At 34.5% G+C, this 278,430-nt stretch overlaps 15 protein-coding genes across 16 annotated transcripts in view; 6 read left to right on the forward strand and 9 right to left on the reverse strand.

Annotated features, from left to right (window-relative positions):
• Positions 1–675, forward strand: part of LOC131842982 (PBAN-type neuropeptides-like) — a 6,429-nt gene extending 5,754 nt beyond the window's left edge. Inside the window, exons 5-6 of the mRNA XM_059191575.1 lie at positions 1–33; positions 534–675. The exon at positions 1–33 is cut by the window's left edge and continues 65 nt beyond it. Coding sequence (XP_059047558.1) covers positions 1–33; positions 534–592 — 92 coding nt within the window. The 3' untranslated portion in view covers positions 593–675. The remainder of the gene's footprint in view (positions 34–533) is intronic.
• Positions 676–6,632: 5,957 nt separating this feature from the next.
• LOC131843035 (uncharacterized) lies at positions 6,633–13,145 on the reverse strand. Its single transcript, XM_059191624.1, has 5 exons — positions 13,067–13,145; positions 11,722–12,235; positions 9,836–9,981; positions 8,041–8,184; positions 6,633–6,734 (listed from the first exon to the last, which is right to left on the reverse strand). Exons 1-5 carry the CDS (start codon positions 13,143–13,145, stop codon positions 6,682–6,684), a joined length of 936 nt encoding a protein of 311 aa, XP_059047607.1. The 3' UTR covers positions 6,633–6,681.
• Positions 13,146–28,823: 15,678 nt separating this feature from the next.
• LOC131843036 (uncharacterized) lies at positions 28,824–30,710 on the reverse strand. Its single transcript, XM_059191626.1, has 2 exons — positions 30,508–30,710; positions 28,824–29,785 (listed from the first exon to the last, which is right to left on the reverse strand). The coding sequence occupies exons 1-2, from the start codon at positions 30,632–30,634 to the stop codon at positions 28,824–28,826; spliced, it is 1,089 nt and encodes a 362-aa protein (XP_059047609.1). The 5' UTR covers positions 30,635–30,710.
• Positions 30,711–41,752: 11,042 nt separating this feature from the next.
• On the reverse strand, positions 41,753–43,342 carry LOC131843037 (uncharacterized). The gene is made up of 3 exons (XM_059191627.1): positions 42,968–43,342; positions 42,617–42,845; positions 41,753–42,540 (listed from the first exon to the last, which is right to left on the reverse strand). The coding sequence occupies exons 1-3, from the start codon at positions 43,340–43,342 to the stop codon at positions 41,753–41,755; spliced, it is 1,392 nt and encodes a 463-aa protein (XP_059047610.1).
• Positions 43,343–54,540: 11,198 nt separating this feature from the next.
• Positions 54,541–56,506, reverse strand: LOC131843041 (uncharacterized). The gene is made up of 2 exons (XM_059191631.1): positions 56,322–56,506; positions 54,541–55,600 (listed from the first exon to the last, which is right to left on the reverse strand). Exons 1-2 carry the CDS (start codon positions 56,446–56,448, stop codon positions 54,639–54,641), a joined length of 1,089 nt encoding a protein of 362 aa, XP_059047614.1. The 5' UTR covers positions 56,449–56,506; the 3' UTR covers positions 54,541–54,638.
• Positions 56,507–63,920: 7,414 nt separating this feature from the next.
• LOC131843008 (protein artemis-like) lies at positions 63,921–69,437 on the forward strand. Its single transcript, XM_059191599.1, has 3 exons — positions 63,921–64,271; positions 65,921–66,386; positions 68,709–69,437. The coding sequence occupies exons 1-3, from the start codon at positions 63,995–63,997 to the stop codon at positions 69,097–69,099; spliced, it is 1,134 nt and encodes a 377-aa protein (XP_059047582.1). The 5' UTR covers positions 63,921–63,994; the 3' UTR covers positions 69,100–69,437.
• Positions 69,438–72,481: 3,044 nt separating this feature from the next.
• LOC131842996 (RING finger protein PFF0165c-like) lies at positions 72,482–85,170 on the reverse strand. Its single transcript, XM_059191591.1, has 8 exons — positions 85,061–85,170; positions 81,465–81,757; positions 79,677–79,939; positions 78,231–78,836; positions 76,799–77,272; positions 75,032–75,793; positions 74,147–74,656; positions 72,482–73,284 (listed from the first exon to the last, which is right to left on the reverse strand). Exons 1-8 carry the CDS (start codon positions 85,141–85,143, stop codon positions 73,102–73,104), a joined length of 3,174 nt encoding a protein of 1,057 aa, XP_059047574.1. The 5' UTR covers positions 85,144–85,170; the 3' UTR covers positions 72,482–73,101.
• A 746-nt stretch (positions 85,171–85,916) lies between these two features.
• Positions 85,917–91,028, forward strand: LOC131843038 (uncharacterized). Its single transcript, XM_059191628.1, has 2 exons — positions 85,917–89,822; positions 90,414–91,028. Exons 1-2 carry the CDS (start codon positions 85,917–85,919, stop codon positions 91,026–91,028), a joined length of 4,521 nt encoding a protein of 1,506 aa, XP_059047611.1.
• Positions 91,029–111,662: 20,634 nt separating this feature from the next.
• On the reverse strand, positions 111,663–113,510 carry LOC131843039 (uncharacterized). Its single transcript, XM_059191629.1, has 3 exons — positions 113,429–113,510; positions 112,564–112,652; positions 111,663–111,833 (listed from the first exon to the last, which is right to left on the reverse strand). Exons 1-3 carry the CDS (start codon positions 113,508–113,510, stop codon positions 111,663–111,665), a joined length of 342 nt encoding a protein of 113 aa, XP_059047612.1.
• A 3,633-nt stretch (positions 113,511–117,143) lies between these two features.
• LOC131842977 (leishmanolysin-like peptidase) lies at positions 117,144–215,782 on the reverse strand. Of its 2 annotated transcripts, none has more exons than XM_059191571.1 (18): positions 215,537–215,782; positions 165,146–165,246; positions 162,435–162,465; positions 162,064–162,146; positions 135,521–135,632; positions 131,200–131,329; positions 129,373–129,523; positions 128,784–128,921; positions 127,909–127,974; positions 126,899–127,022; positions 126,393–126,494; positions 125,779–125,960; positions 123,041–123,173; positions 121,459–121,618; positions 120,931–121,025; positions 119,816–119,887; positions 118,617–118,748; positions 117,144–117,558 (listed from the first exon to the last, which is right to left on the reverse strand). In XM_059191571.1, exons 1-18 carry the CDS (start codon positions 215,678–215,680, stop codon positions 117,409–117,411), a joined length of 2,106 nt encoding a protein of 701 aa, XP_059047554.1. In that variant the 5' UTR covers positions 215,681–215,782; the 3' UTR covers positions 117,144–117,408. The 2 variants fall into 2 exon arrangements, with proteins under 2 accessions (XP_059047554.1, XP_059047553.1); XM_059191570.1 differs by having other exon boundaries at positions 125,773–125,960.
• On the forward strand, positions 146,467–160,144 carry LOC131842978 (DNA-directed RNA polymerase II subunit RPB1-like). The gene is made up of 8 exons (XM_059191572.1): positions 146,467–146,543; positions 148,485–148,683; positions 151,840–152,004; positions 153,263–153,415; positions 154,707–154,878; positions 155,938–156,168; positions 156,991–157,135; positions 159,717–160,144. The coding sequence occupies exons 2-8, from the start codon at positions 148,489–148,491 to the stop codon at positions 159,847–159,849; spliced, it is 1,194 nt and encodes a 397-aa protein (XP_059047555.1). The 5' UTR covers positions 146,467–146,543; positions 148,485–148,488; the 3' UTR covers positions 159,850–160,144.
• Positions 215,783–219,687: 3,905 nt separating the features above from the next.
• LOC131842999 (ferrochelatase, mitochondrial) lies at positions 219,688–230,778 on the reverse strand. The gene is made up of 11 exons (XM_059191595.1): positions 230,725–230,778; positions 230,366–230,450; positions 229,228–229,355; positions 228,365–228,530; positions 227,483–227,600; positions 227,085–227,186; positions 225,435–225,600; positions 221,923–222,078; positions 221,069–221,185; positions 220,452–220,579; positions 219,688–219,764 (listed from the first exon to the last, which is right to left on the reverse strand). The coding sequence occupies exons 2-11, from the start codon at positions 230,385–230,387 to the stop codon at positions 219,695–219,697; spliced, it is 1,173 nt and encodes a 390-aa protein (XP_059047578.1). The 5' UTR covers positions 230,388–230,450; positions 230,725–230,778; the 3' UTR covers positions 219,688–219,694.
• Positions 230,779–231,110: 332 nt separating this feature from the next.
• On the forward strand, positions 231,111–243,427 carry LOC131842981 (protein MEMO1). The gene is made up of 9 exons (XM_059191574.1): positions 231,111–231,268; positions 235,036–235,117; positions 236,065–236,133; positions 236,521–236,633; positions 237,383–237,494; positions 238,297–238,362; positions 239,580–239,733; positions 240,280–240,384; positions 240,901–243,427. The coding sequence occupies exons 1-9, from the start codon at positions 231,220–231,222 to the stop codon at positions 241,036–241,038; spliced, it is 888 nt and encodes a 295-aa protein (XP_059047557.1). The 5' UTR covers positions 231,111–231,219; the 3' UTR covers positions 241,039–243,427.
• Positions 231,965–233,547, forward strand: LOC131842980 (uncharacterized). Its single transcript, XM_059191573.1, has 2 exons — positions 231,965–232,548; positions 233,085–233,547. The coding sequence occupies exons 1-2, from the start codon at positions 231,980–231,982 to the stop codon at positions 233,488–233,490; spliced, it is 975 nt and encodes a 324-aa protein (XP_059047556.1). The 5' UTR covers positions 231,965–231,979; the 3' UTR covers positions 233,491–233,547.
• A 4,641-nt stretch (positions 243,428–248,068) lies between the features above and the next one.
• Positions 248,069–273,416, reverse strand: LOC131843040 (uncharacterized). The gene is made up of 21 exons (XM_059191630.1): positions 272,875–273,416; positions 264,034–269,255; positions 262,825–262,954; positions 262,015–262,129; positions 261,139–261,214; positions 260,463–260,562; positions 260,277–260,317; positions 260,002–260,136; positions 259,042–259,192; positions 258,055–258,140; positions 257,356–257,514; positions 256,568–256,711; positions 255,642–255,762; positions 254,952–255,060; positions 254,322–254,407; positions 253,437–253,561; positions 252,533–252,607; positions 250,691–250,812; positions 249,855–249,975; positions 248,763–248,790; positions 248,069–248,238 (listed from the first exon to the last, which is right to left on the reverse strand). The coding sequence occupies exons 1-21, from the start codon at positions 273,341–273,343 to the stop codon at positions 248,207–248,209; spliced, it is 7,647 nt and encodes a 2,548-aa protein (XP_059047613.1). The 5' UTR covers positions 273,344–273,416; the 3' UTR covers positions 248,069–248,206.
• Between the last annotated feature and the right edge of the window lie 5,014 nt (positions 273,417–278,430).

The raw sequence follows: 278,430 nt of genomic DNA on the forward strand, positions 1-278,430 counted from the left end.
ACTTGACACCAAGACTTGGCCGTGAACTCTACGGTAAGTTATATAACAGTTTCAGTGGTGTAATGGTGCATCAGTCCATCTTAGTCATCCCGGTGGTCGCGGGTTCGATTCCTTGTACGCTTAAACATTAGTATTCAAGAGTATGATTATTTTTATTGTTCTGGGTGTTTTCTATATATATTATTTCTGTATTTATATAACAAACAAAAGTATTTCTATCAGTAGTTTGGTACCATACATAATACAAACTAAGATTAAAACCGATGGTGATGAGCGATGAGATGATGAGATGGTGGTGTGCAAATAGTCTGGGGTTATTATTATTATTATAATAACTGGTGTTGGAGATAGAAGGTAAGCGAGGTCTTCAGTTAATCTATCAAGCACTACAAGATAAGCGACCTTCAGGTGTGCTTATCTCATCATCCTTCACTGGTGTCTCACTAGCTAACGTACACCGCTAGCGCAGGAGAGTGCTGTACCATATTCAACCATTACAAATAGTATAAATAGAATTTATTTTTTATTTTCAGAAATATACCCACGTCAAATAAGAGTTGTGAGAAGTGCAAACAAAACAACATCATCGTAACTCAAAATGTACCGATTTTAAACTTTAATTAAGTATTTTATAATATTTTGGACGAAGTAAACACTTATGACAACCAAAGTTGTACCAATTCATTAAACTAAATTATAGATAAATAAAGATGTGATACAAGTAGCAAAGGTGTTTAATTTAAGTAATATAATGCTGGCAAGAATGGACAAGGTAAAGAAATAATACATCCGGGGAAGTATGAAAGTAGCGCCAGTATCAGAGAAGTTGAAGAGTAAACGTTTGTTTAAGTTTAGGCACATAATCCGTAGAAATGAAGTGACAATTTTTAAGAAAGTATTAAACAAGATGCACTTAGAGATACACTATTACACTTTTACAAAATTGATGTTAAGAGCAAAAGAATATATTTCTAATTATTTATTAAAACTTTAATGCACAAATATTCAAATAAATGCACATGGCGGAATTAAAACCTTGAGGCATTTTTTCCCAGTCAGCCATACGGCAAACAGAGATACATGTAGGCGATGCATTATCAATTATATATATAAAAAATACATATACATACAATATATATACAAATCAACAATGAAAGTCGTAAAAGTGCAGGGGTATAGGAATAATAGTATTATATTTAAATTTGGGTTAAAAATAATTACTCTACTTTTGGGAAAGGTTTATAATACTGTATAGGCTACTCAGCCTTCATATCTATATAGTAAAATATAATTATAAATACAAATATTAAATAAAGACAAACATATATACACATATATCAACATTATATTTACACTTATATCTATTTATTTTATATTATTATTATACTATGTACATCACACTTTACCATATGAATATAGTTACATCTTATGCTGCGTCTTATATATGTTTGTCTTTATTTAATATTTGTATATATAATTATATTTTACTATATACATATATATGAAGGTTGAGTATCCTATAACTGTTTTAAACTTTTTTCACGGTATTACTATTGATCATATTATTAAAGTGCTCTCGCTATTTTGACGTAGTTACAAACGTCCTACTTACGGGTCGATGGTGAATATCTTATTTAAATAATGTGTAGGAGAATGTAAAGGTCAAGAAAAAGACAATTGTTTTCTAGAAATATGTATTCTGTCAAAGCGTCAATTGAATTCTGCCATTGATACTAGCCAGAGGGTTTCCTATAGGCTTCAAAACCTCTGGTTCTCTATCTTTTTCAGGTATAGGTTCATTGAAATCGTACTTTTCTGCTATCAATGGTAACTTAGCATAATAATTTGGACTACTCATCCTGTAATATTTCTTAGTCGGTATCATGGTTCCAATCTTCTTTGTATTAGCTTTATTAAGAGTAACTTCTTTATCAACAGATGCTTTATAATCATACAACAAATCTTCAGTTTTAGCTTTAGGTTCATCAGGTTTACTAACTTCATCGTAATCGCTTTCTTTATCTTCTTTATCAGTTTCGACCATTGGTAGCCACTCATCATTAACCGTTTTCTTTTTCATATACTGACGGGCTTTTTGTTTCGATTTATAGGTTGTTGTTTCATCACTATCGAAAACGTTATCCTTTTTTGGCGTAACATAATCTTCGTAGCTATCCTTAGATTCTTTACCAGTCATATGAATTTCTTTAAATATCAACCCATCATCATGAGCATCTTTAATCGGTTCTTCATTTGTAGTATTTTTCATAAATTTTTCACCAAATTGTGGCTGCTGTTCATACCAGTTTTTATTAATTTTATGTTGTTGAACTTTGGACGTTGAGCTTTGACTGTTTCGAGTTTGTACTTTTTTTATATCTTTCTTCATATTAGGCCTCTCTATGTGTGTCACTTTATCTTTTTTAGACAATAGACTTTTATTACTGTTATATACTTCTCCTAATTTTTCTTTAACTGTATTAAAAAGTGCTACTAAATCAATTTTTGGCATATTAAATGTGTTTTCACCAGCATGTTCTTCCTGTATCATTGTGTACATTCTTTTATTATCAGCTGTATCTTCTTGTGATTCATATTCTTTATTTCTACTATCTTCTTCTTGTCTATATTTTATAAAAGAAGCAGAAGCCATATCTGCTAGCTGATCAGCTAATTTATCGGGAACAAACTTCTTGGCCATATTGCGGAAGTCTTCTAAATTCGCAGCAAATAGAACATATCCATTTATCGCTGTGATTATTATTGAGAAGTAACCTGTAATATAGTATAAATCATACTCGATGAATGGTTGTTTGTTACTCTTTCACGCTAAAACTGGGCAGATTTTGATGAAACTTTATAGTAACATAGTTTATACACCAGAATAACAATACATCGGCTAAATTTAAAATTATATAATACTTCGGATGCATATAATAAACTTTCTCTTGAATCACTCTATCTATTGCAGAAAACTACTACGTAATCTATCTCACTCAAAGGTGACTGACATAGTGATCTATCAACGCACAGCCCAAATCACTGGTCGGATCGGGCTGAAATTTGGCATGCAGGTAGATGTTATGACGTAGGTATCCGCTAAGAAAGGATTTTCATAAATTCTACCCCCATGGAAATAAAATAGGGGATGAAAGTTTGTATGAAACTTTGTCAATTTTAAACCGATCAGGCTGAGATTTCGCTTGCATAAAGCTACTATGACGTAGGCATCCTCTAAGAAAGGATTTTGATAAATTCCACTTCAAAGGGGATAAATTAACGCGAGCGAAGCCGCGGGCAAAAGCTAGTTTAAAAGATATAACCGAACAGACAGCGTCGGCGACTCTGTTTTATACTACGTAAAAGTAAATAGAAATATTATTAATATACTCACATGTTCTACAAAAATGGAATAACAAAGTCATTTTACTTGTTACAATAAATATTCACATAAAATTGTAAGCGATAACAAAATTTGTGTTTCGACATAAAGTTTTATATTTGTTGTTATGATTTATGTTAAATATATAATCATTCGGAAGAATACGAATGAATGAGTGACTGAAATGAATGATAGACAAACACACGGTACTATGTTTTCGAAATAGAAATTCCAAGAAATGGGCTTATATTAAAACGTTTAAAAGTTGGCGATCAGGTCCGTACTATTTCTTTTTTTATTTCCAATTATTCTATGCTGGCCATAACGACGGCGAACAACGAATCCGAGGTATTTTTTTTGAGGGTTGATAATAGAATGGTGCACCCGCCTGCGCTAACGGTTTACGCTGGCGGGGCACCAGTGGAGGATGACAAGATGAGCATGAGGTCAGGTCAGTTAGCCCGTAGTGCAAATTCACCAGGAATTTAACATTCGAGGTTTGAACCCCTAATGGTGCCCTCACTAAAGTCGTATCCGTCAGGCAGGAGATAGCCTTCAGCTGCACCATAAGTGATTCCTTTGGTTTGGAGTGCCAACTGCACTCGCCCCCTATAGTCCGGTGAAGCTGTACAGGTCAGCTGCGGCCAACAGCATTAGAGTAGTCCGGAAAAGGTCATACTAACTTTCATGTGCTCCTAATTCCTAATTGTTTTATATATATTTTTTTTATTTATTACACGTTTTGACTTGTAAAATGTGAACTTACAAGGATTGTTCAAAAGAGCAACACACAAGTTTCTTGCTTATTCTTCTTGTGATGAGACAGCTTTCCGAATAAGCGGTAGATTTAAAAAAATGTTGACTATTCAAAAGTGCTTAAATTAAGTTTATTTGAATAAATGATTTTCTATTCTATTCTATTCTATTTAAATAACTTTAATGCACGTCATACACAGGTAAAAAGTACATATGGCGGACTTAACACCTAACGGCATTTTCTACCAGGCAACCATGAGTTGTGCAGAGATAACAATTTGGCGGTGCAAACAACATTATAATAATTTGATAAAACGAACACAAGTAAAAATATAAATATGTATACACATAAATATCCCTACAAATATACATATATGTATATATGTTTATAAACTATAATGCGCCGCTAACTAACTTCTCAGTTTGCCTTATGGTTGACTGGTAGAGAACGCCCTTAGGTGTTAAGTTCGCCATATGTACATTTATATATTGTATTTGTGCATTAAAGTTTAAATAAATAAATAAATAAATATACATACAAAAATATACCATACATACAATACTATTAATTATACCCGTATATGTCTGCAATTTACTTCTAATACAAGAAACTACTTATATACAACAATCCTGAACTTAAATACAGCTCCTACTAACATACTAAACATCTATTTCTTTAATTTTTTAAACATTCAACTTTTGTAAATAACCCAAGAATACACATTTATACATAGCACGAGTGGTCTCATCATTTGGCCTCTCTCATCCTGATGCTGCTAGAACAGGTGAACCTACATTTCGGAATAATAGCTGTCCTATCATAGTCGCTAAATGAAGACTACAGCAAGATTTTAAGATCAATTTTATTATAATACTAGCTGTCCAGGCAAACGTTGTTTTGCCTTAAAATAAAAAAAAATTAGGGGTGGACTACCCCTAACATTTAGGGGGTTGAAAAATAGATGTTGGCCGATTCTCAGACCTACACAATACGCTCTCAAAATTTCATGAGAATCGGTTAAGCCGTTTCGGAGGAGTATGGGAACGAAAACTGTGACACGAGAATTTTATATATAAGATATAACCCTGGACAATTAACAAAGCGTCTTTTTGTTCCACGGTAAGCAGAGCTTGTGTTCTGTTTACTAGACAACTGATATAAATACTTACATTTTTTATTATAATATATATAGAAAACACCCAGACTGATACAAACAATCATACTACAAATGTTTGCACCGTGCGAGGAATCGAACCCGCGATCATAGGAAATAAAACGGTGTGTTTTCGTTTAATCACCTCCTGATGCTGCTGGAGCAAGCCGTGGTAATTGCTAAATTACAGCTAGCTTCTAAGATCTTTATTTTTTTTATAAAACTATACAAGTATTAACTTGAAATTCATAGCGCTGATAATATTATCTGATTGAACAGAGATTATTAGCGTAGCGTGATTGTTATTGTCGCATGTTATGTTAATTGTCGCATGCCTAATCTTTGTTAATGTAAATCTACTTAAAACAACATTTATTTAAAAGAGCAACACATAAGTTTCTTTAGTCTTCTTGTGATGAGTCTGCATTCCGGATGAGTGGTAGAATCAATGAAATGTTTATTCAAAAGTGCTTATATTAAGTTTATTTGAATAAAGATTATTTCTATTCTATTCTATTCTATTAAATATTCTAACATGTATAGTATGTCGTAAATGTTTACTCTGTGTTATCCGCCTAGGTCTATGTATGTATGTGTATTATTATTAATTAGTAGTGTATTATTAGTATTATTTATAAATTTTTTTTAGTAATTAAATTAAATTGTTTATTAATGAGTATATTATATCCATAATAATAATAGCTGAGAAAAAATAAAGAATAATAATAATAATCTCAGGACAATTCACACAGCGCCATCTAGACCCAAGTTAAGCTAGCTAAAGCTTGTGTTATGGGTTACTTATCTAGTACTGATACAAATACATACATATATATTTTTTTCGTAAATACATACATATTATACATAGAAAACACCCAGACCGATACAAACAATCATACTCATGAATACAAATGTTTGTGCCGTGCGAGGAATCGAACCCGCGACCATCGGTCGTAAAGCGGTGTGCTAGACCGCTAGACCACCGAGGTCGTCATATAAAATATATAATTAAATAATTTATGTATGTAACTGTAATTCATTTCTTACTAATTTCGATATTAATAAATAAACGATTTAGAATAATAAATTTAACGGCATAATGGTTAAAATTAAGGGTTATATGTATTTTTAACAAGGAATTATTATTATTATTTTATTATATTCATTATATATGATGGTATCCGCAGAATATCAGCGTCGTGGCACCCCGTCACGACATATGCTGAGCGGAGACCTATTTGGTACTGTAAAATTAATATAAACCGATAAAATGTAAAGTAAATTTAAAAATTATTTTCAGTGTACCAAATAAACAATTTTCTTTCTTTTCTTTTTTCTTTCTTAACATCAGTCTAGGCATGGGTCCGAATCCAACTCGGCACATGTCGATTACTGAGGTTTGGGTTTTGTGTATCTTATATATTTAGATGTTCTGGTTGATCCTGAAATATAAATTTTATAATTAATATTTATAACTTACTAGCTGAGCCCGCGGTTTCACTCGCGTGAAGTTTATAGCCTATGTATTATTCTGTATCTGTATCTATATATACATATCCGTTAATTATCCATAAATATCCGTTGAGTAGTTTTCCCGTAAAAGAGTAACAAACATCCATCCATCTATGCATCCATATTCAAAAACATTATGGAAAAGTTTCATTAAAATTTGTTCAGTAGTTTTTGCGTGAAAGAGTAACAAACATCCATACATGTATAGGCGACAGTTACTTTAACAGGTGAACCTGTGGTAGTGTCAACTTGTTGGTATTCCAAATAAAAAAAAACAAATGTTTAAAAATATTTTTTTTCCTCATTTACAAAATATATAATACCTATGTATACTTTAGCCTTACTATCGTTACTAATATTATAAATACGAAAGTAAAGCGAGACAGACAGACAGAGTGTCTGGTTGTCTGTCTCGCTTTCAGACGAAAACTCCTGAACCGATTTAAATAAAATTTGGTATAAAGATAGTCTAGACCATGAGAAAGGACATGGACTACTTCTTAATGCGAAAAAAGGGTTGTAAGGGGTTGAAAGCGATATCATATAGAAGTATTGTCATTTTCAAAGCTAGAATCTTAAAACTTATTTTTAAGCCTATTGATTGACTTGTATGCCGAAAAAGAGATGGATGGACTGTGTGAAAGATGATATGGTAAGAAAGGAGGTAAATAACGCGATGACTGCGAACAGGGATGAATGGAAGCGAAAAACATATTACGCCGACCACAAATAAATGGGATAAGGAAGAAGCAGATGATGAGTATGTAATTTTGTATGGAAATTCATCATTTTTGAAGCTGGAACGATGAAACATTTTTAATTGGCATTTATTAGCTTAGATTTTTCTTTTTCATTATTTGGTCAAGGTCAATATTTTATGCGGACAAAGTCGCGGGTACAGCTAGTACGAATATATAACCAATACTAGATGTACCCGTGACTTCGTCCGCGTGGAAGTCGACTTTATTTTCCAAAATAAAGTAGCCTGTGTTACTCCCCTTAAAAAATACCGTCTAAATCGGTCCAGCCATTTCAGAAATTAGCCGGAACAAACAGACAGACAGATAAAAATTGTAAAAAATATTATTTTGGTATATATGTATCGTATATATGTATCGTATATATATTCATATGCATGTAGTAAAAAACGGTTATTTCAATATTACAAACAGACACTCCAATTTTATTTATATGTATAGATGTATAGATTAAGTTTGTTAAGATGTCTATATTTACCTTCGTGTCCATTCATAGTCACACACGGCGGACGAAATATTCGTGACTGTTTTAAAATATTACTCGAATTTCTTAAATCCAAGTGCCAACTCTTAAAAAGTGCTTTTAGCCCATATTTCAAACTTCTAAAGGAGTGCCTCTTCTCTGGAAATGTAATAATGAATAGCAATTTAATTCGAGGATGTAAATGGAAAAATAATAAAATAAATATAATGGTATATAAATAAAAAAGTACATAGTATAAAACAAAGTCGCTCAAGATGTCTGTCCGTCCTTATGTATAAGGATGGACAGACATCTAGATGGCGCTGTGTGAGTTGTACTGAAAAAAAAAACTTCAATTTGTTTCTCATTTACAAATTCCTTGGTAACCTAATATGATTTTAGAACAGCTTCCAAATATACTAGCAACTTAAACAAGTGAGAGAGGTAACCAAACAAACGATTTTGACGACAACCTTTGTAAAACATCTTTGGAATGTAATGAAAAAATTATATTATTTACAATAGAGATGTGTCAACTTGAGTTGCGGTGAATTCGAGTTAACTCGAGTTGAATTCTGCCAACTCTAGTTGGAAGTATTCAACTGGTAAATGAACGAATCAAGCTAAAGAGCGAGAACATGATTCTGTCGTAGAACCGACAATGACATGAAATTTTCTGATCATTTCATATCATACATATAAAAATTTCACTCAAATGTTTCAATATTGATTTGAGGTCGTTATAATTTTTTTTTCGCATATTCATCCGGTTATATTATCATTAAAATGATTCTATAAGTCCTTCCGCGGCTTTGAAGTGCCATTTCTACTCGCCCCCTATGGTTCGGTGAAGCTTTCAAGGCTAGCTGCTGCCAAAAACATTAGATTTGTTCGAAAAATAAAACAAAACTGTTTATTACAGGTAACCCGAGTCATCATCATCATCATCATCATCGCAGCCCGGAAGACGTCCACTGCTGGACATAGGCCTCCCCCAAAGATCTCCACGACGATCGGTCCTGCGCTGCTCGCATCCAATGCCTTCCCGCGATCTTGACCAGATCGTCGGTCCACTCAACCCGAGTCAACTCAAGTTTTTTTTTAAATTTGAGAAATATTAGTTTGTATGCTTCAGCGTTTGCGCCAGTGGTTTACGCTCGCTTCAGCAGAGTTTGAAAAGGATTGTATACTTATGATTTACTTAGATGTGAAGTTTAAAATAATTCTTGAAATATTATGTTATATTTATATATTATATTATTATAGTGGCATATTGATTTTATAAGTAAAAGAAGACAAAAGAATAACAAGGACTAACAAAACAATATAAAACAAACAACAACAAAAAAATAAAAGTACAGAACAAAACAACGATAAAACGTAAAGCAAAATAAATAACAAATCAATGAAGATGTTGGTGGTTGATGGTGGTATGGATATGTTGCTGATGATGGTATGAGAATGTTGATGATGATGATTATGTCTGATAGTCAACTCGAGTTAACTCGAGTTATGTTTATTACAAGTTAGCACATCTCTAATTTGCAACTAGGTTACTCGCGCAAATTCGTCTGCATTACACTTACGTCACGTAAGTGTAATGCAGACGTATCATTGTACGTCGTCCAGTATACTTTATATCTTTTTAAATTATAAGTTATATGTTATTCTGATGTATAAGCTATATTACTGTACAGTTTGATAAAAATCCGTTCTGTAGTTTTTCCGTGAAAGAGTAACAATCCTCCATGCATTTGTCACAAACTTACGCGTTTATAATAGTATATTAATTAATATTAGTAAGGTTTACCATTTATTATCGTGTTCAACAATGTTTTGATAGCAGTGATGTCCCATTGGAAAAAGCGTAATTGCAAATTACTAATTTGAAACAATATGGAAAAGATATCTTCCTTTGTATGACCAGTTGTATTGACGCTAATCAGTTGTATGAGCCTGAAAATATTGATTTTATACCATACACACACACGTTATCTGTATGATACGCTTTCATGCAAATATTGCTAAAGTAATTAACGAGAAACTTTACAAAAATATATTAAACTAGCTATTGCCCGCTGCTTCGCTTGCGTTAATTTATCCCCTTAGGGGTGGAATTTATCAAAATGCTTTCTTAGGGGATGCCCACGTCATAGCAGCTTTATGCATGCAAAGTCTCAGCCCGATCGGTTTAAAATTGACAAATTTTCATACAAAGTTTCATCCCCTATTTCATCCCCTTGGGGGTAGAATTAATGAAAATCCAAATTTCTGCCCGAACCGTCCAGTGGTTTGGACTGTGCGTTGATAGATCACTATCTCAGTCACCTTTGAGTTTATATATATATATGAGGTGTTTTAACATACAGGTTAAGTCAGTGGTTCCCAAATAGTTTTTGCTTCGTACCACTACAAAAAAGACCTCAAACCTTGCGTACCCCTTATTGTACCAAACACACTAATATTATAATTGTGAAAGTTTGTGAGTGTGTGTGTTTGTTTTACTGATAACCGCACGTACCTCTTGATGCAACTTCACGTACCCCTGGGGGTACCCGTACCACTAATTGGGAAACACCGGGTTAAATAAACAATAGGAAATTAAATAATTACAATACACACAATCTCTATCAATGGGTAGAAAAAGAAGACAGTAGGTGGTAGGTAACGCATGAATACAATTATATATTTATAACTAGCTGTTCCCGCGACTTCGTCCGCGTGGAATTTAACTTCATTTTTCTAAAGTAAAAGTATCCTAAGTTACTTCTTATCACATTTGCTACCTGCCAAAAAAAGTCCCGTCAAAATTGGTCCAGCCATTTCAGAGATTAGCAGGAACAAACAGACAGACAATAAATTGTAAAAAATATTATTTTGGTGTATGTACCGTATTTATATTCATATGCATGTAGTATAAAAAACGGTTATTTCAATATTACAAACAGACACTCCAATTTTATTTATATGTATAAATGTATAGATTATATATTATGTAAAAGCTAATACAGACTAAATAATTGTTTAAAATAGCTCATCTTAGTTTGTTTGCTATTACGAAAAAGGGTCGTAAATTTAACTAAGTGCAAGACGTCTGCGAAGATTCTAAGTATATTGTATGCCTTTAATAGGATAATAGGTCCAGCTCTACATAAATATGTAGACCCTTCTACCGAAATCATCATCATCGCAGCCGGAAGACGTCCACTGCTGGACATAGGCCTCCTCCCAAGATCTCCACGACGATCGGTCCTGCACTGCTCGCATCCAATGCTTTCCAGCGATCTTGACCAGATCGTCGGGTCCACCTTGCTGGAGGTATTACCGTCATACAGCTTATATATTCAGCAAACTGCTTTGCGACAGTGTTAAGTGAGATAGCGTGACCATGACCTTCGCAGTCCACTACAAAACTTGCCATATAGGGAAACAGGATTGTTAATATTGTGGACTGATCATCCCATTGCTAACAATGTACCATTTCAAGTTGATCTCCACGCAGTTCTCCCTGGAAATCATCATGATATATTCCTAAAGATCAGAGGTGTTGCGGGGAACTGTCACAGCGATCCCGCGACTTCGAAATATGGCGTTGGACATTATATCATGGAGTGTTTAGTGTACCCGCTTGTCTCCCGGGATGGGCAATTTTCCATGAGGATTTACTCCAAGTAAAAAAAAGACTTTGAAACTTACCTCATAACCGTCGGATCATCAATTTTGACAGATTTCGGCGAGCCTAACTCCTTCTTATGGCCGACCAAATATGGCGTCACCAGATCTTGACACTGCATCCATTGTATCGGTACATCTCTAATATTGCTCGGTACCTTTCTCCTATAGAATATATCTATTGCTGTCTGCGCTTTATATTTCTTTGTTCGCGTCCTTAAAGGTTTAACTGATTCACTTATCAGATCTGAATTGCTGGGAATCTTGACCGGCATTGCAGTGGTTGTTTTAATTTCCGGAAGTTTAAATTTGCCATTCCTTTTTCGATCGTTGTTGTCCATTATTGGTGTGATCGGTATTGATTCAATATCGACGTATTCGTAATTCTCATCGAATGTCACTTCTTCGTTTATGGGCGAAATTAATTGGGTCCTTTGTTTTTGTTTGATTTTATCCGTTAGTTTTTGTTTCAAGATCTTCACTCGTTCGTGCAGGCCCGGTGTTGTTTTGGCCGTCTTTGTTAAAACTCCACTCTGTACTAGATATGTGACAAATAATCGATTATATATTCTTATATTTTTCTCATAATAATCAATTTTTTACGATCGGGTTTTTTTACGGTGGCGGTATAATAAAAGAGCAATATGAAATATTTACAGCAGAAAAAAACATGTACAGTCTCAACTCTCAAATTAATTTGATTTGTTATTTGTATTTCTATCAATATAAGTAAATCAAAAATTTAATATGATACACAAATTGTGATTTAAAAAATAATGTATCTGTAAAAAATCGATTGCTCTGCTACAAAGAACCCAGTTTTAATAACTTATTTAATAATTGCCATTTTTTACAGGTGCTTCTTTTATTTGAGTTTTTTTTTATACAAATGTCATAAAAAACAAATGAAACAATTTGTTTTGCTTAGTTTGTTTTTTATGACATTTGTAACAAGAGTAGGTACTCACAGACCAAAAATTGAAAAAATTAAATAAATGAAAAAATAATCGATTCTTATTCAATATCAAAATAGATTTTTTTTATACCACGAAGGTGGCAAACAAGCATACGGCCCATCTGATGGTAAATGGTTACCGTAGCGTAAGGACACTGAAACATCAGGAAAATCCTTAATATTTTAATGGATTAAGTATTAAATAATAATAATAAAATAATATTACAATTAGAATTTTTAAGAGTAATATATATTGAATATTATATATATTATAATATTGAATAAGATCATTAAAATAATCATTATTTATTTTATTATTATCATTGAATACTTAAGAATTTAATAAAATTCCATTTTGTCATTAATGGAATGTTATTTATATTATGTTCACATATTAATCTTCTTTTTATATACAGGACATCTGTTCGGATATCGTCGGCTCGCCGGACTGGAGTCCGCGGGCGGTGCTGCGGGATCCGGCTCGAAGGACCATTATTGTAGGGTCCTAAACTAGATTCGACCCCACTACCATGGTTTGTCGAAGTATAAAACAGCTACGTAACAACCGTTTCTTACATAATACTTACCAAACAATACAATATTTAAATATATGAACAACATGTTAGCTACAGTCCTATGTACTTTAGAAACTAATGTAATAATTTTTCATTCTAAGATATTAAATGCATTCGAGCGTTTTCATACACATTACAAATTTCAAAACATGGTATACGTAGGTAACAAAATGTTACCATTTTGAACGTATACAATAACACTAGTAACCCTGGACAATTCACACAGCGCCATCTAGTTTCAAGCTTAGCAGAGCTTGTGTTATTATTGGTGCTAGATAACTGACACAAGTATTTTTTTTTCGAATGCAACATTACAAGGCTCTCTCCAAAGTGGGAAAAAGGATTGTTAGTAATGTGGATTGATGATGAAATAATCTGACTGAATGTTCTTATTGCTAGCAATGTACCATGTCAGGTTGACCTCCACGCGGTTCCACCTTGAAACCATCGTGATAAATTCTTGGTGAATTCGCCACTATGGGCTAACTGACCTGACCTCATGTTCATCTTATCATCCTACACTGGTGCCCTGCCAGTGTATACCGTTAGTGCAGGCGGGTGCTCCACTCCGTTATCATCCATAAAAAAAGGCTCCCTCCAGATTTGTTTGGGCAGGGAGAGAAACACGGGACGTGAAAGCGCCCCTTAAACCTACACCCGTGTCACAAATCCCGGAATATGCTCGGAGTATTCCTTTCTGCCACACGATGGATCCTGCAGTGGCACCGAAATTTATAGAAATGTCATAAAACACGTTTGTTTTTTCTATGACCTGGATATCATAGTGATAAATTCATGGTGAATTTGTCACGAAGTGGAACCAATGGTTTAACCATGATATCCAGGGGGAACCGCGTGAGGGTCAACCGGACATCAAGAAAACAATTTTATAAATTTCTCAGAAATGGTTGGACCGATTTTGACGGGACTTTCACTCGCAGATTGCTATTGTTAATAGGGATTCCCTTAGACTATTTTTTAATAAAAAAAAATAATTTTTATTTTAATTCTATGCTGACGAAGTCGACGGATCAGCTACGATTTAATTCTTGAATCTTAACAACGAACAAAATTCTGTATGAAGACGAATAGTAAATTTTTTTTTTCTAATAGTTTATTTTTGTTTTTTGGGCATAAAGTACACATCGGAGAATCAATTGTCTTTATTCTATGCAAATAAAATATAAAATGACCAAATCTCAGTCGACCCAGTTCACTTTAATCTAAAATTTATTATTAATTATTAAAATCTCTTTAACAATATATAGCCTACAGTAAATGACAGTTTTGTTGGTTGGGCCATTTGTTTTATCTTCCACATATTTAGTTTACTTGACTGATAAGCTTCAAGTACCTACAAGTACAATGTATCGATCACCTATTGGTTGAATATTCCGGTCGAGATACGCACTGGACGAAATACGTTCTGAAATAACTAGCCGCTAGGAAAACAAATATAAAGGAAGTAAAACGCCCGCCATTTTTGTTTAAAAGAATCTTCACTTTATTAGCGGTCAGTTACTTCTCGACCGGAATATCCAGCCAATAGGTGACCTATACATTACTCGAGATACACACTGGAGTTCTGAAATAACTGGCCAGTAAATAGTAACAAACATACACCCATCCATCCATACTCACAAACTTTTGTGTTTATAATATTAGTGAGATAGCGGACATTTTTTTAAACAAAAAAAAAAGAGAAAGAACGGCCGCCATCTTTTTTATTTAAAAGAATGTTCATTTTATTAGCGGCCAATTATTTCAGAACGTATCTCCTCCAATTCGTATCTCGACCAGAATATCCAGCCAACGGAATAATAGATGATCGATAAATTGTAGCCTATCAGGAAAGTAAACTATGAGTAAGTGGCAGATAAAATAACAAACGACCAGCCCACTTGCCGATAGCACTGTTGTTGTTAACTACTCTAGATAACATATACTAAGATAAAAATGACACGGCAAGAAAAATGTATACATTGTCAGTTGTCCATGCTGCCTAATCCACGATCAGCCTGTCCTTGTTGAAGTGGTAATCACATATCGTCATATGTACCTCTTCAAATTCTGTAAAATAATATTTTAATTGTTGGTATTTTTATGTCACTTAAATAGCAAACAATCCTTCATCATTATCATTAGTCCGCTACAGTCCACTGCTGGACCTAGGCCTCTCCTTTATGAAATTTTATATGCATATTCAGTAGGTCTAAGAATCGGCTACTATCTATTTTCCATACACCTAAGTGATAAGGGTTGTCCACCATTTATTAGCATTAAAAAATACATACAACCCTAAATTTTCACCCTTCTATCGTCAACCCCAATTTATAATAGCGATTTTAATTTATAAGGCAAAACAACGTTTGCGGGATCAGGTAGTAAATCAATAAAAATAAAATCTCCCGTGTATTTTATTCGGAGTACTATAATACTGTAAGCCGTAGCTGGCCTTTACAGCTTCACCGGACGATAGGGGGCGAGTGCAGATGGCACTCCAAACCGCGGAAGGAGTTATGGAGCGGCTGAAGACCAACTTCCACCTGACGACTTACGTGCGACTTTAGTCTGATGGCATCGCTAAGGCTGTCGTAATTTCGATCCCCGTTTGAGGGACGGGGGATCGATCGGAAAATTCCGCGTGTAAACGTACCTTGCATAAAATTGCTTTTACAATTTCTACGCTGCAATGAGCAAGCACTCCGGAACAAGGCGAGTTGGCCATCGTTCATATTCATGGCGCATACTGGCTCCCCGTCATCACAATCCTCAGCATATTGAGAACAACCGCTGCGTAGGTGCATCACATAAACATTGCAGAACTTCGGATCTATCATATCATACTCTGTAACATTATGTATTAGCTGTTCCCGCGGTTTCATCCGCGTTAAATTTCAATATAAAATATAACCTATGTGTTATTCTGATACATAAGCTATATTACTGTAAAGTTTCGTTGAAATCCGTTCGCTGTTTTTACGTGAGAGTAATAAACATTTATACTTACAAACTTTAGCGATTATAAAATTATTCAAATTTATTAAAACTTTAATACACAAGTACACAAATATATACATATGACAGACTTAACATCTTGAGATAATTTCTCCCAGTCAATCATTGGGCAAACAGAGATTTTTGTGGGCAGTGCATTTAAAAAAAAGCATATAATTTAAAATAACAATGTAAAAAAAACTATGATTACCAATATCTTGAAAGTACAATCAGACAATGCCTACTGGTAGTTTTTAGTAGTTTTTGGTAGTTAATAAATAAAAATTATTTTTCCGACTACTCCGACGGCCGTACGTGTGCGTATGGTGAAGCTGTACGGCCTTTACAGCTTCACAGGACGATAGGGAACGACACAAAACCGCGGAAGAACTTATGGAGCGGCTGAAGATCAGCTTCCACTTGATGGATACGACTTTAGTCTGAGGGCACCGCTAGGGGCTCGAACCTAGCCTCAGGCCGTCGTTTCGATCCCCTTTTGGATTAGACGGGGGATCGATCGGACGGGCTACTGGTAGTCAGCTTGTTATATATGAAGAAGAAGAAATGAACTTACTCAGACTCCCGCGGTAATTCGAGCACATATTATTCAAAATGATATGACATCCACTCTGGAACCACTTGAATTTCATGTTTTTTCTATTCAAACCGCAAGCGGACTTGTGATAATCGTTGCAATGATAAGGATCGCAGTAATCCATCCACGCGGGATTGAATGGTTTCCGGTGGCGGTTAGAAAAGTACTCCGGCATTTTGGGCTTCAAGATCTCATCTGCGAAATCGATTTATGTAAGAGATGATCCGACATAAAAAATTTAACTCTTTAATGCAATAACGGAATTGATCCAATACAAAATATTTTTATTCATGTAGGTCCATTACAGACTCTTATGTCAAATCTACCATCAGTTCGGAATGATTTGGAGATGATTATTGTAAATTTTACTTTCTTTTGTGATCTGTACGTACGCTGTCTCGTATGTGGTGGCCCCACTAAAATATCTTTATTCATGTATGTCTATTAAAAACTCTTATGATACGATTTGTACTAATAATTTATTCAAATAAACTTAATTTAAGCACTTATGAATAGTAATCATATTTTTTTTTTATCTACCGCTTAATCGAAAAGATGTCTCATCACAAGAAAAACGAGCAAAAAATTTGTGTGTTGCTCTTTTAAATAATCCTTGTAAGTTCATATTTACAAGTCGAAACGTGTGAATACAAACTACCAACCAGCACAAATTTATTAGGGTCAAATATAAATATACAATACTAAAAAATTTAAGCCGGTTTATTTTCTAAGACGTGACATATTTATATAATCAAAATATTTACCCTCATTATCTACATCGCTGTCATCTAATTGGATAGATAGATGGGAATAGAGCTGGGAATCTAGATTTGACAAACTGTGTGAAAGCAGTATGTTTGTTTGATTAAACGACGTAATTTTAGCAAGTCTAGTACTTCTAAATATCTATATATTCTAAATATCTTATTGTGTTGGATAGTCCATTTATCTAGTAACTCTAGGCTAGCTAACTTCAAACTGCGACTAATAGGAGCGGAGCTGCAAAGATAAATGTTGCAAAAACGGGGAATAATATGATGCAAACAAAATTGTAGTATTACTACGTAAAAAATGGTTTGTCATCTAGTATATAAAATAGATATTAACTTACTTTTGTAGCGATCTTTCACGAAATTAGGATTATCAAATCGTGAGTTAGGTCTGAAATAAATTTATATCATCACAAATTTAGTTATAATAAAAAAAACTATTCTTACATACACATTACTTTATATATCACCGCTCGCCATCGTCAGGAAATTCAACCTCACACATTAGAACCTAAATGATCTCGGATAGTGCCGTTTCAGAGAAGTTTCCTGCACGCAAACACTCAGATTGTGTATTGAACTATGTGCTGAGGTTTTCTCTAAAGACTACAGCAAGGAGGGTCCTTGAAAAATTCTAGGCTGTAGTCTTTATGTAAAATCTTAATGGTCGGCATTACATGGGTGTATTCTTTTTTTTTTTGAGGTTCGGGCTATTGTCAAAATTTTCGACCCGTAGCACTGCGACCTATATAGACCTATTGTGCTCGTTCTTTTTCCGAGTTCGCTACCTAAACCCGTCAGGGACAAGAATAGAAGGATATCTTAAGAGCGATGGTTTTTATCTCCTCAAGATAGATTGTAAACTTTCCAAAGGAGATATTTTGTTTAATGCATGAGTGGGCTACAACCACTTAGAGTATGTGATGTTTCCTCTTCAGTTTTATGCAGATTTTTGTTGTGCACAGGCCTAGGTTTGTCCAATTTGCAGTGTCCTGTGAGAACCCTAGTCATGATGCATAGTCGTTTTTACTCCAATAGCAATAGTCTATTGGAGTATTGATTCGAATAGCCCGTTATTAGGGCTTTTGAATGTATTTATGCTTGGTATTTTCCGCCAATGCTATATATAATAATAATCATAATCTTTATTTGTCTCAAACAGAAACTTTTTACACAATACAACTATTGCCCATAGAATAATATAATTTAAAAACTAATGAATGAGACAAAACGGTCTATAACTCAGTGAGGGCAGTGAGTCCACCCTCTCTGCTATTCTGTTATAGCCTTTATCAGTAAAATACAATGTGAGATCGACGACGGCGATAGCATATTAAGTTTTATATATATCCGTTTATAGGCTATGGTAAGTTTTTACCCTTAAATGAGCAATATGCTGGATTGACAAAAAATATAGTTCAAGAATAAATCAGCATTATATTAATATCTATCTGACTATCCCATATGTGATTAATGTCGTAAAGGTTATTAGTAGTATATATTTACATATATTACTTACTTTGTATGGTTGTATGGGATTGGTTTCTTGGCCGAGCAATCTGAAAACCATTATTATATGTATACTGTTTTAAACTTGACGCGGTCATTATTTTTACCCATGGTCATGGTGGTTGAAACACTACCGAAATATCGGGACCTCAGCAAATAAATATAAAACGTGGTAAGATCCCGTGATTTTTACTAATTATACGTATTATTATATGTAATCGGAATTTTACGTACATACGTGTATATGTACCTATATATATAAAATATTTAATCAAAATCAATTTCTACACTGCATTAGTGTAGAAATTCAAAGATTTGTAATGCATCTGTGTGAAGCTGGGATGGGTCGAGTTTAATTCCAATTAATTTTGTGTGTATTATAGAATACATATAATAGGTATAAGCTATATTGTAAAGTTTCATTAAAATCCATTCAGCAATTTTTGCGTGAATGAGTTACAAAACCATGCATCCACAATCATAAATTTTCGCATTAATAATATTGGTGAGATAACATTAAACAATACAATTTAAATATGAAATCATCATTACATAGTATAAAACAAAGTCGCTGTCGCTGTCCATCCGTCCCTATGTATGCTTAAATCTTTAAAATTACGCAACGGATTTTGAAGCGGTTTTTTTAATAGATAGTAGTTCAAGAGGAAGGTTTATATATACAATACATGTATACCCGTGCGATGCCCCTGTGTGTAGCTAGTAATAGAATAAGTTGACAAAACTTACAACATAAATTAATTAACAAGTGAAACCAAATGACGAATAAATGCGTGCGCATGGCTAACAATGTTTATCAAATACCGAGTCTATAAATTAAGTATAACTGCTTACCAATTAACTACGGTAATTACACCTTTATACGCGTAATTTCATCTCTTATTAATCATGTAATTTTTTTTAGGACAATTCACACAGCGCCATCTAGCCCCAAGATAAGCAGAGTTTGTGTTATGGGTACTAGACAACTGATATAAATACTTAGACATTTTTTTGTAAATACATCCATACTATATATAGAAAACACGCAGTTCGATCTAATCTTACTCGTAAATACAAATGTTTGTAGCAGCAAACAATCTAACCCGCGACCATCGAACGTAAAGCGGTGTATTAAACCGCTACACCACAGAGGTCGTCCATTGGACTTTAAATATTGGGATGTATACATTGGTCAGGTGTTCCACAATGATATTGGGTGCTCTTCAATGAATTTTTTATTGTAATAATTATAAAAATCGAGTTTATTAATCAATATTACAGTTTAGCAATAATCCCATGAAGAAAATGTTATATAATACTAGTTGAGTAGTTGACCTCGCCAATGTTTTTTTGCTATATAAATCAAAATCTCTATTAAGAAATAGGTGATAGTAGTAGGTGAAAATTAAGAATTATATGTATTTTAATTATTAAGAAATAAAAATTGGGTGCGCTTATGAGTTCGGGTTACCATTATGTGACATTTATTATTTTATTGTGGTACCTATTATGTTTTAATGAAATTTAATGATATATTGTAATTATGATATCATTTTCAATATTTGCATACATCTACGGGGTGCTGCATGTCGTGTATTACATGTAGCAGGCAAATAAATAAATAATTATTACTAGCATAGTGGCGAGTAGTCCGACGAAGGTAGCGCAGGTTAGGACAGTGGGACCAGGTGGGACCCGTACCGGCCGTTAAGTCGCGTCGGTGGCCCGCTCCTATCGCAACTCCCTTCTAGAAACACGTGCGGATCGATTGTAAAATCTGCCATCCACATAACAGGAGTCGAGATAGGGAGGCGCATCCTGTATTTATGTTTGCCTTCCTCACGGTGGGCAGAGGCGGGGAAGCTGTAGAGTTCTGTCCCTGCGTTGTGGAGAGCCAATTGCGGGCAACCGCCGCTGCGGTCGCGGTTGCCTGCGAACTCGATCCCGCGACCCCGGCATTGCGGCGAGGACGAATGCACTGGGGTTTTTAGTGAATAGGAAGACTCCTATTCACTAAAAACCCCAGTGCACAGTATGCGCCCATCCAACCCCTGAGACGGAAGACCTCCATGAGAGATTTTCCCCACGTTAATAAAAAGGTCATAAATTTTATTCGGTTATTGTAACAGTTACAATCCCCTGTCTAATGGGGATCGAAATTCGGCCAGGTTTGAACCCCTAGCGGTGAGACTAAAATCGTATCAGTCAGGCAGAAGTTAGCCTACAGCCGCTCCATAAGACCATCCTACCTAAGGTTTGGAGTGCCATCTGTACTCGCTTCCTATCATTCGGTAAAATTGTAACGGCCAGCAGCCAACAGCGTTAGAATAGTTCGAATAATGTTCATAGAAAATGTAAGTTAGGGAATTAATAATCACTCATGCATACTTATTTTTTTATTATTTAAAAATATAAAAATTACTATATATTTACATCTTAATTTTAAAATAACTAATTACAATAATTGTAGATAACACTAAAAATATCTAATGTATATTCTTGATAATCAAATAGTTGATGTCATATTGTACAAGCTTTATGATATCTAACAATGGTGACTGTACCAAAGTTAGATGAGTGTTACTTTTCTTTGTTCCTTTAGTGATGCTGGAGCTTGTCGTCGGAGAATCTCACTCGACCCTGAGATGTCGGTGGTTGGCGCCGCCCGATGGATGCATGCGGCTGCCGCTGAGCTGCTTGTGGCGGGAGCGGGGGTGACCCACTTTGATGACCATTTGGTTTGTATTGTTTTCGAGATGAGAGCTCGGATGTATGTACAGACGGAATACGGTCAAACTGATTGGATTCATAAACATCACGAGAATTCAACAAGTCTTCTATATTTGCACTGAACAAGAACTCGCCTCGTTTAATATCTTTTAATTTATCTACATTTTTTTTATCTACCAAACGCAAAAATGGGGTTCTTCGACTTACGGTTTGATAATAGTGAGCATCTGCTAGTAACTTACTAGTGTCAGTCAGAATACTTAAAACAGCGAATATGTTTGGTTCTTTGTGTAACAAAAGTGACATAGCCTTAGTTATTCCACTTAATATGGCGCCTAATTTATTTTGTCTATCGTAAGCAGGATTATCCTTTACACATAGGTCCCTCGGTAACATGGTAGTTATTTCCGCATTTAGAGATGGGGCTTTGGCCAAGGTCAAATTTTTGGGGAATGGAAATTTATTTAGAAGGTCTTCCATGTCCATTCTTCTTAAACCACAAAGTAATACTGGATTGAGGCGCACAGCAATATTCTCGTCTATAGGCTCACCCCAGTCAGTATTCTTTTTCTCCAGACTCCCTAGAGCTTCCAGAAGGTCCGGATTTATGTTTACATTAGCAACGTTATTTTCCATTGCCACTACCTTCGCGAAGCTGGATGTTATCGCCAGATTTGTATTTTCAGCGAACGCAGAAGCTGAAGCTGTGACCGGAGCCGACCTGCCAGCGGGCGCGGTATTAACTACGTTTTGCGAAGCTATAGTACGCGCAGCCTGGATTTCTTCAGTACATGGATACCTCCCTTGCACAGGTTTCGGATCTATTTAAAAAAATAAGTCCTTAAAATAGTAAAATACAGAAAAATAAAAAAAAATACGTATATATTAATAAAATTCCAATTCAAAATCATTTATTCATGTAGAATATTTTGGCCACTTATGAACGTAACTTTTTTTTATATTATAATTTTTTCCCTACTGTCCAGTTCAGTATATAGATCCAATAGACAAAAATCTCAATTGAATATGTTTATTTTATTAGCCACTTTATTTACAATGTATATTTGTATATGTTTCTATGTCTAACATTAAATGAAAATCCCGTACATGAACAATTATGTATGAGTAAATAGGCTTTGCTCAGTAATATGATTTAACAGTTACTTTGAATTTACTTAAGGGTAATTCCAGTATATCCTTTATCTACTGTATTGTAGTGTCTTATTGTAATTTTTTATACCTATTCCCATAAAAGACCTATCTAGTATTAATATTAGTTAAATCTAGTAGTAATAATAATATTAATTAGCAATGGTGAGCATATTTGCCTCTTTGAATTTCTCTCTTAATGAGTCACGATTCCTCATACAGTAGGTCACTCGAATGGCACGTTTTTGTATTATGATTATATTTTTAATATGTGCCTTTCCCCATAATAATATTCCATAAACTATGAAAATAATTAAAATAGACTAATCTAGTAGTATCAGTATCAGTGTACTGTCTAACCTTACGCACGGCAAAAGCTGCTGAACTCAATTTCGCTGCAAGGCTTTGAATTTGTGCACCCCATTGTTTTATTATTTAATTTGATTCCTAGAAAAACAGTACATTCTATACATTCGAGAGATACGTCGTTTAATTTTATCTTGCAATTGGTATTAAAACTTTTAGAAAGTGAAAAATTAACACATTTTTTTTCTGCATTTAATATAAGGTTGTTAGCTGTAAACTAGTGCAAGAGAGCAAAGCACTCTTTACATCGCCATAATTATTACTCATTCTATTAAACTTAAAAATCATTGAAGTATCGTCTGCAAATAACACGGCATAGTGTCTGTCAGGCATCTATCCTGCATGTCATACGGGAGATCATTAATGTAAACTAGGAATAAAAATGGACCGAGAATAGATCCTTGAGGTACACCTATTTGCACAAGTGACCCTTTAGACGTAGCGCTGTAAGTCTTTACTTTCTGTATTGTATTAGATAAATAAGATTTTATTAAATTTAAAGCGTTGTCTTTGACGCCATAAAAAGCAAATTTTTCAGCAGTGTGTCAATCAACGCAATCAAAAGCCTTAGAAAGGTCACAAAAAACATCCATTGGCATCCGTTTTATTTTCTCATGCAGAAAATACGTTTCTGAGCAACTCTGCAGTCTAGTTGAACGACCTTTGGAGAAACAGAATCGACTATTATGGATTAAATTATTTAAATTGAAATAACTGAGAAGTTGGACAGATATTATTTTTTCAAAAATTTTACTAAGCGCTGGGAGTATGGATATAGGTCTATAATTTATTGGGTCACTCCTATTTCCAGATTTAAAGTGCGGTATAGTTCTGTATATAAGTGTATAATATATGTAGATATAGATATGATATAGATATGTTATATATGTATGTACATTATGGGTGTATTTACAATAAAAATGCAAGTATTGTATCAATTATGGCTACTAGAGCCATAACACAAGCTCGGCTTCGCCTTTGGGATGATTGGGACTAGATGGCGCTGTATGAGTTGTCCTGAGATATTATTATTATTAATTTAATAATAAGAACCAGGTACACAATAAATTCTGTTGTCCGTGTATCTAGACGTGGTCATTTTAAATCAAAGAGATGTCAGAGTGTTTGCCATTTTAATTAAATTCGTTAATTTGAACATAGCTTAGAAAATAAGCCGCTTGGCGAAAGAAATAGACTACAATGAGGTACCCAAACAGAAACCTAAGACAATTCCAACGAGGGAGGAAGAGATTATTAGCAATCGGGTAGTAAACCCATTACTACTCCATTACTAATAATCTCTTCCCACCTCTAACAATTTAACATTTTAGGTTGACCACGCGGTCCCCGGAAAAACCCTCGTGGTTAATTCCTGGTGAAATCGTCACGATTCCAGGCAAACTCGTCTAAATTCATACTATCATCTTTCACCAGTGCCCCGCCAAAGTAGACCTAGCGCAGGCGCGTGCACCATTCCATTATCATCCATTAAAAAATATATAAAACCAACTACTGCATTAATAGGCGAAATTATTTGCATTGTTAAAATTTATAATCAACTTTATAAAGATTTGATTAGAATCAATAAATTACATTTTGTTACAAAATTGCAGGCCAACTTGACTTGTGGTAAATAACAACGCTTGTAAACACGAAGAGCATGAAGGGCGCTACGTCATCACGTGACGCCACTACTACTAATCATGATGTCTACATTACACATAATACTATCCACATCAGTTTCCTCTAGAATGGTAAGCATTCCAAAGGATTAAGACTGAAATGGCTCCGTAGCGTACAACACAAATAGGGGTACTGGACTCTGTTCAAAATCCATCTCTGATAAATTTTGCCGGTATTATTGAAAATTATTACCGTATTATCTAAAAATAATCCTCCGGGTCCAAAATATCTAAGATGGTTAAACTTATAACGTGAAGTCTAGTGAAGGTCAGATGCGGTTCTGAGGGGGCTTGAGAAGCAGCGCCCTCACAAAACAGTATATATGTTACAAATGATGATGCAAATAACACTCACACTCCACCCGTTTATCCATGTTGTCTCTTCTGGCATTAAGATTCTTGAGTTTATCTTCAATTTCTTTGCGTTTTTTTAAACACTGTTCTATCTCATCATCAATGTGTCGTTTAGACATTGTATTAGAGGATATAGTAAGCCAAAATTCTCTGTACGTCTTGGGTTGTGTGTGCCTTTACTGCGGTGCTTGTTATAACAATATGAAGTCCGCAGTACCGTTTATATACCTATATACATGGGCAACGCACCGGATGTCATGTACAAAAGTAATACCTTTAATCATAATAATAATGATGATAATAATGACGGTTATTGATGGATTCGTGTTAATAAAGATAAAAAGATTATATTAATGCATTAATTATTAGATACCTACATATATACATGGACGATGAACTGAGTGTCATGTAGAAAGTAATACCTTTGATCATAATAATAATGATAATAATGACGGTTATTGATGGATTCATGTTAATAAAGATAAAAAGATTATATTAATGCATCAATTATTAGATACCTACATATATACATGGACGATTAACTGAGTGTCATGTAGAAAGTAATACCTTTGATCATAATAATAATGATAATAATGATGATGAATTATTGATGTTAATAAAGATAAAAAATTTTCCACTGTGACATAGCGAGTGATAGCGGCAGCGAAGCACTGAAAAATATATATAAATACCAACGAGTTTGAATTTGTATTACTATCGCCATGAACGAGTTTGAAAAATTGCCCGCAGTACATGCAGTCACTGAAGATATCGTGAAAGAAGGTAAATACACATATGTTCTTAGAGTTAACACGTGGGGTTGACCTATAGAATTTTTGTCAACCAGTGGTTGTATATGGCTGTGTCGTTTGATATTTAATAGATTACCATTTATTGTTTTTCTCAAAGTTCTTTTCAAAGAACTCTCCGGGATTGCGCCCGAATACACTTTTCAGAAAAGGGCCCAGATGGGGCCCATTCCGGCTGTTTAGTGTCGCGTTGGTGACCCGCTCCTGCTATGACTCTACTCTTGTAGAGACACGTGCGGAGCGGGCGCGGCTCTATGTGGGCGGCAGTCTCAGGGGTTGAAGTCTGCCGTCCACGTAACAGGAGCCGAGATGGAGGGGAGGCGCATCCCGTATTCCGGTGTGTCTTCCCCACGGTGGGCGGAGGCGGGGGAACTGGGAAGAGTTCCTCCCACACGTTGAGGAGGGCCCGCTTGCGGGTAACCGCCGCTGGGGTCGCGGTTGATTGCCAGCTCGATCCCGCGACCCTGGCACTATGGCGGCGAGTAGGAATATCGTGTGGGTTTGGTGAGTGGGCGTCTACAGTACCCGTGCGTCTAACCCCTGAGACGGGCGGATCTCCATGAGAGATTTTACCCACGTTAAAAAAATGGGAGTGTAAGGAGAATGATCTTTGTTTGGCGGGCGGTGTGCGAGAACATGCATTGTCATATGATATATAGATCATGGTGATACGATGTTTAGAATTATTTTTATACCAGTCAGCGTTAGGTAGGTATACTGTTGACTATAATTAAACCTAGGGTATGCAGGTTGCATTTTGGTGAATTACGAGATAACTTCCCTGCAACATGTTCTTACTGTATAGTTTAATAAATTTAATAATTATAAATAAAAATTTAATAATTATATTTTCAACAGATAAGAAGAAAACATATCGCCGCAACCTACATATTAAGACGCCAGAATTTATAGAAAACATTGAAAGTGATGACAAACCAGAAACTTCACCTGCCTTTTATACTAATCGGAATAAAACCAATAACATTAACGTTAATGAATTAGCAACATCTGAAGAAAAAATGTATAGAACACTCATTCAATCAAACCAGGAACGTGCTGAAAGATGCAAACAAAAAATGAATTCCGAGGAGAACAGACAGAAACGTTGATGGTGGATACCAGTTTTTGTCTTTCTAAAACTATCAAACCTGAAGAGAGTGATTCTGTGAAACCAGAACCATTGAAACTAAAACAATTAAATACTAATATTCCTAGATATTATAAACTAGTTACAAAGCATAGACGTTTGGATAAACCCAAGCCTGTACGGACAAGGATAAGAAGAAAATTGACGAAATTTATTTCAGATCCAAAACAACCAAAGATAACGGAATTTTTCAACAGTTCGAAATCTAAACGTTAATAGAATTTTCTTCGCCGAGAAATGTGCTAGCAGGCCAACACTGCATCTAGTGCTGATGGAATTAAATTAATGTAATTATTGACATCCTAGCACATTACCTCTTCAGAAAGAAAATTATGCTGCACGATTATACTTCTTTAATGTCTTGTTCATACAAAATCACCCGAAGGAAGGAACCCGTTTTAGGAACCATTTTACAAGAATCATTAGAAAGTATCAAAGTAATAACAGAAGTAAATTCTTAGGTAAAATATCCAAAATTAAGTAGAGTAAGTGCCTACGTGTGAAATAAAATATATACATTAATTTGTTGTTTTATTTACTGTCGTTGGAATAAGTTACAATGAAAATATAAATAAAAGAAAATATGTATGCGCTGCTTGACATCAACTACACATAATATATATTTATTTATTTACTATAATATATATCAACATAGATTTTATTTTCACTAATTGTCTTGCAATGTGAAAATCGTTAATTTGTCCAAATAAATGAATATCTTGAACTAGTAAGTAAAACTTATTTTATATACCTAGACAAGAATTTTTATATAAAGATAACATCAATTGACACATACTCACTTGTTTCCATACAAGCATATGTCAAATCTGAATCTAAAATGTGTTTGATTATACACAAAACTTTATTCTTTTAGGTCAGGGAAGTTTGCTTTGGATTAGTAAATTATTAATGCGAAGGAAACTTTGTCTGTCCGTCTGTTACACTTTCTAGTATAAACTACTGAACGAATTCAAATTAAATTTGATAAACAGATTGTCTAGTCTGAGAAAGGATGTAGACTATGATTTAAAAAGATGTTATGTCATTTGGGCCAAATATAATGATACAATTTTATTTAATTTTTTATAATTCTTAGCAATAAATATTGTGTCGAATGTTAAAATACAAAATTATAATCTATAACTTCTTGCAACCTAACACTAACCTGTACTCTAACTGGGTCACCTTGATTATAATCACCGCGGGCAATGTCCAAAGTTCCATTTACGTACATAATCAATTTTGATGTAAATTTAGGCGGAACTTAGGAAAGGAAAATAGGCAAATCTATGTTTTGAAATTAATCACTCATAAGTAATAATTATTTCTTTATTATTTAAACAATCAAAAATACACAATATATGTATATCTTAATTTTAAAAAGATCCAGTACAAACACTTTGGATGTCACTTAAAAAATAAAAATTCATATGTTGTGTTGTCAATTATCAAATACAATGTCGGTACCATTTTGTGATTGTAGCAAAGTTAACGAAGTGTTCCCGGCTTGCGTGCCAGCACTGACGCCGGAGGTCGAGTTGGAGTGGAAGTTGTAGGTGGTGTACGCCGTGGTAAGGGCGCGCGTGGCTGCCGCCGAGCTGGATCTAGCGGAAGCGGGGGCGACTCTTCACCACGATACGGTTTATATTGCTGTTGAGTAGAGGATTCGAGTGGACGGCCGCGGAATGGAATACGGTCAAATTGTAATTTAGAAATGCCACGAGAATTTTTCAAGTTACTTATATTGGTATTGAACAATAATTCGTCTCGTTTATAATCTTTTAATATACCTACCATTTCTTTGTCCACTAACTGCAAAATTAAAGATCTTCGAGTGTAGGTTTCCAAAAAGTGAGAGTCCGCTAACAATTTACTAGCGTCAGTCAAAATACTTAAAATATGAAATATGTTTGGTTCTTTGTGTAATAAAAGTGACATAGCCTTAGTTATTCCACTTAATGCTACACCTAGTTGATCTTGTTTCTCGTAAATGCGTTGATCCCTAACGATTTGGTGTTCGCGTACCTTGATACTTATCTCCGTATTTAATGTTGGGGGCTTAGCCAAAGTTAGATTTTTAGGGAATGAAAATTTCTTCAGAAGAGTTTCTTTATCTTCTTTACTTAAACCATTCTGCAAAATGGGATTGAGACGAATAGCAATATGGTCATCTATAGGTTCACCCCAATCTGTATTCTTTTTATCCAGACTTCCAAGAGCTTTCAAAAGATCCGTATCTATCTTTGCATCATCAGCCTTAGAGCCTACTGCCTCCGCAGAGCCCTTTGTTACCGCCAGCGTTGTAACTTCGGCAGTCGTAGAGGCTACGTAGTCCGTGGCTGAAGCGATGCTGGCGGTGCTGCTACTAGGTTCGGCGTTGACTACGCTTTGCGTAGCGATATTCTGGATTTTTCCTTTAGACGGAAACCGCTCTAGCACCGATGTTGTTTCTGACAACAAATTGTCCTTTAAGTCAATAAAAATAATATACACAGCAAAAATAAAAAAAAAATCAGGGACCAGAGGTCAGAGGAATGTTCCTTGTCAGTTGCGTTTTGGTTGGAAAGTGAGACATGGCTAATGGTAAATTCTCTGCAAAGTCTCCTATGAAATGAGAAGAATTAAATAGTTTAAGAGAATATGAAAAAGTTATAAACTGACCGACACCAAAAAAATTTGTATGTGAAGGAAACACTAATATTGAACCAAAAAGTAGGGCGAAGGAATTGTTAGTAATGTGAAATAATAACCCCATTGCCACCAATATACCATGTCAGGTCAGCCTCCACGCGGTTCCCATTGGAAACCATCATGTTAAATTCCTGGCGAATTTACCACGATGGGCTAACTGTCCTGATCTTAGAGTCATCTTGTCATGCTCCTCTGGAGCTCAGACAGCGTATACAGTTAGCGCAGACAAGAGCACCATTCCGTTATCATCCATTAAAAAAAAACAAAAAAAATCATAAGATATGTCCATCTTAAGAGTGTGAACTTTGCATTTATTAGACAGCGGCTCAAATCATGTGTACACCATCTTTGTACAGACAACAATAAAAATGCTACAGGTCAACATCACGTGTTAACTCCAAGCAAATATATTGAGAATATACACTGAGAATATGCAGGTATAGAACTAGATGTTGTACATAACAATGTAGACGGCACTAACCTTCCACTGATTTTTTCATGTTCGCTTGAACGGCACTAATGGTAAGATCTGCGAGAATTTTATCATATTTTTCGCGTTTTTTTCTGTAGTGTTCCAGTAACGAATCGTCTGAACGTCGTTTAGACATTGTATTGGATAGTGAAATAAACTTCTAAACTAAACCAATATACTTTGTAAGCACTTCTTAGACGTGTGGTACTGAGGGCTGTTCACTAAACAATGATTAGTGAACAGCCGATTCGATCAAATCCTCAAATCAGATTAGATATCATTATTTATGAACCATTAACATTATCATTTGAAACCTTGGGCGCGTCGCTACAAGTACGCGTACCTTGATTCACCTGGCATTGGATAGGATTTATTTATTCTTTATTGCATTATCCTTACTAATGTGGCTGTCTGGCTTGAGTCCTAATTACATGTCATTCACTTAGAAGTTTCTATACACAACAAAGGGCAGTAAAAGTGTCAATACTAAAATGCTTAGGTAACAATAATATAATACTTACTATAATAGAAATAATACATTTTATAGGGCGGATAAGGAATGGACATCCCAATGGGATACGGAAGCAGCAGATAATAAATGAAATAGTTACAATACCTACATCTATACATATAAATAAAATTGGAGTGTCTGTTTGTAATATTGTAATAACCCTTTTTTTTACAAGCATATGAATATAAATACGGTACATACACCAAAATAACATTTTTTACAATTTTTGTCTGTCTGTCTGTCTGTTTGTTCCGGCTAATCTCTGAAATGGCTGGACCGATTTTGATGGGACACTTTTGGCAGGTAGCTGATGTAATGAGGAGTAAGTTAGGCTACTTTTATTTTAAAAAATTAAAATAAATGTATACCGACCACGGCAATGTGCCTGTTCCTCTTACACTACGCCACCAAGGAACAGGACATGGTCGACTATATCCGGACCAAAAGTAACCCGACACTGGGGGTGACACATCTGGAATCGAGTCACAACGCGTGCTTCCAAGCGTTCGTGGCCCGGCTCCCCACCAACATGCTGCTCACCATCATAAAAGGAAGACTACTGGCCGAAGAGGGTGGTGTATCAGCGCTACCGTGGCAGATTACCGTCGTCAGTACCGTGACTATAGAGATAATTTAAATTTGAATTTATATTTTATTATTATTTCTTATGTATGTTAGTCTCTAAGGTATCTATAATATAGACTCTGCAGCCTGAATTAAATAAATAAAAATTAGTCCGCCCTGCATATGGTGTAGGACAGGCCCCGTTGTTAGGGCTCTGTCAGCTATCAGTCAGTCACTTTTATTGGGGTGCTCCCTCCTGGCGAATTGACCTGTACTTGAATGACGAAAATACCTCTATACATCCAAACATTTGCGTTTATAATATTAACGTGACGTACAGATACCTCAAAGTTAAATTTTATTGTATATATATATATTTTATTGCATAATCTTATATTATAAACTTTACGTAGATAATTAACTGAGTAATGTGTTTTTTTTTATCATTTAATACTGATAAAATAGCCCTTGAAGAAATTAGGTGGGCATATCGTTAATAATCAATATTGATAAGAATTATATACTGCGCAGTAACAAAATAACATGATCAATGAATCACTTTGACATTCTAATATTCTATTTGCTCACAAACAAATAAATTATGAAGTAAAATTGTGTAAAACTACAATAATAATAATATCTCAGGACAATTCAAGCAACGCCGTCTAGACCCAAGTAAGACAGAGCATGTGTTACGGGTACTAGACAACTTATGTATCTTTTGTAGATACATACTCAATACACATAGAAAATATCAAAACCGGTATAGACAACCGTACCCATGAACACACTTTGTACCGTGCGAGGAATCGAACCCGCGACCCCAGAAAAAAGGCTGCGTGCTAAACCACTAGACCACCAAGGCCGTCTATAGTTATTAAACATTCTGTAATATCATCGCGCAAAAATGTTTTTGTACTTAATAATAATAATATTAATTTAATAGGATAATAAACAAAGTTAGGGGGAGTTAAACAATAATAAAATAAGTTAGGGGGAGATTTAAGTACTAAAAGATAGATAAATAGTGTCACAAATTTAAATATTATTGGTAGTATAACAAGACTATTGACGAGAATCACGTATATAGCGACATATTACGGAACTTCAGTGTGCACGCGTGCCAGACACTTGCCGTCGGATAGATACGCGAAGATATGAGATGAATTTAGGATTATACAAGAAATGGGAATCTGCAGGTCATCAAAGTGTGAGTGCGCAAGTCCACTACACGTTGTGGCAAGAAAAATGGCAGCTTGAGACCCTTTGGCGACTACAGAGGCCTTAATGATATCACGAAACCTGACCGTTATCCGTTGCCCCGGTTGCAGGACTACACATATCTTTTGGCAGGTAAGAAATGGTACAGTCGTTTAGATATTTCTAGAGTCTACCATAATACCGGTAGCCGAGGAGAATATCGGGAAAACCGCCATCATAACACCTTTTGGTTTTTTCGAGTTTCCACGTATGAGTTTTGGTCTGAGAAATGTCGCTCAAACATTTCAAATATAAATGAATACAACGGTTCTCAAAGATTTAGATTTTCTATTCTGTTACATTGAAAGACGTCATTATCGCAAGCTAAGATGAAATACAACATCGCAAGCATTTACAATTAGTTTTTCAATGTTTTAACAAGTATGGTATTACTATTAATCTTTCGAAATGCGAGTTTGGTAAACAAGAAGTAGAATTTTTAGGGTACAAGGTTTCAAATGAAGGTATCAGACCTCTTGAAGACAAGGTCAATGCCATCACTAAATTTCCTAAACCGGAAACAGTAGATCAACTTAGAAGATTTCTAGATATGGTCATTTTTTAAAGAAGTCATGTACCAAACGCTGTAGAATATCAGTCCGAATTAAATAATTAACTAGACTAATAAGGCGGAACAAGCATTCGATACGTGTAAGCAAAGTTTGAAAACCGCTGCCTTGTTATCGCCTCCACTACTTATCAGACGTTCCATTATCGCTCATGACGGCCGCCTCTAATACATGCGTAGGCGTTGTGTTACAACAGAGGGTAAATGATAGCTGGAAACCTTTAGGATACTTTTCAAAAAAATTAATGCCATCACAGCAAAAGTATATATATGTGCCCAACATCCTGCACAAAGGAAGACTTAAAAAATGCGACAGAATGCGCAAAAGTCGTCGCAACATTCTGAGGAAAATATATTTAAATACATGTCTTTAGTTGTCATTGAAACGAAAGAAGAAGAAGAAGCAAAGGTATAGCATTTACGACCGTAAGTTACTTGATATTTACATGACCGTAAAACATTTTAAGAATATGCACGAAGGTCGCAAACTAATTATACATACAGATCATAAACCGTTAACTTTTGCTAGTCATCAATTAGGGAATAATAACGAAACACTTCTACAAATGATATTAGGCACATAACAGGACACAATAATGTCGTCGCCGATTCATTATCGCGTATAGAAACAATCCATTGTACAACGATTATCGATTTAGCGAATTCGGGGAAAACTGACGATATGTTATTGCAGTTTTTACATGATACTAACACGAGTATAAATTACGAAACTGTTTACAAACCTGATTGTTACTTACCTATTTATGGTCATCAATTGGTATTTGGTGGGAGGTTCATGGGGGTGAATCTTTCTATAAAAACCCACAGAAGTCTAATGACGACGTTGTGACATGGCGACAAAAGATCGCCATCAAAAAGATCTTTCCCTAGTGTCGGGCAGTGGCGGCGCTAGTACTGGCAAGGGGCCGAAGAAATAGTTCTGGAAGGGCCTTTGACCAGGTATCAGCGGGCAGATCCCACTGGCCGCTGAACCACGGTGTGGAAGGCAAATGGGGAAACCACTACACTAAATTCCTTATTAAATGGAGCATGGAATTGGTACTTACGATGTTTATTTATTTGCCAACGACATTTTTTTTAAACACCTAGATATTTTAATGTATACTTCATTAACTTACTTACGTTAAATGAAATGTGAAAATATACGAAGGTTAGTTACTTTATAAAAGAGACAGTAAGTCTATGTTTCTGTGAATTATATATCAATTAAAAAATGTATATATATTATATACTAGCTGTTCCCACGACTTGGTCCACGTTGAAACGGTCCCTAAGAACGTTTATGACCACTGGATCGCTCGTTTCGGTTGCCAATTAAGCTTACCAGTGACCTGGGTCGACAGTTCGAAAGTACATTAGTTACAGAGCTTATGAAATTGTTAGGTTTTATAAGGCCCTTATTATCCACAGAGCAATGGTATAGTAGAGAGATGGCATAGGTCGCTAAAACTTCTCTTACACGCCTCCTCTCTCAGCACGCCTTAGTTCTAAAGGGCATAGCTGGGTCGATGAGTTATCCACGGTAATGGTAGGTTTACGTAACGTATGCAAAAGCGATAGTTCCGTAACACCAGTAGACTGTGTATGGATCCTCACTTAGGTTGCCTGGAGATTTTAACAGGACAGACCAACGCATACATGATAATAATGAAAGTACGTATGTAGATAAGGAATATTATTAGTAGTTGGAAGCCGTAAACGCTTGGATACACACGCGATTCTCGTACAATGTTCGTACACGATGACTTACAAAAATGTAATTAAGTTTTTGTTAGGAATGACGCACTTCGCAAACTTTTGCAACAATTTTACTAAAAAAAACTAGTCAAAGGTACTCCTTATTACATCAGCTACCTACCAAAAAAAAGTCCCGTCAAAATCGGTCCAGCCATTACAGAGATTAGCCGGAACAAACAGACCGACAGACAGACAGACAAAAATTGTAAAAAATGTTATTTTGATGTATGTACCGTATATATATTCATATGCATCTGGTAAAAAACGGTTATTACAATGTTACAAATAGACACTCCAATTTTATTTATATGTGTATACAGCGAAAGTACTACTTTCGCTGTATACACTGTCTATATATATCTATATATATTTCCCTGTTATGAATTACCTATGTATCAGATAAATATAAATATGACTAAATATTATGTTTAATTCTATTAATCGGGTAAATTTTTAATTCGTAACTTTTAAGATTACTTTTTATGAATAGAGAATTTAAAAAGAGTTTTTTTTTCATTGACTTTCTATCAATTGACTTAAATAAACTGATTTCCCGTTTTGAGTCGAAGAATAAATGGTCACATTACGTATGCCTGTTGGCATCCATTACATAGTATAAAACAAATCGCTATCGCTGTCTGTCCGTCCCTATGTAGGCTTAAGTCTATAAAACTACACAACGGATTTTGAAGCGGATTTTTTCAATAGATACAGTGATTCAAGATAAAGAAATAGAAATAGAAATAATCTTTATTCAAATAAACTCATTACAAGCACTTTTGAACAGTCATATTTTGATTCTACCACTCATTCGGAATGCAGATTCATCACAAGAAGAACGAGCAAGAAACTTGTGTGTTGCTCTTTTTAATAGATGTTTTTTTTATATAAATAATTACAGTATAACAAGTAAGAGGCATGCGATAATCAACATAGAAATCGCTACGCACTCATTATTAGTGTAATTAGATAATATTGTCAGTGCTATGGATTTAAAGTTTTTCTCTAAAAACATAATTATCGTTAAGGAATTCATCAATTTTATAGTAAGCTTTTTTGCAAAGGAACTGTTTTATTTGACATTTAAATCTTTTTTCTGGCAGATTTATAACAGACTCTGGTATTTTATTGTAAAACCTTACGCAATTTCCATAAAACGAATTACTAACTTTAGCCAAACGACATTTAGGTAAAATCAGTTTGTTATTGTTACGTAAGCTTTTATTAGTGCAATCACTAACTCTTTTGAAACTGTCTATATTTGTCTTGGTATAGATGATATTTTCATAAATGTATTGAGAAGCAACGGTGAGGATATTAGATTCCTTAAAACACTCTCGCAATGACTCCCTGGAACCCATACCATAAATGGAGCGACAGGCCCTCTTTTGTAAACTAAATATTGTATTTATATCAGCTGCTTTGCCCCATAACAAAATACCATAATACAAAACAAAATACCAACATAATGCTATGGAAATAGCTAAAATAGACAAGATTAGCCGTTGCCACGTCTGTTAATTGTCTAATTCTTCTTACCGCATAAGCGGCAGAACTAAGTCGACTCGCCAATTTAGCAATATGAGCACCCCATTGCAATTTGGTATCTAATGTGATACCTAAAAATACAGTTTCGTCAACAAAATTGATAGGTTTATTGTCCAATACGATTTTTTAATCTACTGGCCTTACATTGGGGAGAGTAAATTTGATACATTTAGTTTTATTTGCATTTAGTAGCATATTATTAGCAGTAAACCATTTCAAAACATAAGAGAGAGCACCATTTACTTCGTCCATATCATCAATATGTCGATTGACTTTTAATACTAATGAAGTATCATCAGCAAACAGAACTATGTCAGCTATCTTTTCTACCATATAAGGAAGATCGTTTATGTAAACTAAAAATAAGAAGGGACCTAGAATAGAGCCCTGAGGAACACCCATTTTAATACTAGTTCCCTCAGACTTTACACCATTTATTTCAACAACTTGCATTCTATTATTTAGATAGGATTTCATCATGCTTAGTGCTTCATATCTAATACCGTAATGTTCTAGTTTGAGCAAGAATGTTTCATGATCAACGCAATCAAATGCTTTTGAAAGGTCACAGAATACACCGATAGCATCCTGAGACTTCTCCCAACAGTCAAAAATGTGTTTCATTAAAGCTACACCAGCGTCAGTAGTTGATTTACCGGCTGTGAAACCAAATTGCTGACTGTGAAGCAGTCTATTTATTTTAAAGTGTTGAAGCATTTGATTGAGCATAATTTTTCAAACACTTTACTTAGTACTGGTAAAATAGAAATGGGCCTATAATTACCTACTTCAGTTTTATCCCCTGACTTATAAAGTGGAGTTACATATTTTACTATGTTTCATTAAATTGGGAAAAACACCGTCAAAAATACATTTATTGAAGATAGTTACTAAATATGGAGCAATAACATCTATAGCGGTGTTAATAACTTTAACAGACATACCCCAATGGTCTTCAGTATTTTTTAAATTTAATTGTTTAAATGTTTTCGTAATTGTAGCAATGTCAATAGATGTAAATTTAAATGTAGCCGGACACGAAGCAACATTGTCAATAAGGAATAATTTAGCTGTACTTGGAGAAGAATCCAAAGGAGACGTAATATCAGTTGGAATATTAGCGAAAAATTTATCAAAAATATTGACTATTTCTTTTGTGGACGTTACTAGTTTATCATTATAACTTAACGTAAAATCAGTATTTGGACTTTTAACTTTGCCAGTTTCTTTGTTAATAATATTCCACACTGTCCTTATCTTATCCTTGGATTCTTTAATTTTTTTATTTAGATAGTTAGACTTTGCTACATTACATACCTTTTTAAAAGTTTTTGAGTATCTTTTTACATAATTTACGAATGTACTATCGAAACGGTATTTTTTTTGATCATATAAATCAAATAAAAAATTTCTACTTTTAAGAATTCCCTTTTTTTAATTTTAACACATTCTGAAAATTTTGTTTTGTTACTAATACTGATAGTTTTTTTGCTAAAAGCCTTATTATATTCGTATGAAACAATATTGAAGAAATCTGTATAAAGTTTGTTAGGTTCATCGGATTGAGGATAAAAATCTAATTTACTACGAACTGACATTTTAAATTTATTTATCTTATAACTAGTCAAGTCTCTTTTTAATAGATTAATTTTCCCAATTTTGTTTACATGATTTGGAAAAATTACTATTTGACCACAGTAATCAGAAGGAAGGTTGTTTATTATTATTTTATCTAGATACTCACTATTGCTAAATATGTTATCCAAACAAGTAGCAGACGTGGCTGTGATACGAGTGGGTTCGTGGAAGACACTACTCAAGTCAAAAGATTGAAATAAACTCATTAATTTAGTTTTTGTGGTGTTATGCGATAAAGATTTATATATATAATACATGTACACTCGTACTATGTCCCCTCCGATCGATCCCCAGGGGTAGGCGCGGTCATCTCTCACGTGACGCCGGCGGGCGAGCGACCTGTCGCGTACGCCTCGCGGTCGCTCACCGCAGCAGGACGCGCTTATGCACAGATAGAGAGATTATTTATGGAATAAGAAAATTTCATCAATATCTTTATGGCAGAAAATTTATATTAAGAACGGATCATAAGCCGCTTACTTATATTTTTGGTAATAAACTCGGTATACCAATAATGGCGGCAACTCGTATTCAGCGATGGGCTATTATTTTGTCTGGGTATAATTATAGAATAGAATATGTTGCCTCAAATAAGAATTGTGCGGATGCGTTCGAGCCATATTAATGAGGTAGCTTATGTTAATTTCTTAGAGAATTTTATGCCTGTTACCAATAAAAAACGACGTTAAAGTGGCATCATATAAAGCTCAGTAGAGTCCTGGGATATATACAATCTGGTTGGCCAGTGACGTGCACTGAAAAAATTATGAAGCCATATTATTTAAGGCGTAACGAATTGTATTTAGACCGTGGCTGCTTTATGTGGGGATATAGGTTACTAATATCGAATAAACTGCGAGAATGTATTTTAAAACAGTTGCATATTAGTCACATAGGGATAGTAAAAACGAAGTCGTATATATTAGCACGTAGTTATGTGTGGTGGCCCAACATCGATAAGGATGTGGAGGTGCTGTGTAGTGCGTGTGAGGTCTGTGCAGCAGAAGCACAAGCGCCTCCACGAGCACCCCCACATCCGTGGCCCTACTTGACACATCCGTGGAGCAGATTGCACATTGATTTTCTGGGACCTTACCACGGCAAAACTTTTTTTGTATTAATAGATTCATCTACTAAGTGGTTAGAAATTTTTGATTTGCCGCGCACGAATGCAGTATCGGTTATTAAAGTGTTACGATCCACCTTCGCGCGTTTCGGGCTACCTGTAGAACTGGTATCGGACCAGGGACCGCCTTTCACGAGTGCGGAATTTAGGGATTTCTTGTGTAGGAATGGTATCCGCCAAACTTTTTCGCCAGCTTACCACCCCGCTTCAACTTACGCAATATAAATAAGCTAATTTTACCTAAATGCCGTCTGCACAAAATTAGTAACTCATTCTATGGTAATTGCGTAAGATTTTATAATAAACTGCCAGAATCTGCATTAAATCTGACAGAGAGGCAATTCAAATCTTATATTAAACAATTTTTATGTAAAAAGGCCTATGACAGGATAGACGAATTCATAGATGACAACATATCAAGTAAATAATTAGTTTATTAGCATACAACGTTATAATTTAATTTTCTCATTGATTTCTTGATTTAATTGATTGTTTTTAGAAATATGAAAGCGTAGCGGTTTTTGTATTGGTTGCCGCATGCATTCTTATGTAAAATGTGAATACTATAACTATCAGATGGCAATTGTAAGTAGCTTTGACGTAGTCTAGTGTTTTGAGTAGTCATGCTCACTAAAATGTCCAGACTTGTGGCGGCGTGGTGGGCTGGGTCATTGGGCTCCCTAAAATATGGTCGAGCGCAGTGATGGCTGGCTCATCCGTCATACTCGTGAACGGGTGCTGCTTATACAAGCAGACCAGTCCCTACGGACTGGTCTGCTCTAATCACTATGACTGATTTCCTCTTATTCATTGTTTAACCAGTTGGTTATATATTCAATATTTTTTCTATTTGAGTATTTAATAGAATTAGTGCTAATTGGTGGTTTGTATTCACACATTTAAACTTAAAAATGTAAAGTAATAATAAAATTATTTAAAAGAGCAACACGCAAGTTTATTGCTCGTTCTTCTTGTGATGAGACAGCTTTCCGAACGAGCGGTAGATTAAAAAATGTACTGACTATTCAAAAGTGCTTCAATGTAAGTTTATTTGAATAAATGATTTTCTATTCTATTCTATTCTTCAAATGGGGCAGCGGAAAATGCTGTTAAGCTGTGCAAACGAGCTATCAAAAATGCCGGTAGGGAGTCTGTAGATTTAGATACTGCCTTACAAATGTTTCTGTTAGTCTACCGAAACAGTGTTCATCCGCTACGAACAAGGCTTGACTGTTTGCGTAGTGATTCAGCACTTAATAACAGTGTACATAACGCTCAAAGTAAACAAGTACAGGCATCGGGGGGTATACTGCGTACTCTCATACCAGGGGATTTAGTTTGGGCAAGGGAATATGGGAAACGAGATAAGTGGATAAAGGGAACTATAACCAAAACAGACGGCACTTGTAGGTATACATTGAGTAGCGGTGACGGTCGATTGCTAAATAGACACATAGATCAAATCAACAACGATGTGGGAAAAGGCGCGATTGATTTACCGGAGAGTTTTAATGGGGAAATCTTAGATAAATATGGGGACCTAGAAGTGGAACGAAGGGGTGAAAGACAAGATAGTTATACACATAGTAATAACAGTTCTACTTCTTCACCTCCGGAAGACTCATGCCGTAGTATGGTCCACAGTCCAACCGTACCGCGGTCACCGCTGAGCCCACCCACGTGCAGTCGTAAGCCACCCAACTGGTACGGCTTTGAAAATGATTAGAATAATGTAATTAGTCTATAACTTGTATTATATTAGTATTTAATTAGGTATTACATACAGTAATACCGTTAATGTTGTTCTTTTTTTATATATATGTTTTGATTAAGTGTGGAGTCATGATATATTAGGAAATATGTAGGTAGATATAGTCGTATTTTTAATTAAACGAAGTAAACTGACGTTTACTGTGTTGTCAGTTTTTGATGAAATAAAAACAGTGTTGTGACAAAGTGAATCATTGAAAAAACTCTTTAATAAATGAAATTGTCTCCATTGTCTAGTGAATAGTTAGTGTGCCAAACTACCGATATCGGGTACGGGATACGAATTTTAGTCGTGCTTGGTACATATCAACGAGTTTTCGACGACTAAGTTCCTATAGTATCTACCTATACTGAATACCGAGTGTTTTAGACAATAAGGAAAACATTGCGAGGAAACTTGTAAGACTGTCCTATTCTCAATGCATCATGTAGTTGAAACTATTGATGTATAAAATATAACATTTATAGGTAGGTAATGAAAATAAAAAATCGCTTATAACATAAATTGTTTTTATTCATCATCAGATAAAAAATCATCACTATCGCTTTCGGTGACATTAATTATAAATCTGTCTGAAACATTGTCGATCATGTGGTCGAGACCATACATTTTGTCTTCTTCTTTAATTATATGAGATACGCAGCTACTCCATTTTTCAGGTGTGATGTGCTGAAGGCCTTCTTCAAAAAGTTTTTTTACTTCTGTCATTTTGAAGGTTTTGTTATTTCTTGCAACATATCCTTTAGCCTGCGCCCATACCAACTCAATGGGATTCAGCTCACAGTGGTATGGGGGCAGACGTAAAACAATTATCCCATGCTGCGCTGCCATCTCGTCCACAACATACTTATCGCAATGTTCTTGTTTGTGCTGCCGTACAATTTCTATAAGAGTAGCTTTAACCATTGTTGCTTCAAATGAAATATATTTGCTCGTTAGCCACTCTTGTATTTTAGGTTTAATCCAAGACATTGTAGGCAGCGATTCTAGTTTCCTGGAGTGGTATGGGGCATTATCCATCACTACCACGGAATTTGGTTTTAGTTTTGGCAAGATCCCCCTAAACCACTTCTCAAAGGAATCGGCATTCATCTCTTGATGATAATCTTCTTTATTTTTTTTTGCTTCAAATATTAATAAGCTGTCTTCTACGAATCCTTCTTCCCCGCCTATATGGCCGATAATTAATCGTTTGCCCTTTCCTGAAGGCTGTTTTAAGCCAGTGGTCAAGCCATCTAGGAAGGCCTGGCGGGACGATAACACTGTCTGGTCAATCCATGCCTTCTTCGGTGCATGACCTTCAATATAGTGAAAAATATTAATTAATTATTGAAAGTACAATTAAATGTAAAGAAAGCTGAAAATTGTAATTACCTTCGTTGATCCAGGTTTCATCTTGGTAATAAATATACCTTCCTTCCCTTCGATACTCTTTAATTTTTTGAAGATATCGCTGGCGCCATAAAATAATGTCCTGTCTGTCAATTAAAATGCTTTGTCTTGATTTTGTGACATATTTGAAATTTAAATGTTTCATAACATTTCTTAATGTACTCCAAGAAAAATTGGGTAAGTCTGGGTCATTATTGACTGCCTTAAGAATCTGTAAAGTAATGTAAAAAGTTTTTAAGTAAGGAAGTCTACGCAATCTTATACTTGGTTTTACAAAGAACATTATGATAGACACAGAATATAATACAGTAGAATGAATAAAGGTTAAGTTACCTTTACAATGGTGGGTGGCTCATTTGCATAAAAAAATTGATGTACTTTTTGCCTTATAGCGGCAAAAGTAAAATCGTCTAGTTTATCTTTGAAACTGTGTTTCGGTCCTCGTTTTTCGGGAGACTTAAATTGTTCATTTTCTTTGTATTCTTTTAATACACTATAAACTGAGGTTACACCAATTCCCAAAATGTCAGCTGTTTTCGAAACACATTCTTTTTTTTCGGGAGTCTCAATAGGTAGTAGTGAAGCTGCTTTCTCCTCAAATACGTGTTTGTAGACGTTTTGTATCATAACTTTTTCGGTTACGTTTAAAGCTATCCGTGGTCTCTTCTTTCTTGGAGACTGGCTTGACGTGCTTGGTTGAGGATCCATATCGTTTATACGAAATAATATAGCAACAAATAAACACAACGTAACTAAAAAACTTAACAAAAATAATAACTAAACAGCGTGAGCGCAGAAACAACATTCGTGCTATCAGACCAGAGGTTGGAAGCCGAATACAAACAAAATGGCGACCGACGCGCGCGGCATTGATCGGTGTTGGCATTTGTCGCCGCGCCGCGAGCCGAGCCTTGTAATAAGCCGTCAAAAAGCTGATTGTTGTTACATACTACTAATAACTTATATCAGTGCGCTTTTATACAATTTTATTGTAAAATAGAAATAATATTCTTTTATAGTTTGAAATGATTAACTATTCACATTCATTCATCTGATTGAACGAGAACTGAACGCATCACTATTACTTTAAATATGGCAACATTATTTTACAAAGTGACATTAGCTACTGTCAGCTAGCTTCGTCTAATTAAAAATACGACTGTAAATTATTAAATTAAGTGTAGGGTAAACTGTTTCATGTGTCTTTAGATGTGTCATATTCTTTTGTCTGCCATTAAACGCCGTTAAGCTAACACATATTTTATTCCTCTCCGCTTATAGAATATTCCAGTATTTCTCAGTTATAAAAGTCCGCAGTGCCGTTTATATACCTATATACGTGGGCGACGCACCGGACGTCACGTACTTTGTGATAATAAAGATAATAAGATTATATTAATGAATTTGTAGCCAACACACTTTGTACACGTGCCGCCGCCCACTTCCTAGAATCCTTATCGCACGGCACGTGTAACATTAATAACGCAGCTGCGCGACCTTCCAGCCGTCGTCGTTACCTGCAGCAACGCTTAAAAGCGACACGTGTAAAGTTGTATATCAGGCCCGAAAATTTTTATAATAAACACGCTTATATTCTGTCTCTCGGCTGTATCATTACAGGCTCCCAGGTGCTTAAGAGGACTATTACAAAATGATGTCGCTCAACTTTACGTTTAAGCGCGTGGGCGTAAATACAATGGGTGTGTAATACACGCACACAGACGCAAAAAAACGTGTAGCGCAATCGGTATGGATTCAGTATGAACCATTTTGATCCTAGTACTATTTTAATTAATAATGTGATAAGTTTTTACTTAAGTGAGTAAGATAAACTACTTACTGGATTTTTTTTAATACCATGGGTTATCTTAATTATTAAAGTGCTAATAATGACCATATTTTTTTATTATATTATTCCTAGAGGGTTGATGTCAGGATGCTGGCCGATTGTACAACTAAAAGCCAAAACCTTAAGTAATATGAATAACAAATAATCGGGATAAGGACAGGAAGATGAAGTTATTATAACATAAATTTACTTATTAATAATTTTTTGTATATTAATTAAATTTATTTACTAATAAAAACAAGATAATTTATTATAAGTTTCGGATACATTATTGCCATTTCATTCACTTGTTCTAAATATTAAACTTAGGCAAATAATTATTTTATTTATATATAATAGTTTTGTTTTCATGACTTGTTTCGATTTAAAGGTCCCATCCTTATATGCATAATAACTGTGCCCACGACTTCGTCCGCGTGGTATAGTGACATTGACCAAATAAAGAAAATATATTTAGTTTAGAACCCAAAACAGTTTCATTGTTTCACTTAAACAATGACGATACTTTTATACAACCTTTCATCTCCGCTTTTAATCCCTTACGGGTTGTAAAAGTTTGTTCGCACTATATAAAGTAGTCTATGTCCTTTCTCAGGGTATAGACTATCTGTGTATATATATATGGCAGTGAATTTACAGGGTATAGAGGAATAACACTTGAGTTTTCAGGGGGGGGGGGGGTTATGGAGGAAACAATATACTGATATATCCATGGTATAGGCTGCTCATGTCTATAGGCGACGGTTACACCTTTCCATCAGGAGAGCCGTCAGCTTGTTTGCCATTATAAGTTGTATAAAAAGAGCTTCAACGGCTATCATTGCTGTATTATATTGGTGGTACACAAATAATGTACTACTGTTTTTCAGCGTACAAATATCAATTAGTTAATACCAGTATTAACATTATCCTGAGTGGTAGAATAAAAAAAAGACTATTTGAAAAGTGTAAAGAATATTTTATACCACGTATATCATTGCTGCTCCGCTTCTATATACACCTATATGTATACATCACTATAAGAACACTGCTTCGACTTCATAGCGCAGGCAGGTGCACCATTCCAATATCATCCAAATAAAACAAACGGTGACGCTGTCATTGTAGTAAAGGTCAGACCACTCAGTGTGCCTTTCTGGTGGATCAGGATCGAATGGGCGATGTAACTTTCAACTGACATACGTAACATAGTTTAGTCAAACCACATCAAACTGCGCTGTTTCAAGGTTCTTTGGTCACATCGCTACAAAAACAAACAGTTGAGATAACCTTCAAACGAACAGTTTGATGTGGTTTGACTTTTAAAAGCTATTGTTTTTAGAATTTGGAGATCCCAAAATTAATACGTTTATTGTAATTTGCAATAATCATTACATTTTGAATGTCACCACTCGTTGATAAGGTAAATAATAGATTAATATTTAAAATTTTGTCGTAAATTGTACGTCAGTTCAAAATTACATCGCCTATTCGATCACGACCTATCCGAAACGCTAATTCTGAGCGGCCGGATGTGTCTTGTTCAAGTCAAGTAGTGGGCGTGTCGGCCGCGTGCTGTTTCACCTCGCCGCCCCATTGTGCAATGGCTACTCCTCGGCCAATGGGGGGAAGGTGCGTCATACATAAAAACAGGCCATACAATCTTACAAATCTTTATATCTTATCTTATTAGACGGATAGATGGATGTTTGTTACTCTTTCAAGCAAAAGCTACTTAATTAATTCTATAGTATGTTTTCTCATTATGATATGATGATATCCCGTCTAAGGAGGATCGAAATTCGACATGATCCAAAGGTTCGAACACCTGGTGAGACTAAAACATATCTATCAGGCAAAAGCTAGCTTCATTAGTCCTTCCGCGAGTTTGGAATGCCCAGTTGGCACTCATTAGAATAGATCGAAAAAATACCACCGTTAATCACAGATTTATAATACTGTGAACGAAGGACTGTATATATATGGGGCTGGTAAATATAATTATGCAAACACGGGTTTTAGGAAGCAATAATATAATATTATGTACAAAAGTATAATCATTAGCAGAACAAGAATGACAATGACAATATATATTTTTCTATATAAAATAATAGACAAAATACATAAATAATATACAAAGAGGTGCGTCGTGCACAAATACCATTGACCACTGACAGACGGACATCAAGTAAATTGTATGCGTTTAATGCATTTGAAAATGAAGATATAACTGTTAAAAAGGCCACAATAATTAACAGCAATACCAATGGAACAAATTATATGTTAATATATATTTGGCAAAAATGTTGATGGGAGGATTAGGGGGCCGGGATTTTTTAGTTTTTGTCCCACCTCGAAGAAAATTAAGATCTGGGGCTGGTTAGGAAAATAATAACTCTTACATGTAGTTATTTCTTTATTATTTTAAACAATTAAAAATATACAATATATCAACATTTTAATTTTAAAATAACTACTTACAATAATTGTTGATGACACTTAAAATGTCTAATTTATGTTCTTGATAATCAAATAGTTGACATCATATTGTACAAGCTTTACGATACCTATGTTGACTGTACCAAAGTTAGAGGAATGTTACCTTTCTTTGTTCCTTTAGTGATGTTGGAGCCCGTCGTTGGAGAATCTCACTCGACCCTGAAATGTCGGGGATGGTAGGTGGTTGGCGCCGCACTATTGATGCATGTGGCTGCCGCTAAGCTGCTTGTGGCGGGAGCGGGGGTGACCCACTTTGATGACCATTTGGTTTGTATTGTTGTCGAGATGAAAGCTTGGATTTACGTACAGACGGAATACGGTCAAACTGATTGGATTTAGAAATATCACGAGAATTCAACAAGTCTTCTATATTTGCACTGAACAAGAACTCGCCTCGTTCAATATCTTTTAATATGTCTACATTTTTTTTATTGACCATATGCAAAACTGTGATTCTTCGAATGACGGTTTGCAGATAATGAGCATCTGCTAGTAACTTACTAGTGTCAGTCAAAATTCTTAGAACATCGAATATGTTTGGTTCTTTGTGTAACAAAAGTGACATAGCCTTAGTAATTCCACTTAATATGGCGCCTAATTTATTTTGTCTATCGTAAGCAGGATTATCCTTTACATGTAGGTCCTCCGATAATATGGTACTTATCTCCGCATTTAGAGTCCCCAAAATTTTTGGGGAATGGAAATTTATTTAGTAGCTTTTCCATGTCCATTTTTCCTAAACCACGAAGTAATACTAGATTGAGGCGCACAGCAATATTCTCGTCTATAGGCTCACCCCAATCAATATTATTTTTCTTCAGACTTCCTAGAGCTTCCAGAAGGTCCGTATTTATGTGTACATTATCAGCGTTATTGTCCACTACCTCCGCGGAGCTGGATGTTATCGCCAGATTTGTACCTTCAGCGGACGTAGAAGCTGAAGGCAGGCAATCTGTGACCGGAGCGCAGCTGCCAGCGGGCGCAACATTAACTACGTTTTGCGAAGCTTGGTACACGCAACCTGGATTTCTTCAGTACATGGACAACGCGCTTGCAAACGTTTCAAAAAATAAGTCATTAAAATAGTAAAACACAGTAAAAATAAAAAAATATATATTCAAATTCAAATTCAAAAATATTATATTCATTTTAGATATTTTAGCCGCTTATGAATGTAAAAATTTTTATGTTTTATTTTTTCCCTAACTAACGAACTGGACGGAGTTCAGTGTATAGATCCAATTGAGAAGAACTAGCAAGAAACCCAATTGAATATTTTATATATATTTTTAAGAGCCAGTTTATTTACAATGTATAATTATTATTAGTTTATATAGGTTTCTATGTCTAACATTAAATGAAAAATCCGTTCATGAACAACTATTGCCATGCACTCTCGTCATTCAAGTAATCGTTTAGTGAATATATTTACTCAGTAAATATGATTTAACAGTTGTTTTGAGTTTAAGGGTAATTCCAGTATATCCTTTGGTACCTTATTGTAAATTTTTATACCTATTCCCATAAACGACCTATTAACTTTTTCCAAACGATGCTTGGGACAGCAAGTTTGTATTAATATTAGTTAAATCTAGTATTAATAATAATATTAATTAGAAACGGTGAGAATATTTGCCTCTCTGAATTTCTCTCTCAATGAGGCACGATTCCTCATACAGTAGGTCACTCGAATGACACGTTTTTGTAATATGAATATATTTTTAATATCTGCAGCATTTCCCCATAATAATATTCCATAAGACAAAATATGAAAATAATTAAAATAGATTAATCTAGCAGTATCAGTATTAGTGTACTGTCTAACTTTACACACGGCAAAAGCTGCTGAAATCAGTTTCGCTGCAAGGCTTTGAATTTGTGCACCTCATTGTTTTATTGTCTAGTGTGATTCCTAGAAAGACTAGTAGATTCTATAAATACGAAAGATTCGTAGTTTAATTTTACCTTGCAATTGGTATTAAAACTTTTAGAGAGCGAAAAATTAACACATTTTTTTTCTGCGTTTAACATAGGTTGTTAGTTGTAAACTTAGAAACTGTATCCTGCTACTAAATGAAGTAGGAAGCAGAAATAATATTATACTGAGATGGGTCCCCGGGCATTCAAATATTGAAGGCAATGAGAATGCCGACCATCTGGCAAAGTTAGGGGCAAAAACCGTCCAACTGGGCCCCGAACCCTTCTGTGGTGTGCCTCGTTGCCTAAAACTGGGACATCTCAAATTAATAACCAAACGAGAAGCACTGAATCACTGGCAAGAAATGCCAGGATTAATACATTCAAAAGACCTTATATCGGGCTTCTCGAACAAATACTCCAATAGATTACTGCAATTGAGTAAAAACAACATATGCATGATGACTAGGGCCCTCACAGGACACTGCAAATTGAACAAGCATATGGCTAAGCTAGGCCTATGCACGACAAGTATCTGCAGATTCTGCCAAACTGAAGAGGAAACGCCGCTTCACATCCTATGTGGTTGTAGCCCACTCATGCATAAACGAAATATCTCCTTTGGAAAGTTTACACTCTTTCCCGAGGAGATAAAAACGATCGCTCCTAAGAATATCCTTCAATTCTTGTCCCTGACGGGTCTAGGTAGCGAACTCTGAAAAGGGCGAGCACAATAGATCTATGTAGGTCGCAGTGCTACAGGTGCTACACATCTGACAATAGCCCAAACAACCCAATAAAAAAAAAATAGTTGTAAACCAGTGAAAAGACGCCGCAAAGCACTATTTACATCGTCATAATTATTAGTCATTCTGTTAGCCTTTAAAATCAATGAAGTATCATCTGCAAATAATACTATGCCACATCTATCCTGCATATCATACGGGAGATCATTAATGTAAACTAGGAATAAAATTGGACCGAGAATAGATCCTTGAGGTACACCAATTTGCACAAGTGACCCTATAGACGTAGCGCTGCAAACCTTTACTTTCTGTATTCTATCAGATAAATAAGATTTTATTAAATTTAAAACGTCTTTGACGCCATAAAAAGCAAGTTTTTTCAGCAATGTGTCATGATCAACGCAATCAAAAGCCTTAGAAAGGTCACAAAAAACACCTATTGCATCCGCTTTATTTTCCCATACAGCAAATACGTTTCTGAGCAACTCTGCACCTGCGTCTGTAATTGAATAACCTTTAGAGAAACTGAATTGACTATTGTGGATTAAATTATTTTAATTTAAATAATTGACAAGTTGCATAAGGATTATTTTTTTTTAATTTTACTAAGCGCTGCGAGTATAGATATAGGTTTATAATTTATTAGGTCACTCCTATTTACAGATTTAAAATGCGGCATAGTTCTGTATATAGGTATATATATAATATATGTAGATATATATAGATAGATAAATTATATAGGTACGTTATATGTGTATTTACAATAAAAATGCAAGTATTGTATCAGTTATAGCTACTATAGCCATAACTCAAGCTCGGCTAAGCTTGGGACTAGATGGCGCTTTGTGCGTTGTCCTGAGATATTATTATTATTAATTTAATAAGAAAAACCAGGGGTACACAAAATATTCTGGTGTCCGTGTGTCTAGACGTGGTCATTTTAAATCAGAGAGATGTCAGAGTGCTTGCCATTGTAATTAAATCAATTTCAATTTGAACATAGCTTAGAAAATAAGCTGCTTGGCGAAAGAAATAGACTCCAATGAGGTACCCAAGCAGAAACCTAAAACAAAGCCAACGAGAGAAGAAGAGATTATTAGTAATCAGGTAGTAAATCCATTTCTACCCCATTACTAATAATCTCTTCCCTCCTCTAACAATTTAACATTTTAGGTTGACCACGTGGTTACCGGAAAAACCCTCGTGGTTAGTCCCAGGCAAACTACTAACTAACGGCCTAAATTCATACCATCATCTTTCACCAGTGCTCCGCTAATGTATACCGTTAGCGCGTACATGGATGGACAATTCCATTATCATCCATTATAGGAAATATAAAGCCAACTACTGCATTCATAGGCGAAATCGTTAGCATTGTTAAAATATATAATCATTTTTTTTAAGTTTTGAATAAATGAATTACATTTTGTTATAAAATTGTAGGGCAAAGAATTTGACTTGTGGTGAATAACAACGCTTATAAACACGGAGAGCATCAAGGGCGTTACGTCATCATGTGACACTACTACGACTAATCATGATGTCTACATTATGCATAATACTATTCACATCGAGTTTCCTCTAGAATGCCAAAGGATTAAGACTGAAATGGCTCCGTAGCGCACAACACAGACAGCGGCACTGGACTGTGTTCAAAGTCCATCTCTTATAAACCTTATAGGTGTTACTGAAAATTTTACCGCGTTATCTGAAAATAATCCTCCCTAACCAAAATATCTAAGATGGTTATGTTTACAACCTGAAGTCTAGTGAAGGTCAGATGCAGTTCTGAGGGTGGCTTGAGGAGCGGCGCCCATGCAAAACTGTACATATGTTACAAATGATGATGCAAATAATACTCACCCTCCACCCGTTTATACATGTTGTCTCTTCTGGCAGTAAGAATCTTGAGAATATCGTCAAATTCTTTGCGTTTTTTGTTAATTGTTCTATCGTATCATCAATGTGTCGTTTAGACATTGTATTGTAGGATATAATAAGCCAAATTTCTCCGTATGTTGTACTTCTTGGATTGTGTGTGCCCTTACTACGATGCCTGTTATAACAATATGAAGTCCGCAGTGCCGTTTATATACCATATACATGGGCAACGCATATGATGTCATGTACATGTCATGACATGTCATGTACCTTTAATCAAAATAATAATCTAGTGACGTAGCGAGTGATAGCGGCGACGAAGCACTGAAAACTATATATAAATACCAACGAGCTTGAATTTGTATTAGTATCGCCATGAACGAGTTTGAAGAATTGCCCGCAGGACCTGCAGTCACTAAAGACATTGTGAAAGGTGTGTGAAAAAAACACATATGTTCTTAGAGTTAACACGTGGAGTTGACCTATAGAATTTTTGTCAACCAGTGGTTGTATATGGCTGTGTCGTTTGATATCTAATAGATTATTACCATTTATTGTTTTTGTCAAAGTTCTGTTCAAAGAACTCTCCGGGATTGCGCGCGAATACACTTATCAGGAAAGGACCTAGATGGGGCCGTTCCGGCCGTTAAGTGTCGCTTTGGTGGCCCGCTCCTGCTATGACTAGTCTTGTAGAGACAAGTGCGGAGCGGGCGCGGCTCTGTGTGGGCGGCAGTCTCAGGAGTTGAAGTCTGCCGTCCACGTAACAGGAGCGGAGATGGAGGGTAGGCACATCCCGTATTCCGGTGCGTTTTCCCCACGGTGGGCGGAGGCGGGGAAACTGGGAAGAGTTCCTCCCACACGTGGAGGAGGGCCCGCTTGCGGGTAACCGCTGCTGGGGTCGCGGTTGATTGCCAGCTCGATTCCGCGACCTATAGCGGCGAGAAGGAATATCATGTGGGTTTGGTGAGTGGGTGTCTACAGTACGCATGCGTCCAACCCCTGAGACGGACGGGTCTCCATGAGGGATTTTCCCTATGTTAAAAAAAAGGGGGTGTAAGGCGAATGATCTTTGTTTGGCGGGCGGTGTGCGAGAACATGCGTTGTTATATGCTATGTACATCATGGTGATACGACGTTTTGAATTATTTTTATACCAGTCAGCGTTAGGTAGGTATACTGTTGACTATAATTAAACCTGGGGTATGCAGGTTGCATTTTGGTGAATTACGAGATAACTTCCCTGCAACATGTTCTTACTGTATAGTTTAATAAATTTAATAATTATAAATAAAAATTTAATAATTATATTTTCAACAGATAAGAAGAAAACATATCGCCGCAACCTACATATTAAGACGCCAGAATTTATAGAAAACATTGAAAGTGATGACGAACCAGAAACTTCACCTGCCTTTTATACTAATCGGAATAAAACCAATAACATTAAAGTTAATGAATTAGCAACATCTGAAGAAGAAATGTATAGAACACTCATTCAATCAAACCAGGAACGTGCTGAAAGATGCAAACAAAATATTAATTTCCAAGGAGAACAGACAGAAACGTTGATGGTGGATTCCAGTTTTTGTCATTCTAAAACTATCAAACCTGAAGAGAGTGATTCTGTGAAACCAGAATCATTGAATCTAAAACAATTAAATACTAATATACCTACATATTATAAACTAGTTACAAAGCATAGACGTTTGGATAAAGCCAAGCCTGTACGGATAAGGATTAAAAGAAAATTGCCGAAATTTATTTCAGATCCAAAACAACCAAAGATAACGGAATTTTTCAACAGTTCGAAATCTAAACGTTAATAGAATTTTCTTCGCCGAGAAATGTGCTAGCAGGCCAACACTGCATCTAGTGCTGATGGAATTAAATTAATGTAATTATTGACATCCTAGCACATTACCTCTTCAGAAAGAAAATTATGCTGCACGATTATACTTCTTTAATGTCTTGTTCGTACAAAATCACCCGAAGGAAGGAACCCGTATTAGGAACCATTTTACAAGAATCATTAGAAAGTATCAAAGTAATAACAGAAGTAAATTCTTAAGTTAAATATTCAAAATGCGAAAATTAAGTAGAGTAAGTGCCTACGTGTGAAATAAAATATATACATTATTTGTTGTTTTATTTACTGTCATTGGAATAAGTTACAATGAAAATATAAATAAAAGAAAATATGTAGCACTGCTTGACATCAACTACACATAATATATATTTATTTATTTACTATAATATATATCAACACAGATTTTATTTTCACTAATTGTGTTACATTTCGCAATATAAGAAAATAATTGTCTTGCAATGTGAAAATCGTTAATTTGTCCAAATAAATGAATATCTTGAACTAGTAAGTAAAACTTATTTTATATACCTAGACAAGAATTTTTATATAAAGATAACATCAATTGACACATACTCACTTGTTTCCATACAAGAATATGTCAAATCTAAATCTAAGATGTGTTTGGTTATATACAAAACTTTATTCTTTTAGGTCAGGGAAGTTTGCTTTGGATTAGTAAATTATTAATGCGAAGGAAACTTTGTCTGTCCGTCTGTTACACTTTGTAGTATAAACTACTGAACGAATTCAAATTAAATTTGATAAACAGATTGTCTAGTCTGAGAAAGGATGTAGACTATGATTTAAAAAGATGTTATGTCATTTGGGCCAAATATAATGATACAATTTTATTTTATTTTTTATAATTCTTAGCAATAAATATTGTGTCGAATGTTAAAATACAAAATTATAATCTATAACTTCTTACAACCTAACACTAACCTGTACTCTAACTGGATCACCTAGATTATAATCACCGCGGGCAATGTCCAAAGTTCCATTTACGTACATAATCAATTTTGATGTAAATTTAGGCGGAACTTAGGAAAGGAAAATAGGCAAATCTATGTTTTGAAATTAATCACTCATAAGTAATAATTATTTCTTTATTATTTTAAACAATCAAAAATATACAATATATGTATATCTTAATTTTAAAAATATCCAGTACAAACACTTTGGATGTCACTTAAAAAATAAAAATTCATATGTTGTGTTGTCAATTATCAAATACAATGTCGGTACCATTTTGTGATTGTAGCAAAGTTAACGAAGTGTTCCCGGCTTGCGTGCCAGCACTGACGCCGGAGGTCGAGTTGGAGTGGAAGTTGTAGGTGGTGTACGCCGTGGTAAGGGCGCGCGTGGCTGCCGCCGAGCTGGATCTAGCGGAAGCGGGGGCGACTCTTCACCACGATACGGTTTATATTGCTGTTGAGTTGAGGATTCGAGTGGACGGCCGCGGAATGGAATACGGTCAAATTGTAATTTAGAAATGCCACGAGAATTTTTCAAGTTACTTATATTGGTATTGAACAATAATTCGTCTCGTTTATAATCTTTTAATATACCTACCATTTCTTTGTCCACTAACTGCAAAATTAAAGATCTTCGAGTGTAGGTTTCCAAAAAGTGAGAGTCCGCTAACAATTTACTAGCGTCAGTCAAAATACTTAAAATATGAAATATGTTTGGTTCTTTGTGTAATAAAAGTGACATAGCCTTAGTTATTCCACTTAATGCTACACCTAGTTGATCTTGTTTCTCGTAAATGCGTTGATCCCTAACGATTTGGTGTTCGCGTACCTTGATACTTATCTCCGTATTTAATGTTGGGGGCTTAGCCAAAGTTAGATTTTTAGGGAATGAAAATTTCTTCAGAAGAGTTTCTTTATCTTCTTTACTTAAACCATTCTGCAAAATGGGATTGAGACGAATAGCAATATGGTCATCTATAGGTTCGCCCCAATCTGTATTCTTTTTATCCAGACTTCCAAGAGCTTTCAAAAGATCCGTATCTATCTTTGCATCATCAGCCTTAGAGCCTACTGCCTCCGCAGAGCCCTTTGTTACCGCCAGCGTTGTAACTTCGGCAGTCGTAGAGGCTACGTAGTCCGTGGCTGAAGCGATGCTGGCGGTGCTGCTACTAGGTTCGGCGTTGACTACGCTTTGCGTAGCGATATTCTGGATTTTTCCTTTAGACGGAAACCGCTCTAGCACCGATGTTGTTTCTGACAACAAATTGTCCTTTAAGTCAATAAAAATAATATAAACAGCAAAAATAAAAAAAAATCAGGGACCAGAGGTCAGAGGAATGTTCCTTGTCAGTTGCGTTTTGGTTGGAAAGTGAGACATGGCTAATGGTAAATTCTCTGCAAAGTCTCCTATGAAATGAGAAGAATTAAATAGTTTAAGAGAATATGAAAAAGTTATAAACTGACCGACACCAAAAAAATTTGTATGTGAAGGAAACACTAATATTGAACCAAAAAGTAGGGCGAAGGAATTGTTAGTAATGTAAAATAATAACCCCATTGCCACCAATATACCATGTCAGGTCAGCCTCCACGCGGTTCCCATTGGAAACCATCATGTTAAATTCCTGGCGAATTTACCACGATGGGCTAACTGTCCTGATCTTAGAGTCATCTTGTCATGCTCCTCTGGAGCTCAGACAGCGTATACAGTTAGCGCAGACAAGAGCACCATTCCGTTATCATCCATTAAAAAAAAACAAAAAAAATCATAAGATATGTCCATCTTAAGAGTGTGAACTTTGCATTTATTAGACAGCGGCTCAAATCATGTGTACACCATCTTTGTACAGACAACAATAAAAATGCTACAGGTCAACATCACGTGTTAACTCCAAGCAAATATATTGAGAATATACACTGAGAATATGCAGGTATAGAACTAGATGTTGTACATAACAATGTAGACGGCACTAACCTTCCACTGATTTTTTCATGTTCGCTTGAACGGCACTAATGGTAAGATCTGCGAGAATTTTATCATATTTTTCGCGTTTTTTTCTGTAGTGTTCCAGTAACGAATCGTCTGAACGTCGTTTAGACATTGTATTGGATAGTGAAATAAACTTCTAAACTAAACCAATATACTTTGTAAGCACTTCTTAGACGTGTGGTTCTGAGGGCTGTTCACTAATCAATGATTAGTGAACAGCCGATTCGATCAAATCCTCAAATCAGATTAGATATCATTATTTATGAACCATTAACATTATCATTTGAAACCTTGGGCGCGTCGCTACAAGTACGCGTACCTTGATTCACCTGGCATTGGATAGGATTTATTTATTCTTTATTGCATTATCCTTACTAATGTGGCTGTCTGGCTTGAGTCCTAATTACATGTCATTCACTTAGAAGTTTCTATACACAACAAAGGGCAGTAAAAGTGTCAATACTAAAATGCTTAGGTAACAATAATATAATACTTACTATAATAGAAATAATACATTTTATAGGGCGGATAAGGAATGGACATCCCAATGGGATACGGAAGCAGCAGATAATAAATGAAATAGTTACAATACCTACATCTATACATATAAATAAAATTGGAGTGTCTGTTTGTAATATTGTAATAACCCTTTTTTTTACAAGCATATGAATATAAATACGGTACATACACCAAAATAACATTTTTTACAATTTTTGTCTGTCTGTCTGTCTGTTTGTTCCGGCTAATCTCTGAAATGGCTGGACCGATTTTGATGGGACACTTTTGGCAGGTAGCTGATGTAATGAGGAGTAAGTTAGGCTACTTTTATTTTAAAAAATTAAAATAAATGTATACCGACCACGGCAATGTGCCTGTTCCTCTTACACTACGCCACCAAGGAACAGGACATGGTCGACTATATCCGGACCAAAAGTAACCCGACACTGGGGGTGACACATCTGGAATCGAGTCACAACGCGTGCTTCCAAGCGTTCGTGGCCCGGCTCCCCACCAACATGCTGCTCACCATCATAAAAGGAAGACTACTGGCCGAAGAGGGTGGTGTATCAGCGCTACCGTGGCAGATTACCGTCGTCAGTACCGTGACTATAGAGATAATTTAAATTTGAATTTATATTTTATTATTATTTCTTATGTATGTTAGTCTCTAAGGTATCTATAATATAGACTCTGCAGCCTGAATTAAATAAATAAAAATTAGTCCGCCCTGCATATGGTGTAGGACAGGCCCCGTTGTTAGGGCTCTGTCAGCTATCAGTCAGTCACTTTTATTGGGGTGCTCCCTCCTGGCGAATTGACCTGTACTTGAATGACGAAAATACCTCTATACATCCAAACATTTGCGTTTATAATATTAACGTGACGTACAGATACCTCAAAGTTAAATTTTATTGTATATATATATATTTTATTGTATAATCTTATATTATAAACTTTACGTAGATAATTAACTGAGTAATGTGTTTTTTTTTATCATTTAATACTGATAAAATAGCCCTTGAAGAAATTAGGTGGGCATATCGTTAATAATCAATATTGATAAGAATTATATACTGCGCAGTAACAAAATAACATGATCAATGAATCACTTTGACATTCTAATATTCTATTTGCTCACAAACAAATAAATTATGAAGTAAAATTGTGTAAAACTACAATAATAATAATATCTCAGGACAATTCAAGCAACGCCGTCTAGACCCAAGTAAGACAGAGCATGTGTTACGGGTACTAGACAACTTATGTATCTTTTGTAGATACATACTCAATACACATAGAAAATATCAAAACCGGTATAGACAACCATACCCATGAACACACTTTGTACCGTGCGAGGAATCGAACCCGCGACCCCAGAAAAAAGGCTGCGTGCTAAACCACTAGACCACCAAGGCCGTCTATAGTTATTAAACATTCTGTAATATCATCGCGCAAAAATGTTTTTGTACTTAATAATAATAATATTAATTTAATAGGGGAAGGGAATCGTTAGTGATGTGGATTAGTAACCCTATTGCTAACAATGTACCACATCAGGTTGACCTCCACGCGGTTCCACCTGGAAACTGACCTGACTTCATGCACATTGTATCATCCTCCACTAGTGCAACATTCCATTATCATGCACAAAAAAACTACCTGCCGAGGTTTTATCGAGAGACTGCAGCATGGTGTCTTTCATAAAAATAAAATAAGTTAGGGGGAGATTTAAGTACTAAAAGATAGATAAATAGTGTCACAAATTTAAATATTATTGGTAGTATAACAAGACTATTGACGAGAATCACGTATATAGCGACATATTACGGAACTTCAGTGTGCACGCGTGCCAGACACTTGCCGTCGGATAGATACGCGAAGATATGAGATGAATTTAGGATTATACAAGAAATGGGAATCTGCAGGTCATCAAAGTGTGAGTGCGCAAGTCCACTACACGTTGTGGCAAGAAAAATGGCAGCTTGAGACCCTTTGGCGACTACAGAGGCCTTAATGATATCACGAAACCTGACCGTTATCCGTTGCCCCGGTTGCAGGACTACACATATCTTTTGGCAGGTAAGAAATGGTACAGTCGTTTAGATATTTCTAGAGTCTACCATAATACCGGTAGCCGAGGAGAATATCGGGAAAACCGCCATCATAACACCTTTTGGTTTTTTCGAGTTTCCACGTATGAGTTTTGGTCTGAGAAATGTCGCTCAAACATTTCAAATATAAATGAATACAACGGTTCTCAAAGATTTAGATTTTCTATTCTGTTACATTGAAAGACGTCATTATCGCAAGCTAAGATGAAATACAACATCGCAAGCATTTACAATTAGTTTTTCAATGTTTTAACAAGTATGGAATTACTATTAATCTTTCGAAATGCGAGTTTGGTAAACAAGAAGTAGAATTTTTAGGGTACAGGGTTTCAAATGAAGGTATCAGACCTCTTGAAGACAAGGTCAATGCCATCACTAAATTTCCTAAACAGTAGATCAACTTAGAAGATTTTTAGGTATGGTTATTTTTTAAAGAAGTCATGTACCAAACGCTGTAGAATATATGTAAGTCCGAATTATTAATTAATAATTAACTAGACTAATAAGGCGGAACAAGCATTCGATACGTGTAAGCAAAGTATGAAAACCGCTGCCTTGTTATCGCCTCCACTACCTACCAGACGTTCCATTATCGCTCATGACGGACGCCTCTAATACATGCGTAGGCGTTGTGTTACAACAGAGGGTAAATGATAGCTGGAAACCTTTAGGATACTTTTCAAAAAAATTAATGCCATCACAGCAAAAGTATATATATGTGCCCAACATCCTGCACAAAGGAAGACTTAAAAAATGCGACAGAATGCGCAAAAGTCGTCGCAACATTCTGACGAAAATGTATTTAAATACATGTCTTTAGTTGTCATTGAAACGAAAGAAGAAGAAGGAGCAGCAAAAGTATAGCACTTACGACCGTAAGTTACTTGCTATTTGCATGACCGTAAAACATTTTAGGAATATGCATGAAGATCGCAAACTAATTATACATACAGATCAAAAACCGTTAACTTTTGCTAGTGATCAATTAGGGAATAATAACGAAACACTTCTACTAATGATATTAGGCACATAACAGGACACAATAATGTCGTCGCCGATTCATTATCGCGTATAGAAACAATCCATTGTACCACGATTATCGATTTAGTGAATTCGGGGAAAACTGATGATATGTTATTGCAGTTTTTACATGATACCACCAACACGAGTATAAATTACGAAACTGTTTACAAACGTGATTGTTACTTACCTATTTATGGTCATCAATTGGTATTTGGTGGGAGGTTCATGGGGGTGAACCTTTCTATAAAAACCCACAGAAGTCTAATGACGACGTTGTGACATGGCGACAAAAGACCGCCATCAAAAAGGTCTTTCCCTAGTGTCGGGCAGTGGCGGCGCTAGTACTGGCAAGGGGCCGAAGAAATAGTTCTGGAAGGGCCTTTGACCAGGTATCAGCGGGCAGATCCCACTGGCCGCTGAACCACGGTGTGGAAGGCAAATGGGGAAACCACTACACTAAATTCCTTATTAAATGGGGCATGGAATTGGTACTTACGATGTTTATTTATTTGCCAACGACATTTTTTTTAAACACCTAGATATTTTAATGTATACTTCATTAACTTACTTACGTTAAATGAAATGTGAAAATATACGAAGGTTAGTTACTTTATAATAGAGACAGTAAGTCTATGTTTCTGTGAATTATATATCAATTAAAAAATGTATATATATTATATACTAGTTGTTCCCACGACTTGGTCCGCGTTGAAACGGTCCCTAAGAACGTTTATGACCACTGGATCGCTCGTTTCGGTTGCCAATTAAGCTTACCAGTGACCTGGGTCGACAGTTCGAAAGTACATTAGTTACAGAGCTTATGAAATTGTTAAGTTTTATAAGGCCCTTATTTATCCACAGAGCAATGGTATAGTAGAGAGATGGCATAGGTCGCTAAAACTTCTCTTACAGCACGCCTTAGTTCTAACGGCCATAGCTGGGTCGATGAGTTATCCACGGTAATGGTAGGTTTACGTAACGTATATAGGAGATGGCCACTGACGTACCGCATGACACAGATACTGTCCGGGCACGGCTGCTTTGGGCGGTATCTGTGTCATGTGGCGAGGAAGGAGCCGACGACCGGCTGCCACGAATGCGGAGGTGGAGGACACGGCGCAACACACGCTGGAAATATGTCCAGCGTTTGAGAGTGAGCGCCGTGTCCTCACACGAATAGTGGGGGACGATCTCTCGCTGCCGAAACAGGATGGTCAGCGAGAGATCGTTTGTGTCTGGATCGCGGAAGGAGGCGGCGGAAAGGGAGCGGGAGTCAGATCGGCTTCCCTCCGCCGCAGAAGAGCCAGGCCTAGAGGTGGGAGGATCCAACTCCGCCCCCCTTTTACTGGGGCCGGGGGACAGCAGTCCCCCAACCCAATACAGGTGTGCGCGTGATAATAATGAAATAGGTCGCCCTAACCACAAAACGAGATGGGGCCTGCCCTACAACATCTACAGGGCGGGCCGTCGCCGTCGGAGCTGGGGTAGAATGCACCTGCGAATCCCCTGGCTCCGGCATAGGCGCTCGTAGGTACACCGTGTGGTTTTTTAGTGGGTACAAGTCCCACACACCACCTCGCCATCCCTCCGGCGGGGTGACGGTCTTTTGAAGATTTTTCCACACGTTAAAAAAAAAAAAAAAAAGGTTTACGTAACGTATGCAAAAGCGATAGTTCCGTAACACCAGTAGACTTTGTGTATGGATCCTCACTTAGGTTGCCTGGAGATTTTAACAGGACAGACCAACGCATACATGATAATAATGAAGGTACGTATGTAGATAAGGAATATTATTAATAGTTGGAAGCCGTAAACGCTTGGATACATACGCGATTCTCGTACAATGTTCGTACACGATGACTTACAAAAATGTAATTAAGTTTTTGTTAGGAATGACGCACAACAATTTTTCTAAAAAAAAACTAGTCAAAGTCCTCCTTATTTTAGGTCCTCCTTACTTAGGTTTTAATTACCTAAAATTCTATTGCCGTTATCATATCGACAGAATAGCATTATTTAACAAGTTAAAGACCGCACGCCCACCGGTGGGACACTCCGCAACGAAAGTAAATTTACACGTGGACCGTGGGATAGGGCGATCAGCAGTGGGCACTTTAATTGAAATAAATCTAGGGTTCAATAATGTCTACCTCAAATTATTGTACTAATATACGTAATCTATATATATAAATTAAATTGGTGTCTGTTTGTAATATTGAAATAACCGTTTTTCATTACATGCATATGAATATAAATACGTTACATACACCAAAATAACATTTTTACATAAATTTTAATATATGTGAATATAACATATATAAAATAAAATATAATCTTATATATAAAATTCTCGTGTTACAGTTTTCGTTCCCATACTCCTCCGAAACGGCTCGACCGATTCTCATGAAATTTTGTGAGCGTATTGAGTAGGTCTGAGAATCCGCCAACATCTAGTTTATATCCCCCTAAATGTTAGTCCACCCCTAATTTTTTATTTATTTTAGGCAAAATAACGTTTGCCGGGACAGCTAGTATAATATAAAATAAATAAGTACTATATGTGATAAGGAGAAACTGAGACCACTTTTATTTTAGAAAAATAAAATTAAATTCCACGCGAAGTCGCGGGTACAGCTAGTTAACAATAAAAATGCCCGTCCCTATGTGAGTAATAAGATTTTTTGATGCGGTCTTCAACATGTTAAATATGACAACGCTACGAAACTCCTTATATTCTCCCGAGCTGATTAATTCTTCTTTAAAACATATATAGACTCTGCCTAAGCGGCAACAGTATAAAATAAAATAGAAAATCATTTATTCAAATAAACTCAATTTTGAATACATAGTTATCATTTTTTTAAATCTACCGCTCATTTGGAAAGATGTCTCATTATAAGAAGAACGAGCAAGAAACTTGCGTGTTGCTCTTTTAAATAATAATTGTACCTTTAAAATACCAATAAATAAATTAACGGTACCCACTGACCTGTAATACTATCCAGAGAACTGCGGAATCTAAAGAAAAATGAGCACACAGAATCCAAGCAAAACGTCGGGATGGCGGGAAAACGGAGACAGTCTATTACGGAATATAATAATACGTCACTCGCGAAATATTTTATACAGCAGAAAACACTAGGGCACTAATTTCCAAAACTGTTCCATATATATATATATATATATATATATGTAGGTACAATTAATTATTTAATTGTAAAAAAACAGAGAACAACATGTCATAACAAAAAACGGCGTACCTTTTGTTTTTACTTTTTTTTATTTAGTAGTAATGTTCGTTTTATCAGTGGCCAGTTATAATATATTCATATCACAACTCCAGCTCATATCCCGATCAGGTGAGTGATAAGATTGTAGGTACTATCTAAATTCTATGGTAAAATTAATATTAATATACGGAATATAAATTAAAATCTAAACAACCCGACCACTATTATGGTAGTTTGTAATATTACCAAAGTTTAGATTTTATAGTCAATTGATGTCCTTTTTATTGGAGTGTGTTCTACAACCGTTTTTTGTTTGTCCTTACCCCGTAGTCTTATGTTCTGACCTCTGTTAGAAGCAAGCTAAAAAAATATAAGAACAACAATAATATTGATTAATAATAATAATACGAAATTATCAATTTATATAATCTATTCAAGTACCACAAATTTTTTAGAGCATATCTCTTTAAAACTTGAATTTTGAGAGATTTTTAACAAAATTTAGGGAGTAAACAATATGTTCATCTTGATACACTAAACATATTTCAGATCTTGTATTTATTTATTAAATAAAAATAGAAGTTATTTAAAAACTTCACATTTGACACTAACACTTAACAGAAAGTTAGCATATGGCTGTATGGGTACAATTCCCTTGCCTTTCCTAAGTCATAAACAGTATAATAAAAAAAGAAACTTAACAGATGTTTATAAATACACTTTATAGTATGTATTATATTTATTTTTTGCTATGAAATAATTATATTTAAGAATACCTAATTTCTCTACTACAATGTGCTCAAAAAATATTACGAACGATAGATCTAGTTTCAGCGGAAAAATAGATGAAATACCAGGAATATATGTGGATAACTTTAATATTATCAATAAAAGAGCTTATTTCCTAAGCCACTGTCATACAGACCACACAGAAGGTTTATACAAGGAGGAATTATTAGATTTTTTGGAGGGAAATAAGAATACATATATTTATATGTCGGATGCATCCGCGCATATAGTGGAACATGAAAATAATAAACTGAAATCTTATTTGAAGGTTCTGTCATTAGGTATGTTGTTTTTTTATAGATTATAATAACAATGATAATAGTAAACTCTGTATAGTGTTCACAGATGAAACATAAGAAAAACAGTAAATGGTAAAGTATTAACAAATGGCGGTCTTATCGCCATTAGCAATTTCCTACAGATAACCATGAAGAGAGGACTTTGTACGTAGAATCGGTAGGCACGCATAAGACACTAACAATAATGGAATGATGCAGCCACCTGCGTTAAAAGTTTACACTGGCGGGACTAGTGGGACATAATAAAGCAAGCATGAAGTCACGTCAGTTAGAATTTACTGTGTGGAGTTTAATAACTACACCTTTGATATAGCCATGACATTCAGCATAGTCTAAGGAACGTAATTTTGGAGTTCCTTTCCTTTTCTTAGTGTGTGAAACGAAACCTGAACTGGTACCTTTACGTTGAGCACGACGACACAGTTTTGTGAGTCCTCAATTGAGGTGAACTTTAAAAAAAATATGACAATGATGTGTTGCTAGCAATGGGTTATTACTCCACATTACTAACAGTTCCCTTCCCCTTTAGTTATGTTGTACTATTGTTGTACTACTATTGTAATACTAATGTCATGCCCAGCTTTGCCCGGATGAACATAACGGTGAGTTTTTTAAGGATAATAATGGACAGGTAAGCCCGCCTCCGTTAACGGTTTAACTGTGGGCAGGGCAGTATAAGGTGAGCACTAAGTCAGGTCAATTACCTAATCATTACAGCATAGGGGGAAGGAATTGTTAGTAATGGGGAAAAGTAGCCCCATAGTAATAATTTATCATATTAGGTCGACCTCCACATCATCCCCCCTGGAAACCAATGTGTTTTTTTTTATATGATAATGAAATGGTGCACCCCCCTGCGCTAATGGTTTACGCTGCTGGGGCACCAATGGAGGATGATAAGATGAGCATGAGGTCGGGTCAGTTAGCCCATCGTGACAAATTCACCAAGAATTTATCACGGTGGTTTCCAGGGGGAACCGTGTGGAGTATCATCAATAAAAAAACTGGTGCCTCGCCAGCATAAACCAATAGCACAGGTGGGTGCATCATTATCATACATAAAAAAAATTATTGTAAAATAGTCAGGAATTTAACATGGTTTCCAGAACCGCTTGGATGTTGGTCATCTGGACATGGTACATTGTTAGCAATGAATTTATTAGCCCACATTGATGATCTCAATGGTCTAGCTGTTTAGCACACCAATTTACTTCTGATGGTAACAGGTTCTTCACACAGTAAAACATTTGTATTCATGCGTTTTCTCAGTATATACTTAATCAATGTATTTACAAAAAAAAATCTGAGTATTTACATCAGGTGTTTAGTAACCATAAAACAAGCTCTGTTATTCTCCGCTTACCATGGAACTAGATGGCGCTGTGTTAATTGTCCAGGGTTATTTATTACAGGGTTATTTTTGTTTCACCCCAATGAAAATCATAACCTATATGTTATTTTGATATATAAGTGATATTACTAACTTATACGAATATAAGTATTTATATATGAAACTTTACATTTCATCAAAATCGTGAATGAAACAGCAACAAACATCCATCCATACTCACAAACTGCTGTGTTTATAAAATTAATAAGATAATAAATACTTGTAAATTCTGCAATTCCAGGTGAACCAACAGTGGTGGAACTCCGTGCAGTGCCTGAGGAAAACTTAGAAGAATGCATCATCACTGTAACCGCTGTACCAGCAGGTCACTGCTTGGGTTCCATCATGTTTCTATTCCAAACTACAAGAAAAACAATTCTATACACAGGGGACTTCAGAATATCGCTAAATGATGTCAAGAAGTACAGAGAATTTCATAAGCCCTCTGATCGTACTGAACCAATAGGAGTTGATGCAATGTATATAGACACAACATTTTATAACAAAAACTATGATGATTTCATGAAAAGAAAAGATGCAATTGATTACCTTATTAAAGAAATAAAAGATTGGTTGAACAAAGATAGGAATAATCAGATTGCTCTAAGTATATCAGCCAAGTATGGATACGAGAAGGTGTTTAATGATATATATAAGAAACTGCAGGTAAAGGTGTATGTAGGTGACAGTATTTGGAAATTGTACAGGTAAGACTTTGAGGATGAAGGGTGATCCCTAAATTATGTCACATGAGTCATATTTATTACCATCTTCATTCTTGTCACAGCTTGTCACATTATCAAGTCCCCTAGTGTGACGAATTTTATATCTAGAATTTAATTATAAGCAAACAATTCTTTTGAATGTGGATGGTTATAAGGGCAGAGGAAGGCCAAAAAACAGATTGTGAAAGATGATATGGCAAGAAGGAGTAAATAACGGTATGACTGCGAACAGGGATAAATGGAAGAGAAAAACATATTATGCCCGAAATAAATGGGATAAGGAAGAAGCAGATGATGAAACAATTATTCTGAAATCTAAACTTTTATACTAATATTATAAATATGTAAGATTTATGAGTTTGTATGTTAAGGTTTAAAAAAAAGAAATACGAAAAAAAATTTTCAAAAACAATACGAGTTTGAAAAGTTTTTTCGTGTTTCTCTTTTAGTGGGTGAAGATAGAACGATTTGCCTGCCTTAGGACCGATGGTTTTTATCTCCTCTCTCCTCCTCGTGTATACTTTCTATAGGAGATTTTTCGTTTATGCATGAGTAGGCTACAACCACACTGACCCCGACGGCCCCATAACGGCAGTCACTCTCCCCACGGGCCCACCCGTTCCACCCCGACCACACTTCTACACATACACACGACACCGTCCTCGCTGGCGAAGACGACGACCCCCAACACACCATATCGCGCAATCAACCGGGCGCCTGCACGCGCCCGGGCGCTCCACACCGGCGCCCCTCCTATCGATCCCCCATCCAATTCAAACGGGGATCGAAATTACGACGGCCTGAGCCGAGGTTCAAACCCCTAGTGGTGGCCTCAGACTAAAGTCGTATTCATCAGGCAGGAGCTGGCCTTCAGCCGCTTCATAAGTCCTTTCGCGGGTTTGGAGTGCCGTCTGCACTTGCCCCTAACATCCGGTGAGACTGTAAGGGCCAGCTGCGGCCAACACCATTAGAGTAGTCCGAAAAAAAAAGCTACAACCACATAGGATGTGTAGTAGCGTTTCCTCTTCAGCTTGCCAAAACTGCAGAATTTGCCTAAGTTTGCCGTGTGTTTTGTTCAATCAGCAGTATCCAGGTCGGTTCTAGTCATGATGTACATATTGTTTTTACTTAATAGCAAGTCTATTAGAATATTGATTTTATAATATTAGTATAGCTTAGGATTAGGTTAAAGCTCAGAATGAACACTGATTAGACCAGTGATTCCCAAAGTGGTCTATATAGACCCCCAAGGGTCTATGACAAACTGCAAGATGTCTACAACAGCGGTCATCTTGTTGTTTTTACTTTATGTTTTTAACACTAAACTTTAATAGAATTAATTATTTACAAATAATCAAAACCAGATAAGAATGGGGGTCTACCCAAAACCGAAGAATATGGCAAGGGGCCTACTACACAAAAAAGTTTGGGAACCTCTGGATTAGACTATTTGCCTTTGACATATTGCTATATCATATTCTGATGGTATCTCTATTCTCCCAAATTTGAATTTAAAAATGAATCTGTATTACTGTAAACATGTACAACCATATTTGAAAAGAATACAAGCTGAGTTTCTTGTCAGTTCTCATCTCGAAAGCATTCCAGACTGACGGTAGATTTGACATATTAGAGTGTAATAGATATATGTAAGAGCGGGTATTGGTACAAGACGAATCATCGTGACGATTGTAAGATCTACTATAATGATGACGACTGAGGCTTTGAAGCCGGCTACCGCAAGGGAAACCCCAAGTAGCGCCCGTGACTTGTGACACGGGTGTAGGTTTAAAAGGCCCTTTTAGAATGCATTAACACTCACCTTCACTACTTGCAGTTTCCCTCCAGGCCCAACTAAGACCGGGATTAACCCATTTCTAATACAATTCACTTCAATATCCAAAACACAACCGGCACGCTCTGCGCTCGTCGACTGAATGCCGCGGCTCACCCAACGAAAGAGGACTATTCAACTACCGACCTCCGTATTTATAGACCGAAGTCCGTGTAGTAGGGAATGAAGCGAGTGTAATAGTCATCGTATGATAAACAACTTAATTCGGTCTATAAGTACTAGATGGCGCTATTTACAATATTTATAATAATCCTTTAATACTTTATTATGTTAAATATTAAATAAGTGATTTGATCAATATAGGCCGAATATAATTAAATTAATCAATTAACAATGAAAATAGTCATTGTATTGAATTTGCGCTATCATATATAATTAGAGTGTATTATACATGAATGAAGATAATTTGATTCAAACATAGTTACTTCTACTTCACCGTTTTCTTTCAGGAAAATGCCAGATAAAGTGATTGGAGTTACAAATGATGCAACAAACACTAGAATACACGTCTGCTACAACAAATGGCCGCGGCATTCCCACGCAAACTGTGTAAAGACAAACACTGAAGCCAATTACTTGTTTGTTCGGCTTTCTGCTATGACATGGAAGAATTACACATCAGAGGATGCACCCTTTGAAATGTGCGAGCGAGATAAAAGACTAAATGTATGTTTTTCAACTCACTGCAGTCGGAATGAGTTAGTGTATTTCATTAGTTATTTTGCCCCAAAGAAAGTTGTTGGTTTCCCGAACCCTTATATGGGATGTGAAAAGGCTTTAGTTATTAAAGAGAATGTAAGTGATTTCACGTTTCCGCCCAGAAAAAGATTTAGAAGGTGATATTCCCTTGATATAAACCAAAATGTTAATTAATATACTAATCTATACTCTATACATATAAATAAAATTGGAGTATCTGTTTGTAATATTGAAATAACCGTCTTTTACTACATGCATATGAATATAAATACGGTACATTTACAATTTTTGTCGGTCTGTTTGTTCCTAATCTTTGAAATGGCTGGACAGATTTTACGGGACGTTTTTTGGTAAGTAGCTAATGTAATAAGGACTAACTAAGGCTGCTTTTATTTTAGAAAATAAAGTTAATTTCCACGCGGAGGAAGTCGCGGGAACAACTAGTAATATATAGAATAGAATAGAATAACATTTATTACATCACAATTATTATATATATGTATATACATATAATAGGTAGATATCAATTGGAAAATATTATGAATCCACTCATCCTAAGTATCCACGGTCTCGTGTCCCGGATCCTCGTAATTTTCATCCACATCATCTATTCATCTGATCCATTACAATAATATATTAAATACGCAAACATTAATACATAATAAATTATATTGTTATTAAAACAAAATAACATAAATTTATATCTATTTAATGATTTTTTATTCTATTCTATTATCAATAGTAGGATTTGTATAAAAAGAGTATAAAAAAGTGAGTCATTATTTAGAATTTACATTTTATATAGGTACATGCATTGTGATATAAAAAGCATTTAAAATGTTAATGAATATATAACTGTTATTACGATTTGTATTATTTTGTTTCATTCCGCTACCATTAGCATGTGTGAGACTACAAATATTTAGTGCGGAAACCTGACCACCGCTACTGGAAGCGTTACGATTACGACCTTCTCTATTAGTGATCAAATTGTTATTGAATCTACACTCATATTGCATCATACGTTTCGCTTCTAAACGAGACATCACCAGGCAAGCAATAGTTTGGATATAGCTAGGAAGTCTAGTGTTGACTATTTGGGACCAGACTATGGCTCATAGTATTCACTGTTCGGCGAAAAGACTTCGACTCGTAGTGTTGACTGTTCGGCGAACATACTCGACTGGTAGTGTGGACTATTCGACGAACAGACATCGACTCGTGTTGACTGTTCGGCGAACATACTCGACTCGTAGTGTGGACTATTCGACGAACAGACATCGACTCGTAGTGTGGACTGTTCGCCGAACACACTTCGACTCGTAGTGTGGACTGTTCGCCGAACAGACTTCGACTAGTAATATTAACTGTTCAGCGACCAAACTACGACATAACATAACCTTATGTATTGTATAAAAATAAATAAAAAAAAAACAAGGTGCATAATGAAAATTCTCTTTTGAATTTTATATAATTTATTAAACTTAATTACATTAGAATTCATATATTTTTTATTCTAAAATAATGAATTTCAAAGATCACACGTTGAAATCACAGTAGTAATACATCAAATCAAATATAAATATTATTCATGTTGGGTATAAAATTTCGCACATTACAAGTGTATTTATATAGAAGAGAGTAGATTATTTTTTTCTTTTTTTTCAAATTATGTTTAAAAAATACATTAAGTCTATAAAAATAAAAAATTGCTAATAATTCTTTTTAAAATTATGTATAACGAATACATTATATCAATAAATCTAAGTCTAGAATTCGGTGGAGCACAAATCACAAATCCTAACAACTGTTGCGAGTATACCTGATTGTCCGCTCCGGAAGGCACTGGATATCGTTGCATTGTGGACCCAGTGCTTCTGGAGGTGGACACAGATATATGAACTAAATGTATCTCTGTATCTATATATTATAAATTACTAACATAGTCTTATAAGTTTTTACTAACACAATATGGATGTAATCCGAATTAAAATGAATAATAATAATGTTAGAAATATAAGGTAAATTTAATTCTCACAATTGTCACTAGATGGCGCTGTCATAAAAGTAAAACGCGCCATCGTTTCGTTTTGTGCAAAATCAGTGAGGTGTTGTCATGTTTTGTATGCAATCGTGCAATGTTCGAGAATGTTTTTTACGGTTCTATCGACTTGTATGCAATCGTGGAATGTTCGAGAATGTTTTTTACGGTTCTATCGACCTAAGTGTACCTGTATTTGAAAACAAGCAATAAACCATATATATAGACACAAGTAAAGTGTTTGGTTTATAGTACCTTTAGGACCTCAAAGTTTTTCAATAATAAAAACACAGAGAGATACAGATTGCTAATATTTATATCAGTTGTCTAGTACCCATAACACAAGCCGTGCTTATCTTGGGACTGGACGGCGCTCTGTATATTATTATTACAATACTACAATATTGGAGCGAAGGTAAGATTTATAATACCACTACTTACCCTTCGCCCCGGCTTCGTCCGGGTCCGTCCGGGTACATGTTATACATGTAAATCTACCTCTTGAATCACTCTACCTATTGCTGAAAACTGCATTAAAATCCGTTGCGTAGTTTAAAAGATCTAGGCAAACAGCCAGTGGAATCGACTTCATTTTATACTACACTAGCTACTCGCCCCGGCCTCGTCTGTGTACATGTATTATACATATAAATCTTCCTCTTGAATCACTCTATCTATTAAAAAAATAGCTTCAAAATCCGTTGTATAGTTTTAAAGATTTAAACAGCACAAGCGACCTTGTTTTATGTAATGATATGTACAGATTCTAACAAATTAAATATATTTATGATAAGAATAATATATGTTTTGGCAAATAGCCAAAAATAATATAATATGTTAAACCTTATGCTAATAAATGCAGCAGATTAATTATTAAATTAATTACAGGTAAAACTGTATATTTCTTTATATGTGTCATAATCTTTGTCATTATACACCATTAAGCAAACATCTGTTTTATACCTCTCCGCTATAGAACATTCCAGTATATGATCAGGAACCTGTCATTAAGTGAGTATTGACAGATTTTAATCTCAACATAATACTGTATTTATAGGTTTACAAATAATAATAATAAAATGTATTCACACGAAAAGTTTGTTAGAGAAAGGGGAGGCCTATCTAGGGTTGCCACCTGTACTTTATAATGAAATATTGTACGTTATTTCAGGTTACTGTTACTCTATACTTTCTGTGAATAAAAATACTTTATTTCGCATGATTTGATATCTTTGGGGTTTTGAAAAGTTTAGTCGTATGTATCTTTTCATTAAACGAAATTTATCGATTGGTGCTGACTGAATATTCATATAAATATAATAATAATATGTGTGTATATTAATGGTATTTGTATGTATGTATATTTAGTATTCATATATTATCTAACTGCCACCTACCTTCCCCTTACTCAATGCTTCTATTTCCCAGGTTGTCTGAATATTCATATAAATATTATTATTATTATTATTATAATATCTCAGGACAATTCGCACAGCGCTATCTAGTCCCAAGCTAAGCAGAGCTTGTGTTATGGGTACTAGACAACTGATATAAATATATGGATACATTTTTTTTAAAATAAATACATATTATACATAGAAAACACCCAGACCGATACAAACAATCATACTCATGAATACAAATTTGTACCGTGCCAGGAATCGAACCCACGACCATCTGTTAGTAAATGACATATTCATTATTTATTTTAATTTAAATATATAATAAATAAAAGTAAAGTGATATAATAAAATATGAGAGATACTAATTTGATACAAACTGCAAAAAGCAATAAAAAATATTATTTTAAGTATAATAATAAAGAAAAATAAATTGTACTTTATTTTGTTACTATGTACTTTTTTCTTACCTATAATAACCAATGTGCTTTAACTGCACAAAAAAAGGTGGCAACACTAGTCCTATCCTAAATATTATGTCACACGTTATACATCCCTCAACAACAAAGTGTGACAAGGGTTTGATAGGTCGTTCTAAATTTCATGATGACACATTTCAAAGTCAAATATATCGAATAATGAAGTTATTTTAAAACTAAATACACTTGTCAAATATGAACCTCATTTTGTAACTTAGTAATTCTAACTTACTAAATTTAAAACATCAATATCACAGTTCTCGTAGGTGTTCACATTTGAACTCTTGTCTAATAATTTCTTATATTTTTTTCCGTGCCTCTTGCTGGTTAAGTGATTTGCAATTGTTTCTTCTTTGTTAACCATTTCATTGTTACAAGTAACACAGTTCAATATTTCATAATTTATCTGTAATAAAAAAATAATTAAAATGCATTAACACGAAAAGTTTGTTAGTAAAAGCTTTTATTAACTCTTTTTATTATTCATATATTAACGTTACACGTTATAGGTCCTCCGCACACAATAAAGTGGGGGGAAGTGACAAAGGGGGGTTGATAAAGATTGACGTGTGACAAAGGGGGGTCGACAAAGTGTGACGGGTGACAAAGGGGGGTCGACAAAGCGTGACGTGTGACAAAGATTGAGAGGTGGTTTCTAAATTCGTGATGTCACATTTAAAAGTAAAATATATAGGTTAAAAAAGGTAAAATATTAAAACATGAAATTTGAACTATTAACAAGAAACATTAAAATATTTCCATAATATATACAAATAACAATCAATGAACGTTTGTTAGTCTTACTAAATATCGCGAATGTTTAGACCGAAATGGCAAAAATTTTTGTTTTAAAATATTTGTAGAAGTCCAAGAAAAAACCTTTCTTGATATTCTTCAAATATTTTAAGGTGATAAAATGTAAAGAAATAATAAAAACACCAATTTTATTTTTCCATACAAACTGTTCGTATCTATCAAATAAGATGCGATAAAAATTCGATATGGGAGTCGACACAATATTTAACTCTGATGCGGTACAAAGTTCGCCGAGTTGGCCAATGTACCTATAACACAAGTTCTGCTTAACTTGGGACTAGATGTCGCTGTATGAGTTGTCCTGAGATATTTTTATTATTATATTTGAACTGCAGTCAAATATATGGTATATGTAATAGCTAACTAATTTGAATCCGCTAGGTCCTTTCTGGTATCGGCTAGAATTAGATAGTAGTTAGTAATTAGTACTAGTAATAATAGTTGTAACCTACCTCTCTAATCAAATTAGGAATATACTTTTCTATTATACTTTTATTAATATTATCCACATGTGTCTGCGTTTCAACATGGGTATCTACGTCTATTTCAATATCCTGACATATTATACATTTGTGACTAGTCGTCCCAGCTACTATACCATTCCAAGCCTCCCACATAACTTCTAAAATATTACCATTCACAATGACCATTTTATTCAACTTAACGGCATATTTTATTCTTCTTAACTCAACATTGTCTACGATAACAGCTGTCAAACGGGTTTTGATTTGTTTTTCTTTAACAATTTTCCTTTCCTTTCTCAGTACATAAACTTGAAACACAGAAAGTGTTTCAAGTTTATGTACTGAGAGGCCAGCTTTAATTTGGTTTTTGCGTTGTTTTCTCGAGATTGCGCTATTTTGTTTTACAAGTTGCTTATGAGGATCCCATTCAAAATGTGCCGATAAATCAGAATGGTATATAATAACATTGCATATAGCACAGTGGTAGGCCAGGTAGGTCTGAAAATATATAAATATAATTAGTTTTCTGTAATCAATTACGGTAGGCGCTAGACTACCAGTAGGAGATGATAGGATGGGCTTAACTACGTCAGTTAGCCCAACGTGAAATTATCAACAATGACTTCAAGAAGGAACCGCGCGAAATACACAGCTTAGCGAGATAAAGTAACATATAGCAGTTAATAATAAGTATATTCGTGAGTATGATTGTTTGCCGATGCTATCTAGGTGTTTTTTAAACATTTTATGTATGCTTGTAAAATAAGTGTATCTATGTATTTATATCAGTTGTCTTATAACACGAGCTCTGCTTAATTTGGAACTAGATGGGGCTGTGAGAATTGTTCTGAGATATATATATCTAATACCTACCTGTCGAATTAAGTTATTCTTATATTTATCCAGAAATTTATATTTCTGCATGTTTTTCTCGTGATCACGTCGAGCTATGTGTTTTTTAAAATCATCGGGCTCAACCTCCACATTACAAATAAAGCAATATCTCGAACCGCTGCCCGTTGCAACCATAGAGTTGTATGATGTCAGAGTGATTTTATAATATTTATCCAATAGTACAAACAATTTCGCTTCGGTATCAAAAGGCGCTACAATGGAGTCGTCACTACCGTTTTTCACGTCAAATTGATCATCCAATCGTATCTCATTTGATACCAATTTAATTTCATCTTCTTCTAATTTAATTTCCTTTTGACTCGATTTTATTTTATTTTCTCCCAATTTAATTTCGTTTTCTACCAATTTAATTTCGTTATCTACTAATTTAATTTTGTTTTCTCCCAATTTCGGTTCGTCTACGTTCAATTTAATTTCGTTTGCTGCAAATTTCGGTTCGCTTCCTCCCAATGCAATTTCATTTACCCTCTCTGTATTGCTATTTGTGCCTGTATTGGCATATTCATCTATTTTCTTATTCACGTCTTGATTTTGAAATTGTACACATGCATTTGTCTGTGCTGGTTGATTGTTAGTTGGTAGTATTTGAAAGGGTGCATTGTATCCTAATGCTAAATATAATTTTGAAATATGATTGGGTTCTAAAATATGGTTATTTACCACTTCAGGGTTCTCTCTCATAGGCATATTACATAGACCGCAGTGGAAAGCGTTTCTAATCTGTAAATCAAAACTAAACTTATCATTTCCCATTCATTATTCAATATATAATATTACTAGCTGTACCCGTAACTTCGTCCGCGCTGAATTTAACTTTATTTTTCTAAAATATAGTAGCCTAAGTTACTCCTTACTACATAGCTAGCTACCTGTCAAAAAAGTTCCTTTAAAATCAGTCCAGCCATTTCAGAGATTAGCGGGAACGAACAGACAGACAAAAATTGTAAAAAAAATGTTATTTTGGTGTATGTAACATATTTATATTCATAGCATGTAGTACAAAAAAAAAAGGGTTATTTCAATATTACAAACAGACACTCCAATATATTAATATATTTATATGCATAGATATAAACCCAGTACCGCTGAGGACTTCAATGCTCGGTCAGTACGCCAACCAATAAATGTTTTTATTTATGTGGGTAGTTGCTATTTAGATTTTGCTACTCCACCGTCTGTATTATATGTACCTTTTTTTAAATCTCCAGAATTATTAAATTTTGCATAAGTTTATATTTTTAGTTCTCATATTTAAGTGAATTATTTGTAATTCTTAATGAGAATAAATATCTAAACCTCATATGGGGCACTAGTGGAGGTTGATAAAATGAGCATGAGGTCAGGTCAGTTAGCCCATCGTGACAAATTCACCAGGAATTTATCACGATGGTTTTCAAGAAGAATCGCGTGGAGGTCAACCTGACATTACACATACATTACATTACATACGGTACATTGCTAGCAATGGGACCGACAGTCCACATTACTAACAATCCATTTCCCCCCTCATAGTAGCAGTTGTCCAACTTTGACTTTATAAACAAGGCAGTCTCTGTGAGCATCTTACTTCACCTATTTCTAAGGCAAGATTGATTTTAAATAAGGCAATTACAGACTAAGAGGTATGTCTCACATGGTATCATGTACGCTACGCTATTGAAGTGTACAGGCCGTCAGCTCGTTTGCTACTCCAAGTATATAAAAAAATCTTTCAAGAATACTTACATTCCTCACCAAGTGATTTCCAAAACAATATAAGAATAGGTGTGTATGAATTAAGTTTATATGTTTTTCAGTCTTGATATGTAGCATTATTCTGCTTTTATCCTCTTTAAAATGGCACAATCCGCAAAAGTAATGGTCTGGATGCTCAAATATGACATTAAAACACATTAAACTGATGTTCATGTTTCGACCTAATACATTTATATACATATTTGAGTATATCTCATTTGTATTACTGAAATTATTATCACTGTTGGTATTGTTATATGTATTAGTTGTAATTCTGTTACTTGTTTGTACAGGACTATTTGTATTTCTTGCATTTATTGCATCATCGCCTTTTCTATTATTGCTTCTACTACTAGTTTCTTTGGTGTATTTATCTGACCCTGAATGACTGTCCAGATGTTCATCAATTAGGTAATTATATTGAAGATTATTACATTGTTCACAGTGAACTTGTTTATCGTCAACCTGAAAATTACAAAAGTTAATATTTTATACTTAAACTACTTAATCCAACCTCAAAGCTGTTCCGTATAGTACTATAATAAAATGTGAATCAAATTTTACCAAACTCATACAACTATATTAGCGTGATTGAGTAAGAGAGATTCAATTTTCTTACCAAAAACAATGAAATAATTGAAATAAATTTGGATGTAGAGACAGATGAGAGCTTAGTAAAAGACGTCGTATGTGGAAAATATAAAACTTGAAGGAACTAATTCCCGTTTCTTCACTTTTGAAAGAAACGTCACAACAATTCCAGTATGTTTTAGACCTCCTTTAAATAACATTACATTCAACGTTTGAAATATTTTTTTCATTTTCAATTCATTCGTAACAATTTACATTGTGTTGAATTTTATTACATATCATAATTTTAATTAAAGCATTATATGTCTAAAATAAATACATGTATAATAAGGAAAAATGTCAATTTCATAATAATAAATTTAAATGTCATGTCCATGTCCACTTATATTATAATTCATTAATTGTATAATAACACTTCTTTAATAAAAAATCCTTTAGTTTGCGTTTAAAATCATTCGTATATAATAAACTTTTTAAATCTATAGGCAACTTATTATATAATTGTATGGACTGGTAGTGTGAACTGCTTCACCACCTTCAGTGTAGGTAACAGCTGACTCACAACATGTTGTCTCCTTGTGCAGAGAGCACTCCTGGTTTGTCTCTCCTCATCAGTTTCATATTCTTGTATATGTTTAGCGTACTGTGTCAATGTTACCAGAATATAGAGAGATGGTACAGTAAGAATGATAATATTACCCTTAAAGTAGAAGATGATGATATCAAGATGAAAACTTGTATGGAAATTCGTCATTCCTCATCCATTTTACATGCGGTCATGGAAACGGAAATCGCAGGCACAATTAGTTGTAAATAAATGACATGTACATACCTGTCTGATAAAATAATCTTTGTATTTTTTTAATATTTCGCATCTGTTTAACCGTTCTATATGATCAACATCAATACAATGACTAGATTTGATTATAATAGAACCTTTAAGTTTGCACACCATACAGTAAAATATATTTCTCTTCAACACCAAAATCATGTGCCAGGTATTTAATGGTATTTTAAACCATTTATGTCCATTGGTTTTGTTCACGAAATCGGTCTTCTTTGCAACCGATGCATACGACATCTCTTTAGATAGATAATTACGAGTATTTTCGTTTTCATTAACATAGTCATTATTATCTTCATATTCTTTCATTGACTCACTGTTACTGTTAATTGTATCACCGTCGCTAACACTAATGCTTTTACAATTCTCATTATCATATTCATAATGATTATTATTTAATGCGTTTGCATCGAAATGATAACGATCATTACTTATGTTTCTATTATTTTCTATATCCAAGCTTTCTAGTGTATCAATAACTTTGTTTATAGCGAACAATCTGTTATCTTCGTGAGTCTTACTTTCAAGGTGGTCATGTATAAATTCATAGTCAAATACTTCATTGCAAACTGCGCAATGATATTTATCTGTCATCTAAAAATAATAATGATAAAATATATAAGAGATATATTCCTACTGATATCCCAGATGGGATAAGCAGAGGCAGGGAGCAAGAGAGCCAATCGGAACCACTAATAAGTGTCATAGTGGTTCAGGGATGTTGGGAGGTCCCAATATGGTATGGTCCCACCCATAGGTATGGGTGCCGTTGCACCTACTGAGTCTACTTCCTGTTGCGTGCTGCTACACCGATCACGGGTCACACCTTACGCCACCAAGGAGCAGAACATTGTCGACTACAAACGGACCAGTACTCACCAGATATTGAGGATGACTCAACTGGAGTCGAGTTACAACACGAGTTTCAAGACATTTGTAACCCGTGTGCAGCCGTCGTCAGTGCCGTGAACACAGAGACTATTTATACTTATTTATATTACAGCTCTCCCGCAGTGCCTAGCGTTTGGCCCCGCGCAGCGGTCAGTGCAAGTTTGATAAAAAACAATATCAAAGTACGGGGCGAAAAGGGTTTGTTACAAGTTATTTTGTGTTTCTTACTGTGATCTATGTTTAATGCATTTAAAATTAATAATAAATGATAGAACGTGTTCACAGAAAGAAAAGAAGTTTTTCATCATCATCATCATCATCGCAGCCCGGAAAACGTCCACTGCTGGACATAGGCCTCCCTCAAAGAAGTTTTTACTTATTTTTAATTACAATTATTTTTTGGTTTTTGTATAAAAAGAGGTTTCATGTGCTAACAGTAATGAATTTGGGTTTATAACGCACGTGTGTTTTATGAGTTGCTTTATATATAAAAAACCGGTGAAATTAAATCCACTTTACGAGTATGTTGAAAAAAAAACATACCTGTCTTATAACGCTTATATCAAATTTCTCCAATGGTTGACACGAATTCAGTCGCTCCTGATGTAAGTCACTTGTAATATGCACGTTGCATACGTCAAGACTGATAGAATCATCACAAACGAAGCAGCGTGTATCGTTCACGTCGTGGAAGACCAAGGTATTCCATTGATAGTCAGTCAGATATACAACTGAATTAATTATAACTCCATGTGGTACCTTCTGTAATGTTATACTTAATAGTCCGTCATCACTCGTAGACATATCTGAAATAAATAACGATTTTTATCAAATAACTAGCTGACCCCGCGACTTCGTCCGCGTAGAAATTAACTTTATTTTTCTAAAATAAAAGATTTTTTTTAAAAATAAAGTATTTAAGTTTCTCCTTATTATCATCAGCTACCTGCCAAAGAAGTCCGGTCGTCGTTCACCACTTATTGAAAGCAGCCAATACGTCTGACTACCACATTAGGAATAATAGTCGTAATTCGCGGTACAAAGGACGGTAATATATATTTATGATACTTACTTCCTTACTAACATTATGCGAAACTAACTGTCCGGCTGTCTGACTAATACGCTTTAATACCAAAACTACCGAACCGATATAAATGAAAATTGATTTTTTTTTTCGGACTACTCTAATGCTGTTGGCCGTAGCTGGCCTTTACCGCTTTACCGGGCGTTAGGGGGCGAGTGCGGATGGCACTCCAAACCCGCGGAATTACTTATGGAGCGGCTGAAGGCCAACTCCTGCCTGACGGATACGACTTTAGTCTGAGGGCACCACTAGGGGTTCGAACCTCGGCTCAGGCCGTCGTAATTTCGATCCCCGTTTGAATTGGACGGGGGATCGATCGGAGGGGCGCCGGTGTGGAGCGCCCGGGGGCGCCGGTTTGGAGCGCCCGGGGGCGCCGGTGTGGAGCGCCCGGGGGCGCCGGTGTGGAGCGCCCGGGGGCGCCGGTGTGGAGCGCCCGGGGGCGCCGGTGTGGAGCGCCCGGGGGCGCCGGTGTGGAGCGCCCGGGGGTGCCGGTGTGGAGCGCCTGGGTGCGTGCAGGCGCCCGGTTGTATGCGCGGTAATGTGTGTTTGAAGTCGTCGTCTTCGCCGGCGAGGACGGTGTCGTGTGTGTGTGTAAAAGTGTGGTTGGGGTGGAACGGGTGAACCCGTGGGGAGGTTACCTGCCGTTATGGGGTCGTCGGGGTCAATGAGAACGTGCCTCGGGCGACGTTGTCGCCTATGTCGGATATTACTCCTCGGTGCGTAGTCGACCGCACTGACTATAAGCGGGTTAGGGTGGGATTGGCCAGAGTCGAAGTAGCGTCGAGACGCTTCCTTCATAAACTGCTTGATGGTGAAATTTGGTACACAGATAGACTTTTAGAAAGGACATATGCTGCTTTTAAATGCGAAAAAAAGTTGTAAGGGGTTGAAAGGGGATATGACAACTTGTATGGAAGTTTAATCATTTTTAATGCTAGTAGTAATAATAATAGATATTTTTATAGGCTGTTATTTGAATATAAATAAATATAACATTCAACATTTGTATAAATTTCACCCTTAATTGTGTAAAATAAAACGGGATGAAAGTTTGTATGGAAATTTGCCATTTTTTAAGCTAGAATGATAAAATATTTTCTTTACTTGGTCAAGGTTACTCCACGTGAACGAAGTCCCAGACAGAGCTAGGATTATTAGTAATAATATAGTCAAACAAAAATCAAATACTCATCGAGATTATACTACCATTATCAAATTTAATTTTAAATGTAAATTATTTAACATACCCTCAGATTCCTCATCGGCAGACACACAGTACTCATCTGTTTCAGCCATCTCGAAACAGTGTGGTACCAATTTTTCGACGTATATATTGACTTCTTGATACTTTTTCGTTTCTTGATGTTTAATTTTAAAGATCTCACCATTAATTGAATAAACATCATCGAGCTGTTCACTTTTAAATCTGCTTTTATTTTCTGTATCGATCATCCTTTTAATATCTTTACTAACATATACTTTTGTATCTGTATTATCTTCTTCAGTTTTAATCTTATTTAGATTCTTTTCTGTCATTTCTCTGCAAGAAAAAAAAAGTCCAAGATATTATCATAAATAAATTGTCGATTTAAACATTGTTTGCCTATGTGGCGAATTTACTAATATTGCGCGACAAAATTCGTAATTTGTAATGTAAAACTTCGAGTTAGTGTACTTGTTAATTTGGGCTAAAAAGGGCTTGTATCCACAGCCGTAAAATATATTAATAAAAAGAAGGATTAAGAAAAATAACAAGCCTGTCATTCAAGGCAGAATGCTCTTGTACATATACCTATTATGTATATAATTATAATAATATCTCAGGACAATTCACACAGTGCCATTTAGTGCCACAAGGTAAGCAGAGCTTGTGTTATGGGTAATAGACAATTATAAATACATAGTTTTTTTCATAAATATATTATCTACATAATATACATAGAAAACAACTAGAGCGATACATATACATATTATTATATATACTTTTGAATACAAATATCCACCAGCTTCAAAGCTGTGACATGGAGTAAATAATAATAATCTTATGAATATTATAAACACAAAAGTTTACGAGTATGGATGGATGTTTGTTACTCTTTCACGCAAAAACTACTGAACGGATTTTGATTAAATTTTACATTAATATAGCTTATGGATCAGAATAACACATCATGGCCTTTACAGCTTCAGCGGACGATAGGGGGCGAGTGCAGATGGCACTCCAAACCAAAGGAAGGACTTATGGCGGCTGAAGGACAACTCCCGCCTGACTTTAACCTGAGGGCACCGCTAGGATTTTTTCAAACTACTCTAATGCTGTTGTCCGCAGCTGGCCTTTACAGCTTCAGCGGACGATAGGGGGTGAGTGCAGATGGCACTCCAAACCAAAGGAAGGACTTATGGAGCGGACTTATGGATACGACTTTAGCCTGAGGGCACCGCTAGAGTTTCGAACCTCGGCTCAGGCCGTCGTAATTTCTATCCCCGTTTGTATTGGACGAGGGGTTTTTTTTTTTTGTGGATGATAATGGAATGGTACACTCGCCTGCGCTAACGGTTTACGCTGGCGGGGCACCAGTGGAGGATGATAAAATGAGCATGAGGTCAGGTCAGTTAGCCCATCGTGACGAATTCACCAGGAATTTAACACGATGGTTTCCAGGGGGAACCGCGTGGAGGTCGACCTGAAATGTTACATTGCTAGCAATGGGGTTATCAATCCACATTACTAACAATCCCTTTCCCCCCCTGGACGAGGGGTTGATCGGAGGGGATGCGTATTATGTATAGAATAAGATAGATAGATAGAATATACTTTATTTGTAACACACAGTAAAGAAAAGGCATAAACCAAAGGAAGGACTTATGGCGGCTGAAGGACAACTCCCGCCTGACCGTCTTCAGTCTTAGATCACCGGTATGGGTTTGAACCTTGGCTTAGGCTTCATAATTCGACCCTAGTTTGAATTGGACAGGGGAGATCATATGTTAATTTCTACTACACTCGCAATGCTGTAGAGCCTATAGCATTGCGAGTGTCGGCTCAGGCTTTCGTAATTTAGTTACCCGTTTGAATTCAACGGGGATTACACACAATAACATATAGGTTATAATTTTCATGCGAAACTGCGGTGCATTTCAAGTGAAACTGTGGGCACATCTAGTATTATATAACAATAAAATTATAGATTGTCTCTATGATCACAGATGACAGACAGCAATCTGCGGCACTACTGTTGGGTCAATTAATAATAATAATAATATAATAATATCTCAGGACAATTCCCACAGTGCCATTTAGTCCTAAGCTAAGCAGAGCTTGTGTTATGGGTACTAGACAACTGATATGAATACATGGATAGATTTTTTATGTAAATAAATACATATTATACACAGAAAACACCCAGACTGATACAAACAATAATGAAAACAAATGTTTGTACCGTGCGAGGAATCGAACCCACAACCATCAGATAGTAAAGTGTACACCACTTTACTATCTGATGGTTGTGGGTTCGATTCCTCGTACTAAACTAAACTAAACCACTAGACCACCGAGGCTGTCAAAATAATATATTATACCATTCTTTGGCCAATAGTATTTGATATTCAGCGCACATAATACAAAATAAGAATATAATAAAACATATGACAATAATGGTGTACAGTAACAAAAATAAATAAAAGTAAGTCTTTAACTTGTTAGTAAATATAAAACCAAACTAGAGAGACATCTGAAGATGCTGTTCAACTGACACTGTCTGATTATATGGCATATCTTAAGAGACGTAAATAACCAGACTTCGACAACCTGGCACAATGTAATGTAAGTTGGACAACATTTTCTGTAAAGACCCTCTTTTGGACTGTTGTATATATAAAGCCGTTAAACATAAAAATTTTTCACCCGCCTGCATTCACTGTTTACACTGGCACTACGTGTAGTAGTAGTATCCGATAAGGGTATGCGAACCCTAAGTATTATTTCAAAATGCCTAGTAATTTCGAAGAAATAAGCTGTGGAATTTCAAATCAAGTTACCAAATGGACGCTCAAGGTTCGATTCCCGCCATCGACTTTTTTTTATTGTTATTTTTTTTTGTTTTGTCTTTATTTTCTATTTTAAATTAACTATTTTAATAATTAAATGAATTTAATCGAACAAAAAGTTGTTAAGTATTAAATTAATTTTAATTTACATTAACTATTATACTTTCTAAATTGTAAAGCAGCTAACAATTATAGTAGACCAGTGGAGGATGATACAATGAGCATGAGGTCATATCAGTTGGCTCATTTTGTCAAATTCACCAGGAATTTGTAATGATAGTTTTCAGGGGGACCTGCTCATATCCATCAGCCTGACATAGGACAATGCTAGCAAATGAGGTCTTCAGTCTACATGACTAGCAATGGGCTTTCTCTCAGACACAACCATTATCATAATAGTATAACCTACAATAACAACTGGCTTAAGCAAGAATATCTGAGGCTTCTCACTGAAGAATCACCTCTCACAAGAGTTATCAATAGTCAACACGTCTGTTTATACTCTGGAAGACTGATTGCATTGTTAAAATGGGTATATCAGAATGGTATTCTAAATGTGAAATTTTGTATGTTTGTTTCTTATCATTTCATAAAACCGTTGAACTAATATTAATAAAAGATTGATGTAAATATACATTTCAAAACGAAAACAGGCATATGCTATCTATTATCTCAAAAAAGCAGACAGAACTGCGACAAACAAGTAGTCTTCTATATCTTTAATATAAAACATATAGTAATCTCAAAATTAACACAAACTATTAAACAAACATAGTGTTATACAGTTACTTACCGCATTATAAGTAAATTAATTAATCTAGTCACATATAACACAAGAAAAGATGTTAATACTTTCCATAAATTTCCAAATAACATCTATAAACACAAAACCTCCGTTAAACCAGTATGGTTGATATAAATCTACTAATTTCTAGCCAACTTGCAATATGTTACTACCCTAAATCCTACTCCTATTTTTATCCACCAAATCTGGGGGTAGCATCAACAAAATGAGTCGTTCGTTGTACGTCGCGTCGAGCACACGCAAATCAACATATTCTCCGCGAATCAACGTTAACGGAACCATCAGCCGCGATCTTCGCGCAATCATCTGATTAGTACATCATCCAGTGAAATTCATCGTAGTGTTGTGCGTTTTTAAAGTGAAACGGCTACGCGTAAAATAAGACCTGCACGCGGGGACGACACGAACCAGGTTGGTCCTTAGTTTCCCTTTTTTACCCAACATTCTTCATGGTCCTTCGTCCAGATCACCATCATTCATCTCAAAACCCATAAATAAATCATATTTCATAATCATCTGATTATCATATTCATCTCATAATTTCATCAAGTATTGCAAGTCATTTTTCATTGTCATATCAACCGCCGTACATATCAGCCATTTTGCTCATATTTCACCTTGTCATTCATTCCATCAAATCAGTATCATTCATTGGCTGTCAATAAAGCTTTAAGCAAAAATCATAACTCATTGTTGGCAACACAGAACAGTAAGTTGTCAATCATAACCCGTCAGTATTAATTCATTCAATCAAATTGTTAGTTTAACTTTTGTTTACATTTTAATTTTCGTATATCATTTAGGAAAATATTACATTATTTTGGTTAAATAACATCAAAATACAATGGCAAATATCAAAGCGTATGCCACAAACTGCGATCTGAGTTACAAAAACATGCGAAATGTGTATGAACTTGCAGGTAAACTTAGCCAAAATCCAAACTTAACTTCACAAGAGCAAGTTGGTTTCATGGTTCGATTTAAGGATATTGAACGGTTTAGGCAACAATTCGAGGAGGCTTTTGCTATTCTTATGTCTAGTACTGAGTCTGTAAGTGACAAATCTCGTGAGGAGTTGGAAAACAGATATTCAACTTTTATGGATATGTTTTATTCTGTTCAAGTTTTGCATAGTTCAATACAAACAAAGAGTGACAATGCCAGTGGTTTTCAACACTCATCATCTAAATCTGAACCTGCCTTTCAGCTTCCCAAGATATCTCTAAATAGGTACTCAGGTGTGAGCATAGAGTGGCCAAACTTCATCTCAATTTTCAACAGTCTAATTCATAATAATGATAGTTTAAGTTCTGTTCAAAAGTTACACTATTTATTGAGTGTTTTGGATAAGGAACCACTCTCTTTGGTAAAGCATTTAGTAATATCTAGTGAGAACTATCAAGTTGCTTACAATTTATTAACAGAACGCTATGAAAACAAGAGAGTTATCGCTGATAAACATGTAGAAGCAATTCTTAATTTGCCAAATTTAACACAATTAAATTTAAAAACTTTAACAAAATTCTTATTCACCATTAAAGAGAGCACTCAAGCTCTTGATGCCTTAAACATGAATACTAAATCATGGAGTTTTCTTTTACTTCATATAATTCTTAGAAAATTGTCACTGGATTTAAGAAGCAAATTTGAATCTCAAGTTGACATTAAAACTATACCTACATTTGAGAATTTAATTAAATTTTTGGAAAATCAATTACATGTTTTAGAAAATGTTAGTGCTTCTATACATAGGGCTTCTACTAGTAGTACATTAACAGTCATTGAATCAAACAATAAAAATAAACTTAGTACAATTATTTGTCCTTGCTGTCAGGATAAACATAGTCTATATTACTGTTCTAAATTTGATACAATGACTCCGGAACAAAGAAAATCCTTTGTTTTTCAACATAAACTCTGCTTTAATTGTTTAAGAACTCATCATATTTCAAAATGCATTTCACAAAGTGTATGCAGAGTATGTCGTGGCCGACACCATACAAAGCTACACATCTCATCCAATCAAGTGAAACCTTACCCAAAGGATAATGAAGTTGCTGTGTCGACAGTGGGTTCCATAGCTCAACTTCAATCTATCCATGGTGTCGAATGTAAATCCACTATGATTTTGGGTACTGCTATTGTCAGTGTACGAGATGTCAATGGATATTACCATTCAGCTCGTGCTCTCATCGACAATGGTTCTCAGGTTTCAATTGTAACCGAAAATCTTGCACAACAACTTAGACTGCCACGTTCACCGTCTAGCAGTGTTCTTGGTTTAGGTGCTTCATCAGCTCAGAATAGTCGAGGAATGATACACTGCAACATAAAATCTTTTATGGATCCTACCAAGACCATATCAACTAATTGTATCATCCTAAAACGCATAACAGGTAATCTCCCATCAGTTATGGTAAATAAATGCATTTTAGATAAATGTAAAAACTTAGTCTTGGCTGATAACAACTTCTCAATGCCGGGAAAAATAGATGTTCTTTTAGGTGTTGACTGTTTTAATAAAATTATTGATGGTGAACAACGTAGCCTGGGTGAAGACATGCCCACTGCGCATTCATCCATCTTAGGTTGGATCATCATGGGCAAGGCTCCCACAGCATCGCAGCAGACTTGTGGTGTGGTCTCCATGGCCTGTACCACAGATATTAATTTTAACCTTTCAAGGTTCTGGGAATCTGAGGAACCTCCCAGTCAACCTATACAAGATCCTGAAAACATTATTTGTGAAAAACACTTCACTAACACTCACACAAGGGATAGCACTGGTCGCTTCATTGTGCGGTTACCTTTCAAAGTGGATCATAAGCCTTTGGGTGAAACACACACCACCGCCTTAAAGCGATTTCATAATTTGGAGCGTCGCATGCTTAAGGATGAGAAGTTGCATGAACTTTATGTTGCCTTTATGAGGGATTACATTGAAGCTGGCCATATGCGTCAAGTGTCAGGTCCAGTATCAAGTGACCGATATTATATTCCCCATCATGGTGTGCTACGCGAACACAGTAGTACCACAAAACTTCGTGCTGTATATGATGCATCAGCCTCTAGCTCTACAGGTGTTTCACTTAATCAGGTACTTATGTCCGGTCCCAAACTTCAAAAAAATATTGAAGATATTATTTTGCGATTTCGACTCCACAAAATTGTCTTCACATGCGACATAAAACAAATGTATCGACAGGTGCGCATGCATGATGACGACTGCAGATACCAAACTATCTTCTGGCGCGCTTCTCCTGCTGAACCCTTGAAGCAGTACGAGTTAACTACCGTAACATACGGCGTCACGAGCTCTGCTTATCAAGCTATTCGCGTCATTCACGAGTTAGCTCATTTAAATACTAGCCAATATGCTGAGGCTTGTAGGGTGTTGCTAGCAGATACATTCGTAGATGATATAGTTAGTGGGTCTCATTGTCTTGATTCTGCTCAGCAATTGCAGCAAAATCTGGTTGCCATTCTCTCTCAAGGCGGTTTCGATTTGCGCAAGTGGTCAAGCAACTCAACGGAGTTCTTGGAATCTTTCACCTCCGATCATTGCGAGCCACCATACCGTTTCGAGGAGCAGGGTGACAACATCTTCAAAATTCTGGGCATCGAATGGAACGCAAAAACGGATAGCTTCTTCTATCATGTCTCAAACATGAGTAATGTCATGACCATGCGTGGCGTTTTGTCTAACATCGCGAGACTTTACGATCCATGTGGATTTTTAGCTCCTGTCACTTTCTACGCCAAGCACCTTATGCAACAGCTGTGGTCAACACAAAAGAGTTGGGACGATCCACTTCCCCCTGCTATACAAAAATCTTGGTCGGAATTAATAGCAGATTTTCCTCATCTTAATAAAGTATCTATATCACGTTACGTTATCACTGATCAACCGTTTGTATGTCAATTGCACGGTTTCAGTGATGCGTCCGAGCGCGGGTATGCCGCTTGCATCTATCTGCGTATTCAAAATACTCATGGTAATTATGTTAAATTATTACTTGCAAAATCACGGGTAGCACCACTCAAACAAAAACTAACTATTCCCAAATTGGAATTAAACGGTGCACTTTTACTCATTCGCTTAACCAAACACGTGTTTGACATTTTAAATGTCAAAATGTCAATCACTACTGTCATTGCTTGGTGTGATTCGAACATAGTCCTATCGTGGCTTAAAACTTCACCTCACAAACTTCAAACTTATGAAGGGAACCGTGTATCCCAAATCCAAAATTTATTTTCCAATGTCACGTGGAAACACGTACCGTCCATGATGAATCCAGCTGATTCAGCCAGTCGAGGCCTTACTCCTACTGAATTAGTTGATCATCCCTTATGGTGGTGTCCATCATGGCTTGAAATGGACGATTCAACATGGCCTAATGAATCATCAGAACTTAGCGAAGCCGACTTGCCTGGTGTACGGTCCTCCTATCCTGCAGCTTATGTCACGCATACTATTACGGAGCCTCCTTTTCTCACCAAGTACAGCTCGTTTACCAAGTTACGATGTATAGTAGCTTGGTGCAAACGTTTCTGTCACAATCTACGCAAGCCTTCACAACGAAGAACTGGACCAATTAGTGTGGCCGAGTTGATTGATAGCACTCACACTATCATTCGATTGGTTCAGTCTTCGGAATTCTCTGGAACAATTAAAAGGCTACAGGAAAACAAATCTATTAAAGGTGGTCTCATGAGACTTAATTTATTTTTCGACAACATCGGTCTCGTAAGAGTAGGTGGAAGGCTTACCAATTCTAATTTGCCGTACCACACAAGGCATCCATTGCTACTTCCTAAGGCACACCACGTGACACGATTGATAATTGACTATTATCATCATGTCTTTTTACATCCTACTCTAAATTCCCTTCTAAATTTATTACAAAAATACTTTTGGATTATATCAGCGCGTCGAATTGTCCGCCAACAAATTTTTCGTTGTCAACGTTGTTATAGATCACGACCTAGATCTCTTGAACCGTTTATGGGAGATCTACCCTCCCACCGAGTAACATCCTGTCGACCTTTTCAAAAGGTTGGGATCGATTTTGCGGGCCCGTTTTTCTTAAAAACTTCTCGTATCCGAAACGCCAAGTCCGTAAAATCGTATCTCTGTATTTTTGTATGTTTTACTACCAAATGTACTCATCTGGAAATTGTTTCAGAGTTGTCTACTGAAGCGTTTCTTGCATGCTTCGATCGGTTTGTTTCTCGTAGGGGACTTCCTAGCGACGTATTTAGCGATTGCGGTACCAATTTTGTTGGTGCTCGGAATTATCTAAAAGATGTTACGCAACATATTATAAATTCTCATGAGGAAATCCATAAATATTTAGCTCATCAACAAATAGTTTGGCATTTGAATCCTCCCGCCAGTCCACACATGGGTGGTTTATGGGAGAGTGCTGTTCGCTCTGCCAAATTAATCATTACTCGTGTAATTGGCGATCGCTCACTGGTTTACGAAGAATTAGCTACCATCTTCACTAAAGTAGAGGCTGCTCTAAATTCACGTCCTTTAGTACCTATGACAAATGATCCAAATGACCTGGACGTTTTAACTCCTGGCCATTTTATCATCGGTAAACCTCTTCAGGCATTACCTGAAGAAGAAATAATAGAATCAAATCTTCTCAAGCGTTGGCAGTTAGTACGGCAAATAACTCAGCATTTTTGGAAGCGTTGGCAATCCGAATATCTTCATACATTACAACAGCGACCCAAATGGCTTGCTAAACTACCTAACGTTCAAGTAGGCGATTTGGTTTTGCTGAAAGATCCCGGTTTGCCACCATTTCGTTGGAAAATTGCTAGGGTAACTAAAATTTGTCCAGGTTCTGACGGTACTGTTAGGGTGGTAGAGTTGAAAACTTCTACTGGTACGTTACTTCGACCAGTAGTCAAGATTTGTCCATTATTACCTTGTGCCTAAAGCCGATCATTATTCTTATGCTATCGAACCTTAGCTTATAGTATTATTAGTTTAGTTACATCTCATTATTATTTTTTTTTTTTATAGTTAACATTATTGGAAACCTTTGCAGTTTCATATCTTACTTTTTTTTTTTTTATTCTCTAAAGAGCTTAGAGGCTCTTTGGGGGGCGGTATGGTTGATATAAATCTACTAATTTCTAGCCAACTTGCAATATGTTACTACCCTAAATCCTACTCCTATTTTTATCCACCAAATCTGGGGGTAGCATCAACAAAATGAGTCGTTCGTTGTACGTCGCGTCGAGCACACGCAAATCAACATATTCTCCGCGAATCAACGTTAACGGAACCATCAGCCGCGATCTTCGCGCAATCATCTGATTAGTACATCATCCAGTGAAATTCATCGTAGTGTTGTGCGTTTTTAAAGTGAAACGGCTACGCGTAAAATAAGACCTGCACGCGGGGACGACACGAACCAGGTTGGTCCTTAGTTTCCCTTTTTTACCCAACACAGTATGTAACCTAACTAAAATGAAATATATATTGTCTTACAATATGAAAACAGGATGCCACAGAAATAGGAGTAATTAAATAAGTTAGTGATTCATTTATTTATATATGTTAGAACCAAAAGTACAATAATATATTGTACTACTAATTTACCAATACTAATTATTGTTTTATCAATATCAAATTTATCAAGCAACGATTTATTAACAGAATGAACCGTATATGTACAAAACAGGTACTAATATATATTACAGAACACAGAAATGATAAAGAAATTGTAATTTACAGATAAAATTAAATATAACGCAATTCGAGTGTTGACAACACTCGAATTCAAGGAATAACACAGAGACATTAAAATACCCCACTGTTAGCCAGTCAGTGTTGCCAACATTGTTAAAGCAATTCGAGCGAGCCTACTGTGGGGGACACCAAAACGAAACGAGTTTTTAAATTAATTAAATTCCCAAAAAACTAAATTATAATTTTGCTAATGATATTTTTGAAATAAATTATTATAATATTGCATAATTGTGACAAAAATAATTCAGTTATATGTTAGCTTTATTAATTAACAATTAAAATACAACAAACATTTTAAAGTTCAATTTCCAACCGAGTTGAATGATTTACAAGATATTTTTCTAAATATTTTTTATATTTAAGTATTTTTTTTATCCGGAACCCGTCTCAATAGGCCAGTTACCAGGGCGTTGATGCCCCCGGGGTTGATGACTGGGCAAAGGGGGCTCGCTCAATCTTTAGTCCTCTAGGGGGGTGCAGATGTGAATCACTTTACATATCAATAAAAAATATTACGTCAATTAAATATATAAAAGACATTTTTCAAAAATTTTCGAAAATTATATTATTACTAAAAAGAGCCCACTGTTAACAATATTTTTATATGGATAAAAGATACTTTAAGAAATTAAATGTGAAGCTCACTGTATAAATTTAAAATTTAAAGGAAAAAATGAATTAAATAAATTTAAAAACCTTGATAAAAAATGTACATTTTGAATACTGACATTTTTCTATTTAACCTATGATTTGTATGGTCACTGTTTTGCCGAAATGACAGCGTGACATTTAAACGGTTCAGAAATTGTTTCTTTTAGTTAGAATCTTTAAAATATGAGTATTACTTCTCTTATTTCGGTAATTTTCAGTGTTATATCATATATTTTTATTTTTTAAATAATTTTAAATTTATTCAATTGGGGAAAACGGACATACCACATCAGTGTTGCCAATTCAATATTAGGTTATTGTCCAAAATTAAAGTGAAACAATATTGGACCTATTTAATAAACTAATGTACTTGACTTTATCATGTGTCACTTGTGATAACACTCATGCGTTACCAATCCGCCCGCTGGTCAATTATGTAATACTATATAAAAATGTATCTATTAAAGCTATGATTAAATACAAAAAGATGATATGAAAATTTAATATTACGTTTGTTATACAAATTATTCCATATTTTTTTTCATATCGACGACCTCGACGCCTTCTGCCTGACTTCATGCTCATCCAGTCATCCTCCACTGCACGAATGCATAATATATAATGTTATATGAGAGAAAGAGATAAAAAATTAAGGAACAGATCTCCGTAGATCTGTTTCTTAATTGATTGACCATTCAATGATATTGTAGGGCAGTGAAATAAAATATATAAGTTCTTATATACATAATTAATTTATTTTTCACCGTAAACGTTTTCTTTCAAACTCCTATAAACAAGGGCTGTTAGCTAATTTTTCAATAAATAGTTCAGAAGATATTTTTTTTTATGCATGATAATGGAATGGTGTACCAGCTGCGCTAACGGTTTACGCTGGCGGGGCACCAGTGGAGGATGGTAAGATGAACATGAGGTCAGGACAGTTAGCCCATCGTGACAAATTAACCAGGAATTTATCACGATGGTTTCCAGGGGGAACCGCGTGGAGGTCAACCTGATATGGTACGTTGCTAGTAATGGGGTCATAAGTACACATTTTTAACAATCCCCTTCCCCCCTGAAGACAATATTTGATTAAACATTTTCATTATACTTTCAGAGTTCACTTTAAAGACGAGGGACGGTTTTTCGTTCCGTAATTTATTATCACTGGATCTGAAATATGTTGATGGTCAATTAAGCTCAGGTGTAGTGTACTTTATTAGATTATGACTATAAACATATGTTATGTAAACCATCTCCGCGCCAATGATTTAAAAAATATTTTATTTAAATTTATGGTCAATCGGCTAAAAATACAAATTAGAAATAAGTGTGTTAAGGGCAAAGGCAGCAGATGCAAACGAAATACGGAGACTATTTATTTCTTCTTTTACTTATATGTGGGTACTTTACACTTCGAGTCTTTAAAACGAACTGGACTGTGCACATTATATTCTTTTTTTTTCAGACTACTCTAATGCTGTTGGCCGCAGGTGGTCTTTACAGCTTCACTGGACGATTATGTACGCACAATATCGTGGTTCTATTTAAAGAAAGTAGGTAGGTAGGACTGTTATGGTTAAATCAGAACTTATAACTTTGAGTACAAGTCTCAATTTTTTTCCCGCCAAATTGTTTTCTGTCGCTTCGTTAGTGTTTACTCCAATTGGATCAGTCTGTACCACTTTATATATCAATGCGTCTACATTAGATTGATTGTTTCTGTCCTTGCGTACTTGTAGTAGTACGTAAGTATTTATATCGGCATACGTTAATAAAAGTGCTATAAAAATATGCAATATATATTGTACTAAGTCTTAATCTGGTAGTTAACTACATAGTATTGGGTAGTGTGTCTAACTATTGTTCAGTTTATAACTAGATATTTGCCCCGACTTCTCACGACTGTACATGTAATTACAAATTTCATTCATATTATGTAAAGAAACCGAGAAAATCGCAGTATGACATTAATTACCCTGAATTATGGGGGATTTTACGGAATATTCGGGGGAAAATCAGATGGTGGCAACACTGGCCGACAGAATGGTGTATTTTGTTTGTGTATCCCATCAAAAACATAAATGTGAAATGATAGCCGAGTTTAATATTATGATATTTGCCTTGATTGTTGACTTCTACGACAAAAAAGATGATGTCTATATATATATTTTATATGGTATATTTTACGATGGTATGTCTTTGTTTACGAGTTCATAATCTTGTTATAGATTTTTTGTCCGTTCATTCGTATCCGCGTATAAACATTAACCTTATTATTATAACTAATATATCTAATATTTTATATATTATATATATTATACTATACTATACCATTTTTGAATTTCATATATTGTACCATCTATTTTTTAAGTATTTGTAATGCAAACCAGTATAATAACCTTTAATCATCATCATCAATCTTCATTCATTCATATCCGCGTATAAACATTAACCTTATTATTATAACTAATATATATAATATTTTATATATTATATGTATTATACTATATTATACCATTTTTAAATTTTATATATTGTACCATCTATTTTTTAAGTATTTGTAATGCAAACCAGTATAATAACCTTTAATCATCATCATCATCAATATCAATATTCATTCTTCATTTTCAGTCATTTTTTATTCTCATTCATCATTCATCATTCATCATTAATCATTCATCATTCATGCATCATTCATTCGTCATTCATTCTTCAGTCATCATTCATTCATCATACATTCTTCATTCAGCATTCATTCATCGTTCATTCATATGATGTATGAACATGAATTAGGAATGAATGATGATGAATGATGAATGAATGATGAATGATGAATGACTTCGTAGAAGTCAACAATCAAGGCATATATCATAATATTAAACTCGGCTATCATTTCACATTTATGTTTTTAATGGGATATATTTTACGATGGTATGTCTTTGTTTACGAGTTCATAATCTTGTTATAGATTTTTTGTCCGTTCATTCATATCCGCGTATAAACATTAACCTTATTATTATAACTAATATATCTAATATATTATATATATTATACTATATTATACCATTTTTGAATTTTATATATTGTACCATCTATTTTTTAAGTATTTGTAATGCAAACCAGTATAATAACCTTTAATCATCATCATCATCAATATCAATATTCATTCTTCATTTTCAGTCATTTTTTATTCTCATTCATCATTCAACCTTCCTTCATCATTCATTCTTCAGTCATCATTCATTAATCATTCATTCATTCATGATGATTGATTAATGATGATTGATGAATGATGAATGATGAGTGATGAATTATGAGTGATGAATGATGATTGATGAATGATGATTGATGAATGATGATTGATGAATGATGAATGATGAATGAATGATGAATGAATGATGAATGAATGATGAATGAATGATTAATGATGAATGAATGATTAATTAATAATGAATGATTAATGAATAATGAATGATTAATGAAGAATGAATGATTAATGAAGAATGAATGATTAATGAAGAATGAATGATTAATGAAGAATGAATGATTAATGAAGAATGAATGATTAATGAAGAATGAATGATTAATGAAGAATGAATGATTAATGAAGAATGATAGATTAATGAAGAATGAATGATTAATGAAGAATGAATGATTAATGAAGAATGAATGATTAATGAAGAATGAATGATTAATGAAGAATGAATGATTAATGAAGAATGAATGATTAATGAAGAATGAATGATTAATGAAGAATGAATGATTAATGAAGAATGAATGATTAATGAAGAATGAATGATTAATGAAATTAATTCATCATTCATCATTCATCATTTATTCAACATTCATCATTCATCATTCATCATTCTTTCATCATTCATTCATCATTCATTCATCATTCATCATTCATTCATCATTCATCATTCATCATTCATCATTCATCATTCATTCATCATTCATCATTCATTAATCATTCATTCATCATTCATTCATCATTCATTCATCATTCATCATTCATTCATCATTCATCATTCATTCATCATTCATTCATCATTCATCATTCATTCATCATTCATCATTCATTCATCATTCATCATTCATTCATCATTCATCATTCATCATTCATTCATCATTCATCATTCATCATTCATCATTCATCATTCATCATTCATTCATTCATCATTCATCATTCATTCATCGTTCTTCATTCATTCATCATTCATCATTCATTCATTATTCATCATTCATCATTCATCATACATCATACATCATTCATCATTCATCATTCATCATTCATCATTCATCATTCATCATTCATCAATCATCATTCATCAATCATCATTCATCACTCATCATTCATCACTCATCATTCATCATTCATCAATCATCATGAATGAATGAATGATTAATGAATGATGACTGAAGAATGAATGATGAAGGAAGGTTGAATGATGAATGAGAATAAAAAATGACTGAAAATGAAGAATGAATGAATCTAAATGGGTGCCAAGTTCAATGGTCTGTCCTGAAATGTATTTATAACAATATAAAATATCATTTCTTCTTATAACTTAGGATAATATACTGTAGCCTAAGGTCTAACTTGGCTAATTTTCATATACGAAATATACTGTAGCCTTCGCAAGTTCTAAACATGTTACTTGTCGGTTCCTATTTTAATATTAGTAGTAACTAGCAATCGAAAGTAATAATTTAGATCTCGTCTCTTTTGTCGTAGAAGTCAACAATCAAGGCATATATCATAATATTAAACTCGGCTATCATTTCACATTTATGTTTTTGATGGGATATATTTTACGATGGTATGTCTTTGTTTACGAGTTCATAATCTTGTTACAGATTTTTTAACCGTTCATTCATATCCGCGTATAAACATTAACCTTATTATTATAACTAATATATCTAATAATATATACTATATTATACCATTTTTGAATTTTATATATTGTACCATCTATTTTTTAAGTATTTGTAATGCAAACCAGTATAATAACCTTTAATCATCATCATCATCAATATCAATATTCATTCTTCATTTTCAGTCATTTTTTATTCTCATTTATCATTCAACCTTCCTTCATCATTCATTCTTCAGTCATCATTCATTAATCATTCATTCATTCATGATGATTGATGATTGATGAATGATGAATGATGAGTGATGAATGATGATTGATGAATGATGATTGATGAATGATGAATGATGAATGAATGATGAATGAATGATGAATGAATGATGAATGAATGATGAATGAATGATGAATGAATGATGAATGAATGATGAATGATGAATGAATGATGAATGAATGATGAATGATGAATGAATGATGAATGAATGATGAATGAATGATGAATGAATGATGAATGAATGATGAATGAATGATGAATGAATGATGAATGAATGATGAATGAATGATGAATGAATGATGAATGAATGATGAATGAATGTTGAATGATGAATGAATGATGAATGTTGAATGAATGATGAATGTTGAATGACGAATGATGAATGATGAATGATGAATGATGAACGAATGAATGAATGATGAATGAATGATGAATAAATGATGAATGAATGATGAATTAATGATGAATAAATGATGAATGAATTATGAATGAATGATGAATGAATGATGAATGATGAATGAATGATGAATGATGAATGAATGATGAATGAATGATGAATGAATGATGAATGAATGATGAATGAATGATGAATGAATGATGAATGAATGATGAATGAATGATGAATGAATGATGAATGAATGATGAATGAATGATGAATGAATGATGAATGATGAATGAATGATGAATGATGAATGAATGATGAATGAATGATGAATGAATGATGAATGATGAATGATGAATGATGAATGATGAATGATGAATGATGAATGATGAATGATGAATGATGAATGATGAATGATGAATGATGAATGATGAATGATGAATGATGAATGATGAATGATGAATGTTGAATGATGAATGAATGATGAATGATGAATGATGAATGATACAGAAAACTTGAATTTAGAAAGCAATTTTTTACATCATTGATGAATAGAACAAATAATAAAGGTCCAAGGATAGAACCTTGTGGAACCCCAGATGATACATTGACTATATCTGACTTAAAACCATTGACGACTACTGTCTGTGTTCTGCCTGATATATAAGATGAGAACCATCTCAGCAGGTCACCTCGAATGCCGTTATAAGCTATTTTATTGAGAAGTAGTTCATGATCTACCTTATCAAAACATTGAATGATGAATGATGAATGAATGATGAATGAATGATGAATAAATGCATGATGAATGATGAATGAATGATGAATGAATGATGAATGAATGATGAATGAATCATGAATGAATTATGAATGAATGATGAATGAATGATGAATGAATGATGAATGACGAATGAATGATGAATGAATGATGAATGAATGATGAATGATGAATGAATGATAAATGATGAATGATAAAAGAATGATTAATGAATGATTAATGAAGAATGAATGATTAATGAAGAATGAATGATTAATGAAGAATGAATGATTAATGAAGAATGAATGATTAATGAAATTAATTCGTCATTCATCATTCATCATTCATCATTCGTCATTTATCATTCGTCATTCAACATTCATCATTCATTCATCATTCATCATTCATCATTCATTCATCATTCATCATTCATTCATCATTCATTCATCATTCATTCATCATTCATTCATCATTCATTCATCATTCATTCATCATTCATTCATCATTCATTCATCATTCATTCATCATTCATTGATCATTCACTCGTCAGGCATTCATCATGCATTCATCATTCATTCATCATTCATCATTCATCATTCATCATTCATTCATCATTCATCATTCATTCATCATTCATCATTCATTCATCATTCATTCATCATTCATTCATCATTCATCATTCATTCATCATTCATCATTCATTCATCATTCATTCATCATTCATCATTTATTCATTCACCATTCATCATTCATACATCATTCATCATCCATCATTCATACATCATTCTGCATTCATCATTCATCATTCATGCATCACTCATCATTCCTCATTCATGCAACATTCATCATTCATCATTCATCATTCATCATTCATCATTCATCATTCATCATTCATCAATCATCATTCATCATTTATCATTCATCATTCATCATTCTTCATTCTTAATTCGTCATTCATTCTTCATTCATCATTCATTCTTCATTCATCATTCATCATTCATTCTTCATTCATCATTCATTAATCAAATTCATCAAAAAATGACTGAAAATGAGGAATGAATAATGGAGAATGAAGAATGAGAATAAAATTGAAGAATGAATATTGATATTGTTGATGATGATTAAAGGTTATTATACTGGTTTGCATTACAAATACTTAAAAAATAAAAAGGTTGTTAGAAATATAAAAATAATTTGTTATGGGTAGACAACCATACCATATAACACAATACATAACCATATTGTACTAAGTCTTAATCTGGTAGTTAACTACATAGTATTGGGTAGTGTGTCTAACTATTGTTCAGTTTATAACTAGATATTTGCCCCGACTTCTCACGGATGTACATGTATTTACAAATTTCATTCATATTATGTAAAGAAACCGAGAAAATCGCAGTATGACACTAATTACCCTGAATTATGGGGGATTTTACGGAATATTCGGGGGAAAATCAGATGGTGGCAACACTGGCCGACAGAATGGTGTATTTTGTTTATGTGTATCCCATCAAAAACATAAATGTGAAATGATAGCCGAGTTTAATATTATGATATATGCCTTGATTGTCTACGACAAAAGTGACGACAAAAAATTTGTCACGATGCGCTAACTGCCTGACCTCACGCTCATCTTATCGTCCTCCACTGGTGCCCCGCCAGCGTAAATATTAACAGCAGTTATTCATTTCATTCACCATTCATTCTTCGTTCATTTATCATTCATTCTTCGTTCCCATTCATTATTCATTCACCATTCATAATTCATTCATAATTCATTCATCATTCATTCATCATTCATCATTCAATTATCATTCATCATTCATTCATTATTCATTCATCAATCATCATTCATTCATCATTCATTCATCAATCATCATTCATCATTCATTTTATTTTTTAAGTATTTGTAATGCAAACCAGTATAATAACCTTTAATCATCATCATCAATATCAATATTCATTCTTCAATTTTATTCTCATTCTTCATTCTCCATTATTCATTCCTCATTTTCAGTCATTTTTTGATGAATTTGATTAATGAATGATGAATGATGAATGAAGAATGAATGATGAATGAAGAATGAATGATGAATGAAGAATGAATGATGAATGAAGAATGAATGATGAATTAAGAATGAAGAATGATGAATGATGAATGATAAATGATAAATGATGAATGACTATTGATGAATGATGAATGATGAATGATGAATGATAAATGATGAATGTTGAATGAATGATGAATGATGAGTGAATGATGAATGAATGATGAATGAATGATGACTGATGAATGAATGATGAATGAATGATGAATGAATGATGAGTGAATGATGACTGATGAATGAAGGATGAATGAATGATGAATGAATGATGAGTGAATGATGAATGAATGATGAATGAATGATGAATGAATGATGACTGATGAATGAATGATGAATGAATGATGAATGAATGATGAATGAACGATGACTGATGAATGATTGATGAATGAATGATGAATGAATGAATGATGAATGAATGATGAATGAATGATGATTGATGAATGAATGATGAATGAATGATGATTGATGAATGAATGATGAATGATGAATTATGAATGATGAATGATGAATGATGATTGATGAATGAATGATGAATGAATGATGAATGATAATTGAATGATGAATGAATTGAATTGAATATGTTTTTGATGGGATACACATAAACAAAATACACCATTCTGTCGGCCAGTGTTGCCACCATCTGATTTTCCCCCGAATATTCCGTAAAATCCCCCATAATTCAGGGTAATTAGTGTCATACTGCGATTTTCTCGGTTTCTTTACATAATATGAATGAAATTTGTAAATACATGTACATCCGTGAGAAGTCGGGGCAAATATCTAGTTATAAACTGAACAATAGTTAGACACACTACCCAATACTATGTAGTTAACTACCAGATTAAGACTTAGTACAATATGGTTATGTATTGTGTTATATGGTATGGTTGTCTACCCATAACAAATTATTTTTATATTTCTAACAACCTTTTTATTTTTTAAGTATTTGTAATGCAAACCAGTATAATAACCTTTAATCATCATCAACAATATCAATATTCATTCTTCATTTTCAGTCGTCGCGGTGAGCCGCATGCTCGTTTGTCCCCTGTGTTATAAAAAAAAAATATAAAAATTCATTAATGAATGATGAATGAAGAATGAATGATGAATGATGAATGAAGAATGAATGATGAATGAAGAATGAATGACGAATTAAGAATGAAGAATGATGAATGATGAATGATAAATGATGAATGATGATTGATGAATGATGAATGATGAATGATGAATGATGAATGATGAATGATGAATGATGAATGATGAATGTTGCATGAATGAGGAATGATGAGTGATGCATGAATGATGAATGATGAATGCAGAATGATGTATGAATGATGGATGATGAATGATGTATGAATGATGAATGGTGAATGAATGAATGATGAATGATGAATGAATGATGAATGAATGATGAATGATGAATGAATGATGAATGATGAATGAATGATGAATGAATGATGAATGATGAATGAATGATGAATGATGAATGATGAATGATGAATGAATGATGAATGAATGATGCATGACGAATGATGAATGATGAATGAATGATGAATTAATGATAAATGAATGATGATTGAATGATGACTGAATGAATGATAAATGAATGAATGACGAATGAATGAATGATAAATGAATGATGATTGAATGATGAATGAATGAATGACGAATGAATGAATGCTGATGAATTATGAAAGAATAATGAATGGTGAATGAATAATGAATGGGAACGAAGAATGAATGATAAATGAACGAAGAATGAATGGTGAATGAAATGAATAACTGCTGTTAATATTTACGCTGGCGGGGCACCAGTGGAGGACGATAAGATGAGCGTGAGGTCAGGCAGTTAGCGCATCGTGACATATTCACCAAGAAATTATCACGATGGTTTCCAGAGGGAACCGCGTGGAGGTCAACCTGATATGGTACATTACTAGCAAGATCATCAGTCCACATTACTAACAGTCTGCTTTTTTACTGGAATAATAGTGTTTGTTACATAAATTTTGTTGTTGACAAAAGGTACAAGGTAGTCTTTGTAAATAGTTGTTTGTGTGGGTGCCTCGGTCTCACCTACTTTGTGTAGGGGAGAGTGGGGTAAGATAGGGTACTCCTCTTACAGAGAAAAACTAGTGAAAATAAAATCTATGTTGATATATATTATGTAATTGATGTCAAGCAGTGCATACGTAGTTCTTTTTATTTGTATTTTCTTTGTAACTTATTCCAATGACAATAAATAAAACAATGAAGAATGAATGATGAATGAATGATGACTGAAGAATGAATGATGAAGGAAGGTTGAATGATAAATGAGAATAAAAAATGACTGAAAATGAAGAATGAATATTGATATTGATGATGATGATGATTAAAGGTTATTATACTGGTTTGCATTACAAATACTTAAAAAATAGATGGTACAATATATAAAATTCAAAACTACTCCTCGGTGCATAGTCGACCGTACTGACTATAAGCGGGTTCGGGTGGGATTGGGCAGAGTCGAAATAGCGTCGAGACGCTTCCTTCATAACTCTGCTTGATGGAGGGCAGATTTAGATCACGGTGGAGATCCGCGCTACGAACGAACCACGACGCACCAGTGGCTAGACGCAAAAACCTATTCTATATGATTTGCAATCTATTGATTAGATAGTAGGGTATGTGGGCGAATACGGGACTGGCGTATGTCATGATGGGACGGATACAAGCCTTGAATTGAATGATGAATGATGAATGGATGATGAATGAATGATGAATGAATGATGAATGAATGATGATCCACATTCATTCATCCATAATAACCTTTAATCGTCATCATCATCAATATCAATATTCATTCTTCATTTTCAGTCATTTTTTATTCTCATTTATCATTCAACCTTCATTCATCATTCATTCATAATTCATGTATGATGAATGAATGACATAAATTTTACCTCTGGAGGTAAATTTTACCCAAAAGCTGGTACGTAAGTCTCTTTTCTCCCTTGACATCCACAAGTCGAGTGGGCACTTGAGTTGGCTCCGATACTAACGCGTCTTTTCCGGTACTGCTACTCTACAGGTGTAGTCCCGAAACTTTGGAAGACGGCTTTGGTTCATCCGATTCCTAAGAAGGGAGATCGCTCAGATCCAGCTAACTATAGGCCCATAGCCATCACCTCCTTATTCTCAAAGACAATGGAGTCGATTGTCAACCGTCAACTCACCATTCATTATTCATTCATTCTTCATTCATCATAAATTAATAATTTATTCATCATTCATTCATCATTCATCATTCATCATTCATTCACCATTCATCACCCGTCACGCATCATTCATCATTCATCACACATCATTCATCATTCATCATTTATCATTCGTCATTCGTCATTCGTCATTCGTCATTCGTCATTCGTCATTCGTCATTCGTCATTCGTCATTCGTCATTCGTCATTCGTCATTCGTCATTCGTCATTCGTCATTCGTCATTCATCATTCATCATTCATCATTCATCATTCATCATTCATCATTCATCATTCATCATTCATCACTCATTCATCATTCATCATTCATTCATCGTACATAATTCATTCAACATTCATTCATCATTCATTCATATGATGTATGAACATTAATGATGAATGAATGATGAATGAATGATGAATGAATGATGAATGAATGATGAATGAATGATGAATGAATGATGAATGAATGATGAATGAATGATGAATGAATGATGAATGAATTATGAATGCATTATGAATGAATGATGAATGAATGATGAATGAATGATGAATGAATGATGAATGAATGATGAATGAATGATGAATGAATGATGAATGAATGAATGATGAATGAATGATGAATGAATGAATGATGAATGAATGATGAATGAATGATGAATGAATGATGAATGAATGATGAATGAATGATGACTGGTGAATTAATGATGAATGAATGATGAATGAATGATGACTGGTGAATTAATGATGAATGAATGATGAATGAATGATGAATGAATGATGACTGAATGATGACTGATGAATGATTGATGAATGAATGATGATTGATGAATGAATGATGATTGATGAATGATTGATGAATGAATGAATAATGAATGATGAATGATGAATGAATGATGAATGAATGATGAATGATGAGTGATGAATGAATGATGAATGAATGATGAATGAATTATGAATGATGAATGATGAATGAATTATGAATGAATTATGAATGAATTCTGAATGGTGAATGAACGAAGAATGAATGGTGAATGAAATGAATAACTGCTGTTAATATTTACGCTGGCGGGGCACCAGTGGAGGACGATAAGATGAGCGTGAGGTCAGGCAGTTAGCGCATCGTGACAAATTCACCAAGAAATTATCACGATGGTTTCCAGAGGGAACCGCGTGGAGGTCAACCTGATATGGTACATTACTAGCAAGATCATCAGTCCACATTACTAACAGTCTGCTTTTTTACTGGAATAATAGTGTTTGTTACATAAATTTTGTTGTTGACAAAAGGTACAAGGTAGTCTTTGTAAATAGTTGTTTGTGTGGGTGCCTCGGTCTCACCTACTTTGTGTAGGGGAGAGTGGGGTAAGATAGGGTACTCCTCTTACAGAGAAAAACTAGTGAAAATAAAATCTATGTTGATATATATATTATGTAATTGATGTCAAGCAGTGCCTACGTAGTTCTTTTTATTTGTATTTTCTTTGTAACTTATTCCAATGACAATAAATAAAACAATGAAGAATGAATGATGAATGAATGATGACTGAAGAATGAATGATGAAGGAAGGTTGAATGATAAATGAGAATAAAAAATGACTGAAAATGAAGAATGAATATTGATATTGATGATGATGATGATTAAAGGTTATTATACTGGTTTGCATTACAAATACTTAAAAAATAGATGGTACAATATATAAAATTCAAAACTACTCCTCGGTGCATAGTCGACCGTACTGACTATAAGCGGGTTCGGGTGGGATTGGGCAGAGTCGAAATAGCGTCGAGACGCTTCCTTCATAACTCTGCTTGATGGAGGGCAGATTTAGATCACGGTGGAGATCCGCGCTACGAACGAACCACGACGCACCAGTGGCTAGACGCAAAAACCTATTCTATATGATTTGCAATCTATTGATTAGATAGTAGGGTATGTGGGCGAATACGGGACTGGCGTATGTCATGATGGGACGGATACAAGCCTTGAATTGAATGATGAATGATGAATGGATGATGAATGAATGATGAATGAATGATGAATGAATGGTGAATGAATGATGAATGAATGATGAATGAATGATGAATGAATGACGAATGAATGATGAATGAATGATGAATGAATGAGGAATGAATGATGAATGAATGATGAATGAATGATGAATGAATGATGAATGAATGATGAATGAATGATGGATGATGAATGATGAATGATGAATGAATGATGATTGAAAGATGAATGAATTATGATTGAAAGATGAATGAATTATGAATGAATAATGAATGGTGAATGAATAATGAATGGGAACGAAGAATGTATGATAAATGAACGAAGAATGAATGGTGAATGAAATGAATAAATGCTGTTAATATTTACGCTGGCGGGGCACCAGTGGAGGACGATAAGATGAGCGTGAGGTCAGGCCAGTTAGCGCATCGTGACAAATTCACCAAGAAATTATCACGATGGTTTCCAGAGGGAACCGTGTGGAGGTCAACCTGATATGGTACATTACTAGAAAGATCATCAGTCCACATTACTAACAGTCTGCTTTTTTACTGGAATAATAGTGTTTGTTACATAAATTTTGTTGTTGACAAAAGGTACAAGGTAGTCTTTGTAAATAGTTGTTTGTGTGGGTGCCTCGGTCTCACCTACTTTGTGTAGGGGAGAGTGGGGTAAGATGGGGTACTCCTCTTACAGAGAAAAACTAGTGAAAATAAAATCTATGTTGATATATATTATGTAATTGATGTCAAGCAGTGCATACGTAGTTCTTTTTATTTGTATTTTCTTTGTAACTTATTCCAATGACAATAAATAAAACAAAAAGGTGGACCGACAATCTGGTAAAGATCGCTGGAAGGCATTGGATGCGAGCAGCGCAGGACCGATCGTCGTGGAAATCTTTGGGGGAGGTCTATGTCCAGCAGTGGACGTCTTCCGGGCTGCGATGATGATGATTATGAGTAAATAAAACAACATAAATATTTATAAAATAACATATATATAAAATAAATATTTATTAAATTGTCAGTAGAGCTATTCTGTAAGCATCACTTACGAATTCGAAAGCGGAATCCGAGATCGATTCGAGAGCGGATCCGTGAGCTCATGCATTGGTGTTTTGTAAAACTCGATAGCGACTGCCGTGTCACTTGTTCGAGAGTGGTACGGAGGTAAAACAGGAACTAGTGATTGTTTTAGTAATATTGGCAAACTCGATAGCTTAATAGGAACTTTGTATTTGGCAAGTGATACGAGTTGATAAAACACTTACAGAATACCAATAGAGGCGCGCGCCCGGTTAATTGTGCGATATGGTGTTTTGGGGATCGTCGTCTTCGCCGGCGAGGACGGTGTCGTGTGTGTGTGTAAAATTGTGGTCGGGGTGGAATAGGTGGGCCCGTGGGAAGGTTTACTGCCGTTATGTAGTCGTTGGGACCAATGAGAACGTGCCTCGGGCGATGTCAGATATTACTCTTCGGTGCATAGTCGACCGTACTGACTATAAGCGGGTTCGGGTGAGATTGGGCAGAGTCGAAATAGCGTCGAGACGCTTCCTTTATAACTCTGCTTGATGGAGGGCAGATTTAGATCGCGGTGGAGATCCACGCTACGAACGAACCACGACGCACCAATGACTCGACGCAAAAACCTATTCTGTATGATTTGCAATCTATTGATTAGATAGTAGGGTATGTGGGCGAATACGGGACTGGCGTATGTCATGATGGGACGGATACAAGCCTTGTATAATGTCAGCTTGTTGCGAAGCGACATTTTACTGTGCTTGTTGATAGAGGGATAGTGTGATGATAGGAGCGGTGGTGAGAGTAAACACACACAGTAGGGTGTAACTTGTATATTTAACTGTTACATCTTGAATACTCTAGCTTAGACTAATTACATAAACTATATATATGAGGTACTGCGTGACCTACGTGTCGTTATACAAAACGTACACTCGCACAATCTTTTACTGAACGTGCTGATTTGCATCACTATACCACACCTCCCCTGAAAAGTAGGGTGTCTATGGTGAGGGTGTCCCCTCCCTCTAAAAGTTTAACATTACAAGGACAATTTTATTATTTAAACATACAAAAAGACAAAAAAAAAACAGCACTAAGGATTAATTTAATTCAACAATTTCTCAAGGTATATCATACCTGAGTACAAATAAATTACAAACTGTTAAAATTACATTGTATTGTTAATACATATTTGTCATCATCTAACAAATCTTGTTTTCTACTAAACAAGTAGTAACCAAAAATTAAAATTAGGCCTTTTACTCTATAACAATTTTAAGAAATTTTATGCTTTACATTATTGGCCAATGTGACAATGCTCACTTCATTATCTGTACTTATTGACTTACTATACTTATCTATACATTTTACAGTATACCTACATAATCGTAAAAACTCATCATACTTCTGTATATACCGACAGAACTTATTAACTTGAGACTTATTGTACATATTTTTAATAATTATAACTTCCATAATATTATGATCCTTGCATATCTCTACAAGTTCTCTTAATGATTCATCTACGCCCACCTTTGTTAATAGAGACGTTTGATTTAAATATATTATAGATCCGGATAGAACTACATTGCACGCATTATCATGCATATTATGCATACCTAACACTTTTCGTAATGTCTCCTTATTACAAATATTTAATTTCACACGAAACTGTGATTTTGTAGTAATTCCTACCATCTTTGATAGACTAGATTTTACTTTAACTTGAGAACATTTATTAACTTTCTTAACTGGACCTTGCTTAATAACGCCTGAACAGCATGAATTTAATTTTTTTAACTCATCGGACGTTACAATTATTTTCGATAATTTGTCCGCTGTTCTATTTTTCAAACAATTTACATTTTTCTTCATATAGTCAGTTTTCCTTTTATTAGGAAAAGTATCATATTTTATACCATTTTCTCTTTTTTGAAAAGGTATACGAACCCTATCAAGAGATCCGTGGGGCTTTACACTTAAATAGCCCAATTCAAAATTTATAATACCTTTAAATTGTATTAAAAAATCTTCTCCTAATATACCATGGGAACTGCACTGTAATTCTTTAAATACATAAAACTTTTGTCTAAATTGCAGTTTCTGAAATTCAAGATTCAGGTAAACAAATCCCATTGCCTCTAGATTACCACAAACGCCTTTTATTATAGAGTTATCTTTATGAATCTTAATTGAAGGCAAATTTTTTAACCAATCGTACTTTAAAACTGACATTGATGCTCCTGAGTCTGCTATCAAAAATATATCATTATTAAAGCAATTAAATTTAACTACATTATTTGTGTTAAAAGCTAAAATTTCGGTATTCTTATTTCCATGAACAAAATCTAACGATGTCTTTCTATCGCTATTCCTACTATCAGCTGACGCTTTGACGTAATTCATATGCTTACTATAACAAACTGCGCGACCTTCTTTACTATGCATTATTGTATTATGCTGACTTCGCGACTTAGTATTATTACGCTTCGCTTGACATTGATTTGTTCTGCGATCAAATTCTCGTGCGTCATAATTTATTTTATTTATTAAACACGTTTGGAAGTTCTTAGGAATGAATTCCTCCTCTTCTATTGCTGTTTTGACAGCTTCTTGTAAATTTGATATTTTTCGACATATTATATACATTGTCAACCTACTATCGTTTAGCCCGTATGCAAATTGCCTAATTGCAATATTCTCATTTATGGGCAATAGAATATCATACGCGGTGTTCAAACCCCCCGCTTGGGCAATTGTTAATTCAACAAACAACCTTTCAATTTCATCCCCAAACTCTAAAATTGTTCTATTACCCTGCCTACATTTTTGTAGTTGCGTTAAAATGAATGTATACGATTTACTTGGTAATAGAATTTTTCTTATATCCTCCGTTAAATTATTAATATTATCGTAGTTTGATTTTAATTTTAATTTGGCACAACCAGAAAGTCTCGTCTTTAATATAAAATTTATTAGTAAGGGGTGGTCATCAGGCCTGAGGATAGTTTTGTAAAATTCAATGCCGTCTAAAAGGCTTTTTATAATTTCCTCATCCCGATTCACTATAGGTAATAGTAATAAAGCTGCTTTTAAATCGAATGCGGCCATTTTTAAAATATACAGACTAATATAAAATTCTTTCAAAAAGTGTGTAAGTGGCCTGTCACAGTTTGCCTACTTCCTGTTCAAAATAAGTAACTTAAATTTAAATACACAATCAAATATTATATACCACTTAATATGTCCCGAAATTATATTTTCACTGCACCAAACACGTATAAAAATGTCTTCAGAAATGACACTAATCACGGCACAATAATCACTACAACATTTGTAGACCGCTAGCACCCTTTTATTCAATCTTTATACTTCCATCTATGGATGCTTCAATCAACTTTAGGCACAGGTATGCGGTGAACCTCAATTTGAGGATATTGGACACCGATTGCCTAGGAACATTAATTTCCACCGTACAATATATTGAGGATAAATAATTTATACACCTTTGCTGCCCGAAGATCTTCAGAGTATAGTCTGATCTTGATCCATTTATGCAGCTTCTCTGTCACGGTCGCCATGTGATGATAGGAGCGGTGGTGAGAGTAAACACACACAGTAGGGTGTAACTTGTATATTTAACTGTTACATCTTGAATACTCTAGCTTAGACTAATTACATAAACTATATATATGAGGTACTGCGTGACCTACGTGTCGTTATACAAAACGTACACTCGCACAATCTTTTACTGGACGTGCTGATTTGCATCACTATACCACAATAGAGTTGCCCTAGTATGAAGGCGGCTCGGTCGCGGACACTTAGCTTAATGTGAGGTCCCCGAGCGCCCGGGCGCTCCACACCGGCGCCCCCGGTCGCCCCTCCGATCGATCCCCCGTCCAATTCAACGGGGATCGATGTTATGACGGCCTGAGCCGAGGTTCGAACCCCTAGCGGTGCCCTTAGACTAAAGTCGTATCAGTCACGCGGGAGTTGGCTTTCAGCCGCTCCACAAGTCCTTCCGCGGGTTTGGAGTGCCATCTGCACTCGCCCCCTATCATCCGGTGAAGCTGTAAAGGCCAGCTGCAGCCAACAGCATTAGAGTAGTCCGAAAACAAAATCGCGCAGGCAGTTGGCGCATAACTGTTTTTCACGAATTATGTGTGCAGCTACATATATTTATACATATACATTTTTTTTTGAGGGTTGATAATGGAATGGTGCACCCGCCTGCGCTAACGGTTTACGCTGGCGGGGCACCAGTGGAGGATGATAGGATAAGCATGAGGTCAGGTCAGTTAGCACATCGTGACAAATTCACCAGGAATTTAACACGATGGTTTCCAGGGGTAACCGCGTGGAGGTCGACCTGACATGGTACATTGCTAGCAATGGAGTTATCAATCCACATTACTAACAATCCCTTTCCTCCCTATATATACATTAGGTTTATATAAATAAAGATTACTTATTTATATATATATAATTATTTAATAACCATGCTGCTTTGCTATTACGTGTACCATCAGATCCCAAACAGCGCGCTCCTTTAACACCACACTCACTCTGTCGAATATTGCAGAGAATGATACATTTGTTGACTTCAAATCTGCATTCGTTATGTTCACGCACACAAAATTCACCATTTTACCGGGAGATTTCTGTAACGTATAGGTACATATTATAAAATCTATAAATTAATCAAATTTTAACGGCCTCGGTGGTCTAGCGGTTTAGCACACCGCTTTCCTTCTCATGGTCGCGGATTCGATTCCTCGGACGGTACTAACATTTTTTAAAATCATTATTACTTTTTTTTCTAAATACATACATAATATAAATAGAAAACGACAAGTCCAATATAAACAATCATATTCTTGAATACAAATGTTTGTACCGTACGAGGAATCGAATCCGCGACCATCAGAAGGAAAGCGTAGCACACCGCTTGCATTCACACTAATATTGTAAAAACAAAAGTCTGTCTGTTACCTTTTCCAGGCTGAACAGATTTTAATGAAATTTAGCGTTTTTTTATTTCACATAAAAAGCTTTATTTCGCATCGCATTCAGGGGATTGTTAGTAATGTGGACTAATGATCTCATTGCTAGCAATGTACCATGATAAGATCAGGTTGACCTCCACGCGGTTGGCCTTGGAACCCATCGTAATAAATTAGTGAATTTATCACGATCTGCTAACTGATCTGACCTCATGCTCATCTTGTCATCCTCCATTAAACCCGCCAGCGTAAACTGTTAGCGCAGGCGGGAGGATCATTCCATTGTCATCCATAAAAAAAAACATGGTTACATGTTTTTTTTTGTGGATGACAATGGAATGGTGTGTAAACAACACACCGGTAACAAACCTACCTGAACTGACCTTACCTTCAAATGAACCGTTAAAGAATCCGATCCCTTAGGTAAGGGGTAGATTTTATTGTGAAATACTTTTGAATAATTCCAAGTTGGATCCCCTGTGAAATAACATCATATCACGTTATCAACATAACATATATATCACGTCCTGATAATGATAACAATGACGCTAGGACGTTAATATAAAGACAACAAATCTTTTGTACAAAATAAAAAAAAGTGCGGTTAAAACAAAATTACGAGGTAGGACAAAACAACAAAAAATAGTAGAGAATTTCCACCGTTTTAAAATTCGGTTAATGAACTAATTGTCAACAATAAATGAGTGATTACATAATTGTATTCATCATTATCTCAGCCCGGAAGACCTCCACTGCTGGATATAGGCCTCCCCCAAAGATCTCCACGACGATCGGTCCTGCTCTGCTCGCATCCAGTGCCTTCCAGCGATCTTGACCAGATCGTCGGTCCTTCCTGGAGGCCTTCCCACGTTGCGTCTTCAGTCCGTGGTCGCCATTCGAGGACTTTATTGCCCCAACGGCCATCTGTCCTACGAGCTATGTGCCCTGCCCATTGCCACTTCAGAGTCACATTTCTTCGGGCTATGTCGGTCACTCTGGTTCTTCTGCGGATCTCATTTCTGATTCGATCACGCAGAGAAACTCCAAGCATAGCCCTCTCCATTACCCTCTGAGTGACTGTGCATTTATATTATAAAACATAATATTTTCTATATGAAATTAAACTTACGCACGAATTGCATTAGCTCAAAAGCAATATATTTTTGGAAAATAGACATTAACCCTGACAAAAAGTTAAAGTAGATTTTCTAATAATTTCGTTTTTAATTAAATTATTTCTTTACCAAACTTACCAAATTGGTAGTCACAGTTAAATTTCTCAGCAAAATTACTAAAAACAAATGTTACTACAATGAAAAATAAATATAATAACATATTGGGGCTTTAGAAGAACGCCAATTTGACCAATACTAGGGCTTTTGCTACACTAATAATGTAGTATTTTAATAAAAAATAAGTTAAATTCTTGACGTTTAGCCTCAAACTGATTTCCTCTGTACCGTAAGATCCCCTATAACACGGTAGATTGGTAACGCGTTGTATAAGTCGATGAGTTCCCGTATAACGCGTTACGTATAAATTATTCACGATTTTTCTGGCAAAAAGAATCGAATATTTAAAAGAACGAAATATGTACGTTTTATTAAAATCAAAACTAAACTTTGAACATTCTAAATTAAAAACTTATGGATATGAACAAAAAAACTAATGAACTGTACAAAACAAATCAACATGAACAAATGATTATAAAGTTTACAGTACAGAAATTTATACGGGTGATTGAAACGCGTGTAATATGAAAAAGCGTTATAAGAGTAGGTACGTGTTATAGGGATATTACTGTAATCACTATACTCTTCGAGTCTTCCGATTCTTAAAAAGGCGCGAAAAATACTTTTTACTCTGCGCGCCGAGTACTTATCTGCGCATGGGCTACTGTATCTCTTCTTCATATACTGTCAATGCGTGTGTGAATTAGGGATACCAGCATATACTTCTTTTAATTTGTAATTTATAATTTGTCTATGGTCATTACTACATTTATTACCATGTAATTTGTAATGGAAAATTGGTTTAGTATACCACGTAATTATGTTGCGTATATAATTAGTTACAATGTTTAAATGATTAAAATTCTCATGTCGCGGCGTTTGACACTGCTTTACCGATTTTTATGAAATTTTGTATACACATCATGTAGGTCTGAGGTCCGTTTCGTTTAAAAGGCGATATGGCAGTTTTTTTTATACCACTATGGTGGCAAACAAACATACGGCCCATCTGATGGTAAATGGTTACCGTAGCCTATGGACGCCTGAAACACCAAAGTAATAGACAGTCAATTATAGCATACGAAGACATTACACCTTAGCCTTCCGGAATGGAAACATGTGTACTACGATAATTTGTGGAAAACGCAAGGCTGAATAGGTGAGACGCGGATGCAGATTTTGTACAAAGTATACCTCGGTAAATGATATACGAAAATAATAAAAACAACAGAAGAATATTTAAAAATATTATTTTTATTTCTCATTTATATATAAATCAGTACATTTTCACTTTTATTTCATTTAAAACTAACACATTTGACAGCATTAAACTCCGGATATCGACTTTCTGCATTGCGCGTCTATTTTTTTCTTTTGGCTCCTAAGATTGTGTTGCCATAACCATTCCTTTAATTTATTTCATCTAAAAATAGTTTATATGGCTAAACAACGTTTGCCAAGTCATACATGTAAAGTAAAAGTATTAGTATCTGCTGACTAATTGTAGTTACTTCGTAATTTGTAAAAAAAACATAGGTCTAAAGATTTGGCTAGCTTTTCTCTAAGTCGAAATATGAGCGCACAAACTAAAATAACAAATTGTTTCGAAGAAGAACTGCGAACTATTGGGGCATTATGGGCAACACAAACACATTGTCAAAAAATGCAGTCTATTTGAACCACATTTGGCGGCAAAGTATCGAACAATATCATAGACAATTTCCGCACAGTGTACGCTTTAATTTTTTTTTTCCCATATTCGTCCATCTCCTTTTCAGTGATGGAACAGGCAAAGATCCATAGACCGTACAGCCTAGTCTACGTTTAAACTTCTTCATATTTTCGTACGCTTTCATATAAATTGTTACTGCGTATGTCAAAGAAAATATTTTTAAGTAGTTTGCCGGCACAGGCCAGTATGTATACAGCTCAATATCATTGTGAGATTAGTCTGTATTACAATAAAAAATATTACAATTTAATTTTTAAATTTCAATCATAAAAATATTAACACCTGTCAACATTGTCGATGTTGTATATTTTGATAAAATAAACTTGTATAATAATTTTGTATAAATAAAACCAAATTTTATTCTTCGAAGCCATAAAAAATAAAAAAATAATTTTCGAGTTCATCAATTACAAAAATAAATATATCAAATATTTCGTCATTATTTAGATTTTATAAAATAACATCTAGGGACATCTATAAATAAACTTAATAATGATTACATAAGTAATAAAACAATAATAATACAGTAAAGCACCAAAAATAAAATCGTTCAAATAATTACCTTAAGTACTACATTATAAATATACAATCTCACTTTCTTTGCGTATATTTTCGAACTTAAAACATAAGTTATATTACATGATTCAATTTAAACGGTCTAACTAATGCTCCGGTGATGGAAAAACATCAAAAAAAACTATTTACAGGAAACTTTTGTCTTATACGATTCATATAAAACTGTAAAACAATAATAATAACCCAAGATTCTGTAATTCACACAGCGCCATCTAGTTCCAAGGTAAGCACAAGCAGAGCTTGCGCTATAGGTACTAGACAACTGATAGAAATACAAAAATACATTGTTTTTAAATTCAAAATTAATACACATATAAAACACCCAGACCAATACAAACAGTCGTACTCATGAATACAAATGTTTGTACCGTACGAGGAATCGAACCCGCGACCATCAGAAATAAGGCGGTATGCTAAACCGCTCGACCGCCGAGGTCGTTAGATAATTTAATATAAATAGAACAGTGCAGTAGTAAAAAAGGGATTTGTAAATTCAGTTTTTTTTATAATGAAGTTTTAACTAAGTACTTAAATAAGTTAAGTATGGCGTAGTAAGTATTGCTTAAGTTTAGATACTTAGAACTATGTGACTAAACATAAAATGACTATATATACATGAAAATATAGATTAAATCAACTTATGTTTTTTTATTTGTAGAAGTGCTATAATGACAGTCCGTAGGGAATACTAGTCCGAATTAGTGGATTAATGTCCCCCAATGTCGGATTAGCCTAGGGGCCCCGCACATTGAGGGGTCTCGCACATTAAGAGGGTCCCATATATTGAAGGGAGACCCGCTCATTGATATGGACACCTTTATTGAAGGGGGGCCCTTCAATAAAGGTGTCCATCTGAATGAGAGGTCACGTACTTTGAGGGGGCCACGCATAATGAGGGGGCCACACACTTTAAAAGGGCCCCGCACATTAAGCGGTGTCCCCACATTGAATGGGCTTCTAACTCAATGTTCGGTAGCCACACATAATGAACATGGACCACACACTTTGAAGGGACCATGCATTTTAAGGGTTTTTCGCACACTGAGCCACGTATAATGGGGAGCCACGTACATTGAGGGGTCTCCGCACATTAGGCCCCCCTCGCCTGCATATTGAGAGGGTCACGTACATTCGAGAGACGCACTAATGGGGCCGGAAAATGTTGGAGTAGGCAGCACAATCTTTTTCTTACTTAAATATATTTTATATCTTACACAAAGTGTAAACCAAATAAGATTTATCATTTGAAAACAAATATATAACAATAATTGTATTTTCAAACCTTAATTAGGTTTACAATTTATTCCAATCTATAATATCTTGAAAGAAAGTGCTACTGGCTCTAGGTAAACCAGCACTAGTGTCCCTTTTGCTTATAAGAAACCGGTCGATTTTCATTTAGTTATGATTAATCTACCATGATAACCTGATATCATGATCATCCTATCATTCTCCATTCTTACCGCGCTAGCATATAACATAAGCGTAGGCGGGTGCACCCATCCATTATCATTTATAAAATAATTAAATTAAAATCCAAATATATAAAAAATTTCCTATGTTTTGAACACAGTCCTGAAAATTCTGAGAGGTCGCAAATACTATATTCCAATATATAAATATCATTCGATCACGACATTACAATAAAAATTGTCGTTAAAACAAACATTTCCCAATATCACACAATATCATATCAGAACACGTGGAGGATCGTCAACAAAATGGCGGAAGAAAACAAGATGGCGGCGGGTGAAAGCGCGGGAACGCCGCACGTGAGCACATCGTTCGGATACAAGTTCGGTGGTAATGCTTCTTCTCCGACCTTGCAGTATTCGTGGCGAGACTGCAAATAGAGATATACATTATTAACTTCCTGAGCCGCGTAATTTCTTTTTATTTTCACAGCGCCATCTTGTGCCAAGCTAAGCAGAACTTGTGTTATGGGTACTAGACAACTGATATAAATATATATATATATAGTTTTTTTTAATAAATACATAATATATGTACATAGAAAACACGCAGAAGCTAAGTCTAGCGATTTAGCACACTGCTTTACTACCAATGATTGCTGGTGACGGTTGTCGATTCTCCGCACGGTGCAAACCTTTGTATTCATGAGTATGATTATTTCTATCGGTCTGAGTGTTTTCTCTATGTATATATTGTGTATATTATTTATGTATTTACAAAAAAAACATATATCTAAGTATTTATATCAGTTGTCTACCGTGCCGTTGCTTACCGTGGGACTAGATGGCACTGTGTTGTAATTGTTCAGGGTTATTATTATTTTAAATATGTAACTTGTTTCTATATTCTGTTAAGCAGGTGCCTAGAGAAACGGTTAAAATGGTGTAAGATTATTAAATTTACAATTCTATTTCTATCCATCGTGGAAGTATCACATAGTCGTAATTAATTATAAAAATATTTAATGTAATAATAATTGACGACCTCGGTGGTCTAGCGGTCAAGCACACCGCTTTACGACCGATGGCCACAGGTTCGATTCCTCGCACGGCACAAACATTTGTATTGATGAGTATGATTGTTTGTATCGGTCTGGGTGTTTTCTATGTATATATAATATGTACATATTTAAAAAAAAAAAAAAATGTATAGGTCTAGATGGCGCTGTGTGAATTGTCCTGAGATTATTATATTAAATTAAAATTAAATAAATTGCATTTTTTGCAACCTCTGGCTGTGGCCTCCGTAACTGGCGGTCATTATATTTTACAATCACAATATATACCTATGTTCATAGCAAAATAAATTTGATTATTAATTATTAAATAAATTGCACACTTATGATTAAGATAATTAAGATGAATTAATATTTCTTTTAATTTGATTTGATTCATGTAAAATTGTATATATTTAAAAAAATCTGCTTACAGCAAATTCCTCGCCACAGAGTTCCTTGCAGGGCGGGCAGACGACGCCGCCCTTGTGCAGCCAACCCTTAGTGATGATCCTCACTTGAAGAACTTGACCGGCGTGATAGCAAGTGTAGGAATAATTACCAACCTGGATATCAAAATTATCTGTATAATTCACAACTCTGGAATTCCCTGAACGCATTCAAACTCTCCAATGGATGTACTTTTAAGATAAATGTTTAGGTTTATTTTTTAAGTCTACGACATAGAATAAAAAATCTTTTATTTAAATAAACTTCTTTTAAGCACTTTTGAATATTCATAACAATTTTCTCAATCTATCGCTCATTCGGAAAGTTGTCTCATCACAAAAAGAACGAGCAAGAAACTTGTGTGTTGCTCTTTTAAATAATGTTTGTAAGTTTACATTTTTCAAGTCGAAACGTGTGAATACAAACTACCAACTAGCACTAATTTATATAGAATAACGTCAGACCATAAATATTATTGGATGTTGGTGCCCTACAAACCGACCCTCAGACAGTGCGGCTTAGGCAATTTTCTCACTGGTGAGGTAATGTAGTAATTAGTTTTACGGTACAATAGACTAATATTGTGAATAAGAATACTGACGTAATCTTCTATTCATTCATTCATAATTTAAGAGCTACGCTCTTGTCGGTGGAGCTCATGCCACTTTCCGCGATCTTCCATCATGCTCTTTAATTCTTGATACGACACGACTCCCATTTTGTCCTCAATTTGTTTGATGTAGCTATTCCTTGGTCTTCCCCTCCCCCTCTTTCCTTCTATTTTCCCCTCAATAATAATTTTCATGCCATCATCTTCTATATATATATATATATATATATATATATATAAAAGAATTGCTATCCGTTATTCTCGCTAAAACTCGAGAACGGCTGCACCTATTTGGCTAATTTTGATCTTAATATATTCGTGAAAATCCAGAAGGTTTAAACAGTGATAAAATATAAAGAAATTGCATAGAAAATAATAAAGACATCAATTTTATTTTCCCATACAAACTGTTAGTACCTGTCAAACAGGGTTCGTTCAAAAATATTTTGCGTAACTAAACTTAAAAAAATTCAAGACATATTATTTAATTCTGAGGCGGAACGGAGTTTGTGAGGTCAACTAGTGCTGAATAAATGTGTTTATTATCATTATTGTTATGGGATGGGACCTTACCACAATGTGCAGTCGACCGCTCACGCATTTATATTTATAACAACCCGAGCCCCAATGCTGCCATTCTCTTATCTGAAACGTACATTTAAAATTAAAGAAAACACAATAACATATCGTCTATTAAATAGAAAACTGACATTTTTCAAAATTAGATGTCAGATTTGCCTCCTTTTATATAAGTCAATTAAATTAACCAGGCCGTCTTAATAATTATCTAAATACTTTTAAAATTATATATAATACTTCGGTGTAAATTTAACGGACAAAAAAATTTAAATAAATTTAAAAACTTTAAATGCTTATCTTGTAAAAAAAATGTACATTTTGAATACTGCCGTTTTTCTATTCAACCGACGATATATTATGTCATTAAATTACCATGCTTTTTTTTTTGTTACGCCCCTTATCATTCTACTAATCAAGAACATCGTTTTTATTGAGTATCATTAACTCAAAATAAAAAGACAAACTGGAATCTTTTGAAATGTGGTGTTGGAGAAGGATGGAAGGAATTAACTGGAAAGATAAAATAGGAAATGAAGAAGTACCGCAAAGCAAAATCGCAGTCCCTATATCCCTATATTTTTCGCCGCCTATTCTCAATATTTATGATCTGTCTCTTTTCTTTAACCCTTTGCGGTACTTCTGGATACGACACGACGAACTAATTAATAAAATTACTGAAGGAAAAAGGGGAATGGGAAGACCAAGTCTCAGCTATATCAAGCAAACAAAGGAAAAAGTCTTTCGCGTTTATAATATCAGAAAGAAATTAAAATATCTTTATTCATGTAGATCTATTACAACTCTTATGATATGTCAAATCTACAGTCAGTTCGATATTATTTAAATATGAGAAGAACTGACAAAAAACTCAGCTCGTATTCTTTTCAAATAAGCTTGTACATGTTTACAATAATGCAGATTAATTTTTATTTTCAAATTTGGGAGCATAGAGTGACCACCAGGATATGCCATTGCAATTTTGTCAAAAGCTTATAGTCTACTCTGTGTTCCTAACCCGAATAGAATACAATACAGAAATCTCCACAAGCATCACGCGTTCACGAGTATGATGGAGGATAAGTATGAAAATATTATAATTATGATATTACCTGACGACAAGATTTCTGCTCCCAAACTTTGTCGCTATGGTCGAAACACTTAGAATGTTGGCCGTAGTTCTCTAATGCGAAATTAACATCAGTCTCTGAAAAAAAAAACAAAGTAAATTTAATAATAAAAAAATCTTATACATTTTGCTATGAGTATGTAATATGTAGTAATAAGGACAATATAAAAAAAAATATTTTATGAAATTATGAAACGTAAATTTAAAAATACATAATGCTTGCAGAACTAATTTGGGTCGTGTTTCACCTGTCACAAATATTAGGACGGCCTAGGTGGTCACATCGTTTTACTTCCGATGATCGCGGGTTCGATTCCATGCACAGTGAAAAAATTTGTATTCATGAGTATGACTTTGTATCGGTCTTTCTATATATATTACGTATGTATTTACAAAAAATAATATCTAAGTATTTATATCAGTTGTCTAGTACCCATAATACAAGTTTTGCTTACCGTGCGACAAGATGGCGCTGTGTTAATTGTACAGGGTATTAAGAAATAAAACATACTTGGTGTATTCTCCTCGTAAACACATCTGCTGCCCCTGACTAGGACGCTCTTGTGTTTCCACGTGAACTCCTGAAGGTACGGGCAGTAGTCGGCCAGCGACACGGAGCCGCCGTAGTGTGCCTCATCTCCCGGTGGCACGCTCGGCAGGACATCGAAGTGCTGCAGGGAATAGCATTGAATAGAATGTTTGTAGTATATCGCGCCTACAAAATTCCATCCAGCAATTTTATATTTATTTAGTTATTGTTTAATTATTCATAAAGGCGCTTATAAATAAAGAGTAGACAAATTATTACATTGAAGTTGAAAAGCAATGTCACTCACACACTTTCTACTAGACAGCCATTACATTCGCATCCATCCATACAGTTATGCGCATTTTTATACATTCTTTAAGTTAACTAAATTGTACATGAAGCAATAAATCTTGTATTCAACAAAAAAGAGTTTCTCTATATAACCATAAGAAGCTCCAGATGTTATCCTAGACAATGTTATTTTTAAATTAAAAAAGCCCTTAAAAATGTTTTGTAAATGTGACCTACATTTACACTAATGGCCTAATTCTGTAATCTTATTTTGTGATAGTAAAATAGGTGTGATGAAATTTAATAAATAATTTGTTATTTATTTTGTGACTACCTGTTAATACTCATAGTATTAACATCGCGCATACTGCCATGATGCGCTCATCATCGTACTGCGGCTGCGCGCCGTCCGTATATTTTGAATCTGTGGCGCGTTGAAATTGCGCGGGAAAGTATCTACAAAAATGACTTCTTCTACAGACATTCTTCAACTATTGTGCCTACTTCTATTTTTTTTTTATAGCGTTTCTATACAACTATATATGTTCGAAATTTACTTTTATTTTAATAAACTACTTATATACAACCTAAACTGGCATATAAATAAAGCCCCTAATCATACCGCTAACACCAGCTATGACAGAGAGAGTGAGAGGGGATGTTGATATTGGTGTGACAGACAATTTGATATGTATTTTGTTATCTCATTTTGTGACCAGCTATGAGAGATGAGGGAGAGGGCTGAAATTAATGTGACAGAATTTATTAAATAATATGTTATCTATTCTGTAATCTTATTTTGTGCCCAACTATTACAAAGAGGGAAATTCGTCCCCACAAGCTGGAAATGGTGGTGAGGAGTTCCCTCCTCCCGCGTACACTTAGTTTGTGGAATGAACTATTACAAAGGAGGATGAAATTGGGGTGGAATTAAAAATTATTAATAGATTATTTCTTGTGTAACCTTATTTTGTGACCAGCTATGACAAACGGGGGGATGGAAGGGGTGGGATACTGAATGTTATAGGCCGTAATTTAATAAATAATATGTTCTTCATTATGTAAACTTATTTTGTGACTGGCTGTTACTAATAGGGAGGGGCATGATATGCAGAAATTAGTTTTTTGAATTAATTTATCTTACTTATTGTTATAATAACGTTATTGGTGTGACTGATTTTGTGACAAGACAATTATGTAGTCTTATTTTGTGACATAACGGGGTGTATACCTAGATGGCGCTGTGTGTATCATCCCGGGTTATTATTATTACCTGATATGCTCTCGGCAGGATAGTGTCATGGCGGACCAAGTTGCACAGCACCACAGCAGACCTGCGCGGGGAGCACTCAGTCCTCAGAGGGTTCCCTTTGATTCTTTCGCAAAACGGCGCTGGATTTTTGCGTCTGAAGAAAGTTACAATATATTATATATAATAATAATAAATACATCATCTTTATTTATATCAAATAATAAACTGTTACAATAAATTTCTGCTCATAATAAAGTTAAGATCAAATATTGATTATTTGATCCTCCTGATCCTGATTAAGACTCAAGATTAAGACGACACTGTCTACAACTCATACTATAACTCTGTATATTTATTACAATATTTATTAATAGTAATATATATATATGTTCGCGCCCTTAAGTTACTACAAAAATGTAACACTTTGTTGTGGGTGGAAAGAATGAAAAATGTCAAATAGAAATAGAAATAATCTTTATTCAAATAAACTTAATATAAGCACTTTTGAATAGTCAAGTTTTTTGATTCTATCGCTTATTCGGAATGCAGATTCATCACAAGAAGAATAAGCAAGAAACTTGTGTGTTGCTCTCAAACCCTTATAACTCGGCCATTTTACACAAGTGATTCTTGCTCTGTACAATTCATTATTATTAAATGTCTTAATAAGTAAAACATTGAGTTTCACTAAAGAAATTCCAATCTTGTACTAAAACTATATATATATATATATATATTGCATTCACCACAACATCGGCAGTTGACAATGACTGACTACCCCATCTAGGATTAGAGTCGTGAAGGTATATACGGTGTTGTATATATAATGTGACCAATATACTGACACAATTGTGAAAAATATATCTATTACAATTAAGAAATATATCCATCTCGTTTATATTTATCGATAAAAATAAAATGTTTTGTTATGAACTTGTAAGTAAATATAATAGATTTATTATCGTTATATTAAATATATTTTTATATTATGCGCAAACACTTATATATATTTAAAATTAATAAATAAAGGTGCATATGAAAGAATAAACACCTTGAGAAATCACCTCCTGTAGAGTATAATTAATTTTTAACATATTGACCGTACTATGTCAAATGTTTGTATTATAATTTTTTCCCTACCAGTTCAGTATACTATTTATATTATTATTACATCTTGAAAATACAAGAAATAATAGAATATTTCGAGTATGTAGGTACAAAAGACGGTATAATCGCTTAAGCGATATCGTCGATCAAACTTTGGTTAGAGGAGAAGAGGCAGAAGGTGATAGATGGAGTGTGTAATGAAATAAATTTCCTAGCAATGTACCATATCAGGTTGGTAAGCATCATGATATGTTCCTGGTGAAAACGTGACCTCATACTCAGCGTAAATCCCTAGACGGGCAGAAGGGTGTATCATTCAAATATATTTGAATCATTTCATCATTCAAATATATAATCACCAATTAAAAAAATATCAAAAATAACAATGTATAAAATATATATATATCTGATTAAAGACACATATATATCTGGTCATACTCATGTATAAGGTCAGTGACCTCGAGAAAAAAATCTTTTAAACTACTCTAACGTTGTTGGCCGCAGCTGGCCTTTTACAGCTTCACCGGACGATAGGAGGCGAGTGCAAATGGCACTCCAAACCAAAGGAAGGGCATATGAAGACCAACTCCTGCCTGACGGGTACGATTTTAGTGTGAGGGCACCGCTAGGGGTTCAAACCTCGGCTCAGGTCGTCTGAATTTCGATCCCCGTTTTAAATAGACGGGGGGGATCGATTGATTGAGCGCCTGGTTGATTTCGCGAAGGAAAATCAGTGTTGTATTAAACTAGACTATTTTAGCACTCAACAAGATGGGATTTATGAATAGAACTTTGAAAAAGGCTAGCACAATAGATCTACGTAGTCCTTAACAATAGCCCAAACGAATAAAATTAATTACTTACTATTTATATACTTCTCTACTTTGTTAGCGTATATGTCATAATTTTCTTTGAATGTCAAAAAAAATTATTCTCTAAATACGAACATATTACTTACTCCATCGTAGAATTATCCTCAGAGCTGCTTGTAAATAAATTGCAATATATAGATCATTTTAATAACCCTGGATAATTCATATAGCGCCATCTAGTTCCAAACTAAGCAGAGATTGTGTTATGGATACTAGACAATTGTTAGAAATACTTAAGTATTTTTATATAAATACACAAAACATTATGAAAATCGATAACATACGTATATAATTAACTTCTAAATAAACCTCCATACGGGACATCTAGGTCCCTATTTCTAATCACTTCTTTTCGTGTGAGCCGAACGTCATAGCTCCATGGATTCACCATGCGAATGCCGGGTCTATCGTGTGGCAGAGAGGGAAACCGAACAGTTCCTGGGACTTGTGACCCGGGTGTAGGTTTAAGGGGGCTATTTGCCGACATACGTCTACACTTCACCGCTCGTTTTTCTCTCCCATATAGATGGGAGAGAAAATGATAGCATGAGAGATGATGATCATCACTAGCCCACTGTAGTCCACTTCTGGACCTTGGCCTTTCCCAAGGCACGAATCTGGGCCCTACTATGTCTAGCTGCGGGGTCCTAAACTACATTTGCAAATTCGCGGTCTCCACTCTAGAACACACACTCCAGCGACTATCGATTCTACGACAGATATGACCAGCAGATGATCTGGAGATGATCTTAAAGTAATGTAGAAGGAGTATACCTCAACCTTTGAGCATTCAGCCACTGCTTGCATGACGTCATCGCGAACTGACAGCCCAGCCCCTTCCCCCAGTCCAAGGGGGTGGCGTGGTCGTAATCAGCTCGATACCAGCCCGTGTCCTCCAGCATTGCGAAGGTTATCCTGCTGAAGACTGAGTTCTGGGTGTGCGTGCCGGTCATAGCTTCGTTCTGTAATATAAAAATAGTATCTATCAATTCGAGACATTCAGAAAACTACTTTAATCTGATAGTAATAAAGTCGACTTTAACATTTTAAGGCAAGATAATATCCGTCAAACCGATACATTTGGAAATACTCTTTTATGCTAATAGGTTAAAGTCGATTTTAAAATATCAAGGCACGAAAGTATCAATTCCATACATTTGGAAATAGACTTTAATGCGAAGAAATTAAAGACGATTTAAAACTTTTCAGGAATGAATGTATCTATCAAATCCATACATTTGGAAAACGACTTTAATGCTAACATGTTAAAGTCGACTTGTTAAGGTAAGATAGCATCCCTCAAATCGATACATTGGAAACATGACTTTAATGTTAACATATTATAGTCGACTTTAAAATTTTATTGTAGGGCGTGTTGATGGGCTGGAACTAACCTCGAAAACTCTTTTTTCCCAGTGAGTGAGCGCGGTTCCGTCGCCACCTTGGTCTTCCAACTCTGCACCTTCCAACTCCGAACAATTGAAATGTTCTCTCACCTGAAATAATCATAGGAGGGAGGGGATAATTAGTAATTAAGGTGTCTAATCTATTCCTGATGGATGGACGAACAAACCTGCTCTTAAATCTGTTTTACCTTGACTAAGTACCTTCGTATCATCAACAAAAAAGATTGATGGAAAATCGTGGAAAATGGCAAGAGCTCCAACGACAAGAACGCGGTTCTTAAATTATGAATGAACTAGCTACTCGCCCCCGCTTTGCCCGGGTGTACATGTATTATATATATATATATATATAAACCGGCCTCTTGAATCACTCTATCTATGAAAAAAAATCCGTTGCGTAGTTTTAAAGATTTAAGAATACATAGGGACGGACAAACAGCGACAGCGACTTTGTTTTATACTACGTAATGATTATGTACCCTGATGATACGTACCTCTTTAACAACCCTAGGCGTGACGACCATGTGGAAGGTCCTGTCCATGTATCCACCACGGATCATCCACCTCTTGCGTGTGACATTCTTAACAACCCTGTCTGACCATTTATGGATTTGCAGTCTGGAAATGTTAAGATTTTTTTATTTGTTTACTAGTGGCATCCCACAGAGCTGTTATATGAGAGCGCATGGAATAGTCTATATATTTTTTTATGTGATGATAATAGAATGGGTCACCCGCTTGCGCTAACGGTTTACGCTGGCGGGGCACCAGTGAGCAATGAAAAGATGAGCATGAGGTCAGGTCAGTTAGCCCACCGTGGCAAATTCGTGGAATATATCATGATGGTTACCAGGGGGACTGTGTGGACATGGTACATTGCTAGCAATGGGATCATATTTTATATATTCTTTATTGCACAGATAATAAAAAGATATTATAATTTAGAGACAATGTGAGCAAAGGTGGACTTTTCCCTAGAAGAAATCTCTTCCAGTCAACCTAAAACAGTGGGATATGTGGTACTGAGTGGGTAATAATTGGTGCAAACAAAAAAAAAAAAAATGTCAAAGGATAGATATAATATATAATATAATATAGATTATATATATTTCCATATTACTAACAATATTCTTTCCCCCGAATAGTCCAGGTTACTATCTGATAATGTAACTATCTATAGATGAGAGAGACGCAATTTTTAGCATTCTATTATAATACTATGATGTACGGGTCCATCGTGTGGCAGAGAGGGAAATTCCGAGCAGCTCCCGGGACTTATGACCCGGCTGTAGTTTTTAGGGCTAACGTACGTTGAGATATATATTTTTTCAACATCATATAAGCGAGTATGCGATTAATTAAATTTGATATTTATTCGTACGACGCTAAGTGTTTTAAGATTGGCAACCTTTTTTTAACATATGGAAAAATTGCCATAAAGATAGTCCTCCCATCGGGTGATGGCCAGGGGTGTATATCAACTATTAACTAATAATTAACTTACTCTTCGTCCAGTGGAGGATTGCCTGTATCTGGTCGTCGCAAAGTAAGAGGTTCACCATCATCATCTCTGAAATTATATATATACTTTGTTTATTATTATCATTATTCTTAAATCCGTGGTCTAGAGGTTTAGAGAGCGAACGAAATATTATCATCATCATTATTATCAGCATCATCATCATCACCGTCATCATTATATGTATGCTCCCTTTTATGGAGAGATAGACCTGCCTTTGCGGGTGAAAATCACCAAACAATGACAATTATAAAAGAAATGATAGTGAATAAACTAATAATTTAAAATCAATGCAAAAAATCAAAATATCTTTATTCATGTAGGTCTATTACAGACTCTTATGATATGTCAAATCTACCGTCACTTCGGAGTGCTTTCGATCTGAGAACTGACAAGAAACTCAGCTCGTATTCTTTTCAAATATGGTTGTACATGTTTACAATAATACAGATTCATTATTAAATTCAAATTTGGAAGCATAGAGTAAATTTGGAAGAATAGATGTAAAATTATTTAAACATAAGACAAAAATTGGTAATTCTACAGGTTTTCTGGTATTACAGCTTATATTATTATTACAATTATTATTTTATATATACTTCAATGCACTTTAAAATACAAGTTTTTAAATACACGTTTCAAATTTAGCAAGGAGGACTTATCTCTAAAAAAGAACTCCTCCAGTCAACCCAAAACAGCGTGACTCAGAAAGTTGTGTATGCCCCATACCCATGTGCAAAAGGAGTGCAAATAATAAACGTAAGATAAGATAAAATTAAAATAAAAACTAAAATTTTTCTTATTACTCAATTAATCTAGTGAGATAAAAAATGTACGAGTAGGTCGTGTCATAAACTTACCTGTAAAAAGCAAATAGCGATACGCTGAAACCCAAAGCGTGTAGCATTTCATGCTTCACCGTGGAGAGCACTGAGGGCATGTCTCTGTACTTTGTGGAGAGCTCCCCGGGACAGAAGTTGGCGTGACCGGCCACGGGTCTGCAATCAAATCAAATCACTTACTCAGATTGTGGAATGAACTACCTACCGAGGTCTTCTCACGAGACTACAGCACGGGGTTTTTCATGAAGGGTATTATATATTTTTTTTATGGATGATAATGGAATAGTGCACCCGTATGTGCTATGGGTTTACACTGGCGGGGCACCAGTGGAGGACGATAAGATGAACATAAGGTCAGATCAGGTAGTCAGGTCAACATGAGGTATACATGTATTATATAATTAAACCTTCCTCTTGAATCACTCTATTTACTAAAAAAATCGCTTCAAAATCTGTTGTGTAGTTTTAAAGATTTAAGCATACATACGGACGGATAGCGACATCGACTTTGTTTTATACTATGTAATGATTTTGAAAACGAATTTCAAAACATAAATGATATTTATAAGAGAAATTAAACGGTTATATTCTTTATACAGTTTCATACCTATCTAAAGCAGACTCTTGCTGGCAATGGGACGCGTATGCCACCGTCAGACCACGGCGACACCGCTCCGTCTCCACAGCACTCACGTACAGCACGAAATCAGTGTCCTCCACACCCTCAGGTTCCTCTTCTTCCTCGATTGCTGAAGAAACTGTAATAATTAAATATTCTTACTATATTGTATTATTACATAGCTGGGCATTAACGAGTTTGTTACGGAACTCGTAAGAATTATTAGAAACATATACTATTTTATATATTTTATATATATACTATGTTGTATATTTATTTTTCCTGTTGTACCATATTATTCCTTGTATAAGAAGCACTAATTAAGATGACCTTAGGCTTTGCCGGCTACCGGAAGAGAAACCCCAAGTAGCGCCCGTGACTTGTGACACGGGTGTAGGTTTGAAAGGCCCTTTTAGAATGCATTACCACTCACCTTCACTACTCGCAGCTTCCCCCAGGCACAACTAAAACCGGGATAAACCTGTCTCCAATATACTTCGGATACTATAGTGGATTGTCCACTATTGTATCCGAAGTACAACCGGCACGTTCTGTGCTTGTCGACTGATTGCCGTCACTTATTCAACGAAAGAGAATTATTCAACTACCAACCTTCGTATTTATAGAAGTCACTGTAGTAAGGAGAGAAACGTGGACTACTTAGTTTGATCTATAAATACTAGATGGCGCTATTTACAATATTTATAATAATCTTTACATTTAACACTTTATTAGTACTAAACACAAACTACTTTCTTTTAATTTTTTTTTAATATAAAATTTTCTACAATTTTGATGTGAACTCTAACAATTGTAACATAAAAATAAATAATTTTCTATTATAATATAGTTTGGTTCGCCATCTTCTACCCAATCCTTCACAGAGTTAATGCCCAGCCCTATAACATTTTCTAGGTTTGCTGGAAGAAGTCTCTTTTTAGAGATAAGCTCGCCTTTGTACATTACATTCATTGTATCACTGTTTCCTATGTGTGTGTACAATAAAGAATATATTGTATAATAAGCTTGCGAAAAACTACTAATAAAAATGTTAACTATGTAACACGAACATCTTTATGGATCCGCACTCTCAGCTCACAAAATACAGATCTAAGTTTATTCGAGGTCTACTGATAACATAAATCAAATTCCAATATCCTTACTGTGAAATTATAAGTAATAAAGTAATAATTACAAATAAAAAAATCCTTTACGTGTGAATGGAATGAAGAACCCGTCTACGCAGGCTGGACATTTGTAGCTTAAAACGACTTGTCAGATCGAACTCCACATGGTCTCATGGCACCATTCTGGTTCATTACTAATGCATTCACCAGGACCTTCTCTTACCATCCTCCACTGCCCCGTCAGCGTATACTGTTTTAGCGGCTATGTTGGAGCCGCCATTATTTATGTTTATTGTGTCTTGTGTTCATGTAGCTGCAGCATCAGGAGTAAGGAGGTGAATGTGAAACCAGTTAGGACTATTTACATATGTATATTAACGAAGTATTTATAATCATAGTGATCTACCAACGCACAGCCCAAACCACTGGACGGATCGGGCTGAAATTTGGCATGCAGGTAGATGTTATGAAGTAGGCACCCGCTAAGAAAGGATTTTGATTAAGTCTACCCCCAAGGGGGATAAAATAGACCTATACTTTTTCTTGTTCCATCGTAACTAAGCAACGGTGTTGCCGCACGTTGATAGTAAATTCGCCAAACTGTTACACAATCCGATGATTCATTATCTGTACCTATAAAATAAAATACTGAACGTACTTAGAAAATAAACGTAATTAGAAAACTTACAAAAAACTTGTGTACTATTGTCCAACGCGTTGCCATTGAGGTCGCTGGTCACCTCGTCTTCGAAGACCTTCGTCTTAAGTCTCGGCAGCGCCCGACAGTTGTGTCCCGTACTATTGCATACGTAGCATGGCTGAAAACGTTGTTTTTAACTTTAATAGCTAATAAATTGACAGACACTTTGATAGTATGTGGCAACAAAAGTCTATATACATCAGTCTATATATATATTAGCAGAACCGGCCACGCATTGTTGGTAAGGTTGGGTAAGGTTCTTAAATAAAATGTTGACTATAAATTGATATGTAAGCTACCCTATCTTTCAAGTTGGATCAAATTGCAAACAATGAGTAAATCAAATTTGCAATCGGTTCAGTAGTTTAGGAGTCCATCGCGGACAAACAACGTGACACGTAATTTTTATATATTAAGATATATATGTGGGTATACATACAGCACCACAGATTTCGTCATGTCTATTATTTTGTTACTCAACTAACTATAGAATAGAATATTAAACATAAACTAAAATTTAAGCACTTTTGACTAGTTATATTATTTTTTATTATATTTATATATTATTATTTTTTTATCTACGGCTCATTACCGGTCTCATCACACGAAGAACGAGTAACAAAATTGCCTGTAAACAATCTTGTCTCCCTGTTCGATTCCCTGTCCAATTCAAACGGGGATCAAAATTACGACGGCCTGAGCCGAGGTTCGAACCCTAACGTGCACTCAGATTAAAGTCGTATCCGTCGGGCGGGAGTTGGCCTTCAGCTCCATAAGTCTTTCCATTGTTTGGAGTGCTATCTGCACTCGTCCTCTATCGTCCGGTGAAGCTGTGAAGGCCAGCTGCGGTCAACAGCATTAGAGTAGTCCGAAGAAAACATCTTGAGTCTTGTTTGCCACCATCGTAATATAAAAAAACCTAATAATCTCTTTAATAAGTATATTTTTATAAATTTAATTAAATTTCAAATCAGTTTTTATGCTCTCTGAATGCGACTACTATAATAAGCAGTAGGTGTTGAGTGAAAAATAAAATCTATAACATTTTTGTGTACACAATTTGTGTTCAAATTTACATAATAACTATTCAGTGTTGAAAGTGTTTTTAATATAATTTCCACAACACTATAATAGGCGAATGTAATAAAATACGAATACAATAAAAATTAAATAAAATGTTTCACCATGTTTACAGCGGCACTGACAATGTATATATTTGCTACAATTTGTGAGTACATTTGCGATATTTCAAGTTATATTTTAAGCATGAATGCTTTCAATTATATACTTATTTATTTACACTAATGGTCGCCCAGTGGAATAAATACAGTGGTAGAAATACGATCATAATTAATTTTACATTCAGTAAATAAATAAATAACCCTGAACAATTAACACAGCGCCATCTAGTCCCACGGTAAGCAGAGCTTTTGTGTACTTGATGGTACTTGACAACAACAACCCGCGACTATTGTAAGTAAAGCTGTGTGCTTAACCGCTAGACCGAGGCCGTCATCTACTTACTTACTATTCAGAAAGACTATAGACAAATAATATTAAAGACAGACAATATCAATCTCTCAATTTATAATAATAATACTAACAATAAACAAAAGATTAGCGTATGTTCAAAATCTACTCGGTATCATCGTAATCACAGATTATTATATTAGAGTCCGTTAGTTTGTGTTTTTCTAAATACATCCCTCAATATACAAACGGACTGTACAGCGGCCTTGACGCGCGCGCGCATTGTGTTGTGAATTAAAATTAGAACTGGGTTAACCTACTGTGAAGCCTACTGTGAAGCTGGAAAGCTAGCGAAGATACCTTCGAGACCCTGAAGCCCAAGAAATCCGCAGAACCATAAAGGTAAATGACTGACGCTTCCCTAACATTTTGGTAGCAGAGTAGTTTCCCAAACAGCGTATGTAATGTAGTTTTATTGATTTAATGTATTTTTTATGTATAATTCAAATAAAATATTAGCATTGTGTTAATATTTTACTCTGTTTCTATACAAACTATAATTGTGCTAAATTTAAAAAAAAGGGTTACATATTTTGTAAAAAGGGCTACAAAGTTTTTGCTTCACGTATATTAAATACGTTAATACATGTATACATCGTTAATAGCCACAATACAAAACGTAATAGTACATTTGGAGAATATGTTAACTTTCCTGATGAAAGTAATCTTAGGACAAGACGTCTCCAATAAATGTTTAGTGTTTTTACTTTAGTTAATTAAGATACATATACCACACACCATTAAACATCTACGTCTAAATGCAATATATAGTACATGTTACAAGAGAACACTGATACCTATAGAACACGTGTAATACCTAGTTTTGGAGATCAGGGTCCTCATTTTGTATTGCGCAATTTTCTCTCTTTCTCTCTTTTTAATATTATAATCTTGTGGTACAAATAAAGCATTATAATTGTTAATTTCTAGTGTAACTATTTTTTTTATTTCGTCTTGCAGGTTTACAATTGCTGCTTCTGACAAATATAGTTCAATCATATCTTATATTAACAGCAAATTTTGAAGATCTAAAGAACTTAGCGGAAAAATTTTTCTCAGAGTCTATGGCTGAGCAGATAGCTGAATTCATCGTTAGGATCGCTAATAACGCTATGTCGGATGAAAACGAACAAAAGGATGATGGTTTCCAACATATATCTACTGTATTCCCAAATAGATATAAAAAAATAACCAGACAAAGGAACGCAGCTAAAGCGCATATAAACAAATCCAAATTTACAGATTATAAAAAAATATTAGCAGATGAAAAGCATACAAAAAAGAAACATACTATCGACCAACAGCATTATGGTATATCTAAAACAAATAAAGTTAATAATTATTATAGTCAACAACGGAAACTAAAAGACCGTCCATATAGTAAATATAGTAAAAATTTTGACGAGCCATACAATAAACCAATAAAAGAGGAATATAATAAAGAAAACAGAATAACGATTGATAAACAAAAACAATTATTATCAGAAATTGACTTTACAACACATAATTCGGAGAAATATGGAATTAATCGAAATAAACATGTAGCTCAGAATAAAATGAAACATGTGAAAACTCCACCATATACCGAAAAATTAAACGAAATGGACGATGGCATTATGAACAAGATTAAACCAGATGCAAATGAAATTAACCCTTATATAGGATTTAAAATAGACAGAAGTCATAATGATGTTACAACTAAAAAAGCAAAAAATGAATTTGATCAATATGATAATCCTAAATATCCTACAGCTAAGTTTATAGCTACTAGTGGGCCACTAAAATTGCCAAGGATCTCCACTGAAGACACTTGGTGGGAGAAAGAATTGCCTAAACAAGAAGATGAAGATTCTAGATCTGAATAAAGCATTTTTTACCTACAATGTTATCTTTCGTGACGTTGTACATGTTTCCCATAGAATATCAGTGTCTTATCTGAGTGCGTCATTATAACATATAAAGCTTAACGAAAATAGTAACGATATATTGAAAAGGACCCTTTTAATTAACGCAAAATGTACAGATATATCTTCTACTGTGTTTAATGATCTTCATAAGTTGACTATTATATAGTACTAGCTACTCGCCCCGGCTTCGCATAGGTGTACATGTATTATATATATAAACCTACATCTTGAATCACTCTATCTACTAAAAGAAACCGCTTCAAAATCCGTTGCGTAGTTTTAAAGATCTAAGCATATATAGGGACGAACAGACAGCGACAACGACTTTGTTTTGTACTATGTAATGAGGATAATGTTTTAGATAGAAGATAGGCAAAGTAGAAACTCGTGATAAAATCTATCTTCACGACAAACTTTATTAAAATCCGTTCAGCCATTTCGTTATTAAGAGATAACAAATAGACAGACATATTGGATTAACATCTGGGTATTCTCTTATTTAGGTCACTGAATATCATTTGTATAGAAGTAACATTTTGGATTAGTGATCTACAGTTCAGACTTGAATTCTTAGTTCTAGAATCTGGCTGACACTAACAAATCTTTCTTTATCTGCTGACTAACCCTCCAGTGATTGAAAGAACTATAGAAAACAGTCTATTTTATGCGCAGAAAACTGCAAGAAATTATATTTATAATTATATATATTTATTTTAGTTATTTTTCTTTTTTAATGTAGTTGGCAATACTTAGCCTTTACTTACAGCTTCACCGGACGGAATATTTATTTGTTTGTTCAGACTGGACTGGGAAGCAAACTGACGGTCCTCGAATCATGGTAATAGATAGGTGGAAAATCTTCAAATGCTTACGTTCAAATGGTACTCCGGTACCCGTACTTCGCCGCACATTGTTTCTGCACTGCATGAGTCTATGCAATGGGACCTGCCACCACGCACGAACACCTGCCTTGTGGGACATTTTCTGTAAAAAACGAAAAAAAAACCGTTATATGACTGCAACGGTAAAACAAAGTTACGGGTTTAAAAATTAGAGTTCTCAGAATCTCCAAATATATAGGTGAGACAGAAGTACCCACGTTAAGAACTGCCGCCATGCACCTTGATTTGTGAAATGTATTTCAGTTATAGGATAAGATAGGGCGATATAAATTAGAGAGTAAAGAAAAAAAACAACGATATTTTATTAGCTACTAATAACTCGCACTCCAATATACATACATAAGTACTAGTTGACTCGGCAAACATTGTTTTGCCGATTATTATTAGTATACCAGCGAAATCTCTCAACAATCTTCTAAAAGAACTTCGGGTGTCTAGGAATACAGTGGGTTTTATACTAGAACCTGTATCTCAAGCTGCACTAGCAAGCCTACAAGATATGTCTGGGTAATAAAAGAGAAAAACACGAGCGGTGAAGGTGAGTGTTGACCTACGTCAGCAAGAAGCCCCTTAAACCTACACTCGGTTCACAAGTCCCGGGAACCGCTTGGAGTTTCTCTCTCTCGTATGTGGGAATGAATTCGCTGTAGATAGCGATACATATTGTTAAGGAAATGGATAAATCATTTGCATTAATCACAGATAAACGCTGAATATTTGGTACATCATAGTAATATTTGTATAAATATATATATTTAGATGACAGCACGTTATCTTAATGGTTCTGATGTATATTAAAGATATCCAGTTATCATTACTGATATAACATTACACATTGTTAAACATTGGCTAGTCGTTAAAAAGTTTTATATAGTTAGGCAGTTTAATTGCCTGGTTTTTATTGTCGTAAAAGTTAGTCTTTGTTGTAATAATATTGGTTACTAGTGAACCGTCCTAGATTCGACCTGACACAAACCGAAAGACCAAACTGAATACCAGTGAGTGTTCATGAAATATTAAACTTTTTACCTAAAATACAAAGCGGAAAATCGAAAATAATTATTACCTGCATACAAAATGCGCGGTGACGTGATCTATTTGGTATGAAAATTTCCAAGACATTACAGAATAAGAGGCATGACATTTTAGTCCTCTCGAATAGCAAATTTGAGTGTTCTTAGTACCGTTAATGTACCTATATAGGTTGCGGTTACCGCTTTTGTTAAAGTGGGTCGTCAGATTGTTTGCTATTTTAAATATGTAAATATAATACAATTTCTACAATTTTGTTTCTTGGTGACAGTGATTTAGTTTCTCGACTGTTCTATTTATAAGAGCGAAGCAGTGTATTCTCAACACGACACGTTTCTCAATTCTTTCAAATTATTATCAGATACTGGAAGGCGATGGATGCGAGCAATTTAGGACCGATCGTCGTGGAGATCTTTGGGGGAGGACCCTTGTTTATGTGTAGGAGGGACCTTTGTTCAGCAGCAGACGTCTTCGGGGCTGAGATGATTGATGATTATCAGATACCCACATAAGTACTTAATGTTAACAGATGGCCTTGAATAAGAGTAGTGTTTCCTGTTAGATCTTGTACTTAAGTTTCTATGTCAGTTTGTTTTTGTTGCCAGTTCTTCTCAACTGTAGTAGTTAACTCAACTGGACGGTGGATTTTTAATACAAAATAAGAGGTACTTATAAAGCATGAAATGTGTTTTGTTAGTTTAAATAATAATGGAAAAAATTTGAAGAGCATATTGATATATTTTTTTTTTACTATGTATAATTGCTTTACGCTTCAACATATCTGATGGCAAGGAGTTGGACCGGCTCACTGCCAGCACCGGCCTGTGGGCCAATATTATAATAGTATTAACGGATATATTGCCAGTCTTCTAATTCCAGTATAATGTCAGCCAGTAACAGAAGCACGTGTAATCAGCAACAGTACAATGGAGACCTGTGCTCAGCTGTAAGAAATTCACATCGAAACGGACAGGAGCGAATGTCAGAAAAGACAGTTTCTATAAACATCATGGCAGATATGGAAGACGGCAGTGGAGGTCAGACTCTGGTAATCAATGCTGCATTATACTGAATTAGCTGTGCCCTCGGTTTCACTCGCGTGAAATTTATAGCCTAGTATATGTTATTCTAATGAAAAAGCTATATTATTGTAAAGTAAAAAAGTAACAAACATCCATCCATACTCACAAATTTCCGCGTTATTAATATTAGTAAGATTTAGATATATTAGAGACACGCACGACACATCCGTGCCGTTCGCGGGCTGCTCGCATAATGACTTTTTTGTCCGAGTCACTGTCCCTAGGCCGCCATCTTATGCACTACAGCTCTCGAAAAACCGGAAGTGATAACAGATATTAATAAATTTAACGCGGGCGTCGAAATATTCGGATAAGTTTTTTTTTATATTACGATGGTGGCAAGTAAGCATACGGCTCATCTAGTGGTAAACGGTTACCATAGCCTATGGACGCCTGAAACACCAGAGGTGTCAATGCTCATTATCGACCGTAAGAAACCTTAATATACCCTTCTTGAAAAACCCTATGCTGTAGTCTTTCGAGAAACCTCGGCAGGTAGTTCATTCCACAATGTAAATGTACACGGGAGGAAGCTCTTTCTTCTTTTTTTAGAAAACTCTCATTGTTGTTTAGTACCTCTTTTTGTTTGTTTCCTAATCAAATATTTTCCTTTTTCAGGGAACACAACTGAGCACAACATCAAAAGCATCATCAAGTCAAGTAGACTCTGATATCGATCCAGTTGTGTACGTAGATCTTCCAGAAATCACAGACAGTAGCTTATGCGAGCCAAGATTTATAGACCAGAGCCCACATGTTATTCAAGTGAGTTCTAAATATTTATCTTACCAAAGGTAGAATGTAAAGAATGGTCCGAATGGGTACATCAGTCGCACCTATTACAGCCGCCAAACAGCCTGCTTTGTAAACCGAGTTTCATTTGTAGGGTGCAGATTAGGCAGTGGAATTACAGGATAAGAGGCATGAAGTCCTAACCCTCTGAAATGGGAACGCATGAGTGGTATCGCATGTGTCACATGATAACGTGATGTTATTAGTGCTATTCATGTATACAAGACCACTTATTTCTGGGGGGAAAGGGGATTGTTAGTAATGTGAAATAATTACCCCATTGCTAGCAATGTACCATGTCAGGTTGACCTCCACGCGGTTCCCTCTGGAAACCATCGTGATAAATTCTTGGTGAATTTGTCACGATGGGCTAACTGACCTGACCTCATGCTCATCTTATCATCCTTCACTGGTGCCCCCCCAGCGTAAACCGTTAGCGGAAGTGGGTGCACCATTCCATTATCCTTAAAAAAATATACCACTTATTTCTAAAGTAGACAATCTACAGATGTCGCAAAATCACGAAATGATTATTAATATATCGACAGTTACCGTTTACCACTAGAAATACTATGAGAAAAACACGCAGTGTGTTAAAAAAATCACGCTCGGTCGGTATATTATATCTATCGTTTCTTTAATACCCATATGGAACAACCCACCAACCATTGGGATATATAGCTAGGAAGAGAGAGAGAGCGAGAGTTGTCTAGTACCCATAACACAAACTCTGCTTAGCTTCAGCAAAGATAGAACTGTTTGAATTCTCCAGGAATTTTATAATTACTATTTTTATTAACATCAATTCTGTTAAACATACATGAGCAGGAATATTTTTCGTTTTTCCAAAACTCTGTCATTACAGGACACGATACTTTACGACCAATTCAAGAATAGGATGATACAAACTACATCTCAGCGATTATCAGATCAGTATCTAACAAATACGAGTACAAATAGCAGTTCATCTTCTGCGATGTCTTGCCATTCTCATATATTTAAAATAGCAGAGCACAATATGAATACGCTTCCAGATAGTTCAGGTAAATCTTCTCTTCTTGTAACTCTTTGTTTCAATTTGGACAACCGTTGATTATTTGTCAGGTAGCTTGCTTTGCAAACTTTGTTATACATTGTAGGACGAAGCAATGAAATTACAGCATACGCAGACATGAGACCTTTATCCTCAGGAATTACAATAGAACTGAGTAATTCAGGAATTGTAATTCCTAAGAATTATGGAGTTACAATTCCCGTGTACTAATTTATATTCCAATCTTTGCAATGTAACACATAAACGTATCATAAATAGCCATTATAGTTTATAGGAGAGACCACGTGTAGTCCTCATTACTAAAACTACCCTATCTCCTTCTACGTAGTGCTATTTCACTTTGCTCTTCCAAGAATTGCAATTCTTGAGTGCAAAGTGGGTTAGAATTCCCGTGAACTAAGTTATACAATCCTCGCAATTTATTTTTTAACGACCTCAATATGTAAAAAAAATATCTATAGCCATAATAACAGGAGAAACCGCGTGTAGTCTGCATTACTAAAATTTCCTATTCCACGGTCTGTAGTGCTGTTTCACTTTGCTCTTCTAAGAATTACAATTCTTAAGTGCAAAAAGGGTTACAATTCCCAACTACTCAGTCACACCGCGATCTTCGCAATGTATTTTATTATGTCCCAAGTACATAAACAAATCATCAATAGTCACTATAGCTTACAGGAGGGACCGCGTGCAGTCCTAATTACTCAAAATCCCCTATCTCGCAGTGCTGTTTCACATTGCTCTTCTAAGAACTACAACTCTTGACTGCAAAAAGAGTTACAATTCCCGTGTACTCGTTATCTCAGTTATCTCCCCCAATCTTTACTAAATATCCCCAATCTCCCAATCCTCCTGTACATAGTGACTTTCACTTTGCTGTTCCAAAAAACATAATCGTCCAAAGTGCTATTTCAGTTTACTGCCATCGCATAAACATGTCTTTTCCAGGATACGATGCATCTACACAAACTTCGCAATCGCCATCGGAATTCAGATCTGTTACGCTTGATGACTTCAATCATCATGATGACTTCCATTTCTCCCCGCTACCTGAGAGACGGTACCCCGATTCTCCACCACCGTACTCCGAGATGAATGTGGCTTCACGTTTGGAAGCTTCACCAGAATCGGTAGCTGGAATACCAGAACTACAACATACCACCATAATTAACAACGGTAAGTAAAAACAAATGTTTGTTGACATCAAAACTAAGAGTGCTTTACAGTTTTCCAACATGCTCACTTAGGAACATTATATACATACAAAAAAAATATGTATATTATATACAATAATTAAAAGAAACATAACATAAAAAAAACATACCACTTAAGTAATCTACTGCAAACAAATTACGTATTAAGGCAAGTCTGTCTAGCTCTGGAATATAGAATAGAATAAAATAGAAAATCATTTATTCAAATAAACTTAATTTAAGCACTTTTGAATAGTCATAACAATTGTTTTTATACCGCTCGTTCGGAAGAGCTGTTTCATCACAAGAAGAACGAGCAAGAAACTTGTTTGTTGTTCTTTTAAATAATCCTTGTAAGTTCACATATATAGAATTGGGTCTACATTCTTGGGATAAAAGAATTTTGGGAGAAAATATTAAAATCTACTTTAATGGATTAGTCGTATCCGTCAGGGGGTAGTTGGCCTCCAGCCGCTCCATAAGTGCCATCTGCACTCACCCCCTATCGTCCGGTGAAGCTGTAAAGGCCAGCTGCGGCCAACAGCATTAGAGTAGTCCGAGAAAATACATATTAGAGTAGTACAAAAAAACTTTTATATACTTATATTCCTCTTGTTTCAGGCGTTCAGTTACAGGCCATAATTATCCCAAAACATATATTCTGCCACCACTGCAGAACCAATGTTCACAGTCTAGTTATAAAACAGAATGGTTTCTTGACGCACTGCTTGGGATGTTTATTTGGGTTATTCGGGTAAGTTTATGAGTACAAAAAAACATTATATTTTTTCAACATTATCGAATAACAAGCTCTTTTTAACAAGTTCTTTTCTTATCTAGTCCATTGGCAATGTCGATAAATATTATATATAATACACTAGCTGTCCCAGCAAACGTTGTTTTGCCTTAAAATAAAAAAAAATAGGGGTGGACTACCCCTAACATTTAGGGGGATGAAAAATAGATGTTATCCAATTCTTAGACCTACTCAATACGCTCACAAAATTTGATCAAATCAAATTGAAAAATGAGAATCGGTTAAGCCGTTTCGGAGGAGTATGGGAACGAAAACTGTGACAAGAGAATTTTATATAAATAAATAATATTATAAATGTGAAAGTTGGGATGCTTGTAACGCTTTTACGCAAAAACTACTGAAGCGATCATTATGAAGTTTTGTACACATGTTTTTGGAGGTATTGGAATGAACATAGGATACTTTTTATTTAAAAAAAAAACAAGTATTTTTTATAAATAACCAAAAACGAAACTATCAACATTTGCTCCTTCAGCACCATCTAGCAACCAGTAACGAAGTTTAGCTAGTTCGTTTAGCTTTAGCTAGTATATAATAAATTACCAGTATATTTGTTGTTTGCTAGGCCTAGTTTAGACGCTACTGCATTGGACTTGATATTAAATAGTTTTAAGAGCTATTGTATATATATATGAATTAATATAGATATAGATATATAACCTTAGTTAAGTCCCTTTTGTATTTGTTTTTTTTGCACAATACAGTTATTATTATTTGTAAACTACACAAAAAAATACTTATAAAAAAGGCAAAAAGGCATATATAAGAGCGGCACTTACTTTACAAAAGCATTCCTATGCTTACTATGTCATCCCAACACTATCATTTGAATCCATTTTTATTTGTAAAAATAATAATAATATAAATATCTGTTAAAAATGTAACGAATCGGTGTCTGTACAAGGAAGTTATATAAGAAAACCCTTAAAAGGAGACTTTATGAGACTACATACTAAATAATTTTGTCTGTGAGTTTGTACATCCTAATCTCGGAAACGGTTCAACAAATTTAGATGTAGTTTACACAAATGTATTGTGTTAATCTTCACATAAAATGTAGTGTTTGCTTTATTCGAATCTGTTTAGAAACAAAAAAATTATACGGGTACGAAGCAGCGAGATCAACTAGAAAAATTAACAAAACGCAATTACTAAACCTATCTTCATCTCTTTCAGACTATTCCCGTTGGTCATCCTTCTGTATTGGAGGAACTGGTGCAAATATAAGTATCACTACTGCCCCAACTGCCACAAGCTGATTGGATACGAAATACCGTTTCATTGTAATAAAATAACTTTAGAAGAATAAATACGGCGCGCATATCACCTCATTAATATACTTGCAAAGCAAATAAGCATACGGCCCAGCCGGTGATAAATGGTAACTGCTTAAATACGGTCTCACTAGTTGTTACACAATCTAGTTGTTTAGACACTGCCTTACTACCGATAGCAAGTTCAATATCACGCACAGTACAAACATTTGAATTCATAATTGATTGTATTGCTCTATGTTTCCTACGTATATATTTTGTATTTACAAAAAAAATGTATTTCTATCAGATTTATATCATTATATATTTATATCACTATAGTAGTTTTTGTTAGATACAAGCTTTGCTTAGCTGGGGAATAGATGGCGCGGAGTTAATTAAATAGAATGAAAAAAAAAACGATGAACTGCAAAGTATGTGTACCGTGGTAGTTTATACTACCACAGTATCTATAAATTTCTCCAAAATAAATAAATAAAAAGAGTAATCCGGGGTATGATCTGACTTGAGTGATCTGTAGAAAAGAGAATATGAGTATAACAATAACTAATTATTTAGGATTTGTATAATAATATATTTATATAGGTACCACCACCATATGAATTGTGACATTTGCAAAATTATTGAAAGTGTTAATGTATATATTAAAGTTATTCAAAAAATTAATTATGAATGGATTTGTATTATTTTCTATTATTCGGCTACCATTGACTTGTGTGTTTGCGAATTGTTCCATATGATTACACTTTTTTTTTATAAAAAAATACTTTTATTTTCCAAAGTATTATTCCAATTTTAAACATTTCCACAGAATTTGTGTAACATGAACGTAGGTGGATGGAAAGGGAGAGGACGCCCAAAAAAAGATGAATGTATGTAAATACGTTTAGAAAATGAATATGATTAATTGTCGAAGTCATTCGTCACTGAAGTCTCTATTTTCAATTAAATAATATATGTTATATGTATTTAAAAATCTATTAAAATCTCATTATCTGACTAATAAACTTTAATGATTTTCTAACCTAGGTATATGTAAATTCCCGGTGTTTCCGTTTCGAGCAGTTTACTCATAAACTCCTGGTGAACTTGCCATGATTATGACTCCAATATGTAGTATAGGGGGGGGGGGGGGGGATTGTTTGTAATGTGGACTGATGACTATTGCTAGCAATGTACCATGTCAGGTTTACCAGTACTTTGACGCCGTTCACCCTGAAAACCGTGATAAATTCTTCGTGAATTTATCACGATGGGCTAACCGACCTGACGTCATGCTCATCTTATCATCCTTCACGTGTGCCCCGCCAGCGTATACCGTTAGCGCACATGGATGCACCATTCCATTATCCATTAAAAAAAGGGGTTTCTTGGAAGTGAACCTGTCATAGTACATTGCTAGCACTGGCGTTAATATTAGTCCATATTACTAACAATTGCCTTTCCCATTCTTGGTATTTCAGGCGTCTATTAGCTACGGTAACCCTATACCATAAGACGAGCTGTATACTAGATTACCACTACTTTTGTTTTTTTTTTCGGACTACTCTAATGCTGTTGGCCGCAGCTGGCCTTTACAGCTCCACTGGACGTTAGGGGGCGAGTGCAGATGGCACTCCAAACCCGTGGAAGGACTTATGGAACGGCTGAAGGCCAACTCCTGCCTGACGGATACGGATTTAGTCTGAGGGCACCACTAGGGGTTCGAACCTCGGCTCAGGCCGTCGTAATTTCGATCCCCGTTTGAATTGGACGGGGGATCGATCGGAGGGGATTACCACTACTGTTGCATAAAATAGGCTATGGGTAAAGTCTAAAATTAATCAACTGGAGCATCTTATTTATAGTTATATTGCAGTGTTATCATACAGATATCTCATCCAAGGTTTTGAGAGGTGAATGATCAATCTAATCACTCCCCCTCCCTCCCTCACTCTGGACCGTATCAGTACGTGTCATTATTGGAGTACTCGCCGTGAAATTACGAAATGAGTTCAAAGATAAACCACTTCACCATAACATATATATCAATACACATGACTAAAAAGAAAATACAATAATATGCAGAGTCCACTACTACAATCCCCCTCCGCCCGATCCCAAGTTTAAACGGAGATCGAACTCTATGACACAAACACACGACATCGTTCTCGCCGGTGAAGTCGGCGACCTCAAACACACCAACGCAACCGACCTGGAGCCTGCGCTCGCCTGAGAACTCCAAACTGGCTGCCCCAGACCTTCCTCCGATCGATCCCCCGTCCTATTTAAACGGGGATCGAAATTACAACGATTTGAGCAGAGGTTCGAACCCCTAGCGGTGCTCTCAGGCTAAAATCGTATCCGTCAGGCGGGAGTTGGTCTTCAGCCGCTCCATAAGTCCTTCCTTTGGTTTGTAGTGCCATCTAGACTCGCCCCCTATCATCCGGTCAAGCTGTAAAGGCCAGCTGCGGCCAACAGCATTAGAGTAGTCCGGAAAAACTACTGCAGTATCTATTTATTCCATATGTATTCAACAACTGTGTCTTGGATCTTCCCCTTTTTCTTTCTTCCCAAGGAACAAGGAAGACCAAGAGACAGCTATACCAAGCAGATTAAGGAAAAAGTTGGAGTGGTGTCGTAACTAAAGAGATTGATGGAAGATCGTGGAAATTGGCAAGAGCTCCACCGACTAGAGCATGGCTCTTAAATTATGAATGAATGTGTTCAATAATAAAATTTAACATAAAAGTGGAAATCGTATTTTTGTTATGTTAACACTTAGATAATAATGATAATGGCAAACTTTCTCTTATTTTTATACCTGTGAAAATAAATTCTATATATTTATAATTATTTTCCCATTTTTGTTGTACAATGTCTGTATTTCAGACAATGACCAGCGGCTCCAAATCAGTGGCCCGCAGACTCCCAATGGCCCCCATAAACAGGGCGAAATATATATCTTCAGAAATATAAATTAATTTTAAATTCAAATTACGTGTAACATGTAATATAACTGTGATAATATTATATTATTAAGATTAAGATTATTGGCTTCATGAAAAGTTTAAAAGTTGTTATTTACCACGAGGTACTCGTGGTAAATAATCCTATCCTTATATAATAATCATATCCTTGCGGCTTTGTGTATCTGCACAAACTTCTAGCTTTAAAAAATGACAATACTTTCATACAAATTTTCCCTTTCAACTTCTTAGAACCTTTTTTCGCAAGAAAAAGTAGCTTATGTCCTTTCTCGGGGTCTATCCGGGACTATCTGTGTACCAAATTTCATTTAAATCGGTTTAATGGTTTTGGCGTCAAAGACAGACAGAGTTACTTATATTCGCATTTATAATATGAATAAGGATGTATGTATATATCTATACTTTATTTATATCTCATTATATATTATCTCTCAATGTTTCGACTAGGTTGCACTAGCTGTAGTCACGAGTTGACTGATATCATTCATTATTTACAATTAATTTATTCGTAACTCATTACATTTTTTTTTCTTAAATATTGTGGCCACAACACAAGTGTCCCCTGGCCAAAAAAAAGTTTGACAGTCACTGGTATGGACGTATGTATAGAATTCAACAATACATAAGCAATATTTGCGAGATAATCTTATCAATACAGGATTAGGTGTTGATATGACACCTAGGCACCGCCATTTTCAGCTCAGCCGATAACGGCAACATTGTTTTCGACTATTTATATTTATGTGTTTTATTTTCTTAGTGCTAAAATTACAAAATAAGGTCAGTAAAGTGTAATAATTTTAAAAATAATTAAGCGCCAAATCTTCCTATACATACAGCTTTATTTTATATCAATTTGAAAAATCTGAATTCCAAATTAGAATGTTTTTCTTATTAGTGCGTTCTGAGTTACGTCCGCCATTTTTAATTATTCGATTAGAATGAAATCAACATTGAATATTTGATAATTTTGTTTTTTTTTTGTTTATGGAATTCTTGAAGTTTTATATATTTATATATATTATTTATATGTATATTACTTATTGTTGTTATTAGTCTGGGTGTTTTCTGTGTATATTATTAATGTTTTACAAACAAAATATGTATTTATATCAGTTGTTTAGTACCCATAACACAAGCTCTGCTTAGCTTGGTATTAGATGGCGCTGTGTGTTGTCCTAGGTTATTTTTTTTCATGTCATTGGAAAAATGTCCTTATAGAAATTAATATTATAAAAATAAAATAAAACAAAACTTTGTAAATCCTAAGTTTTAAAGTACTCCTGTATTCTGTAATAAATAAGTAGTATAGTGTAGTGTATTCAGTTGAGTTTCTTGCCAGTTCTTCCCAATTGAATTTGTATACTGAACTGCACGATAAGGAAAAATTATAATATAAAAAAAAATACGTTTTCAAGCGGCTAAAATGTCCTACACAAATAAATGATTTTTGAATTAGAATTTTATTTTAAACATGCCTGCAATTTACTACCCAAAGATAGTTACTACAAATAAAATATCATATAGTATGTTAAAAATAATCATTACTAGTAATACAATTGGATGTTGATAAAGATTTTACAAGAGCACATTTCTGTTTAATGTTAGAATAGGACAAGATCTGCACGTCAAGATAAGAGGTGGAATGTGTAATGTATATGATAATGGCCTTTAGTATTTATTGATAAAACACGATGACAATCTCGAGAATAGATCACAAGATCCAGATGTCGCCAGATCATAAGTCTACTATTAGAAAACTATTTTTTATTATTATACTAGCTGACCCCGCGGACTGTTCCGTCTCAAAATTAAATATATCAAAGGTTTCTTGAAGTTACGCAATTTCTGAACGCACCCTGTTTGACATATAAGCCGATTGTATGGGCAAATATAATTGTTATTTTTACTATTTTACATGCATTTTTTTATATTTTATCACCGTCTAAACCTTTCATGGACTTGTACGAATATTTCAAGACTAAAATTAGCCAAATCGGTTCAGCTGTTCTCGAGTTTTAGCGAGACTAATGAACAGCTATTCATTTTGCTATACATATAAATAAAATTGGAGTGTCTGTTTGTAATATTGAAATAACCGTTTTTTACTACACGCATATGAATATAAATATGGTACATACACCAAAATAACATTTTTTTACAATTTTTGTCTGTCTGTTTGTTCCGGCTAATCTCCGAAATGGCTGGACCGATTTTGACGGGACTTTTTTTTGTCAGGTAGCTGATGTAATAATGAGTAACTTAGGCTACTTTTATTTTAGAAAAATAAACTTAAATTCCGCACGAAGTCGCGGTGAGAACTAGTTATACGTATAAATAATGACCGCGTCAAATTTAAAACAATAAAGTATCAAAAGAATTTACTGTTGTCAGTCTCCAATAACTATTCATCATAATTTTGACAGCCTCGTGGTCAAGTGGTTTAGCACATCTCTTTACTATCTGATGGTCGCGGGTTCGATTCCTCGCATGGTACAAACGTTTGTATTCATGAGTATGATTGTTTGTATCGGTCTGGGTGTTTTCTATGTATAATATGTATTTATTAAAAAAAAAATGTATCCATGAATTTATATTAGTTGTCAAGTACCAATAACACAAGCTCTGCTTACCTTGGGACTAGATGGCGCTGTGTGAATTGTCCTGAGATATTATTATTATATTATTAATTTTTATCTTCACTCTATCTATCCATTTCAGACTCATGTCAACCAGTAACAACAACACTTGGAGCCGCAACCAGCCCCCCCAGGGCATCTCCTGGAGTCCTCGGCCTGAGCCGTGGGAGTTCATCCCCAAATGGCCAATTCCCACCACCCCACACGGCACACCCGCGACATCTCCCACGAGAAGCGAGATCCATATAGACTTGCCTGAGAATAGTGGACTTCAGACTCAGGTTTCTTTGTTTAATATACTTAGCTGTTCCTATGGTTTCAGCTGCGTGAGATTACACCTATGTATTATTCTGATGTATAAAAAATCTAAATCCGTTCAGTAGTTTTGGCGTGAAAGAGTAACAAACATACATCCACCTGTACTCACAAAATTTCGCGTTTTTAATAACAATAATAATCTCAGGACAATTCACACAGCGCCATCTAGACCCAACTTAAGTTAGCTGAAGCTTGTGTTATGGGTACTAGATAACCGATACATATACATAGATATTTTTTTTGTAAATATACTAATTTTCCGTTACTAACCTTTTCGTTATTTCTTTGAAAAGTCTTATAGCGCTAGGAACCCACGGACCAAGGGTCTCGACACCGAATGGGACGAATTCAAATTCGGAGCCTGTATTTACATATTTTGGCTTTTTCAGCCGCTTCATATATTTATAAATAAATGTAAATATATACATATTATACATAGAAAATACCCAGACCGATACAAACAATCATACTCACGAATACAAATGTTTGTGCCGGTCGAGGAATCGAACCCGCGACCATCGGACGTAAACGTAGACCACCGAAGTCCATTAATACTCATAAACTACTGTAGCGATCTACTGTATGAAGAGTCGTGACTCATTAAGAGAGAAATTCAAAGAGGCAAATATTCTCACCGTTGCTTCTCAATTTATATATTCAAATATCCTATATGTTCATAAAAATCTTGACTTATTTCCAAAAACAGCAATATTCATAATATTAATACAAGATTTAAAGACAAACTTGCTGTCCCCAAGTATCGTTTAGAAAAAGTTAATAGGTCTTTTATGGGAATAGGTATAAAAATTTACAATAAGATACCAAAGGATATGTTGGAATTACCCTTAAATAAATTCAAAACATCTGTTAAATCATATTTACTGAGCAAAGCCTATTACTCAGTAAACGATTACTTGAATGACGAGTGTGCATGGCAATAGTTGTTCATGCACTGAATTTTCATTTAATGTTAGACATAGACACCTATATAAATATACATTGTAAATAAACTGGCTTAAAAAAAAAAAGTAATTCAATTGAGTTTCTTGCCAGTTCTTCTCAATTGGATCTATATACCGAACTGGACGGTAGGGAAAAAAATAAAATTATAATGTAAAAATTTGACGTTCATAAGCGGCTAAAATGTCCTACATGAATAAATGATTTTTGAATTTGAATTTGAAACTTTCGCATATATAATATTAATTAGTGAGACAATAACTAGTGCTCGTCCTATAGCTGAAATTCCGCCATAAGTAAATAAGAAAATCTTCTAAATATATAACTCAAAGGTAACTGACTGACATAGTGATCTATCAACGCTCAGCCCAAACCACTGGACGAATCAGACTGACGGATTTGGCATGCAGGTAGATGTTATGACGTAGGCATCCGCTAAGAAAGGATTTTGATTAATTCTACCCCCAAGGTGATAAAATAGGGGAGGAAAGTTTGTATGAAACTTTGTCAATTTAAACCGATCGGGCTGAGACTTTGCATGCATAAAGCTACAATAACGTAGGCATCCTCTAAGAATGAATTTTGATAAATTCCACCCCTAAGGGGATATAATAGGAGATGAAAGTTTGTATAAATCTTTTTAGATTTTCGACTGATTGAACTGAAATTAAAGATTGGAGATAGTATGATAGTATGATGAAGACGTTCGCTTATAGGATTTTGATAATTTCAACCCCCATGGGGATAAAATAAGGGATGATGCAGGATGTAAATGTATTAGTTAGAACCTATCACTACCTAATGGAAACAATAAATTAAGAACAAAATAATTTTTAGTTCTTTGGGCTACTTTTATTTTAGAAGAATAAAGTTAAATTCCAGGCGAACGAAGTCGCGGGAACAGCCAGTTAACCTATAAGTTCAATATTATTAAGGTTCTATTACCAACGACTATACTTCTATCCATATGTGTCACATACAAGGTAGTGAGTTTAATGTTTTTTTAATGATTAAAAGTATTTTTATGCATAATAAAAAAAAAAATATCATTTTGCACTCCACTACTAAGATTAAGGTCGCAGACGACTCTACAATGTCTACCGCAATAGACTTGTAATAACTCTAACAAACATTCACGTATAAACATAGTACCTATTAGATAAGATAAAATAGTACGCACTCATATTTCAATTTAGAAAGAAAGCAAAGAAAAAAGATAGATACATATAAGATAAAATAGTAAGCGCAATTGTATTTGTATTTCATTTAATTTAGAAAGAAAGAAAAAAATATTTATTCAGTACATTAAAATTACAATATAAACAAAAACAAGATAAAGTAAAATGTAAGTATAATATACATTTAAAATTTTTAATATTTTAGTTTTGGTGATTCAGATCTTCTGTGCTATTTATATTATTCAACCATATTTCTTTCGAAAAAGAAAACTGTCTGGCAATTTAGGAAACTCAGTTTAATAGTTCTCTCAATAATATATATAAAGTTCAGCTTTATTTAAATGACGTAAGTTTATTTATAAAATAGTATAGTTTAGGGGGGTCCGGCGGGGGGTTGGATCCACACTAAGTGTCTGGCAATGAGCAGCGCAAGTTATAAGAATGCTACGAACAATATATGAAAATATGGAGTTTCTTAAAATAACGAATTTGATATGAAATTTTTTACACCTTTGATACCTGGTACCTGCCAAAGGAACCACGATCCAGGTTTCATGTTTGGGGATCGTTCTTACCTGTGTTGGGGACACACATACAAGAACTTTCACGTTTACTAAAATGACGTATGTCTGGCCGTCGTGGGCTCTTGCTCTATTACCTATAATTTAATAGTTTTTTTTATTAATTTATTTATTCATGAACAACGTACATTGTATTTGAATGTTGATGTGATAGTTGATATGTGATAGATTGATATATCATTAATAATAAAATAATTTCAAAAACCGTCAATTGAGTACAGGCATTGCTCCAATAGTAGTGACTCCATTTTTTCTTTTTGTATAACAACTCAATTTAGACTACAATGGTGGTAGTACAGGCATACGGCCCATCTGATGGTAAACAATTACCTTGCTTAAGAACGCCTGAAACACCATCAATCACGTGGTTTTTATTTACGTTTTTTTTTATACCTTCAAGGCAAACCATGGGAGTACCAAAGACAGGGAGAGTCTAACAGAGACAATAAAGTCAGAAGAGGATGAGTATCCTGTACTGTATATAGATCTGCCTGAACGTGGTCACAGTGATGTGAGTCAGAGAATCCAGGAAGGCCCATCATCACCGCCATCACGCCCTATTCGGGTAAGTAATCCAATAAATAAATAATCTCAGGACAATTAACACAGCGCCATCTAGACCCAAATTAAGTTACCTAGAGCTTGTGTTATGGGTACTAGACAACTGATACAAATACATAGACATGTATTTTTTTCGTAAATATACATATTATATATAGAAAATACCCAGACCGATACAAACAATCATACTCATGAATACAAATGTTTGTACCGTGCGAGGAATCGAACCCGCATCCATCGGGAGTAAGGCGGTGTGCTAATCGCTAGACGACAGAGGCCGTCGGTGGTAATGTGTATTATCTTATATATAAAATTCTCGTGTCACAGTTTTCGTTCCCATACTCCTCCGAAACGGCTTGACCGATTCTCATGAAATTTTATGAGCGTATTGAGTAGATCTGAGAATCGGACAACATCTATTTTTCATCCCCCTAAATGTTAGGGGTAGTCCACCCTAATTTTTTTTAAGGCAAAACTACGTTTCCCAGGACAGCTAGTTTTAGATAATATTCATTATTTAAACACTTTTTTAATGTTTAAATAATGAATATTACTCTAATGCTGTTGGCCGCTGCTGGCCTCTACCTCACCTGACGATAGGAAGTGAGTGCAGATGGCACTCCAAACCCAAAAAGGATTTACGCAGCGGCTGAAGGCCAACTCCCGCCTGACGGATACGATTTTAGTCTGAGGGCACCGCTAGAAGTTCGAATCTCGGCTCAGGCCGTTGTAATTTCGATACCCGTTTGAATTGGACGGGGGATCGATCGGAGGGCGTTCGAACTCTCGTGGGTGTTCATAATATAGTAGTTTCCCGTACATCGACGTACTACAGGCTTAGTGATTGCGAAAATTTGGTAATGAACTGTCAGGATCTTACTTAGTTACGCTACTCAGTACTAATGCCCTGCCCTCGATAAGAATTCAGATACTAGACGTCTGTGGCTACCTCTTTCGCCGTATCGACCGTACGTACCATTCATTACCGTTAGATCCAAACGTACACAGGACAGTTCACACAGCGCCATCTAGTCCTAAGCTTACCAGATCTGACAACTGAAGAAATACTTAAATACATGTTTTTAATAGATATATAATATACATAGAAAACACCCAGACCAATACAACAATCATACTCGACAATACAAATGTTTGTACCGTACAAAGAATCGAACCCGCGACCATCCACATAAGACGATGTGCTAAACCACTAGAGCACCGAGGCCACCAAATGAGAAATATATTAATATTTATTTCTTTAGCCAACATATCTGCCTATACGGCCCGCCGGGTCGTCAAGTAAGGTGGATTTAGACGAGAATCCAGTAGTGTACATAGATTTACCAGAAACAAGCAACAGCGATGTCTGTGAACCGAGACGTACAGAAGCTGAAGAAAATCCACCCTTCATTCAGGTAAGTTTAAAAGTTTATAATAAACTAGTTACCATACATACCATAGAGCTCAGGCCCCAGCCATTTTTAAGCATTTACTCAAATCCTACTTTCTCTCTTTATAAATATGTTTCCTTCTTCTACATTGTGTTACCTGTGACATTTTAACTAGTATGATGTTGGTTTATATGTATAATATTTGATTATGTATAATTATTTCATGTATACTATATTATTATGTATGTATATATATATAAATTTGTGTATGTACCATATTTTGTTTACATAAGTGTATATAATTCTTATGTTTCCACTAATGCGCCACCACTCTATTTTTTTTTTTAAATACTCTCTTTCCAAAGGTTGTCTGTAAGAGATTGCATTAGCGATAAGATCGCCTTTTGTAATTAGTTAACTTTTTAAAAAAAAAAATTGTTTATGTCCTTTATATGTTGGTGCAATAAAGTGTTATAATAATATAATAATAATAATAATAGAGGGCAAGGGGTTTTTTAGTAATTTGGACTATTAACCCTATTTTTTTATGGATGTTAATGGTATGGTACACCCGCCTGCGCTAACGGTATACGCTGGCGGGGCACCAGTGGAAGATGATAAGATGAGCAAGAAGCAGGGTCTCATCTGGGTAAATGACAATTTACCACGGCATATTATAAATCTATGTATATACACAACAATTATATAAACATACTATATATATAAATTTCTGATTGACAACATGGCCGTCCCTAATCTAACCTGTAAATTGTCCAAAACCCTGGACAATTTACACAGCGCCATCTAGTTCCAAGGTAAACAGAGCTTGTGTTATGGGTACTAGACAACTGATATAAATACTTATACATATTATTTGTATGTACATAATATACATAAAGAAAACACCCAGTCTAATACAATCATACTCACGAATACAAATGTTTGTATGCACCATAAGAGGAATCGAACTCGCGACCATCGGGAGTTAAGCCGGGTGCGAAATAGCACCATACCTTTATCATCCATTAAAAATAGAATACAATAGAAATTTATTTATTCAAATAATTAAGCGCTTCTGAATAGTCACATTTCTCATTCTTTTAATATACCGCTCATTCGGAAAGCTGTGAATGAATGAATGAAAGCTAGAAATGAGACCATCACAAGAAGAATGAGCAAGAAACTTGCATGTTGCTGTTTTAAATAATCGTTGTAACTTTACATTTTTAGGTTGAAACATAAACCACTGAACGTACTAACTAGAAAAAATCCTTTAAACAAATAACATACTATATATTTATGTTCTATGTTACAGGACACCATACTTTACGACCAATTCAAGGACAGGCGGATACAAATACCAAATACGCCAGTGGATCAGAACACCGCCAGTGCTTACAGCAGTTTATCATCAGGAGAGACCCACTCGTCCAACAGATTGCTAACTCTACACAACTACCACTCCCTACCCTCACCTGAATACACAGGTAATACAGCTAAACTATATTTCTGACTCCCCGGTGATGGAATCGTCGAAAACAAACCTAAATTAATAACAGACTGAAAGCTATAAGCAAGTTTCATGTATATCATGGTAGAATAGCGACATGTGAGCATGACGGCCTTGGTGACCTAGGGGTTCAGCACACCGCTTTATTCCGATGGTCGCGGGTTTGATTCCTCGCGCTGTACAAACACTTGTAAACATGAGTATGATTGTTTATTTCGGCCTCGGCGTTTCCTACGTAAATTATCTATGTACTTACAAAAAATATCAAAGTATTTGTATCAGTTGCCCAGCATCCATAACACAAGCTCTGCTTGGTTTGGGACTGAGTATTATAACATGCCTAAATAAAAGAGCAACACGCAAGTTTCTTGCTCATTCTTCTTGTGATGAGTCTGTGTTCCAAATGAGTGGTAGAGTAGTTCATTTAAATAAATATTATACCTATTTCTAATATAAATCATTTAACTAAAGAATTTACTTCAGTAAAATATTACCCAATTCCATAAAATAAGTCCTATCATTCTCCAGTGGTGCCCCGCCAACATATATTGTTAGTACAGGCGGGTGTACTATTCCATTATCATCCCTAATTCTATAAAATACGTCCTATCATTCTCCAGTGGTGCCCCGCCTGCGTATACCGTTAGCACAGGCGGGTTTACTATTCCATTATCAATCCTAATTCGTTAAAATACGTCCTATCATTCTCCAGTGGCGCCCCGCCAGCGTTACCGTTGCTCAGGCGGGTGTACTATTCCATTATCATCACTATTTTTATAAAATACGTCCTATCATTCCCCACTGGTGCCCCGCCAACATATATTGTTAGTACAGGCGGGTGTACTATTCCATTATCATCACTAATTCTATAAAATACGTCCTATCATTCCCCACTGGTGCCCCGCCAGCGTATACCATTTGCGCAGACGGGTGTAGCTATTCTATTACCAGTTATTCCACAAAAAAATGCTTGCTGGTCAATTAGTATGTCATTATTTATGTTATGTTAATATGTTTGTCACACTTGTCATTCCAGGAAACACCGCCACAACACAGACCGTGCCATCACCTACTGAATTCAGATCCATCACCAGTCACCAAGTCACACCTGATGAGCACCGGTTTCCTCCACATATGCAGATCAATTACCCTGATCCTCCACCCCCATACTCGCCCACTAACAACCCAGTGATTCTACAACAACCAGTGAGTTCACCGACATCAATGGTCCTTCCAGAACATTCGAGAACAATTGTCATTACTGATGGTAAGGAAGAATTCGATATTCTATTATTGTATGCCCTCGGTGGTAAAATGGTTTAGCATAGCGCTTCTTTCGATGGTATGGTTCGATTCCTCGCACTGTACAAACGTTTGTATTCATGAATATGATTGTTTGTATCGATCTGGGTGTATCTACGTGTATTATATACGTATTTAAAAATGTATATCTCTGCATTTATATCAGTTATCTACACTCGCGAGCAAAAGTATGGAATCACTTACTTGGAATTGATTCCGCGCGATCTCAAATATTTAATAACCAGTTAAGAATAATAAAAATGGATTTGAAAGGTTAAATTGTTAACTTTAAACTGATATCAATATTTACCAAATTCATTTAAATCACACTAGTATTTAAGGAGCTAACCTGGATTGAGTGAAGAAGTAAGGAAAAAGATATGTTACAACTAGCTTTTGACCGCGGCTTCGCTCGCGTTAACTCATCCCCTTAGGGGTGGAATTTATCAAAATCCTTTCTTAGGGGATGCCTACGTCATAGTAGCTTTATGCATGCAAAGTCTCAGCCCGATCGGTTTAAAATTGACAAAGTTTCATACAAACTTTCGTTCCCTATTTTATCCCCTTGGGGGTAGAATTAATCAAAACCTACGTCATAACATCTACTTGCATGCCAAATTTCAGCCCGATCCGTCCAGTGGTTTGATATGATAGATCACTATGTCAGTCACCTTTGAGTTATATATATTTAGATTCTTTGATATGTCACGAGTGATTCCATACTTTCCATACTTATGGCGCTGTGTGAATTATCCTGAGATTATTATTATATGTCGTAATATTTCAGGATCGCAGCAGCATATAGTGCCCCAAGTTCCCGGAAGCAGGAAGTATATATTCTGCCACCATTGCAGATTCAATATAAACAGTTTGGTGATACACGAGACTGGGTTTATAACTCATATTTGGGCCATCGTGTTAATGATGTGTGGGTGAGTCAAGTAATTCTTTTAAAATTACTATTCTTGTATATCAAATCAAGTCAAAACAAAATTTATTTGCAGATTACAGTGCTTATAGGTACAAAAAAAATGAAAGAGCCTTTAATTTCCCTAAAAAAGAATATTACATGCCTTTCTCTAATTATATATGTACACTAGCTGTCCAGGCAAACGTTGTTTTGCCTTAAAATAAAAAAAAAATAGGTTTGGATTACCACTAACATTTAGGGGGATGAAAAATAGATGTTGGCCGATTCTCAGAACTATTCAATACGCTCAAAAAATTTCATGAGAATCGGTCAAGCCGTTTCGGAAGAGTATGGGAACGAAAACTGTGACACGAGAATTTTATATATAAGATTAAAGAAACGGATGAATTATATTAATTATCAAAGTGCACCGCCTTATTATCTCTGATCAACGCGACTGTTGACTGGTAGAGAATGCCTTCAGGCATTATGTCCGCCATTATATAATTGTACGTGAAAAAAAAAAACACTTTTATTTATACCAATAACTATATACCATAGAACACCAATATCCTAACGGAATATTAAATAAATCTGTAATTATAATAATAGAAATTCCAAAAATGAAAGATTATAGATATTGGTTTAATCATATTTCAAATTCAAATTCAAAATATCTTTATTCATGTAGGTCTATTACAGACTCATATGATATGTCACATCTACCATCAGTTTGGAATGATTTCGAGATGAGAAGAACTGACAAGAAACTCAGCTCGTTTTTTTTTTAATGTTGTACATATTTACAATAATACTATTTCATTTAAATTCAAATTTGGGAGACTAGAGTGACCACCAACATATGCCATATAAAAAAAAATCAATAAATCTAATCAGTATTCGCAACCTGATATTATATAATTATAATTTTCATTGGTTTACGTGTTTTACATAAATTATTTGACGACCTCGGTGGTCTAGCGGTCTAACACACCGCTTTACGTCCGATGGTCGCGGGTTCGATTCCTCGCACGGCACAAACATTTGTATTCATGAGTATGATTGTTTGTGTAGGTCTGGGAGTTTTCTATGTATATTAAGTATGTATTTACGATATAAAAATATCTATGTATTTGTATCAGTTATCTAGTACCCATAACACAAGCTTTAGCTAGCTTAACTTGGGTCTAGATGGTGCTGTGTGAATTGTCCTGAGATTATTATTATTATTATTTAGTTATACATCTATATAAATAAACATTGTAAATAAACTGGCTTTAAAAAAAAAAGTAATTCAATTCAGTTTCTTGCCAGTTCTTCTCAATTGCATCTATATACCGAACTGGACGGTAGGGAAAAAATAATATAATGTAAAAACTTGACGTTCATAAGCGGCGAAAATAAATGATTTTTGAATTTGAATTGAATTTGAATATATCAGTTGTGTAGTACCCGTAACACAACTCAGCGACTATATGGCACCTTGTAAATTGTCCAGAGATATTTATTTATTTAAACTCTTTATTGCACCAGACAAAGAAAACACACAAAATGATATAATACATAAATAAGATATTATTAAAAACTATTAAAAGTCTAAGGGGCAAGGCCATTGTTACTAATGAAGTGTCCCCATTAGTAACAATCCTAGAGTCCCCATTGCTAGCAATGTACCATGTTACATCGACCTCCACGCGTTTCCCCCTGGAAACCATCGTGGTTAATACCTGGTTATTTAATCACGATGAGCTAACTGACCTGACCTCATGTTCATCTTATCAACCTTCACTGGTGCCCCGCCAGCGTATACCGTTAGCGCAGGTACGTCATTCCATTATCATCCATGAAAAAATATTTACCCTACAACCTAAACACAGCTTACAAAGCAAGCTGTTTACTGGCTGAAACATATGAGACGCAGAGGTATCCTACCTCTGACCAACGCAGACAGCTTTTTACAGTCTACGCTCTATCTTTCTAAGTACATAAAAGATATAAACTAGCGGTTGTTAGGTATAACCTATAAATGTTACGGCAAAGTAGTTGTATCTATATGTTTAATATTTATATTTATTCATGTTATTTTATTCTATTCTTACCAATTACATATACTAGTACAGTTACATATACTACATTACATATACGAAAAAATAAAATAAAATATTCTATTTTTTCTTTCTAGTATATGTAATTGGTTTGTATTTATTTATTGTAATTTTGTTTTTATTATTACCATTAATATTTTGAATAGTGCCCCCTCTCTCCCCCCCCCCCCTTTGTATATATATTTCTTCCCCGTTTTGGTGCCACTGAAAACCAGCTGTATGTTCACATAGGACATACAATAAAGCTGAGTGGAATCAGTTCAGTGCCTTCATATATAATATGGATGTAAAAAAATATTATGTTTTTTTTTAATTATCTACACGGTAAATTAAGTTTAATTATATATACATTTTATTTAATTTTTTTTTTCGTTTATTTGTTTTTTATATTGTAACATTGTTGAAAAGCACTGAATAAAATTTTTTTTTTCTTTCTTTCTTTTCTTTCTTGTTAGCCATTAACATCTTTTGTGGTAATATAATTTGTTATTTTTTCAGAATGTTCCCATTCATTCTACTGATATACTGGGGCAACTGCTGCAAATACAAAAACCACTACTGCCCTCACTGCCACAAGAAGATAGCATACGTCAGGCCTTGTGGCTGTGACAGAATTACTGTAATCAAATGACGTCCTTGTATTAATTGCTACATTAATATAGGTTGACGTCACTACTACGTCTGATATTTTTTTACAATGGTTTTTATTTTTTTACAATCCTTACTAATGTTATAAACGCGAAAGTGACTGTCTGTCTGTCTATATCGCTTTCACGCCAAAACTACTGAACCAATTTAAATTAAATTTGGTACACAGATAGTCTAGACCCTGAGGTAGGACATAGGTTACTTGTTAATGCGAAAAAAAGGTTGTAAAGGGTTGACAGGGGAGATGGAAGTTTGTATAGAAGTATTGTCATTTTGAAGCTAGAGTCTTGGAACTTATTTTTAGGCTGTTGTTGTAAATTTAAATAAATATGACATTAACAAGTTTGTAAAAATGTTATCCTTAAGGGGTAAAATAAAATAGGAGATGAAAGTTTATATATAAATCCGCCGTTTTTGTCATCCGTCAAACTAAAACGATGAAACTTTTTTAACTATAACACGGACAAATTCGCGGGCACAGCTAGTGTTTTTTATAATAATACGAGTACGATACTGAATACAATATTATATATACGCTTTAAACAATGCAAATAAAGATTTTATAGAATATTTGTTTTTATTTTCTGACATATCATTACGATTATAATACCAGGTGGGGTAGACAGAAGCATTGACAATTATCGAAATGTTTCCAGTTCACTAGATTTACTTTTGAATCCAACGCAGCATAAGGCGAGCCTTGTTACCATTTTTTTTATATAGTTATCAATACTCTCTTCCCCGGAGTCAGTCAGAAATGCAAATTGAGAATCAATCTTAAGAATATGACAATTAAAGTCTAATTTTGACTGACAACCTTATGAGGGTAAGTCGGAATAGTCAACCACTAAGCAATGACTATCCCGTGAAAATTCCCCTATATAAAACAATCTTAATAACAATTATCAATCTTAAAAATATAAGAATTAAAGTATCATTTTGACTCACGACCTTTTGAAGGTAAGTCAGAGTAGTCAACCACTAAGCAATGACTATCCCGTGAAAGATACTTCCTATATAAAACGATCTTAATAATAATTATCAATCTTAAGAATATAAGAATTAAAGTGTAATTTTCACTGACAACCTTAAGAGGGTAAGTCAGGGTAGTCAACCACTAAGCGACGACTATCCTATGAAAGATATTTCCTATATAAAACGATCTTAATAATAATTATCTATCTTAAGAATATAAGAATTAAAGTGTAATTTTCACTGACAACCTTATGAGGGTAAGTCAGGGTAGTCAACCACTAAGCGACGACTATCCTATGAAAGATATTTCCTATATAAAACGATCTTAATAATAATTATCTATCTTAAGAATATAAGAATTAAAGTGTAATTTTCACTGACAACCTTATGAGGGTAAGTCGGAATAGTCAACCACTAAGCGACGACTACCCCATGAAAGATATTTCCTATATAAAACGATCTTAATAATAATTATCTATCTTAAGAATATAACAATTAAAGTGTAATTTTCACTGACAACCTTATGAGGGTAAGTCGGAATAGTCAACCACTAAGCGACGACTACCCCATGAAAGGATTCTATATAAACAATCTTAAGAATCATTTTCAATCTTAAAAATATATGTTTAAAGTCTGATTTTGACCACTTGACACGCTTGATATGTCATGCTCATATTTCTTATATATCTGTTTGTTATCAGTATTTCCTTCACCGGAAAGTCAGTTAGGAATATAAATTGAGACAGAGTTTAGTTTGTTGGTAAGATTTGAACTCACGACCGGTAAGTCGGGATACTCAACCACTAAGCGACGACTATCCCGCGAAAAATACTCCTATATAAAACAAATTACACAATAATAATAATTTTCAATCTTCAGTATATAAGAATTAAAGTCTAATTTTGATCAATTGGCGATCATTTATAAACGAATAGATCAGTGATTCCCAAAGTGGTCTATATCGACCCCCAGGGGTCTATGACAAACTGCAAGGGATCTACAACAGCGGTCATCTTGTTGTTTTTACTTTATGTTTTTAACACTAATCTTTACTACAGTTTATTTAACTTTACAAAAAATTAATGCCAGGTAAGAATCCCCATTCTTACCTGGCATTTTAGGTAGACCCCCCGGTCTACCTAAAACCGAAAAATATGGTAAGGAGTCTACGACACAAAAAGGTTTGGGAACCTCTGGAATATATCAATAGAGTTGAACTCACCTATTTAATCTGATAGGTCCACCTGTCTTCCTCACTTTCAAAGCTTTCTCCCAAAACTTGACAGCTTCAGGCAGAATTGTATTCTGTGAATGAACAGAAATGATAAACAATCTTTATAAAATAAAGTCGCTTCCGGTGTCTGTGCGCTTAGATCTATTAAACTATGCAACTTTTAATGCAGTTTTTAGCAATAAATAGAGTGATTCAAGAGGAAAGCCGGGGCGGGTAGCTATTATAAAATAAACTTCTATAAACGTCATATTTATCTATCTCTACTCCAAATTGCATTAACAACCAGCCGTTTAGTCGTAAACTAATAGACATATGTAACTATAATGATTAACAGGCAGTCAATAAAAAAAAATACTTACATTGATCATATCAAACTTCTCTGGTTCTAACCTGAAATGAAAGGAAAAAATATTTTTTTAAACAGTAGTAGTACAATTTCGGTTAATTATTAGTACCTAGCTATCGCGCGCTACTTCGCCTGCGTTTCATTTTCTCACCTTTTGCAATATTTTTAATTACATCTCCGCTCCTATTAATCGTAGCGTAATGTTATATAGCTTAAAGATTTCCTCGATAAATGGACTATTTCAGGACAACACAAACAACCATCCATCCATCCATTTATCCATCCATCCATTTATCCATCCATCCATCCATCCATCCATCCATCCATCCATCCATCCATCCATCCATCCATCCATCCATCCATCCATCCATCCATCCAACACAAAAAGAATTTTCCAATTCGGACCAGAAGTTCCTGAGATTGTCCATTTGTCGAAGAAGGAGCAGAGCTGCAATGAAAAATATTGAAAAAGATGGTGAAATACAACGTAGACGATGTTGCGCGGATCAGCTAGTTTGTGTGATTAATGTTAAATATTAATATAATTGATTAAAATACATTATTTATTTCCAATGAAATACTAAAGTTATATCACATATGGAGAAAATTCACACGTCGATAAATTATTTATTTAAATCCGTTATAATAACTACAATATATCTACGATTAAATAATCTCTCACAAGATATGCAAATTGTGAATTTCTATTCTGCGAAGAAACCTGCTGGTTTCCTATTAGTTCTAATGTCATAATTTCAACTGATTTTACTATAATTATAGTAGAGACCTTGCAAAAACTCGTCTGCGTATGTACCACAGTCTCACCTATCCCAGCAGCCAAGCACGCGGTTATCCCTGGAGACCATCGTGATAAATTCATAGTAAATTTACCACAATGGGCTAATTGACCTGAACTCATGCTCATCTTATAATCCTCCACTGGTGCCCCGCCAGCGTAAACCGTTAGCGCAGGCAGGTGCGCCATTCCATTATCATCCCTAAGAAAATCCGTCATACTCGTGAACGAGTGCTGCTTGTAGGGGCTGGTCTGCTCTTATCACTACAACTGATATAATATTATTGTGTATTTATATTTGACACTAATAAATTAGTGCTGGTTGGTAGTTTGTATTCACACGTTTCTATTTGTAAAATGTGAACTTACAAGGATTGTTTAAAAGAGCAACACACAAGTTTCTTGCTCGTTCTTCTTGTGATAAGAGCTTTCCGAAGGAGCGGTAGATTAAAAAAAATGTTATGACTATTCAAATAAATTAAGATCTTAAATTAAGTTTATTTGAATAAATATTTTTCAATTCAATTCATTCCATAACATTTATTCTAAAAAAAAGGACGTCCCGTCAACGTATACTGTTAGTGCAAACGGATCCACGAAACCTAATAAAAGACTACCGTACGTTGGCAGGTCGAGGTTTTTTAGTACAAACTGGTCAACCATTCTGTTAACTATCGTGTGACGCACCATTAATTAAAAATGGTAAAGTCAATAATTATGTAACCTGAAACGGAACGTCAGAGGCCAGACCCAAAGTAATCTATGTGACATTGACAGATAGATTGATAAATGATTGATCGTAGGCAGCGGGAGTTTTGGAGCGAAAAAGTTGAGAGGGTATATTTTATTATAAAAACAAATAAGAAATAGGTAATTGTGAATATTGTAGGCATTGAGGTGTTTCTCACCCTGACCAACCGGCATTACGCCTAAGTCATCAGGATACTAGTGATTTTAATAATTCATATATCAGCCATTAACACAAAATCTATTTTATATTTTATAAAAGCTGAAACAAATTAAACAGCCCATCTGATGTTAAGGGATAACAGTTACCTAAATAAATGAATTGTGTCACAGATAATGTATAGAGACTGAGTAACCCTAATTCCTTATCTTAAGGGCCTTAGCCCTTAGGGTTACTCTCTTTATTAAAAGAAAACTTAATAAAAGCGCTTTTGAATAGTTATATTTTTTATTCCACCACTCTTTCGCAGACTTATAACAAGAACATTGCTATTTTATTTTATAACAATTACACTTTAACAAGTAGAGGGCACACGATAATCCCTACTCCCGCGATAAGCCGACCTTGTGTTATGGGTACTAGACAACTGATATAAACTCTTATATATTTTTATGTAAATACATCATTACATAGTATAAAACAAATTCGCTGTCGCTGTCTGTCCGTCCCTATGTATGCTTGAATCTTTAAAACTACGCAACGGATTTTGAAGCGGTTTTTTTAATAGATAGAGTGATTCAAGAGGAAGATTTATATATATAATACATGTACACCCGGGCGAATAGGTAGTAGATAATATACATAGAAACGGCTCAAACCGATACAAACAATCATACTCAAGTATACAAATGTTTGTATTGCGCGAGGAATCTAACTCGTGCCCATCGGTATTAAGCGGTGTCCTAAACCACTGGGCCACCGAGGCCGTCATGCTCACATGTCACTTAATATATCTATCCCAAAACAAGCTTACAACAAGAGGAACAATTACAAAACTTACTTGTTGCTCTTTTAAATATATGTTGTTCAGGTGTTACATATATTTGTGCTATCAACACAAAACATATATGTATCTTAACAAAGCAAGCTGTTTGGAGGCGGAAATAGGCAAAACAGTGGGTTAACGATTTTGTACACGGTCATCTCTGGAAATAAGTTGTTAAGTAAAGATATATCTTACCTATAAACTGAATGGTCATACACTATACTTATTCTTAAGGGTTGGTCTATACTCCTCTTCTTCACTAAATGCGGTGGCTCTATATGTACACCACGGATTACCTGCAACAACAAATTAAAAGTATATTAAAAAATAAATAAACACCATAAACAAACACGCACTTTTTTTATTTACTTTTAATGGTAAACATACTCATTTGCTATATATATTAATATCGCCGTTAAAACTAGGGGTTGATAGTTGAAGGATGAAAATTGAGGAACGTAAGTATTTTTTAATGTCAAATCATGAAATATAAAAAATTTGTCAAAAATGTGGTAGCCAACACTTATCACTAGAAAAATTGATTACTACCTTAGTCTCAGATCTACCGAGTATACATACAAAATTTCAACTAAATCGGTTAAGTTCAAATTCAATTCAAAAATCATTTATTCATCATGTAGGACATTTTAGCCGCTTATGTACGTCAAGTTTTTTACATTATAATTTGTTTTTCCTACCGTCCAGTTATATAGATCCAATAAGATAAAAAAAGATACTACAAAAGACTACAGCATGGGGTTTTTCAATAAGGATATATTAAGGTTTCTTAAGAGTCGGCAACACGCACGTGACATCCCTGGTGTTACAGACGTCCATAGCCTACGGTAACTGTTTACAATCAGTTAGGCCGTATGCTTGGATGCCACAAACCAAAATACCATCCCGATCATCCTGGATGAAAGGCAGCCCTCCACCGTGCGTTTTTCCTGAAACTTTTTGTCACGCAAAAGTACATTGTGGAATCACCTTTTAGCAAATGTATTTCTGGACTGATAAGATATTTAAACCTTCGAGTAAAGAGCTTATTCCTACTTGTAAGGCTGGCAACCCACTTGCAATTCCCCTGGTATTGCGGGTGCTCCTGGGTGGCGGTAATCACTTACCAACAGGTAAGCCGCAAGCTCGATTGTTCCCTATCGTCAAGATGAGCTACCGGACCTGACTTCATGCTCATCTTATTATCCTCCACTGGTGCCCCGCCAGCCTAAACCATTAGCGCAATCGGGTGCACCATGCATCCGCCTACGCTAACGGTTTACGCTGGCGGGGCACCAGTGGAGAATGATAGGACGTATTTTATGGAATTAGGTATGATAATATGTACACCCGCCTGCGCCAACTGTATATGCTGATCCATAATCATTCATATCCATGATCATTCATAAAAAAAACTAAACTCATCATCTGCTTCTTCCTTATCCCATTTATTTGTGGTCAGCGTAATATGTTTTTCTCTTCCATTCATCCCTGTTCGCAGTCATCTCGTTATTAACTTCCTTTCTTACCAAAAAAAACTATGCTAATAAAAAAAACGTATTATAAAATCTACACCAAGCTTCGAAGACTAAAGATTGTTTATGAAATTAACCTTCAATAACCATAAAAAGGCTACCATTGACTCCATCGAACATCATATATCACTAAGAGGTTATTACATTATCAAATGTATGGGTTCCTGACCATTAGCTACGAAATGGTATGGAATTAGGAAAGTTTATGGGGTAATAGTGAACTTTTAATACAATTGGTTTTTTTATGTATATAATGGCAATCAAGTAGTATAATGCAGACGAAATTACACGAGTTAGCTAGTATTTAATAATGTAACCTCTAAGAAGTTAATGTCCATGAATTTACTTAACATTTTAAAATGTCAGCTGTATAATCTTAAATTACATATTACGTTCATATGTTAATTGCTAACTGGTTTGTATGATAATGATAACAATAATGTATTGAAATTCAAATGTCTGTTTTAAATAAAAATGAGGCAGTGATCTCAACGGTGTTGGCGAAAATAACATCAAAACTACATCTTATTTATATTATATTGAATATGAAAAAATATGCTAAAAAATTTACCTCCCCAATACAAAAATCTATACAGTCAGTTTCGTCTCTTAAAAAAATATTTACTCCAAAGTACAAAAATCTTTAACATGGTAGATAAATGCAGTAGTTATATATATGTTACGTGTATTGTATTCAAGCTATATTATATTGCACAATTAAGTCTTTTATCCAACACATTTAGAAATTTTATCCTTATATATTTTTCTTCCATTTTACACATACTTCTAATTCATCCATTTAACCTAGGTACTCTTCATTTTATATATTTAAAGTCAATATATCATCATCAAGAATGCTGATATTATTGACTTCTGTGAAGAATTTTTTGAAGGGAGGGCATAGCAAGATGTATCTTGATACATTTTGCTCGACTTGAGGCGGCCCGAACTTGAGGTACTACGCTCCACCAAGCATAATACCACAGCCAAATAGTGCTGTACTTGCACTACACAACAGCACTGTGTTTCTTTGGTGAGTAAGGTGACCAGAGCCCCATGGGGATTGGTTGTGCCGCGGGATTGCACACTACAGGCGCGACGTTCAGGGAGACCCGGTGAAACGGCTAACCGCTGGCCGCCCGCAGGTTGTAAGGTATCAAAAAAAATTTTTTTAATTAAAAGTACATATTCATTCGAATATCTCCAAGAACACGTGTACAAAATTTCATGATGATCTGTTCAGTAGTTTTTGCGTGAAAGCGTAACAAAACATCCCTACTTTCATATTTATTATATTATGTTAAGGATTTTATTTACTGCTAAAGTCTCTTATGTACAAAAAAAAAAATATTATTCCAGTTACATTTTTTTTTTTTTGAGACAAATATTAAATCTGTCGTGTACAACAATGGTTCTTAGCCATTGATCTATGAAGAACTTTATAAAAGTTATATATATATATGTATACAGTAAATATAATATCAGGGTTTGCTCTAACATTTATATGTATTCCTCATTAAAATCATTGGGCTATCTAAAACATAGCCTAGCGCAGTTATATCTGGCTTATCTGTCACACTCGTGAGTGCTGCTTGTAGGGACTGGTCTGCTCTTATCATTACTACTGATACGCTTATATAATTACTCAACCAGTTGGTTGTGTTTTAAATATTATGACTCTAATTAATTTGTGCTATTTGGTAGTTTGTATTTACACAGTTTAACTTAAAAATTACAACAAATTTATTTTAAAGAGCAACACGCAAGTTTATTGCTCGTTGTTCTTGTGATGAGAGAGCTTTATGAATGAGCGGTAGATTAAAAAAAATTGGTATAACTATGCAAAAGTGATTTTAAAAATTTAAACTCTTTTGAATTAAACCAGTTACAATTTATAACAGAATTTTGGTATTAGAAATATAAAGCTTATAAAATAGGTCATAGACTAAATAAGTGGCCTGTATTCCACAATACTTTTTATATAAAAAAACAAATATTTTTGATTCAAATCGAGCCGCGGGTAAAAGCTCAGACAATCACCACATTATGTACAAACTATTGTAAAATCTATTTATATTTCAATCCCACTCTTTGATAAAGCCATTCGTTGCAATATTCGATATGTATTGTAATAATCAATTGATACACAGTGGAACGAAATACCAAATTGTTTTCGATAACAAATAATTCTCCAGAACGTTCTGTGACGAATAGAATGCAGAAACAATGTTAGGTATAGCCCGTGACTTGGTCTGGTTTTTGCAGCTGTTGCTAAATGGAATGATATATTATATTTATTTAACTTCAATGCACACTATATACAAAATACAGTAAAGTACATTTGGCGGACTTAACACCATGCGACATTTTCTGCCAGTCAACCATAGGTGGTGCAGAGAATAACTGTTGGCGGTGCAAATATAATTAATGATGAACAAAATGCAATAAAATATAAACAAAACGATAAATACAATATATATCTAAAAAATACAATAATAAATTACATAAATATATACAAACATTATATTATACATTCATTCATTCATAATTTAAGAGCTACGCTCTTGTCGGTGGAGCTCTTGCCACTTTCCGCGATCTTCCATCATGCTCTTTAATTCTTGATACGTATACATATATACAAATAAATATATACATACCTATATATAAAATAAACATACACAATAGTCTGACAGTCACAGAACTAAAGAGGTAGAATTGAAAAAATAATGAATGAGAGAGAACTGGAAGAGAGCAGAAAAAGTTACAAATTGAGATAATATTCCCATAGTTTACGATTAAAAGAAAATTATAGATATACAAATGAACAGAGTCAAGGTCTAGATACATGGTTCGAATTGAAAGTTGTGTCCGTCAGGTGGGAGCTGGTCTTCAGCCGCTCCATAAGTCCATCCTTTGGTTTGGAGTGCCATCTGCACTCGCCTCCTATCGTCCGGTGAAGCTGTAAAGGCCATCTGCGGCCAACATTAGAGTAGTCCGGAAAAAAGGCCCAGATGCATGGATCGAATTGAAAGTTGTATCCGTCAGGGGAGCTGGTCTTTAAATAATCAGTTGTAGTGGAATTAAACAAAATAATATAAATTCATTAAGTAGTAAATATTAATATTTGTAGATGTATATAATTTATAAAGAAATCGATAGATAATCATGGAACCATGGCAAGTACTACACCGACATGGGAGCGGTTCTTAAATTAAAAAATAAAGAATAAAATATATACGCTTGATAATTTCTAACATGCAATAATAATACATTCAAGTTTTATAGTCATAATAATAAAACTAACATTTTATTATTATGATTGTATATTTCTGTTTGCTGTTACCAAATGTGTTATGTAAGTTAAAAACAGTTCATATTTATATATTCTTTATTGCACTTTTAAATACAGTTATAAACTATATACAATCAAAATGTTCTAATCTATATACAAAGTGAGCATTTATATTACGTTTAAAAAATATGTTTTTGACACGTTAATGACCGCACGCCCACCGGTGCGTCACTCCGCAACGAAAGTAAATTTACACGTTGGACCCAGGGATCATCCGCGGGCACTTTAATTGAAATAAATTTAGGGTTAAATAATGTCTACCTCATTATTGTACAATAAAACATATTAAAAAAATAATATACGTAATTAACAATAAAAAAATGCCGGTCCCTATGTGAGAGACATGATTTTTCAATGAAAATTAACTACCGCACTTAACCTATTTAGGTTCGTTATGTCTTAGACAATATGAAGTGAAGTTTAGTGTAAATATAAAAACTACCCCACGCTCGACACACGGCGAACACACGTGTTATCAGCATTATCAAAAAAATATACAAGGAAAAAAAAACAATATACAATTTGATTTGTACTTCCTAAATTTACCTGATCTTTATTCTGTTGCTACCGTGTTATGTCTCTGAAAATCTAGAAATATTGAAATATACTGGATTGGAAGCTGATTTTCTAATAAAAAAAGAACTTAAATAAAAATAGAATATTAATCAACCAATAAATGTATTGACTTTAACAATATATCAATAAAAACAAAATAAAACAATATTCTTTTCTTAATTATAATTTTTATCACAGCGAGAAACAGCGATCATCCTGGTTCGTATTCTTGGAAATTTAATCAAGAAATTGGCGGCAATCAAACTTCGGTCGCATCCGCAATTTGTGGAAAACAGGAAAATCCAGATATTACGACAAAGGTCAGGACAAATGATAACAAAAATAACGTTTTACATTTAAATGTGAACCGTGCTTACATTCCATATTTGTATAAATCAGAAAACAATGATTTGATTATAAAGAAAATGAATGATTTTGTTATGACTCGAAGGAAAACTCATTTTAATTTACCCACTTTTAATGACCAGAATTATTCAACGCAAAACCTAGACTCAGTAGAAAGATTAAAAAAAGACAATTTAAAAAAGGAACAAAACAATGATTATTACATAGAGAGTTACGAAACCATAGACTTACTGAACGATCCACAGATACAAAAGGTATTGAGAAAACAAAAAGAATTAATAGACAAGATAGAGGAACAAATAAATAATGAACCGATTAACAAAAATCTTCTAAGGACAGACTTCGAAGATCTTTTACATGAGTTAGAAAATAAGCCTAAGAATGAAAAAATTGGAGACACAAAAACATCAAACAATTTAGAGAAGGGAGACACAAATACTTTAAACGGTACAAATTTAGAAAAGGACAGCAATAGTAATCAAATGGAGATTACAATTGGAGGGAATGTGACAACAGAAAGGTTATCAACTGTCATGACTTTGATCGATGAAACGAAAGTGAGGGACGCTTTAAAAAGAGATCAATACGTGAAAAGAATATTAAAAATGGCAAAAAAGAAGCAAATGGAATACTTGATAAATGCTAAAATGTATTACAACAAACGTTTGATATTGTAATTCAAATTTAAATAGGACATCTGCAATTTCACTTTAATAATAATATCTCAGTATATCGACAGATATAACATAACGACTTTAATATTAGTATATGATAGATTCTACAGATTCTACTAACTCATCTGCGTAGGTGGGACTGAGTTACCCACCTCAGTCTCACCTATTTCAGCCACCAAACAGTTTCTTTTTTTTTTTGCGGACTACTCTAATGCTGTTGTCTGCAGCTGGCCTTTACAGCTTCATCGAACGATAGGGGGCGAGTGCAGATGACACTCCAAACCAAAGGAATGACTCATGGAGTGGCTGAAGGCCAACTCCCGGCTGATGGATAGGACTTTAGTTTAAGGGCACCGCTAGGGGGTTTGAACCTCGGATCAGACCGTCGTAATTTCGATCCCCGTTTAAATTGGATGGTAGATCGATTGGAGGGTGCTAGGCAGCTTGCTTTGTAAGTGTTTCGGGTGTAGGGTACCATTAAGGTAGTGAAGATATGGAGGCATAACAACTTAATCCTCCATGAAATGAATGTACTGATAATCGGCGTCACATGATAACGTGATGGCTATAATGCTATTATTGTACATATATAGGCGACGGTTGCACCTTACCGCCAGAAGGGCCGAGAGAGCTTATTTGCCAATTCCGTATTTATTTTAGATTAGCTGTTCCCGCGATTTCGTCTGCTTGGACTTTATTTTAACTTTATTTTTCCAAAAGTAGCCTAGGTTACTCCTTATTATATCAGCTACCTGCCAAAAAAAGTCCCGTCAAAATCGGTTCAGCCATTTCAGAGATTAGCCGGAACAAACAGACAGACATATAGATAGACAGACAAAAATAAAGTAAAAAAATATTTTGGTGTATTTACTTATATTCATGTAGTAAAAAACGGTTATTTCAATATTACAAACAAACACTCCAATTTTATTTATATGTATGTAAAGATTGCATCAGAATCAAACCCACGACCGTGTGAAAATAAAACAGTGTGCTAAACCACTAGACCATCGCGATTAGGTATAAAATGAACGAACAAAGATCATTGCTAAAGTGCAGAACACTCATAAAAGGTCAGGTAAGACACGCCCGCGATTTCCCAATCCCAACACAATAACAAAAGATATACAAACATAGAGGTATTGTGATATAAAAAAATCATAGTATATCAGCAGATGTACGATATTAGCACACGGAAGGAAATTGTATAGATTAAAAAATGAATCATCAATAAGTTTGTTTAGTAGGGTCTTCTTTTGGAAATATGAAATATATTTCATTTATGTTATTTAAATAACTTTAATGCACGTTATACATAAGTAAAAATGCATATGGCGGACTTAACACGTAGTGGCATTTTCTACGAGTCAAAAATGAGTTAAGCATATATCAGTGTAGTAATAAAATGATTTCCTTTTGCTTTTCCCTGAAAAGGGAAAAACAACCAAAAAATGAAATGATTTAATACTTTTTAATTTACAGAGAATTATTGATTTAATTTTATTTATATATTTCTCTCTTGTTCTCTTAAATCTCTGAATCATTATAAAATATTATTTCTTTTATATTTTTTATCAGCATTTTGGCGCGAAAATTATTCTACATTTTTAATATGCACTAAAAGCAACGGAACGACATCAAAGAGTTATATTTATATTATTAAAATTAATAAATTGATACAAATTAATATATTATTTCTGTTTTATTTTTTGACAGCATTTTGGCGCGAAAGTTATTTTGCATTTTTAATATGGACTAAAGGCAACGGAACGACATCAAAGAGTTATATTTACATTATTAAAATTAACAAATTACAATATGTAGATAATATTAAAAGTGGGATATTTATAATTTTCTATTTCTAATATAAATCTCGCATACAATAAGTCACAACTAAAACCGGTTCTGTACAAACTACATGTATAAATTTAATCCGCTTACGGAAGTAATAAGTATATTTCAATGATTATGTTGATATTGCAACGTTATATATAAATATCATATGTATGATGTTAGCTATACTAATATTAGTTGCTTTCCGCAAGTTCATTTCCTTTTATTTATATACTTTATTACTTAGGCCGCCGCTTATATATATCTATATATATAAATAAAATTGGAGTGTCTGTTTGTAATATTGAAATAACAGTTTTTTACTACCTATATATGAATATAAATACGGTACATACACCTAAATCACATTTTTTACAATTTTTGACTGTCTGTTTGTTCCGGCTAATTTCTGAAATGGCTGGACCGATTATGACGGGCCTTTTTTTGGCAGGTAGCTGATGTAATAAGGAGCAACTTAGGCTACTTTTATTAAAAAAAATAAAGACTAATTCCGCGAGGACGAAGTCGCGGACAAAAAAATCTATGTATTCGTATCAGTTATCTAGTACCCATAACGCTCGCGCTAGCTTTAGCTAACTTAACATGGGGCTAGATGGCGCAGTGTGAATTGTTCTGATATTATTATTATATATATATATATATATATATATATATATATCACTCTTTTGGTATAACTCCGCCATTGTACATGTAGTGTGTAGTCTTTAAGTCAATTGTGTTCTTTCATTTATAATTTTATTGTACAATAAAATATTAACAACAAACTGTATAAAAAAAGTCATCGAAATTGATGCACAAACCATCGCTATATTTTTAAACTCGATAAACTAGATTCCTTTGTCCGACAACGAATAGAAAAAAAATAGCGATAGCGTACTATCGCTATTTTTTTATTCTCGTAAGAATTGGCGCGAACTGACGAGTGTGTAAACGAAACGGTTACATCATGGTAGTGAAAGTTTTTTTTTTAATTTAATAAGCATAGTTGACCTGCGCGGTAAAGTTCAAATCGATACATTGGCGGACGGTCAAATTTTATTACGTAAACTTGTATTAGATATACCAAATATGTAATAGTATAATAGTTGTACAATCTTAATAATATAAATGCGAAAGTATCTCTGTCTGTCTGTCTCTTTAAAATTATATTTAAAAATTGACATATCACCCGTTATCAGTAATCATACAGTATTCTTAATATATACATTCTTACTAATAATAAATGCGAAAATAACTCTGTTTGTCTGTCTCGCTTTCACGCCAAAACTAGGTAATGATTTTTGGTACACAAATAGTCTAGAATTTGAGAAAGGATGCTTTATACTTTTTAATGCGAAAAAGGGGTAATAAGGGGTTGAAAGGCGAGATGAAGGGTTGTATGGAAGTATCGGCACTTTTAAAGCTAGGACTAGCTACAATAGCTTGAAACTTATTAATTAAGCTATAAGTTAAGCTATATTTATTAAGATTAAGTATAAAGAAATATAACATTCATAGTTTGTAAAACAATTACGCTTAAAATATAGTTGTTTTTAAATCTATAAGCTTAAAACTTAGCTTTTTTAAATGTGACTTATTTTTTAAAAATATGACATATGACAAAGATTTTAAAAATATGGCAATGATTTTAAATATGGTAGTTACAGTATTCGCACTTTACATGAGGATGCATGCGGCAATCAATACAAAAGCCGCTACGCTATCATATATCAAGAAAGCAGTATGAAAAATAAATTATAACGTTGTCCGCAAATAAACTTATGTTAGGTTCTCCTAAGTGGGTAAAATAAAATAAATCCCAAAAAAACTTTTTATGCAGTTTGCTTTTACATAAAAATTACTGGAAAATAGATCTTCTCAGTATCAATGTCATTTTATTCATTTATTAAGGGTCATTCAGATAATTACACGATATTCCAACCCTCAAGAAAAGCGGTTCCGTCTTAAAAGGCCGGAAGCGTACTTGCAATTCCCCTGGTGTTGCGGGTGCTCATGGGCGACGGTAATCACTTACCATCAGGTGAGCCGCAAGCTCTTGTCGCCTATGCTATAAAAAAACAAATTCTCACCGTGTTTTATAACCATTGTCCTAATGAACAGCCTGTATTCTCATTCGTTAGATTTTAAATAAATAATCCATTAGTGAGGCAGCGAAAGTGAATTTAACCTTTCAATAGACAGACAAACCAGCGCCTCAGGTTAACTTCTAAATTATGATTAAATATATCACTAGTGATGTAGCTATATAGAGGTTTTACACGTCGTTTCGCCACTAGTGTCTGTAATAATGAAATAACCGTTTTTTACTACATGCATATGAATATAAATACGGTACATACACCAAAATAACATTCTTTTTAATTTTTGTCTGTCTGTTTGTTCCGGCTAATCTCTGAAATGGCAGGACCGATTTTGACGAGACTTTTTTTGGTGCTGATGATGATTACTGATGAAATGAAATTAATGTTTATTTACAAAATACTGCATAAAGCAGATCTTACACAACAATTAACAAGGTGTTCAGCAATATTTACCATTCAAAATGTGTAAATTATTTAAAACCATAAAATTGTCTAAACTACTACCAATATAAATAAATTTTTAAATTATCATTTAATTAAATTAATAGATATTAGATAAATATATTAAATTCTCATAAATTACAGTTAGATATAAGATCTTCTACAGAATAAAAACAATTTCGCTTTAAATTGAGCGTATGGTAATATTTTTACGCCATCAGACAATTTATTGTATAATTTAATGGCCATGCAATAACCATTTCTTTGAAACATGTGAAGTCTCTGCATCGGTACTATCAATTTATTTTGTATTCTTAGTCTTCGATTTTTAGAATTAATTTCGAACATACCAATATTTCTTTTTACAAATAAAGTAACAAGGAGTAATAATAATAATAATAATAATAATCTCAGGACAATTCACACAGCGCCATCTAGACCAATGTTAAGCTAGCTAAAGCTTGTGTTATGGGTACTAAATAACTGATACAAATACATAGATATTTTTTTTTTGCAAATACATACATATTATACATAGAAAACACCCAGACCGATACAAACAATCATACTCATGAATACAAATGTTTGTGCCGTGCGAGGAATCGAACCCGCGACCATCGGTCGTAAAGCGGTGTGCTAGACCACTAGACCACCGAGGTCGTCAAAATAAGGTCAAAGTAATGATGAATACTAATGTAATAAGGAGTAAATAAGCTACAGTTATTTTAGAAAAATTCTTTTATTTTAGAAAAATAAAATAAAATTCCACGCGGACGAAGTCGTGGATACAAATAGTAATACGAATCCTCGAAAACCACATCCTGATCCTGAAGTCCTTCAAATTAAAAACACAATTTTTTAGTTAAAAGAATCGTTAGTTGTATGTTTTTTATAGACATTTTCCTTATTATGCTAATTAATCAAATAAAATTACTATAGTGTCATATTCAAGACGTAAATACAGAGAAACTGGCAACATTAAATCTCTAAGTCTAGGTATACATATAAATAAAATTGGAGTGTCTGTTTGTAATATTGAAATAACCGTTTTTTACTACATGCATATGAATATAAATATGGTACTTACAACAAAATATTTTTTTTATTATTTTTTTCTATCTGTCTCTTTGTTTGTTCCGGCTAATCTCAGAAATGGCTGGACCGATTTTGGCGGGACTTATTGGCTGCTGACGAGCTGATGTAATAAGGAGTAACTTAGGTTACTTTTATTTTAGAAAAATAATGTTAAATTCCACGCGGACAAAGTCGCGGATACAGCTAGTATAGTAATATATGTATTTTGTAAGAATATGTAATACATGAAGCATACGTGACTGGAAATCACGACAAATTCATTATATGCCACTATAACAATAGTATGGCTCACTATAATGGAAATTAACTGCACGGTGTATTTAATGATACATATTATAAAAAACTAGCTAATCACTCAAACGTTGTTTTGTCATATAAATTAAAATCACAACTAAAAAATAGGGGTTGGTGATAGAAGGGTGAAAATTTGTATGTATTTTTTAATGTCACATTATATCTAAATATATATAACTAAAAGGTGACTGACATAGTGATCTATCAACGCACAGCCCAAACCACTGGACGGATCGGGCTAAAATTTGGCATGCAGGTAGATGTTATGACGTAGGCATCCGCTAAGAATGGATTTTGATTAATTCTACCCCTAAGGGGATAAAATAGGGGATGAAAGTTTGTATGAAACTTTGTCAATTTTAAATCGATCGGGCTGAGACTTTGTATTCATAAACCTACTATGACGTAGGCATTTCCTAAGAAAGGATTTTGATAAATTTCACCCCTACGGGAATAAATTAACGCGAGCGAAGCCGCGGGCAAAAGCTAGTAAAAGTAAAAAATATTGTCCAAAAAATAAAAAAAATGTTAAGGTTGAACTAACCTTGATACTTAGGGGTATGAAAAATAGATAGTAGCCGACTCTCAGACCTATTGAATATGCATATAAAATTCATCAAAATTGGTCATGCCGTTTCGGAGGAGTATGGTAACTAATATTGTGACACGAGAATTTTATATATAACTAGCTGTCCCGGAAAACGTTTTGCCTTATAAATTAAAATCGTTATTGAAAAATAGGGATTGGTGATAGAAGGGTGAAAATTTAGGGTTGTATGTATTATTAATGTCACAAAATAAAAAATAAGTTAGGGATGACAACCCTTATCACTAAAATAGATAGTAGCCGATGCTCAAACCTATTGAATATGGCTAAAAATTTTTTAGAATTTTATATATAAGTTAACAGTATAAAATTTTGTCCAAAAATAACAACCGATTCTCAGAACTACTCATATAAAATTTCATACAAATCGATCAAGCCGTTTGGGAGGAGTATGGTGAGCCGCATGCTCGTTTGTCCCCTGTGTTATAAAAAAAAAAACTATCATTGTGACACGAGAATTTTATATACATCTAGTTAAGATATACTAGTTTAGTCGAGTTTCTTGCCAGTTCTTCTCAAGAGAAGTAGCTAGCCGAACTGGACGGAGTGCAGAATAGGCCCAAAGGACTTTTGTTAATGAATAATTATGAGTTTCAATTTGATTAATTTATGCAGCTCTACTTGTATAATAATAACCAGCAAAAGTTGGACAACAATGAGCATAATCATAATAATCTCAGGACAATTCACACAGCGCCATCTAGACCAAAGTTAATCTAGCTAAAGCTTGTATTATGGATACTGTATCAGTTATACAGTATCCATAATACAAGCTTTAGCAAATTTACAAATACATAGATTTTTTTCGTTAATACATAACACCTAAACCGATACAAATAATCATACTCTTAAATACAAATGTTGGCGCCGTGGGAGGAATCGAAACAGCGGAAGTAAGTGTGCTAAACCACTAGACCACCGAGACTGTCAGAGTACAACATAATTTATACATATATATAAAATTGGAGTGTCTGTTTGTAATATTGAAATTACCGTTTTTACTACATACGTATGAATATAAATATGTTACATACACCAAAATATCATTTTTTACAATTTTTGTCTGTTTGTTCCGGCTAATCTCTGAAATGGCCGGGCCGATTTTGACGGGACTTTTTTTGGCAGATAGCTGATGTAATAAGGAGTAACTTAGGCTACTTTTATTTTAGAAAAATATAGTTAAATTATACGCGGACGAAGTCGCGGGAACTGCTAGTAACAAATATAAATAGGTACAGCTTTAATATTACAGTTGATCCAATAATTACACTGAAAATTAAACATAACAGATTGAAAAAGCAATCGGGTTATAGAAATTCAAAATGGCGCCTGTTTATTTTAGAGAATATATATTGTAACGGGCAAATTGTTCGGTGTTTGGTTAGTTTTAAATTTGTTTAATTTGTATTATTGTAAACTCTATTAATACTGTTTGGAATAAATACTTTTAAATGTTTCTAAACCCGTGTCTAATCTACAATATACCTACATATCGTAGATTAAATAGAAAAATGTCATTTGTCTAAATTAGAAACTGACATATATATTTACATACATATATATATATTTGACTTATATAAAGAGGTAATTCTACCTCCTTTTATATAAGTCAATTAAATTAACCACGCCGTCTTAATCATAACTTAATTACTTTTATAATGATATATAATACTTCTATGTAAATTTAAAACTTTAAAGGAAAAAATAATTAAATAGATTTAAAAACTTGTGTTGTAAAGGCTTGTCTTGAAAAATTTTACACTTTTTTTTTTATAACACAGGTGACAAACGAGAATGCGGTTGTGATGGTAAGTGATTACCGCCGCCCATGAGCACCCGCAACACCAGGGGAATTGCAAGTACGTTGTCGGCCTTTTAAAAAGGAATAAGCTCTTTTCTTGAAGGTTTCAATATCGTATCGGTTCGGAAATACCATTGCTGGAAGGTGATTCCACAATGTGGTTGTGCGAGGCAAACATTTTGAACACTGCCATTTTTCTATTTAACCGACGATATATGTTTCTTTTATAGTGGTGGCTAACAAGCCACGTAGTATTTCGGTGGATCTCTGATGAATCCAGGTTCGCAACTGTGAGAAGGGGGGGGGGGGAGGGGATTGTTAGTAATGTGGACTGATGATCTCATTGCTGGCAATGTACCAAGTCAGGTTGACCTCCACGCGGTTCCCCCTGGAAACCATCGTGATAAATTACTCATGAATTTGTCATGATGTGCTAACTGACCTGACCTCATGCTCATCTTATCATCCTCCACTGGTCCCCGCCAGCGTAAACCGTTAGCGCAGGCAGGTGCACCATTCCATTATAATAAAAAAAAAACTGTGAGAAGGAGGAGGGGGGGGGAGGGGATTCCTAGTAATGTGGACTAATGATTCCATTGCTAACAATGTACCATGTCAGATCGACGTCCACGCGGTTCCCCCTGGAAACCATCGTGATAAATTCTTGGTGAATTTGTCACGTTGGGCTAACTGTATTGTGGGACTAGATGGCGCTGTGTAAATAATTCAGTGTTATTTATTTATTGTTTAGATTATATATAGTCTAAATTCTGGAGCAAAAGGAATTGTAAGAAATGTGAAATAATTACTCCATCACCAGCAATGTGACGGGATGGGACGAGTTGACTTCCACACGTATCCCCCTGGAAATCATCGTGATAAATTCTTGGTGAATTTGTCACGTTGGGCTAACTGACCTGACCTCATGTTCATCTTATCATCATTCACTGGTGCCCCGCCAGCGTATGCAATGAACCGACCAATGAACATCCATAAAAAAAACTGTGAGAAAGGTAATGTTTAATCATATTAGGTGTTATTTTGCGGAAGTCCATTTCACTACTTGATAGATTTTTTTATTTTGTTTAATTCCGCTACATTTAGCATGTGTGAGACTACAAATATTCAGTGTGGTAACTTGACTACCGTTACGACCTAGCTAACAACGACGGCTTCAGTTGCGGCTTGGTCGCTGATGAGTCAACACTAGGCTTCCGAGCTGTACCGGAACTCTATTCAACGCCTGTGGATGCCTCGTTCAGAGGCGAAACACGTGTCGCGATATGGGTGTAGACTCAATAACGGTCGGAATTTGATCACCATTTAATTGAAGAATTCGTTAACGATAATAATGTTTTTGTAGAAAAATTTTAAATACATAGCACTGACAATAATATCGGATTACACTAAATATGAGTGCGTAGCGATTTCTATGTTGATTATCGCATGCCTCTTACTTGTTATACTGTAATTATTTATATAAAAAAACATCTATTAAAAAGAGCAAAACACAAGTTTCTTGCTCATTCTTCTTGTGATGAATCTGTATTCCGAATGAGTGGTAGAATCAAAATATGACTATTCAAAAGTGCTTGTAATGAGTTTATTTGAATTTATTATTTCTATTAAGATTATTTCTATTTCTATTAGAGAAGGTCGTAACGGTAGTCAAGTTTCTAAACTGAATATTTGTGGTCTCAAACATGCTAATTGTAGCGGAATTAAACAGAATAATAAAAATCTATCAAGTAGAGAAGGATAATAGTAAAAGCAGGAGGGGTCTGCTACACACATACTAGATCCTCTTCTCGGCAGCTCGTCCATCGTTACCATATGATCCTTGGCCTTTTATCCACTTTATCATCAGATTAAACTCAACTTTAATCATTTCCTTAATATCTATTTATAAAATATACAGAAACATTCTTTAGAAATGCGGCGTTGTGCAAATATTTCAAGGTAATAACAGGATAATTATCGAGTTATGTTTTACACAAATATACGGAAGTCTATAATCTAAATATATATAACTCAAAGGTGATTGACGTAGTGATCTATCAACGTACAGGCAAAACCACTGGTCGGATCGGGCTGAAATTTGGCATGCAGGTAGATGTTATGACATAGGCATCCGCTAAGAAAGGATTTTGATTAATTCTACCCCCAAGGGGATAGGGGATGAAAGTTTGTATGAAACTTTATCAATCTTAAACCGAGGCATCCCTTAACCGTAACAATTAACCGGAACAAATAAACCGACAAACAGATAGACGAATTGTAAAATCATACTCATGATACAAATGTTTGTACCGTGCGAGGCATCAAACCCGCGACCATCGGAAGCAAAACGCTAAACAGACCTTGACATTTGATATTAAAATTGTATCACTATATCACATCTCATCACAAAGAGACAGATGAAGACATGTGCGTGTATTTTTTTATTTCAATTTGTTGGAATTGTTTTTATACAATAATGGTGATAATCAAGCATACGGCCCGTCTGATGGTAAACGTTTACCATAGCCTATGGACGCCTGAAACACCAGTCACGTGCGCCTCGCCGGCCCTGACTTTATTAAATTATTGTCATTCATACACTGTATGGCATCTGTACAGCAGCACAGTTGTAGAATATTTAACTCTATTTGTTATGCACTACTCTGTGCGCTTTTAATTGAACTTGTGACAGATTATTATATTTGTTTTGTACAAGTTTCTGAAATAGAATAGAATATAATTTTATTGACTCGTCTTGACACAAGGGCAATGACAAAACAAATATAATATATAATATAAACAACATTTTACAGATATTATACAAAACAGAGTCAACTCATCATCATCATCACTACTTATCATCACCTCATAATGCTGGAAACATAGTGTCCAGCGCTGATTTTCAGTTAGTGTAGTTTCCGTTTGCAACTTAATATCTTATATATAATATTCTCGTATCACAAAGTTAGTTACCATACGCCTCCGAAATGGCTTGACCGATTTCTATGAAAATTTATATACATATACAGTAGATCTAACAATCAGCTACTATCTATAACATTATGTAGGTAGCAAACAAGCTTACGGCCCATTTGATGGTAAATGGTTACCACAGATTATGGACGCCTGAAACACAATGTGTAAAATAGTCTACATATTTCGCCATTGATTTGGCATGTAAAATGTTAGTGAACTGTAATAGAATAAACAATGAACATATGCACAAATATAACATTATATGTCGAATTTAAGTAGATACATAACACTTATTTCCGTTACGTGACTAGCTATTCCGGCGATTTCGTGCGCGTGGAAAATAACTTTATTTTTCTAAAATAAAAGTAGAGTAAGTTACTCCTTATTACATTAGCTACCTGCCAATTAAAATCCCGTCAAAATCACAACAACAAACAGACCGACAGACAAATAAAAATTATAAAAAATGTTATTTTGGTATATATATTCATATGCATGTAGTAAAAAACGGTTATTTCATTATTACAAACAGACACTCCAATTTTATTTATATGTATAGATAAATTCATATATAACTTAAAGGGAATAATTCATATATAAACATTTTTTTTACCATGTCGGTAGCAAACAAGCATACGGCCCATCTGATGGCAAACAGTCACCGTAGCCTATTGACGTACGAGCCTATTCAAGAAGGGTGTAAGGCACCCCTCCTGAATAACCAAAAAATTTATTACGCTTAAATGTGATCCTGGATTAGAACATCATCTGCTTCTTCCTTATCCCATTTATTTGTGGTCGACGTAATATGTTTTTCTCTTCCATTCAGCCCTGTTCGCAGTCATCTCGTTATTTACTTCTTTCTTCTTTCTTACCATATCATCTTTCACACAGTCCATCCATCTCTTTTTCGGCCTTCCTCTGCCCTTATAACCATCCACATTCATATGTAACACCTTCCTTAAAATATTATCCTCATTCCTACGCATTACATGCCCATACCACGATAGACGATTACTCTTTAACCTCTCTGACACCGGTGCCACTTGCATACTTCCTCTGATGTATTCATTCTTTATCTTATCCATTCTTGTCACACCACACATCCACCTCAACATTCGCATTTCAGTTGCATGCAGTCGTCTTAGATAATCTTTTCGTCCTGGGTTAGATTAAATCCCCTAGGGGGGTAGGGGATTGTTGGTAATGTGGACTAATGACCCTATTGCTAGCAATGTACCATGTGAGGTCGACCTCCACGCGGTTGCCCCTGGAAACCATCGTGATACATTCCCGGTGAATTTGTAACGATGGGCTAACTGATCTGACTTCATGTTCATCCTATCATCCTCTACTGGTGCCCCGCCAGCGTAAACCGTTAGCGCAGGCGGGTGAGCCATTCCATTATCATCCATAAAAAAAAAATTAAGCCCTCTATCGGGAAAAACGAAGTTACGTTTTAAACAATCTAATATTTAAAAAGTGAAACTGTCAACTGAACTCCACGCCCCATCGTAACCATGGTAACTATAGTGACAATGACTTTGACAGTAGAAAACTTGACCGATTGTATTCGATACGTTTATCGAAACGAATCGATTATACTTGTCAATTGCGTAGAAAACGTTACTTGAAGCTTTCCCGACTCTATTACATTATTCATCTGATATAATATTCCGATCTAAGATCATAAATAATAGTATTAAAAAATAAAAAAAATAACCAGATGACCAGAGAGCAGGTCTAAGATACGGCTTAAGAAATATCTACCCTTGTTACTAATATTATAAACGCGAAAGTTTGTGAATATGTATAGAATGAATGTTTGTTCTTCTTTGTTGTTGACGGACGAAATATCATAAATGTCAAGTGTGTGCAGACGAAAGTAGGTACTAGCTGACCCCTGCAGTGTCAGCTAGTACCTATATCAATATTTATTATCATTTCAACTAAATTCAAAACCTTCTCTTTATTTAAAGTCGGTTAAAAATGATAATTAAAATTATTAAACATAATAATTTTATCATAATCAATATATACATGTTTTTTTAATTAAACTATAGCTAAGTACTTATATACAGCGGAACTGTGTATAACTAAATGTGAGTAACCTCCAAACGTCATTTACACTTGCACAGATTAAGGAATAGGCGTACAGAAGCATACACAAGTGATGACGCCTTAGCCTAATGATTCGAAAAAAAAGAAAATACGTTAAGTTCACCGAATATATTTTTAGAGCGGAGTGCGAAGCGCGGAGCGATCTTAGAGATCAGATTCTCACTCTGTAACAATACTCGTCCGAAACGGCTAGATCGATCGAGACCAAAATTTTATCGAAGGTCAACCTTCAGGCAACGTTTACCACTCAAAAAAATTCCAACCGGTCAAGGTCGAGTTTTTAATAATTAACGGGCTCCGCTCAACAATTAACCTGGTGTGTAAACAACACACCGGTAACAAATCTAGTAAGAAATTGGATTTGTTGAAAATACTTGAGTACAAAGTCATGTTTCCATAAAATATAAATGATTTCACTTGAATACAATAGAATAGAAAATCATTTATTCAAATAACCTTACATTGAAGCACTTTTGAATAGTCATCACATTTTTTTTAATCTACCGCTCTTTCGGAAAGCTGCCTCATCACAAGAAGAACAAGCAAGAAACTTGTGTGTTGCTCTTTTAAATAATTTATTCTTACTTACAATTTAAGTTTAAGTGTGTGAATACAAACTACCGATTAGCACTAATTCAATTAAATAATATAATAGAAAAAACATTCAATGCAACAACTGGTTAAACAATTAATAAGAGGAAATAAGTCATAGTGATTAGAGCAGACCAGTCCACACAAGCAGCACCCGTTCACGAGTATGACGGATGAGCCAGCCATCACTGCCATGTCTCTTCAAAACAATACACAGTTTATTTCTTCAGCTCATCAGATCAAAATCTATTGCTTAACATTATAGAAAATACAGTCAAAGTAACCTATTCTGATTCTATACATCTGATGTGAATATAACTATATTAGTAATACATTCGTTTTTGAGTCATGTAGGATGTAAATGTTAGATTTCGACCGATGTAGGACCAAAATGTGGCCGATAGAATGAGTGGACTGTATGTGTGATGTAAATCAAACAATGGACAGAAAATGGTAAATACTTATAATGAAGATACGTGTACAAACGTTTGGAAGACAAAAAGTGACAATAAAAATATATGACAATTCTAAAAGAAATTTCATGTAAAATTTGTAGAAAAGTAAACATACAAAAATGTGCAGAGTTTGCAACTAGTCTAGTATGTTATGTTTGCTGGTAGAGAATGTCACATGATTTTATATAAGTTTCAATTACAAAAATAAAATAAATAATAATAAACAAATCACTTTTGCCTGCGGGTGTACGAAGGGCGAGACCGGTTCCGCTCTGACGACCTCTGCTTGCGTCTGTACATTCAACCCAAACTTGAGATTTTTCCGAGAAAAATATACTCAAAAAGGCGACACGCGACACAGTAATAAATTTATGTGTATAAAAACTAAACCTTACTACTATTACGTTTGACGACCACCGTGGTATAGCGGTTTAGTTCCTCCTTAAATCTGATGGTAGTGGGATCGGTTCCTTGTATGGATTGTTTGTAAATATAGTTTCTAAATCTTTCTATTTATATTATGTATGCATTTGCAAATATATATATATATATAGAAATATATTTAAGAATTTCTGTCAGTAATCTAGTTACTCATAACACAAACTCTGCTTAGCTTGGGACTAGATGGCGCTGTATGAATTGTTCTGTATATTTATCAATAATATTAAGCGGCCGCCAGTTTGTTTGTCATTCCAATTAGATAAAAAAGTCGCTGTAGAGAACCATGTCGTGACATTCTGAATGGTGTGTCTGGTCTAAGTTTAAGTACAAAAGCGTCTGAGCACACGTAATTGTCTATGGTTTTGTTCAAATCGCTTACCGCGAACTACTAACCATAGACAAAGCATGCATATCCAAGCTACAAACAGTAGTATTCGTTAACGTTTGTAGTACGTTGAAATATTGTATATAATCTAAGAATTTCAGAGCAAGGCATAAATAATGCATGGAAATTAGCGAGTGATATTGTAAAGATGAGGTTCGTAATCAAGCGATTAGCGTTTTTTAAACGACTCGATCATACCAACTATTTTCACGCAGTAATGCATATAGCACTTCAAACCTGCGGAAGAACTCGTGGAGCGGTTGAAGACCAATTTCTGCCTGACGGTTACGACTGCAGCCTAAGAGATCCGTTAGAGATTTGAACCTCAGCTGAAACCATCGTAATTTCGATCCCCGTTAAAATCGTGTACCGCAACCCCGTCATAGCGACGAGGCAGAATTAGGGTTCTAGATGTCTCACAATACCCTTTACATCCTACCCTATTATACAGGGGGAAGGCGATTGTTAGTAATGTGGGTTGCTAACCCCATTGCTAGTAATGTACCATGTCAGATTGACCTCCACCTGGTTCCCCCTGGAAACCATTGTGTTAAATTTCTGGTGAAATTGCCACGATGGGCTAACTGGCCTGACCTCATGTTCATCTTATCATCCTCCACTGGTGCCCCGCCAGCGTAAACCGTTAGTGCAGGCGGGTGCACCATTCCATTATCATCCATAAAAAAAACCCTATTATACATCATATTCAGTAACAGAGGCTTCAAAATGCCTTTTGTATAATTTTACATGTATTTTATTGAAAAAAGATATGCGTACTAATTTACAGATTAAGTTTTGTTACAGATTAATTTTTGTTACAGTTATGAACACAATACAGAGTAGACATAGGTTTTTTTTTTTATGTTTCTGGAAGCAGGCGTAGACACCCTAGATCTTGTTTATAGGACTAGAACGACAGGGGTTACAATGTCAAAATATTAAATTATAATTCATTAAAAAATACAGTTTAGGAACGGCTGTTATAGAATATTATATTTGATAATTAAATCAATATTTATTATATAAAAAAACCGCTAACGGCGTTCAGTAAGACTGCGACCTAACACCACAAATGCTCGCATGAAGGTCACACAACCAACTCTTTTGCCATTTAAGTGTTAATTGACCAGTTCAATGGATACCGACGACTTACAAATTTACATAATAACATGTTTCATAAACAAACGTACTATCATCTTGCGTTTTAGTTTCAGTCGAAATGATAAACCAATAAAAAAGGAAACATGAAAATCGGGATTTCTAGGATCAGGACTTCTCAAGTAACTATTCATTTATTTATATCAACTTTGTTATTAGGCAGTTTTTATTTCTGGATATTTAACACAGCGTCATATAGTCCCACGGTTAGCAGAGCTTGTGTTATGGGTACTAGACAACTGATATAAATACTTAGATTATTTTTGTAAATACATATATAATATATATAGAAAACATCCAGACCGATATAAACAATCATACTCAAGAATACAAAAGTTTACGCCGTGGGAGGAATCGAACCCGCGACCATCGAAAGTAAAGCAAGACCGCTAGACCACCGAGGCCGTCAAAAAGGCCGTGAAGTCTGTATTCACATAAATTCTTAAAACAGTAATTCTAAACAATGTTTATTTAAAAGAACAACACAACGCAAGTTTCTTGCTCACTCTTCTTGTGATGAGTCTGCGTTTCGAATGAGCGATAGAATAAAAAAAATTTTACTATTCAATTTATTTGAATAATGATTATTTCTATTAACACAGCTGTTTACTCGTGAAACGTAACAACAAACAGATAGAAATATAAAACCGCTAATAGCGTTTAGTAAGACTGCAACCTAACACCACAAATGCTCGCATGAAGGTCACACAACCAAGTCTTTTGCCATTTAAGTGTTAATTGACCAGTTCAATGAATACCCTACTGACGGCTTACAAATTTACACAATAAAAACTAGTATTTAAATGTAACTAGTTTCACAACTGAAACAGACTATTGTATTTCAGTGCCGACCGAAATGGGAAAAAAAGGAATCATTAAAATCGGAGCACTCTGTATAAAGTTACCAAAATAGATCAATCTAAATTGTTATCTAAAAATAACGTATTGTCAAATCTTATTAATAATATAGACGCAAATGTTTGTGAGTACAGATGAATGTTTGTTACTCTTTCACGCAAAAACAACTCCATGGATTTTGTTGAAACTTTACCGTAATATAGCTAGACTATATATATTACGTACTAGCTGTAATCGCGACTTCGTCCGCGTGGAATTTAACTTTATTTATCTAAATCAAATAAATTTTCTAAAATAAAAGTAGCCTAAGTTACTCCTTATTACATCAGCTACCTGCCAAAAAAGTCCCGTCTAAATCGGTCCAGCCATTTCAGAGATTAGCCGGTACAAACAGACAGACAGACCAAAATTGTAAAAAATGTTATTTTGGTGTATGTACCGTATTTACATTCATATGCATGTAGTAAAAAACGGTTATTTCAATGTTACAAACAGACACTCCAATTTTATTTATATGTATAGAGTATAGATATTGGGCGAAATATAATGATAAATGCCAAGTAAGTGTAATACAGACAAACTTGCGCGGGTCAGCTAGTATAAAAATAAATTATCACGGACTACTCACTTGCATTATACAGGCTGCTCTCAAAAATATTCGGATACAGTTATGTAACAGTTTTCGATTTGAAAATAAATTATTGAGATATATTCAAGAGATAAAAGAATAGAATAGAATAGAAAATCATTTATTCAAATAAACTTACATTGAAGCACTTTTGAATAATCATTCTATTCTATTCTATATAGAGACAAACTTCTTAGCATTCCATAGATTCACGGTGCGGGTCCATCGTGTGGCAGAGAAACTCTGAGCAGTCCCCGGGACTGACCCGGGTGTAGATTGAAGGGTCGCCTTGACCTACATCAACACTCACCTTCACCGCTCGTGTTTCTCTCCCTGCCCACACATATCTGGTAGGAGTCTGCTAGTGCAGCTTTAGATACACGATCTAGTATAGAACTTACTGCAGTTACAGACAGGGTAAGATGTTTTAGAAAATTGATATAAATATATATAATATTAGCTGTACCCGCGACTTCGTCCGCGTGTTATAGTGACCTTCACCAATTGATAAAGAAAAAATATTCAATAATGCCCACAGAGGCAAAAATGCTTCATCGTTCTAGCTTCAAAAATGACGAGTTTCCGTTACAACTTTCATCCCTTATTTTATTTTACCACCTTAAGGGTAATATTATTACAAACTTTGAAGCCATGTTTATTTATATCTAATCAATAGCCTAAAAAAGTTTCAAGCTTGTAGATTTAAAAATAACAATACTTCCATACAAACTTTCATCAAGGGGTTGAAAGGGGTTCAACCCTTTACAACCCTTTTTTGCATTAAAAGTATTTTGCATTAAATAGCATATGTCCTTTGTCAGGGTCTAAACTTACCGTGTACGAAATTTAATTTAAATCGGTTCAGTAGTTTTGGCGTGAAACCGAGACAGACAGACAGACAGAGTTACTTTTGCATTTATAATATTAGTAAAGATTGATATATTTCCGCGGCAATTTTGATCTGAGAATTTATGAAGAATCTCTACCTTTGAGGTACGCTCTGTTGAAGAAGGAATTTGGGTCAAGTGTGAGCCGTAGTCTTAAAATTGGATCCGTATATACTATTCCAGATTTGTTTGAAAATCTGCTTATTCTTTTATATGACACTAGCTTATGCCCGCGGCTTCGTTCACGTTAATTTATCCCCTTAGGGGTGGAATTTATTAAAATCCTTTCTATGAGGATGCCTATGTTATAGTAGCTATATGCATGCAAAATCTCAGCCCGATCGGTTTACTTAAAATTGACAAAGTTTCATACAAACTTTCATGCCCTTGGGGGTAGAATTAATCAAAATACTTTCTTAGCGGATGCCTACGTCATAACATCTACCTGCATGCCAAATTTCAGCCCGATGCGTCCAGTGGTTTTGGCTGTGCGTTGATAGATCACTATGTCAGTCACCTATAAGTTATACATATTTAGATTTTTTTATTTAACTTCAATGCACAAATATAATGTACTTATGGCGGGCCACCTTGCGGCGCGGCCGTTATCTACCAGTCAACTATGAGTGGTGCAGAGAAAGATTGTTGGCGGTGCACTAATATAAATAAGACATATAAAAAATATATATAATACAATATAGACATATATTTATATATTACATAAATTTCTATAAAATAAAAAATAATATACATACATAAATATATATAATTAAATTACAGTATATACAAATAAATACTTAATGCTTTGATAATCAAAACATATTTATATCTATTATTTCTCATGGCGTTTGTAATAATTTGATCATCATCATCATCTCAGCCCGGAAGACGTCCACTGCTAACGATCGGTCCTGCGCTGCTCGATCGCAATGCAAGAATTGCCCAACCCAATAACACGAGACAGATTGATAATGGTGCCGCAAATTAGGAGATCCAACCCCACATAAAATGGGATAGAACAAAGAAAATTTCGCGATTTACATTAATACATACTGTACCCTAGAAATGTGGAACCCGGCACGCATGACTGCCGTTCAGTTATTTTCATTTAACTCAACACGAACAAGAAAGTAGCGCTGAAAAGTCAGCGAGAATAATCGTAACAATGATTTTCCGTTGTATATATAAAATCGCTTATATCATAAACAAATTAAAAAAATGTTAAAAAAACCGAAGAAGTTTTTTTAGTATTATATATGTATACATTTATTATTTTTAGTATTTTTATGTGTATGTAAATATTTTCTACTAGCTTTACCAGCGACTTCGGCCGCGTGGAATTTAACTTTATTTTACTAATATAAAAGTAGGCTAAAGAACTAAAAATTATTTTGTTCGTCTTAATTTATTCGTTCCATTAGGTACTGATAGGTTCAAACTAATACATTTACATGCTGCATCATCCCTTATTTTATTCCCATGGGGGTTGAATTTATCAAAATCCTATTTAAGCGATCATCATAGTAGCTCCAATCTTTAATTTCAGTTCAATCAGTCGAACATCTAATAAGATTTATACAAATTTTCATCCCATATTTTATCCTCTTAAGGGTGGAAATCAAAATTCTTTCATAGGAGATGCCTACGTCATAGAAGCTTTATGCACGCAAAGTCTCAGCCCGATCGATTTAAAATTGACAAACATTCTTATTTTATCCCCTTGGGGGTATAATTAATCAAAACCCTTTCTTAGCGGATGCCTACGTCATAACATCTGCCTGCCAAATTTCAGCCCGATCTGTCCAGTGGTTTGGGCTGTGCGTTGACAGATCACTATGTCAGTCAGTCACCCTTGAGTTATTTATATTTAGATTATTTCTATTTTAATATATTCACATGAATATTTTTATTTGATTTTATTGTTTCTATTCTAATATGTATTCAATTCATATTTCCATAAATTTAACCTTGAAATTTATGCATTTCAGAACTACGATTGTTTCGCGCCATTGTTTTCACTTCATACTCTGTGGCAATACGACCTTAGCGCGCGTAATGAAATCATGCAAAAAAAAAAGTAGCGCAATTTGTTTAGAGCCGACCATAGATCAAGATCGGCGCATTCATTCACCTTAGTTTTTATTTGTATACGTTGATTGTCTATGAACGAAGAAGATATAAATAAGTAACGACAACTGTTAGGTTGAAACATCATGTTTTTTTCAACACATTGATTGTCTGTGGACAACGAGAGAGATAAACAAGTAACGACATCTGTTAGATTGAAACATCATGTTTTTTTTTCTATGGATGATTATTTTTTTTATTATTTTTTATTGGATTGTTTGGGCTATTGTCAGATGTTTGTAGCACCTGTAGCACTGCGACCTACATAGATCTATTGTGCTTGCCCTTTTTCAAAGTTCTCTACCTAGACCCGTCAGGGACAAGAATTGAAGGATATTCTTATTATGAGCTATGGTTTTTATCTCCTCGGGTATGAGTGTAAACTTTCCAAAGGAGATATTTCGTTTATACATGAGTGGACTACAACCACATAGGATGTGTAGCGGCGTTTCCTCTTCAGTTTGGCAGAATCTGCAGATTCTTGTCGTGCATAGGCCTAGTTTAGCCATATGCTTGTTTAATTTGCAGTGTCCTGTGAGGGTCTATGGATGATAATTATACGGTGCATCCGCCTGCGCTAACTGTATACGCTGGCTGGGGACCAGTGGACGATGATAAGATGAGCATGTGGTCAAGCAAATTCATCAGGAATTTATCAAGATGGTTTCCAGGGGGAACCGTGTGTAGGTCAACCTGATATGGTACATTGCTAGCAATAGGATTATTAATCCACATTACTAACAATCACTTTCCCCCAGATCGATGCATTCATTCATCTTAGTTTATTTTTTTACACATTGGTTGTCTATGGACGATGACGTAGGTAGCTTTGGTGATGACTTAGGAAAGATAGATAATAATAATAATCTTTATTTGTCTCAAATAAAAACTTTTCACACAATACAACTGTTGCCCGTACAATAACATAATTTAAAACTAATGAATGAGACAAAACGGTGTATAACTCAGTGAGGGCAGTGAGTCCACCCTCTCTGCTATTCTGTTATAGCCTTTATCAGTAAAATAATACAATATGAGATCGATTTGATGTTTGAAGATTTTTTTTATAAATTTGTTTAGTGGAACAGACCATAGATCAAGATCATTAGCGGATTTATTCACACTACTTTTTTACACATTGGTTGTCTGTGGTCAACTATGTAGATAGCGATGGTGATGACTGGGGAAAGGTAGATAAATAGAGATGAATATTTGAATGATGATTTTTTTTATTTTAATGGTAAACAAGCTAAGTACCCACATGATGTAAAGTTGTATCCAGCATCCTGCTGTATCGACAAGTAATAATTCTCAAACGCAAATATCCGAACAACTTAACTAGAAAGTTCAAACAACAAACTTTCAACTAATATTGAAAGATTTGTCTCAATTAGCTCAGGATCACATTGACGGCCTCGGTGGTATAGCGGTTTATTGTACCGCCTTACGCCGATGGTCGCGGGTTCTATTCCTCGTACGGTGCATAAATTCATGAGTACGATAGTTTGTATCAGTCTGGGTGCTTTCTATGTAAATTATATATTACAGATTATATTATGTATTTACAAAAGTAAATGTATTTATGTAAGTTGTACCATAGAATAAACTCTGCTTAGCTTGGGTATAGATGGCGCGGTTGTGATTATCCAGAATTATGACTATTATAAATGACCGATATACATATATAAAGTAATATATATAATGACCGATAAACATTTATAAAAAAATTGCTAACGAACATAGAACCTCCTTTTTGAAGTCGGCTCATGAGCCGTTCAATCAAGTGCGTGCGTATAAAACGCTTCAAAATTAATTACGGGTACGGTGTATCAATAAAAAAACGATACAGTATTGTGTAATGGCAACGTAACGAGTTAACCATTATCTCATCTAATACATACGGTACAGTTTCACTTCCGTCTGCGCCAATGAACTGAATCTTGATACTACAGTTCGGTCGCTCAGAATTTGCGTTTCCCGACAGGTCGGGATCGAATGAGCGATGTAGCTTTAAACTGACGTACAATTTACGGCAAAAATTTAAATACATTTTATTTGCTTTAATAACGAGTGATAACATTAAAAATTTAGTAATTATTCAACTCACAATAAACGTATTATTTTGGAATAAAATTATTAACTACTTAACAAATATAAAAACAATAGCTTTTAAAAGTCAAACCACATCAAAGTGCGCTGTTTCAAGGTTATGTCAACTGCTTCTTTTTGATCACTATAAAAACAAACATTTATTTGACATAAGCTTGTTTTTAATGTTTAGACACAGAGATTGTAGGGCTTAGTATCTGCGCAAGAAGAGCGAGACATATCGCACTGCGCGGGAAAAAATGACATTGACATTTGTTTTAAATTCTCTATCTACCGAAAAATATTACTCTTGAATAGATACAGTGTTTTGGATCATAACATCTGTGCTAGAAGAGGCGCTAAATAAATGCGCGTTACGCGGGAAATAATTTCAATGACATTTGTTTTAAATTCTCTATATACCGACAAATATTACTCTTGAATAGATACAGAGTGTTTTGGGGCTTAGTATCTGTGCAAAAAGAATCGCCATCCTCGCGCTGTGTGGGAAAAAATGATAATGACATTTATTTTAATTTCACTATCTACCAAAACCAATACCACCCATAAAGAGATATAGAGTGTTTAGCGACTATTTTTGCACAGATACTCAGAAGTTTTGGGACTTCTCAGTATCTGTGTAAGAAGAATCGCCAGAAAAACGCGAGCTGCGCGGGAAAAAATGACAATGTTTTTTATCTCCATCTACTAAGATTTTCGGAGTGAGGTAACGATTAGAATAAACGATTACACAAGTAAGCGATTGTTGTCAAAGTAAGCACACGCAGTGACTCTCAAAGTTGGTGAAAGTTTGGAATCAATGCCAATTTCTGTTGACTAATTGTACGAAAGGCAACAAAAAACTATTATCTAATATTACAGTGGTTTGTTATAAAACTTTAATAAGATAACGGGCAACCTGTAATGTACCTTTGTTCACCATACCATTTTAGACTAAAAGAACCATAGACTAAAAGAATACATCGTGCTTCGATAAATCTTGCAAATTTGCAAGATTCATTTTCATGTGTTTTAAAAATGAAGCATACTCAACAATCAAAATATCGCGTTGCCGGTCCTTTAAGAAGGAATAAGCTCTTATCTGAAGATTTCGTATCGATTCCAAAATGCCATTGTTAGAAAATTATTCTACAATATGGATATGCCTGGCAGAAAGTTTCTAGTAAAATGCACGACATTCATCCAGATGGTATTTTAGTTTCTAGCGGGTAGTGCAATAGTGAAATTTAGCCGTATATGCAGTGGAATAAGTACAGAAATGCCTCGCATGTCTCGCAGCAAAGCCAATTTGTCGAGTCTGTCACAAAGACGTCGATTACCAATGATTCTGGATCTCCATTTGACCGCAAATGGACGTAGCTGGTATTGTGGTGCTCCCGCCCAGAGATGAGAACAGTATTCCATATGCAGCTGGATTTTTGCTTAAACTGTTACAACAAATTACGTGATTTTTTTTGCGAGTATTAAATGATCTTGCAACAATGGTGGTGAAATGTGATAACATGATAAACATATCTAAAAATATTTATCACGTTATCAAATGGCACATTGCAGTGTTGTATCGAGTGCATTGCGTGCGTGTCTGAGACACGGAAATTGCATACCACTATATACGTATATAACTTCCGTACTCCTTTTAAAGGAAGAATACTATATATAGAATATATCAATAAGTATTTTATTATTTACTAGCTGTGCCCGCGGTTTCATCCGCGTTAAATATCAATATAGTATATAGCCTATGTGTTATATTACTGTAAAGTTTCAGGAATGACAAACAAACTGGCAAGTAGCAACCATCGTCTATTATAAAACAAATAAAAAAAAATAGTAACAATATTCGACAAAATAACTTTTTTTCAACAGACGATTTCACAAGCAACTTGCCTAAAAAAGATCAAGTGATGGCCTAAAAATAACAGAAACACCTACAGTCCAATAGTCCTTTAGAAATAACTCATTATTATATAGTACATAAATAATCAATTTATTTAATCGTTTATTACACAGACTAAAATATCATTTGTCCATACTAATATTATAAATGCGAAAGTAACTCTGTCTGTCTGTCTGTCTCGCTTTCACGCTAAACCTGCTGACCCGATATAAATGAAATTTGGTACACAGATAGTCTAGATCTTGATAAAGGACATAGGCCTCTTCTTGAAGCGAAAAAAGGGTTGTAAGCGGTTGAAAGTAGGGAATTCAATCCCGACTCGAGATTGCAAATTCGGGATCCCGCGGGATTAGAAATATCAATCCCGCGGGATCCCGGAATTTTCGGGATCCCGTCTAAATTTAAAAAAAAAATGTTGAATTCTCAGCATCATATGACGAGATCCCGTTCGAGATTGACGGGATTGGGCGGCAGTGAAAAAGAAATAAAAAATATAATCACACGATTATATCGTAAAGAACCAAACCAAGCAGATATTAATACGGCAGTACTAATCGAAGATGACTTGCCTCTTTCAATGATTGCAGAAGATTTGAATTTACGTGCTGCACAAATTAATAAATCGCTTCAAGAGGAATTAGAAGAAACTCTGCGAGCTTCTAAAAGTCCTTTTGCACGTATATCCACGTCCACGAGCTTAGACAAATTAGAATCTACCATTAAAAAAGAAATGGATTTGTTTGAGTGTGGAGGAACAAGGGGGCGATTTTTGCAGTTCATCACACATCACAAACAAGCAGTTATTAGCTTTTTCAGTCATCTGAATTCAACATTTTTTTTAAATTTAGACGGGATCTCGGAATTTTTGGGATCCCGCGAAGCAATTACATATATGCAAACTGCAAAAATCGCCCCCTTGTTCCTCCACACTCAAACAAATCCATTTCTTTTTTAATGGTAGATTCTAATTTGTCTAAGCTCGTGGACGTGGATATACGTGCAAAAGGACTTTTAGAAGCTCGCAGAGTTTCTTCTAATTCCTCTTGAAGCGATTTAATAGTTTGTGCAGCACGTAAATTCAAATCTTCTGCAATCATTGAAAGAGGCAAGTCATCTTCGATTCACTGCCGTATTAATATCTGCTTGGTTTGGTTCTTTACGATATAATCGTGTGATTATATTTTTTATTTCTTTTTCACTGCCGCCCAATCCCGTCAATCTCGAACGGGATCTCGTCATATGATGCGTCGGGATTGATCCCGAAAAATTACACGAGATCTCGCGAGATCGGGATCCCGCGGGATCGGGATTGCATTCCCTAGTTGAAAGAGAAAGATTGAATGGAAGTACATATCGTCATTTTTAGATGCTTGAAAATTATTTTTTGAGCGGTTGATTAAATATAAGTAAATATGACGTTAAAAGTTTGTAAAAATTTTACCCTTAAATAAAAGGGGACGATAATTTGTTATTTGTATAACAATTCGAAATTTTTGTAGCTTTTTTGAGTTAGATTATGAGATATTTTTTGGCCAAGGTCACTATTTCACGCGGACGAAGTCGCGGTCACAGCTAGTTAATTATAAAGAAAATAAAGAATGCTACATCTCTAACTACTAGCGAATCACAGCGAGCTCGCTGTGATTCGACGGCTGAACAGGCGATAATATCTCTGAACAATTCACAGCGCCATCTAGTGCCAAGCTAAGCAGAGCTTGTGTATATATACTTTTTGTATTGTAAATTTACAGCCCTCCAATCGTTCCCCTGTCCAATTCAAACGGGGGTCGAAATTAGGACGACTTGAGCCAAGGTTCGAACCCCTAGCGACGCCCTCAGACTAAAGTCATATCCATCAAGTGAGGCCTTCAGCCGCTCCATAAGTCCTTCCTTTGGTTTGGAGTGCCATCTGCACTCGCCGCCTATCGTCCGATGAAGCTGTAAAAGCTAGCTGCGGTTAAAAACATTAGAGTAGTAAAAAAAAAATACATTCATATTATTCATAGAAAACATCATACCGACACAATCATATTGTGTCAGGCTGGATCTCACGAATATAAATGTTTGTGCCGTGAGAGAAATCGAACCTACAACCAACGGATAAAACGCGGTGTGCTAAACCACTAGACCACCGAGGCAAGTCAACATATACATATGCTACACATAAATCTACGAGTAGAAGATTTACATAATAATAATCTCAGGACAATTCACACAGCGCCATCTAGACCCGAGTTAAGCTAGCTAAAGCTTGTGTTATGGGTACTAGATAACTGATACAAATACATAGATAATTTTTTTTCGTAAATACATACTTAATATACATAGAAAACACCCAGGCCGATACAAACAATCATACTCATGAATACAAATGTTTGTGCCGTGCGAGGAATCGAACCCGCGACCATCGGACGTAAAGCGGTGTGAAAGACCACCGAGGCCTACATACACACATGCTACACATAAATCTACCAGTAGAACATTTATATGTATAGCTTTCTTCGCTTTTGAAGTTTCCAACTACATTTTTTACCAACAGAATTTAATTTTTCGCAGCTGGTTTTAATAAATATTTATTGTATGATTAATGTTTCTGTTCACTGTAACTTGTATGTATATATATATAGATAATTTGAATTTAAATGAATCTGTATTATCGTGACAATTTAAAAAAAAAACGAGCTGAGTTTCTTGTCAGTTCTTCTTATCTCGAAATCATTCCGAACGGTAGATTTGACATATCATAAGAGTCTGTAATAGACCTACATGAATAAAGATATTTTGAATTTTAAATTCGAATTTGAATACTAACTGTGCCCACGACTTCGTCCGCGTGGTTATCAGAAACACATCATACATCTTTTTTGAGTAACTTGAACCGTTTACGCAGCGCACGCAACGGAAGCCCTCAAATATGTATAATTTTCCCCGTTTTTGCAACATTTTTCACTAATGCTTCGCTCCTATTGGTCGTAGTAGTTTTTTTTTTTAATGATAATGGAATGGTGCATCCGCCTGCGCTAACGGTTTACGCTGGCGGGGCACCAGTGGAGGATGATAAGATGAACATGAGGTCAAATCAGTTAGCCCAACGTGACAAATTCACCGGAATGTATCACGATGGTTTCCAGGGGGAACCGCGTGGAGGTCGATCTGACATGGTACATTGCTAGCAATAGGAACATTAGTCCACATTACTAACAATCCCCTTCCCCCCTGGTCGTAGTAGTAGGTCGTAATATTATATAGCTTAAAGTCTTTCTTGACAAATGTACTGTCCAACAGAAAAATAATGTATCTATTAGAACCAGTAGTTCCTGAGACTAGCGCGTTCAAACAAACTATTAGTATAGACATATGTGTGCAACAATACAATAAATATTTTCCTTCTTTCTTTCTATCAGAATATGCAGAGTATGAATCATAGGGCAAGCTGCTTTGCGGTTAAAAATGTTGTCATTTATGTACCCAAGTGGACGACTTTGTACAGCTCATAACGATTAATCAAACTACAATTTAATTTATTTTTTTCAAAGCGACTAAAGGCACATTTTATAAATTCTTTATAGACTAACAAACATATGAAATAATAATAAATTGTCTATGACGACGGCAATCTGCCACGGTAGCGCCAATACACCCCCTTCGGCCAGTAATCCTCCTTCATGAAGGTGGGCCACAAAATTGTACAAAGAAACAATGTATTTTGAACTAAACCTCGAAAGTTTCAGGTATGAGAACTAATTTTAGGATGAACATTATTTTGTTTATTTATCTATACAGTTTGTGAGTTTAAAACTGCGAGTAATGTATGTTTATTTTGAGCAATAATGAATGGTGAAAAAAAAAGATGACTTACCGCTTCCCGCCAAAACTCATGTCAAAGAGTCTTGTGTAGTGTTGTAGACAAACGAACTAAAGTTCAGAATAAAGCATCCGAAGAAGAACTTCTCCGACTAGGTTCCAATTCTTTCGCTCTTTATTTCGTTAGTCCTTTTGTTTTAAAATACCATAGAGATCCAGCTAAAAAAACAGGGTGATATATTTGGCAGCTTTAATTATGAGACCATATTTGCTTCAGAAATAAATCAAAATATGCCTGAAGGAGGAGGGAAGGAGAGGAATAGATTGTTAAAAATAAGTAGACTGAAAACCACACAGATAGCAATGCCAGGTTCCCCTGGAAACCGTAATAAATTCCTGGTGAATTTATCACGATGGGCTAACTGACCTGACACCCTCATCTTATCATCCTCTACTAATGCCTCGCCAACATGTAATGTTAGCGTAGGCGCAGAATATGCGTGGTGATTAAGAGCAAATGAACTAGTTACGATATAATAATGCGTTCCGATTCGCTAACTATTATACCCAACACTAGGTTCATGTCAAATAAACTTTTTTTTTTACAAAACCCTGACAAAAGAATCATAGTCTATACAGTCTAGTTAAATGTGAAGTACATATATAAATTTTAGTATGTTACAACGAGGTCTGCAATCTATAACTAGACTGGCTGGTATGGCAGACGAAGTATGTTTGAATATTTGAAAAGAGAGTGTATTGTCATCTTGTCTGCCTTTATATTAACGTATCCATAATATCTATATTATTGTATTAAACGTGTTTTTTTATAATTTTATCTTGATCAGAAATATGATATATTTTTATATATTATAGATTATGTGTCATGTTATTTATCCGCGATGGACTCTCAAACTACTGAACCGATTACAAATTTGATTTCCACGTTGTATGCAATTTGATCCAACTTAAAAGATAGGATAGCTTACATCTCAATTTATAGTCGCAATATTATTTTATTCAAGAACCTTAGCCACAGCAACGCGTGGCCGGGTTTGCTAGTAGAAATATATTTTTGATCATCAGTTATTCTATGATATTTACTCGTAACACTAGTTACTCTGTTAAAATGAGAGGTTCAGAGGTAACTTCCCTCACATAGTCATTACATAGTATCAAATAAAGTCGTTATCGCTGTCTGTCCGTTCCTATGTATGCTTAAATCTTTAAAACTACGCAACGAATTTTGAAGCGGTTTTTTTCATAGATAGAGTGATTCAAGAGGAAGGTTTATATGTGTAATACATGTACAGTTGTACACCCGTGCGAACCGGGGCGAGTAGCTAGTATTATGTATATTTCTCAATATGCCACAACTATATATTGTTAGAATTATTTCACTAATATTATAAACGCGTAAGTTTGCTAGCTGTGCCCTGTGCTGTGCTACATTTGCTATATTATATAGTGTATACTAGCTAGCAGACGATGTCGCGGGTGCGACTGCGTCCGCGTGGAATTTAACTTTATTTTTCTAAAATAATAGAATTTTTCTAAAATGAAAATAGCCTAAGTTATTCCTTATTACAACTACCTGCCAAAAAAGTCCCGTCAAAATCGGTCCAGCCATTTCAGAGATTAGCCGGAACAAATAGACCGACAGAAGACAAAATTTATAAAAAATGTTATTTTGATGTATGTACCGTATTTATATTCATATGCGTGTAGTAAAAAACTTTCAATATTACAAACAGACACACCAATTTTATTTATATGTACAGATAGTAGTGGGTTTTAAACTTAGTAAATTAATATTTCATGTCAGACATTTTATTAAGAGAACTAATTTTAACTCTAAAATTGAACTTATCAATGAGAACAATATTCCCACACGCCACGAACTGTAATGAGAAACGTTTTATAAACTTTTCGCACGCACTCTCTTATTGTTACAAGTTGCGTAATTTACTTTCATTATTGTCATCTCGTTCACAACTGTATGGCACATCTATATATCTATATATACTAGCTGTCCCGACAAACGTTGTTTTGCCTTAAAATAAAAAAATAATTTAGGGGTAGACGACCCCTAAAATTTAGGGGGATGAAAAATAGATGTTGGCCGATTCTCAGACCTACTTAATACGCTCACAAAATTTCATGAGAATCGGTCAAGCCGTTTCGGAGGAGTATGGGAACGAAAACTGTGACACGAGAATTTTATATATAAGATAACTCAAAGGTGACTGACATAGTGATCTATCAACACACAGCCCAAACCACTGGAAAGATCGGGTTGAATTTTGGCAAGCAGGTAGATGTTATGACGTAGGCATCCGCTAAGAAAGGATTTTGATAAATTCAACCCCTAATGGATATATTAACGCGAGCGAAGCCGCAGGCAAAAGCTAGTCGACTATGTAACCAAAACTTACATAGAGTATTCACCGGCCGCGGCCGCGGCGTGGCATCATATACAGTAATGATGTTTTTCATACAGTAATGAAAATTCAATATCTATACATCTATACATATAAAGAAAATTGGTGTGTCTGTTTGTAATATTGAAATAACAGTTTTTTACTACATACATATGAATATAAATACAGTACATACACCAAAATAACTTTTTTTTTAATTTTTGTCTGTCTGTCTGTCTGTTTGTTCCGGCTAATCTCTGAAATGGTTGGACCGATTTTGACGGGACTTTTTTTTGGCAAGTAGCTGATGTAATAAGGAGTAACTTAGGCTACTTTTATTTTAGAATAATAAAGTTAAATTCCACGCGGACGAAATCGCGTGTACAGCTAGTATATAATAATAATCTCAGGACAATTCACAAAGCGGCATCTAGACCCAAGTTAACCTAGCTAAAACTTGTGTTATGGGTACTAGATAACTGATACAAATACATAGATATACATTTTTTTCGTAAATACATACATGTTATACATAAAAAACACCCAGACCGACACAAACAATCATACTCATGAATAAAATTTTTGTTCCGCGCGAGGAAACGAACCCGCGACCATAGGTAAGACAGTATGTTAAACCGCTAAACCACCGAGGTCGTCCAATTATAATAATAAAAATCCAGAACAATCCACGGAGCGTCATCTACTCTCAAGCTAAGTAGAGCTTGTAATATGGGTACTAGACAACTGATAAAACACTTACATACATTTGTAAACACAAACATAATATATATAGAAAGGAGGAACAGGATGTAGACTAATAATCTCATTGCTAGCAACGTACCACGTCAGGTTGACCCCACGCGGTGCCCCATGCAAACCATCGTAATAAATTCCTGGTGAATTTACCATGATGGGCTAACTGGCCTGACCTCATCATCTTATCATCCTCCACTGGGGCCCCGCCAGCGAAAGCGGGTGCATCATCCATAAGAAAGATAAAATCCAAAACAATTCACACAGCGTCATTTAGATATATAGATTTTTTTTGGAAACACAAACAGACAGACATCGGTCTGGGTGTTTTCTATGTATATATGCACAAACAATCATACTCATGAATACAAATGTTTGCAACGTGCGTGGAATCGAATTTATAACGTATAACATATTCCACATAACGTTTTGTAACGTCAAAGTCAGTAGTTTAATAATGACTAGTTCAGTTTCCTTATAAATTGACTTACACAATAGTCTATGCTAATTCTCCATCTATATTATAATTATAATTATCTGTTAAACTCCCTTATTTACATCAAATAAAACTATTTTAACTATTCAACAATTATGCCCTGCTCTTTTCTGTATTTGAAAAAAAAAACTGGATCAAAAAAATTACATTAAAAATAAAGTTTAAACGTTTCAAGGAGATTTTAGCTTATTTCACAGAGCAATCAACAGTACATCCATTACTACTCTACTCTGTAGAGTTGGCATTCCGCCTTTTTAAAAGAAACAAAAATTAATCTATGTTACAACTTATAATACATCTAAAGGAGAGAAATTTGCGTAGTGTTATATGAAAAATTGTCTTGTTTTAATTGAGGCGAGCTTGTATATAAATATTTCATCATTGCAGACAAATATTTTGAAAATAAATGCTAAACAACGACTTGTAAAAATACTGTGCTGAAAAAAAAATAATACAGATTAAGAAAAAATATTTCATTCCTTATTTCAATTAAGGAGATTAGACCAGAGATCGTCACGGAAGACCATAGAGAATACTCATTTACCTCGTCTAATTTCATGTTTTAAATGTACGTTAATTGTAAATGTACGATACCAATTAAACGACGGTCCTTAAGATAAATGAAGCAAGGTTAGATTGCATCAACAATCTGTTTTATTGAAACTAGCTCTTAGACGCGAGTTTGCGTAGCTTTTTTTTTAATAGTTATCGCCCAGCAGCAATATAGCAATGTTGGTGTAGATGCAATGCAATGAACTACCTGCCAAGGTTTTCTCACAAAACTACAGCATGGGTTTTCAAGAAGGGTACATCAAGGCTTCTTAAGGATCGGCATCGCAGGCCTTTAATCTGTTTGGCCACAAATCTATGGATATACGCACTCTTTCCAAGGGAAATTTCGCCACTGCTTACTCAAAAGATTTTAAGACTCAATGTTGCCATGTTGCTTAGAGCAGGCCATATTCTCTAAAACTGACCACAATTTTTTTTATTTATTTATTGCAGTATCACAAAATAAAGCACATATATACAGAGTGTGGTTGAGTTTTTAAAATTCTTTGTGACGCCCTGAAAAGGCATGGCAATATGATACAACATACCTATATTATATATATATATATATATATATATATATATTCATAAACAACAGGACCTCATAATATTATAATTCAAATGTCAAAAATGTTTATACAATATATAATAAATGTAAATTACAAAATCTCATTAAAAAACTAAAACCTTCCTATTCAAAGTCAATCATTATAATGCCAATGTCTGTATTAAACCATAACTATAAATTTTCATTGAAATATTCATTAATATTGTAATATATTTTAGTAAGAAGGAATTGTTTCAATCATCATCTGCTTCTTCCTTATCCCATTTATTTGTGGTCGTCGTAATATGTTTTTCTCTTCCATTCATCCCTGTTCGCAGTCATCGCGTTATTTACTTCCTTTCTTACCATATCATCTTTCACACAGTCCATCCATCTCTTTTTCGGCCTTCCTCTGCCCTTATAACGATCCACATTCATATGTAACACCTTTCTTAAAATATTATACTCGTTCCTACGCATTACATGTCCATAAATTGTTTCAATATTTTATCAAATTGTCTATCTTGAACGGCTTCTATTGAATTTGGTAAATGATTGAAACCCCTTATAGCCATGTAGTATGAACTGTTTTTATAAAGTGCGAGATGAGGTGTGGGCAGGATTAAGTCATTTACGCGACGAGTGACAAAACGCCGTTCATCATTGATTTTTTTTAAATATTGCGGATTTTTTCTTACAAACCGGCATAACTCAAAAATGTATACACTGGTTACTGTGAGTATTTTATATTTAGGAATAAGATTCTTACACGATTCCCTAGGTGCTGTGAGTGCTATTATTTTAAGACAACGCTTCTGAAGAATTATTATAGATTTTATATCTGATGAGTTGCCCCAAAGTACGATACCGTACCTTATCCAGGCTGCAGCATGACTGTGGTATGCGGTGAGGGCACATATTTCGTTTGTATTTTTTCGTAATTCTCGTAATGCAAATGAAAATCGGCTCAGTTTGTTTCCCACTGTATTTACATGGCTTTCCAATTCAAAGTCGAGTCCATAGTAACTCCAAATAGCGTCTACATTTTTTGACCCTCTTGATATGTCGTAAGGTTTAATTGGGTTCTCTGGTATGGTCTAAACTACATAATTTGTTTTATTAAAATTTAACTTTAGATTAATGGTTTTTCTATATAGATATATTGATTTGTTAATAATTACTATTTTATTGTTAGATAGCTAAAACATTCTTAAAGTCCACTGATACTAACATATATATATTTACAATTTCAATAATTATTAATATTAAAAATAATATATAAGATAAATTACATTAATGTTTTTTAAATATTTGACGATTTTTGTTATAGCCTCTGTAATAGTATTTTGAAGCTTGTTGATATCATTATAGTCACATGTAATTAATAGAGTTGCATCATCTGCAAATAATACAATTTTGTAGGGTACTAGCTGTCCCGGCAAACGTTGTTTTGCCTTAAAATAAAAAAAAAATGTAGGGGTGGACTACCCCTAACATTTAGGGGGATGAAAAATAGATGTTGGCTGATTCTCAGACCTACTCAATACGCTCACAAAATTTACTGAGAATCGGTTAAGCCGTTTCGGAGGAATATTGGCAACGAAAACTGTGACACGAGAATTTTATATATAAGATTACAGAGGGAAGTTCGTTTATATATGCTAAAAATAACAAGCATCCCAATACGGTACCTTGTGGTATTCACCCACATACAGTTTCGCTAGGTGATTTATACTGTACAAGTTTCTTGTAAGTTTCAGACAAATAGTTTACTTCCACGTACCATTTTCTATTAATTAAGTAGGACGTAAGCCATTTTATGCTGGTCCACGTATGCCCATTTGATCAAGCTTTTCTAGTAAAACTTTATGTGAAATTCGGTCGTAAGCTTTAGACATGTCCATAAATATTGCGATGGCGCACTTATTTTCATTTAATGCGTTTAAAATTTCAAAATTACACTCAAAAATAGCAGATGTCGTGGAATGTTTCTTCCGAAAGCCATGTTGGCTTTTACAAAAATTATTATATTTTTCAAAAAATGTGTATTTCTTTCATATATTATTTTTTCATAAACTTTCGAAATTACTGACAACAGTGCAATGGGGCGGTAATTGCTAACATCCAATTTACTTCCTTTTTTGAAAATTGGTCGTATTAAGGCTATTTTCAAAATATCAGGAAATGCACTTTCTTCATAAAATTGGCTTATTAAAAAAGTCAAAAGTAGTACAAACTCATCTACACAATATACTAATAAAGTAGCCGGTATCTCGTCATGACCAAAGGAAATATTTCGCTTTAAACCTAAAATTGCCTTCCGTACTTCTACCTCTGTTACTCCGCCTCCCGAAATAAGATAATGATACATATTGAAGTCATTCGAACTGCTCATTTTGTTTATTACTGTTTTTGATATTTTTTCTGTGACAATGTTGCTGATGAGACATAGTTTTCTTCTCTTCTTATCAACTTTTCTCAAATTTCCTGACATATCTCATCTCCATAATGTCTCAAATATTGAGAGACTAAATTATTTTTCTTATTATTTTTGTTTTCAATGGCGAAGTTGTCTGCAATTCTTGAGGTTCCGTAGTTATCTTATTAAGTGTCTTTTCACAAGAGTTCATTATAATTTCAGTTTCTTTAGGTAAACTTTTCCTGTATCTTTTTTTATTTCCCAGTGGTGTAGACATTTGCAAACCCCTACTTTCTTTATTAATGTTAAGGTCGTCGATATCAATGGATTTGTATTGGTTTATTATTCTCTCTTGGTCTTGACTTTTTCTTATTAATTTCATATTTATAATTTTTAAATAATCTATTTCAATATTCACAATCTGTAATTCTGTTTGTAGTCTCGTGATTTCTACCTTCAACCCTCAATATGCACTTCTTGAAAAAAAACCATACCGTAGATCAACTCAAAATTTGAAGACCATAGGTTGAACTCTGGGCTAGATGGCCAGCCTTCAGTTCTTATAAACTCCGGAACGGTGGTGTTTATAAGAACTGACAAAGACTGTTGGAAGCCAGGCCTTGGGTAGTACGTGCCTTGTGATCAGATGTGACGAGTTACGCTGCTGTGCTAGTAAACTAGACTTGTGCGAAATTTCATACGTCTCTTCCGCCCGCGCAATATTAGTAAAAATGTATAGATTTTTCCTTCACGTATTAATAATAGATTTTATTGAAATAGCAAATAATCTACTGGTCCACCTAATAGTAAGCTATAACCATAGCCTATATGTTGAGAGTCTCTTTAAATATTAATATATGTAAAGTTATTTATTTATTCCGTTATTAAAAACGTAACAAAATTTTTTATGTCTCTTGTCTTTACTGTTACCATTGCAATATTTATTCTAATAAAAATTGTTTTACAACATATTTTTACACCCCTATATACATGAACAGCAATACCACTCAAACGTTGCCATTCCAGAAGTCTAGGATGTCTTCTGTTACCTTTTCAAAATTAAACTACTTTTTCAATTCTATGGCAAGTTTGATTGAGATTTTCCTCAGAAATTTACCACATTAAGTCTTCTTTTGTACTGGATGATGGGCAGAAAGGAAAGGAAGAAAAAGAAGAACTTCTTAACGGAGTTAATAAACTATATAATTTCATAACAGCTCTATTACAAAAATATACCTATATTTTTTATTCTACGACGTTGGCAAACTAGTAAAATTATGCATGGGAAAAAGAGGCCGTGATAGCGTGCTGGCGACCACAATGAATGTAACATACAATGTATCCGTACTAATCTTATATATAAAATTCTCGTGTCACAGTTTTCGTTCTCATACTCCTCCGAAACGGCTTGACCGATTCCCATGAAATTTTGTGAGCGTATTGAGTAGGTCTGAGAATCGGGCAACATCTATTTTTCATCCCCCTAAATGTTAGGGGTAGTCCACCCCTAATGTTTTTTATTTTAAGGCAAAACAACGTTTGCCGTGACAGCTAGTATTATATATGTTTATCTGTCTGATTGTTCAATTTTCACGACTAAACGGTTGAACAGAGTTTAATACTATTTTTTAAGGAAATGATAATAGAATGGTACACCACTGAATAATGATAAGATGAACATGAGGGCAGGTCAGTTAGCCCATCGTGACAAATTCGCTAGAAATTTATCACGTTTGTTATTTCATCTGAAGTGCTATCAGCAGTCAAGGGCGCTTCAATATATTTCCATAATTTATGTCTTACAAGGATTTCATGTACCCATGTGTCGTCAGGGAGTGAACCTGACATGGTACATTGTTAGCAATGTTTATTTAAAATAACAGTTGTTCAAAAGAGCAACACACAAGTTTCTTGCTCATCATGCGATGAGTTTGCGTTCCGAATGAATGCTAGAATAAAAATTATAACTATTCAATGTATTATATGAATAACGAATATATTTATTTCTATTATAAGTCCATCTAACTAACAATGTCCTTCCCCATAATGCATGAGTCACATGATAACATCATGTCCGTAGTACCGTTCATATTATAAGCGAAGGTTACCACTTACCAGCAAGTGGATCGTCAGTTTGACATTCAACTAGCAAACAAAAATGTTTTTCTATAAGAATTTAAGCAGACAACGCCGCAATACGTAACATAACCATGTATAAAAAGTAAACAAGTGATACGCAATTCTGACCACTTTGAATATACGGCAATTGGTATGTGACTTTAATTATGCATTTCGCGTCTCGCTTCATTAACTGGGACAGAAATGGTAACTTGGGGGACGGGTGGAGGTGGATTGTTAGTAATAAACGAAAGGTAAAATATTTAGAAAAAAAAATTACCATCGTACCGCTCACTATCGACAGGGATTTCATCTCCACACGCTACAACCTATGTGGTCTCGGACAGTGCGGTTTTAGAGGAGCTTCCTCCCGCGTACACTTAGATTGTGGAATGAACTACCTGCCGAGGTTTTCTCACGAGACTACAGCATGGGGTTTTTTCAACAAGGGTATATTGACGTTTCTTAAGGGTCGGTAACGCTCACGTGACACCCCTGGTGTCTCAGGCGTCCATAAGCTACGGTAACCGTTTACCATCAGATGGACTGTATGCTTTTTGTCACCATCGTAGTATAAAAAAAAATGTGGACCTCCAAACAGTTTCTACGCTGGTGAATGTACCAATGGAGGATAATAAGATGAACATGAGATCAAGGCAGTTAGCACATCGTAACAAATTTCACAAATACAGTCCAACTTAATCTTAATATAATATTATAAATGCGAAAGTCTGTATGGATGTTTGTTACTATTTAACGCAAAAAATACTGAACGGATTTTGATGAAACTTTTCAGTAATATAGCTTATGCATCAGAATAACACATAGACTATATTTTTTTATTGAAATTTAACATGAGTGAAACCGCTTGCACGTATAGTGTTATATATGACGAGCTCGGTGGTCTAGCACTTTACTTCCGGGTTCGATTCCTAGCACGGTGCAAACATTTGTATTCGTGTGTATGATTGTTCATATCGGTCTGGGTGTTTTATATGTATATGTATATACCTATGTATTTACAAAAAATGTACTTATATCAATTCTTTAGTTCCCACAACACAAGCTCTGCTTATGGACATGTAATGCGTAGGAATGAAGATAATATTTTAAGGGAGGTGTTACATATGAATTTGAATGGTTATAAGGGCAGAGGACGGCCGAAAAAGAGATGGATGGACTGTGTGAAAGATGATATGGTAAGAAAGGGAGTAAATAACGAGATGACTGCGAACAGGGATGAATGGAAGAGAAAAACATATTACGACGACCACAAATAAATAGGACAATGAAGAAGCAGATGATGATGATAAATACAAGCTCTGCTTTGCGTAAGATTGTCCAGGGTTGTTATTATTATTATATTACTAGCTGTACCCGCGATTTCGTTAGCGTGTATTTTTTTTTTTAATAAAAGATTTTTTAAAATAAAAGTAGTCTAAGTTATTCTTTATTACATCAGCTACCTGCCAATAAAAGTCTCGTCAAAATCGGTCCAGCCATTTCAGAGATTAGCCGGAACAAACAGACAGACAGACAGACAAAAATTGTATTAAATGTTATTTTGGTGTATGTACCGTATTAATATTCAGTAAAAAACGGTTATTTCAATATTACAAACAGACACTCCAATTTTATATATATGTATAGATTATCAATCCTCCTTCCTGGTGTATTTGCCACGAGATCTAAATGACCTGACCTGACCTCATGCTTGCTTGTATGTCATATCACCCTCAACTGGTGCCCCAGCATCAACCATTAGCGTGGGCAGGTGTACCATTCCATTATCGTACATTCCAACATTATCTTTATATTCTTTGCATATAATAAAATCCTAAGAGGCGATAAATGTCTAGCTGTAACAGTCTCACGCAAAAACGAATGTAGAAATTATGATTAAGATTTCTAAGAATACATGAGTTATTAATATATTGTGTGAAAGATGATATGAATAAAAGAAGAGTATGTTTAGATATGACGACTGATAGAGAGCAGTGGAAGAGAATGACATACTGCGCCGACCCCAAATAATGGGATAAAGGCAAGGCAATGATGACATGGGTTATTAATATAGGCTAAAGAAAGCTGAGGAAGGCTTATTCATATTGTGAATATTACTCAATATAGAATAGAATAGAAAATCATTTGTTCAAATATTCTTAATTTAAGTTTTTAAATTCCTTAATTTAACTTTTGAATAGTCATAACATTTTTTTTTATTATGAGTAGCTTTTCATTTCCAACCGAGCATACCGCTCGTTCGGAAAGCTGTCTCATCACAAGAAGAACGAGCAAGAAACTTGAGTGTTGCTCTTTTAAATAATCCTTGTAAATTTACATTTACAAGTGGAAACGTGTGAATACAAACTACCAAACAGCACTAATTTTTTGGGTCGAATATAAATATGCCACACCTATTTATTGTTAGAATTATGTTATTAATATCATAAACGCGTAAGTTTGCTTGCTGTGCCCGTAGTTTATGTAAGGATATAATTTCATTGAATTTTGGAAAATATCATTTACTGTATATTATGACTTGCCAGACATCTAAGGAAGTTTTTTTACACTGGTCAACAAACGAAATAAAAATATATAAATAACTAGCTGTCCCGGCAAACGTTGTTTTGCCTTAAAATAAAAAAAAAATTAGGGGTGGACTACCGCTAACATTTAGGGCGATGAAAAATAGATTTTGGCCGATTCTCAGACCTACTCAATACGCTCACAAAATTTCATGAGAATCGGTCAAGCCGTTTCAGAGGAGTATGGGAACGAAAACTGTAACACGAGAATTTTATATATAAGATTATCTATGCTCAAAGTTGCAGCTGTGTAAAATTTATAGCCTATGTGTAATTCTGATGCTATGTTATTGTAATATTTTATTAAAATCCATTCAGTAGATTTTGTGTAAAACAGTAACAAACATGTATCCATACCATCCATAGTCAAAAACTATCTTATTAATATTATATAAGATATATAATAAGGCTCAAAAGTCTTGTTGCCAGAACATAAATAAAAAAAAAGTAAATGAATGCAAATGTTTGGCTTTTAATGTATGCAATTCGCGGTCGTGCCTCATTTACTCTGCTTCGAATGGCTACCAGTCTTGCATCACAAAGAACATAATATACAAATCTATGTAAAAAATGTTTTCCTTACGGAGACACAAAATATTTGTTTTATGAATATTTGTAAGATTATTAATTGGCATAGGACACTTTAATATGACAAGTAACATGTAAAATTACATCGTTAATCTTCCTAAAAGAAATAAATAAATATTGTTTTTTCAACACAGCATTTCAGCATAGATTCATTTTAAAAAAATGTTGTTTTATATACCTCTTTATTTATGTTTTCAACACATATATCAGAATAGATATTTTTTAAAGGTTTTGCCCAAGCCAATTTTCCAATTAAAAAAGAAAACATTTTTTGCGTATCTGTTATTTTTTAGAAACAATACAATTTGTTGCATTTTTCTTCCTTGTGAAAGATCAAAATAGTTGTTATACGAATCTTATAGATGACTAGCTGTGCCCGCGATTTCGTCCGCGTGGAATTTAAGTTTATTTTTCTAAAATAAAAATAGTTAGGCTATTTTCATTTTAGAAAAATAAACTTAAATTCGTGTTGATAAATCACTACGTCAGTGACCTTTGAGTTATATATATTTAGATGTACAATCTTTTACGAACAAATTATTCTTTATATAGTGCAATGTACAAGGGCGAGATTATCTCTAAAAAGAGATTTCTTCCAGCAAACCTAGAAATAGTTAACAATTATTATTATTATTAAGTTGTTCCATAGACTCAATTGTCATAAGAGCTGTGTCGACTCTTACAGAACGTATTATTCATTGCTCTGTGTCTTTAATTTATGCATGGCGCGGTCGTGCCTCATTTACTCTGCTTCTAGTGGTAACCAGTCTTGCATCATAAAACAAAATAATTGTTGTATTACTCTGTGTAACATTTTTTTCAGACCGCCATATTTGCAAGAATTTATTTACATAGACAATCAAATTAAAATATCTTTATTCATGTAGGTCTATTACAGACTATTATGATATGTCAAATCTACCGTCAGTTCGGAATGATTTCGAGTAATGAAGAACTGAGAAGAAACTCAGCTCTTGTTCTTTTCAAATAAGCTTTTACAGGTTTACAAAACAAAAATAGATATTTATTTTTAAATTCAAATTAGACTCATTTTGAAGATTTGGCCGCGCGCGAACACGCCTCAATAAAAAATTAAATTTGTTTTTGCAAAACTGTTTTTTTTGATACTCTACGAGTTGTTAAACAGATTTAATTAATTCATTATTAAATTTAATTTTTACATATACTAAGTACATATTTTTTAATACATAAAACATACCTAAACAGTGGAAACAGGATATTGTTAGTAATGTGGACTGTTGACCCGATTGTTAGCAATGTACCATGTCAGTTTGACCTCCATGGTTCCTTCATATTATATTATTTCGTACTTCGTTATAGAAACCATCGTGGTAAATTCCAGATGAATTGTCCACGATGGGTCTGATCTGACTTCAGGCTTCATGCTCCTTCACTGGTCGATTTGGCCGTGAAAATATAACCAGATAGACAGACAGTACAGTTTCAGCTTTATAATATTAGTATGAATATTTAAACAAGTGCTCAATTGAGGAGTCAGTACCTACTGTCTATGTAAACAAGTTAGTTACCATTTGAAACTGCGTAAATGAGGGACGAACGCAGAATGCATAAATTAAAGGCACAGAGTAATTAACAATATGGTCTAAAAGAGTTGGTACATCCCTTTTGACATTTTTTTAATGGAATGATGCACCCGCCTACGCTAACGGTTTACGCTGACGGCACCAGTGGAGGATGACAAGATGTACATGAGGTCAGATTAGTTAGCCCGTGACAAATTCACCAGGAATTTATCAGGATGGTTTCCAAGAGGAACCGCGAGGGGGTTAATCTGACATGGTACATGGTAATGGTAATGGGGTCAATAGTACCGTGTCAGGTCGACCTCCACGCGGTTCCCCCTGGTAACCATCGTGTTTACTACCTGACATCATGCCCCGCCAGCGTAAGCCGTTAGCGCAGGCGGGTGCACCATTCCATTATTATCCACAAAAAAAAAATAGGGTCAACAGTCCACATTACTAACAATTCCCTTCACCCCATTTCATATTATTTCTTTATAAAACCTATCATTAAAGTTTCTTAAGTGGACAGCTCAATTTTTTATTCTGTAGTGCTGTTTCTGACGGTTACTGTTTACCATCGGGTGTGCTATCAGCCTATTTGCCGTTCAAAATAAATCAAAAAATCTGCTTACTATCCTTAAATATACATACAACTACTATGCCCGCGACTTCGCGTATGTAGAATAGTGACTTTGGATAACATTTTTAATTATTTAGCCTACTTATAAAAACCAAGAAAAGTTTCATCGTTCTGTCTTCAAACATGACGAATTTCACAAACTTTCATCCACATATTTTATTACCCCTTTAGGAAATTTCTTTTTACAAACTTTGAATATCATCATATCAGCCATAATATTAATCATCAGCCCTAAAAATAAGTTACAATTTCTAGATTTAAAAAGACGATACTTCCATACAACCTTTCATCTCCCCTTTGAAGCCTTTACAACCCTTTTTTCGCATTAAAAAGTATATAATCTATGTCATTTCTCTGGATCTAGACTATCTGTGTACCAAATTTAGCTACTAACTAGTAGCGATTTACATTAACAAAATACACCCACAAAACTAGTAAAATGAATTAAATAGGTAACCAATTTTATGTACAATGAATATAATTTCTGTGAGAACCGTCCATTGCATATTAGTCTTAATCAGATAAAATTGCATCGGACGTTTTAGCATGCTTTCTTTTTCTACTGGTTTCTTACTGCGTGAGGTTACTGTACTTCCAAGTTACAACATAGTCAACAAGAAAATGATAGAATTTAAATTTAATTACGTACGTATATACCATATCATTTTAAATAAATTATTTCGATAAATATTACCGTATTATATATAAAATAAAAATGTTATGTTACTTTAAATTTAAGACATAACCTCAAAGTCATATGTAAATTATTTTTTTTAATTTCTAATAAAGCAAAGAGCATAAATACGTTTCGGTTTATGTCAAAACTTACTTGGTCTTCTTTTGGGTGTTCATGAGTACAATGAACGTGTTGATGTTCGCTTATCACCGTATTGCAAATAACATTTACAATCAATAATAACAACACTAATAAACCAAACACAGGCACAGAACAAGCAATCTTTATTTTAGACATGGTGCGTAGGAATTCGGAGTTTTTTCACTGAATAAATAAACAATGTTTGTTTACATTTTAAAAATGAATCACTGCGATATGACGTCTAAACTACTATCATTTCGCGACGAGACTAAATTATATATATATACATAGCTAGAACAGTTGTTCGATGAATGGACATCGATCTGAAGTTAGCCCCAGCGTTACGTTCATATTTCTATTTCATTCTAACCTATACGGCGTAATGCTTCATGAGGGAGACAAAAAGGTCCGGTGTGTAGAATGCATCCATAGATTTGACAGATAAGGTACCTATATATAATAAATGCAACGATGCAACTAACCATAGACATTTATTATTTATATTTCCCATAGATGTAGCGATTTCGTTTATGAACATATATGAAGGTATGCGTATAATCTGAGCACAAAATTCTTTTTAATTTTTATTTCTTTCTTATTACGGTTTGAAGTTTTAGAGGTTAGATCAGCTGTTCAGATATGAAACGTCAGATAGATATGAAAAGTGGATTTTTTTTATAAAAGGATCTAACGGGTTAAGAATACGCATATGTAAACTGCACTCGCGTCTGATGTTGAGTTCTTACCTTGTTTTTATTGTTGTTCATCTAAAATAGCTAGACACTTAATCTCACAGCCCAAACCCCTATAGTGAGGGAATAATGAGGGTGACACCCCTTGACGAAAAATTTCTTTTTCTAAGTACCTATTCAAGATATCTTCATGAAATAGAAACCATATATGACTATAAATAAACTAATTATAATGAATTTCTTTATAAATTTTTGCAATATTAAAAACTGTAAAAAACGAGAATTATTTTATGGGGTGGTTTTTTATACCAACCCCAAAAATGACAAATAAATACAACTAGGCAAGTTTCGTAGGTACATTTTCCCAGAGGAATAACTCGTGAGAAAAATAAGTAACTTATTGAGAGATAACTACAATTAACTTATTAGTAGCACGGTGTCAGTGGTCTGACGGTTTAACGCACCGCCTTACGTCCGGTGGTCGCAGGTTCGATTCCTACCCCTTTGCAAACATTTATATTGGTGGTATAAAAGTATAACTGTTGGTTTAGGTGTTTTAGATATTAATATGTATATAGGTGGTTTATTTTATGCATGATAATGAATGGTGCACCCGCCTGCGCTAACGGTATACGCTGGCGGAGCCCCAATGGAGGATGACGAGTATGAGGCCAGGACAGCTAGCCCATCATGTCAAATTCAGCAGAAATTTAACATGATTTCCAGAGGAAACCGCGTGGAGGTCAACCTGACATGGTACATTGCTAGCAATGGGATTATTAATCCACATTATCAAAAAGCTTATTCCCAAATTTTTTTAAAAGAAGATTGTGCAAATACTTGCGTGTGCGTGTTGCTCTCTTAAATAATTATTTATTATTTATAACTTTACAAAGCGTAACTCGGTGGTATCTATGCAAACTAGGTCATAATGTGACAATAAATATTATATATTTAGCACGCATACAAACACACGGACATACTGACCACGTTTATGTAATGTTACGTGTGTCGCATAAGTATTGTGTGAAAGTGGTCAAACAAGATACGTGTGCTCTATGAGTTGTAGTAGTCGAGCGACTCACAGGCTACTAATTGTGGCCGACAGCGACACTTTATCGGTGTATATTTATTTATATGTGTAGGAATAATGTTGTTTTATTAATGTGGATTTAGATGTAATAATATTGTTATTTTAATATATATATATAATGCGAGAGGACTAAAACAATTAAATAAAAATAAGAATTGTAGAATTACTTATCGTTTGTGTTTTATTAAGTTTCCAAATGCTCAAAAAGTGACTGATTTATTAATAAGTTAATTAATTATAGTGATAAGGAATATCGAGATCTTTAACTTAATAATATGATGATATTATGCTATTATTTAAAATTGACAACTGTCTGTTTGATTGATTTAAAATACCACATTACATGCAATAAAATTACATTTCGTATCATTTATAAGATAACTGATAATAACATATGTAATTTCTTTTATTCAAAACTATGGTCAAATGTCTATTTCCTCATTTAGTTATGGCGAGTTAGGAAGAATTTGTTTATAATTACTGTACATAAAACAGATATATAAGTCAAAATTATTAATACCATTTATGCACTTTGAAAGTACTTTGACATTAAGATTTTTTATGAACCTTAAAAGAGATTTTTATGAACCCCATAATGTAGTCTCTAGAGCTTCAATTTAAGAGATGCAATAATGTTTACTACACACATATATATATTAATGCAAGAGTATATATAGTACGGAAGAGATTGCTTGAGCGATAAGACCGCCTTTTGTACACAGTACATTAAAATCTGTTTAGTATAATTCTCGTATTAGGTACCTACATGATTGGTGCAATAAAGAGATAAATAAATAATAAATAAGCGATAAATAAATAGATACTTAGTATTAGTTGCTCGTCTGTATCTCCGAGATCATCAAAGTCAATAGATCATTACTGTGCACACATTGCCACTTGTCTGGTATGAAAGTTGTTTCCACATCTTTTACCCGATTGTGTCGCAACTAAAGGTAAAATGTTAGATTAGATATTTCGAACGACTGATATCTAGTCAAGTACATGTCCAGGGCCGTAAAACTACTTAATAAAAAAAAGTCATCATCATCTGCTTCTTCCTTATTCCATTTATTTGTGGTCGACGTAATATGTTTTTCTCTTCCATTCATCCCTGTTCGCAGTCATCGCGTTATTTACTTCCTTTCTTACCATATCATCTTTCACACAGTCCATCCATCTCTTTTTCGGCCGTCCTCTGCCCCTATAACCATCCACATTCATATGTAACACCTTTCTTAAAATATCCTCATTCCTACGCATTTCACTAATAAAAAAAAGTACATGTATGTATTATAAAATAAGATTGTTGGTAAGGTAATGAATTTACATCGACATATTATTTTTCTTACATTTTTTATGTAGATAGATAAATGTTTTATTAACATCTTCAGCACACAACACAAAATAAAGATACAATTTATAATAAAAATAGTAGGTATACACTAACAATAACAATAAATAGACAACTGTATGACAAATATGTCACATATAGCGTGCATATTACCACAGATAAGATAATTTTACTGAATTCGGCGTGCTAGAGCAGTGCCAAAAGGCGGTAATTCAGTGCGATTTATTGATTTTCAGCTATAAATTACAGTAGGCACGAATAAAGCTTTGATATAGTAGAAGTATGTAATATTATGTTATCTGTGGTAGAAGAGAGTTTTGTTTACGATAAGGCGCAAAAATTGAGCAAAAAACACCGATACCGTATCGGCTTTACCATTGCTGGAAGGTGAACTGCATTAAACAGATTATTTTTTTATAATAAGGTTTCAATACCGTAGAATCTACCATTGCTGGAAGGTGATTCCACATTGTGGTTGTGCGTGGCTAAAGTTTCTAGAAAACCGCATTGTGGAGGACCGCCATTCATCCAGATAATCAGAATGATATTTCAGATCCACGCGGGTTATTTCCAAGAAGAGATGTATTAGGTGTTACTATCTTTACATAGTATAAAACAAAGTCGCTGTCGCTGTCTGTCCGTCCCTATGTATGTTTAAATATTTATGGAGGTCATGACCCCCCTGGATCGGCCGTTGCCCATAACCCTCAATAAAAAAAAAATAGGAACAGTAAAATCTTACTACATTTTCCTGGCTACTTAGTACATATAAAAAACTTAATAATATTATAAACGAGAAAGATTGTAAAGTATGTTTGTTACTCTTTCACGCAAAAACTACTGAACAGATTTTGATGAAACTTTACAGTAACATAGCTTATCTAACATATAAGCTATATTACTGTATTATAGGCTAATTGGCTATGTTTTCATTGAAATTTAACGCAGATGAAACCGCGGGTACAGCTAGTATCTCTATAATGAAACAAATTGATAATGTAGTATAAATATATTTATTTGTAACATAATAATAACTAAATTCCAATAAGCTTCTTAAAGAAACTCTTAGATGAGAGACACCTTTGGCTCACGCAGTGCGGGCACCTGGAATAACACACAGAATTTAATAGTAGAAAATCAGCGCTGCAGTGACACGCTGCGGCACCAGCTGAGTGGAGGCTCTTTCAGCTCATAGCAAAATATTAGTTTTTAAGTTTTCTATATTTTTACTCTGTAGCATGATGCTGAATAAATGATTATTATTATTATTGTTTATGCATATATTTTATATGTATATATCTCCCTTTTATGGGGTGTTATTTTTATTATTATACATAGGATAGGATAGGATTATTATTATACATACCAGTACCAATACAAACATGAAATTATTAATTTCATCAAAAGAAACATTCATTATAACCAATGGTCGATTCGATCATAATTAATTTAAAATTTAAGTAAGACAACAATAAACAATAATAATAATCTTAGGAAATTAATCTTAGTAAAGATTGTGTTATGGGTACTAGATAACTGATGCAAATACATAGATTTTATTTTGTAAATACATACATATTATACATAGAAAACACCCTACCGGATACAAATAATCATATCATAGTCATGAATATAAATATTTGCACCGTGCGAGGAATCGAACCCGCGACCATCACCATAAAGCGGTGTGCTAAACCGCTAGACCACCGAGGCCGTCATAATCAAATAATAATAAATAAGGCATCTATATAGTAGATATTCTTTTATTATTTTATCATAGACATTTCTTACCTGGTGAGGAACTGGTTGCTCAGCCTGGGACCGTTCTTCAAATGGTTCGCCACCACGTCTGCCAGCGCCGCTATGAATACAGGATGGTCGTTAGGGGTCGCCACCCGTTCTATTTGCTGTACACCGGCCTGTAAGGTAGATAAAAAGGTTTCTTTTAATATGTGCCTACACTTGTATTTCTGTCAACATTCGACTCTTCTAGTAGTACCTCTCCGAATAACATAGATTTAAGCTCAGTGTAAAATCAGTCCACGTTACGACTCCGCGTCGAATGTACGCCTTATTAATTGAAATTCAAAATATCTTTATTCATGTAATCCAGTACAGACTCTTATTATATATCAGATCTACTGTCAGTTCGGAATGATTTCGAGATGAGAAGAACTAACAAGAAACTCAGCTCGTATTCTTTTCAAATAAATGTTGTACATATTTACAATAATACAGATTCAGTTTTTAATTCAAACTTGGGAGAATAGTGACTACCAGCATTTGCTATAGCAATTTTGTCAAAGGCTAGTCTAATCAGTGTTCGTAACCCGAATAGACCAGTAGCCTACAAGCAGCACCCGTTCCCGAGTATGACGGATGAGCCAGTCATCATTCAATATACTAACCTCTTTAGCGAGTTCGTCACAGTATTCGATATCCAGTTCATGCAAAGTCTCTATGTGTTCATTCACAAACGCTATAGGCACCAGGATGAGATGCTTGCGCCCCTGTTTTGCATACGCCTGAAAAAAAAAGTCTAATTATTTACTAGCGCCACCTCCCGGCTTCGCACGGATGTATTACAGATCTTTGAATTTCTTGGTTTGTTCTATTAACACGCATGTACTATACATATAAACCTTCCTCTTGAATCACTCTATCTACAATTGTTTCTACCAGTTGTTTAGTAACCACAACACAAGCTCTGCTTACACACTGCTAAATATATATTTTATTAACAATTTTTCATAGCATTGAAAAATATATATACAACGCTAAGTTTTTAACCTTCTACCAACACGAAACTTCTTCTACCAACAAGAAAAACACGAAAACTATGTCACTATATTCGTAACATATTAAATATAGTGAGATAGTTTTCGTGTTTTTTTTACAAAGCTTCTAGTCTCTATAAACCTAATCGTGCTGGTAGTTTTAAACTTATTTTGTATTAAAATACAGTAATTGAGGAATATATTTAATATGTTACGAATATAGTGACATAGTTTCGTCTTTTTCTACAATGTCAATCAACAGCTAGATGAATAATAAATATGACGTTGGTCTATAAAAAGTATCTGTTATACCATTACTCCCTCCCAATGGAAAACAAAGCTTCTAGTCTCTATAAACCTAATCGTGCTGGTAGTTTGAACGACGTTGCAAACGACGTGGCACTTGCAGCTGCGGTGTTGTGGTAGTGGCAGTGGCGCCACGTGATGTCGACGGAAAAGTTGCATGCTCATCTTGTAACACTTACCTTGATTGCCTCATCAGTGTACGGCTGCAGCCACGGCAGCGGTCCCACCTTGGACTGCCAGACCAGCCTGTACGAGTTGGGCACTTGCAGACTGCTCATTGTGGCGGCAACGGTCGCCGCCACTTCATGCGGGTATGTATCTCCCCGTGACACTGCCTTAAAGGTATTATACTAATATTATTAACGAGAAAGTTTGTAAGTATGAATGGATATGTGTATGGATGTTTGTTACTCAATCACGCAAAAACTACTGAAGGGATTTTGATTAAGTTTTACAGTAATATAGCTTATACATTAGAATATATATAGACATAGACTATAATATTTCAGCTAGTATATATATAAAATTCTCGTGTTACAATAATAGTTACCATACTCCTCCGAAACGGCATGATTTTTATGAAACCCCTAACTGATAAGGTTTGTCCACCCCTAACATTTTTATTTTATTTATTTTAATTTTTTTTTATAGAAAAACATACAACACAAAATAATATATACCATTAACCCCTATTTTTAATAGCGATTTTAATTTATATGGCGTTTATAAAATAACGTTTGCGGGATCAGCAAAATATAATATATATATATATATAGCAGCTTACGTTCTTAAATTTTAAGGGTGAACCCTTAACATTTAGGGGTATGAAAAATAGGTAGTAGCCGATTCTCAGACCTGCTGAATATGGATACAAATCAGTCAACTCGTTTCGGAGGAGTATGGTAACCAACATTATGAAACGAGATTTATATATACAAGACTAGCTGTACCCGCGACTTCGTCCGCGTAAATAATGAAAAAATATTTAACTCAATTAACACAATATAAGTCAAATAAATAAGTTTCATCGTTTTAGCTTCAAAAATGATAAAAAGTAAAAATAAATATTTAATCAATAGGCTAAAAATAAATTTCAAGCTTCTAGCTTTAAACATGACGATACATCTATATGACCTTGGATCTACCCTTTCAATCCTCTTGCAACCCTTTTTCACATTAAAAAGTAACCTATGTCCTTTCTCAGGATCTAGTCTATCTATGTCTGTTTCAAATTTTAATTTAAATCGGTTCAGTATTTTTGGCGTGTAAGCGAGACAAACAGACAAAGTTACTTTCATATTTATAATATCAGTAAGGTATTTAATAAACAAACCCTAAAAAGACAAAGAAAAAAGTTTAATCGTTCTAGCTTCCACAACCACACAAACAGCAAATTTCCACAATAACTTTCATTCTCTATTTTATTTTACTACCCCCCCTCCCCCTAAGAGTAAAAATTTTACAAACATTGAATATCATATTTATTGATATTTAAACAACAGCCTAAAAATGAGTCTCAAACTTCTAGTTTTAAAAAATGACGATTCTTCCATACAGCGTACCATTGCAACCCCCTTACAATCCTTTTTTCACATTCAAAAGTACCCTATATTCTTTGTCCGGGTGTAAACTAACTGTGTACCAAATTTCATTTAAATTTTTATTTTGTTTTGGAGCGTAAGACTGACAGAAAGACAAACAGAGTTACTTTCACAGTTATAACATTAGTGGGGTATTTAAAAATCTACCCCAAAAGAACCAATGAAAATAGTTTCATCGTTCTAGTTTCAAAAATTACGAATTTACATAATAACTATCATCCCCTATTTTATTTTACCCCCTTAAGGGTATTTTTTTACAAACAATGAATGTCATATTTATTTATATTTAATCCACCGCCTCAAAAATAAGTTTCAAGCTTCTAGCTTCAAAAATGACGATTTTACATAAAAACTTGCATCCCCTATTTTATTTTACCCCCTTAAGAGTATTTTTTTTACAAACAATGAATGTCATATGTATTTATATTTAATCAACAGTCTCAACAATAAGATTCAAGCTTCTAGCTTCAAAAATGACGTGTTTACATAAAAACTTGCATCCCCTATTTTATTTTACCCCCTTAAGGGTATTTTTTTTTACAAACAATGAATGTCATATGTATTTATATTTAATCAACAGTCTCAACAATAAGATTCAAACTTCTAGCTTCAAAAATGACGTGTTTACATAAAAACTTGTATCCCCTATTTTATTTTACCCCCTTAAGGGTAATTTTTTTACAAACGATGAATGTCATATTTATTTATATTTAATCAACAGTCTCAACAATAAGTTTGACGTTAAAAATGACGATTCTTCCATACAATCTTTCATCCCCCCTTTTAACCCCTTACAACCCTTTTTTCGCAATAAAAAGTAGCCTATGTCCGTTCTCAGGGTCTAGACTATCTGTATACCAAATTTCATTCAAATCGGTTCAGTAGTTTTGGCGTGAAAGCGAGACAGACAGACAGAGTTACTTTCACATTTATAATATTAGTTTTTGTCGCAGCACAAAAATATATTTTTATCATTTCAGTACAAATAATAATTTTACAGTATTAATCTACAAACCAACATTTTGTTTCTTACAATCAGCTAAATAATTTAAATAGTTAAATAATATATTGCATAATGAAAAGGTAATTTATTTTATAAAAAAGAAAGTTAGTTTTTATTTTAGTGAAAAATAAGAAAATTTTTCTATTTTGATACAACAACCATATATTTATTAATACCTATACTTTATTAATTTTGTGTTAATGCTTTTTAAATAAACACCCACACATTATTTCTGTATAACCTACAAAAAATGGGTAAATAATTTAATTTCGGATAGTGCTGTGGCACTGCAAAGAATGTTGTGGTGTGCCACAACATTCTTTAAAAAATGTAAATAATAAAATGTGAAGAAATTGTGATTGTTATTAAGTTTTTTTTTTTTAATTTTGTCAGAACAGGGAAACAACATTAAAATTTGACATTTATTATTATTTAACATTGGACATTGACTTTAATTTTTGTAGTTTATATTGTAAAACTTTAAGTTGGGCTAAACTGGGCTTGTATCCAGAGCCGTAAAACAAATTAATAAAAAAAATCGCCAAATTTGTCTCGCAATCGGCCAATTTCAGGTTTAAAGAAAAAACACATACACACGATATACGATTTTATCATAAAAAAGTGTCAAAAACAATATTTTCACTAAACGTCAACGTCATGTTTCCGGCAAGATCTTTCGTTTTACATTATGTTATCTGTGGTTTTGTTCCCTGATGGATACTTTATTGGCGCAAACGCACGCGATGTGTTGATTGGTTGTTAGCTAGTGAAATGAAAAGATGGCGAATGGCGCAAACGTACGCGATGTGTTGATTGGCTGTACGCTAGTGAAATGAAAAGATGACGAATAAAGATTCAACCGCATAAAGATAACCTTGTATTTCCATTTTGAACCCCTTACAACCCTTTTTACGCATTAAAAAGTAGCCTATGTCCTTCCTCTGCGTCTAGACTATCTGCGTACTAAATTTCATTTAAATCGGTTCAGTAGTTTTGGCGTGAAAGCGAGACAGACAGACAGACAGACAGACAGAGTTACTTTCGCATTTATAATATTAGTAAGGATGATATGGTACATACAACATACCTTCAAAGGCAGGCTATGAGCTGTGAACAGTATCACCACGTCATTCCTTATTGTACTATCAAACGCTTGTAGCTTCTCCTTGATCCGTTCAGCGAATACCTTCGCCAGTAGAGGATGTGTGGGCCACCGTTCTATCATGCTGAATTTTATACCACTTGGCACCTCTCTGAAATACATTTTGTTTAATTAATTATAATTGGCAACATTAATAATAATTTACATTTAAAGCTAAAAAGGACTTGTATCCAGAGCCGTAAAATATTAAATAAAAAAAATCCATTTAAATTTGTATGATGGCAACTCTCTCTCTCTTCCGAACGCCATCGTTGAACTAACATCGTATCTTACTGTAAATAATTCTAAATATAAGTTAATTGGTTATACACGGGCCGATCTTTTATTTATATCGCCCTCGACACTTCTGCCACGAAGCCTACCCAAGCAGACGACACGAACGACGATAAGGAGGAAACCCACAGTCCACAACTCCAACACACAGGATGAGTCCAAATATCAGGCTACACATGTTTCTGGTAATAATTTTACAATTGTTTTAATTAGTGTATTTGAACGCCTGTCACTGAAATATTGATAACTCCAACGCTGTCAAAACTGCATCTTAAAAGCACCAATCTACATCACCAACTTTGAACTTCAAAACTGTGCCAACATCGCCACAATTTGGGAGAACAAGCACCAAATATAAGACACGCCTTGCTACTATCATGAACGAACTGGCTCAAATTTTAAAGAAAGAAAGAAAGAAAGAAATCAATTATTTGTTTTAATTGGAAGTGTATTTGGAATGGCGAAGCTGCCTGCGTTAACAGTGTATGCTTGCTGGGCACCAATTGAGGACATTTCATGGCGCTATCTAGACCCAAGCCAGACAGAGCATGTGTTAAGAGTACTAAACAATACTAATAACTTGTGGTCGCCTAATGGTCGAAATTCGACCATTATTAATATAACATGCAGCAAGACCATAGACAAATAACATTATAGACAAACAATATTAATCTATTCTCAATTTGACCACAGAATTTAACAATAAACAAAAGAGTATGCTTGTTTGTGTCAAATACATCTGAGTATAATATTGTTTTTATTGATTTAATGTATTTTTAAAGCATAATTTAAAAAAATATTAGCTGTTTTAAATTTGACGCAGTCATTATTTATACGTATAATTAAAATCACGAGATCTTACCACGTTTTGTATTCATTTGTTGAGTTCCCGATATTTCGGCAGTGTTTCAACCACCATGATCACGGGTAAACTCATGTTTGTCAGTGTATATAAATGTGGTAAGATGCCGTGATTTTTACTAATTATACGTAAAAATATTAGCATTCAGCATATCGTATATAAACTATAAGTGTGCCTTTCAAACTCCTCCGTCTGCACCATTTCGTAAAACGTAAAACTGTGTACAAAGTTTTTGTTTTATGACGTATATAGTAATAAACATATTTATTTTCTTTCTTCTTCTTTACATATTATAAAACAAAGTCACCGCCGCCATCTGTTCGTTTATATCTTTTAAATTACGCAACGGATTTTAATGCAGTTTTCAGCAATAGATAGAGTGATTTGTAATGTATGCGTGCGAAGCTGTGATGGGTCGCTCATGTAATAAATACACATACCTATTCCTGTAGAAGTCTGCTATTGCATTCAAACTGGAGCCAGTTGTAGCGCAGCTGTATTGAGGATACTGAGAGAAGATCACCGCCCTCTCCACACCGTCGCTGTGAATTGAAAACATAATAGACCAGTGTTCCCAACGTGGGGCCCACGCCCCTCAGGGGGACTATTCGAAAATGGACTCTATTATCTTGTTATATAGAATGTAAATTTCAATTTTTCATTATTGTCTGTTGTACATGCACTGTGGAACATTCCCGTATTATAATTCATCACCATCTATATTCTTTCTGATAGTCCTATCCATTTCTATCCACATTCATGCAGTAACAAAAATCTTTTTGAGGAAGGAAAGAGAGAGTCTTTCCTTCTATGTTCATGTAGTTACAAAAAAAGTTACCGTTCAATTTCCTGGAAGGCATCTTCAGTAAATGGAGGAACATATCGAAACGCGACGTAATGCTTATGTGGTGCCGTTTCAGGTAACATCTGGTCTAGAGCTTCCGTCAGCATTCTACCTGAAGACAAGCATCAGACTTAATCAAATCAAATCAAATAAATAATATTTATTTGGCTTCTGTCTATGTATAGTATTGTATAGGCTGATAATTGTACTCACTCTGAGTATTAGTCCATTTCAGTATGGGCGAAAATATACTAATTAAAACATATAATTGTAAAAGTATTACTACAAGTATCTACAGTCTGATAATTGCACTCAGCCTGCGTATATGTATAGCCTGATAATTGGACTCAACCTGTGTATATGTATAGCCTGATAATTGGACTCAACCTGTGTATATGTATAGCCTGATAATTGGACTCAACCTGTGTATATGTATAGCCTGATAATTGGACTCAACCTGTGTATATGTATAGCCTGATAATTGTACTCAACCTGTGTATATGTATAGCCTGATAATTGGACTCAACCTGTGTATATGTATAGCCTGATAATTGGACTCAACCTGTGTATATGTATAGCCTGATAATTGTACTCAACCTGTGTATATGTATAGCCTGATAATTGGACTCAACCTGTATATATGTATAGCCTGATAATTAGACTCAACCTGTGTATATGTATAGCCTGATAATTAGATCCAACCTGTGTATATGTATAGCCTGATAATTGTACTCAACCTGTGTATATGTATAGCCTGATAATTGGACTCAACCTGTGTATATGTACAGCCTGATAATTGTACTCACCCTGTGTATATGTATAGCCCGATAATTTTACTCATCCTGTGTATATGTATAGCCTGATAATTGTACTCACCCTGTGTATTAGTCCATTTCAATATGGGTGAACCGCCACCAATCTCGCTGTACTTCTTCTTCACCTCCTCGGTCCTGCGCGTGGCGATCCACGGGCCCAGCTTACTCTGCACTGGGAGCTGTATCATGTCGCGGTCTGTCATGATGCGCAGCAGATATTCTCCAACCTGAGGAATTATACATATAATATTAAATAACAATGTAAATAAAACTATGAATCAGATTTAAAGGCAGGGGAGAATCTATCTAAGGGCTTTTTGGGCTGCAGCCCAGAGCGCCGAGGATACAAAGGGGGGCCCTTTGTATCCTCTGAGCCCTGGGCTAATCCGCACTGAAACAATATTTGGAATATAAAAAATATCTAGAATATTAAAAAAACTGCAAACCTGAGCTCAACCCATAAAAGTGTGTCTATCGAAAGGAATGGGAATTTCTGGTCGCTTGTTTTTGGTCAGTGTATTTATTTAATTGAGCAATATAATTAGGTTGGCCCCTAAACAGATTTAGTCCAGGGCCCCACAAAATCACAATCGGCCCCTGTTTAAAGGAGTCCATAATTATAGTTAATATTAAATAAATAATTATACAAATTCAAATTCAAAACCTTTATTAATCGACACAAAATTATATATTCTAACCAAAATATTTAATTAAAAGTTTAAAAGATAAAAGAAATATTAGTTATATATATTATAATTAAAAGTAACATAAACTACTTTTAATTTTGCACATCAGTCTCTGAGTCAACATGTCCTTTAGACACAAAGGCTTCCTCCAGCGTTTTCAATTTGAATTTGAAATAATTGTATAATTATTTCACTAATTTTACAGATTCAGTTGTTAAGAACTTAATACAAAGTCTACCTGATCTGTGGTCTGTGGTCCACCCATGTTTAACATCACAATAGCTGTCTTCGGCTTGGCCAATGTCTTTGACTGTATGCTGTATGCTGCTATACTGACATGAGCAAACTTACAGCTATTCATACGAGCTGGAATTAAACAATTACATTATTTATTTCAATAACAATAATAGCCTTTTTTACTGTTAACTTTTGAGTTCACAGTTTTTTTCAATTATATATAATTGGAAAAAATTGTAAACTTAGATAGATAGATATTATACTAGCTGGGCCTGCATTTTTAATTATTTAGGCTAATTATAAAAAGCCTAAGAAAATTTAAAAATGAGAACAGTTTGACATATTGTATGGAAATTCATCATTTTTGAAACTAGAAGGATGAAATCTTTATTTTCTCCTACTTTATTTTACACCAAGGGTCAAATTTTTACAAACTTTGTTTGTCATGTTTATTTATATTTAATCAAAGCCTAGCCCAAAAATAAGTTTCAAGCTTCTAGCTTCAAAAATGGCAATACTTCCATACAACCTTTCAACACATACAACTCTATTTCATATCAAAAAGTAGCCTATGCCTTTCTCAGAATCTAGACCATGTGTCTAATTTAATTCAAATTGGTTCAGTAGTTTTGGTGTGACAGCAGGACAGACAGACAGATTACAGTTAGACGGAGTTACTTTCACAGTTATAACATTAGTAAGGATTTTGCAGTAATTACATCCCTGTTAGATTTATTTCATAATATTTTCCAAAACAATGTAGTAATACTTGTTATTCTGATATGCCTATAATTTCATTTTTAACATTTTTAATAATAATATATCTATTTTCTATCACATGTGCTCAGTTCAGTCTTCATTTTACAGTTGCTCAGCTATTTGCAGTTAATTTTAAAAATAATGAAAAAGTAATAAAATTTGTTTTTACAGAGTTACATAGACTATACATAAACAAAATATAACTTCACAACAGTTACCCAGAGTGGCTAGTCAGAGGGATTATAAATTGTAATGTAGTAGTAAACAAACTTGAAATACATACATAGGTGCTCTGTTCATTTTTATAAAACTCATCAAGTTAAGTGCACCCAGGCAATGCCAGGATGGTATATATTACAATAAAGTGTTTATATGCTTACCTAATATTGAGATCATTTTCATATTTAATTTAATAATTAGATTACTAAATTATGAAGTTCCAGGATGGCGTAGGAATAAACTGTACTGTGAATAATAATAGTTAAGTATATATGTTATACATAAATTAAAAATATCTGCACAATTAAATAACACAATAATGTTTGTAATTGAATTACTTTAATAACTTAACATATTTGATATATTTTAGTAATAAAATAAATATCAATTGATGTTTATTAAATGTTATGAACATAATAATGAATAGTAATGGGAACAGTTATCAGAACTTTCAGCAAATCAAAGGAAAACACGTAGTGCAGTGGGTACTGACTTAAAATTATAATGTATTTTTATTTACCTTTTATAATTTATAAAATAAAACACTATAAAGAGTCAACATAAATTTTAATAAAGAATTTCTAAAACATAACAGTTAAAATATAATAAATTTATAATGTCATGTAACATGTCAAGTACGTATTCCGAATTTCTGAACTGCGATGAAGCATAGAGTAGATTTTTATAAATTTATTGATGTATGTAAATACCAATGCTTAGTTAAAATAAAGGATTACTGCAGAATATTTTTAGGCAATCTTTTATAATTTTTATTTAGTAATTGTTTGTTTCGAAATGGCAAATAATGCAGAATTAAATACATTAGGAGCCTACAATTCCTTTAATTTCTTTTCTCTGTGGTTAGTCGAATACAGTGCAAAAGTAAAGTGATATTGACTATGCTTTATTTACATCAATCAACGTCAAACGATATTTTTTTTATTGTGATCATTGTGATTTGTGAAAGTAATTATTTTATTCATACGATACAAACAATTAATATTTCTATTTAAAAATGTCTTGTCGCAATGCTTCTCATGCTGGTAGTTGGTACACAGAAAATGGTATGTACCCTTCTGTTATAATTATTGTAATATAAGCAATTTACCAGAATTAAATTTTGCATCCATTTAAAGCTATTTTAAAATTACTATTAACTTGCCAAACTACACATTGTATCCCTTTCAATCCTGACTGTATTCAGTAATAATTATAATAATATAGGTTAATGACCTTTCTTTGTATGACTTCGTAAATCACTACGTAACGAAATTTGTGGTTGTTTTATTTACATACGAATATTAATTTTGGAAACTGCAATTAACAATGAAGTGTGTTTTAACTGCCTGGATAAAACTATAGGAATGTGCATTTATGTGTCCATAAAAACTGAGTCTTTTTTTTTAATAATATTAAATAATGCTTTTGAACAAATTTGTAAACAGAATGTTTTTGTTGTTATTAATTTTTGTTCTGTATTTTTTTAATTAGATTAAAAGTTTGTCATTTGACTTTTTATCGTCTGTTTGACTCATTTCATTGAAGTTTTACTTTGAATGACCAGACTGATTGAAGTCATTGACTGTAGTATGACATTACAATGACAAGTAAAATATTGTGAACTCGTTTGTTGCGTTCAGAAATTAAAATCTTAATTTGTACTTTTTATTATTATAGTTAAATTAGATGATTACTTATATTAATAGATTTTATTTCTTATATTTATTTAAAATCATATTGTTTTCACTTATATACACATTAAACAACCTATTGTTATGAAAAAGCCTTGTTTGATTTTCAAACTGAACCGAAATCATTTTGTCGTTGCTATGACAACACTGACAGCCATTCAAATAAACGTCAATTTGAGAAGTAAAAAATTATTCTGTTATTGGATTTTATGTGTTAAAAGATCGTTTAAAATGTCTGAGAAATCAAAAACAATGCCTCCGTCGACATCAAAAGTTGTGAAAACCAAACGACCATCAACAGTTAGTACTATTACAACGTCGTCGCGCGGGAAAATTGCAACTGCGAAAGAAACGAATGTCGGCCGACCTAAAAGTAATAAAAACACAACAATATTGGGTGAAGCAGACGTGACTATGATGCGCCAAGAAGTTTCCATGCCCGATTTTAATGCTGAACACCGTCAAATAGCTTACGGAAAGTTTTTACGCGCAATGCTAGAAGATTGTTTGGTTGACGAGAAAATTGAGTTGGAACAAACAAAAATGGACATACAAATGGCACAATTAGCTGATAGATTTGAAAAAACAGTGGATCACTTAGATAAAACCAATAGGAGACTGAAGGATATATCATTTGTGGTAGAGCAAAAGAGGTATGTGAAATTTTAACTTACAACTTTGTAACATGCACTGCTTAGTAGCTTTATGTTTCTATGAAACAGTGCAAAACATACCTGTAGGTCTATAGCAGACATCTATTATGAGTAAAAACTACTATGATTTCTTATCATAGTTTGATCTGAGTAATATCTTATATTATAAATGGAAATGTTTGTGAGTATGGATGGATGTTTGTTAATCTTCCATGCAAGAACTGCTGGATATTGATAAAACTTTGCAGTAATATAGCTTATACAACAGAATAACATATAGGGTAATCTTATATATAAAATTCTCGTGTCACATTTTTCATTCCCATACTCGTCCGAAACGTCTAAACCGATTATCATGAAATTTTGTGAGCGTATTAAGTAGGTCTGAGAATCGGCCAACATCTATTTTTCATCCCCCTAAATGTTAGGGGTAGTCCACCCCTAAATTTTTTTTAATTTAAGGCAAAACAATGTTTGCTGGGACAGCTAGTATTACTATATATACCAAATTTAAAATACACTTTTTTAAATTACAGATTACTAGATTTAAAAAATCAAGATTCATCACATTTCTACTCTATGACAGAGTCTTCCAATGCTGAAGAGCTTCTCCAAAATCTATCAGCCACAGAACAGGCTTGTCTGGACAAATTGGAAACTAAAAATATTGATTTTGGCTACAATAAAGACACTGGCCATAAACAACTGCTGGATGCTGTGAATGATGCCATTGAAGGATTGGAACAGATTAAAAAACATTCAAACTTGGACATAGACAAATTCAAAGAGTATGAAAAGTCACAGAAGAATATTGAAGATTTAGATAAAGACAGATTCGATTTGGAAAGTTTAAAATCTGAATTTGAGTCTAAGTTCCCGAAATTCAATGAAAAACTACTGAAGGAAGTGTCCGATAAAATAGCTAAAATGATGGATGATTAATTTGTTTTGTTTATATCTTTAAATAATAATTGTATATAAATATAGTTATTTGATCAATTGGAACTTTTATTTCTTCTTAACACTAAACAGAGAAGCATTTACTTGCATGGCAAGTTGACATAGTGATGTTAACACACATAATTTTGTCGATACCCATCTATTGATGACATTTTAAACTTCATATTTACATTGTATTTTCAATTAAGAATTTTATAATATACTAGCTGCATCACATTCATCATTATATATGCCCAATTTACATAATATCTTTTTAAATTATAGCCTATGTGTTATTCTGATGTATAAGCTATGTTACTGTAAAGTTTCATCAAAATCCAGTCAGCAGTTTTTGTGTGAAAGACTAACAAACATCCATCCATACCCATAAACTTTTGAGGTTATAACATTTGTAAGAATTGTTTATACCGATCTTATAATAAAGATTTTTAACAACACCATCTATTGATGATAAATAACAACAAGTAAAGCAACTATACAGTACTGTTTCTTATGTTACTAATGAATGCATTTATGTACTTGTAGCTATATTAAAAATGTTTATTGCCTCCTTTAGGTGATATTTTTCCCAAATTAATTTAACCTAAATATAGAAATGTATTTACCAATATATTCTGTGAAAAGGTAATAATAATTCCTATAACCATTTTTACATTAATTATTGCAATAGGACAGTTTTCACCTTGTCAGCATTTTATGATTTATTTATTATAAATCATAAAATCTTACTGTATTAAAAAAAAATCACAAAGTGTGGAAAATCTCCCCTAAAGTTTTAATTAAAAATTCGAAATTTCTCAGTTATTTGTTGTAACTAAATAGTTACAATTACTCACCTAGTACAATAATACTTTAATTATTATACTAGGTCTGTGATATAATGAAATCATTAAATGCTGAGGATGTGATATGTAAAGATTACTGTGAATTTAACTGTAAATTCACAGTAATCTTTATTATTGTAACTAATTACTTACAATTACTCACCTAGTATGATAATAGAATAAAATAGAATATATCTTCATTGATTCTTGATGATGTGATATGTACTACTGGGAAATTAGATGATTGTAAGTCTATATTTATTTTTATTTATTTAACTTCAATGCACAAAAACAATGTGTACATATGGCGGACTTAACACCTTGCGGCGTTATCTACCAGGCAACCATGAGTGGTGCAGTGCTATATGTGATCATCATCAGCCTGTGTCTGTCCACTGTTGGACATAGGCCTTTCCCAAAGACTTCCACCATGTCCGCCTTCCGCATTCATCCAATCCCGGCCACCTTCACCTTGGCAAGGAATAGCTGGGCTGCCGGGTACTGGGGGCCACACATTTTGCGTACTTTTCATTGGGAAGTTTAGCCCATAGTCACCACGCGGGGCAGGCGCGTTAGTGACTTGGTTTGAAATCAGAGATTTCCTTCTCCTAGATAAACTACCGGCCAACAAGGTTGACTAGGTCCATCTCCCCAAGGCTAAATGTGAAAATTTCCAACTTTATAAACCAAGTAATGTGTGCAGGAACTGAACTCTCCAGGCAGCTGGACCTGTGGTTATCAAAAGCGGATCTCACGCATGGCCCCGCGCGAGCCATCATTGCACCGTAAGTTTATTTTGCCAAAATAACTAATATCACTTAAGTACATTTTGTATAAATTCATCTTCTTGGATATATCAGTCCGGCCTATTGTTTGGAAGCAATATCTTAGCAGCTGTGGAAAAGGGATTGTTAATCATGTGGACTGATGACCCTATTGCTAATACTGTGTCTACACTTGTAATATTTCTGTCAAGACTTGAGACCCTTCTCTTAGTTTACGTCTCCACTAACATTGATTTAAGTTCAGTGTAACATCAATCTACGTTCCGACTCCGCGTCCAATGTGCGCGTTACTAATAAGCCATGTAGCACACTATCAAATAAATTTACTAATGTACAATGAATAGTACAATCATTTCACCGGTATACTCACTACCCACATACTACAATAAACAATATATTATGTAGCGACACCTCGTCACATTATATATAACGCTATAGTGGTGAGATGATAACCACCGCGCTACAGTACCATGTCAGGTTGCAATCCATGATCCTGGAATCCTGAAAACCATCATGATAAATTAAAATAATGTTTTGTTGGACATATTTCTGATATGGCAATGAATTTACAGGATACAGATGTGTGACAATTTAATAATAATAATAGTCCTGGATAATTCACGTGGATCCATCTTGACGTAACTTAAGCAGATCTTATAACCGTATCATTGGGTACTAGACAAATGATACAAATACATACAGACACTTTTTTTTAGTCCATTTGAGGTTAATAATGAAAGGACACTGAGAAAATACCAAAAACTGTAGTATAAATTAAGACAAAAGGAACAGTTCACTATACATTATTCTCTCTCTCCCCCCCCCCCCCCCTCTCCCTCTCTCTCTTTCTCTCTCACACACACACAAATACATTCTAACACTCGAGTCATTTATAATATTAGTATGGATTCTATTCAACAACTAATTTTTATTAATATTTTTTGCAGGCATGCAGGGTATTCATACTGCGGTGCGTGCGCCGCATTCGCCTACAGACAAGTTAGCCCAGTTGTTGTGTGAGTTTCAGGGACTTTTTACATTTTCTTCATTTTTTTTCATTTTCATTTAAAAAGGGCAAAATTGAATTTAATAATCATTTATTCATGTAGGACATTTTAACCGCTTATGAAGGTAAATTTTTTTGTATTAATATACAGTATACAGATTCAATTGAGAAGAAATGGCAAGAATCTCAAAAGTTTTTTTTTTAATTTCTTTATCAGGCGTCTATGTCTAACACTAAGTGATAATACCATGCATGAACAACTATATAACTATACTATGATTTATCAGATGTTTTGACCAGCATATGCTATTGCATCTTGCCTAAAGTTTTTTTTTATTAAAACTATGCTATTGGTTGTAGTTTCTCAGCTTAACCGGACGTAACGTAATTCTTTCAGGAAACGTGTGTTTATACTGGGTCCATCGCATCACGTACGGCTAGGTGGGTGTGCGCTGTCCTCTCTGGACAAGTACCAGACACCGCTATACGACCTAACCATAGACAAACAAAGTGAGTAATGTACACTCTTTTCATTTAATTATTTGTTTATATCCACTTTTTCAACCCTTCCGCTATACGACTTAACCATAGACAAACAAAGTAAGCAATGTATACTTTTTTAATTCAATTATATAACTCAAAAGGTGACTGACGTATTGATCTATCAACACACAGCCCAAACCATGTCATGCAGGTAGATGTTATGACGTAGGCATCCGCTAAAAAAGGATTTTGATTAATTCTACCTCCAAGGGGATAAAATAGGGGATGAAAGTTTGTATGAAACTTTGTCAATTTTAAACCGATCGGGCTGAGACTTTGTATGCATAAAGCTACTATGACATAGGCATCCCCTAAGAAAGGATTCTGATACGCGAGCGAAGCCGCGGGCAAGAGCTAGTTAATATTATAAACGCGAAAGTTTGTGAGTATGGATGGATGTTTTTTACGCTTTCACGTAAAAACTACTGAACGGATTTTGATGAAACTTTACAGTAATATAACTTATACATCAGAATAACATACAGGCTATAAATTTCAAGCGGGCCGCGAAACCGCAGGCACAGCTAGTAAAATATGAAATTATTTTTTTTTTTATTTATACTCTTTATTGCACCAATTACAGAACAAAAACAAAAAAAAAATAATTATTATTATTAATTAATGTGTAAAGAATATACATATAGTCTCATGTTATATATCTTCAGACAGTTTTTTGGCAGTAGCATGTTTATTTTGAAAATCTTTTATTTTTTTAGTATACGCAGAGTTGGAGGCAACGCGGCAGTTCGAATGGATGGATGTCCAGACGGACGAAGATGAGCATTCTATAGAAATGCACCTGCCTTACATAGCTAAAGTTATGGAAGAGTATGTATATTTATATCTGTACATATAACAATGATGAATGAGTCAGAGGTCTGACTGCCTCGGTGGTCTTGCGGTTTAGAACACCGACTTACTTCCGATGATTGTAGGTTTGATTCTTCGCACAGTACAGTACATTTCTATTTATGAGTCTGATTGTTTGTATCGGTCTGGGTGTTTGCCATGTATAATATGAGAACACCCAGATAGATACAAACAATTCATTAATACAAATGTTTATAACGTGCGAGGAATCGAACCCTCTACCATCAGAAGTGAAGCAGTGTGGTAAAAGGCTAGATCATAGAGTCCGTCAAATAAAAATAGATGTGGTGTCTATTATATTTCGGTTATGTTCACTCACTTCCTAATTCTTTTTATGTTCAATCATTTTCTAATAATTATATCAATAGAGGAAAGAACTAGTATCTAAAATATTTTTTATATCCAGTTGAATACACAGAGAATAGTTCTATATATATATATATATATATATATATATATATATATAGTTAATAAGATTATTAATAACTGAGATACATTACAAATCTTTAAATTTCTCGGCCAGTTCCGTACTATAACACGCATGTATTATACATATAAACCTCTTCAGTTTTTCAAAAGATAGAGCAATTCTCTATCTATTGCTGAAAATTGCATTAAAATCCGTTGCGTAATTTAAAAGATATATCTAAGCGAACAGACAGCGGCCTCGACTCTATTTTATGATATGAAAAGATTTGATATCTCTCTGGAATTTGTGATGAAATAATTTGTAAGTTTATTTTCTGATTTTTCTTTCCAGATACAAAACTGGCTTTACGATTATACCAATTTTAGTTGGATCTCTGACGCCAGAAAAGGAAGCAAAGTAAGTGTGATCGTCCTAACAGCCTTACATACCAACAAAAGTAAAATACATTATTATTATTTAAATTATTAACCGGGTGACCAGTCAGCTTGTAGCCGTGTTAAGACCCGGTTAATAATTTAAATAATGTATATTAAACACGAAAGTTCAAAAATAACTACATTATCATTGTAAGTAATACATCTAAAAGTAAGGATGTCGCAAATAAAATCCCTCGTCTTGTAAAAAGCTGACTCCGCAAACGTTGTTTAGGCATAGAATTAAAAGCTATTAAAAAATAGGGGTTGATGGTAGGAGGGTGAAAATTCGGGGTTTTATTGTATTTTTTAATGCCAGATTATAAACATATGAAAATGTTAGGGATGGACAACCCTTCTCACTTAGAAGTATGAAAAATAGATAGTAGCCGATTCTCAGACCTACTAAATATGCATATAAATTTTCATAAAAATCAGTCAAGCTGGTTGGTAAATATAATGGTACAGTATGGTAAATAAAATTGTGACACGATAATTTTATATATAATATGAACGCCCTAATATATGAAACTATTGTTTCGAATTGAAATATTATTTTTGTGTTCGATAGTACATTTATCGTCTTCTTGTGATGAGACAGCTTTCCGAACGAGTGGTAGATAAAAAACAAATTGTTATGACTATTCAAAAGTGCTTAAATTAAGTTTATTTGAATAAATGATTTTCTATTCTATTCTATTCTATTCTATTCTATTCTATTCTATTCTATTCTATTCTATTCTATTCTATTCTATTCTATTCTATTCTATTCTATTCTATTCTATTCTATTCTATTCTATTCTATTCTATTCTATTCTATTCTATCGAGAAAGGCTTTAAGCTATATAACATAACGCTACGACCAATAGAAGCGAAGCTGCAATGAAAAATATTGTAAAAGGGAATTAAACGCAGACGTAGTTGCGCGGGTCAGCTAGTATTAACATAAAATCTAAAAATGACACATAATAAATACATGTAAATAAAATTCAAACTATTTATTTATTTATATAACTTCTAAATGAACATAATTTTTGTGAGTATGAATAGATAGAGAGATGAGTGGATGTTTGTTACGCAAAAACTACTGAACGGATTTTGATGAAACTGTACAGTAATATAGCTTACATATCAGAATAACATATGGGCTATAAATTTCAAAAAATAAAAAACAAAGTATATCTTATTATTTTTTTATAGATACGGCTCTATCCTCGCCCCCTACCTGGCCGACCCGCAGAATTTACTAGTAATATCATCCGACTTCTGCCACTGGGGCTCCAGGTTTCGGTATACCTGGAAGGACTCCTCGCGGGGAGCTATTCACCAGAGCATCGAATGGCTGGACAAACAGGTCTGTAATCACATCATCTGTGTTAATACTCATAGTAGAGAGGAAGGGAATTGTTAGTAATGTGGACTCATGACCCCATTATTAACAATATACCATGTCAGGTTGGCATCTACGCGGTTCTCCCTGGACACCATCGTGATAAATTCCTGGTGTATTTGTCACGATGGGCTAACTGACCTGACCTCATACTCATCTTATAACTCTCCACTGGGGCCCCGCCAGCGTAAACCGTTAGCGCAGGCAGGTGCACCGCTCCCAGGGGCGGCCGGCGGACCATTGGGTGGGGAGCAAGAAGTGCACCCCGCCCAAAAGGAAGGGAGGAAACTCCCCTCCCAGCAATCAAGGAGGCAGGGGCGGCCCAGGCCGCCCCTAGATCGCTACCGGGCCGGGGTGACGACCGCGGGGGCGATCCCACCCCACCACACAAAAAAAAAAGGGGCACCCTGGTCGGTGCAGGTCCACACCCAAATCCCATTCTCTGTGTGAATTGTTCAGGCATATAATTATTATATCTAATAAATAATAAAATAAATAATTGTTTGTTAGGGTATGGATTTAATCGAAAAAATGGATCCGCGCGCCTTCTCTGATTATTTGCATAAGTATGGGAACACAATCTGTGGAAGACACCCCATAGGAGTGTTGCTGCAGGTATGTACACCTTTTTTATGTGATACCAGTGATAAACAAGGTTACGGCCCGCCTGATGGTAAGTGGTAGCCGTCGCTTATACCGGTATGATTGAGTCTGGGTACTTTCTATGTATATTATGTATTTTTTTACAAAGAAAATGTATCTATTTGTTTCAGTCGTCTAGTACCCATAACACAAGCTCTGCTTTGCTTGGAGCTAGGTAGCGCAGTGTGATTTGTCCATATTATTATTATATTATATATGTATCTAATTAATGTAATCCAATTTATTATTAATTATTAATAAATTATTAATAAGCTGTGCCCGTGATTTTACCCGCGTGAAATTGCGCCTATGTTATTCTGATGTATAAGCTATATTACTGTAAAGTTTCATCAAAATCTGTTCAGTAATTTTTGCGTGAAAGACTAACGAACATCCATCCATCAACACGCACAAACTCCTTCATTTATAATAGTAGTAAGATGTTTTCAGTTTTGCCAAATCTACTTATATATCCTATTTTTTCTTCAGGCAATAGCGAAGCTTCAGTCGCAACAAAATGCACCGAGAATGGCCATGAAATTTCTAAAATACGCGCAGTCTTCTCAGTGCGTAAACCCGCAGGACTCGTCCGTCTCCTACGCGAGTGCTTCGCTCGTGTTCGAGTAAACACGCAGTGCGTACGTACAGCCCGTTGAATATCATTGGCGAAAAAATCCCACGGGATTACGGGATTGTTGTGTTCTTACCGAGATCTCATATGTTGTGTGTTGGTTTATATCCCGGGTTTTTAACATGTTAATTTTACTGTAATTATAATGAAGTATAAATAATCTTTATTCGACTTATATAGTCATATTTTTCATTCGGAATGCAGATTCATCTTAAGAAGAATGAGCAAGAAACTTATGTGTCGATCTTTTGAAGAGATGTTTATGTTAGAAGAAAATTTAAAGTGACTGTCTCAGTGGCCAGAATGGATAGTACCCAGAGTCGTAAATATGTTATTAAAAACTACCCCGATGTACGAGGACGTCTATGTATAAAGTCCTCTGCGTTTGTAGACAGCAATTTTTGCCGTTAATCTCTGTTTTGAATTATTTTTTCTAAGTTGTGTTGTTCCATTATATTGTTTAATCCCGGGATTATTTGTGATCGAATAGACTGTTTTCACCTCGAAATTTATGTATACTTAATTTTAGTGTTGTATAGAATGTGGAATCCCAGTCCCACGGGATTTAGTCCAGTGGTTTCAATTGGTGTACAATTTTTGTATTGATTTTTTTTTTTATAGTTATATATCTTTATTGAGCCACAAATTTAATATTTAAGCTGCCTGAAGTATGTTTTCATTGTTTACTGATATATATATATATATATATATATTAAAACTTTAATGCACAAATACATTAATAAAGGTGCATACGGGTTCAAGCAATATATATATAGATATATATATATATATATATTTATTCGACAGCCTCGGTGGCCTTGCTTTTAGCACACTAGCTTCCGCGGATTCGATATTCACAAGATACTATACACTACATATATAACGCATACAATAACTAATTTATAATTAATTTTCTGTATATTTATAATTAATATATTGCAATATTTCAGGCAGAACATATAGTATATCTCTTTTAGTGTATAACTAGATATAAATATAAGTTTCATATGTTTTTATACGTATTGTTAAGCATCCTTAAGTAAGCGTTAATTTAAATTTTTAGTTATGGTAGAAAATGTGAAATGTTTAACAGCTAAAACTACCATTTGGTCCTAAAGACTACCATTATGTTATAGCACGAAAAGTTAAATATTTCTTACTTTTATTTTGTCCTGATAGTAATTTTGTTTTGTACGAAAGTTAATAAAAACTTCAGTTCATTTTGTGGTATTCAATCTGCCTTAAAGAGCGTAATGTCAAATATAGACACCAAATAAACGTGTCAATTTATATGTGACTAACTCTCCGATAAAAGAACCACGGATTGTAAAACAAATCTGAGAAACGGTGGTAGGATCGCCACTTACCATTTTCAATCAAAATGCATCCATCCATCCAGGGATATATGGGCATATCAAGATTTTCACAAAAACGTGTTGCCATATATGTAACTCATGCTAGACTCCTAAATGGGTATGCAGAGGCAATATAACTCAAGTAGCATCAATTCTTTTTCATATATTATATCTTGTGTGTTACAGTATATGATGATGTTGTAGATAAGTGAACGAAATTAAGGTCGAGTATTTTTATAAAACAGTACTGTTTGTATAGTAACGAGTAGATTGAAGAAATAATTAGAAATGAACGACATAGTATGTGACAGAAAACTATGAAGTTGATTAGTATTCGTTATTTTATCTAATCAGGCAACCTGACGACTAACCGACTGTATACCAGCACACTTAGTCCGGTAAAAAGAGTATATATTGTCTCACAGTTAATTTTAATTTGGTAAGAAACACTTTTTAATAAATTTTCAACACACTTGCTCATAAAATTGATCTAATTTCACCGATTTTCAACATATGAAGCAGGTCATAAACCACGTTATAAGCTTTATAAACGCAAATAGTGAAGTAATATTCCATAACTGTACTATTTGCTTTTTTATCAAATTTCGAGCGGCGTCAGCGGGTAGGCAGTGCGCTGGTTTAAAAAAGTAAAACGGAGGGCAAACAACAGTGTGTATCATAGTTTTATGGTTGAGTTAATTTAAAATGAAGCGTGTTTAAAAACGTCGTACGATATACGTGCGTATTTAACACACTCAGCTTCATTACGCCCTCGTCTACGGCTCAGGCTGGTATTCCGCCTCGTGTGTTATAGCCATCATAACGCACTTATATTGTAATACACCTATACCATAAATGAATTTTGTACTGAATAAATTGCAACTCTTAAAACATCTAACGTGCTTAAGTTGGTTGATTTGTTAGTGATTATATTATTGTATTGTAATGGTTTGTATAACGCGCGCAAAAATACATGTCAAACTGCATTTATTTTGTGTTGAAACCTGTCTCAATTATATGTAATTTGATACTCGTGTGTTTTATTTTACTGACTATAATCCTACAGTCTGTACCTCTATCACAGTTACATGACACCGTTCTCACTCGAGAGGTCAATGACACACCGTGTTTCAACAGTTTTTAAGGCGTATAATCATTCAAGCTAAGGTCGAAATTACCGTGCGAAGAATCGATCTTGCTATCATAGAATGTAAGGCGGTATACCACGGTAGAACACCGAGATCGTAAAAATCATAACAAACCTCTTTTCTTACCTTAAAACTTATTTATTGACATATAATGTACTGAATAATACAGAATTACAAGGCAATGTTCAGACGGCATACAATTTAAATTTGATGTTGTACAAAAATAGTAATAAAATTAAAAATATTTAATGGATTCAGAAGTTTATGAGCCACTCATTGTAAATTACGATTGTATCATAATATCATGATATCACGCCCGTTAAAGAATGATAGAAAAGCAGAGACCCATATTTTTGATAAGCACAAATCATGGTACAAGGTTGATATAGACGGTGAATTTATTACTAAAAATAATGTTGATGTCACAAAGAAAATACCAATAAAATTGAAAGATATAACTGAAAAGTGTAAAAAATCGAAAATAAATAAACCAATTATATTTAAATCCAATAAAGTGCTATATAAATATAAAGATATCATGAAATTTTCCATCCGTGCCTGCTGGATTATAGTGTACATACTACTTGTATATAGTGGCTTTTCTTGCTTTGTTCCTGTTGACAGAACTATTATGGAGGCGCGTGATAATTTTGAGAGTGTATTTTAGTATATTCTGGAGAAAACGTGTAAGAACAATGTTTGATGATACATGTAAAAACAGCTACCGGAATGGAAGTTTAACACATTGTACAATTTTATTTAAAATTTTCATATATTGTACAATTTTAATAAAGTAAAGAAAGAAAATAGTTTATTATATACACATAAAATATACATACAACAAGGGGAATTTATTAAATACTATTTGGGTCATTATCTGCGGTACTAAATAGGTCTCCGCTCAGCATATGCGGTGACGAGGTGCCACAACTTTAGTATTCTGTGGGTACCTTTATATCTATAAACATAAATTCATATATATGACAATAATAATATACATACATAAATGTAGGCGTATAATAGTGAGTTATATATGACATATAGCTGTTTAAATAGTTAAATTATCATAAAAAAAAAATTTGCTGTTGCTTTATTTATTCTTACCATCAACAATTTTTTTCTGGGCTACTTTAATGTTGGCCGCAACTGGCCTTTACATCAGACGATAGGAGGGAAGTCCAGATGGGACTCCAAACCAAGGGAAGAATTTATGGAGTTGCTGAAGGCCAACAACGCCCGCCTGACGGATACGACTTTATTCTGAGGTTAGGTGTTCGAACCTTGGCTCAGGCCGTCGTAATTTCCCCCTTTGAAATGATCGGGGGATCAATTTATATATACACGCTATCAGTTGCGAGCGACACTAGTAAAAAATAAAACAATAAATTTAGTAAAATATAAATTTTATTTATTTTTAACTAATTAGGTACTGTTAGTTTTACATGTTTATAATATTGTCAAAAAAACTTAACAAATGAATTCATTCCTAGGTACCACTTTCTAAATAATTGGAAAAGAAAAATACCCACTTATCAAATACTGCCAGATACTTTAGTTGTAGATAGAGAACAGAAATTATAAACGCGGAAGTTTGTGTGTAGCTATGAATGGATGGATGTAGGATAATTACTTTCTCACACAAAAACTACTGCACTGTTTTTAATGAAACATTATAATAATATAGCTTATATCTACATCTGAATAACAAAGGCTATAAATTTCATGTGGGTGAAATTAGTATTGTATTTTATTCATTAAATAAATCATTATGAGCACAAATTTTCATATGGATAAACCTCAAGGAATCTTAAAAATAAAAATAACGTTTCCCAAGTACTAATTACAAGCCAGACGAAGTCTTGGGTATTAGACAGTCGAAAATAATTGTTTATTTGTAAACAATATTTTCCCAAAACTACTAAATCACGATTTTCGTTTATATTTTTTTCCATTTAGAAAGTGGTCATTCAGAATAAACCTTAATAAATATAAAAACAAAAGTGGGAGGTTTTTTATTCCGCAAATTTAAAACATTGATACGTTTAGTCCTAAATATAGTAACGTATATATAATCATATAATCATAACCAACAATTTTCACCGCCGCAATATACAGCAGTGTTTGAGATACGGGATGAATTCGGCGTTTGGGAAAAAACGGTACTTTCAACTAACAAATTGACAAGTCACGACAAATATAAGACTTTACTCCAAAGTTTATTAAGTGATTTAAATTTTCTATGAAAACACAGCAGAGTTATAGATAGATAGTTATTTATTAGTGTTTTTCCTTCTTTTTCCTGATAAACGCGACGTTTGACTGTCATCAGGCAATAAGTTCGCCTGTAGCCAATTTTGTGTGCAAAAAATAAATGTAAAATGATTTTGCTTTACATAATGCCTTTCTTTATGCTATAGTCGCTATAGAAACAAGTACCGGAAAGTCTAATATTTGTGGCTAATTGTAATTTTTTTTTAAATATAATTTTGATACACAATAGCTAAATGTCAGAACTGTTTAAATAATGGAATTAACAAATAAAATTTTCAACCTAATCGCCTTTACATTACGACACATTATTTTTGCATGGTAAACAACAGTATCTTAATTACAGAGGCCGTTAACATATTTGTTCTCTGTCTACGCCACAGAGGCTTCATCGTAAAGATTGAAGATACAAATAAATCGTATGATTTATTTATTATTGATTACATCGTACAATATATTATTACTATTAACATTTAGAATGTATAAATTTATTATTATTTTTACTATTATTATAATTATTAAATTATGCCAGAATTACGTAGTTTCTAGAAATATGTATATACAAAGTGACATTGCGATAAATAAGAATTTAATCTAAGTTTTAATCGTTTATTGTTGTTTGCAAAATAAACATATGGTGTACATTTTGATGACATCCAACATAAAACATATTTTTTATCTACATTATTTATATTATTAACTGGGTCTTAACACCAACTAATTTTATAGCAAATAAAGGTATTTACCTCTACCATCACTAGTGACGGTAGGCGAAAAAACTGCTGTCACCTATCTATATTGACATCGCTGTTACTCCTGTCAGCTCGTGACCACGGCTAGTACAACTAGTCGAAATGTCGAGACAGGTAAATACCTTTATTTTCCATAAAATTAGTTCGTGTTAAAACCCGGTTAACAATATAAATAATGTATAAAACACGAACATTTAAAATTTTATTTTTCTAATTTCTTATATATTAAATTACAGGTTAAGAGGCATGACAGCTTAGTCTTCTGGAATGACAACGCGTGTTATCACGGGTGATAATCACACATGATAACGTGATGTATATTTCATGTATATTTCGACGGTACCACTTACCATCGCTTGTTTATTATTCCTCTTACATACCAAAACGGTGTCGTATAATTAAATCACAACAATTTTATTCTTACATCATTAATTTTTTTATTTATAAATACAATATAACAATATAAATATTTAAATAATAAAGTACAATTGATAATCAATAACTAACTTCTGTACAATATTGGAATTGCAGATACATGTTTTTTTTTTCTATTTTTTTTTTTTAATTTTACGTAGATTAGTCGAATCAACGTTCATTTACAGGAATAAACAAAATGAAATTTTGTTCGAGTATTTGCTGTTTTATGTTTAATTTTCCTATATTCAATATACAGGCAAAAGAAATTTAAGATGTTTTTGCGGTAGTGTACAGACAGAAAAATCGGAATAAACAGGTTTCCGGTAGTCAATACAAGCGTAACACTACTTCGTAAGATGCGTTGAAAATATCTGCTATTTTGTTTTTTCTCATTTTCTTGATAATGAAATTAATGTTTTTATTTCAGATATTTACGATTAAAAATTACATTTTATATGTGTAACAATAATTATTTAGCTACAAAAATAACAATATTTCGGACTATTTTAATACTGTTGGTCGCCTTTACAGCTTCACCGGACTGTAGGGGGCGAGTGCAGATGGCACTCCAAACCAAAGGACTTATGGAGTGGTTGAAGGCCAACTACCGCCTGTGAGTTAGTCTGAGGGCACCGCTAGGGGGTCGATTTCGATCCCCGTTTAAATTGAAAGGGGGATTGATCGGAGATAAAAAGAAATTGGTATATAAAATACCTGCGTACATATTTATCTGCTGACTATACACTACTACAAACGCAAAAACCGTCTTTAAATCACTTCACCTGTAATTGCATACAATTTATTAGTACAAATGGCGACGAAAATCATTATAATAAACTAATTCAAAAGCCCCGGCTTTGCTCGGGCTCATTGACTAAAACGAGACACTACATAAATATGCCAATATATTTTTACATAGATATTTTTTTATAATCATTTTTTGGCTTTTTCTTGCGACTTTTATATATATATGGTCGAAGGGTGTGGTGTATCGGCGCTACCGTGGTCTATTGCCGTCGTCAGTGCCGTGACCATAGACAATTTGAATTTATATTTTATTATTATTTCTTATGTAAGTTAGTTTATAAGGTACATATAATATGGCCCATGTAGCCTGAATTGAATAAATAAAAAAATTATATTAACAGTGAATTTGTTATTACATGTAGCCATTTGTAGTGTACATACTACCTAATGTTAATTACTATATTAATATTTACTGTATCAGGTTTCTCCGCGACTTGTAGATGGGTGATCTGCAAACAATAAAATATAGTTAAATACATATATTACTCATTCATAGTTACGATTTAAATAACGGTCCAACGGTTTAGCTCATTGTCTTACTACTGACGGTCGTGGGTTCTATTCCTCCTATGATTTAATCATTGGTATACATGAGTTTGTATTGGTCTAAGTGTTTTCTATGTATTTATATAAGTTGTCTAGTACCCATAACACAAGCTTTGCTTAGCTCGGGACTAGATGACGCTGTGTGAATTGTCCTGAGATATTATTTAATAATATTATTATTATGACATGTATCATTTTTATAAGTTAACAATCTTTCTCTGCACCACTCATGGTTGCCTGGTAGATCGCCACAAGGTATTAAGTTCGTCATATGTACACATTATTTTTGTGCAGTTCAATACTTAAGTTTTTGTTAAGTTAGTTAATTATTAGCAGTAGATTTACTTTATTAAGTTCAACACTTAAATAAATAAATATTTACGGGAAACTATATGGAATGATTAATTATGTATACAATTATATTTACCTGTTGTGTTCACGATAATAGTTTCATCCTGTAACAGAAAATATTGCAATTAGTCACTCTGTATGTAAGTTTATTTTTTACAGAGAAAGTTGTACGACACTAGAATCTTATTTCAGGCATTTTATTTTAGATTCAGTTATTCATACAGAACATGTTCATGTTATTTACTTAAATGTACACACTAATCTCTTTTTTCGGACTACTCTAATGTTGGCTGCGGCTGGCCTTTACAGCTTCACCGGACGATAGGGGGCGAGTGTAGATGGCACTCCAAACTGGAGGAAGGACTTATGGAGCGGCTGAAGGACAACTAATGTCTGACATCTAGCACTTAAGCTAGTGGACTTCGCTAGAGGTTCGGAGAGCGGTTCGTTCAATTTATTATTAAAAAAAAATTGCACAATTATCTTATATATAAAATTCTCGTGTCACAGTTTTCGTTCCCATACTCCTCCGAAACGGCTTGACCGATTCTCATGAAATTTTGTGAGCGTATTGAGTAGGTCTGAGAATCGGCCAACATCTATTTTTCATCCCCCTAAATGTTGGTCCACCCCTATTTTTTTTTTATTTTAAGGCAAAACAACGTTTGCCGGGACAGTTAGTTGAATATAAAATTCACGTGTTTCGTGTTTCGTGTTTATTCGTGTTTAACGTCCTGTCCAATTTTGATGAAATTTTCTATGTATATTCAGTAGGTCTGAGAATAGGTATATAACTATTTTTTATACTAGTAAGTGTTAAGGGTGGCTCACCCCAAAACTTTTATTTCATGTTTTCGACCATTTTTTTTATTATGTGACATTAAAAATACATACAACCATAAATTTTCACCCTTCTATATGTTATATGCATATTCACTAGCTCTGAGAATCGGCTCCTAACTATTTTTCATACCCCTAAGTATTAAGGGTTGTCCACCGCTAACATTATTTTTTAATTATTGGAGAATTTTTTATTACTTTTTATAATGTGGCATTAAAAATACAAACCTAAATTTTCACCCTTCTGTCATCAACCCTAATTTTTTAATAGCAAATTTATTTATATGGCAAAACGACGTTTGTAGGGTCAGCTAGTATATTTATATACCTCTCGCTGTAGCCGGGTGCGTTGAACGGTGAGACTTTGCTGGGGGACACTGCCGTCCGGCTGCACCCCCATACTCGAGTACACCTCCCTCAATATCATCAGCATCGTGTCTTCGGACTCCCTGTCGTGACGAACAGACCACAATCAAAATCTTCATTTTATATATAAAATTCTCGTGTCACAATGTTATTTACCATCCTCCTTATTGACCGATTTTTATGAAATTTTATATGCATATTCAGTAGGTCTGAGAATCCGCTACTATCTATTTTTAATAAGTCCCCTATCACTTATTAATTAGATTTTATTTTAATTTTTTGGTGTTTTTTTTTTTATAATGCGGCATTAAAAATATAGACAACCCAAAATTTTCACGCCTCTACTTCACACCAATTCCTATTTTTAATAGCCATATTATATTATATGGCAATATAACGTTTGCGGGAAAAGCTAGTATAATTATAACATCTTAGGATAATTCACACAGCGCCATCTAGTCCCAAGGTAAACAGTGCTTACACTATAGGTACTAGACAACTGATTGAAATACTTAAATATATTTTTTTGTAAATACATACATAATATACACAGCAAACACTCAGATAATACAAACAATCAAACTTATGAATAAAAATGTTTGTACCGTGCGAGGGTACAAACTCGCGACCATCGGAACTAAATCGGTGTATCAAACCACTACGCCCAACTCTAATATATTGTGAAACAGTCATACTTATAAATACAAATGTTTGTACCGAACGAGGAACCGACCCCGCGACCAAAAAATGTATAGTGTGCTAAACCACTAGGCTTCCAAGACCGTAAAAAAAACTAACCAATAACAAACGTGGCTGGTCATGGCGAAGAGGTACTCGTTGATCATCTCAAAAGGCGCCTCCTGGAGCACGAAGTCCACTCGCCGCCCGTTGTTCAACCTCCCCATCACTTCAGGAGTTGACTGCATCACATAATAAAAAAAAATCCTAGATAAAAAAAAATGGCGTCGATGTCTCGACGCTCACATCTAAAATCAATGATATATTATTTTACTATTACACTAATTAATATTTGAATTATATTTATTACTAGTATTTACATAACCTAATTGTACAACTAAGAATCTAAAATTAAAAAGCTCAAAAAATATAATATGATGACTAAAATATATTATTAAAAGGGGTTCCTTAAATTGTATTTTAAAATCAATTGTATTTTATTATTATTTCCTATGTATGTTACTCTATAATAAGGTATTTAAAATATGGGCCATGTAGCCTGAATGAAATTAAAAATTAAATAGATTTTTTTTTATTTTTTTTTTTTAAATAATGTCCCTGGATAATTCACTTAGGATACCAAGTACCCTGTTAAGCAGAGCTTGAGTTAGGGGTTCTATAATAGACAATTGTTATTTATTGTATAGTATAGTAAAAAAAATGTATATATTATGTATGTATTTACAAAATAAATAATTTATTTAAATAAATACATACATAATAGATGTAGATACAACCACATAAATAATCATATTCATTAATAAAAAAGTTTGTATCGACCGAGGAATCGAACATACAACCATCGGAGGACCCAGGTCCAGCTTGTATTATAGATACTAGACAACTGATACAAATACTTAAAAATACATTTATTTTAGTAAATACATACATAATATACATAGAAAACACCCAGACAATACAAACAATTACACTCATGAATACAAATGTTTGTACGTGCAGATCATCAACCTCGCGACCATCGAAAGTAATTCTGTGTGCTAAACCGCTAGACTACCGAGGCCGTAATTATTATTATTATTAGTCAATTTTTTCATTTTTTATATAAATACACACATAATATATATAACAAACAAGAAGACCGATATAAACAATTATACTCATGAATACAAATGTTTGTACTGTGCGAGAAATAGAACTAGCTTTTTTTTCGGACTACTGGAATGCTGTTGGCCGCAGCTGGCCTTTACAGCTTCACTGGACGTTAGGGGGCGAGTGCAGATGGCACTCCAAACCCGCGGAAGGACTTATGGAGCGGCTGAAAGCCAACTCCTGCCTGACGGATACGACTTTAGTCTGAGGGCACCACTAGGGGTTCGAACCTCGGCCCAGGCCGTCGTAATTTCGATCCCCGTTTGAATTGGACGGGGGATCGATCGGAGGGGCGCCGGTATGGAGCGCCCGGTTGATTGCGCGATATTGGCGAGGACGGTGTCGTGTGTGTGTGTAAAAGTGTGGTCGGGGTGGATAGGATAGAACTAGCGACCATCGAAGGTAAATCGGAATGCTAAACCACTATACCACCGGCCTCGGTGATATAGTGGATCCTTTGTTACTGTTTCACGCAAAAACTACTAAACGTAATTTGATGAAACTTTCCAGTAATATAGCTTATACATAAGAATAACATACAGGCTGTTGTATTTTATTATATTTGTACAGGTAAGAAAAGGATTTGGTATACGGAGAAAAATTCATATTAGGATAGACTACTGACATAAACAGAATAGAATGAAAGTAACAAACAAGGACCTACAAAAGGAACTACAAATTTTAAATACAAATTTAGATATAAAACACATTTCTCATTAGCCAGTTACAACATAGGCTATAAATGCCACGCGGGTAAAACATGGGCACAGCTAGTTTATTTATGTAACTCACCGCATCAATATCTTGAGGGATGACATCTTTATTTTCCTCGCATAAGTTCTCTTTCTCCATTTCTTCTTCAACTACCTGCAAACAATATTAGAAAACATTTTTCACTCTGTATTATGTTATGTTGAATAAATTATCATTATTATTAAAATATATATAAAGTTAAACAGGGACGAATGGAAGAGAAAAACATATTATGACGACCCCAAATAAATGGGAAAATCAGAATAAGGAAGAAGCAGATGATGATGTATAAAGTTAAATCAAGTTTTACAGACTAAAAACGTATCAACGTGGGTACTGTATTTCAACCTTAACCTATTTTAGGAACCAAGCAGCTTGCTTTGTAAGCTGTATTTCGGTTGGAGGATACATATATTATTATAGTTGCCTCAAGATGTAAATAACATACATACATATGTATCGCGACTTCGTACGTGTGGAATATAACAAAAAAGTTAATTAGAGATTTCTAAAATAAAAGTAGCCTAAGTTACACCGTATTACATCACCTACCTGCCAAAAAAGTCCCGTCAAAATCGGTCCAGCTATTTCAGAGATTAGCCGGAACAAACAGACAGACAGACAGACAAAAATTGTAAAAAATGTTATTTCAGTGTATGTACCGTATTTATATTCATATGCATGTAGTAAAAAACGGTTATTTCAACATTACAAACAGACACTCAAATTTTGTTTATATGTATAGATATGTATGTATATTATTTAGGAAAAAATATCTATATAATTGTATCAGTTTATCTATATATTTGTATCAGTTATCTAGTATCCATAACATAAGCTTTAGCTAGCTCAACTTTGGTCTAGATGGCGCGAGTATCTGAGTCTGTATGAGGTCTAGTGGTGTGAATTGTCCTGTGATTATTATTATTATTATAATTATTACCTTCTCTAGTTGTCCGTCGTTGGGCGGGGGCGGCGTCCGCCACATGCTGGTCCACGTGGCCTTCAGTGACTCCAGCAGCTTCTGCTTCAGGTCAGCACCCACGCGCGCCATCGTCTCCTTCAATTCTACATACAATAATTGTTATTAGTATTTATAAAATCTTATATATAAAATTCTCGTGTCACAATATTAGTTACCATACTCCTCTGAAACGGCTTGTCCGATTTTTATGAAATAATATATGCATATTCAGTAGGTCTGAGAATCGGCTACTTTCTATTTTTCATACTTCTAAGTGATAAGGATTGTCCAACTCTAATATTGTATTTTATTAATAACGTGGTATTAAAAAACACATTCAATCCTAAATTTTCACCCTTCTATCACCAACTCCTATTTTTTAATACCAAGAATAATTTATATGGCAAAACAACGTTTGCCGGAAGCAGTGCGACCTTGTCTATTGGTGATCATATTCATATTATATGACTAGCTGTACCCGCGACTTCGTCCGCGTGGAATTTTGTCATTACTTTATTTTTCTAAAATAAAAGTAGCCTAAGTTATCCCTTATTGCATCAGCTACTTGCCAAAAAGTCGCGTCAAAATCGGCCCAGCCATTTCAGAGATTACACTGAACAAACAGACAGAAAGACAGACAAGAATTATAAAAAATGTTATTTTGGTGCATGTACCATATTTATATTCATATGCTTATAGTAAAAAACGGTTATTTCAATATTACAAACAGACACTCCAATTTTATGTATATGTATAGATTATAAGTCGATGAAAGTGTCCTGTCTTTTTTGTTTTAAAAGGGAGGGATGTTTTGAGAGATTTTCTAAACAAGAATGAATGGACACATCGTGAAGTCATTCTTACCCAAATGCATTCGCTTTCTGCCCTTGTGGTGCGGTATGAGATAAGGCTTCACACTCTTCAGTCGGGGGTTGATTAGAGGTTCAATCCTGGAATAATAATAAAAATAAATTTAATAATAGAATAGAATAGAAATTGCTAAGTTACGCCAAAATAGTACATAAGTGGTAATAAAAAAAAATGTACATGTGTGATTTGAAAAGAATACGAGTAAAAGTATAATTTCATGTCAGTTCTTCTCATCTCGAAATCATTTCGAACTGACAGTAGATTTGAGATATCATAATCTGTAATACTCCTACATGAATAAAGATGAGAAGAACTGACAAGAAACTCAGCTAGTATTCTTTTCAAATAAATCTTGCACATGTTTACAATAATACAGTTTCATTTTTAAATTCAAAATTGGGAGAATAGAGTGACAACCAGCATATGCTAATGCAAAAGCAAATAGTCTAATCAGTGTTTGTAACCTGAACTGCCCAGTCATCAAAAGCATCACCCGTTCAAAAGTATGATGGATGAGCCAGCCATAATTGCACTCAACCATATTAGCACACCACGGAGCACAGGTTCACCACGGCGCGACAAAACTTTTATTTCTATCATTTGATTTGATTTGATTTGATTCACCTGTAAGCTATGGGATCGTATGGATGGAATATGTTGAAGAAATTCTTGCATGTTGGCAACGCGAAGTCAGCACCCAGCGACTCCACGCCGCGGATGCACTCGAAAATAGCTGGAAAAATATTAAATAATAAATAACCCTCTCAGCTCTGCTTACTGTGGGACTAGATGGAGCTGTGTTAATTGTGTGATTCACACAGCGCTATCCCACGGTAAGCAGAGCTTGTGTTATGGGTACTAGACAACTGATATAACTACTTATACCAATAAATAAATAACCCTGGACAATTAACACAGCGTCATCTAGTCTCAAGCTAAGTAGAGCTTGTGTTATGGGTACTAGACAACTGATGTAAATACTTATACGTTTTATTGTCAAATACATAATCACATAGAAAACACTCAGATCAATACAAACAGTCATACTCATTAATATAAATGTTTGGAATGTGTTAGCAATTGAACTTGCGACCTCGACGCGCTATACCGATAGACCAACGCCGTTGATATGATAACATTCAGAGAAATACAAAGTCATGAATTCAAATGTTTGTATTATGCGAGGAATCGAACCCGCGACCTTCCTGACCTCATGTTCATCCTATCATCATCCACTGGTGCCAGTCAACAGTACCATACCATTATCAATAAAAAAAATTGCTACTTAAACAAAAGTTTAAAATAACAACCCACCTATTGGGCTTCCAAATGCGTAAAGTGCCGCCGGGGAGAACTCGAGCCGTGGAAACCGGACGGATTCCTGTCCGGTGCCGGCCGGGCCGGACACGTAATTCTTGTCCGACGCCTCTTCGTCCTATTAACATACAACATATACAACTCTTTGTAAAATACATTAAAAAATAAGCTTAAGACCCGTGTGGGTGATTGTTACTTTCTTTGAGGTCAAATATAAGATAAATAATAATGGTAAAAAAAATTCTGCCCGCATTGTACGCCGGTCTCTCTCCCTGGGGCCCTGATCCCCTGCCGACTGTGCTTCTGCCGGGGGTAAGTTGCCATCATCTCTCCTTAAGAGGGGAGATGACAATTTTTTTTAAGTTTAATAAATAATAATATCAATCCTGGACAATTCACACAGCGCCATCTAGGCCCAAGCGAAGCAAACAATTATACTCACGAAGACAATCTATAATACATGCATATCATATAATAGTATAGAACAAGGCGAAAAATTCAAAGATTGGAATGCATCGTAACGAAATCGTGACGAGTTGCTTTTTAATTTCTAGAACTGTTCTTTTTATATGTCACTAGCTACCCGCTCCGGCTTCGCCTGGGTGTACATGTATTATACATATAAACCTTCCTCTTGAATCACTCTATCTATTGCTGAAAACTGCATTAAAATCACTTGCGTAGTTTAAAAGATTTAAAAGAACAGGCAGTGGACTCGGCTTCTTTTTACATTGATTACTAGCTACTCGCCCCGACTTCGCACGGGTGCATGTATTATATATATATAAAACTTCCTCTTGAATCACTCTATCTATTAAAGAAACCGCTACAAATCCGTTGCGTAATTTTAAAGATATATATAGTGACGGACAGACAGCGAGCGCGACTTTGTTTTATACTATGTTATGATGTATTCTACTTACCGGCTGATGACAGAGTAAGTCGTATAATATGACACTGCCGAGAGAGTGGCCGCCTAGAGACACCCGACCGTTGAACTTTGGATTGCGTGCTCTAAACAACTTGTATATACGGTTCATTTCTGAACACACCGTGTCTATGATCGTCTGGAATGTAAAAAAAAATATTTGTCATTGTATCTTTACATATTAATAAAAAAAAAATATACTTTCTAGCGAGTTCTTCTCATATCAAAATCGTTCCGAACTACAATATGCTATTACTCTCTTACAATATGTTAAATCTACCGTCAAGATTTGACATATTGTAAGAGAGTAATAGACCTACATGAATAAAGATATTTTGAACTTGAATTTGATAGTTAAAAGGGCAAAGGAAGACCGAAAAAGAGATGGATGGACTGTGTGTGAGATGATACAGTGAGAAAGGGAGTAAATAACGAGATGGCTGCGAACAGGGATGAAAGGAAGAGAAAAACATATTACGACGACCATTAATAAGGTAATAAAATAAATGGGATAAGAAAGAAGCAGATGATTGTGCCTAAAATACAGAAAGAAACTTAGTAATAATGTGCAAGAAACTCAGCTCGTATTCATTTCAAACAAATGTTGTACATGTTTACAATAACACAGATTCATTTTTAAATTCAAATTTGGAATTTATATGTGATTATATATTTATATATTCACATTTATATGTGGACCCCAAAGGTTAGTGTTGTGAATGTAACACTATCTTTAAAATATACTATATTTTAGACCCAAGTTTCTTCAACACCAATTCTTACCTGACAAAAAATTGGACTGGTATAAAACAACACATCCAGAACTGTTTCGTTTGTGAACGTCCTAAGTTTGGGGATGCTGTCGAGGGTTATCTGCGCGATGCGGCGGTCCACCCCCGTCTCCCCTGAATGCAGGGTTGAATGCCACGAGATGGGTAAAACCTGCAGAATAAATACATTAATTTTACTTTCCGATCTTGTCAGGTGCTTGGACTTATATCACTGCGACGTACATAAATCTATTGTGCTCGCCCTTTTCCAGAGTTCGCTACCTAGACCAGTCAGGGACAAGAATTGAAAGATATTCTTAGGAGCGATGGTTTTTATCTCCTCAGGATAGCGTGTAAACTCTCCATAGAAGATATTTTGTTTATGCATAAATGGGCTACAACTACATAAGATGTGTAGTGGCGTTTCCTTTTCAGTTTGACAAAATATGCATGCAGTACATATATAATCATACATATACAATACATTTAAAATTAAAGGATACAACGAAAAACCTTGTATCCTGTGATTTTAAATGTATTGTACAATAAAGCGTTACAAAACACGATTATACAGTAAGAATGGGAGTAAATAACGAGATGATTGCCAACAGGGATGTATGGTAGAGGAAAATATATTACGACGGCCACAAATAAATGGGATAAGGAAGAAGCAGATGATGAAAGTATTACCAATAAAAATTAAAAGTCTCACCTCGACTCTATTGACAGCTCCGTTCTCGTATGAATTTCTGTAGTGCGATTTGACCAGCTGCAGACTAGTGGCTCTGAAGTCGTCCACTGAAATTAAAAAGAAATTCATCAAAGTTCATCATCATCAATTCATTTGTATATTCATCATTATCATCAGTCCAATGCAGTCCACTACAGTTCACTACTGGACATAGGCCTATTCGTGCATTCATTGCTGGTCAAAATATGTTTACAAGTAAAATAGAATAGACAGACTAAACAAATATATTTCAGTTTATTTTTCATGTAATTTGAATGAATGAATGAAACTTTTTATTGTTCCTCTCACAGAAAATACAATTACATACACAATTATGTGTTAAATGATAAAAAAAAACAATAAACAAGATCTTTGTCTTGTTTATTGTTTAGGTAACAATGGGCGGCCTTATTGCTAAAAAGCGATCCCTTCCAGGCAACCTTATGATGAAGAGAAATGATTAGGTTTGCGTCTGGTACAGGTGTAACAATGGTAACAATATTGGAAGAAATGTTGAATTTGAATGGTAAACAAGCTCCGAAAGGTAAGAAATATCAATATTCTTTATTCAAATAAACTTAATATACTTTTGAATAGTCACTAGAATTTTATATATATGTATAAGATATATTTTTTACTAGCTGTTCCCGCAACTTCGTACGCGTGGAATTTAACTTTATTTTTCTAAAATACAAGCAGCCTAAGTTACTCCTTCTTACATCAGCTACCTACCAAAAAAAGTCCGGTTAAAATCGGTCCAGCCATTTCAGAGATTAGCCGGAACAAACAGACCGACAGACAGACAGACAAAAATTGTGAAAAATGTTTTTTTGGTGTATATACCGTATTTATATTCATATACATGAGTAAATAACGGTTATTTCAATATTACAAACAGACACTCCAATTTCATTTATATGTATAGATTTGATAATGTTATGTGGTAATTATTTACCACAAATCACTTACCGACTTCCTCTACAGAACGGAAGCGCATATCACAGGCGGAACCCACACCGTGGCAGAACAGCAGCAGGTGGTCCACGCTGGATGGCTCAGTATCTTCTATTTCGGATTCATCCCAACCTCGCCGCACCACGCGCGGCCGCATCGACGATTGCTGCAAGTAAAATAAATAAATCTTTATCAACATACACAACTTGTTGAATAACCCACTATTAAATAAATAAATAAATATTATTTCAATTCCACAAAGTACATTATTCCAGTTTTATTATATAAATGCCAACAATAAAAATCACAAATATAATTTGTGGGAAATCTGGAGCCCAAACTAAGCCACAGCCTGTACCTCAGACACCAGGTCTCCCCTTCATATCAATTTGTTATACATCTAGTTTTCAGTTTAAACGTGAGTGCATAGTGCATGTGTGTGTGTGCGCGCGTATGTGTGTGTGTGTGTATGTGTGTATGTGTGTGAGTGAGTGGGTGGTCTATGTAAAATGTATATATAAACTTATAATTTATATTTTACTTATATATATGTGTGTATTTAATTTATGTATATTATAGTTTTATTACACTGCATATCTTTTCTATTTCATCGTAATTTTGTTTTAAAAGCCAAATAGAAATAAAAATAATATTTATTCAAATAAACTCTATACAAGCACTTTTGAATATATTTTTATTCTGCCACTCATTCGGAACGCAGACTCATCACAAAAAGAACTAGCAATAAACTTGCGTGTTGCTCTTTTAAATAATCATTGTAACTTTACATTTTTTAGTTGAAATGTGTGAATACAAACTACCAAATAGCACTAATTCATTAGAGTCAAAATATTGAATACACGATCAACTGGTTTTGTAACTAAATAAGAATTTCTATTCTATTCTATTCTACAGCAGACCAGTCTACATTCACGAGTATGACGGAGTATATCTTAAATCTTCTGAAACACTAACATTCTTTTCTTTTTGTATCCTGTACTCGCCGGCGCCGTGCACCAGGAGTAGTAAGTGGTCAATCTCCTCGCGCTGGTCTCCTGGTACCCTGATTTTGAGTGGGCTGCGGTATACCCGTTTGCCGAAGGTGAACAGCTGGGAATTCAGGATGAGGATAGGTTAAAAAGGATTAAAGGTATTTGGAAATAGGGTCAATGGGCTGTGGACACTATAAAATTCAATTTGCAGATGTATCATATATATATATCATATTCTAGAATGTTCTAGACACTTACGGGTGTGGAACTGAACGCGTCTGTAGCGTTTTGCAGAAGATGTACCATGACAGCGGGGCCGTGCATCACGACCGACTCGTTGTTTGGGAGTAGCAGACGCAGTGTTGGGAGAAGGAAATTTTGATATTCTAGAATGTTCTAGACACTCACGGGTGTGGAACTGAATGCGTATATATATATATAGATGTACCATGACAGCGGGGCCGTGCATCACGACCGACTCGTTGTTTGGGAGTAGCAGACGTCTGTGCCATTCGCCCGTTGTAATGCCATGTCTGTACTCCTCCTGGAAACAGTATTATATATATATATATATACATATACATGTGTAAATTAATCTTATATATAAAATTCTCGTGTCACAGTTTTCGTTCCCATACTCCTCCAAAACGGCTTGACGGATTCTCATGAAATTTTGTGAGCGTATTGAGTAGGTCTGAGAATCGGCCAAGGTAGTCCACCCCTAAATTTTTTTTTATTTTAATGCAATACAACGTTTGCCGGGACAGCTAGTAGATTTATAGTATGTTGTTTAATAGCCGATATAGGCTACTTTTTAATACGAAAAAAGGGTTGAAAGGGGATGAAGTGTTGCATGGAAGTATCGTAATTGTTATAGCTAGAAGTTTGACATTTATTTTTTGGGCTGTTAGTTAAATATAAATAAGTATGACATTAAAAGTTTGTACAAATGTTATCCTTGAGGGGGTAAAATAAAATAGAGGATGAAAGTTTGTTGTTGATGAAACTTTTCTTTGCCTTTTTGGGTTAGGTTTATGGAATATTTTTTCTTAATTCTCAAGGTCACTATAATACGCAAATGAAGTCGCGGACACAGCTAGTAATATATGTATATGATTACCTCTAGCTTCTCAGCGATTTCCTCCGTGTAGGGTACATATCTAGGGTCCGTTGTACCTTTGTAGAACCAGCTGCATCTATATATTTAAAAAGATATATTAACATTTATATAGTTATTAGAATTTAATGAATTTATTAATTAACTTAGGAGCGAAATTTTGACGGCCTCGGTGGTATAGGACACCGCTGTACCTCGATTCCTGACAAGGTGCAAACACTTGTATTCATGAGTATGATTGTCATCGGCACGAGGAATCGAACCCACGATCATCATCTTTAGTATTGCGTTCATTGAAGTTAAATAAACTACAAAGAAATTCGAAGTTCGAGTAACACATTCGAGTATCGGAATTTTATGAAAACTATAAAGCAATTAGAGATATAGAAATAGTATATTTAGGTATGAAAATATGTAAAATATATGTATAGAATAAATTAAAGAAATAAATAAAAATAGCTAATCTTTATATAGTATATAAATTAAGTCGCACCCGCTGTCTGTTTTTTAGATCTTTTAAACTATGCATTAAATGCATATTAATTATGCTAGAGATTAATGATAGAGTAATTCAAGAAGAAAGTTTATATGTATAATACATGTACACCCGTGCGAAGTTGGGGCGAGTATCCTATAATGAAGAATCGGATAGACCGTATACAAAGTTGACTGTAGTGATTGTTAGAGTATCCAAATACTTAATATTTAGAAAAAGTTATTTTATTATTTTGTACTCTGTGCTTAGATTATTTTCCTAATGTTGTCGTCCGTTTCCGGTCCTCGAATAAAGAACATACAATCGTCGTCGTCCGTCTTTATTATTTTATATAAAAACCCAAGCGGCTATCCTCACAACGCAGGACAGTGATAAATACTAACCGCATGACATTTGTCGGTTTGTCTGACCAATACACAGCTATCCTGAGCCTGCCGATGACATTTACGTCGTACCGTCCACCGTCCGTTGCCACCAGCGTGTTCTCATCCAAAGTGGCTGCATGGAAAGTGGTCATTAATTTATTTAATGGTATGGTAGAGTTTGACGGGTCCGGTACCAGCAACATCAGGGGAATTGCAAGTACGTTACCAGGGTTTTAAGAAGTAATAAGGGGGTAGTTAGGGGAAATTAGGGGAGTGAGGAAGGAAGATCAGAACATACACTCGGCTATGCGAGATCAAAAAGCATGTTCTACCATTTCCAAAAAGTATCTGACTCAACTACTTAGCTTATGTAATGTAATGTAATGTAAGTTGGACTCCACTCTCCGCAATTAGCCTCTCATCTGGGCCGTTGTGCGTGTACAGCCAGACTACTAAAATAGCCAGCCAAGCTGATCTCAAAAGCGCAGAAGTCTCCTCGAGTCTTCACAGGCTTCACGGATCGACCTCACCGTTCCGAGGATTTCTTTTCGTTGTGTACGCCATTTCTTCGGCTTCAAAGCAGCTTAGATAAAGGGGACTATCTGTAGCACCTATTTTGTCAAGTGTTTGTTTAAGGGACAGTGGCCTATCATTATTTTGAGGTTATGCCTATCTAGATTCAGTAGGCGTTTTATCAATCGATGGTTTGTTTTTGTAATTGTCATATTCGATTGTTTGCAATCAGTGGTTTGTTTCCATCTTAGCATATGTATTGTCAATCAGTCAGATCAGATTGATAATAAGAATGTAAAATTATGATATACTCACGGCTATGATAAGCTTCTTCCAAAGCCATTGAATCCACTACAGAAAATCCCCTCCACATCGACTTGTTCTCCAGATCCACGCGATAGAACCAGTGATGTTTAACTGGGATATACTCCGCAACGTGACGTTGCTACAACACAGACATTTAGCTATAAAAATATTAGGCGTAGATAATTGATTTTGGTTTACTTCATTCAACCATCAATCATCAATGTTTAATCAGAATTTCCAATGTTCATATGAACTTAATAGATCAAAAATTTTTATACAGCGTCGAATTGATTACAAGCAACTGCCCGTTCTTTACAACGCTTGTAATGGCACAGTTTGATTTCATTTTAAGTTTGTACATATATACATATGAAAGCTAATATATCTATTATAAAAATATTTTGATACTTTTATATAATTATAATATGTCTAGTTAATTATAATGGGGCGCTGCCTTTCGAAAGGCGAGCATCTAGGTCCAGGTCTATTCATGCAGAGACCTAGATGCTCGCCTTGAGAGAGGCAGGCCCCCATCTTAATGATCCTAGAGACGTGCGCGTTTACATATACGTTTCTAATAATTGGGTAGCGCGAAAAATGTCATCCTAACAACAATCCTACACCATATAAGGCGGGCTAACGTCGCGGAGTACCGCTAGAAAGCTAACGCGACCTCGCGACTCCAGCTATGACGCTTGTAGGTACACCGTAGTTTTTTTAGTGGATAACAATCCCATACACCCCCTCTTGTCGCCACTCCAAGGTAAGGTAAGGCAAGGTACGGTCTTTTGAAGATTTTTCCACAGAATAAAAAGGTCTATTTATAGAATGTCATCTAATACGGAACAAAGCAAAGCTTGTACAAGATAATGGACCATTGTAAGATATGTTCTAAATCGTTAGACCACCGAAAAGTAAAATTTTCCCTTTGCTTTTTATATATTAATGCTCAATTTTTCTACTAATACACAAATGTTAATATATCCAGTGATTACAGATCAGAATGTTTATTACACAACGCAAAACGGACAGACGCACAAATTTACACGATATACCATTTCCTGGATAACAACATAGGATAATGTTGTCCAAAATTATACTGACAAAGTCGCAATACTTTTTAAACAAACAGAGATATACAACAAACAAACTTAACGGAAATTTCTAATATTGTACTCTTAATAGCAGAGTTTTAAAGAAAATGCATCATATATATACCTCGGTCAAAACACCGACTTCTTCGTTTGACTCTTCATTATCATTTTGGAATGTCACTGTAACGTCTTTTTGACTAGCGCCGGCCTTGTTCCGCTCCATATTACTACCACTTTCTCGTTTAGATTCCGTATTTTCACTATCCATGGCTTTTTTATCTGAATAATTTTTGTGCAATACAGAAGTTACATTGTTACAGCAATATTTACAACGCGTTAGAATAGAAAGGCAATGTTGAACATTACTCATTTCCTCTAGTTTATTTTCGTCACTATTTACCGTAGATGAAACTTTATTACCTATCTCTTTATCTAAAATTTGACTATAGTTTGGTTCACCTATTTTAATTTCATTTATATTTACATTATCATATTCCACAGTAAAATAATTTACTGTCCTAACTACTTGGTCATTTTTAAAGTTTTGGAAACTTGTCAAATCCTTCATTAGATTTCTTAAAGACTGGTCGTGTGGAATGTTTGAAAGATTATCTTGATTTAAAGAAGACTGACTATTCTGTTGATTATAATTATTATTTTCAGTATTTGGTTTATTTTTACTTGAAGCGTGTCTGTAATGATTTTGACTTTGGCTTAACTCAAAAAAAGACTTTACTGGATCTGAATTCGTTGATCCCGTAAAATAACTTGCCAATCTATTAAAATTATTTTCATTCTCTTCTTCTTGCTTCTTACTAGTAGTTTTCTCAGTAGATGAAAAGAAGTTTATCGGATCAGGCAATGGCTGTGTTTGTGATTGCTTTTCTTCAATAATTGGTGAAGATTTTTCAGAAAACAAATGTAATGTTCCAGTATTTTCAGCAGTGACAGAAGTGTTACCGAATAGTGGTTTATCTAACTTAGCATTATATTCTTCTTTTTTTGATTCCACGAATGGCAAATCTTCTTTTTTGCTGTCTGCAAAGACCATAGCTGATGATATTTCTGATGTTAATAGGGACTTCTCAGTATTTGTAGTTGGTAATTGTTGATTAGGCTCTGTTTGTTTCTGTAAAATGTTATCACCAAAAATGGAGGCTAAGGGAGGTAATTTTTCTGATGTAGAAGATGATTTTCTTGATTCTTTCTGTTGTGACTTAAGTAATTCACCTAAAGGCCTAGACGCTGTACTGTATGTTGGCGAATTTGATGGTTGCGTTTGAGTAAAAGTGTCAGGAACATACGGTTCTTTCTTATTACTTCCATATAACTCTTCTATAGACATACCACTGAATTTTCTTTTAAATTCATCCTCAAAGCCAGGTGGTATACGAATAACTTCGTTAGGTGAACCAAAACGTACATATGGAAAAGAGGTGGAATTTTTGTAATGAGTTTCTACAGCATAATTTCCTGTATCAAAATATGATGCTATAGTAATAGCAGGATTATTGGTTGTAATGACATCAACTCTTTGTGTCTTCTTTATATTAAACGCATCATCATGACCTTCAACTGCTGTTTCTTCCATTTTCTTAAATTTCTCTACTCGGTTAGTGAATGTATCAACTTCTGGAATAGGGTCTTCGGAACTTCTTTCGCGTTCCTTATACTCAATTTTATCATCATCAGTTTCTGAAGGATCTATTACAAATTCTTCAAAAAGAGGAAAGTCTATATTTGCATCTTGTTCTATAGAAAGCACATCTAAGCCAGTTTCATCGGATTTAGAATCATCATCAGGAGCAGGTGCTGAAGGTATACTCATTTGTCTAGGTAACACTAGAGGTATATCCTCTTGTGAGTTTTTGTATTCAGCTTTAATTTCATCGCTAGCATTATTGGGTACATTATCAAAGAATAAAGAATTCCCACCGTAAAAACCAATTGAGTTTGTGTCTATTTGGAAAGAGTAATCGTGATCTATGAAATTTTTGGAGGTGGCCAAAGTGTTTTCTGTACACCATCCATAGCCCCTAGTAGAAATGTTTTCCAGAGGTTTGTCACCTAAAAGTTTTGTTGCTGACTGTAATTGATGTGTTTCAATAGTTTCTTCAGCTATGTGAGATATTTCTGCACATTGTTCTGTATCAAAATCAATACGTTCATCAACAGGTGTACTACTTTCAGTCAGTGGAACTTCTACTGGGTTCAGAAGTTGTATAGGGGCTATGATATTTTCTATTAATTGAGTAGTCAAATCATCCGCTTCTTTATCCTCGGGTTTATTAACCTCTCTGCATGTTTCGCAAATGTTAAAATTGGAAACACTATCATTTTCCTGATTGTTATCAAGAATCTTTTCTTTACATATGATATTTTCACTATCCTTCCTCGCGTAAACTGATTCTTCAGATTCGCTTTTCTGTATTTCATTTAGAGTTACGTTTTTCATAAGGGAGTCGAGTTTTGTGCTTTCTAAAGATGTACCTGGAGTATTATTCAAGTTATATTGTTTCGATGAATCGCTATGAACGTGACGAGTTAGGTTTTTGTCATTTAATACCTGGTTATTATGAAATAGAATTGTATCTTTGTTGTCAACATCAAATGAGAACTTAGAAAATGTATTTTCTGGTATTTGAATATGATTCTTTGCAGACATTAACAGTGATTCTTTTGAAAGGAAGTAATTTTTTGTTTCAGGATTTTCTGAGACATGATGAGGTCTTTCTATGACAGTATTTGCAGTTTTTATATCTTCATGATTTTGACTTGAAGAGTGAAGACTATGAATGGCTTCCGAAGGCACAATATTTTCATGCTTCACTTGAGCAGTTACTTGTAATGAAGTTTCAGTATGTGTATTCGTTATGAAATCTTCTGTTACTGCTGATTTATGTTCTACAATATGCGTTGTCGTATCTATTACATTATTGCTTACGTTGTCATATATTGATGATATATTGAACGATTCTTGTAAATCTGGTGTTTTATTTAAAGGAATTGTCTGTGTTTGAGACGTAAAATTAAAAAAGCCTGGAATGGGTAAATTAAATTCATCTTTGTTTATATTAGCAGTTATATTATCACCAGCAGCTCCTTGAACAGGTACAGATACGTTTGGTACGTATTCGATGTTTTCTTTTGATGTACCTAGGGTAATAGAAGCTGTGTTTATACCTCCGGCATTTGTAAGATTTATATCACTAACTTGTTGATTATGAAATATGTTTTGATCGGTTGCAATAACAGGAGTAGGCGTATATGAGGCTGTATTATAGTTGGGTACATGGTCCTGATTCAAATTTGTGTAATAGTTTGCAGAATGTAACTGGGTCTGGTCCTGATTCTGATAGTAATTATTCGAATCTTGCATTGGATATTGTGCGTTTTGATTATAATTGTATAGATTTTGATAGCTCTGGTAATCATAAGTTTGTGCCGGAATTTGAGGCTGTTCACTAGGTACGAATATACCAAATTCTTGACTGTTGTAGGCAGGTTGCGTATTAGACTGATCTCTAGGAGGCATGTTGTCTCGATTAAATGCTTCATTTTTAGTATCATTATAACCAGGATCGAAAAACGTTGTCACAGTGTTCTGTATCTTATTTATATCTATAGAACTAAGTTTGGATTTTAAAGAACCGATAATTCCAAATCCTTTAGTTTCCTGTTGAGGCTGCTCGTATTTATCCGTAGTTGATCTACTTAAATCAAATGCTGTGTTATAATCGCTTTGCATATTAGTTAACGGATATTCTGGAGTTTTAGACAATTCAAATTGTGCATAAGAAGTGTTTTCATGTTTATTGATTAATGGCACAGTCGCTTCATCAATATTAGGTGCTACAATTTCTTGTTCGAGTGGTGGTAAGTTTTGCTGTGAAGGTGTAAATAAAGCACCTTGAAAACTACTTGATTCTACTGTGGGTAGAAGTGGTTTCATGTTGTTACTTATGGAACCAATTCCTTCAATAGGTCCAGCATAATATTGCGGTCGTTTCTTAGTTAATCGGTAGCTCACATTTCCAGTTGATTTTGGAGGTTCAGCAAGTAATTTTGGAGGTTCAGCTATTTGAGGTTGAACAACATTTGTATATTCTTGACTGCTTTGCATCAAACCATCACTTCTAATAGATTGCGAAATACTTGGATTAAAAATGGATGGAGGTATATTCTGGGCAACAGTGGGTGATTGTAACATATGTCCTTGATTGTTAAACGGAATTGTGTTTGTGGAAGTTGAGTTTTTCTGTTCGAATACTGGCTGAATATTAGTCTGAAATATATTTATTGATGCAGACGTTGTCGTCGGAGTAAACGACTGTTCAGAATCCTTGTAAGAATAACTGGGAGTAAATATATTTGATGGTACGGGCTGTATATTAGAAGATTGTATATCAAACAATGCAGCAGTACTTGAAGACGTCGCCTGGATATTTGATTGCTGATCAATTGTAGCAATATTTGAAATATTTGTTTGCATAAAATCATCGACTGGTATATTAGATCCTGATACCGAAAAAGCTGTAGACAACTGTTGATGACTTATATTTTTAGCCTCATTAGGTATCTGTGTCGTATCAGGCGTCATTACAGAAGTACCAGATATATTACTTAAAGCCGGTTGTGATGCTGAATCAAACATTGGTGTTATTACAGTTGGCGCCGCATTTTGAGCCTCATTATGTAATCCCATATTAAGTGAATTTTGCGAATTATCTACCGCTGTCGGATTCAAATGGGGTACAAATATATTTGATGCCAAAACAGAAGTTTGTGTTATTGAAGGTTTTATTATCGGATGACTTGTAGAAATGCGCCTTGCAACCGATGGTGGCAACACTGATTTTCCTACAATCTGACTATCTTTCTTCGGTGCGCTAGAGAACATAGGTGGAGGAGGAATGATTGGCGGAGTTGCTTGAGCAATAGCTGCTGTTTGGCTATCTTGGCCATAAAACTGTATCGCTGAATTAGACGGTTGTCCAATAGCGCCAATATTCTCTTTAGCCATATTGTCATATAAATTTGGTTCATTATAATTTACTACTGGATGAAATAGGGTGGTTTCTTCATTATTAGAGTCTGGATGAACAGGATTAAATACATTAATTCCCTGTTGTATATTTGTATTAGCTTCAATTGTTAGTCGTCTATTATTGTCCAGATTTGCATCATTACTTTGTATATTAGGTATAGTTGATGTAAAAAATGGCGGTATATTAGGTTGACCCATGGGAGGACGCAGTGGTAGACTTTGAGTATTATCGCCAGAACTTAATCCAGGTATTTGAGCATATGCCTTCTTCTTTGTTGTGATGCGGTAATTTGAGGTACCTTAAACAAAAAAAAATTGCAATTAATGTTGTGACTGTTATGTTATGTTATGTTATGGGTATTCTTAAAACTATATAAAGCAATGGAAGATCTGAAGTTAAATAAACTAATATACATTCCACTATACAAGGCTGTCTACTATTACTATACTATGACTATTGGACATGTATCTTAGATACATGTGCAATAGTCCGTCGATTCCTAACTGCTACAGAATAACAATAACAATCTTTTGCATGTCCCGTCCTCGGTACTAATCACCAGTCTCGCTGTGAAAAAGAGAGACAATAATAATAATCTCAGGACCACTCACAACACACATTAAAGTTAAGCTAGCTAAAGCTTGTTTTTTTTACGAATACATAATTTTTTTTTTCGTAAATTCATATTACAATATATATTATATAGAGAAAACATCCAGACCGGTACAAACAATCATACTCATAAATACAATTGTTTGTGCTGTGCGAGGAATAGAACCCGCGACGTGCTATACCGCCAGGCCACCGAGGCCCTCTTAAATCAATTACTCTAGTTCATAATTTTCTACTAAGTTGCTCCAGTACTCGTTCCAGACAACTTTCGCGATCTTGTGTTGCAATTAGTAGAGTATTTGTCGCAGCAAAAACTTGATTGATAGGGGGGGATCTGTCAATCTTATGTGGCAACTTTTTTTTTCACTTAGCTGGACTGACAAAGCTGGCCTTGGGTACATTAGAGCCGGGGTGGAATATGTGGGAATCAACGAGGTATCATATATAGGATATGTACTAGATGAAAACGATTATAAAACACAAAATTGTAAATGAATTGTTATTATATATGTTATATATAAAATTCTCGTGTCACAATGTTAGTTACCATACTCCTCTGAAACGGCTTGACCGATTTTTATGAAATTTTAAATGCATATTCAGTAGGTCTGAGAATCGGCTAATATCTATTTTTCATACCCCTAAGTGATAAAGGTTGTCTACCCCTAAATATTTTTTTTATTTTTTGATATAATGTTATGATTTAGCATTTAAAAATACATACGAATCTAAATTTTCAACCTTCTATCATTAACCCCTATATTTTAATTTATACTTTTCTACAAAATTTTCGTATATTAAAGAATTACAAACAAACAAAAACCTCGATTTGCTTTACACTATTAATAAACGTGTCTCTCTAGATGACAGTGCATCTAGATTTCTAGCGATTGAAAATATACGATGCAACCATTCATGTATCTGCTACTAATATATTACAGCACGTATATTAAGATTGACTAATTGGTTTCCGCGATTCCATTTGGTTTCTTTTTATATAAAAGATAGAGTAAGTATGTCAAACTTTATTAAATTCAGTTTACCAAGTTTCGAGGAGAAACTTGTTAGTCTAAACTGTAACTAAATTATACGTGCAAATGATTTTCAAATCTGCAGGTAGGTACTGAATAACGCGCGCGAGCATGTCATGTCGTTGTACCAGGGTTGCCAAACTTGTTCAAGTCTCCACACAACAGGAACCGAGATGGGGAGAGGTTTATCCCGTATTCCGGAGCGAAACCCCCACGGTGGGCGGAGCCGGGGGAACTGGAAATAGTAGTAGTTCCCACCATGCATTAAGGAGGCCCCCCTTGCGCATGACCGCCGCTGGAGTCGCGGTCTGGATCGGTCTGGTCGGAATGCCGTGAGGTTTTTTATGAGTCTCACAGTACCTGTCCGTCCAACCCCTGAGAAAGACGGGCCTACATGAAGGATTTTCCCTACGTAAAAAAAAAATGGATTGCCAAATTGAAATCATTAGACCGCCTCAGTGGTTTAACGGCATGTTCTTTTTTTTTCGTTTGTTGTTTATATTGTATTTTTTACATTGCACTGAATAAAATATTTTTGTTTCTTTTCTTTCTTTCTTTCTATCGTATTGCATTCCGATAACCGCAGGTTAAATTCCTCGCACGGTGCAAATATTTGTATTCATGAGTATGATTTGTATTATTGGTCTATACATATGAAAGCATCAATGCATTTTAACCATTAAAATCTGGTACAAACCGTACGAGGATGAAAACGACCTCGTACAGAAAATCAAAAATCTCGAACCTGTATGGATAATCTCATACATTTGGCATCCCTGCATTATACTTATCAGATGCGTGTTTGCACACCATCAAAGCAGACGGACGGGCCGTAACTGCGTGTAATGATTGTAATTTGCGTAGAATTATGTTTGTTACCACATTGGTCATTACACTCGCGAGAGGTCAATAATGTTTGCTTTGGAGATTGTCAAGTCAACAGACTTCAAAAATTGTATGCTCAAATTGCAATTTCTGCTAGGTTTTATTCTTGTGCCCGTGGATTCACACGCGTTAAATTTCAATAAAATATATAGCCTATTTATTATTCTAGTGTATAAGCTATATTACTGTCAACTTTTATAAAAATCCGTTCAGTATTATTGGGTGAAAGAATAACAAACATACCCTTTTATTAACTTACCATACCTATAAAATTATCATACTCACAAACTTTCGCATTTATAATATTATTAATATTAACACACCTGGGATTCGATAATTTTACAAAAACATTTTTGAATTTGAAGATGATTAGCCAGCCCCGGATCTAGGTGGTCAATTTGCTAACTAAATCAGGTGGCAATTTACCTGATGTAAATTGGAACTTAAAATGGAAAAGAAGGTTCTTTGACAACTGACATACTGACGTTAAGTAAATTGTTCGTGTTCAATGCATTTGAAAATGAAGATATAACTGTTAAAAAAGTCGCAGTTAATAAATCCCTTAAGTAGTAACTGACAATGCCTCTGATTACCCCATCAGTGATAATAGTCGAGATGGTATGTTTTATTTATGTGGAATAAACTCGCATTTGGACAATTAAATCAACGCGCATGCGTAGTGGAATTGAAACGGAAAAAAGGCGGAAGTTCGCTCAATTTGCATCGAGGTGTTAGGTCAGTAATTACTTGTGACCTTATGTTAAGGGCATAGAGGTCATAGTGGAGCCGTGAGAAACTTACGTCCAATAGGGCTGTGCTGTCATCGTTTCGCTACATAGGTATATATATAACATGACCTTTTTACATGTATAGAAGACCGCGTGATTAATTTAGAATGGCCAATAAGCCCAGTTTATGGTAACGGTCATCTATTTAGCGGAACAGCACTATGGACATCATGTTATCATGTGACTCCCGTGATATCACTCATGAAATCCCATTCTAGACGTCTAAGTTGTCATGCCTTTTATGGTGTAATTTCATTGGCTAATCGCACCGTATAGATATATATATAAACAACACTACGAACATCAGTGGTATCTACTGATGCGTTGTCATTCTAGAGGAATAAGATGGCATGCCTATGTACCCTTTAATTTAACTACTATATCATCTCACCCTAAAACTATTATATAGTTATAAGTGAACTGCTTGGCGGCCGAAATAGGTGAAACCTAAGAATCGTCTAATTCAAGTGCAGTAATTTAAGTGCAGTTACTTTTCTGATCTCTTGTCCAAAAATATATACAAGACATACAATTGTATATACGAGAGAATACTGATGTACTGCTATAAAATGTACGTATTTTGGAAGTATATGATACTCACCAGTAAGAGGGGGCTCCTTGGGAGGCGGTGCTACTTCTTTCACTTGCTGCTCCACACCCATTAAAGGGACTCCAATATCTTCAGGCCTCTGGAATTGTACCTCTTGGTACCCTGAATTTACTTTCACTTCATCAGGAGTCTGTTCCCTACTTTTCATGCTCAACATATTGGAAAAGGAACTAAATACAGCGCTGGCAACTTGGGGCAAAACTGTTGGTAGTTGAGAAAAATTCTGCGCTATATCAGCAGTCAAGCTTTGCTGAATTTCTGAATTCTGAAGCTTCTCTGGTTCATTCAAATTAATCTCTTCTAAATTCTCTTCAGTAGCTTCTAAGTTCGCATTTTTATCTTCTTTACGAAGACTATTCAGTGGAGCGCTCACATATCTAGTTCCTTGTAACCTTGCAAAATATTCGTTTACGTCAAAATCATCTTCGGATTTATGCGAAGCTTTCGACAAACTCGACATCGCTGTGTCTGTGCCTTTATGCTTTTCATTTTGCTTGCTGGTAAATGGATTTGGAGTAATATTAGGGGGCAAATTTGATATTGTGATGTTAGAGTTTGCATCTCCAGACGGAAAATTTGTGATGCCAGGTTCGGTGTGCGCCAGGGTACGAACTTGGGGCCCGGTCTGTTGATCTGTAACAATAAGAACATTTCCTTTAATTGTTATTCGTAACATGTTTTAATTAGTTGCATATGTCCATATGCATAAAAGGTTATTTTTTTAAATACTTAAATACCAAGTTATTTTTTCCGAAAATCTGATGGCAAGTTTCGTATACAGACCTAATCTATCACACAGATATTTAAACTAATATTATAACTAGAAAGAAGTTTATTTAGTTCATAACTGTATATTAGAAATGTAAATTTCAAAAGGATTTTTTCATGTAATATATTTTTCGAATCTTATTATTTTATCACTATATTTTCACCAGTTTAGTTAACCAAATGTTTCAATAAAAAGGGTGTATTATTGTAATCTGTTTTTTAAACCGCTGACGGGTTATCAGTAGCCGATGATAGGTAAAAGTTAGGTCAATGAAACCACGTTAATGATATCTTAGCCTTTACGAATAAATAATTGGAAGAATATATCTGTAATTCTACATGTTGCGACAACTAAGCACCAGTTAATCATCCATAACAAAGCATTCGACAAAGTTTATGTTGGTGTGTCTTTATTGTTAATACAAATGACACAGTTCTTTTAAGGAAATGATAACAGTACTTTGGGGAAGGTGTGGTTAGTAATGATAGGACTTAGGGTATCGTGGACGAAAGGGTAGAACGGAATCTATACAAAGTTATCTATACTTATACACAAGGTAAGTCATGAAGATCAGTAAAGACAAGGATAAGTTAATTACACAGTGCTAATTCCAAATAAACAGTTTATACTACTATTGGAATATACATATACTACTGATAGAAGTAATGATTTTTCTAATGTTATAGTAACTTGTCTAGTATTTTCGACGTATATGAAAAATTCATAGAAAATACTAGAATCATTTTTAAGCAATGAGAATGCAAATGTTTGAATGCAAGGGTATAGTTAAGAGTTTGTGGTGGAAAGGATTAAACTGCTTTACGTAGTGACTGATGACTGGTGACAGGTCAGTCGTATAGGTAACCCAGGAGAATTCATACAGTGTGATCTAGTCCGAACCCAAATATAGCTTGTAGTATCCCAAGGTTAGAACCCTAACAAGAGTATTAACAAACTAACAGAAATACTTAATTCGTAGATGCACAATATAAATGTAGAAAACACTAGACTATCAATATAAACAATCATATTCCACGCACATCATAATTTTAACCAATTTTTCCTCAATAATCGAACCTGCAACATTTTCTATATAAGATGATCTGCCAAACCGCTACACCACTTACTTATTGAGGGTTTTGGGCTATCATGCTAAGACTCGTACTGTGACCTATACTTGACATTGTGTGCGCCCTTTTTCAAAATTCGCCATCTAGAGTAATCGAGCACAAGAAGGATATTTTAGGAGCATGAGGAAACCTCTGATACTGCTGAATAAAATAAAGCTACGGAATCTTTACCATCACCTATCATGTGAACTTGACCATTTTTTACTATATGACTCATATGTACGTCCTACCTTATTGTGCAATGGTGTTGGAATATTAGATAATGTATTGAAATTTCTATATATGGAAAGCATACAATGAAACTAGTATTGTTTATCACTGTATGTATAACCTAGAAAAACCCTTGCAGGAATGTTGCAGGACGGCGCCGATGCTCTAACAGTTTGCTATCAGAATCGCTTTACCTCTGAGGGTCGTGGCTTCGGTTCTCGAATGAAATTAAATATTAGTCGAGTGTATTCTGCGTTTATTATATTGCTTATTCGATAAGACCGCCATTTGTACCTTATTACTTTGTGTTCTTTGTAATTTGCATGTGCATTAAAGAGTTTGTAAATAAATATGTTAAATGTATTTTTTTACTCAGTGACTTCGTCTACACAAACTTCATCCCCTATTTCAACCATTTACAAATTATTTTATGACATAAAAGATAGCCTATATGCGACATACCAAATTTTATTACAATTCGTTCAGGCGTTTAATCGTAAAAGTAAAACTGACAGTCACATAAGGTTACTAATTTAATAAAAAATGCCTGTTATCTTTTTAATTTATCAATAAGATATAAAAATTCACATCTTTCCAATTGTTTCTCTTTCAATCTGTATCTTAAGACAACCTCAACAGGTATTTCATTCTAGAATCAAAGTAAGTCATCTTCCTTCCGTATAGCAAGGAAGATCCTCTGTGCGTGAGTGGATGAACTCCCTGTCGATGGCGAGCGGTGCGATGGCAAAAAGTAGCCGTGGGCATCATGTCGAACAAATCTTCAGAACACAGTCCGTTGTATAAGGCAGAACATATAAAGTTAGAGTTGGTTATAAAGAAATAGGTAATTTCACACAAGCAACTCCGTATATATCTAGTGTAGAACACAAACTGTAGTATGGTAATATTATTTATAAGCAGAAAATGAGTATCTTTAGCAAGATAAGAGGTTAATAATATTAAAATGTATGTATACAAGGCATTTCTATAACTAGTTTCTACAATGACGTATAAAAGTGTTTAAAAGGATGTATAATTTCTATATAAAAAGTAAATGTAACTGGCAGCCTACAAATATGTGCGTTGCCATGTCCGCAAAACATAATAAAAAAGAAGTTGAAAAAAGAATAAAGAGTTGTTTGAGCTATTGTCAGGTGCTTGGACCTGTAGCAATGCGACCTACGTGTTTCTCTCCCTGCCCACACAAATCTGGTAGAAGCCTGTTAGTGCAGATTTAGATACACGTTCTAGTATAGAACTTACTGCAGTTCCAGACAGGTCGCTGGTATACCTCTCGCTCTAACTTAGATTGTATATGAACTAGTTTTCTTTTCAGTTGTTTTTATTGGAGATTTTGGGCTATTGTCAGGTGCTTGGACCTGTAGCACTGCGACCTGCATACATGTGCTCGCCCTTTTTCAAAGTTCGCTACCTAGACCCGTCAGGGACAAGAATAGAAAGATATTCTTAGGAGCGATGGTTACTTTCCTTCTTAACTTTCCAAATGAGATATTTGGTTTATGCATGAGAGGGCTACAGCCACATAGGATGTGTAGTAGCGTTTCCTCTTCAGTCTGGCAGAATCTGCAGATTTTAAAAGGATACTCCTCTATAAAATTACAATGTAGGTATTCTTGAGGATTCGATCTCTATTCAGAGACGTAACATCTGCCCTTACTCAAACGCGATAGCAATATTATCAATTGATATTTAACCGTAAATATTTCCGCTTTACTTCCCTTACTCTATTACTATAATTTTTTTTTTTATATCATAATTTGAGCGCGTTTGACCGCAATCTCACCTGATGTTAAGTGATGATGTGGTCTAAGCTGTTACACGCAAGCTCAAATAATAAAGATAAAGGTATTTATTTCGTTATTCTGAAAATTCATTATAATTCGACAACCTCGGTGGTCTACTTTAGTACACCGCTTTATGTCCGATGGTCGCGGGTTCGATTCCTCGCACGGTACAAACAGATGTATTCGTGAGTATGATATGTATATAAGTTGTCTAGTAACTATAACACAAGCTCTGTTTAGCTTGGGACTAGATGGCGCTGTGTGAATACCATAATAAAAACCTGCAATGTTATCCTTACTAATATTATAAAAGTGTAAAGTACGAATGTTTGTTACGCTTTCACGCAAAAACTACTGAACCGATCAACATGAAATTTTGTACACATGTTCTTGGAGGTATTAGATTGAACTTAGGATACTTTTGATTTAAAAAAAACATAACAATAAAATATCAACATTTTGTTACTTATGTACTACTAGTAATGAAGTTATGCGAGCGAAGCCGGGGATAAAAGCTAGTTATTTCTATAATTCCATGATGACGTAATCGTCATGGCGCTTTTCATATATGTATATTGTAAATACCAGGTGGTTCATCAGTTTGTTTGTCATTGTGTTCCATAAAAATAATCCCTTTTAAACAATTTCCTGTGTGAATGTACCTGTAATTTATACAGAGTGTCTTAGAAAGTGGTATGCTTAATCACGCCGAGGGACTGCGTCGGGTGTCTAGCTAGTCTAGCTCAACACAAAGAGCACTATTCTATTTTTATTAATACACTACTAACTACTCGCCCCGGCTTCGCACGGATGTACATGTATTATATATATAAACCTTCCTCTTGAATCACTCTATCTATTAAAAAAAACCGCTTCACAATCCGTAGTTTTAAAGATTTAAGGATATATGAGAGCGAACAGACAGCGACAGCGACAGCGACTTTGGTTTATACTATGTATATCTATGACGACCTCGGTGGTCTAGCGGTCAAGCACACCGCTTTACGACCGATGGTCGCGGGTTCGATTCCTCGCACGGCACAAACATTTGTATTCATGAGTATGATTGTTTGTATCGGTCTGGGTGTTTTCTATGTATAATATGTATGTATTTACAAAAAAAAAATATCTATGTATATGTATCAGTTATCTAGTACCCATAACACAAGCTCTAGCTAGTTTAACTTGGGTCTAGATGGCGCTGTGTGAATTGTCCTGAGATTATTATTATTATTATTTTTTATTATTATAATAATGATAGTCGGCCGGGGTTGCCCCAGGGACAGAAACCGGCGTACAATACCGCTTTCTGCAGAGTGAACCGCCCCGGAATAATTAATAAATATATATACAATTAGTATAATAATGATATTGCCCCATATACAGAAAAATAATTAATAAATATATATACAATCATAAGTACGAAAAGACGGCCTTATCGCTAAACAATTTCTTACCGACAACCTTCAGGTGATAACAATAATCTTTAAAAACTTTTAAACTCATCCACGCTTGGTTAAGGCCCGCCGTATTTGAACGTATTACCCCCGTAATATAAAACATATATTGTTGGAAACTGTTTTATAAACCTTTTTTATTGTCTATAATTTTTGTAACACTATATTGTTATATA

The sequence above is a fragment of the Achroia grisella genome, unplaced genomic scaffold (assembly GCF_030625045.1).
Source record: "Achroia grisella isolate CSIRO2021 unplaced genomic scaffold, CSIRO_AGI_Agris_v1 utg2716, whole genome shotgun sequence".
Taxonomy (NCBI): domain Eukaryota; kingdom Metazoa; phylum Arthropoda; class Insecta; order Lepidoptera; family Pyralidae; genus Achroia; species Achroia grisella.

Excerpts from the sequence above, each read along its gene's own strand:
- LOC131843008 (XM_059191599.1), top strand. The coding sequence starts at position 63,995 with ATGTGCTCAAAAAATATTACGAACGATAGATCTAGTTTCAGCGGAAAA. Across the intron at positions 64,272-65,920 it reads TTTGAAGGTTCTGTCATTAG|GTGAACCAACAGTGGTGGAA; the intron begins GTATGTTGTTTT and ends CTGCAATTCCAG. Across the intron at positions 66,387-68,708 it reads AGTATTTGGAAATTGTACAG|GAAAATGCCAGATAAAGTGA; the intron begins GTAAGACTTTGA and ends GTTTTCTTTCAG.
- LOC131842980 (XM_059191573.1), top strand. The coding sequence starts at position 231,980 with ATGAAAAAGCCTTGTTTGATTTTCAAACTGAACCGAAATCATTTTGTC. Across the intron at positions 232,549-233,084 it reads TTTGTGGTAGAGCAAAAGAG|ATTACTAGATTTAAAAAATC; the intron begins GTATGTGAAATT and ends TTTAAATTACAG.
- LOC131842981 (XM_059191574.1), top strand. The coding sequence starts at position 231,220 with ATGTCTTGTCGCAATGCTTCTCATGCTGGTAGTTGGTACACAGAAAAT. Across the intron at positions 231,269-235,035 it reads TAGTTGGTACACAGAAAATG|GAACTGAACTCTCCAGGCAG; the intron begins GTATGTACCCTT and ends TAATGTGTGCAG. Across the intron at positions 240,385-240,900 it reads CCATAGGAGTGTTGCTGCAG|GCAATAGCGAAGCTTCAGTC; the intron begins GTATGTACACCT and ends TTTTTTCTTCAG.
- LOC131842978 (XM_059191572.1), top strand. The coding sequence starts at position 148,489 with ATGTCAACCAGTAACAACAACACTTGGAGCCGCAACCAGCCCCCCCAG. Across the intron at positions 148,684-151,839 it reads ATAGTGGACTTCAGACTCAG|GCAAACCATGGGAGTACCAA; the intron begins GTTTCTTTGTTT and ends TATACCTTCAAG. Across the intron at positions 154,879-155,937 it reads ACCCTCACCTGAATACACAG|GAAACACCGCCACAACACAG; the intron begins GTAATACAGCTA and ends TTGTCATTCCAG.
- LOC131843037 (XM_059191627.1), bottom strand. The coding sequence starts at position 43,342 with ATGGATCCTCAACCAAGCACGTCAAGCCAGTCTCCAAGAAAGAAGAGA. Across the intron at positions 42,846-42,967 it reads AGCCACCCACCATTGTAAAG|ATTCTTAAGGCAGTCAATAA; the intron begins GTAACTTAACCT and ends ATTACTTTACAG. Across the intron at positions 42,541-42,616 it reads TGAAACCTGGATCAACGAAG|GTCATGCACCGAAGAAGGCA; the intron begins GTAATTACAATT and ends ACTATATTGAAG.
- LOC131843036 (XM_059191626.1), bottom strand. The coding sequence starts at position 30,634 with ATGTCTAAACGACGTTCAGACGATTCGTTACTGGAACACTACAGAAAA. Across the intron at positions 29,786-30,507 it reads CATGAAAAAATCAGTGGAAG|AAACAACATCGGTGCTAGAG; the intron begins GTTAGTGCCGTC and ends ATTTGTTGTCAG.
- LOC131842999 (XM_059191595.1), bottom strand. The coding sequence starts at position 230,387 with ATGAAAATGATCTCAATATTAG. Across the intron at positions 222,079-225,434 it reads CTCATAGCCTGCCTTTGAAG|GCAGTGTCACGGGGAGATAC; the intron begins GTATGTTGTATG and ends AATACCTTTAAG. Across the intron at positions 221,186-221,922 it reads ACACTGATGAGGCAATCAAG|GCGTATGCAAAACAGGGGCG; the intron begins GTAAGTGTTACA and ends TTTTTTTTTCAG.
- LOC131843039 (XM_059191629.1), bottom strand. The coding sequence starts at position 113,510 with ATGTTATTATATTTATTTTTCATTGTAGTAACATTTGTTTTTAGTAAT. Across the intron at positions 112,653-113,428 it reads TAACTGTGACTACCAATTTG|GGGATCCAACTTGGAATTAT; the intron begins GTAAGTTTGGTA and ends GTTATTTCACAG. Across the intron at positions 111,834-112,563 it reads CTTTAACGGTTCATTTGAAG|AAATCTCCCGGTAAAATGGT; the intron begins GTAAGGTCAGTT and ends TATACGTTACAG.
- LOC131843035 (XM_059191624.1), bottom strand. The coding sequence starts at position 13,145 with ATGGTCCTTCGAGCCGGATCCCGCAGCACCGCCCGCGGACTCCAGTCC. Across the intron at positions 8,185-9,835 it reads GTTGAACACGATAATAAATG|AGAAGAGGCACTCCTTTAGA; the intron begins GTAAACCTTACT and ends TTACATTTCCAG. Across the intron at positions 6,735-8,040 it reads GACTATGAATGGACACGAAG|GATCAACCAGAACATCTAAA; the intron begins GTAAATATAGAC and ends TTTATATTTCAG.
- LOC131843040 (XM_059191630.1), bottom strand. The coding sequence starts at position 273,343 with ATGTCGAGTTTGTCGAAAGCTTCGCATAAATCCGAAGATGATTTTGAC. Across the intron at positions 258,141-259,041 it reads CCGTTCTGTAGAGGAAGTCG|TGGACGACTTCAGAGCCACT; the intron begins GTAAGTGATTTG and ends TTTTAATTTCAG. Across the intron at positions 254,408-254,951 it reads TACGATCCCATAGCTTACAG|GATTGAACCTCTAATCAACC; the intron begins GTGAATCAAATC and ends TTATTATTCCAG.
- LOC131843041 (XM_059191631.1), bottom strand. The coding sequence starts at position 56,448 with ATGTCTAAACGACGTTCAGACGATTCGTTACTGGAACACTACAGAAAA. Across the intron at positions 55,601-56,321 it reads CATGAAAAAATCAGTGGAAG|AAACAACATCGGTGCTAGAG; the intron begins GTTAGTGCCGTC and ends ATTTGTTGTCAG.
- LOC131842977 (XM_059191570.1), bottom strand. The coding sequence starts at position 215,680 with ATGTCTAAAATAAAGATTGCTTGTTCTGTGCCTGTGTTTGGTTTATTA. Across the intron at positions 165,247-215,536 it reads AACACCCAAAAGAAGACCAA|GTAATCCGTGGTGTACATAT; the intron begins GTAAGTTTTGAC and ends TTGTTGTTGCAG. Across the intron at positions 121,619-123,040 it reads TCCTGCCGAGAGCATATCAG|CACTTCGATGTCCTGCCGAG; the intron begins GTAATAATAATA and ends TATTCCCTGCAG.
- LOC131843038 (XM_059191628.1), top strand. The coding sequence starts at position 85,917 with ATGGCAAATATCAAAGCGTATGCCACAAACTGCGATCTGAGTTACAAA. Across the intron at positions 89,823-90,413 it reads TTTTCGACAACATCGGTCTC|GAAATCCATAAATATTTAGC; the intron begins GTAAGAGTAGGT and ends AATTCTCATGAG.
- LOC131842996 (XM_059191591.1), bottom strand. The coding sequence starts at position 85,143 with ATGTTATTTGGAAATTTATGGAAAGTATTAACATCTTTTCTTGTGTTA. Across the intron at positions 74,657-75,031 it reads AGAATAACTTAATTCGACAG|ACCTACCTGGCCTACCACTG; the intron begins GTAGGTATTAGA and ends ATATATTTTCAG. Across the intron at positions 73,285-74,146 it reads TTCCTAATTTGATTAGAGAG|ATAAATTATGAAATATTGAA; the intron begins GTAGGTTACAAC and ends TTTTTATTACAG.